This window comes from Zalophus californianus, chromosome 5 (assembly GCF_009762305.2).
Source record: "Zalophus californianus isolate mZalCal1 chromosome 5, mZalCal1.pri.v2, whole genome shotgun sequence".
NCBI lineage: Eukaryota > Metazoa > Chordata > Mammalia > Carnivora > Otariidae > Zalophus > Zalophus californianus.
In genome coordinates this window covers 125,832,196-126,049,038 of record NC_045599.1, presented here as the reverse complement: position 1 = coordinate 126,049,038, position 216,843 = coordinate 125,832,196, and the positions used below count along the sequence as shown (strand labels likewise).

The following is a 216,843-nucleotide window of genomic DNA, read 5'->3' as shown; positions in this document are numbered from 1 at the left end:
GGCTGAGAAGATACTGGACATGGAGGCTGGAATGGTTCAGGCTCAGTGCTTCGAAGAGAGGCATGACAAGGAAAGTGGCTTCAAGGCTTAAAATATGAGGGTCACTGTTCCAAATTACCCTGGGACAAAATCACAGAACAGCCCTTGCTGACTGGCAAATAAAGAAGGCCATAAGGGCTGAATAAAGAATTCCAATTTTAGGAAGAAGCCAATGTGCAGGAATTTGCAACAAAATTAGCAAATGGATATGATGTGGGGAACAGGAATTGCCAGAATTGGTGGGAATTTCATAAGAAATGGTAACCCCCCCCCAAACTTTGTCTCCTAAGGCTACACTCGGCATCAGGTCTTCTTCCATTTCCTGGCCCCACACAGCCAGCTGACCACCACACTCAGTAGCTTCCCACAGAGCCACACGTTGCCCAGGATGACCACCGGCAGGAACAAGATGTTGAGAAGGTACTGTTCATGCCACAGCTGTTGGAAAGTGTGGGGCTTGAGGTGTGCTGCACCCCATCTGGAGGCTGTGATAGATCCAGCCCACCAACCCCTTGGGTGGGACCGGAGGGTGACAGGGTAGGAGTGTCTGATGATGCTGGCAACCACTGCTGCTGATTTGTACCTGTTAGCAGAGACAGAGGGGTGGTGACAACATTAGATGATAGGTTGTCACCAGCTTAGGCTAGGCAGAGAAGGCTGGTTTTCAGGTAATTATAATCTGGCTCAGAAATTTACCGGCTGAGTGACTATAAACAGTTTAATTTTATAAAGATTCTTGTATGCACAGAATCCAAATTAAGGCTGAAAGGTAAAGTGGTGCCTAAGTCAGTCCCTGTCTTCGTGGAGTTCATGATCTACTAGACCAAAAGATACTCATATGCCTGCTAGGTGTGCTCATTGCTAACAAAACACCACTGTTTATAATCCTTTCAGTGGACAGAGCTAGGAAATATATGGTTATGGATATAGATATTAAGATCCCATATTTATTTCTCTACTTGTAGATGCGGCAGCTATGTCTATTACCTAGTTACAAAAAATCAATTTATAATTTATACTGATATCTCAGTTCAATACATCACAGGGGTTGTTCTAATCTTCCCCATTTCCACATTTGTAATTTTCTTTTCCAAAAGTAAGAAACAACATCAATACATTTACTCGTTTGCTCAGTCCTATCATGCAGAGAAAGTGAGGTCAAATACACTAACCTACACAACTGTGAAAAACCTACTCAATAGACAAGTTTTATTTGCAGTTCTTGTTATCTTTAGACTGGATATACATAGTTGACTGTTGAAAAAATGGGTTTGAACTGCATGGGTCCGCTTATATGTGGATTTTTTTTTCAATAAATATAGTACAGTACTGTAAGGATATTTTCACTTACGATTTTCTTAATAACATTTTCTTTTCTCTAGCTTATTTATGGTACATATTATGTACCATATGACTTTTTATAATACATTTATTTCTAATACATATAACTTATACATGTAGTATATGTTATACATGTATTAGTAATACATATACATCTAATATATAATACATCTGACATACAAAGTATATGTTAATCAACTCTTTATGCTATTAGTAAGGCTTTTGGTCAACAGTAGGATATTAGTAGTTAAGTTTTGGGGGAGTCAAAACATACGCAGATTTTTGACTATGTGAGGGATTAGCACTCCTAACCCCATGCTGTTCAAGGGTCAATAGTACTAGCAAACCAAATTCAGCAGCATATAAACTTGATTACACACCAATACCAAGCAAGAATTATCCTGGAATGCAAAGACGGTTCAACATGTGGAAATTGATCAGTGTAATACACCACATTCACAGAATGAAGAAAAAAACCCACATGATCAGCTTAATTGATGCAGAAAAAGCATTTGACAAAATTCAACACCCTTTCATGATAAAAACATTCAACGTAATAAAAGCCATTAATGAAAAACCCACAGCAAACACCGTACTCAATGATGAAGACAAAGCTTTCTCTAAGATCAGGAACAAAGCAAGGATGCTTGTTTTTACCACTTCTATTCCACGTAGTACTACAAGTTCTAGCCTGAGCAATTAAGCAAGAAAGAGAAATAAAAGGCACCCAAATTGGGAAGGAAGAAGTAAAATAATCTCTATTCACAGATGACATGATCTTACATGTAGAAAATTCTAAAGATTACACACACACACACACACACACACACACACACACACACACACACCTGTTAGAACTAATAAATGAATTCAGCAATATGGCAAGAATACAAAGTAAGCCACAAAAATCAATTGCATTTCTATACTGACAGTAAACAATCTGAAAAGAAATCTAGAAAACAATTCCATTTACATCAAAAAAGAATAAAATACTTAGGAATTAACTTAGCCAAGGAGGTGAAAGACTTGTACAATCAAAACTGCAAAACACTGCTGAAAGAAATTAAAGAAGATACAAATGGAAACACATCCCATATTGGTGTGGAGCCATAACCCTGATTCTGCAGCTCCCTCCTTCAGCTTCTGTGAGTCCTGGGCCAAGTGCACGTGCAGCGCTGTGATAAAGGGGCCAGCTTCTCTTATAGGTCCCCCGGGCATTGAGGTTAGAGGTATGAGAAACATACACAGGTTCTAGTCATCCTTACAAGTCCCAGGTCATCCTTGTTGGTTCCAATTTATTCCTGCTCTCATCCTCATCCATTTTATTCTTCCTCGCATCCTGTCTGGCTGACTTAAGGGTCAGCCAGACAGGATGCGGTAGACGCTCATATGGGCTGTTCCACCCGCTACCACCGATCTGTAAGTTCTAGCCCCAACGATAAGTCTTTTTTTTTCTACATAATTCATAGTGTTCTTTCTTCTCTGATAAAAGCCTGACCTAATATTTCTTTTCCCATTCTGTTTTACTAACCAAACCTCAGTTTTATTTGGAATGAAACTTACAAACAAAAGGAAAGCCTCTACATTTTCCAACCTCTTTTGTAACTAGGAGTCATCATGTGACATAGTTCTTATTAATGAAAGTTAAATGGGAGTCACTGAATAGTTACAGCTTTCAAGGATGACATGCTCTATGAGGTTTCTATTTCCTGCTGTAACTAATTACCACAAACTTGGCGGCTTAACGCAACATGACTTTATCATCTTACCCTTTTGTAAGTTAGAAATCTGATGTTGGTTTTATGGGCTAAAATCAAGGTTTTGGCGTGACTGTGCCTTTTGGGGACCCGAGGGATAGATTCATTGTCTTGCCTTTTCAGTTTCTAAAGGTCCACAATCCTTGGTCATAGCTCCTCTTCTGTCTTCAAAGCCAGCTACATTGCATCTTTCTGGCCATTCTTCTGTGGTCACATCTCTCTCTGCCTCTCCTCTCCTTCAACTAGAAAGGGCTTTTGTGCCCGCCTGATAACCCACGGTAATCTCCTTATTTTAAGGTTAGCTGATTAGCAATCTGAATTCCGTTTGCAATCTTAATCACCTTTGCCCTGTAACATAACATATTTACCTGTTCCAGGTATTAGGACATGGACATTTGCGGGGAGCCATTATTCTGCCTGTATCACACAGAACACTTTTTTCCTCCTTCTTCCTCTCCTAGAGCACATATATTCTGGCTCCAGCTACAGCAAGCACATAGCACCCATGAAGAAACCTTGCGATGGAAGCAACCAGCAAGAGTGGCTAGCCAGAAAGGAAAGAGGGGACTGGGGAACTGTGGACATTAGGGAACTGCCATTCTAGTCCCACATTTCCAACCTCCAGCCATCTTTCATATGAGAAGGAAATAGACCCTTCATATGGTTAAGCCACTATTTTTTGAACTTCTATGACTACTAGTCGATTTAATTTCTAGTGATACATAACATATAGGAAGGTCCATTGCTATGAAATGAAAAGGGGATGGAATTCTTTTCCTGAATCAAAATAGTCTTAGAAATCACCACATACCCTGCTGCTTGACTCACAAAAACATATTAAGGCTAAGCACAACTTTCATGGTCCCATTTGACTTTCTCATAACCCTATTTTAGAAAGCAGGTGTCATGGAAAGATTTCATGAAAGTAGAAACTGTAGAACAACCTGTAGGCCCTATGTGTAATCAGCAGAGATGGTGCTCCCTGCAGGAGGGATTACTGTACCTGCAGTGGAGTTCTAAGAGGGAAGATTGTGGGAGGGAGGATGTGCACATATTGAGGGGGTTGCTTTCTGGAACTTTCTGGAAGAAGAGGCCATTTGGGTTTCTCTTACTCAGTTCTGGCTACTATATCAAAATACCATAAATCTGGTGGCCTATAAACAAAAGAAATTTGGGGCATCTGGGTGGCTCAGTTAGTTAAGCATTTGCCTTCAGCTCAGGTCATGATCCCAGGATCCTGGGATCAAGTCCTGCATCAAGCTCCCTGCTCAATGGGGAGTCTGCTTCTCCCTCTCCCTCTGCCCTCATCTCATGATCTATCTCTCTCTCACTCTCTCTCTCTCTCAAATAAATAAAGTCTTTAAATTAAAAAAAAATTAAAAAAAAACAAAAGAAATTTATTTCTCACAGTTCTGGAGGCTGGGTAGTCTGAGATCAGTATGCCAACATGGTTGGCTTTGGGTGAGGACTTTTCCTGGTTGGTAGACAGCTGACTTCTCATTTTATCCTCACATGATAGGAAGGGAACTAAGGACGCCTGGGTAGCTCCATTGGTTAAGTGTCTCCCTTTGGCTCAGGTCATGATCCCGGCATCCTGGGATTGAGTCCTGCATTGGGCTCCTTGCTCAGAGGGGAGCCTGCTTCTTCCTCTGCTTCCCACTCCCCCTGCTTGTGCTCTCTCTCTCTCTTGCTCTCTCTCTGGCAAATGAATAAATAAAATCTTTAAAAAAATAAAAAAGTGGGCGCCTGGGTGGCTCAGTTGGTTAAGCGATGGCCTTCGGCTCAGGTCATGATCCTGGAGTCCCGGGATCAAGTCCCGCATCGGGCTCCCTGCTCGGCGGGGAGTCTGCTTCTCCCTCTGACCCTCTTCCCTCTCATGCTCTCTATCTCTCATTCTCTCTCTCTCAAATAAATAAATAAAATCTTTAAAAAAAATAAAAAAGTAAAAATAAAATAAAAAAGAAAGGGAACTAGCTAGTTCTCTGACCTCTTCCTATAAGGGCACTAATATTCACTGGGGCTCTATCCTCATTACTTAATTGCCTCTCAAAGGCCTCACCCCCAAAAACCATCACATTGGGGTATGGTTTTCAACATATGAATTTAGGGGAAACATTCAGTCCACTGCAGTCCCAGAAGCAAACGCTGAGACAAGGATTTGAGTACAAGTAATTTATTTGGAAAATGCTTGGGAACACTGGTGTGGAAATGGGAAATTGATACAGAGAAGGGAAGTCAGTCAATAAAGGGTGACTCAATAAGCCAGTTACCATATTTTAATTCCATAGGAAAACTGCAAAATAGTGCAAAAGACATGACTTAGAATTATCCCACAAGAGAGAAAAGGGAATTGGGCTATTTACATGCTCAATCTCAAGAATCACTGGTTGAGGGTTGCTCCCAAGGGTGTTAATTAACTAGAACTTCCAGACTGTCTTACACATGGGAAGCATAGCCTACCACAGTTCCGGGAAAAGGATCACTCATGCTTATAGTTGCATATACTGACCTCTGGCACTTGTAAGAGTATCCTGGAAAGTCCAGAGCATGAAGCAGGATTTGATAGCATCTACTACAGCAATGGAGGCAAGAGTGGGAGGAAAAGACTGAGAAAGTGGCTGAATCAGGAGACTGGAATCACTGGAGCATAGTGCCTAGGAGAGAAGAGTGATGAGCTAAGGACAAGGTTTTAAATCTGAAAAGTAGGTCAAATCACACATGGGCAGAAACACAGCATAGTCCCAGCTATTCAGTAAGCCAAGAAGCCAAAGAGTTCTGGCAAGAAAATGTTAATAGACAAAGAAGCATCCATGGGTGATATATGCAACTAATGAATCACTGAATACTACATCAAAAACTAATGATGTACTATACAGTGGCTAATTGAACAAAATAAAAAAAAGCAGGTTGTGCTAATATAAACAAGAAGAGTTGATGTCAATTGGAGCCAGGGCAGTGGGAGACCAGCATGGTCTGTGCTAGAGTGAGACATACCAAGAACCACTGACTTCCCAAAACACCCAGCCCTAGGATGTATCCATGTCACATCTGTTTCAGCTACCTGGCCCCACACAGCCTGACCATGCCTAGCAGCTTCCCACACAGCCAAATGGTACACAAGGTGACCACTAGCAGGAACAAGAAGACATCAAGAAGGGAACTGCTCATGCCATGGCTGTTGGAAGGCATGGGATTTGAAGTGTACTGCACCCCCTGTCTGGAGGATGTGGTCTATCCAGCCCACCAGCCACTGGGTGGGTGTCAGGGGGTAGGAGCACCTGATGATGCTGGTGACCACTGCTGCTAATTTGTACCTGTCGGCAGACACACACACACACACGCACACACACACACACACGCACACAAAATATACATATATATAAATATACATCTGTGTGTGTGTGTGTGTGTGTGTGTGTGTGTGTATAGATAGATAGATAGATAGATAGATAGATAGATAGATAGATAGACAGACAGTTTGGAGAAATGTCAAAAGCCAAATGTTAAGTATTCAGCTGACTCAGGCTGAAGTTAATTCTGATCACCATAGAATGAACTTCTGAAGAATTCCCAAGTAGGGCTTTTCTTGAAATTCTCATGTCCTAAATGAAATTAGGTGATTAAAAAATAAGTTTTAAATTAGCAGATCCTTTAGGTTATAAATTCTAGAACAACAAACAATTCTATAAAACTTGAATTATGACATAATAAAATCTCTATTACTCTTCCTTATGTTCCATATTTAAATTCTTATAAATTTTAAACGGAAGACACCTAAATTTTTGGTCTAATAAACTGTAAAAAAGGAGTACAATTTACTGAAATGGAGATTTGATGAGCAGGTTTAGGGGTGTTGGGAGCAGTCCAAAGTTGATATCTGGTCATGTTAAGTTTGAGATGCTTACCTGACAGCAAAGAAGAGATGTCAGTTAGGAAGGTAAAATGATACACTGCCATTAGCAGAAAGGTTTGGGCTGTAGTTATCCATGTGGGAATTAACATTAGTCTACAGAGGGGATTTCAAACCATAAGACTGGACGAACATCCCAAGAGTGAAGTGTGGATTAGAAATTAGATGAGATCCAAACACCAGACCTTGATCTGGAGCCCGAGCACATCTGGAGGTGTAGTGTTGAAGAGGCATCAGCCATGGAGATTGAAAAGGAGCAGCCAGTGAGGGGTGAGAACTAAGAGTGTGGTGTCTGGGACCATGGGAAGGAACTGTTTAAGGTGGGGCAGTCATCAGTTGACATAAATGATGCTGGTAGGATAAGTAAGGTAAGAACTGAGAAGTGGGCATGGGCTTTGGCAGCATAGATGCTACCGGTGACCTGCGTGAGAGCAGCTTTGTGGAGTGATTAGGAAAATACAATCAGGTTGTCAGGCTTGTTGGGAGCCCATGTCAGGCCTATGGTCATGAATTTAAGTTGCAACTGGTCAGGGTGGTTGTGAGTTTCCTCTTTCTGGGGAGGCAGGCTCATAGTAGTAAAGAGGACCACAGGCAAGTGACAGTCAAGGCATCTCAGAAGCCTCGGAGACAGAGGAAGAAAGCCCATTGCTTCTGAACTGCCCAGATGTGTCTTCAGACCAGAGAGCCACCCTGATACACAAATGACTGAATCCAAATATCTTGATTCTCAATAGAGTCTGCACCATTTAATTTATTTATTTGCAAATACTAACTGCCTGCTGGGAAGGGAGCTGGATGCTAAAAGTGTCCTAGGGAATGCTGGTACTGCCTTTCATTAGGTGTCATGCTGAACATCATCCAGGAATTACTTCAGGTATGGAATAACTCCTCCATAAGCAGCAGTTCTCGGCCTTTCTGGGTATTAGATCCCATTAACAATCTGATGAACATCTTAAAAACACACTCTAGGAAAGGTATATATGCAAGCATATACCATTCACAATTTTACATTTCTAGGGGTTCATGAGGCCTAGGAGCCTAACTATGTTGCTTGGGCCAAGAACCCCTGATGTAGAGGACTAGTATTTAGTTACTCTTTACTTGTTCAACAATTACTTATGCAGTGCCTACTGTGTGCAAAGCAGTGAGAGAGGCCATGATAAATGAGAAAGATATGACCCTACTCTCATGAAGCTTACATTCTAGTTGGAGGAAAGAGTCAATAAACTAATAACAGAATAATTACAAAGTGTGACCCATTTTGTGAAGGAAATTATATGGAATAACTGGCATTGATCAGAGATGGCCTCTCTGAAGAGGTGACATTGGAGCTAAATGAAAGAATGTTCCAGAACAGCTAAGGGCAAAGACCTCTAGAGGAAAAAATGATGTGTTTGAAGAAGTAAATGGACACCCCTCTACGTGGCTAGAATTGTACATTAAACATCTGAAGAGAAACAAAAACTCTAAAAAGAGAAAATTTGTAAGTTTCTTCTAAAGACAGAAAGTTCTTCCTTCATCTGCCTTCAATTTGTCTTACTGAAATATAAGACTCATTTCTTTAACTTGGTATTCAGTAAAAATAGGTCAGCTGGTATCTTAGCTTAGGTGAGTTTTGCTTATATGGGGTAAAAAAAACAAAAAAACAAAAAAACAAAAAAAACTTCCAGCCATTTCCCCTAGTGCTACCCTAAGGGCTACATACATATCTCTTGTCTCCCATGACTTGTTTCATCTTTAGAGCTAGGGTCTCCGCCTTGAGCTGCTCTATCAGAATGGAGACACTTAGGTCTTTGGCTTCTACTTGGAGTAGGTCTCCAGGCTGGTGTGTGAAGAGAGGAATCCCCACCATGAGCACACCATAGTTGATAGATTCCATCACACTTTTCTATCTTCCATGAGTGACAAATAGGCGGAGGCTGGGGTGAGCTTGGACAAAGAAGAAAGACAGAAAGGTGATGCTGGAGAAAGAATTTGGGGAATCTGGAAAAGCAGCAATGTCAGGGAAACACGCAGGGGATTCTAGAGGTATTTGGGAACAATTTAAAGAGTCAGTTACCTGGAAGACACTCTATAAGCACCCTCAGAAACATGGGTCTAACACCTGAACCAGAGTCCAGCTGAAGCTAAGAATGCAGAGAGAGCACTAAGTTCAGCATATACCACCATTCATCCATTTATTCCTTCATTGTCTCTCTACATCATTTTAAAGCAGGGATTATGCCTTATACCTTAGCACTTCCTGTTCCTGTCACACTGCCTCTCTCTTATTTGGAGTAAAATAAAATGTTGACGAGGAAGAGGTTATCTAGCTCAAGGACTTAGAAACTGTTAAAGTGCTTTTGGAAAATGCAATTTGTGGTCTGTACCACGGGCTACTGAAATATATTTGCAGGGACAGAATCAAAAACTTGTATCTCCAATTCACTGAGTGATTCTGATCCAATCTGCAGCTATACACATGAAGCATCCCCAGAATGCAGCACGGGCCAGAGAGAAACCCCCTTGAAGATGTGGTAAGACATCTCAGACAGGACAATGAGGAATTGTATCACATTAGAAAGACACCATGGCACCCAAGTCTCTCACACTCCTTGTGAGAAGGAACTGGGTACTTCCTTCCTGCTCTGCATAGTTACGTCTCAGAACATTTGTAGGCACTTCTTGGAAGGTATTTGATCCTGATCACCTACCAATTACAAGAGGCCACAGTAACCCCACTTGAATATCACTAGTGGCTACAGATAACCGGTCTGAGTGACAAATGGATGAAGTGACTCCAAAGTGCCAATCTCTTCTGGTGCTTTGACTTTTGCTAACAGATGCTTTCCTTTTCAAGGATGGTGGAGTGCCCAGGTGGGGGTGACAGCTGCAATAAACCCTAAAGAAAAAGTAACTGGAGAGAGAGAAGGGCAGAACAGCTGCTGCCTGTAGAAGGAGGAAGTCCTTACCCATGAGGTCATTCTGAGGAAGCCAGTCCACAATTTTCACATTGGCTGCCAACTTGACATCTTTGAGCCAATGAGAAGGCTTACACTTCCACATCACCACCCCCCACCCAGGAAGGTGAGCAAAGGCAGCATGCATCTCCTTTAGGACTTCTTCAACCTGTTGGGTGTAGACCATGGAGCCCAGTGTCACAAGAACAAAACCTACATCTGCAACTTGGCAGTAAAGTTCTCAAATTCCTGAGAGAATAGAAAAAAGAGTCATACCACTACCAGAGCACACATCTGAACTCTCTGTGTTTCCCCTGTTTAGGCTAAAGCGAAGCCTTTCTTTTCCATAGGCTAACATGTGCTGGATGGCCTGGAAGAAAGAGATTTTTCTAAGCCTTGATTTATCCTTTTTCTCCAGGATCACAGGAATGGTGTATCCTTTCCCTGCAGACTTTATAACTTGATGAACTAAATTTCAGTTTCCTCTCTTGTGGGTCACAAGGGAAGACAGGGACAGTTTTTGATAGTATCCTCCAGAGGATTGTATGAACACCTTCCCTCATCCTGCACTATGGGCTTCCCCCAGAGGAGACTGGGAGATAAGCAGAATTCCCAAATGGTCAGGAGCTGGATCTCATCTACCCTGCTATGGAGGCAGCAAAAATACATAGCGCTGGAAGATGGTCAGAGAGATACCTGTGTCTAAATGATACAATATGATCTCAAATTCTCAGTTTTCTAAAGGTTTCCAGTGACCTATGTGGGCTTTGCCACAAGGTAAGCTAAATTCATGGGTATTTGTGCCCTTCCCAATCTCCACTCTCTCCATATGACGTTCTACGGGTACACTTTTGAGAAGGCCTGTAATCTCTACTCTCTCCTTTCTCTGTGCTTCCAGAATCAGCCACTGCTCATGTGCTTCAGCTCATTCCTTTCCCCATGGTAGTGGCTCGTATAGGATAAGGGAGGACCTAATGAAAAAGATGATGGTAAATCTCTCAAGAATGCATAGAAAACTATAAGCCAGACTGAAATGTAGAGCATCAAAAATACAGAAGTAGCTGGATCTTTGCCTCCCAGTTAACACTAGCCAAGGGGCATGTGTCTGGTTTTTCGGTCCTTGTTAACTGAGAAACAACAGTAATAATAATAAAGACCCACTTAGTCACGCCTAGGATGTGTCAGACACTGCAATAGAACTCTTAAAAACATATATCCAATCCTCTCAACAATCCTGAGTGCTAAGATTATCCCTCTTTCACACCCCCAGAAACTGAGGCTTAGACACAGGCACTTGTCGGAGAGAATATATCAAATGAATGGCAGAACCAGGATTCAATTCAGACTGTGTCTGACTCTGAAGTCCAAGTTTTTTCTAATACACAACATCAGAATGGACTAACATTTGGAGAGAATGATGATTTTCATATATTTCTCTTAGAATATTCATAGACGGACTTATAGTGAAAATATCTTTTAATTTGCTGGCTCATTTTGCGATTTAGCACAAACTGTGGAGGGAAAGAGTAAAAAATAGACTCAAATATTTAGTCTGTATAAATGCAGTTTGGGTGTTGTTGAAAATGCAAATTACCAGGATTCAAACCCAGAGATTCTGATTCAGTAGGTCTAGGGTGGGGCCTAGAATGTACATTTTTTTATAAGTATCTCAAGTGAACCTGACAAAGGTGAGCTAAGAACCACACTTTGATGAAGACTAATGCAAAGCATGACCTGCATAATCCTGAAGCACCAGTGCAGAAGGCTACAGCTCACTGGAACTATCTGCATATCCTGGGGCTGGGCTGGGAAAGGCTCTGACAAGGCAGCATATATAACTGATAAGATACCCATAGTAGAGCACCAGTTGTTTCAGAGCTCCCAGGTCCCATATATCTCCTCGTTTCTATGAAAAATGAAATATCTGGTTGTCAGACAGGTGAAGTGAGCAAATTATTTAGATACACACAATTTCTCAAAACTGGCACTAGAAAAATTAGAAATCTTAAATAGCTTGAAATAGCTTAAGTTTCAATTTTTTTTTGCAAAAATTGAATTCAGAATTGAAACCTCTAGAAACATAACCTCACAAAATACAAGAAGAGCGTATAATTCCAGTGGAGTTTTATGAGGCCAGTTTATCCTTTAAAATATTTTTAGATGGAATCCAGCAATATATAGAAACCAGTACGTCATGACAAATTTTTTCATCTGAGGATGCAAGGTTAATTTAACAGTCAAAAATTAATCATTATAATTTACCACAATAAAAGAGTAAAAAGGAAGTATCATATGATCTCCTCAATAGATGCATAATAAATCTTTAACAAAATTCAATATCCTTTTATTATAAAAACTCTCAACATGGCTAGGAATAGAAAGTAATTTCTTCAGTGTGATAAAAGGCATATGTTGAAAAATTTTTTGATCTATAATTATACTTAATGGTAAAATATTGAACTCTTTCCACCTAAGACAGGAACAAAGCAGAGAGGTCTACTCTCACCACTTTTATTCAAATTGTGGTATAAACTAAAAAAAAATAAGTAAAAGAAATAATAACTAGAAAGGAAAAAGAAAATGTTGTTAGTTGTATGAGACACCATTGTCTATATAGAAAACCCTGTGCATCAGGATCTGCACTCAGCGCAGTCTGCTTGAGATTCCCTCTCCCTCCCTCTCTCTCTCTCTCTCTGCCCCTCCCCCTGCTTGTTTTCTCTCTCTCTATCTCTCAAATAAATAAATAATATTTTTTCTTAAAAAAAGTAATATTTTTTTCTTCAAAAAAAGACTACCTAGATTTAACCTTTGTCTGAGCAATTGCTATCTGTGCAATAAAGGCACATCATGAGGGTGATTCCTCACGTCTAAATGAGGCATAAAGGTTTTACTTACCTGAGTTCAACAGGTTTGACCATTAAGCCTGCAATATAAACAGTGTTGGGAAGCAGGGGTGGGCAAAATAAAGGCATAGTCAGAATTAACAAACCGTAGCTCTGCTTTCAGTTAAAGATAAAATAGCTCTGGCCTAGGGCCTTCTGGGAAATGTTTCCTGATAGAGTCATCAAACAGCATGAATATACCATTCTCTCAAGGTCGAAATGAAGAACATTAGAGAGTTTGTCCCTCGGCCCCAGAAATCCATGTGATCTGCCAGGGAGAGTAGAATGCTGGAACCTAAGACACAGGCTCAGGCAGCCCAAAATTCATAATTCTAAATGTGCTAGTAAGGATGGTCACAAATGGCCTTCCAAGTTTCTCAACAACCAGGAAAGTGCAGTGATCTAGAGCATCAACCACCACTAGGTTGAAACTCTCATTCTTTAAGGAGCCCGTCATATCTGTCCTTCCTAACAAATGACTGCACTGAGTTGCATGTAGAGCTTCATGACCTTTGAAAGGTTTGTAAATGAATTCCTGTAAAAAAGAAAGAAAGAAAAAGAAGAAAGAAAGAGAGAGAAAGAAAGAAAGATAGAAAGAAAAAGAAAGAAGAAAGTGAGAGAGAGAGAAAGAAAGAAGAAGAAAGAGAGAGAGAGAGAAAGAAAGAGAGAAAGAAAGAAAGAAAGAGAGAGAGAGGGAGAGAGAGAGAAAGAAAGAAAGAAAGAAAGAAAGAAAGAAAGAAAGAAAGAAAGAAAGAAAGAAAGAAAGAAAAAAAAAAGAAAGAAAGAAAGAAAGAAAAAGAAAGAAAGAGAGAGAGGAAGAAAGAAAGAAAGAAAGAAAGAAAGAAAGAAAGAAAGAAAGAAAGAAAGAAAGAAAGAAAGAAAGAAAGAAAGAAAGAAAGAAAGAAAGAAAGAAAGAAAGAAAGAAAGAAAGAAAGAAAGAAAAGAAAGAAAGAAAGAAAGAAAAAGAAAGAAAGGAGGGAGAGATTCGATATTCATGGACGGTGTTAATCTTGAAACACATGAAAGAATCTTGGCACCAGAAGTGAATATTTAGAAAGCACTTTTGGTAATAACCTGTTCTATTGTTCTCTCCTGAGAACTTTCTGCTCCAGATGCTGGTCTTTTCATGATCTCCAAATCTACCATGCCATTTCTTTGTTGTTGTTGTTGTTTTCTTTGCTATAATTCTTTCTGATGCTTAGAATATTCCTGTTTTCCTCCCTCTTCCTTTTTTCCCTTCATGGAAATCATACCCATCTTTTGATGCTCTTCCTGCCCTGGGAGAGGTAAACAGCTATACCTGGTGCCCATAATCTCTCTCCACTGGCTAAATGCTGAAGCTCATCCATGATGCTCTGTATGACCCTCAATCATATGTGAACTTTGTTCTTGAATGTACATGTGTAGGATTTATTTTCCCAGGGCTATAAGCATCTTGATGTCAGGGTCCCATGAACATAAGTGAAAAAACAGCATTTTCCATTGGAGAAACCACCGTAGAAGCTGTGTGCATGTGATATCTGCTGGTTTCTTGCTTTCAACTACTGGGCCAATGGATGCTTTCACACTCCACTGGCAACAAATCTTTCAAAAAGGTCACTGTTGCTTGGGCTTCCCACTTCAGGGCCAGTGAACAAGGACTTTGAACTTTCATCTACCTCTAAGGGCCTCTTCTGTGGTACAAATTCTGAAAACTTTGCTAAAGATTAATGTCCTGTGTTAGCTTTTTTTTTTTAAGATTTTATTTATTTATTTATTTATTTGAGAGAGCGGGAGAGCACAAGAGAGGGGAGAGGGTCAGAGGGAGAAGCAGACTCCCCGCTGAGCAGGGAGCCTGATGCGGGACTCAATCCCGGGACTCCAGGATCATGACCTGAGCCAAAGGCAGTCGCTTAACCAACTGAGCCACCCAGGCAGCCCCTGTGTTAGCTTTTACTTGAGCATTTACTTTGTTTTATTGGGGATTCACTTATTTTTCTTCTAATAATGTTTGAACATTTGCTATGGTGATTCTGTACTGATAATTCAGGATCCACAAATGGGCTGAAAAATGAGATTCCAACTAGGATACAGACTTATAAACTGAAGATCAGCCATCAGTTGCTTGATCTCCTTTTGCTAAAGTGAAGACCCACCACTTAAAGATTACCCTTAGGTGAGAGCCCTGCCCTATGCCCTCTGGTGAGTGGTGAAGGGAGAGATAGAAACATGGCTCCCGGGGGAAGGTCTCTACCCTGACTATGTGCTATAATTCCTAGGGAGCTTTACAAATATAGCTATACCTGGACTTCACCATAAATAACTTACATAAGACTTCCTGAAAGTGGGCCCCAAACATAAGTATTGTTCAAAGTTCCTCAGATGATTCTAATATGCAGCCAGGGTTGAGAAATGCCATCCTGAGAGAGAGAGAGAAAGCAAATACGCATTTATCCTAACATAAGGACACAGGGTACACCACTATTCATGTGTATTTAAATGGTTCAACTATTTTTTTAAAGATTTTATTTATTTATTTATTTGAGAGAAGTGGTGAGAGGGGCGAAGGAGTTGGGAGAGGGGGTGAGAGAGAATCTCAAGCAGACTCTGTGCTAAGCACTGAGCCTGATGTGGGGCTCCATTTCACAACTCTGAGATGATGACTTGAGCTGAAACCAAGAGTCAGACCCTTAACCAACTGAGCCACCCAGGTGCCCCTGGTTCAACTGTTTTTTAAAATGTGTTCAGGAGAAAGAAGAAGACGGAATGAACTAATGTTGGGACAAAAGTTGTTAAAAGTTATGTTTCAGTGAAGAAAATTCTTTCTCTGAGGATAATTTCTGATAATTACTGGGGACAAGAGAGAGGAATTTGTTTTGTCATTTCAGCAGTGCAGTGGGCTTGGCAGGCTTCTTCCAAAAGGACACAAGATTATGAGGAGAAAATAAATGTGACCAAATGGGCAGTCAGTTTAGTAAGCTTAACGAGGGTGTTCTGATCGGATCGGGGAGTGGGGGAGGCAGACAGACAACTAATTTAAGCCAGAGAGGAAGCCAAAGGAGGCTTCTTGAATTCAATGATCAAATCAGGATAATTTTCCTGATTATATCTGGGGCAATATCAAAGGTTTCAAAAACTGTAAAAAGCTAGTCAAATAAGATGTAACTTACAATTTGACCTAGTCTTTTTATAAATCTTGACCTTTCAGTAATAAATGTTTACCTTCTGCCTACTATGTGCTATACACTGTGATAGATTCTGTGGATCTAGTACTATGCAAGAAAAACATGACCTTTCCCCTGATGGAGCTTACAGTTTGACAGGGGAAGCAGATGTTTAGCAAATCATTACAAGTAAAAAATTATCAGTGTGTTAAGTGTTTCAAAAGAAAGAACTAGGCATTATGAAAGTGTACAAACAACCTAGTTAGCTTAGCAATTAGTACCGTGATTCTTTCTGTGTGCTACTACCAATTCCACATACATCAGTAGGGATACATTTTAAAAATTAAGCATTTAAAAAATGTTTAAAGGGGCACCTGGCTGGCTCAGTTGGTAGAGCATGCGACTCTTGATCTCAGTGTCATGAGTTCAAGCCCCACATTGGGCGTCGAGCCTATTTAAAAAAAAAATTAAGGGGGCACCTGGGTGGCTCAGTCGGTTAAGCGGCTGCCTTCGGCTCGGGTCATGATCCTGGGGTCTTGGGATCAAGCCCCGCGTCAGGCTCCCTGCTCAGCGGAGAGCCTGCTTCTCCCTCTCTGCCTGCCTCTCTGCTTACTTGTGCTCTCTATCTCTCTGTCAAATAAATAAAATAAAATCTTTAAAAAAAATAAATAAATAAATTTTTAAAAAAATTAAGGTAACATGGAATAGTTTTGAAAAATTCAAGACATCTGGTATAAATTTTCGGAAATTATCACATGAAAATATAAACATGAACTTAATACAAGAGAGAAAAGACTTGCAGAAACACAGTGCTAGGCCCTATAGGTCACACTCTGAAAGTGTTAAATCTAGTTGGAGGATGGGAGAACAGAGGGAAGACTTGGGGATTTTTTGTTTTTCCAATACCTTTCATTCTCTGCTCTGTCTCTAACCCCTTCATTGCCTGGCACATATTAAGGCCCCCAAAAATCTTTTTGGTGTTAATGAAAAAGAGAAAGCACAAAAGTAAATGCTAAGTCAGTCATACAGAGAAGCTGAGAGGAAGAAATGAGGTAAACAAACAGATTTTATGGAGGAGGCATTATTTAAGAAATGCCTTGACTAGTGAGTCACATCTTTTCTCAGAAATAAAGGAGGAGCAAGGGCATCCTACTTAACACAGACAGCATGATTTTCCTCTCTATGCCTTCATACTTAAGATGAGTACTTCCTTGTCATTTTGAGTTTCAGATGAGTGGAATTTCCAAGAGTCAGTCTCATGACTTACCGTCTGCAAGGCTAAAAGTGAGTCTTAAATAGCCAGGTTCCAGTTCTACAATGAATGAATCTTAATGGCCAGCTTCAAGTTCTGCAAAAATCAATCTTTGTAAGTGACCCCCATCAACAAAAAATTTATGAAAAGAGAAAGGAAGAGAAGGAAGTGAAATTGAGTGACTGTGACTTTATCCAACAATGAAATGGTGAGCTGTCCATCACTGTCCCTAAGCTGAAGAGATTGAAGGCAAGGAGAGAAGTAGGAGAATTTCATAAGGTGAGATTCACCCCAATTTCTAAGGGTAATGTCTATTCATTCAGCCTTGGAAGCTGAACAAGCTGGGAATGTCTCCAGGACTGTCTGAAGTGATCAGTTCAGAGATGATTGAAATTGTTCAATTCATTCATTCATTCACTCATTCATATTTCTCAAATAACAATTGCTTTATTTTTGTTTAAAAAAAAAAAACTACTACCTCCCAAGCAAAGCTTCCTTTAAAGGGGAATCAAAATTTTTCTTGAATTCCTGTTTATAGTCTTCAGGTGGAGACCAACCGACAATTTGGTATTTTTTTCTCCTTCTTTTTAAAATCAAAGAGACAGAAGAGAAAAACTAATCAAATATATCACACACCTGGATTAAAAGAAATGTTAAGAGACCCAATTTTAGTTCTTTCCCTTATTTATAACTCAGATTTTTTTCATTTTCTTTTCTCTTTAATAACATCTCTATTGAGTTATAATTCACATAACCTAAATTTATTCTTTAAAAGTATAAAATTTAGTGGGTTTTAGGATATCTGCAAAGTTGTGCAGCCAACACCACAATCGATTTTAGAACATTTCCTTACCCTCAAAAGACAATTAGTAGTCACTCTCATTGTTCTCATACTTTCATTTAGTTCTTTAGACATGACTGCCATTAGTTGTTTGAATACATTTGTAATCACTGGCTTAAAGTGGCAGGATATAAGATCAATGCACAGAAATCAGTTGCATTTCTATACACCAACAATGAGACAGAAGAAAGAGAAATTAAGGAGTCGATCCCATTTACAGTTGCACCCAAAACCATAAGTAACCTAGGAATAAATCTAACCAAAGAGGCAGAGGATCTGTACTCAGAAAACTATAGAATACTCATGAAAAAAATTGAGGAAGACACAAAGAAATGGAAAAACATTCCATGCTCATAGACTGGAAGAACAAATATTGTTAAAATGTTTATGCTACGTAGAGCACTCTACGTATTCAATGCAATCTCTATCAAAATACCATCAATTTTTTTTTCACAGAACTGGAACAAATAATCCTAAAATTTCTATGGAACTGGAAAAGACCCCAAATAGCCAAAGGAATGTTGAAAAAGAAAACCAAAGCTGGTGGCGTCACAATTCCGGACTTCAAGCTCCATCACAAAGCTGTCATCATCAAGACGGTATGGTCCTGGCATAAAAACAGACACATAGATCAATGGAACAGAATAGAGAGCCCAGAAATGGACCCTCAACTCTATGGTCAACTAATCTTTGACATAGCAGGAAAGAATGTCCAATGGAAAAAAGACAGTCTCTTCAACAAATGGTGTTGAGAAAATTGGACAGCCACATGCAGAAGAAGGAAACTGTACCATTTCCTTACACCATACACAAAAATAGGCTCAAAATGGATGAAAGACCTAAATGTGAGATAGGAATCCATCAAAATCCTAAAGGAGAACACAGGCAGCAACCTCTTCAACCTCGGCTGCAGCAACTTCTTGCTAGACACATCTCCAAAGGCAAGGGAAGCAAGGGCAAAAACGAGCTATTGGGACTTCATCAAGATAAAAATCTTTTGCACAGCAAAGGAAACAATTGACAAAACCAAAAGACAACTGACAGAATGGGAGAAGATATTTGCAAATGACAGATAAAGGGCTAGTATCCAAAATCGATAAAGAACTTATCAAACTCAACACCCAAAGTAAAAATAATCCAATCAAGAAACGGGCAGAAGACATGAACAGATATTTGTGCAAAGAAGACATCCAAATGGCCAACAGACACATGAAAAAGGGCTCAACATCTCTCAGCATTAGGGAAATGCAAATCAAAACAATGAGATACCACCTCACACCAGTCAGAATGGCTAAAATTAACAAGTCAGGAAAGGACAGATGTTGGTGAGGATACAGAGGAAGGGGAACCCTCCTACACTGTTGGTGGGAATGCCAGCTGGTGTAGCCACTCTGAAAAACAGTATGGAGCTTCCTCAGAAATTTGAAAATAGAGCTACCCTATGACCCAGTGATTGCACTACTGGGTATTTACCCCAAAGATACAAACGTAGTGATCCAAAGAGGCACCTGCACCTGTGTTTATAGCAGCAACGTCCACAACAGCCAAACTATGGAAAGAGCCCAGATGTCCGTCAACAGATGAATGGATAAAGAAGATGTGGCGCACACACACACACACACACACACACACACACACACACACACACTGGAATATAATGCAGCCATCAAAAAATGAAATCTTGCCATTCGCAATGACATGGCTGGAACTAGAGGGTATTGTGCTAAGCGAAATAAGTCAATCAGAGAAAGACAATTATCATATGACCTCACTGATATGCACAATTTAAGAAACAATGCAGAGGATCATAGGGGAAGAGAGGAAAAAATGAAACAAGATGAAACCAGAGAAGGAAGAAAACCATAAGACTTAATCTCAGGAAACAAACTGAGGGCTGCTGGAGGGGAGGGGGGTTGGGGGATGTTGGACTGGGTGTTGGACATTGTTGAGGGTATGTGTTGTGGTGAGCACTGTGTGTTGTGTAAGACTAATGAATCACAGACCTGTGCCCCTGAAACAAGTAATACATTATATGTTAATAATTTAAAAAAATAATCAATAAAATAAAAAACAACTACAACCAAAGTCTTTGTCCAGTAAAGCCACTGTCTGGGCTTCCTCAAAGACTGTTTTTATTGACTGCTTCATCTATGTTGTTGCATAGCTGCAATTAATTCATTTTCATTTAGTTTTTCATGATATATCCATCATGTTGGATAAATAAATCTATTGTTTATTGAACTGTTTATGGTTATGGTTATGTTATGAATAATGCTGTTATGAACATTCTTCTTATAGGTCTTCTTGTCCACATAAACACATTTTTGTGTGATATGCACTCATTGCCAAGCCCAAAGTCACCTATTTTTCTGTTATCGTCTAGAACTTTTATAGTTTTGTGTTATAGTTTCAGGTTTTTGATTCATTTTAAGTTAATTTTTGTGAAAAGCGTAGTGAGCAGTGTCTAGGTTCCTTTTTTTTTTTCTTCCCCTTTTGGCATGTGGCTCTTCAGTTGTTCAAGCATCATTTGTTGAAAATATCCTTTCTCCACTGAATTGCCTTTGTTCCTTTGTCAAAGATCAATTGACTATGTGTGGGTCTATTTCTGGGCTTTCTATTCTGTTTCAGTGATCTGTCTACTCTTTTGTCAGTCTCACAATGTTTTGGTTACTGTAGTTGTATAGTAAGTTTTTAAGTGTCAATTCTCTGTTCTTCTCCCTCAATATTGTGTTAGCTCTTCTGGGTCTTTGGCTTTGCCATATAAACGTTGGAATGTTTGTCAATATCCACCAAAATAACTTATTGGAATTTTGATTGGGATTGCATTGACTCTATAGATCAAGTTGGGAAGAACTGACATCTTGACAGTGTTGAGTCTTTCTGTGAACATAGAATCTCTCCATTTATTTAGTTCTATAATTTCTTTCATCAGTTTTGTAATGCATTTTATACATATATATGTATAGATAGATCGATAGATCATATATATTTTATATATATATATAGTTAAGTTTATACCTAAGCATTTCACTGTTGGAGGTGCTAATATAAATGGTATTGTGTTTTTAGTTTCAAATTTCATTTGTCCATTGGTTATATGGGAAAGTGATTGACTTTTGTATATTAATCTTGTATTCAGCAAACTTAGTATAATCATGTATTCCAAGAGGTTTTTTTTTTTTTTGTCAATTCTTTTATATTTTCTACAGAGACAATCACGTCATCTGCTAACAAAGACACTTTTAATTCTTCCTTCCAAATCTGTGTATCTTTTATTTCCTTTTCTTGCCTTAAATTGCATTAGCTAGGACTAATATAAATGGTATTGTGTTTTTAATTTCAAACTTCAATTGTTGTTTTTGGTATAAAGGAAAGCAACTCTGTTTCCTTAGCCTGCCTAGGATTTAATCAATTTTATTGATATTTTCAAGCACCCAGCTTTTGGTTTTGCTGATTTTATTGTTTTCCTGCTTTAAATTTCATCGATTTCTAATTTCTGTAACAATTACTCGTTTTAATTATAAACACTGGATAAAGTAATGTCGAACCTAAAGTACACATATTTAATTATCTTAAAATATTTTGTTTGTAATGTAATGTTACTAATGTAATATAATATTAGTGGTAATATATTTGTAAGGAACAAAGAAAGCTTCAGGCTCCTTAGGAGTTTAATTCAAAGATGGTATGAAATGAAACACATAAATAATCAGCAAAATTCTTAGGAACTTGTAGAAATGTACTTTATTTCATGCAAAGCCACATAATTTCCTATATTTTAATAGCTAATCAAATAAACATTTCAAAAAATTCATTACATCACAATAAGTTAAAATACTATAAAGCAATTGCAAATCCACGAGTTTGTCAAAACCAAACCGAGAACATTATGCATAGATAAGGCCAAAGATGCTAACTTACTTATAGGTAGCACTTTGCAGCTTTTTCCAAATACATATTTGAAAATGTAGTGAGAATCTGCAGAGAAAAATAGTTAAATCTACAACTCATTGGTCAGATATGAAAACATTTGTCATTACATATCAGGTAGTAATGGCTGATTAAATATAAATTTGGCATCATGCACCAAAGATGAACATAATGAACATTTAGAAAAATTATGATCAGATGCACATTTGAAAAGACTTATCTTCTATTTCACCTAATCCACTGAATTAGATAAACAACAAGTACTTTATTAATGCAACAGAGAAATTAGGCTTTTGGTATACTTTGCTTGGGTACTGGTATATATAAAAAGACACTGAAGGGGTGAAGGAGTATTTCAAATTCACACTGGACTACTGAACTTTGGAATATTGCCCTAAGGAAATCTGATGTGGGCAGAACTTATTTGAGAATGGTTTTTAAACTGCTTAAAAGCACTACAATTAGTTACTACAAAAACATTTTACAGAAATTAAACACCAGAAAATAACATCAATATTAGAGTTCTTTTTTCAATACTAGAATTTATAAATATTTATTAGATTACAGTAATTTAAAAGACATGTCCACATGTTTTCTACCTTCTAAAATGAGAAAAATCCTTCAAGCTGTTTTCAAAGTATGGACAAAAACAAATCCATTGGATTGCTTTTAATAAAATAAATACAAGTCTCTCCCCTACAACTTGGTGTACTAAGTAGGGAAGATGCTAGCCAGCATTCTTTTGAGAAATTCAGCTCTAAGTGACTAGGTTGATACGATTTATATCAATAATATTGACTCAAAATGGTGTTGTGCAGTCAGATTAATAAATTATGACTTTACCCAACATATGTCTGCCATAGTAAACCATTTTTTCTACTCTTTTGCACTAAGTACAGGAAAAAAAAAAAAAGCTCCTTTTATAAGATGATTTGAGATCAAGATACCCACTAAAGAAAAGATTTTCAGGAGAAAAAAGTTAATTCTCTCCAGGGAGTATGTTAAAAACAAATGTCTTTTAGGATATCAATGAGAAGAGGAACATGCCAATATTCTTGCTTCATTAACAAATTAAAAATTATAGCAAGGCTTCAACCAACCTCAATGGACAAATCTTTTGACAATGATAATGAAATTTTAGGAGGACCAGGCTGAGTGTGAAAGGAATTAGAGGTGAGGTCCTGTCCCCATTGATGGGATTAAGGATCGGGCAGGGCTAGGGCCTGCTCTGCTGGGCAAGACGATTCATAGGGCCTAGTCTGCAGGAGTTGGGATAAGGGATGACACGGCTTGGTCTTCTAGCTCTCTGAGCAGGAAAAAGTCCATTGGGAAAAAGAACCCTACATGGAGGGAATTCTTATTTTAGAAGGCCTCCTGTAACCCTCTTTCTTGTATTGTTCTAACCTCTCCTAATGAAAACTTTGACAACAATGTAGGGTATTTATGAATTCCTTTTCATAAAAAGGCATCCCAAGTTTCTTAATCTTTTTGCTTTTCTGTTTTGTTTTTAACAATCACTGTTTTTGGAAATCCATTTTTATGCCAAAACATTACACTGAGAGTAATTCATTTTAATAAAGTGCCCTCTTTAGTGACCTAAAGACAAGACACCGAGCCAGCATACATCACATTTACATTCAGATGTTGCTTAGTTGTCTAGAAAAATCTGTTTCACTACTTTAGGTGCAATACTGCTATTCAAGTAGTGGGATGTGAAATCAGAACTAGTTCCTTCTGAGTGTACTGATCATCATCAGAAACAGCAGTGTACACAAAACAAAAAAAAACCTGTCAGCACATTAAAAGTCATACTGTAAAGACAGGCTTCAGAAAGGAAGGAGGATATAAAATCAATGAGGAAGGAAGAAAAGAAAGGAAAGATAAAACTCGAAATCCATTTACTCCTTAACATTTAGAATTTAATGTAATATGATCCATTACATTTTGGAGATTCAAGTATGTTAAGATTTTTCAGGGACATGTTTTGCCTCTTTAGTGCAAATATACTTATCCTTGTGATTTTCAGGCATGGTCCACTCAAATCACAAGTACAAAACTCACATTACTGAACAGTGTGAATCATAATTATGGAGAGTTTACTTTCCTTTAAGATAGTAATCAACACACCATCAAGAACGTTCCCTGACTCTATTACAAGATAAAAAAATGAGGTTTGTTACTGTACATAAATGAAATTCTTTCATCCATACACTGAAGTATACTTTAAAAAAAAAATCCCACAAATTGACTTCCTATCCACATTTAATTTCATTTGGGTACACAACCAGTGTAAATTTAAGAACGGATATTCTAATAAACAGTAGAGTCCAAAAACAAATCAATTCACAGTATTTATTTCTGATGGCATGGATTGTCCAATTTTCTGATCTATTTTTTATAAATGGAAGACCCATGAATGTTTTGATTTCCCTCTTACCACTCTTGTGAAATGAGGACCTCTTGTGTGTTGAAAGTACTCGAAAGCCCTTGATTCATTTGGTAAGAGAGTAAATTTTAATAATTCGGCTTATACCTTATTTCTTATTTTAATAATGATTTTTATAAAAAAGCTCCACTGATAAGATAAAGTTATTGATGTAGTAACAAAAGTTAATTAGCAACTTACAGGTGATTACTTTCTGCAGTGGTTGTTTTGAATTACTGGCTTACTGAATATCCTTACCTAATGATTATTTAGAAAAATAATTTAGAAAATTTAACCAGATATCTATTATTACGTAAGAAAGACATCAAAAGCTAATCGTCATAAGTAATTCTTCAGGAAGTTACTTTGCATTTAAAGTGTATGAATTTAGTAGTAATGTTTTGCAGTAGAGGTCATTACATTTTAATAAGCTTCCCCAAACAGAAAACTTCTGTTCTTACTCCACCTTTTTTTACACAAGGTGGCTTAACAAATACTAACCTAGTTCCCCCCACCAATAAACTCTTTATTCTTCGGGGGTTAAATCATTACCTTATGAACTCAAATTACCCAGCCAGGTAACCTTCCTAATATGATCATATATAAAATCCTGTAAGATAAGTTCTGCTTAAAAAGTTGAACACTCTAGACTTAAAACAACCAAAAGTTATTTTGGAAATAACTCAGAAGTCACAAAAGGAGCTAGGTTATTTGTGAAGTAAGTATTACATACACTTCAATTATTATAAAGGAAAGTAGTACATTCCCCTACATATTCCTATCAATTTATTTTAGGGCATTATAAGTTACAAAAGTGACTGGATAATCTCTTTTTCTGCTTCTATTTCTTCTACAGCATCTGGGTTTCATGACAAAACCTGATGAGAAACAACATTATACTTAAGGAAAATATTCCAAGGTAAACCCAAAGACCAAATATACAACAATACTATTTTCAAAGGACTTTTGATAAATTAGTCCAAAAACAGTTTTTGCTTTGGGGACTTAAAAGCTTCTCTGTAATTGTAAGAAACTGGGCTGATCATTTCACACCTTCAAGTACCACTAGGAAAAGTAGCACAGGAAACAATTTATTTTGTTTTGTTTTTTAAACGCCAGCATATCAACATCAACTCAATATACCCTCACAATAGTTGTGAGGTAGATCAATAGGTAAATAGCAAGTATCATCTTCATTTCATGAATGAAGAAATTGAGGCACTGAAAGGTTACATAATTTGCCCGAGATATTCAATGGTCAATCATGAAATTACAAACAGTACCAAATGATCTCTGCTTCTGGCCTACAGCTCTCTGACCACACTTTAGAGTGAAAGGCTGTGTGTGTATTCTCAAATGGGCAGCCTGTATAACCTTTGACTGAGAATAAAGTTTATCCGTTTATAATTATTTTAAAGGGGATCTAACCTCAAATATCATAAAATTGAACAAAATCAGATAATTAGGATGATACACTATTCCTTTCAGTATCTGCATGGATCTGTCTCTTAAAATTTACATGATAGTATCTAAGTAAAAAGCAAAATAAAAAATTTAAAATTATGATTCAAGGGAAGATTACCTTCAAGAAACATACAATCATATTGTTAGGGTGATCATATAATTCATTTTCAACCTGGGATACTTCAGAGTGAAAGCGAGCACTATTAAAAATTACACAGAAGAGCAGGTGTTAAATTGAGACTGTTGCGGAAAGCTCACAAAGAGTCACCACTGGATGAATCCATAGCAGGGGTTCTCTGAGTTGTAAACATTTCAGGGACATAAAAAACTCTCTGCAAGCATGTTGTGTTTAACTGTGCAATATTCACTGTGCAATAAAACACTGATGATTTAAAATATACCCAACTTTGGCTTAAACACAGAAGTTTAAAAACGCTTTTTTAAAATAATAAGCATGTTTAACAAAATTATTACACATAAACCACAATTTAAGTGTTAATAATAATAATAGTAAGTGGAATCACATTTTACCTTTAAGTAACCAAATGTTATTTTCCACAAAGCATCAATAGGCACCTTTAAAAATTAGAGAATTTTGTGGGACTCTTTGGTTATTAAAAAAAAAACAAAAAACAAAACAAAAAAACAACAACCCACTATTTCCCATTAATGCTTCAGATTCTCTTTGAGTGGAATGATCAATACTTAAATCAATATGCTGAATGATAAAGGTGAACATTTCTCCCTGAAATGAAAATCTTTTACAAAGCAATACCAAAAGCATAAACGAATTTCCAGTTACTAGCAAAGACTGAAAGAATAATACATCACCCAATTATAGTACACATGCCAAAGATATTAACACTATCAGTTGAAGTGTAATCTTAATTATACATGCAAAAACCTCACTAATTTGCATATAGAGTTGAAAAAGAGCTTTCTACATTCAGTTATGTCTGGTAAGTAAGCCTTGTTTTAAGACATGGGTTCTGTAAATACCATTATTATTTGAGGTCTCCATCTCGTTGAGAAATACAGGATTAACATATTCTTTAAAAACAGCAAAAACGGAAATCACAATAACAAAACCGTATGATGTTATTTAGTTATGACGTATGACTTTCTTGGATCTTTAAAACAACTTTCCCAAAAAAAGTTAATCTGAAACAAACCGAACTACCTGTTCTCAACATATACTGATCTTTCTCATGAACTGAATCCTTCCACTACACCGGTACTTTTAAGGCAGACACTTCAGGAATGGTGTGTAATAAAAAAGATGACACTCTATTCAATGGGCAATAAACTATTATTACTAAGATGTGAGTAACTTTCAGTGCCTTTTTTTGTTCTGACACTTTTCACTACAAGTACAGTATAAATTCTAGGGCACACATATGTTCATAAAGACTGGACTGATGTGTTGATCTTGGTTAGTTGTTCCATAAATTCTTTCAGACTTTACACATCATCAAATATTCCAGTTTGAGACATCGAGAGGTATCGTCCACCAGGCTGATACCTGAAAGGTGGATAAAGAAATGATCTGAGGCATCAAAAATAACAAAGGAGGAGAGAAAAACAAGGACACATTAAAAGGAAGCGGCTACATCCTTTGTAAGCATCATTTGTAAAATCTATTCAGTAGCTGAAAGCAGAAACTTACAAAGATGATATCCCAAGGGGGTTTACTTAATTATAAATTAATCAACAGCTTTTTTAGAGCCCAGAATACACGTATGACAGGGTGAGAGATATAAGAAGAAAGGGATAGGGAGATGTGAACACATCATGGAAATGAAGATTTAATAACCACTCTTGATTATTCAACAGAAATAGAATATCCCAGGGTTTTTGCTGTTTGCAGGCAATACTGTAGCAAATATCATCATGCATATGATATTTTGCTTCTGTTTAATTATTTTCACAGAGCACAGTGGTTAAAAGCACAGACTCTACTGCCAGAGTCCTGGGGTTTGAATGCCTGACTTTGCCATTTGCAAGCTGTGTTACTCTGGGTAAGTTACTAAGCCTCTCTGGATTCAAATCCAATTGGACTGACAACCATAAAATACAGTATTGTTGGTAATGCGCTTAGAATAGTGTCTGACACCCAGTCACGGCTATGTAGCCGTTGCTAAATATGATTAATTTCATAAATGGGATAATTAGAAATAGGCATATAAACATTGTTAAGATCCTTACTATCCATTTCAATTTTTCTTTCTTATTTAGAATACCACTAGTAGTTTATGGACATAGCAATTTCAGCTATCCAGCACCACTGGATGCTATAATTTTTAAAATATAAAAGCATTAGCAGGTATAAAAAGTTACCAAGGTTGATTAATATGGTTATTATTAGGAGTAAAGATGAACATTTTCCTTGTGTTTATCTCATCAGGTCGTTATGTTATCAAAATTTCAGAATGCTGAAGCCAAAATGACCCAGCCAGAGCTTACCTTTCTGATTTAGATTCAAGAGGATCATCAGTGAATGTTTCTGCATTAAAGTCCAAAGGTTCTACATCTTGGAGGAGTTCTATTCGGTCCCTTTCAGTCCTGTTATTGGCCCTGGTATATTTGGATGCTGCTGTAAAGGAAGGAAAAAAAATATGTCTACTTTTCTGTTGTCTTTATGGGTTACCGTCTATAGAGTCACAAAAAAAAGTCAAGATTATAAAGGATCTGAATTTTGATTGTGAAGACAATAGTAAGAAAAGATAACTACTTGATTCCTTAAAAATCAGATTAAAATGAGAAATGGTATGATAGAAAATAACAAGGAAAATTTCTCCCTTGCAGCTAGCCTAAGCTCAGAAGCAGGTACAATGCAAAGATTCAAGTAATATGAATCAGAATTAACATTTAACATATGAACTATAAAACTGTTCATTATCAAGTTTCAACTGGTTTCACAGTGAATCCAGGGGCTGCCGTATCTCAGTTCTTGGCTAGAATTTTCTTTAAGGTGTACTCAACTCCAGGTCTTCAAGAAAGGCCTGAGTCTTTTTCCTAGGAGACAAGAGTTTAGGGTAGCTAAGTCCAACAGAAACAAAATGCAAGCCTGGTATTTAGTTTTAAATTTTCTAGTAGCTACATGAAAAAAGTAAAAAGGAACAGGTGAAATTAATTTTAACAGACTTAATCTAGTTCAATATATCTGATATATTATCATTTAAACATGGGGCACCAGCTGCACTGCAAATGCTCAATGGCCACATGTGGGTAATGTGGACCATCTTGGTCAGTACAGATCTACTGCACTAACTCTCCCTTCTCTCTCTGTGGATGGGGTGGGTTTTCTTCATAAACAATCTAAATTTTCACAATGTTCTTCTGAGCAGTCCAATAGCTTCAAAAGAACTTTATGATATAGCTCTTTTTGAAAACTTAAGGTAAGGCAATTTGATCGTATCTTACGCTTTTGTCATCCTGGACTCTTTTCTCTCCTTCATTCAGCCCTATCTTTTCTCTCATTCATTCAGCAAATATTGGTTGCCTCCCACATTCCAGGTTCTCTTCAAGTCATCATCCTAAGGGGTTTTATTTCCTCTTCTCTTCAACATTGTCTCACACTCCCACATCTTTCTACTGTGTCAACTCCTACTCCGCGGTAAGCAAGCTTCCAAATCTTTGTAGAATTCCTCTCTCTTTCCTAGTTTTTTTTTTTTTTTTTTGAAGATTTTACTTGAGAGAGAGAGAGGCAGAGCAGGAGAGGGAGAAGCAGGCTCCCCGCTGAACAGAGAGCCCGACCTGGGATCATGATCTGAGCCCGAAGACAGACACTTAACTGGCTGAGCCACCCAGGCACCTCTCTTTCCCAGCTTTAACTAAACCTTTAGCTCTCTCCCATTTCTTCTACCCTAAATCTCAAACACATCCTTTCCTCCTCATCCCCAGGATCACTGCTTATTTTAGGCCCTCGTTTCTTGATTGCATTACCAACACAGATGTTAAATTGGTTTCTGTGTCCCACTTCTCTGGAAATCATGCCTTACGTTCAAATTTATCTTTTGAAACCAAAAATCTGAACATGTTCCTTTCCTGACTGAAATCTTCACTTGAAAGACTTCACTTCTGAGCCTGGTAATACCTGCTTCCCAACTGTCTCTGCAGCCTCACCTCTTATCAGGCCCCTCATACTTTAGGATCTTATCACAGAAACAAACTTGCATTCTCCCAAAGGTACTCTTCAGTCACTCATTCATCTTTCTGCCTAAAACACCTTCACCTGGCTAAGTACCATTCATTCCCAAATGCTCAGTTACTATTATTTTATCACAGAAATCCTTTCCCAATAAAGAACTCTTTTTCTATCCCGTGAGCTGAGCTCCCTCGGCATCAGGAGTGTCCCCTTCTACTCTCTCAGCATTCCTGCATCTCCCCCTCCCCCAAAGACAAACCTCCTCTGCCATCTACTCTGGTCAGTCCTGGGCAAAAACAGGTTTCTTGCCACCTTCCCAGGGGCAGATGGCAGGGTCAAGGATGTGAGGAGGTATCCTAACTCAACCCACTGGCAAATGTTTTCTACTTGGTATCAGTTCCTCACAAAATTAACTGGCATCCCAAGGATAGGAAATAAACTGCTCTATATCCCTGAATACCTGGGAAAGTATCTGACATATGGGTCAGTCAGGAAAAGGTTATAAAAATGAGTGAATTGCCTACATCGACTAACAGAAAAGTAAAGAACAACATCTAGGTAAATAGTAGAAATCAACACCTGCCTACAACATGCCTGGGTAAGTACTGATATTATTTAGGGTTGTATGATTACAACTCTTCATGCATTGTCCCAATTCTCCATCTCCTATCCGAATGCATACTTGAGTTTCCCTTTCCTTCTATACACTTGAGGGGTGAAAAAGGAAAGACACTGCAGAACCACCTCTACAGTTCTCTAAAAGCATTTTTGAATGGATGTCTTAATTCTCAGTCTCTATGCAAGCAAGCATAAGAAAACAGCTTCTAAGGGAACTAGAAAATAAATGACTTACATCGGGTGGTACTAAGATCTGAGAGGCTTGACTCTTTCGAGTCAACATGAACATTTCTGTTTCTAGTGGAATCTTCTCTACTGTGTCCATAACGTTCTTTCCATTCCTAAGTCAGAAACACAAATAAATATGTCACAAAGGAACGCACAGGCAGAAAGTATTCATCAGTGTCAACAGACTGTATGTATAGAGTAAGAGAATTTAGTGATTTTCATCAGAAATTCACCAGATAATCAGTATGATTAGCATAGTACCATGAAAATTTTCAAAAATATTTTTTCTCGTCTCTACATGATTTTAATAGTCTCCAAACTTTCTTCCAAATCAACACTGATAGACATTTTTGCTAGCTATAATTAACTTTTTCAATTCTTCTGTCTAAAATGTCAAAACAACATGACAGCTACAACAGGCTTAGCTTGACCACATAAAAGTTAAGAGAATTCCCAATAACTCCTGAGATGTTAAAAGAACTTTCTCCTATGTACACAAACTACACATATCAGAGACCTGAAAAGTCACTTTCGAAAGCAAAATTAGAGCTGTATACAAACATGATTAGATAGCTGTCGTCAAACCATATGAAGCGGGATACTACTCAATCAATTCTTAGAACTGAAAGGAACCTCAGAGGTCACCTTATTCGACCTCCCCTGCACTGTAGGGTTTCATTCTAAAATAGCCATGTCATTGGCTCTCTTATTAGATGACATGGAAGTTTGTATTGTGAGCAGCCCATCACAATTTTGATAAACTGTGGAAGTTAGAAGTTTTCACCGAGAGGTGACATCTATCTCCAGTAACTTCCACTCTCTGGTTCCAATGATGTCTTCTGAAATAAAGAACAAGCCTCCTTTTACATGAACTGTAACATATATGTTACATATATGAAGACAGCTATCATGTCTCCTCCTCTGAGTCTTTATTTCTCCAGTAGTATTCACGTGTTGTAAATTTGTGGTAACCGTGACTAAATTTTCCTAATTTTTTCTGCTTTTTCACTCTCTAGGGAAGTTTAGTTTGCCTCAGCAAACAGAGGACTGAAGAAAATTGAAGAGGAATTCAATTAATGTCATATTACCAAAAAGCATAACAATTTTAAAGCAATCAAAATGACTTTAATAAGAAGATTGTATGAATTTATTAATTCTTTAACTAAGTATTCACAGAGCACCAACCTTAGGCAAGAAACTGCTAGACACTGGACACAAGTGACTTTTTAGAACAGGTCTGACAAAACACTTAGCATGTACATCTGAAAGTATGAAAATTATCTTTTTAAAAAACGCGCCCTATGTCATTTTCCCACTGTTCTTTGGTCTTTAGCCAGTTCTAAATCAGTAAAAATCTTATGATTATTTCATATTAGTCTTTAGGTTAAGCAAATTAATAAGTACTATACTTACTCTTCTTCGATTTTCACCTTCTTCTTGCCTTTGCCTTTTTCTCTTCTCTAGAGACAGAAAAGTGGTCTCAAATTTGGTATAACATGGTTTAATTAGACGTAGAGTAACTGAAGTAAAGGTATCAGGCTATGACCAATTTCCTTTAAATTACTACAAAGTCAAAAGTAATAGGTTACTGTTGGAAAGAACCTAAGAGGTCACCTAAGTCCAAAGAAAATACCTTCTGTATTTTTGTTGGAGATGACCTTTAGGCCTTGCCTAAATAGTTTTAGAGGAATAAGTTCTTCCTCATGGTGATCTCAAATTTGTTGGTACCTTCTTTTTCTTTGCCTTACCTTCTAAATTAAGTTGATACTTCTTTCTGCATAAAAGTCCTTTCCCTTATTCTTTTCAGGCTATATACTCAGTGTTTTTTTTCATAAGATACACTCTACAGTCTCATAGTTCTGGCTGTCCTTCTCTAAATACCTCTAACTTATCAGTTCTACTGTTGAAATCTTACCGAGGACTAAATATGATACTCCAGATGAGATCTAATTAATGTAAAAAGCAGTGGAACCATTATTATCAACTAGACCCCACCTTCCTAGAAGAGAATTGGAAGGCTACAACAGCTTCTACTGGAGCCACAAAATATTTTGGCTTATATTTAACTAATGATCACACAAAAGCTCCAGACCCACGTAGGGAGAATGTCTAGGAATCAATGTCCCCACACTCAAAGTTTTGTTTTCTCTTTTCCCTACCATCACTCGAACATCAGGAAATTTGATGTATTCAGTGTTGGGATTAGATTCTAGTACAGTGCCATGTATTCTAACAGGTTGTTAATGATCATGGTATTCTCAAAACCAGCCTTGGCTTGAATGATTTCCTGTGTGGTATTAAACTGATGATACTTTCAACTCATGAATTTGGTAGTTGTACTGAGCTTGGCAAATCTGTTTCCAGAAAAACACGAAAATGACTCCAACGCCATCCAAGAGCATTATTTAGTTGAGGACATACTACATTTCTGCTGCAGGATTTCTTAAAGATGGATGAAACCATCTTTTGTTTTCAAATTATTTTTGCTATGAAGGTTGTATGTAGATTTTTAGCTAAAAAACATTAATTTCTTTTTTTATAAGATTTTATTTATTTGATACAGAGAGAGAGAAAGCGCGCACACAAGCAGGGGGAGGAACAGAGGGAGAGAAGCAGGCTTTCCATTGAACAGGGAGCCCAATATGGGGCTCAATCCCAGGACCCCAGGATCATGACCTGAGCTGAAGGCAGATGTTTAATCAACTGAGCCACCCAGGTGCCCCAAAAACATTCATTTCTGAAGACAAACTAAAAATTACAAATTATACAAACACTAATTTTGTATTTTGAGGCTTAGTACTTTCCTTTCATTTATTTTAAAAGACAAATCTTACCTCGTCTGATTAACTCTTTTCCTTCATCAACCAAGTCTGATGTCATATCATTATCTCCCATGAACTGCTGGAAACCAAGTAGATTCAAACAACGAGTTCCCAAACTAATAAAAGTAGATTTTAAAAAAGACAAGCATTATTTCTCATTGTAAATGTTTAGATAAACTGTTCTTTTTAGTATTGTCACCCCAAAGAAGCCTATGTTTTATTATTAGTTATCACAGCAAGTTATGTAGTTATACTTGTCTTTAAGAAGGACTTATTTCTCTTTCTAAGAAGTTTATATAGCCAGTACTCCACTGACACGGTATTCATTATACCCAGATTTCTTACAAAAATAAATTGAGTTGGGCCATTAGTATACCTTCAGAAAATTATTATGTAATACAAAACAGTGGCTGCAATACAAATGCAATTTATTCTTTTCTTATAATCAAACAATTTTAATGCTGAAAATACACACACAACCAATATTCCCAAGTGTAAAATAACCTGGTTTAGAAAATCTTAATTATGCAAATTGATTTTCATGTTCAATTTTTTTAATAACTTGAGAGTCGATTCCATTTAAATAGCTTTAATTATACACTCAGAATTTATTACTATATCTTATCTGAGGGCTATTATTTTATCTTATTTGGTATTTACTTTAAACCTCACTATTGTATAGGACAAGAATACTCTGAAAATATGATACACGAGGAAAGAAGCCATGGATGGATAGGCAGGATTAATATTTATATTTGTTAAGATCCTACTATATACATCAGCAAATTTACAGATAATCTCTTATTTTATTCTAACTGTAATCCTCAAGAAATAATCACTTTACAGATAAGGAAACAGAGGCTCAAGGGGTTAAATACTTTGCTAATCATCATTTAGAAGTTTTAGAGCTGGGATTTAAATCCAAAACAAAGACCAAGCTCTTTTCATTGCCTTTGTTTTCAGACTTTTTCACTGATGTACTCCTAATGGCATAAGCCTAAACACATACATGGAGCAAGAGGGGGAGAGAGGAAGAAGGAGAAAGCAGGGAATGAATATGTGTGTGTGTCGGGGGGGGGCAGGGATTCAGGCGTATGCGCGCTGGGAGGAAAGAAAAACAGTAGAACAGCTACAAGAAAGTGAAGGTCTTCCATTTTACATGACCGATATGCAAAAACTCTGACTGTAAATCTGATGATGTGTAAAAAATCATAATATATCTCCTTGCTTTAATATACCATTTACCATTGAGCAAAATTGGGGTTTTGGGTAGATGGTCATGCTAATTCAGTGACTTTAAATAATTCCCTTACTATTTTCATATCCTTGTGGGAATACAATACCCCAGGAAGAGAAGCCCCAAACCAGATCCTTGTTTCTGGGAAGGTCATAGCTTTCTCTAAAGTGTCAGGAAACAGCCTTACACTCTAGGCAGTTAAGTCTGAATATTAACTCTGGGGATGGCTGCTAACATGGAAATTAGTAGGGCACCTGGGTGGCTCAGTAGGTTAAGCATCCAACTGACTCTTGATTTCAGCTCAGGTCATGATCACAGGGTGGTGGGATGGAGCCCTTTGTTGGGCTCCGCACTCAGCGGGGAGTCTGCTTGAGATTCTCTCTCTCCACCCTACCCCCCTCTGTGAGTGCTCTGTCTCTCTCTCTCTCTAAAAAAATGAATAAATAAATCTTAAAAAAAAAAACTAAAACACAGGAACTGACTAATTATGGCAGCATTTCAAAAGAAAATGGATCTATGAAGCAATACACCATGAAAATGTCACTAAGGCATTGCTTCATACATCTCTATAATAGAATATCTATTTTGAGAGATAATTTGAAATTTAAAGAATCTGGCCTGCCTTTTCCTAAAAAAAACTGGCACTCAAATTTTATCCCATTTAACTCTAAAACAAAACCTTTAATGAATAATTTTCCTTTTAGACATCATAATTCTTTATATTTAAGATTTTATAGTTGATAAAGCACTATCTCACCCATCTATTCCTTGATCCATATAACAATCGGTAGCAAGAGATGCTCATCTTGCAAACATAACTACTAACGTGTGAAGACCTAAGTCACACATTACAAGCTCTTAATGTTTCATTAATAGTTTTATAAACTTTTTTTTTAAAGATTTTATTTATTTATCTGACAGAGAGAGACGGGGAGAGAGGGAACACAAGCAGGGGGAGTAGGAGAAGGAGAAGCAGGCTTCCCACTGAGCAGAGAGCCGGAGCGGGGCTTGATCCCAGCACCCTGGGACCATGACCTGAGCTGAAGGCAGATGCTTAACAACTGAGCCACCCAGGTGCCCCAATAGTTTTATAAACTTTTAAAATAAATAAGCATATAATCAAAACTAAGTTTTGTACAGGCAAAGTATGGTCTCTTCCTTTACTACATCATTTTCACAATGATGACACATTTTCACAAACCTACTGTTGTTTCTACCTTCAGAAAAACACTTGAAAGTTAGATTTACTATCAGTTCACACTTACAGTTTTATTTTAAAATACAATTTTTTATTTTACCTATGAGAAGGTAAAAAGAAATGTTTTAAAACATTCGAGAGAATTTATTTCAAACAATACTTGTGTGTTTACTCAATACCTTCTTAATAAGTACACACATATTATTTGTAATAACTATAATAACGGTATTGCAAGATTTAAATGAAAAGTGGTTGGGTGAAATGTTTTCATCAGAAAAGCAAACTGATTAACATCAATAAATATATATTTTAAGGGCATCTGGGTGGCTCAGTTGGTTAAGTGTCTGACTCTTGGTTTCATTCAGTTCAGGTTGTGATCTCATGGGTCGTGGGATCGAGTCCTGCCTCAGGCTCCACACTGCGTGGAGTCCTCTTGGGATTCTCTCTCTCCTCTCCCTCTGCCCCTCCTACTCACACATGCTTGCATGCTCTCTCTCGCAAATAAATAAATCAATAAATAAATCTTTAAAAATAAATAAATATTTTTTTAAGAGCGGTCTTTTTGGTATGTCACAGAGCACTTACGCAGTCAGCAAAGACCGCAGACCTAGTACAGGAGGAGGGCACCTGACATGTACAAGTAGGGAAGACAAGGTGCTAGAAAGCCAAGCACATCTGTCTTTACCTCCTTTTGAGTGGTACCCTAGCCAAGATTCAATCACTTTTTTCTAATCCTATAAAAAATAGTAGCCCGTGTCCTTTCCAGCCTTAAATGTACTGCCTAATTACAATTGCTCCTCATCTGATGTTTTGTGCTGGTGAAGGTCTGAGGCCTCTAGAAACCTGGCAATGATTGTGGGGAAAGCTCTAAGGCTCATTTATGTTACTGGCTAAAAGATGGGCATGGGGGTATTTTATAAGCTACACTGCCTGTCAGTGTTGAAGGCTGGGACTTAGAGTTAACATTCTGTAATCAATCCTATCACTTTGTAGCCTAAATACTTGTAAAAGCATGACTGTACTTCTCTTTTCTTAAAAGTACCTTCAGAGGGAGAGCCTGACCTCATCACTTAAGCAAATCCTTTAAACTACCCCCAGTTCCCCCAAAGCCACAATAAAACAAACAACCAAAACCTAACCAGTAAATATTTAAAAGAGCAGACTGGACAAAAGTTAGAGGAAAAATAATTGATGTTACAATTCTTACCTAAAGTAAGTAGCAATGCAGAGAATTACCACCAACATAGGATAATATATATAGAATCCATCTGCAATAAAGGATAAAACTTTCATGGAACCCATAATCTAAAGAGCAAAAAAAAAAAAAAAAAAAGTTAAATTAGTACAGTTCTATATTTTCTATATTCTTTTCCACCACTGGAAAATTCACTCATAACCAACCATATTAACAAATTTGGACTTTTTGAAAAGTAGAAATAAAGCACTAAATGGATTTATTTTTAAGTTCTCATCACAAGGAAAAAATACTTGTAAGTACGTGAGGTGATGGATGTTAACTAAAGATACCATGACAGTCATTTCAAGATGTATACATACATAAAATCATTGTGTTGTACACCTTAAACTAATACAATGTTATATGTCAATTATGTCTGAATTTGCTTATTTATTAAGGCTTTCACCTAAAGAAAATTAATATTTTGTAAATATTACTGAAAATTATCATGTCCATGAAGATTATAAATATAAAAGCTAATAATGAGGTCTATTGATATTGCTCAGCTGCACAACCTATGTGAACCAAAAAACTTTTTACAGTAGAAGAGAGTAAAGTAATTTTTATCCAGCCATTAGTAATTACATATACAACCTTTAAAAAAGAAAGTTTGATATTAAAAAAAAAAAAGATCCTAAAAACGCTACAGAACTTTTCTGCTGGCATTAAAAGAAATCGCACAATAATACATCTCACAGAGACAATGAATCTAAAAAAACTGTGCTCCAACCATACTTACAGATGTATAAGCAGTTGGCTGTGTATTCTGGTGAGAGATGGATGAATCCATATGTGTCAAACCCAAGAAATTAAGACATAAAGGAGGAGTCAAACGGCAAAATAACCTGTAATAAACATTTATAAACAGAATATGTAAAAAATATGGTAGCAAAACGCATTTTATTATTTTCATCTATTTGTATTGCATTTATCTTGAATTCTTAATGTGAACTGTCCTTACTTGAGAGACATTCAGAAAATCCTATTAATTGCATCTCCCTAAAACAACACCTACAGGGCAAAACTCCAGCCTCAGGCTGCCTGCTTTGGTGGTGTCTGCCACTGCTTTAGCCTAAGAATTTGTGGAGTGCCTGTGTATACACTTCCTCAAAGTCTACCATCTGTGTAACCTGTCTCAGTACGGCAAGGATGGCAATATCCTCAAGGGGAGCTGTACTCACTACATAAAAGACCTGAAGTTGTATTGAAGTATGTCACTCTGACAAGTTCGGGTATAAAGAACTGCCTAAGCTCAGTTCTGTCCAGCTCAAAAGAGACCCTCACAGAACCAGAGCTGGAGGATACGGGGAGAGGAAAATGAAAGGAGGATGTGAACACAAAGAGGCAACATGAGGAGTTATTTTGTGGGATCGAACAATTCCATATCTTGACTGTAGTGGTGGTTCCATGAATCTACGCACGCACCCACGCACGCACAAATGAAGGATAAAAATGGTGAGAACTAAATAAGGTCTATCATCTAATTAACAGTAATATATCAATGTTGAATTCCTGGTTTTGATACTATACAACAGCTATATAAACGTCTCCCTTCGGGGAAGCTGGGGGAAGGCCAACAGGACTCTTTGTACTACACTCACAACTACCTATGACTCTACAATTATTTGGAGGAAAACTGGCAAAAGAAAGAAGTCTTAAAGATGCTTCAGATACGGATTCCTCTGTGAACTTCCCTAAGTCCACCCCTTATAAATACCCAATATGACTATTTAACAATAGGGACAAATAATAGCCCAAGCTAGAGCTGTCGCTCTAAACTCTTGCTAAATCTCTTAGCAAAGATTCTTCTTGTTCGTTTTCTTAAGCCCTTCACGATGCAGTCTGATGCCACGGAATCTCAGAACTCTCTAGGTCTGACTTAGCCTCTAAACTCTCAAATGGCCCTAGTATTTACTCACCTATTTACTGAATCTCTGAATTGTAAATCCAGGCTGCCTGTCTTTGCCTCCCTAACCTAGTAAACCTACTGTAACTTTAAACTTCAAGCAGGATTCAGCTAGCAATCAAACATCTAACTCACACTTAAACCTGATCAATGAGCTCACATAAATACGGGGGTGAGTGGAACACCCATAAAGGACAAGCAGTAAATGAGAGATCCATAGAATGCACGCAATGGAGGCAGTCCCGTGTTTGTAAACACCCTTCTACTCACATGCCACTGAACAGAAGGCTGTACGCATCAGTCTGGTGATGTGAGGCCAAGTAATAGTAGTTGAACACACGGATCCTGAACACAGTAGAGTAAACGCAGATGCTGAGAAAGAAGATGGAAAGGAAGCAAGCAATCTGAAAAACAAGCAAAACCAATTGAAGACGAATGGACCTGAGCACTTTACATACATTTGTGAGCATCATCCTTTATTTCCGGCTAACATTTATCGATGCTCTAAAATTTAAACACGGGAACAGTTTTTCTTAACCATCTACGCAAATGAATTTATGGAAAAAAAATCTACATCTTAACCAGTTCAACATCCTGTCGTCCATGGGTTTCAAATCTACCTCCTGAAGTGAGCCCGTTCTCCCACTCCCTTGGCAACTCTCCACATGAAGACTCTTTAAGTTATGTGGCTTCACATGTTTATGCCAATAAACAGGCTCAATGTATTCTTGTAAAAGAATTCTGTACTATTTGGCACCTTGTCATCTCTCCTCAAACACAGCTCTTAGTTTTTATAGTCTGGGCAAATGGATGAAGCTCATTTTTGAAAATCTGAATAGTAACACTGTGGGGCACTTCCATACTCTCCTCATTACTAGAATATATAAAGAAAAAAACAACAGTTGACAGCTATACTATGAACTGACACACATTTATGACAGATACAAAATAAACTGACCTCGATATAAATATAATTGTAAGTTTTTTCAGCCAGCTGTATGAAGACTGCAAAGAGGGATAAGACAGGTGTAGTACTAAAGAATGTGCATTCTGACCACACAACAATCACAGAGAAGACAGACAAAACCATGGCAAGTATCCTATAAAACCATGGTCGCAAGAGACATTCCCAGTACCATTCTGGAAGATAAAAGAAAAAGGTGATTAGGAAAACCATAAAGGAGCAACAGGGTATTTACATTGTTCCAAAATATCTCCGTACAAGATACATAACTGCAAAGAGGAAAAGAGTAAGTTCACAGTGCAGGAACCAGGCAGATCTCCTCCTCACCAAATAAGCACCAGGAACGGGATAAACTGACATCATGTGCCTCCTGCCACGGAGCACCGAGAATACAGTATCACTGTGGCAGTATTCCCACCAAAAATGCAAAACCTGCATCTAACATGAGGAAATACCACACTCAAATTTGGGGACACCCAATAAAAAACAGGCCAAGTGTCTCTGAAAACATCAATGTCATAAAACAGAAAGAGAGGCTGAGAAATTGGTCCAGATGAAAGGAAACTAAGGGGACATGACCCCAAATGCAATGCATGATCTGGGATTTTTAACAAAGAATATTTTGGGACAATTTACAAAACCTGATGAAGGTCTTATAGATAACAGTTCTGTACCAAAGTTCATTTCCTGATTTTGGTCATTGTATTTGGTTATATGGGAAAACGTATTTATTTTTAGAAAATATACGCTGAAACATTTAGGAGCAAAAAGTCATCAAGTCGGGATTCAATTCTGAAAAGATTAAGGAAAAATACGTATACAGAGAGAAAGATAAAGCAGATGAATATGGTAAACCATTAACATGTGGAGAATCTGGGTGAAGGATATACAAGAATTCTTTGTACTATTCTGGCAACTTTCAGTTAAGTCTGACTTTAGGTAAAAAATAGAAGTTAAAAAAAAAAAAAAAAGCTGCCCAAATTGAAAAGGCTGTATTTTCACTTCATTCACTGAGGTGTTGAGCTCTTGGCTCACACTCTAAATCTTTCAACCTTACTCTCAGCACAATTCCTGGTGAGTTCAAGGTCCACACTGGTGATCCTTTTTTCAGTACCCTAGGGCCTTTCACTTCCTGGCCCTCCTCTCCTCCTGTGATCTCATCCTTCACCCCACCTTCACAACTCATTCCCACCACCATCCCTAAACCTCTCACTGCCAGTAACTCCTTTTAATCTCATTACAGTGGCCCTGTTTCCAAGCAATATCTTCACCTAATATTCCGATTCCACTGACTGACCTTACCTGAACCAATGATCCATTCTTTCTACCACCTTTGTACTGCCACTTTACATCCTGGTATCCTATTGCTTTCTTCACCAGCTCCGATTCCAAGGTCTTTACTCTCCAACATCCCAATTTCTTTGCCCTCTCTTGCTTTCCTGCCCTTGCTAAGAGAAACCACAGCCTGGCTTGATCCTACTCTCCAGCTGCTCTGAACCTGCACCCATGGAGCTGCATGCTGCAGAAGTGAGACACACACCTTTGCTGACTGGTCTCACTCTAAATTTTTAATCCCCAGCTTCAGGTGGACCCTGAGCACTGCCTGGCTAGCCCACTACAGTTCACCAATCTTCTCCCATGCCTTTTCTCTTTAGCAACTATTTTGTACCTTTTCTTCTTTCTTCAAATCTCCAAAATTTCTTCCCTTACACTTACTCCCAGCATTTCACCGAGAAGCTGGCAGAAGGGAACCTCCCCAAGTTCCCACGACTACCCCTTCTTACTTCCTCCAGTGCATTTGTGCCTTACTTCCTAAGGGCATTCTCTCTGCACTGTTCACTATTTCCCATCGCATCGCTCCTCCTCATGAACACCATCCCAGCCATTCTCTTCTCTCATTACATTTCCTCTAAGGTATCATTCCCAAATTACATGCTATAATTGGTCTTGACTCTGCCATCCTCCTTCAGCTACTACATCTTTTCTCTACTCCCTTTGATAAGGATAACATTTTGAGAGTTTCTATTCCCTGCTTCTAATTGCTTTTTAAATTCCAACTGGGCTTTCCTATCCCCTCAACCTCCACCTTACTTCTCTGAAATCCAATGGTCAAGGCTTCATGTGCATGACACTAGACCAATCTACAACATCTGGAAAGGTACTTTACATATCCCTTTCCTCAAAACACCTTACCATCCTGCTTTTCTTCCTACTTCACTGGCCACTCCCCTTTTAGCCTTTTCCTGGTACCTCCCCATCAAGCTGAAGTCTGCCTTCTGAAGTGCCTCGGGCTTGGTCCTCAGACTTTGTCTCCCCTTTCCCAATCACTTCTTTGTTGATTTTGTTCTGACCCAGGGCCCACTGATACACTGATGATGCCCTGATTTACACTTGTAGACCAGACTTCTCTCCTGAACTCCCACTTCTACATACTCAGCACCTTCTTCAAACCTTTATGTGTACATCGCCTATTTTTCTCACTCCATAAAGAGGCACTTGTCTTTACATTTATTGATATATACCAAGCACCCAACAGATAGCAATTTTTCTCAAAATTGCCCAAATATTTGTTGAATGAATGAAAACAAGTATTTCTTTTATTTAATTAGAAAAGATCTCTGCTGAAGAAGTTTTACGAGATATTTTATGGCCATATGTCTTCGTACTCAAGACCAAACATGAGAAAGAGAATCAAGGTGAACATAATTGTTTATTTAGATAAATAAGGTAAATGGAAGTTTTAATATGATGACACTTTGACATGTTTTCATTAAGTTCTTCATACTAAATCTGATAACGTTTGACGAGAGTGTCATAAATCATCATTAAAGAAAATGAAATAATTATGACTACTTAGTGTCAGTCTTGTAAATAGACCAACAGATGTAAATAATCAAAGACGCCTTTTAGGGGAATATTTTAGTAGTATGTCAAGACTGAAGAAGGGACCCAAGCTTGTGATGTAAAACTGCTTAAAATTCTCATTATTTTAAGTAGGTATTATGAATACATAATATGCCTGATGTATTGCATATATTTTTGCATAGGATTTTGATTAACTGTGAAGTAACAGTGGAAACTGATAGATTATCTGTTATACGATCAGTAAAATAGTTTATCAGATATATAATATCACCACATGGTAGACATCAAATGGTACAAATACAATTCAACTCTGCACCGGTGAAATTATATGCTTTTTTCCTTTAGAAAAATTATCACTAAATTTTGAAATTTATGTCAAATTACATACCAACTGTAGGATTATAAAAATATTGGATAAATTTATTTTCTGGCTCTGGTGACTGAAAGGTGTGAACAAACTGACGAGTGGCACTAGTTTCATTTTTTGCTACATCTTCTAGATAAAACGCTTGCTCCAAAAGAATCCGCCACTGTACTTGAGTTCGACGGTGCCTCTGAACTGAATAAATCACCTAAAAAAGAGAATGGGGGTTGTATCTGTCAGTGTTCTGATCCAATAGTGTTTCATCTTCCTGCTAAATAGTATGCTTTGGTTATCAAACAGTGGGGAAGTGTTAGTGGCATTTGCTGGGTTGGGCCAAGGATGTTAATATTCTATGATATATGTAACAATTTGGCTCAGTGGGTAATTCTCCCTCCCCAAATACCAAGAGTAGCCCGTTGAGAAACACACAGTTAAAACACTTCAAAGAATAATGCACAGGATCAAAGAAAGTTTCAAATACACATTCACTCCATATTCCCTTTTTGTGGACAGTAATTATAAATCTAACCAAAATCATCAGTAAGTAAAAAAGCTATTATTAATGAAGTTACCTGCTTATGTAGTTTTACCAGACTTTTTTCACTTGGGTAGGTGTTATGCTTTTCATCAAAATCTTCATAATCATCCATGTTCCTACCCATTTTTTCCTGATACTCTGTAGGGCACTAAAAGGGACAAGTAGATTTTTTTAAAAATCTCATTTGCAAAAAAATTAAAATTTTATTTTTATTACAAAATCTTCCATTCTTGGGCATATCTAATTTTCTCAAAAACATCTTCTTCCTTTATTGGCATCTCTAAACAGTTGGATTTTTAGTTGCTGACATTTTCTTCAAAATGTTTTAGATGTACTGAGTGCCTTCATACCCCTATTAATATTAACCTTTATGATCAGATATACTAGCTGTGGTAGGGAAGGGAGCTAACCTATATGAAGCAACTAGTATTTGAGAGGATTAAGCTATGCAGGCACCTGACAAAACTGTCAATTATTTTCCTAGCTAAAAATGAAGAATCACAACAAATCCAAGATGTTGAATTTTTAAAAGGCGTGGTACAGAAAAACAAACACATACGTGATTTGGAGTCATCTGCCCTATTAATTATTCCTTACTTACCTGAACTTGGGCAAGTTACTTAACCTCCCCAAATAGGTCTCAAAAGGTAGCAATGTAAGAGAAATGATTAGAGAACTGATTCTCACGACCATCATCTTAGCTGAAGGGAACACTAGCTAATAATCAGAATAACAGATTTAAAATAGAGGAAAAGAAATAGTTCAGTGGTTCTATGGTTGCAAAGACAACGACCGAGCAGCTCATTTTTGGAATAATCATTTTAGAAGTATATGAATACCCCTAATTCAATCTTAATGCAGCAAAACCTTAATTGTATGGCTTCTTGTCTGTGTTAAATATCTCATAGGGTCATTCATTTTACGATGTACTTCATATATCATAAACTGACATGTAGGAAGTGAGTAAAAGAGATTATTGGGACCCTAGTTTATTAAGGAGATAGGTCTGTAGAGGCCACATTCAATGACACTTAGAAACTGTGACGGTCCATCTCCATCGCTGCGTCATAGCAATGATTATACATTATTTAACATAACCTCTACATCCACATTTCAATGAAAAATATTGCCAATAATTAAATGTCAAACTTGTAATAACAACTGAACAAATTCTATGTGCAGATTACTACTGGTTTATGGTTAATATTTCCATGAAAATGGAAAGGAGATGGGAAGACCTCAGTCATAGGCTGTTCTCATATTTTTATTACAAAATTCTGTTCTAAAAATGTATATGTCAAAAGAAAAAAGATGAGGATATGCTTACCTTTTTTTTTTAAAAGATTTTATTTATTTATTTGAGAGAGAGAGAATGAGAGATAGAAAGCACGAGAGGGAAGAGGATCAGAGGGAGAAGCAGACTCCCTGCTGAGCTGGGAGCCCGATGTGGGACTCGATCCCGGGACTCCAGGATCATGACCTGAGCCAAAGGCAGTCGCTCAACCAACTGAGCCACCCAGGTGCCCATGATTAATTACCTTTTTAAGTATTGTATCAACACATTTTCTCAATGGGTGGTTATACTTGATGCTTTCATTCACTTTACGAACCTCCTATAAAAACAGTAAGAGGAATAAAAATATTTCCATTTCTGCACATCATACATGTCAAATGAGACTGTTCTAGGTACTATATATGTTCTCACAAGTTTAATTTCAACCCAAACTACTCAGCATATACATGAAGCTCCATTCACTGAATAAAAGTTCTTAAGAACATAAGTAAAAAATACATAGTGCTAGAATAGCAATGCCTATACCCTCAGGTTTTTTACTACTTTCTAAGATTTATTCCCTTATCATTTGCTTACTTGGTACACAAAGATGAGTAAGCACTATAAAAAAGTCATGAAGGATCAGACAAACTGTGATGCTGTGGTCCTCCACCCTGCTCAGGAAGCTCAATTATCTCATTATCCAAAATACGGTGAAGAAACTGGAGGAAGCAACAGGCAGCAAGCAACACAAAGCACCTACTCCTTTCCAATGGGAGAATCCTCTATAGCAGTCCCAACTACTGACTCATTCCACATTTGTTTATTAAGAGCACACTAGATGCCAGCACTGTGCTAGGTGGAAAGTCACCACAATCCATACTGGAGGGTGTGGTAGGAAGACAGGATGTTATAGGACTTTAAAGATTGTGGGCTGGTGGTGAGGTAAGAAGCAATTTAGTGAGTATGAAAGGTATAAAGGGGTTTGGGAAGGGAATCTTTAGAACCAGTAGTTCCCAAAGAACAATATTCTACAATACTAATGAAATTTTTTAAAAGTTGGAACCACCGTTCTAGGCAAAAGCAACGGCATGTCCAAGGGCTGGGGAAGCAAGAGAACCGACCGGGGTATTAAAAAGAACATTCTGATTGTAGAGGAGAGAATGGCCCTAAGGGATACAAAACTGGAGTCAGGGAAACCATCTGGCATATAGACAAAATTATGGAAAAAATACTTATATGACAAAAAAAATCCACTTCCCTTAATCTATGGAGAGTGCTTACAAATCAAGCGAAAATTGGGAAGACACATAAGAAATACTATTAGTCGATAAATGTCTGGAAAGAGAGTCAAGCTCACTAAAAACAATTACAAATTTTAAAAATAAGAACAATTTTCTGGCAAAATTATATAACCTCTTTGAAAGGTAAATTAGCAATACCCATCAAAATTCAAAATACGTAGACCTTATGAATAATTTGTAGACAGCAGACATTGCTCCTGTCAGGAGCTTAGCTTCGTGAGAAAAATAGACATTACTCAAGAAGAAATGGTATGGAAAGTGCTGTGTAATCTAGTGTGGGAGGCCTTCTGATACACTGATGATTTAAGCTGGAGATAAAAAGCATGAGTAGGAGTAAGGTCAGCCAACCAAAGGCGGGGGCAAGAATATTCCAAAGAGAGGGGCAGCCTGTCCGAAGGCTCCAAGCAGAAGTGCACAAGGAGTTTCAAGGAACTGAAAGAAGTACAGTGTGACCAAGGGGAGAAGGAGAGTAAGCGCCTGAGCAGCACTTGATCAGGCTGAAGAAAAGCAAAGCACTCCAGAAGGCCTTAGAGTAAGTTTATCTGAGGTCAGTGAGTGAGGCCTAAATATGGGAGTAACAGGATAACATTGGGTTTTCTTTAAAAGACGCTTGAATCATCACTGCATTACAGTTTTCTCTTATGAAATTGCCTTCCAGTTTTGTTGACTTGTTAGCACAACTCTGAATATGAACCATACAGTCTGGTTATACATTATACATAAAAATACTGTATTTTTCCTTTAAATTCTTGGGCCATATTATATAAAAATAAGTACTGAAACAGTTAACTCTTGATATTTACTATAGCTGTTATAAATTTAAGGTTCCTTTAAAAGTTCATATGAAGTGTGAAAAGTATTTGAAATATTGCTTATTTCCTTCAAAAATAAAATAACAAAACTTTGAGCACTGATATTACTGTGCCTAATCACTAGGCAGGGCACACAACATCTATGAAGTCAGGCTAATAGGCAATTTTCAGTGGAAATAAGTAGCTGCTTCCCCCTCCTCCAAATTCTCCACCTCAAAAAATGACTAAAGGTAGAGGCGATCTCTTGAAGGCCTCCAGCAAGTACCTTTTGAATGGCTTGACATGGCTTAGAAGTTTATTAACGCTTCAAAGAAAAATAACAGGCACACAATTGTACATATTCACTTCAGAGAAAAACATATAAAATGCTAAACTGGTTTTTACAAAACCGCATTTGGGAGAATTTATGGATTGCTGAAAAATATAATTAATAATTACCAAAAAAAGGTGACTGAACTTTGTGATGTTAAAAGGTGTATTCGGAACGTTGTTTTTTTTTTTCTCAAAGTATGCATATTTTTGTTCCATGCCTTGTTTTGCACACCTCCATCAGACAGATCATCCGAAACCACATATAGGATCCGGTCTCTTCCACTGCAAGGTGTTAATGATTCCTCACTGCTTTCAAAAAATAGTCTGGACTTTTCAGTCTGACATTCATGGCCCTGCTTTTTTGGCTACAACCTGTCTTTCAAACCTTACAAGCTTTTATCTTTCCCATATCAAAATTATGTTCAATTAATTTGGTTTTAAAACCTGATACCTGACCAGGATGCTGTCAGCTATGAAAATTCTATCCATCCTTCAAGACCCAGATCATATTTCACTTCCTCCTTTGATCACTATTCAGAACTGAAACCTCTCTGCACTACAGCATTGCCTTTATATCGTTCACATCACATTGGCCACACAGTGCCTAATTTTCCACTCCAGACAGTTAGTATCCTAATGGCCAGTTCTGCACAGCACTTAACACATCAAGAAGACAAGTATTCATTAAGTGATGAAAACATTTTCTCAAGTTTACAAATTTTTAGATATTCAGAAAAACATAAAAGATCCCAAATTCCCTTGAAATATATAGGCAAAGAAATTCATACCTGACAAATCACGTTGTTTGATGGGGGGAGAAAGGGCGGGAGTTCTGCTATCTATGTAGACCTGCTGCTATGATTTTCAAAACATTCATTACGGAAAGAGGGGTTTCTCACAATACATAAATGCGTCACATTAACATTTTGTACACTTTAAATTTATACAACATAATATCCCAAATATAGTCAATGAAGAGTGGTATCTAATTTACACAGAAAATTTTCTCTAAATCTAAAAAATTTTAAATCCGTTACACCTTATACTTGTGTTAAAATAACAAAGAAAGCACCAACGCCCGTCCTAATTTTCCACATCCTTTTCTTCAGGAAAGGGCTCTTACTTAACAAACGACAACAACAAAATCCATCTTTCCTCAGCGATTGAGGATTTCTCCTAGCCAAATCCAGGTCTTGCCATAATTAGCTGGATTTATATTTCTTAAAGGAATATTGAGTAACTGGTGTAACCAATATTCCTCAAATCTGAAACAACTGAATTTAGTACCAACTTTTAAGGTGGACACTATCAAATTTAAATTATCTTTTTAAAAATTATTTATTATATATTTATTTATATATTTATTATATTCATGTATTATAGAATTATATTTTACCAAATATAAATTCTCATGTTTTTTCAAAAAATTCCAATTTTCAAAAATAAACATATCAGATACAAATATAAAAATTATCAAACATGAATTATTTCTTTTGAAAAATGTTATAATAGCCATCAGATGTCTGAGGAAATGTTAACAGACTACTATTTGTAGATTTACTCCTACATTTTGAATCAATGTCTTCTGCTACCATTCTTACATTTTGTAGGGAATGAATGCAAAAAAGTCAACATCGGATTTTTTTAATCCTAACATGTATTCTTTTGTTCATTTATTCATTCACTTAAAAAAATGGGTGCTGAATGTCTAAGAGTCTAGAGGACCAGGGAAGGCATGTCAGCTTAACCATTAATTGATCATTTAATCTGGGAGACTTTTAAGAGTAAAAGAGGGGCGCTATTCAAAGTTATCCCAAGATGACAAGCATAACCCTGCACTGTTGAACATATTCATGCTGAATCTTTGGTGGCTGGAAGGTGGAGGGGACATCTCATGAAGCTGAATGGCCAGTAAGAAGTCATGCTAATGGACGGAACATTCTGAAGGACCGCACATCACCAAACGTCCAGAGTAAAGCCCATTTATGTGCTAACACAGCAGCAAAAAAACAACCATGACTGACTGTAAGGTTGGAACTTGCTTACCTCCATGACATCTTCTAAAGTCTCTTCTGCATCTGCTTTCTCTGTCATCAGTTTGGCTGCCTTAAAATACGTTTTCATAAGCAGATAACCTCTTTTTGCTCCATTCCAGTATGACCGAGGAATTTCTACCAAACCATACCCCAGCAACAACACGAGAAGAAACAGGCCCCATGTATTTGCGGCAGCTATCCCAATTGTCTGAAGCTGGTTCCTGAGAAAGGGGAAACACAAGCAGAGAGCTGTGACAGATAAATTTTTCCAAAAAAATGTAAAATAGAACTAACTAGTATTAAATGGCTTTTCAGAAAACAGTCCTAAAGGATGGTTACGATTTTATATGAAAAAAATTGTATCTTCCAAGCCTCAGCTACTGTTTTAGCAACAGCAGATAATCTGCGTGTTTTAAGAGGAAGTTAGAGCGTGACTGCAGAAATAGACTTTAACACAGGAAACACTGCTTCCATTACAGTTAAAATTAGAATCCAGGATAATTCCTGGCAAAAAATATATGTATTTTGTCCAAAGAAAAGGTATTTTTTCATCAGAGTCTATCTTACTCAATATTAACAAGAGAAGCCTGAAAAAATTTTAAAGCCTAAAAACATGTTTAACTTATGTTGAGGCACACCGACACAAATCTCAGGAATGCAATAGTGAGAATTATCATCACTGCTCTATTCCTAAATTTCTGAGCTCTATCTCTTTACATATATTACATAGATCACAAGTATAATGCAGATTTCAATTTTATTATAATGTCTGAATCTAACATCAGAGAGAAATATGCCCTCAAACTACAGTCAGAACAAAAGAAAAAATTTTCACAAGTTCTGGAGCACCTGGGTGGCTCAGGCGGTTAGCATCTGACTCTTGGTTTCTGCTCAGGTCATGATCTCAGGGTTTTGAGATTGAGCCCCGCCTTGGGCTCCAGCTCAGCGTGGAGTCGGCTTGAGATTCTGTCTCTCCCTCTCCCTCTGCCCACCCCCCCCAAGTGTGGGTGCACACCCGCTCTCTCTCTGTAAAATAAATCTTTAAAAAAATATTCACAAGTTCCAGTGAAAAAAGAAAATGAGTTATTTTGTCATACACAAAATTGTACACCTGAAACTAACATTACACTGCATGTTAACTAACTGGAATTTAAATAAAAACTTTAAAAAAATCATAAGGGTTAATACTTCTAACATAAAGCTATTAGACAAAGCATTAGTCCTTCATCTAATAGCTGTATTTAAATATATTATTCCATTTTTTCTTCTTAGTAATAGGGATTATGTAGATTTCTTTTTGAGGAATCTAGAAAACACATAACTTGATACGATTCTCAATGAAATGTCTGTTTATCTGCGCATGTGAGATAAAAATAAATTTAAAAAATGCAAATACACACAGAAACAATGTTAAGAAGGCAACTTTTCTTACCATTCTAAGTGCAAATGTGGGTTTACAGCTACATAAATTAAAAATGCTCCAAAAATCAGCAAATAGGTGCCATAGTAGATTGCATTCTCAATCAGTGCAGTTTTGATCTTTCCAGTGATGGAAAACCCTCCTGATCTTGCATATGACTGCATAAAAGGTAACAGAATCCTAGATGGTTGGAAAAAATATGATTAAAGAAACAATTGATATGTCTGTTTAATCTCAAAATACCAGAATTATATGAATCTCAATTTTAATATGCAGTTTTTTTCACAAATAAATAGGATTTTGAGTAATTATTAATACTGAACTCTAATAGATGACTGAGTATTTTTGTAACATTAAATTTTGGAGAGAGCAAAGCACATTTTTGGGAGCAAAGGAGGTCACAACAACCAGCAGAGAGTACAACAGTGTGAGGGACTTATGATGAATCTTAAAAAAAAAAAAAAAGCCTTTAAAGTCTTTGTGAAGCCTTTGGACTGCATTCAGACAACGAGGAACCTTTTTCTTTACAGGAGACATGACCAAATTGAAGTCTTGTAAAGACTGATAAGGCTTCAGCAGGAAGAATGGACTGAAAGCGAACAAAACTGGGACTACGTGGGGGAGGGTAAGGGGTGGCGATGTGGTAAGAAGCAGGCGGGGAGAAGTCTGGCTGTGAATCCACTGAATTGAAGTACTTAGGACACATCTCAAAGGAGCCACACAGGAGGTATTTGGCTATCCAGCTTCAGAGTTCAGGAGAGAGGGGTGGAAACACAGATAGATTCAGGAGTCCTCACATCAGTGGTACTGACCTGACACCGGTAGATGAGATTTAGAAGGAGAAGGAAAGAGCTGAGGCTGAGCCCTGAGAAAGAGTATCTTTTAAAGGAGAGGGAGAGAAACAGGAGGAGGAAGAGCCTGCAAAGGACACAGAGACAGAACAGCAGAGAGGGCTGGGAGAAAACCAAGGAGCATATGGAGGGGAAAACAGGGGAAGGAAGTGTTTCAAAGTGGAGAGAGAAAACAATCATCAAATGCTGCCAAGAAGTCAAGTCAATGAGGACTTGTGTGTGAGTGGAGAAGTGGGGCTAGAAAACAGGGTTCGAAGGGTTGAGGAAAGAGTGAGCAATGAGTAAATGAAGACAGTACATGTAGACAATTCACTTGAGAAGTTTGGCTGGGTAGGATAAACTGTGGCATATTCATATCATGGAAGATTTTCCAGAAATGAAAAAGAAAAGAATACTGATACACACAATACAACATAGATGAATCTTCCATATTTGTGAGCCAAAAAAGAGATGCAGAAAAATACATACCATATAACTCCATGTTTACAAAGCTCAAAAATGGCAAAACTAATCTATAGGATGACGGATGTCAGAATCATGGCTACCTGTGGGAGGGTATGACTGGGAGAGGGGTATGAGGGAAGCTTCTAGATATAGCATACACATTGTTAATGTTCTATAATACCATCTGAGTGCTGGTTATCCACGTGTATTCACTTTGAAAAAAGTCAAACTAAACACAATTTGTCACTTTTCTGTACCAATTTATACTTCAAGAAAAAAGTCTCCCTCCAAAAACTAAGCTGTGACGAGTAGATCAATGAGGTTAGAAGCCAGGAAGCCGGAAAGGGCTGCATTTGAGAGATTTTTTTGGTTTTTTTCTTTCTTTTTTTAAAGAGATGACAGAATTGTGTATGCTTTGTTGAAACTGGAAGCTGCAGGTATAGGTAACAAGAGCTGAAGGAGATGGGTCCATATTTCAGGAAGAGGGATTTCACTCTGAAGTCACTTTGAGAGTGACTCATTCTTTGAGAGGAAGGGAAAAGGATGGGTTGGTAGGTGTGCTGGTGAGAGGCTGAAGAGCTGCCATCTGATGACTTCCATTTTCACTGTGAAGTAGAAAGTAAAGTCCTCTGCAAGGGGAGAAGGTGACTGATTCTAGGACATAAAAGAGAGAGAAAGAACCACAAAGAGAAGAGTAGAGGTTTGAGGTTTGAAGTCTTGCTGCGGAGAATGAAGAGCAAGCAGACTAGAGACACAAAGCAGGAAAGTTTGGCAATGCTGAGGGCACAGATGAGTTCAATGAACATGAATTTACAGCGGTGCTACTCTACTCTGCTGTGTGATTTTTCTCTTGTGATGTTCACTAGCTTCAGTTTTAGAGCTTAGTTGCCTGCAGTGTCTAAAATGCTCAGTACGTAGTGAATAATGTGTTTGGAGCACAGCAGAAAGACAAAGCTTTGGGGCGCCTGGGTGGCTCAGTCAGTTAAGCAGCTTTTGATTTCGGCTCAAGTCATAATCTCGGGATGGTGAGATCAAGCCCCACGATAGGCTCCGTGCTGGGAATGGAGCTTTCTTAAGATTCTCTCTCCCTCTCCCTCTGCCTCTCCCACCACCCCCTCTCTTAAACAAACAAAGAAACAAAAAGACAAAGCTAGAGTGGGTAGAAACATTTGAAATACATCGTGGCTATAGCTATAATTAGAGCTCTACAGGGAGGGTCAGGGAACAAGATGACCGAAGATCGGACCCCTAGGAACACCAACATTTAGGAAATGGGCCACAGAAATGGAACCCATGAAGGAAATTCAGCAGTTTGGGCCAAGCCAAAAGAAAGAAAACCAGGAGACAACGATGACCTTAGCAAGAGCAGTTTCATGTAAAACTGGGACTAGAAGAAGAATGAATTGAAGAAGGTCAAGAGAGAAGGCACTAACTGGAGGGGAATGGTGACAGGAAAAATTGGTTCCTCTTTTTCTATTTCTCATTTGCCTGGTTTTTTTCTTTTCATTTCTTTTAAGATGGGAGAGAACTGAATGAGCAGAAAATAGAATATACAGATTTAAGAAGAAAATAAGTAACACTTGAATTCTGAAAGATGAAGCTTCGTGAAGAGAGCATACTTTTTTTCTTTTTACTTTAGCCAAAATTTAAAAAACTTTTTATCCTTCACTGCCACTTACCATGTTAAAAATTGTGATGTCCAATATACCACCCTCCAGAAAATTGGCATGATTCCATCCGGAATGTAACTCCACGGCATGAAACATGGATACTGGCTGTTTAATAACAATTTATAGCCAATTAATAAATGATAACTACTTAAATTATGCAATTAATTTATGCACGGCAAAGTTCATTTACATTCAGATATTAAGTTACTGATTCTAACTTCTAAAATTTCACAGAAAACTAATAATTCAAAGCTGACTATCAAACTAAAAAAACACACAGAAAGGAAACAAAGGAATGCCATTTAAATTTTCAACTTTCAGTGTATTTTTTGTTCTTGCGTAAAAGGAGGGCATAATGTTCACCTAATAGACTGATAATGTGACAGCGTCATGAAACTAAATCTGATTTGATTACCTTTAAAATATACACCCCCTAAAAAAAAGAAAAATTAAATAAGAAAAAGAAAGAAAATAAATAAAATACACACCCCATTTGTTGGGTTGGTTATTTTCCAGGGAGGGGGGAATAGGGAGGCGAAAGACATTAGGTGATTAACTCCTGAAACTGGAGCCTTAAAACTCAGTCACTGTAGCATAGCTCCCATGGAGAGAGATGCCAGCATTTGTATATAATTCTATTTGAATTTTCTGCAGATATGTGTATCTGACCATAGATTCTTCCATTAATAGTCTTCCTAGACTGTAAGGGTATCATTTAGTCCAGGAGCTTCTAGCAATTCACAACTGCTGCTGATCTGTATCTCATTTTTAATGTGCTTCAAAGGAGAGTAACATCTATATTTCAAATTTACCCTTATTCAGGTTAGATTAAAAAAATAATAAAAGCTGCATAAAGAAGCGTGCAAACACTACTTAAAGCCTGTAAATGCTATAGTCAACATTTATTAAAGTTTTTTACTTGGAAGTTTGATATGAATTTAACATAACCTTTTGATAATTTGAACTCTATTTATTCTCAGTTGAAAACTATAAATGATTTTGGGGCACCTGGCTGCCTCAGTCGGTAGAGTGTGCAACTCTTGATCTTCGGGCTGTGAGTTCAAGTACCATTTTGGGTATGGAGGTTACTTAAAAATAAAATCTTTAAAAGAGTGAAAATAAAAATAAAACTATAATGATTTCAAAGAATGCACAATATGAAAGGAACATCCTACATACAGAATAATCTCCTTACCTTTTATACAACCTTGTAAATCGGGTAAAAGATAAAATGAATGCCTCATTTATTTAGACCAGAAAGGCTGAGAAAAAAAAATAGCCATTGGAAGTCACATTCTTAGTAAGAGACAGAACCAGGGCTAAAAAAATCAGGTCTTCTCCAAGTTTCTCCTTAGCATCTACTAAAAGGCCTTGTGCACCAATAAATTTTTTAAATTTATTTAAGATTTAAATTTAGATAGAATACAAAGTAATTAAAAGTCTACTAGCAAAGGATAGAAGTGAGGTGGGGGGGATGAGTAAGGATCAACTTTTATAAAATCCAAATGGTAAGAACTGACAATTTTAAAGCAATTTTTCTCCTCTACCCTATTTTTAAAAATAAAACAGGAAGCAAATACCTGGGAACGGGGGTAGCAGCTGCATATAATCCTGTGATGTTGCTGTTCTCAGGAGGGCTTGAGTTTGCAGCAGCATGCTTGCAACGGTTGTATATAGTCTAAACAGTGAACACCAGGTTTAAAAATGAAAACCGAAAGGTTACCACATACTTAAGGGATACTGGAGGATATCAACCTATCCACCAATTACCTTCCTGGATATGCTTTTTAATGATCAAATTCCTACAGTAAGATTTAAATACAAAATATTCAGTATAACCTTATATAATTTAGCTGTCTTAAGAACTAACATATCTCAAACATGCTGTATGATTACAATTGCCTTCTGAATTGCAAAACTCGGTTTCACCTCTTACCGTACTAACATCCAGAGGCAGTATGAAGACAATAAGAAAGCAGAGATACCAAGCTAGCAGTGTTCCAACAATTACAAGTCTATGCTGTTTCTTGAAATCTCCATATCGATGAAGTAGGAATAATGCCAGAAAAAAGACAAAAACAATCTCGAGTCCCAAAGCTGCACCGCTCATTATTGAATGTTCACTCTGACTAACCAAAGTCACTCATGTACAGGTCTGGGTCATATCTGTAAACTGGAAAAGAAAAAAAAAAAAAAAAGCAGCATTAACAAAGGAAATAACCACTTGAAAATTTCCTAAATATTCGTTTATTAATAAATTCTTTGGAAAATCGTCAGTCTTTACATTGAACTACAAATAAAAGGAAAAGGATCATTCCTATTCTCAAATATATATCTTATTTTTTAAAGTAGATCTTAAAAATTTCACATAAATTATATCTTCAGGAAAAAAGTTATCTTAATAAAAATTACACTAGTTCTAAAAATATTACAATATAAGAATACTAAATGTGAGTTTTAATAGTGTCATTTGGAGTTTGTTCCTTAAGGTTGTAAGTCCCAACAGAAATTTAATACAAATACACTACTGACTAGACCCTAGGAAATGAGATATTTTCTAAAATAAAGTTTTCTAAGTCATCCATAACCCATTACTTAAAATGTTCCAAAAGAGGGAGAGAGAGCATGAAAAAGAGCATTTGAAAGTAACATTTCCTTTGTTTGAAACAGTTTTATTTTCTTGTGATAATCTTGTCTAACAAATTTAACAACTTGAAATTCTTATTTATTTACTGCTTCACCAAATACAGTTGACCCTTGAACAACATAAGGTTGAACTGTGTGGGTCCACTTCTACACAGATTTTTTTGGTAAATAGAGTACTATAAATTTATTTTCTCTTTTTTATGATTTTCTTAGTAACGTTTTCTTTTCTGTAGCTTACTTTATTGTGAGTATATAGTTTACATACAATATATGTTGAATCATGATGTTGTACACCTGTAACTAATATAGTTTTGAATATTAATTATATTTCAACAAAAAAATACTCATACTACAAAATAAATATCAAGTTCATCCAGTAAAACACACACACATGCACACACACACACACACACACACAAACACACTGTTAACCAGCTGTTTATGTTATGGTAAGGCTTCTGGTCAACTGCAGGCTATTAATAGTTAAGTTTCCAGGCAGTCAAAAGTTATACACAGATTTTCGAGTGGACAGGGGATTGGCACCTCTAACTCCTGCATTGTTCAAGGGTCAACTGCATACTTACCACTTTCCGTTAGCTATATAAATCTTATTTTCTTTAAAGAAACTTACTATTAAATGCAGAAAAATGTATCAATGATTATTGAATAAAGTCATACACTTGAGAATATTTTTAATTATAAATGCTGATAATAGAGACATCAGCAATGGTTTGTTATCTCTTTACTCTTACGAAATAATTTACCTTTTTTTAAAGATTTTATTTATTTGTTTGTCAGAGAGAGAGCACAAATGCGGGGAGCGGCATGCAGAGGGAGAAGCAGGCTCCCCGCTGAGCAGGGAGCCCAATGCGGGACTCAATTCCAGGACCCTGGGATCATGACCTGAGCGAAGGCAGATACCTAACCAACTGAGCCACCCAGGCATCCCTGAAATAATTTACCTTTACTAACTGAATGCAATATGTTCTTTTCACCTTTGTAAAATCAATTTTAGGCATTTTTGTTTGTCCACAGACTACAATATTCTAAGGAATTAATATGTTAACAGAGAATCAAGATTGTGATGCAGAATAAAATAAGATGGAATCAAAATACACCAACATCTCCAACCAAAACTAGTTATAAAACAAATAAAGTTTGGGTATTATCAGGCTAAATTTAAATTCATATAAGAAATATCCTTACATGGAATATCACAAACAAAAATCACATATAATAAACTATTTTCTTCACTATTTCTTTATATTGTTGAAGTACTTTCTATTCCTCTGTGCATTTCAACCAGTATTTTCATATTTCTAAAATATCTAAAATCGACCCCCTTTCATCACTATCCCCACATCCTGCTATGTTTTTCTTCAAAGCACTTATCCACCTAATATAACGTATATTTACATTTATTGTCACCCTGTAACCCCTTCCTCCCCACCTCTACCCCCCAGACTTCATGAAAGCAGACACTGGACTATTCAGTACTACATCCCAAGTCTCTAATATAGTGTCTAGCATACAGTAGATATTCAAAAAGTATTTGTTGAATGAATAAATGAATAAAAAACTTACTCTATACTTCAGTATATACACTATTTTTATTAATGCTGACTATAAAGGCAACATAAAATTCCTGTTATGGTCTCCAAAATTGATATTACAAATACTTATTACAACTCAAAGACTTATTAAAACTGTCATTACTACTACTCAAAATTTCAAATTTTTTTTAAAGATTTTATTTATTTATTTGAGACAGAGAGAATGAGAGAGAGAGAGAGAGAGAGCACATGAGAGGGGGGAGGGTCAGAGGGAGAAGCAGACTCCCTGCTGAGCAGGGAGCCCGATGCGGGACTCGATCCAGGGACTCCAGGATCATGACCTGAGCGGAAGGCAGTTGCTTAACCAACTGAGCCACCCAGGCGCCCTCAAATTTCATATTCTATGAAAAAAACCTATACCATCACAATAAGAGTAAGTCAAATCTTATTTGTAAGCCAAGAAAAGATTAAGTGGATAGCTCAATGTAGAGTGTGCTGATGAAAACCATTACCTCCTTCAAGATCTAGCTTTTAAAAAAACGTAATTCAATGTGAATTTAAATGTAAGACAGTTATTATTTGAAAATCCCTTCATGGTTTGACCTATATATTTATTTTCCTGAAATTGTCCAGTCCAAGGAATATGGTAATCATAGAAAAAAGACTGACTATCAGAGATTACCAAGGAAATGCTAAAGTATGGCAGAAGCAAATGATGGAATATTACTGAAGTGTAAGAAATGATGTTTGTTAAGATTATTTCATAACATTAGAAAATTACCATAATGTTAATTGAAAAGAACCCTCAATTCACACATTTTTACATTTATTATAATATGCATAAAAAACTAAGACAAAAAGGAAATATATAAAGACATTAATAACAGGTGGCAAGATCACGGGCATAAGCAAACAACAAAATCAGTTATAAATTTGCTACTAGCTACTAATATTTTTTTCACAATGGTTGTCAATTTTTCAGTCTGATTCATAGTACTTTAAAATCTTGTAGATGAATAAACAGAATTATGGATCCTTTATTCTAGTAATAAAGAAATGATTTGGTTACATCTCTTCCTATTCTCAGTGTATTAGTCACCTATTCCTGCTATAAACAATTCCTATAAACTTAGAGGCTTAAAACAACACCCTTGTATCATAGTTTCTGTGGGTCAGGTGTCCAGGCACAACTTGGTTCAACTAAATTCTCAAGATGGAAATCAAGGTCTCAGCAGGTTTGTGTTCCTCTCTGGAGACTCTAGGGAAAAAGGTACTTCTAAGTTCATTCAGTCTATTGGCAAAATTCAGTTTGTTATGTTTATAGGACTGAGATCCCCATTTCCTTGCAGGCTGTCAGCTAGCATTTGCCCTTAGCTCCAGAGGTCTCTTCCCAGTCTTTGCATGTGGCCCTGGGTATCTCAGAGTTAGCAATAGCTTTTCAAATCCATCTCAGACTTTCTCTTCCACCCTCAGCTGGGAGGAAACTGCTTTAAAGGGCTCATCTGATCTCACTGGGAAAATCTGGATAATCTAGTCATATTAGTAACCAAAGCTGTAAAAAAATAATTCCTCACTTGATTAAGGCATAGATATATATCCTTGGGGGCCTATTATTCTGTTTAACACACCATCCATATCTGTTCAAGCTGAACTCCTGTTGTCTTGTTATGACACAAGATTAGGCCTAGGGGTCCCACTAAATTGGAGATGAAAATTGGGGTTTCCCTAATCTGAGATGAGAAAATAATAGTTTTGAAGTCTGTATCTTTGACTTGTACCTAAATTCAAGTGAGGAATTATTTTTTTACAGTCCAGAATGATAGCACTTTCCAAGGTTCTTTATGAACTCCTCTATCTTATAGCTTGTTTTGGTTCTTTCAACTGAAAAATTTTGTGTTCAAAGCTAGGTGCACCTTCCCCTCCATCTGATCTAGTTACTTATCTCTTAAATTCATAAAATCACTGTTAATTAAAATCTAATAAAAATAAAGGTTACACAACTCAGGTTTGGCTTACTGAAAAAGACTCATCACCAGGGAGTACAGCAGTTTGGCAATATATACCAAAGACCTTAAAACAGGTACGTATCTTTTGTCCTAGCAATTCCTCTCCAAATAACTTAAAGAAAACCCAAAATGTGAACAAAGATTTACCTAGAATGTGTCATGGCAGCATTATTTAAACATGAAAACATAGAAACAACTTAAATGTTTGTACTAAACAGTCCAGGAAGTCTTAAAAATGTCCTCCAGTCACATCGCTGTCCGTCGCCTTTTTGAAAAAAAGCAGCCAAGCGTTTCATAAATCACTAATCCTGTTAACCTGTCCATGCCTCATGGGAGCAGGGATCTGCACCAAGTCCCCTGCACCTAAGTCAAGGACTACACAACAGCAAAAACTAAACTGCAGGCAGTGATTCAAGGAGAACACCAGATTCCCCCAATCTACAGGAAAGGTGAGATCCACAGGGACACTTTAGAGATGTCAAAAGGGACAGGGGTGGGGGTCTAAGGGAGTACACATAAGAAACACATGGGACAAATACACACCAAAATGCTAACAGTGGTTGTCATAAAATGTAAAGAGATGACTTCTATTTTCTTCTTTGTGCTTTCGTCTGTTTTTCATTTTAAATAATGAACATTTATTATTTTGTAATTTCAAAATTATTTAAAAATCAATGCAGTAATATGAAAGTAAAGCACATGGCAAATAGGAAATGAGAAATAAAGTTACAACTATTTTAAAATACAAATGTTTTGTTATACTGTGGTAAACCTGGGTTCCAAATCTCAACTTTATTTAATTGTATAATTTTATGCAATTTAAAAGGTTAAGGGAGGATAAATAATCACCTCATACAGGTTGCTATGAAGATCAAATGAGATACAAAAGTGAAACACCAACTAGGAGTTCTAGAAACAGAGTAGGTCCTCAAAAAAATGCTTAGTTGCTCATCTCCACCTCCTTCATATCATGTGCTTCTAGAAGATAACTAGTTGCTTCAATAGTCTCAAAGCAAAGCTTTACACTAATAGCTTCCTCTCCCACCATCCTCCCAAACTATGAATGGATACCAAATGCTTTTTGCTTCTCATTCTCTGTGGTTACCACAGCCTGGGCCCACCCCGATTCTTATAAAACAAAAAATGATGTTTGCTCCAAGAAATTGCTCCCTTTGCCTCTCTCGACAAATTGGGATTACCTCTCTAGGTCTACAAGGTAGCCCAAACACCCCTTCAACACTCTGTTGTAAAGTGGGAGAACACATCTCAGAGCCATGTCAAGAAGGTGTATTAGATACACCAATGTCATATAGAAAGACAATGCCATTCTTCTAGGCACGTGATCAAAATGGAGGTGGATTAAAATGGATCATTTGCTGACCTGCAACCATGTACAGCCGTGCAAAAATATACTCAAGGGCAAAAGAGGAAATATGCCTCTGGCCACAAAAGTGGTCCTTCTAGCAATATTCCTCAAATATTAAAATAAGGTGTTTAGGCTAACTGGCAAAAATGAAAGAAGAATATGCAAAAATTTGGAGGCAAATCAAAATTCAGTTCTGTGTGATTAGAAATTGAAAGAGAAATTCAAAGCTATCATAGGTTGGCATTAACACCACAGCAGCAAAAGTAGATTTTACTCAAAATCAAAATGCCAGTTCATTTGTTCTAATTTTAGTGCTTGATATCCAGACATAGTCTACCTTTCAAAATACCAGTTCTGAAAGTCTTTGAACACTTAAAATCCAATTTAGTTCCATATCAATTATTAAGATATCGTACAATGTCTTTCAAATGCCTTTCATAATTAGCTTGTTAATGTTACTGACTTGGGGTACTGTTTCCCAAGTACTTTATGGTTTATAGTGGGTTTTTTAGGCTAAACACACTTTAAGTGGAAAACTTACAGGTTAAGATAATTTTGGAACTTGAAGCATCCCCCAAATATCTTCAAAAAGAAAGAGAAAGAGAAGGAGAAGACAAGAAGGATGAAAGGAAAGATTTGTGGTAGCAACTGAAGAGAACGCAGACAAAAATTCTGTCCAAACCTAAGATTCTGAAGCTGAATGAAAAATTTCTAGCCAGAACCTAATGATGCATCAGACTTGGACTATGCTAACTTAAGTACGTATCTTTATTCAGATACGTGAAATAATAGAAACTAGGAGTCAACTCAAGATCTTAATGATGAAAAATTGAATGTATCAGAACTACACGTGAGTGTTGTGAAAGTCAACAATTCTCTACTACCAATAAAAAGTTAAATCTTCCAAATATAACCACCATTATTCCGTTTAAAGATTCCAGGTATAGGGAGGATTCAGCTTAGGATATACACAGAATACCCCAAGACAGTGTGGCTCCTACTCTAAAAATACAAAATAGTTGTAATATTTTTTGAAGCCATTTTCAAAAAATGAGCTGAGTTGCTAAACCAACCAGGTAAACTGAATTCCAAAGTGTGACAAGCCCTTCTGAAGACAGACATGTACAAAGTGCTTAACCTTTGGTAAGACATGAGAGAGAAAAGGGAGCAACCATGTAAGCAAGTAAGAAGAAAACAACTGGAATTGTAATGAATTCTTAAAGATTTCTCGTAAAGAGATTATAAGATTTATTTTGGTAATTAAAGAATAATCCTTAGAATCCTTCTTAATAAAATACTTTTTAAAAAAAGAAGAGCTAACATTTAGTATGAGTTTACTAGATTCCAAGCATTATGCTAGCACTTAACATACTTTATCAGATTAGACCGCAAAACCAGTAAGAAAGGACTATTAGTATCCTTGTTTAATAGAGGAGAAAAAGGTACAGAGAGAGCCAGAAGTTTGTCCACATTCCTACACAGCCAGTGAGTGGCAAAGCTGGGATTCAAACCTATTCATCCTAACTATAATTGGGATACTACACAGTCTTTTTTCAAATCCAGACATACTTTCTTAATGCAATTTAAATTGTTTAAATAATTTCTTTTGTTCGGTTTTTACAGTGAACAAATTAGAAACATTCTATTAATTATTCCTTTAGATATATCAAGATAGAATGCTAGAAAAGTCATGTTTAATACAGAATTTAGCGAAGTCTTTTCACCTTCCAGGTAAGACTACTATATTACTTAAGGCTCTAATTTACATGGGAAAGGTAGAAAAGAAAAACATAGAGCAAATTAGAATAGGAAAAGAACCCTTCTGTTCTCGCTCCAATCTGTCCATCACAGACAGCATTAAACTACAGAGATCTAAAGATCTACTTTAAAAATAATGGAGGGAAAGGATCCTTTTGAAATTTGATTGGCAGGTAGAAACTTCTTGCTATATAATCATTCTTGGTCTTTTGTTCCCCCAAGCTAAATAACATTAAAAAAAAAAACCTAAAGAAATCTTTAAGATTTATTTCATGCTTTGATGGAACTAAGAAAAAAAGCACATCACTCATCTATTTAAAAACAATCTCTTTTGTCATATTTGATTTTCAAAAAGAACGCTAATATACTACTGAATATACACATAGCTGACAGTGAAATGTAGTTTCCAGTCCTTTTTTGCCCCTCCTGTGCCCTCATAATGTTGACCATCTTGTCTCTTTTACAATAAAACACTTTCCCAATTTACAAAGTCGCTTTGTATTCTACCTCAAGCTTCTAAAGAGCACGAAAAATTACTCACTCTAATGTCATTTGCAGAGATAAAAAAAAATTGTAATTCATTTGTCCTAGGTACTGATCTAGTAATTCTAGTTTTAGAAATTTAGTTACACCTCTCACTAAAATGGGACATGGGTATGCTGAGCAAGATTAAATAAATAAAATTAACCAGGAAAAAAAAATAATCCATTACACCACAGTGTAATTCTTGAAAGAAACCAGACTGCGTTATCTATGTAGCTGATAATCTCATCTCTTCAATAGACACAATTCCTTATATCAAACAGACTCCCATGTACCAATTTAAACTTTTATTTACCATATAAAGAGAATGAACACCCATAATTAGAATAATGCAGAAAAAAAAACTGATTATTTCAGCAAGCTGAAGTATTTTTGTTACCTGGGCAAACTGTTAGTAAAATACCTATTCTAGAATTTGAAGACTGATTTTCAAAGTTGACAGGCTTTCTTTGAAGTTCTATAGAGGGCCTCCTGTCCACCAATTCAGCAATTTCAAGTATTCTAAGAACTAGAAATGTTCTCTGGCTCCTAGGAAACTACTTGCTAAATCCTACCACCAGGATATTTCTCATCTTTAAGTTTAAAATCATCCCTTTAGACCTTCCTATCTATAAGATCTACTTTATATCTCAAAACTTTGTTTACTCTCATCATGGCATTTAAAATATTTTTCCTTGTTTCTTTCTCCTCCATTAGTGTATACACTCCCTCTGTTTTACTTTCTTGAAAGAGACTATAACTTTTTTTAAATATAAAATTATGTTCTCTAATGAGCTGCAATTTTAAGGAAAAGGATGGAGATTTCAAAGGAAGGCAACTGCTTTCTCCTCAGCCAAAGTAACATAAAGGTAACTTTATGCAAAAAAATCAGAATATTGCATTTAACAATATTTTCCATAACATCAGTTTAATGAATTGTGAACATTCAGCCTAGTATTTTCATCTAGTTTAAATCAACTTGTGAGCATATCCCTTCTTTACAGCAATTTCACTTATTTTCAAGAAAGAACTAAAGATTCGTGAATACCTTAATCAAGAAGTGGTCACTTTTCAGGCTAAGCACCAAGCCTGAAACCAGCACATACCCGGGCAAGGGAGGTTTGATTCCAGCACAAAGCGAATCGTTTTTTTAATGGTATGTCATACTATTTTTTAAGGTATGTCATACTGCATACCGAAGTAATACTCTAATATTTTCATCTGCTTACTTCTGAACTTTATAAATCCTCTGCATTTTTATGAGGGTTGGAATTTATTCCCCTTCTCTCTTCCACTGTTTTCCAGGGGTCACAGTCATGGTGTAGTGTGCACAATGGATTTCGCATGGTCATCCTACCTTAGAATATGGTACATTCCCTCCTCTAACCGCCTCCGAACTCTTCTCGGCGGACATAGGCTGAGAGAAGCTCGCTTTTACACGGCGACGCAACCAGACGTGGCCGGTTGAACGCGAGCGACCGAATGGCTTCGCTGGTGGCCCCTAGCGGTGCGCTAAAAAGCCCTTTGCAAACATATAGTCACCTTATTTGTTCCCGTGCTGGCATTTCTGAAACTCGTCAAGGCTGCAAGGGGATGCGCAGCTTTCCCACCGCACACAGGAACCACTGTGTTCTCCTGCTCCCCTAAAATTAAACCACCGCCTCTCGTTCGAACTGCGCTTTAGTTTACAAAACGCTTTCACGAGCGTTATCTGACTTGACCCTCACCGCCAAGCGTGTTCTCGAGATAAGCCTCGAAGCCGTAGTGCCTATTTTACTGTTGAGGAAAGGATCGTGTGCACAGACCCAGGGCTAAGGGTCAACTCTCTCCCGGATGGAGGAAGCAGCTTCCCGGCGGAGGGGAGAGCAAGTGTGACGCCCGCGGCCCCCAACCTCTCACCTGGCCGGCGGACCTGGCTACCGCCTATCAGTGGCCGGGAACGTAGGCCCGCGGTGGCTGCTGCTCGGGGTCTCCGAGGTCCTCTCGATCTCCGCCTGCGCTCGGCCTCAGACCCCAGACCCCAAAGTGCCTCAGGCTCTCCCCATCAGGCTCACCGTCCGATCTTGCCAGACAGCGCCTGCAAGGACCGGGAAACTCCGCGTCCGCCACAACCGCCCAGGATCTGGGACCTACGGTCCGAGGCGACGGCGGTGACGATCACTAAAAGGCCTGCAGGCTCTGGGGTAAGGAAAACCCGTCCCCAGTCAAGCGGCTGACATTTCCCAGCCAGCCGGAGCACCGCCCACTTCCGCTTCCCCGCCTACCCCGTGGGTAGCCCAGCCTCGAGCCGCGGGGAGTTGTGGGTATCTCGAAGGCGGGTAAAGGAGCAAGGAAGGAAGTATCCGAGAGCCGGCCGGACTACGAGGCACAGCAGAAACTACAGTTCCCAGCAGGCCGCGGGGCCGCAGACGGCCTCGGCGGAGGATAGCGAGTAGAAGAGCCCTGCGCGCGCGGCGAGGATGGAACGTTGCTAGAGTTCGCGGGTCTCGCTGCTGGGGGTCGGAGCCGCAGGCCCTGAGCCGCCACGCGCCAAAGCGGGAATCCCGGAGGCGGGCAGTTCTGCAATTAATGCACGCATTTAAAACTCCAGAACCCGTGGACGCCATGCACAGGTAACCCGATTGCAAAAGGGGGCAGAGAGTGAATGAACGGTCTCAGTTCTTTTAGGCCGCGAATATTGCTACTTGCTAATATTGTTACAAATGCTGTAAAGTGAATACTTGCTTAGCTCCTTCTTTGGGAAAGAGTGGATGGCTGGATGCTTTAGTGCGGTGATCAGCGTGCGGTGTTATTTGCCTTCCCTTATTGAGCTTTCCTGCTACTGTTTTCCATCGTTGTGCTCTCCCGCTTGTCTGTTCCCTCCACTTTAAGACATTCTTGAGGCCTTCTCCGTGATCGTAAATCAAAAAGCCCTTTTGGTTTTCTGTTATTTTCTCTTTCCTTCTTAGAAACTTGCCGCCGGCATTTAAAAGCAATTCTATGAGACACTGAAAGTTCTCTGCATTGCATAACTTGCAGTTTCATTTAGGCCTATCTTTGAATTATTCACGGGTGTGTTTTTGAAAGCAGCAGGGGCTGTTGTGCATTTCTGCAGGAAACACCTCCAGGAGATTCCCGACCAGAGTAGCAACGTTACCACCAGCTTCACGTGGGGATGGGATTCTAGCAAGACATCTGAACTGCTGTCGGGCATGGGGGTCTCTGCCCTGGAGAAGGAGGAGGTGGACAGTGAGAATATCCCCCAGGAACTGCTCTCAAACCTGGCCCACCCTCAGAGCCCTCCCCGAAAACGGCTGAAAAGCAAGGGGAATGACAAGGACTTTGTGATAGTCCGCAGACCTAAGCTAAATCGAGACAACTTTCCAGGTAAGGTATGAGGGTAAAACTGTCGGTCACATAAGAGGCGGATTGAAGTATTTTATTAGTAATCTTTGTTTAGCGATCTTTAGGATGGCACGCTTTTAAAATTGTCTACTTCTGAAGTCGTTTTTCAAAGAAATGGGACAACTGGTCACTGAAATCTACAGGAATCTTGGTAGGTATATATTTTCAGGTGCACAATTGACTTTTAACCCATGTGAAATTTTAACCCAGAAGACATTCCTGCCTCTTTCCTTTGAAGGGAAGTTGCATGTACAAAGGCCAGCTCAGTGCCACTGATAAATGGGGACATAAGCAATAATCTCGTAGGATTTTGTTGTTGTTGTTTATATTCTGCTGATCTATAACCTTGATTGAGTTTGTTGCCATAATTGCTTTAGTTATTTGTCAAAGGACTAATAAAGTGAATGTTAAACTGAGTGTAGGGACTTATATCCCCAGGGACCTCCCAAGTGGGATTTTTCTGGTATGCTCTGTCTCCATTACTGGCAGCATTATCTGTTCAGTCAGTCACCCAACCAGAAACCTGAGGGTCAGTCCCTTCCCACCATCCTCCAGCATCCAACCAATCATTGAATCTTTCCCTCTTGTCTCCTAGATGTTTTTCAAACTCTCACTATCTCTTGCCTGAATATTGGAATGGACTCATAATTCCAGTCCTATCCTCCACAGATCCACCCCCAGAGCTGGAGCGGACGGTCTGAAATGTAGAACTCACCGTATCATTTCTCTCTTTGATAGCTCCCCATCCCCAGGCTTCTCAAACAGGTCAATGAGTGCCTCCCAGAGTGGCGCAGAATCCCAAGGGTACAAAAAGCCATAGGGTAAACACAGTGCAGTGACTTGGGGTTATCGGTTTTTCTTGCCAGTAAGTCATTTAAAACAATCCCACAAATATTTGCTGAGCACATGCCTCGTGGGGAGCATTGTTTTAGGTGTTGGGGATAAGGCAGCGAACAAAACCTAAACATTCCTGCCCTCGTAAAATTTCTGTTCGAGAGAGTAGATGCAATGAACATAATAAACATTCCTGCCCTCATAAAATTTCTGTTCAAGAGAGTAGATGCAATGAACATAATAAACTACATAATAAATGTAGTGTGTTAGAAGATGATAAATGTTGTGGCCAGAGTCAAATATAGAACAAGGCAAGAGGGATTGGAAGTCCTGGGGTGGGAAGATGGATTGCAACTTTAAATGGAGTATTGCAGGAAAGCCTCACTTAGACATGAGCTTTTTAAGCAAAGGCATAAAGGAAGTGTGAGGAATGTGCCATGCAAATATCTTGAAGAGGGCTCCAAGCAGAGGACAAAGTCAGTGCAAAAACCCTGGGGCAGAAGCATGTCATGTTTGCTTAAGGAAGAAGGAAGCCATATGTGGAATGAGCAAAGGGGAGAGTAGGGGGAGATAGGGCTAGAGGTGGTGTTGAACATACTTGTGATGTGATCTTTTAAAAGGACACACTGAGGGGCGCCTGGGTGGCTCAAATGGTTAAGCATCTGCCTTCAGCTTGGGTCTTGATCCCAGCACCCTGGGATCGAGCCCCATATCGGGCTCCTGGCTCAGAGGGGAGCCTGCTTCTCCCTCTCCCTGTGCTTCTCCCCCTGCTCATGCTTTCTCTTTCTATCTCTGTGTCTCAAATGAATAAATAAAATCTTTTAAAAAAATAAAAGGACGCACTGATGTGTTCGGATTAAACTGTGGGGGGGAGGGGTCAGGCGTAGAAGTTTAGAGATTTATTAAGAGGTGTGGGAATGGTGATAAGTGTGCTCCCATCTGACTTTCTTTGAAGAAGGGTTGGTTGGTTGCTCTGCTTAAAAAAATAAAAAAATCTGTTGTTTTGGGGTTTTGACTTTCATTAGGAAAGAGAACCTACAGATTATGGTCTAGAAATCTACATCAGGAAGGGGTGAATTAATTAGAAAGGCAATAAGGGATTGTGAAGTCAGACAGATCTGACTTTACATCCTAATTCTGCTGTTTACCAACCTCAGGAAGTTATTTGAGCTCTCTGTGCCTTTGTTTCTTTGTGAAATGGAATAATAATACTCACTTCATAGGTTGGTGTGAAGATTAGGTGAAAGAGTGCACATAAAACTCTTAGCATGCAGCGTGCTCGTAGCATGTGATAAGTAACCCCAGTTAATTTGGTCGAAATTTCTGACACTCATTTTGAACCACTTCACTTTTCCTTTTGTCCTTAATCCTATTAGCCGGACCTTGTTAGTGTAGAATTTTTTTTTTCTCAAAATTTCATGTTAATGTTATTTTTAGTGTCTCAAGTGCAGCACTAGCAATTTGGTGCTTGACCAACCAAATATGGTGAAAGACACTTTCTGCTAAGATGAGCAGGTTTTGATTAATTTGTCCAGTGCCGATTGCTTTCATTTTTTTATTTTTTTTAAGATTTTATTTATTTATTTGAGAGAGAGAGAATGAGAGAGAGCATGAGAGGGAAGACGGTCAGAGGGAGAAGCAGACTCCCCGCTGAGCAGGGAGCCCGACGTGTGACTCGATCCCGGGACTCCAGGATCATGACCTGAGCCGAAGGCAGTCGCTTAACCAACTGAGCCACCCAGGCCCCCCAGTGCCGACTACTTTTAAACGTTGAGCGTGATTCCTGTGTGTCCTTCCACAGTCAAACCCAGAGAGAGCTGTATAAATAAAAAAGTCATTTTTTAAGCAAGGCACTACAGAAGAGGAAGGTATGGTTGCCGGCTTGCAGGAAATTGCTAGTCAAGTTGAGGAGGAAAGATAATACTAAGCTCACAGCAAAAGATGGCGGCTGAAACACTAGCATCCGATGAGCAGTTCAGGTGGTAAGTGCTCTAGGAGGCCAGCGGAAGGGAACCCCTTGTGCCAAATTGAGGCAGGTGCCGCTTCCCAGGTGCAGAAGGAGTTCCGGGTGATTCCCAGTAGAGGTGGACAGTCTCTCTCAGCAAAGTGGAGCCTCTGCAGAAAGAGAGAAAGATCTGGAAATGGTCCAGTCAGTGAGTCTAGATTAAAATTGCCCTCAAATATATATGTCTGAAGTGAGAAGAGGGGAAAAAAAAAGTTTTTATGTTTGTTACTACCTAAGAGAGAGGCAGAGAAGGAAACTAATCGTATGCATCGCATGTGCATGATATTACACACAACATGGATTGGTTAATTGGCGTGGGGTGTGGGGAAGTAGATTCACTGACTCAGGGGAAGGGACAGCTGGGCTAGAGGAATCCCGGTGGGCCCCCAGGAGCCTGGGCCTCCAGTGTATCTGGATCATTGTTCCGGGGAGTCTTGTCTGCAGTTGTCAAGACAGGTGGCTAAGAGCTCTGCCAGGATTAGGGTAGAAGAGGCCACACCTGCTTTATGTAGCGATCTGATGACAGGGGCCCTGGGCTGTGAGCTTTTCCTGGTTCTTCGCTCAGCAGTCTCCCTGCAGGCCCCATGCCAGACACACACATCTGGTGACTAAATCCCTGTCATCGTTTTATTTTGGAAGTTAAAAACTGGCAAACCCGTATGAGGACAGGTCTGTGTGGCCCTCGGGGGTGAGTGTATGGAAGGAGTTGGCAGTAAGTGGCCTAGTCGTGAGGTTAATAGGCACAAAGAGGCCAACTGTATTTTATTTTATTTTATTTTTTATTTTTTTATTGTTATGTGAATCACCATACATTACATCATTAGTTTTGGATGCAGTGTTCCATGATTCACTGTTCGTGCATAACATCCAGTGCTCCATTCAATACGTGCCCTCTTTAATACCCATCACCAGGCTAACCCATCCCCCCACCCCCCTCCCCTCTAGAACCCTCAGTTTGTTTTTCAGAGTCCATCGTCTCTCATGGTTCGTCTCCCCCTCCGACTTACTCCCCTTCATTCTTCCCCTCCTGCTATCTTCTTTTTCTCCAACTGTATTTTATTCGTCGTGGTCATTAAATGCTCGTCGTGGTCATTAAATGCCTGTCTTGGTCCCTTTTCTCCCCACCCCCCAGCCCCCACAAACAAGAGGGCCATGAAAACACTGTTGAACTAATTTGTTGATTAGCTTTTCCATGGCTGTTAAACTGCTTGACATTCCAGACCCAGCAATGGTTCTCAGAGTGGAGACTCTGAAGTTTAATGTCTGCTGATATCCCTGAAGGAACTTGTTCAAAGTGCAAAATTCCTGAGATTCTGATCCAAGAAGTCACGTCTTGAGCCTGGGAACCTGCTTTTTAATGTCCCCAGGCAAACGTTTTTCCTCCAATTTTTTTCTTTAAACCAGTAATAAATGTATTTTACATTGTAATCCTGGGTGTGTGCCGGAAACAGAAATTTCACAAAACTATATTTCCCCTTACTAAGATAATTTCCTATTCTGTTCCATTCCATTCTTTCCAAAACAGTGCTGCTCAAACTAAATTGATTTCATGACTCACCAATGAATCTTAGCCCACAGCTCCCAAAGCTCAGCTCTGTAAGAGCCATATTTATGGGGCCCTTTGAGGCATCTTTTCTTTGCCCTACAGCTTCCTTTCATTTATTCATTCAACAAGTATTTATTGCACATTCTAGAGATTAGGAATACAGCAGTGACCATAACAGACAAAAGCCTGGCTCTCAGACCTCATGTAGAGCGTGTATATTATACCTTGTTCTCTAAATCGCAGTTTCCATGGTTTCTCCACCGCTGTTCCCACATTTCAGGGTTGAGCAAATCTCTTACGGAAATAGAGGGTTGGACTGAAGGGTCATCGAGGACCCTGTTTTTGTTTTGCTTTGTTTTGCTTTTTTAAGTTTTGCCCACTTAGCCAAAACAAAAACCAAAAATACCAAGTTCGTATGGTCTAATGTTCTTGTGATTTGTGAGCAGAGGAAGGAAAACTCATCCCAGCATGGCAGAACGTTTGTGGTTTCCCAGAAAGGAAGCATAGGTTGTTAATACTTCAAACAAGCTAGCACAAGCAAACATAAAGTGAGCCCCCACCCTTAAACACTAAAAAACCGTAAGTGTGAGCACCAGCGCCCGCTCGTTCTTCAAGTATCATTTGTTGATCCATGTTTAAGGAGAGGAGCAGTTTTAAGAGTCAAAGTTTTGTTTATGATTAAGATTTGGAATTTTAACTTGAATCTGAGTGTAGGTGATAGTCCAAGAAATAAATAAGCCAAGTAAGATGAGTAACCTAGACTTGCGAAGATCTCATGCATAGAAAATCTTCCCTAAGCCGCTCTCCCCAGAGGATTTGAGGCATGGGCAGTGGTGAGGTGACAGACGTGGACAGCTGGGGTTACGCGTGAGGGAGAAGTGGAAATGACGGTGGCCAAGGATGACGACCAGCAGGTTTGTGAATCTGGCCAGTTTTCGCCCTGTTTGTGGCTCCGAAGTATGTTTAACTGCCTTCATGCAGTTGAAGACCGGCCACTGTGGGCTTGAATAATTGTTTCCTTTACTGCTCGGGGCTGGTGTGCAGCCTTGCGGGGTTTAGAAGAGGCAAGGGGAGGAAAGATCTGCTCTGGACTCTTGCATCCGCTCGGGCAAACAGACCAGACAGCAGAGTAGTCAGGAATCCAGGAAACAGATGGTTGATGTTTTGAGAATTCAATATGGCAAGTAAAATTAGATTAAGCATATCACCAGCCTGGATGCCAGCCACTGGAGCTGGAGGACAGACTTTTGCTCCATCTGCTTAGACAGCGGCCAGTCTCAGGCTTCAGCCCTCCAGCCAGGGGCCCAGCAGTCAGTGTCCTCTGGCCAGACTGAGGGAGCTCTGGGCACTTGGCTGCCAGCTGAGGCCGTGCATTGTCTCTGCCATTGTTGCTTCCCTTTGGAAGCCCACTTGATAGCTCTCGGCATCTTTGTTTTACTCCCTCTTCCTGCCTGCCCTTCCTCCCTCGCCCTGATTGAGTTCTTTTTCCATAGCAAGTTAGGTGTAATTCTCAACCTTCCCTAACCTTGTAGAACATCAAGAACTCAGGACAGGGGAGAGCAGCCTGTGGTCGAAAGGGCATCATTTGGAGTCAGATGTAGGGTTGAATCCCCACCCTGCCACTTACTGGTTGTGTGACCTTGTCCCTTTTGTCACGGTTGCATCTTCTTCTGAAGCCCCTCCCCCCATCTCACAGACAGTTCGTATACTGACCAGGGGACATTACCTTTCTGCGCTGGGTTTTGGTCTCCAGCCTCATTCCCTGGACAACACCCAATGGTGCCGTGTCATTCCTTTGCAGGTACAGTGCCCTCCGCTACCTGACCAGCCTCCAAACATCCACCTCTTGTGTCTACACCTGCACCTCAGGGCGTGGGCTTTTGGCATGCTCAGACAGGGCAGCCCCAACTTTGCCTCCTGGCTCTGCCGCCCCATAGTTAGTATCACCTTGTTGAGGTTACTTAACTCTGCTGAGACCAATTTCCTCGTGGGTAAAATGACACATACTGAATTCACAGGGTTGCTGCGTTTCTAGTCCGTGTGCTTGAATAAATGCTTTCAGTAAATGGCAGTTTTTAAATGCGAGGTTATGTGTTTGTTGATTAGTTTGTCTCCCAAGTGGGGCTGTTGGGCAGGGACTGTGGCTTACATGCAGCTCCCAGCACTGCAGCGTTTATTAGGCACCCAGGAATGTTTGTTGAAGCGGGGCCATAGGCCAGCCTTATCATTTTACAGATGAGGAGGAGCCTAACTGGTCTTAAGAAGCAGCAGCAGTCTTGCCTGTCTCTAGATGAAAGCCAGCATGCTTCCTTTGGGTGTCAGTCATTCCTTTGTGAAATACCGGCTGAGCACTTTCTGATATTCATTGCCAGGCCCTCCCCTAGGCACTGGGTGTGTACTAGTTACTTGGCTAGCAGAGGTTAACCAGTCACACAGATACAAAATCAGCACATTCACAAATGGCATGAGGGAAAGTAAAAGGTATAATGCATCCAGCAAAGATTTGTTGATTGCCTAGGGGCCAGGTATAGCACTGTGTACTGGGTATGCCAGTCTGGGTCTGGGGGCTGCGATGGTGACCTGGGAGTGCTCCTCTGGGAGGGTGATGGTTAAGCTGAGATCCGAAGGATGAATGAGTAGGAGTTGGACAGATGAAGGTAGAAGCTGCAGTGCAAGGCCCTCCTCGTTCTAGTAGTATTACTGGCCTGGCTTCAGTGTCCGGCTTCGGTGTCCTCTGCGAACCTCTGCCTTCGTTGCTCTGACTAGTTTTCCTTCGAGCCTTATCATTACCTAGCTCATATTGTTTCAATTGTTTCTGATTTCTTATGTGTTCCCAATAAAATAAACACTAAGTTCATTAATTTATTTCTTCCACCCTGCCCTTCACAAGAAGTCTCCCTAATTTCCTTTCCCACTGTCTTTAGTAGATGCATGGCAGCCCATCGAGAGCCCCTTGGAGCTCAGCACTCCTTTATATGCCAAAGGCTTTCTCCTGCATGCAGATGTGCCTGCTTGACACCTCTCTGGGCAGGCATGTGGGGAGTTCACATGCCTGTCCCACTCCCTGAAGCCCCCACCCAGTGACTGACAGGCGTTGGTAGATTAATACCCCAGCCCCCGTGCCCTCAGCTGGGACAGCTCTAGGGCAGGAGCTGTAGGGTCTCCTTGGAGTCCCCAGCAGATTTGAACTGCCCTTCGCCGTGGCGATAATCTGCTTATTAACATACCCCGCACTGGCTTCCTTCCCTTCCATATCTCTTCACTTTCCAGTTCTTCCTGGGATTACTTACCAAATCAACTGTTTGAATTCAGGTCTTCCAGCTCTGCTTCTGGGGATCCCAAACTTAGAGTGCTGTTTGGGGCTCTCGATAAATCACACGATATAGCCTTTGTCCAAACCCTATTAAAACCTGGTGTGTTTTCAAACAGGTGAAAATTCCAAACAGCATTGAAAAGAAAAGGTCCTCACAAAAGGCAAAGGCACGGATTGAATGGAGAGAGGAGAAAAACAGTCAAGAAGGAGAAAGGAAGTTTGACTGCTGCGTGATCTCTTCCCTTACATTATCTAGTCTTCATAGGGAACTACTTTGCAAAATAAATCCCTTTATTCGAGTTCCCGCAGATGAGGAAACCAAGCCCGAGGCATTAAGTAACATGCCCAAGCTCTGTGAACCTGGGCACCAGAGGTGCGTTCCCGCATTCTTACACTCGGGGAGGCCAGCACCTGGTGTCCCGATGAGCCGACAGGCCGTAGTGCAGTCTCAGCGTACTAGATTCAGAATAACTAAGTGTGTCCTCTTTTGCCAAATGAACTGCTGGAATCTGATCTACAGGGCAAGAGGCAACAGAGGTCAGGGAGTTAAGAAGAATTAATGGAAGGAAAACTTAGAAAACACTATCAGCTTTTTTCCAATCTGGGAGGCAGAGTGGGAGCCCTTTTTGAGAGCCTCCGTCCTTTGTCCATGCTGAGCTCGGAGGAGCCTTGTGGAGATGGAGGGTTGCTGCCACACAGAGAAGTTTCCGGGTCCTCTCCAGCTTGCCTCCCCAGGTCGTGGTCCAGGGTCAGCAGGGATGATCTGCCTTCATCTGTTTACCCCTCGTGTCAGGGCTACAGTGATTCATTTTGTCGTCCAGAGAGGGTGGGTAGGCGTTCATTGAGCAGCTGCGTATCTCCTCATTTTTCAGTAGAGGCCACTTCCTCCAGGAAGGCTTCCCTGATCACTGCTCTACCACCATACCCAGCACAGCACCATGAACCCTGTGGCAGCCCATTATGATACTTTACTGAAATTTCCTGTTTGTCTCTCAAACTCTTGAGCTGGCCATCCCTTATGCATCTTTGTAGAACAGACACCTGCATATACTACGTGTTCAATAAATACACGCATAGACAAATGTATCAGACGTTGAGCTAGTTCATGGAAGTACAAAGATTATTTAAAAATAAAAATCATTTTTTTGCTCTCTAGAATTCAGGGTCCAGCAGGGGCAGGGGCTAAACAGATAAGTAAGTAAATAATAAAATTGTTGTTTAAAAAAAAGCGACTTGTTCTTGGTGATGTCATGGGAAGCCTTCCATAGGCATCAGGGCTTTAATAGCAACTTGATTTTAAATCAGTAGCAGTTGGGGGCAGGCACAGTGTGTACAGGGCTACTGAGATGTGGCACAGAACGACTCATTCTGAGAATTACAAGTAGTCCAAATGGCTGGAACATATCTACATAATGACCCGAGAAAAATGAGTGGGGCCCTGACATGAAAGCTTTGAATTTCATGCCTAGCAGTTTGGACTTCAGGCTACATATTTGGGGGCACCACTGAAAGGTTCTAATTGACGGAAGGGATTGATTGTTTTAGAAAGATTGCCCAACAATACTAACCCGAGGCAGCTTTTCTCCATCAAGTTCTCTGCAGAACCTGGCATGGTGTACCTGTGCAGTAAATGCTGACACCTTTTAGATGGGGAGGGACGGTGTGTTAGTAATCAGGGATCTCCAGAGACGCCGAACAAGTAGGGGACATAGGGAGTGTATTATGAGGAATCGGTTCATCCAGTTATGGAAGCTGAAAAGTCCCAATGTCCGCAGTCCAAAGGCCTGGGAACCAGGAGAGCAGATGGTTAAGTTCCAGTCCAGCTCTGAAGGCAGGAGGAGATCCATGTCCCAGCTCAAAAGCAGGGACAAAGCCTGTTCTCCCTTCATCAGCCTTTCATTCTCAATCAACCTTGGATTGGATGAGACCCACTCACATTGGGGAAGGGAATCTGCATTTCTCAGTCGATGAACTCAAATGTTCATCTCATGCAGGAACCCCTCACAGACACACCCAGAATAGTGTTGAACTAAACCTCTGAGCACCCCTTGACCCAGTCAGGTTGACACGTGAAGTGAACCATCACTGAGGGGAGAGGATAGCACTAGGCTTGGTGTACAAGAGCGATTGGGGGCAGAGGGAGACTGGGAAGATGAGTTACTGAACTAATCTAAGCACTCAGCTGCTTTGCTTCGTACTCATTTCCTTCTTGGCCATTGTCCCGTTGTCCTGTTGTTGTAGGTTATTCTGTATGCTCACATGTAAGAATTCTATTTAGAAATTGCTTTTTTAAGACAAAACTGACCTTAATATATCTACCTTTTTTTCCCTCCAGTTTTTTATTTTTAACACAGGAGCCCGAGCAGTGCTTTTAGAACTTTCTATGCTCAGAACACTCTAGTAGTTCCTCATGATGTTGAGCATCACAGCCAGAGTCCCCATCACCATGTAGAAAGTCCTGCATGATCCGGCCCCTCTCACTTCTCTACCTCATCATCCTCTGTCACCCCTCTCCTCGCTCTTCTTCTACACTGGACTTGCTGTTCCTCAAAACAGACATGCTGTTCCCTGTATCTAGAACACACCCTGGGTACTCACAGGGCTGGCTCCCTCACTTTGTTCGAGCCTTTGCTCAGTGATCACTATCTCGGTAAGACCTTCCTTGACCTCTTTGTTGAGTTTTTGAACACTGGCCCCTGTACTTCCTCTCCTATCCTTTAGCCTGCTTAATTTTTCTGCATAGCAATAATCCAATTTTTACATATCATGTAATTTACTTATTTTTGTGTGTGTGATTATTTCCTCCCACCAGAATGTAAGCTCCATGAAGCTAAAGTGCTTTGTCTGTCTTATTTCCTGGTCTCTCCCCAACACCTAAAGTGCTTCCTGGCACCATAGTAAGTGGAGAGGTACAGGAAAGCACCCTTTGGGTATTGCACTGGTAGGCCAGTTGACTTCTGAGTGCTTTCTGTAAATCTGAAAGGAGGAGGAGGAAACCTCATTTGCCTTTTAGATAAGGTCACTACTCCAAAAATCCACCACCAAATCCACTTCTGAGAGAAACAAGGCATTTCTCAGTGACCAGAGGCATCATACCGTAGACATCGTTGAATGCTCTCTGAAGGGGTGGGGACTTGGTGTGTACCACCGTTAATGTGGTCCTTGCCTAAAGTTGGCCGACAGGTGCTGAAGACAAAAACGGTATGAAAAAGTATTCTTGGTTTTGTCTTTTCTCCTTTGCTGAGAAAGTGTGGTGCTTACCCCTGGGTACAGAGACCATGAGTGAACAGAAAAACAACTGTGATGAGTAATTTGATTCATGATAAAGTCCCCTTTTAAGTTCAATATTGTGTACCCTTGACGAGCATGAAAAGACTTGGTAGACTTGATTGGGTAAAAGAACGGTGATGAGAAAACACTTTTTTTTCCCCTTAAAGGTGTTTCATGGGACTCACTTCCAGATGAGCTGCTCTTAGGGATCTTTTCCTGTCTGTGCCTCCCTGAACTCCTGAAGGTCTCCAGTGTTTGTAAGAGGTGGTATCACCTAGCGTAAGTATTTTTCACCCCTCTTGGTATATGTGTGGAAGAAGGGGAGAGTTATTTATTTATTCATTGGGGCCTAGTGAAACTAAAAACTAGGAAAAATGTAGGAGCAGAAAGCAAACTAGGTATCTTTGTATTTTTATTATTAGGGTGTTCATTTCACAGTGGAAGGGAGGAGTCTCCTGGAGGTGTAACCTTACCCACCTCAGAAAACTTCTTTCTGTATTCATGCGCTCATTGGATGCTGACTCTGCATCTGATGCACTAGAAGTGAAGGGGGCTACGGGGGTGCTGCATGAGGGCCTGGGCGCTGAGTGCAATAGGGAGAGCGGTATTCGACCTCATTGTGAACCCCGTCTCTGCCACTTAGCACTCTGTGACCAGGAGACATACTTGACACTTCTGAGCCTCGGTCCCCCTCCCCCCCCCCGACATATACAACGGAGATCACAGTACGTTCCAGACAGGGCAGTGATGAGGATGAAATCTGAAGATGCCGGTGCAGTGTCTGGCTCGTGGAAGCAGGCGGCACATGGCTGCCAATAGTGGTTGATACCTTTGTTGGTTCGGGGGCACACCTTCAGGTTTGCACAGTGAGCTGCGCATGGCAAGTCCTGGTGCGCTGGGGGCAGTAACGGGCCAGGTGCAGGGAGGCTTTGTTTTTCAGTTGGAACTTTTTCCATCAATTCCACTTGTCATCTCCAGCCAATCACTAGCCATCCTTTGCGCTTGAAGGCCATCTGTGTCTCGCCTCCCTCCACGTATCTAGGGCTCTCACTGGGAGATGGCAAGAGCCCCTTCCCCTCCATTCAGGGCTGTGTGGGCAGTAAGACACGGCAAGCATTTCCAGGAGTGGGCTCCTGGCTTAGAAGAGCCCCAGGGGGCGGGAGTGTGCACCCGGAATGCTGGAGCGAGTGGTGGTGGAGTTGCACTGATCCCTCCCGGGTGACCCCATAGTGATTTTCTTTGTCAGCCAGCTGACCTCTTCATGCAGAGTCTATGAATCCTCACCTCACTGTCATACAAGTAATAGCCGGCATCTGTGAAGCACTGCCTTCTTAATAATAGAGGTCACGTAACGCCTTGACAATTTCATTTCACAGAAGTATTCCAGAGCCCAGCCAGTGGTCTGCTTATTTCAAGCAGTATTAAAAAATGCGATTCTAGTAGGCATTTAAAATGTTCCCTCCTGTGCTTGATCTCATACTTTCTTTTTTTGTTGTTGTTAAATTGAATTAATCTGTGGCTGTTAAAGCTCCCTTATTGTACTGTTTAGTACATTTTGGTACTTCGTACTTCATTTTTGCTTTAGAAACAGTATCCAAAATCTAAGTAATGTTTTTCCTTTCACATTAGTTCATACATATACATATATTTCTGTCCACGCATACTTTTTTTTTTTTAAGCTTAAAGGGTATCATAAAACACCCAAACTCCTTTGTAGGGTTCCTTATTTCTCGTAGATATTTGATAGTCATATCTCTTAAGAATGTAGTTGACCCTTAAACAACATGGGGTTAAGGAGGACTGATCCCCCTGCCCAGTCAAAAATCCACATATGACTTTCAACTCCCCACTTAACTACTAATAGACTGTTGTTGACCGGAAGCCTTACCCATAGCATAAACAGTCAATATCTTTTAAGTTATATGTATTATATACTCTTACTCTTATAATGAAGCTAGAGAGAAGAAAATGTTATTAACAAAATCATAAGGAAGAAAAAATACATTCATGGTACTGTAAAAAAATCTGCATGTAAGTGAACCTGCTCAGTTCAAGCCCATCTGCAAAGATCAGCCGTAGCACTAACTTTTCCTCCTTTTAGTTGTATTTCCATGTTACTTAGGGTAATTGTGGTAACTCCTGTACGCTTTACCAAAACAGCAACTGGGATCGTTGAGGCCATTTTGAACCTACCTACCTATTCATTAATTAGTTAAATGCTTGGAGCAATCGTTTTTAAAATTATCAAATTGTATTGAACACTAAAATTTTATTCTCTAGTTCCAGATCGTTATATTGCTAATGATAGCATTGAACCATATGAAGGAAATACATACAGATGTGTGTGTGTGTGTGTGTGTACAGCTGAAGGTGGAAGCTTATCCATGATGAGCAAGAAATACTCGGTTGTGTCTTAAAAATAATACTGTAGCGGGCGCCTGGGTGGCTCAGTCATTAAGCGTCTGCCTTCGGCTCAGGTCATGGTCCCAGGGTCCTGGGATCGAGTCCCACATCAGGCTCCCTGCTCAGCGGGAAGCCTGCTTCTCCCTCTCCCACTCCCCCTGCTTGTGTTCCTGCTCTCGCTGTCTCTCTCTGTCAAATAAATAAATAAAATCTTAAAAAATAATAATAATAATACTGTAGCTAGTTGTACAGTCAGCTCAAAACCAAAGCTTCCTTTAGAATCTGCTCCAAGGTGACTCAGTGGCGAAAGCTTCCTTGTTGAGTAGCAGTGGTGGGGCCCTCCGGTATCCAGTACCCCCATCTTACTAACTACCCCCTCTTTTCCAGGTTTGACGAGTCTCTGTGGCAGACGTTAGACCTCACAGGTAGAAACCTGCACCCAGACGTGACTGGTCGGTTGCTGTCTCGAGGGGTGGTTGCCTTCCGCTGCCCACGATCATTTATGGATCAACCATTGGTTGAACATTTCAGGTAAAAAAGAAGAATCCCCAGAAAAGGCTGTTTCTAAGTCTTAAGGTGGAAACAGATGAAAACTTTTTTTTTTCCTTTCCTGTAACCAGCCTTACGGCCTGTGACAAGTGTGGGCAATGGAATGCTAATTGCATTTTGCTGTGCAGTCTTTGTGTTGAAACATGTCACAGGTTTCAGTGATGCCATTCCCACTTTAAGTCAGGGTTACTCTTGGGCTCTTCCAGGGAGTCAGGGATGCACATTTTGCTTCTCAAGTGGGGTCCTCAGAGGATGGGCCTCATGGGTCCCAAGGGGCAGAAGCCATGTGGAGCACTCACTACCAGATGCAAGGCAGCCTCGCTCTTGCCACACTGCCCATTTCTGATGAAGACGAAGTGTGAGGAGTCTTCTCAGATTTTGAAGCTGTGGGTTTCTGATCTTGTGGTGGACAAATTTGCAACCTGAGCAAAAATGCCCTCTTTTTGTTCGTTTTGTGGAAGATTTTGAAAGACTACTTCCCTGTTACTGATAGTTTTGCAGTATGGTTTAGAGCCATCTCAAACTTGAGTGGAATAACTAGGTACTGAACAGAAAAATAAGCTAAGGCCAGCAGAGTTCAGGACAAAACCTACATCCCCACTCTGATACTTTCCGCTTCCCTCCATGGCCATACGGCAGCATCCCTCCTCCCCTGGTGGTTATCCTTTTCCCGGGCCTGTTCCTTCTGGGTCCCCTTCGCGTGTGCGCTTTCCTCTGCTACTCCGGGTTCTGTCCCTGGTCCCTGGCTGCCTTCTCTTGATCCACACACTGTCCTTGGACACACTGTCTTAGACACCCACAGTTGTGCTGGAACTTTCAGATTCTCTTCTCTGGTTCAGCCCTCTCTTTCAAACAAACTCCTAGGCCCCGTTAGAAACTTCCACATCTGCGTTTCCTCCCGGTAGCTCAATATTAGCCCTTTACAGCTTGCTCTTCCACTGTCTTTTCTGTTTTAGTAATTTACTCACTCACCTTTATCAGGAAGATTTGTAGGCATAATCTTCTTGTCACCCAGCTTCAACTCATTCTCATGATGCCCATGAATTAATTTCCTAAGTGGGACTATATCAACAGCACCATCTTGACTTGGCAGAAACCCTCCTGAATTTAATGAATTTATTTTTTTGAAGACTTTATTTATTTGAGAGAGAGCACGCACACGTGAGAAAGCATGGGGGGAGGGGCAGAGGGAGAGGAAGAACCAGACCCCCCACGGAGCCGGGAGCCCGAGGAGCTCAATCCCAGGACTCTGGGATCATGACCTGAGCCTAAGGCAGACTCAACCAACTGAGCCACCCGGGTGCCCCCTAAAATCCTAAATTTTAAAGTGAATGAGGGGAGGGAGTTATCTAGTAGCAATTTATTTTAAGACCAAAACTGTACTACTTGAAATGTATATTTAGGGTCATGTTTGTGATTGGCTGCTCATCTGGGGAGGAGATGGGGTTGGATTTGATCTGGAGGTACACGTGTGAGCCACTTTAATGGAGCCTCTCTTTCCCCTCCTCTGTGTTCAGCCATTTCCGCGTGCAGCACATGGATCTGTCCAACTCTGTTATCGATGTGTCTACCCTCCATGGAATTCTGTCACAGTGCTCCAAGTTGCAGAACCTAAGCCTGGAAGGCCTGCAGCTGTCGGATCCCATTGTCAAGTGAGTGGCAGTCAGGAGCATGTGACAAACGCCATTGTTTTTGTGTGTGTTAACTTTGTTCCCTGAACATAATTGGGGTACCCTTCTGTCCATATCCAGATGGACTCAGAAAATATCCATGGGGTGCCCCAGCTTCTGCAGTACTTTGCAGGACTCATTCAGGCAACCCAAGTTTGCATGCTACCTATATGCATATGCCAGGTTCTAGACATACAAGGATGATGAATAAAGCCATGGTCCCTGCCTCATTCATGGGAGAGACAGATAATTATAGTGCACTGTGTTTGTTATATGTGGCGTCACCCAGAGAGACCTAATTAAATTGAGGGAGGGCAGCCTTCTTAGAGGAAGTGACTCTTATGTGGAATATTGAAGGTATTCAGCTTGGAGAGCTCCCCATGGTGAGGTAAAGAAGCCAGCAAGGTAAAGCTGCCTGTGTGGTTCTAAACGCTGTAGCAGGTGGGAACTCTTAGGGCACCGGGTGCACTGAGGAGATGCCAGGAGGGGAGGAACAGCTCGTAATGGGCCCCTGCCATAATGTAAGAAGTCCGGACTCCACGGTGGGCTCAGAAGAGGGAAGCGTGCTAAAGAGAGTGGTCCTGAGAATGGAGGGAACATGCAGAGTTGAAATTTAGAAATAAAATCTGCTGGTCACCTTGGAGTGTTAACCAGATGCGGAAAACACTGGACTAGTTAAGATACTGTTGTGTTCATTCAGGTGAGAAATGATGAAACCTGATGTAAAAAAAAAAACAGCATCATCATAATTATAATAAGTACCAGCGTTTATTGAGCACTTCCTATGTGCCATATACTCAGTTCTTCAAAGGTCACCCATGACGTAAGTTCTGATTGTTCCCCTTTTTACAGATATGGAAACTGAGGCACAGAGAGGCTGAATAACTTGTCCAGGGTCACACAGCTTGTAGGTGGCAGAACCAAGATTGGAACTTGACAATAGAATATGATTCCAGAACTCTCGCTCTTAATCATGGAGTTCCACTAACACAGGCATTTGGGAATGTAGAGAGGTCAAATTTGAGAGATGTTTAATTGGAAGAACCTGGAGACTCAACAAGTAGAAGTAGGCCTACAAGCTAATTCTAATTATGGGTGAAATAGAAATAATATTTTATTCAAGCACTCTCTTCAATTTAAAACTTACATTCTTGATGTTTCTTATGTGCTTACATAGTGCCAGGCACTGTGCTGAGCCCTTTATCACATTATATAATTTAATCGTAACAAGCGTACCAAGAAGGTACTGACTCTGCAATTTCACAGATGAGTAAACTGAGGCAAAGCATCCTGCTTGGTGTCATACAGAGAGTGAGACATGAACTGAAACTCATTTCTGGCTCGAAGGCCTGCGTGCTTATCTACTGACTTCTCTAGCCTGCTTTCCTCAGAATGCTTATTAATTGAGTAACAGTGTCTTATTGGTATTCCTCTGACATTTTCCTCTTTTTCCAGTAATCTTGCGCAAAACTCAAATTTAGTGCGACTGAATCTTTCTGGGTGTTCTGGATTCTCCGAATCTGCCCTGAAGACCTTGCTGAGCAGCTGTTCCAGGTAGGAAAGATTTGAGACTTAATTATAGAACTGTTTTTGCAAATATACAATTATCCCCCACACGAGCGAGGAATTGGATCATTTCTTGAGCTATTCCTAACTCTGAGCTCTTGATGATACGCAGTATCCTTTACCCTCTAAACTTTCTGTTCAAACTAAGGAGCCAGATCAGTTAGGTTTGCAGAGGACTTGTATAGTAATCCTCCCCCTTTTTTTTTTTACTATGAGAGAAAGAAAAATTTGGTAATGTGTTTATCGAAATTAATCTGTTTATACCTGACTTTATACCTGGCTTTTTTCCTGTAGTATCTGTAGACCTAACTTATACAGATATCATAAATTTGGGTGACTCCATTAAAAACATCTTTATATCATGTAATAATGTCAGTATGTAAATAAAGGCTATAGTTACAGATATTACTAAGTAAGGAGGACGTGGCTCACGGAACACTGTGTGTGTGTGTGTGTGTGTGTGTGTGTGTGTGTGTGTGTCCTTTTTAATATCCCTTGATCTTTCTGCTCTAGCATTCTACCTGTATCTCTAATGTTTTGCTCAAAGTAGATTGCCTTTGGATAAGAGTGTTATCCGTGAGGTAAAAATGTAAAACCCTACATGTATTCAGCAATGTCAGGAATGGGGTGTGTGGCTTAATCATTGGATATTGTCTTTGAATTCATTTGCTCAGTCAGCAGAACCAGATAAGATGAAGTGGCCTTTTGCAACATCAGCGTCTCTTTATTGAGAATCCCCAGTATAACCCATCGAATTTTTAAAGCCTCTCGAGTGATTGTTCAGTCTCTGTGGTTGTTTGCTGACAACCTGGGTGGTTGAGAGAGAAAACAAGAGGCTAGAACTGTTCCATCTAGTCCCGCAATGAGGTTTGAGCCATCAGGAGGAGAGGAGAGTGTTCCCTCCATGTCCAGAAGGGGGCATCACTCGCTAAGACTTGGCATCCCCTGGATCTCGGATCTCGGATCCCCTGGCAACTTTCTAGGGCACACCAGGGCGGGGGAATTTGTGTCAGGAGGGGAAAAGGCCTTTTCAGGTGAGCAGAGGTAGCTGCTTAGAGAAGCAGAGGTTCTATGCGTGAAATGGTAAGGAATCTGTGGCTTTGGGTTTTCTTTGCAGCTTTGAGACCATGCTTCTAGAGCTTGTTCCTGTGTCCTGGTTTCATGCTTTCCTTATTTCTCTGGTGTGCAGATTGGATGAGCTGAACCTGTCCTGGTGTTACGACTTCACCGAAAAGCACGTGCAGGTGGCTGTCGCGCATGTGTCCGAGACCATCACCCAGCTCAATCTCAGCGGCTATCGAAAGAATCTGCAGAGATCAGGTAAGCCCCTCCGGGCCCTGGACCCTTCCCGGCAACCATGGCATTAGTAGGTTTGATTTCTTGAAGAGCTCCTAAGAACTCTTGAAGAGCAGCATTTGTCGCATGTAATCCAGCGCACCTGTTCTTAGTTCCATTTTTCAGGTGAGGTCGCAGCTGATCGGAAGGGGTAGGTAAAGGCAAACAGCTGGTGGGGTATAGCATCGAGATCAGAATCCAAAATCTCGAAGTGGAAACCTTTATACTTGAAACCAGTTTATTTCTAAGCAGAACTTCTCTTAATCCACTAAACTAGTAGGTAAGACCTGCAACAGAAAATAGATGAGTGCCACGTTGGTCGGTATTAAGCAGTGGTTCTCAACCAGGGGCAGTTTGCCCACCAGGGGGGGACATTTGAGGAGGTCTGGAGACATTTCTGATTGCCACAGCCACGGGGGTGTTCCTGGCAGCTGGTGGGCAGAAGCCGGGAATGCTGGTAAGCAGCGTGCCCAGGACAGCAGAATAACACAAAAAGATAATGTGATCCAAAATGTCAGTAATGCCAAGGTTGAAACCCTGTTATAAACTCTGTTTATAGGTTTATATTTACAACTCTTTTTAATTCAACGTAAGAGGACGATGAGGTTGTCTAGTTGAACACGGGCATTTGAAGTGAGGGGTAATGTGTGAACGTTAACAGTCTTTATGAGCCTCGACGTTCAGTCATGCTTTGATTTAATTGTCTAATATTGGCGGGATCCTGATCGGCAGAGAGAAGTGTTTGCAAATGGCAGGGGTTTTTTTTAATGGCTTCCCCTCTCGATCCCAGGCCGTGGGCTACACAGAGCCTTGCTGAGCTAGCAGCACACTTCCGCCGTATCTTCACAGCTTGATGTTGGCTCATGAAAGTGCTTTGTTTTTATAGTTTTTATGATACTTTAAAAGATTTGAATCAAATATTTGCAGAGTGTGTCTTCTTAGAATTTAAGTAGTAGCTGAAAACTGCTTCTCCAGAACAAGATGTGCCTCTGCCAAGTAAGGCGTATCAGGCTATTGAGAAGAGGAGCTGGATTCTTGGGGGCGTCCAGGCGGTTGGGGCCTTTGACTGTGCTCGAGTCCGGATGCCTGCATCTTCAGACAGGAATATTTTTTTTCAACAGCCGTGACAGCAACAGTGTGTCTCTCTTCCCGCTCTCCTATACGCACAATATTTGTGTTCTGCGTTTTTTTCCCCTTTAAACACTGTTTGAAATCTGATGACAGTATTATATAGTCATTCTCAAAAATACATAAAATATGGGAAAATACCAAGAAAAACAAAACAGCAGTAATCCCACTAACCTCTTGCTGGTCTTTTTCCTGCATAAAAGTGTTTTTTAAAGTGGGACATAGTGCATGAAATACTTTGTAGTATGCTTCCCCCCCGCCGCCCCGATAATCCCATTTTTAGTAGCTACACCACATCATTTTCAGTGGCTATGTGTTATTCCATGAAATAGATATGGAAGAATTTGTATGGATTCAATAATAATTTTTTTCACTGGATCTTGTAATGGACTTTTAGAGTCTTTCTAGTTTTTTTCCTTTTGTAAACAACCTTGTCATGGACAGAGACAAATCTTGAGTGCATTTCTCGGTAGATTCTTAAAAGTGGAATTGCCAAGTCAAGGATTAGGCTCTGTTCTTAAGCTTTGGGTCGTTCTTACCAAATGGCCTTCCAGGGATTTTCGGCTCCCACCAGCGAGCGGCCTCTTCACATTGAATGCCACCACTGGTTCTTCCCTGTTCATCCCCAAGCCGAGAAAAGGCCGTGCCTCATTGACATTTCCTTCCCATATCTGAATTTCCCATTTCTTTATTGAGAGTTTTTCTGAATGAAAGGTGCAAGGTTGAGAAACTCTGCTGTAGGCAAGCTGCTGTTAATCTGTCCAAGTTTGGCTTAAAACTCTTCTCTTTGTTCCTCCAGAAGAGAATAGAGAGCCTGTTTACCAAGCTCTGGCAAGAATAACAGGTAATCAAATCCTGCTTACTGGACACATTCAGGGCAAGGACTAAGATCTGGAGTTTAAGTTGGAGTGTGTGTATTCTTAGTTATACAGTGGGAATCGGAGATTTTTTTAATATCTTTAACAGTGGCACCCACTTCTTCACTATTTAGAAGATAATACTAAGGTCCTTTTAGCTCCTAGACTGGTGCCAGTCCACCCGGTTCAAGTTCCTGTTCTGCTGTTTACTGGGTAGTCTTGAGCAAGTTGCTATACTTCCCTGTTCCTCAGTTTCCTCATCAGTAAAATGGAGATAGGAGTGGAAGCCATCTCTTAGAGTGGTAGTAGGGAGTAAGTGGGTGAATCCCATGGAGCGCGTTAACCCTAGTGAGTGTGCGGTGATCGTCCCTGTTATTTTTGCCAGCCCCATGGGGCAGTCGGGAAGCACAGTCCGGCGTCCTGGAGGACCAGCTCTTGGTCTTGGATTTGACATCGCGTCCCTCCTTAAAATGACAGGTTAGATTTGGGGGTTTGTAAGATGCCTTGTGTCTCAGGTAGATCTCCAGCTCATGGCAAAATGAAGGGGACAGTGTGTAGAGGGACTCTTAGCAGTGACTACTGTTCACTAACCCTTTCCACTGAGGGATGCCAGGGCTCAAATGAGGGCTGGAGACTAACCAGTTCTACCCCCCAAGGTTTTGTTCTTTCCTAGGTGGCATCAAAATGAGATTGGATCTAACTGGGGATTTGGGAGATGGCTGGTGGGCTGGCTAGGTGATGGGTTGCTCAAAATTGTACTGTCCACTTCATTTTTTAGTCACTCATTAAACCAGTGTTTATTGAGCACCTACGATGCACAAAGCCCTGTTCCTGACTTGGGAGCTGTGGCCTTGAACAAAACCAGTGAAGTCACCGCTGTGCAGCTTACACTCTGGGGGCAGGGATCCAGGCAACCCACAAATAACTAAATGTGATGAAAGGAGGTGAAATGCAGGGAGGAAAAATGGAGCAGAGAGACCAGGCAGAGTATTGGCCAGAGGGGGGCTGTTTTCAGATGGAATGGCCAAAGAGAAGGCCTCTCCCTGAAAGTGACAACCTGAGCAGAGGCCTGACTGAGTGAAGGTGTGAGCTGTATAGATAAGTGAGGAAAGAACGCTCTGGAACTGGGACCAGCAAGTGCAAAGGCCTTGACATGGGAGCCAGTGTGAGAGGGAGCAAGGAGCACGTAGTAGGAGGTAGGACAGCCCAGGATTCTCTGAGCCAAGGCAGAAGCTTTGTTCGGATTTTCTCTGAGTGAGGTGAGAAGCCACGACAGCATTTTGAGCAGGAGATGATAGGATCTGACTCCCCTTTGAAAGTCGAGTGCTGTGTTGAGAAAAGGCTGTAAGAGACTCGGGGGGTGACATGGGACATGGTAAGAAATGATCGGACATTACAAGCCAACAGACTGGGTGTGGGATGTGAGAGAACAGTCGAGTGTGCCTCCCAGGGTTTTGGCCTGAGCAGCTGGATCGGTGACGTTAGCACTTTCTCGGAGACAGGGAAGAACCAGATTTAGAAGAGAAATGAAATATTTGTTTTTAGGCATGAATTTGAGATGCCTGTCCCACATCACAGTGGATGTGTTGAGGAGACAGTTTAAAATGCAAGCCTAGGATCCAGGGGAGGGAATGGGGCTGAAGACAGAACTGTGGGAAGAAAAAAACCCCAACTATGAATGAAGCTTGTTTATTTTTAAAAATAAATAACATTTATTGATTGATTTTCTTTTTTTTTTTTTTTAAAGGGGGCGGGGGGTGGTCCTTGACCTCACGACCCTGAGGTCGTGACCTGAGCTGAAATCAAGAGTCTGACACTTAACCAACTGAGCCACCCAGGAGCCCCTATTGATTCATTTTCTGAATACAAAGTAGCACATGTGACTCTTCCAAATTCTGAAAAGTTACCTGTAATCCTACCACCCTTGAATGTATTTCCTTCCAGCCTTTCCCTCCTACCCCCAACGCTATGAACCTTTTTCTCTCTGTGAGTTTGTATATAAATAAAGAGTTTTTGAGTGTATTTTTACTAAATTGAGATTATAGGGCGTTGTATATATTTTGTTTTCTCTATACAATATATCTTGAGTACTTTTTCATGTCATGAAATGTTATTTAAAAGCTTTAGAGTACTGCCATTGGTATTGTGTTCCACAGAATGGATGGAGGTTAACGAATTGAAATAATTGGGGAAGGGACTATTATAACTTGCTAAAATGAGTATCTTCATGCACACCTTGTTTTTCTAAAAGTGGAATTACTGAGTCAGAGTCAAGTGTAAAATGTTCAGAACACATCAAAAAATCAGTTCACCCCCCCCAAAAAATTGTTTGCTCCCCTGAAAGGCTACAAAAGTTAAATATGCATTTGTAGTATATATGGGACATGCTTTATTATATTTCATCAATTCTGGATATTATGATAGAATTTTTTTCATTTGATAGCTGCAAAGCAATTATTTTAATTTTATTTTGCCTTTCTTGCTCCATATTTCTCTGTTTGGCCAAGTATCGCTTCATATTCTTTGCCCATCTTCTACGTTTATCTTTCTTTACTCTTCATATAAGACCATTAACTCTGTTTAACGTATGTTGGAAACATTCCCAGTTTTCTGATACGTCTTGAATTTTATGTTTTGTTTTGCTTTAACATGGTAGACTTAAAATTTTTATGTAGTAAATTATCAGTGTTTTTTTTGTGTTTTCCTTTATGTTTAGAAAATCCTTACTTATCCAAGATCCAATGAATAATTACCCTATATTTTTTGCATTTTAGGACTTTATAATATACGTGGAATTTATTTGGAGATATTATTTGAGTGGGAGAAACAAGTTTCTTTCTGCTTGTAGTAGCAATGTCATTTTTTAAAATAATCCGTGATTTCCCCCACTGATTTTAAGTGCTACCTTTATAATACAATATTTGTGTATAGATGATGGTGTTCGGTTTTGCATTTTGCTAGTGTGAGGAGGATTTTTTTTTTCTTTTTTCCCCAGCTAGGTATTGCAGATACATAGATAAGCTATGGATTGTTATTAACTTATCATATTACACAGTTCTTTTACTATTTCCAGTGGATTCTCTTGGATTTTCTGGGTTCAAAATTTTATATGCCAAGGTGATGATTTTGTGTTTTATTTCTAATAGTGTGACTCTAATTGCATTCATTGTTCCAAAAGCTTCTAGCACAAAGTTAAATGATGGCATTGATAGCAGATATCCTTGTCTTGTTCTTCATTTAATAGTGACCATCATTTTTTTCCTAGATGTCTCTACTTTAGTTGGAAGATGCCCCAATCTTGTCCACCTAGACTTAAGGTATTTTTTTTCGTTTATTTATTTTAAAACAAAAATTGAAAAATCATGACTGCTCATTGAAGGAGGAAAGCATCTTAACATGTTGAATTGAAGGAACCAAGCGGTTGGTTATTTCTGTTTTCTCCATCTGAACTGATGCATAGGTTTTGAATCTTCTCTTCTGCTCTGTTCCAGCGATAGTGTCATGCTGAAGAATGACTGCTTTCCAGAATTTTACCAGCTCAACTACCTCCAACATCTCTCACTCAGTCGGTGCTATGATATAATACCTGAAACTTTACTGTAAGTATTTTCATTTTCTAAAAGTAGGAGAAGACAGGGAACAAAAGAGATGTCACTTGGTGTTAATATCTGTTATTATTAATAGGAGATGCTTAAAACTGGAACATCTGGAGGGGAGGTGGGTGGGGGGCTGGGGTCACTGGGTGACGGGCATTAAGGGGGGCACGTGATGTGATGAGCGCTGGGCGTTGTATGCAACTGATGAACCACTGAACTCTACATTGAAGCTAATGATGTATACTATATGTTGGCTAATTGCATTTAAATTAAAAAATAAAACTTGAACATCAATATTGGTGTACCATAAATAGGTTAGGGAAGTCCAGCAAAACAGAAAAACCAAGGTAAAAATTCTTTGCCTAAAATATCTTGGAAAGTTGACTGGGATAGTTTACTAAACATTTATTATTTAGCTAGAAGCATACCATACTCTAGTATCTGGAAGACTTGCAAAAGGAGAAGACCACTTTTACCTCCAGGGAGCTCAGAGTATAACTGGGGAGCAGACCCAATGGGGGCTTCCCCTCCTCCCCCACATTTTTCAGATCAACTCCAGTTGATTCTGAAGGGCTCCCTCTGGGCTGAGAGGAAAGTTCTGTAATCTTCTAGAGATGTCTGTCTAGGATGGTGGTCAAAGAATGGGAAGAATGGCATCATGTGAAAGGTAAATGTCACGAGTCCAGTGCTATCTTGGAATGGGGGAGACTGAAGTCCAAAAGAGTGAAGTGACTTAATCTGAAGCTATAAAGGAAGTTAATGGCTGAGCTAGGTCTGCATCCTCGGTTTTCTGGACAGATGAAAATAGTCTGTAGCTAATCCAATAGCTCTTATGAGGGTTAATTTTGTACCTGCTCAGCAACTTTCACAAAATCAAGGGAGTGCAAAAAGGAGTCTGGTCTTTCTTTTAGAAGGTGCTATTCCCAAGTCATCCTAGGAATAACATTGTCTATTTATTTTCCTTTCTTTTATCCCCAACGGGCTGGAAAATCCTTCCTCATGTAGGATGTAAATGTATAGCAGTTTTATTGAAAACCACAAGAAGTCAGTATCTTGAATTTGGCCAGGCGCCCTTCTTATTCCAGCCAGTATGCCCTGATTGAGGCTGCTGCCTTCGTGTAGCCCACTCCCCAAATGAAGGGGATTTAGCTTCTGGTTCCTACCAAAGAAGGGTGGTGAATTTGAACAAGGAATTTATGTAGTCCTTGAATGATTGGTTTGGATCTTCTAAGTTAGTTTCAAGAACTAATAAATCAGATACGTAAGCTATACAGGGTTAACTAGTAGAATTAGAGATAGAGAATCCAGTAATACCATTTTTAATTAATCACTTTAATTAATCTTGGGGCTCAGGGGCTCAGCCGGTATCTCGTTTGAAAAAGCACTGCCTAAAAGGGACGCCAGTCTTTATTTCCATGGCTCTTAGACGGTAGGGTGTGAACGCATATACATGGAACCCTCATTAAAATCTTGTGCCCTCTAGTATCCAGAACTCCTAGGGGCCTCTAGCGTCCGCCCAGAAAGGCATCTCTGTCATCCATCTTTCCTGTCCTTGCCATCTGGGCTTCACTGCCTGTCAGCCCCTGGGGACTACAGTGATCAATCTTTTTCAGTCTTTTTTGGTTGCTTTTCTCAAGAGAATCTGTCCCCATGTCTCACTTCTGTTCTTTCCCTCCGGAGAAAGAAGCTAAGCAGGTAATCCCCAAATGTTTTTTCTTGAGCAGAGGCTAGGGGAAGGCTGTGAGCTCTCACGGTTTTAATATTTTTACTCAGTAGGATAGTGACACTTGTGGAGTCCTATCTGCAGGCAATGTGAGTTGGTGGTGGACCTCAAGTCACCTACATTTGAACCCTCACTGCCTTGGTGTGACTTGTCTAAACCTTATCTTGAAATAAGAGAAACACGGGCATCAGGAGTTTAGTGACAAATCAGACCACCAAAAAAGAATGCAAACAGAGAGAAAAAAGATGCTCTCCTTGTACTTTAATGTAAAAGAGTATGTTTCTTCAGGCATTATGTAAATAGTACACTAGTTAACCTCATGAACCCATGAAGATGAGTTTGCCTACACCCTATCCTTAGAAGTTTCGGAAGATAAAGCGTTATTTTCTCTAACTCCATTCTGGCAGCTGATGTACTCGAAATTCATAGTAAGAATTCTAGGATCCTCAATAGTAGTTTTGAGAAAGCCATTTGTGCTAAAGAATTTTTATTTCTCAGAAGTGGGAAAATAAAATTTGAGCGACTTTCTTCTGTAATACTAGTGCTTTAGAATACTTGGGAAACTCCAGGTTTTTCTTCTACAGGATATGTCCGCATTGTATCTGTTTCCTTTGGCCTGACTTGATCTTATTCCCTATGTCCAAACTTTCTTCTGATTATTCCGTATCTCTCGTTCAAGTAAGAAAGCCACACTGGAGATAATGAACTGATCTGAGATTAGGAGAGACTAAATAAAAAGTCTGTGGTAGGAGAATTTGTAGTTAGGCATCTACAAGATTTTATAAGGAAAACAGGATTGTGTAGTTGAGGTAAGGTGTGAACCTGTGAAAGGGTCTATAAATATCTTTTGTTGACTCAGATGAAATAAAGATACGCAAGACATTATCAGTGTCCTTTTATACTTCTTAAATTGGAAATAGTGGCTCTTCAACTATTCATTGCTATTTACTGTCCTTTGGTTGCTCTTCATTCTAAAGAGAGGCTTATAAATTTGTTCTGTTGTGTTGCAGATGACACATGTACTAAGGGGCTTTCAGTGTTTTTTTGTTTTGTCTCCTTAAAATTTTAAAGGACTTTCTGGCTTTTTGACTTGGATCGCCCACCATCCCGTGGTATGCAGCTCACTCCTTTCTCACCTAGGACACCTCAGTGTCTTCTGAGGGTGTTGCTGTCATTTCCTTACGCCCACCAAGACTCCTTCCCAGCGCTGTTGTGAGAACATTTCCTCTGCTCTGTCTGCTCTACATCCTTTCCTCACTCTCACCTACAGCGTCTGCTTCTAATACTGTCTGACACTGCCCACCGTAGAATGACCTACAGTCTGGCCGATTCACATATCCCAGCACCCAGATTCTCATTACAAAGTTCTCAAATACTCAGATTTCACAGAAGAGGGATTGAAGGTTGGGGCAGAATTGCTGTCATCGTAAGTGATATTGAATATAAACACCTACGTGCTGCAGCCTTTCTCTGCACTCCTGTTTCTGTATTCCAGAGCTTAGTTTACTTTAAGAAGAATAGTACTTTGTTCTTCCTGATTTTCTTTTTTTGTCTGTTGTAACCTCCAGATCTTATTGTCCTTTTATGAACACCAAGCGTATTTATTTTACTTAGATAGTACTTTTATTTTCTGTTACCCTTCATCTTTATTCAGCTAACATGTATTAAACATCTGTGGTGCTTAATACACTTGTTGAATGTGGAATAAATACATTTAGGGGGTAGTGGGGTGACTGGGAGAGTGGGTTGAACGTGGAAAGTCCTAAGGCCAACAGAACAGTTTGAGTTCCATAAACACGAGGGCAGCATCAAAGGCTTGTGGGGGGAGAGGGGGTGGAGGGGTGACATAAGCCGAGCTAGGCTTTAGGAAGATGCCTTGGACATTGGTATATAGAATAGGCTGGAAGGAAGAAAGATTGGAGGCCAGATAACAGTTACTATGAGGAAAGTTTGGGGTTTTTTTTTTTAGTAATTATTGGCAATATGAAAATATAAAGGATGCTTCTAACGCTAGGTCTTTGATGTGTTCATTGATCTGCAGTGGGATTTTGTTGATATTCCAAACTAAATATTCCCTTTCCTAAGACTTTGTACTGTTTGTCCCAACCTGGAGCAAATACAGATCAGAGAGATGAATTTCTAAGCACACAGATCTGAGTAAAAGAAGAAAGAATCATTACCTAAAAGTATTTACTTTGGGTAAACAGGCTCCCTTTTTTGTGGACCAGAATGTCACTGTTGACAGAGTCGTATTTCACTTAATGGGAAATAGCTGAGAAGAGGATTGGCATATACGTGACCCAAAAAGAAAAAAAAAAAAAGTAATATGTAGAGAAGTCAGATGGCTTTTACCTCTCATATAAAAGGTGTGACCAATTACTCCTTTTCTCCATCTGTACCCAGCTACATAGCCCTATCTAAAGTACCTTAGCAAAGTTGCTATTAGGTTTTATCACAGGTAATGGACTTACTAAGAAGTTACCTTAACTTCTGCTGTTCATCTTTTGAGAGGAGGAGACTAGTTCAAACAAAGGTCAAGTCCGTGCTTTGAAATTACATGTAACCTGTGTAACATCACTAGCTTCTAGCTTCTCATCACATGGTAACTCCTCTCAGTTTAAATCAAGAATGGAGAAGGTAAACAACTATGGTTGGATTTTAAATAAACCTCAGGAGTGTTTAGGTGGTGAGAAAACATTTAACAAAATGCGCCTGCGTGGGTCCTAAGGCCGTGTTGTCCGAGCTGTGGTCTGTGCTTTCTGGTTTGACTCGCCTTTGCTATTTTCTCAGATCATTGATTGCAAATTCTGTTTTCAGTTTGCATTCTATAGACTAGGATACAAATGGTCAAAATTGGGTCATGTAACTCTAGTGGATCAGTCACCATAGATACTGCTACTCTGAAAGGTCTCTCTCCTTTCCAGTGAACTTGGAGAAATTCCCACACTAAAAACACTACAAGTTTTTGGAATCGTGCCAGACGGTACCCTTCAGCTGTTAAAAGAAGCCCTTCCTCATCTACAGATTAATAGCTCCCATTTCACCAGCATCGCCAGGCCGACCACGGGCAACAAAAAGAACCAGGAGATATGGGGCATCAGATGCCGGCTGACGCTACAGAAGCCCAGTTGTCTATGAAGTATTTATTGCAGGATGGTGTCCCCTCTTTTCTTTGGAACAGGGCAAATAGGCAGGAAGCCCGCTTGCTGGAGCACTCGGCTGTTTTTATTCTTGGTTTTCCCTTTGCCTTCCTTCTGCAAGTATATTAGATGACCGTTTGAGAGCGAAAACTATGAAGTTTTGCTTTTTCTGAATAACCAGAAAAGCTCTGGTCACTGCTTCTAGTGCACTTAAGAGCCTAAGTTTAAGGCCTTTTGGAATTTTAGGAGAGCCTATTAATTTCAGGATACCTTAAGCAGCAAGATTTGAGCCACCTCTTTCAAGTGCCCTTGTTATTCAATCTATTTAGAATCAAGCGTAAGAATCACCACCAGCAAATCATTTTCATGATCTATATGGTAACTTTCTTTTTTTAATTTCTCAGTATTGCTTTATGAGACATAGATTGGTAGAAGTATTTGTATTGTGAACGGAACAAAAGGAGAATCTAGGATAGTAGCATTTTGGCAATCTCTTCTGGAGAGCGAAAAATAGACCTTTCAACTTTGCCTTTAGATTTGAAGTTAGGTTCATGGAAACAAAAGGCTAAATGAAAAACAACTAACCAATCAGTGGTAAAGAATTGGTACAGCATTTGAAGGCTCAAGAGGCAATTTTCTATGACGGGTTAATCTGAAGTATCGAAGTTTCCTTCATGTCCTGTGCTCCCAGAATTCCGAATTAGCTAAGGAAATATAACTGTGGTCTTCTGACTTTATGATCAAATGATGCTAACGTGGGTTCTTTAGCTTTTAAGATGACTTGCTATGTTTTAGAAAGGTGGTAGTAGCCAGTCTTCATTCTTGAAATGTTGGCTGTAATGCCAAACTGAAGTTGCCTGCCATTTTCCTTTATTGCCAAGGTTCTTCAAGTTATTTTTATGTTACTCTGGAATCAAGTATTTTAAATTGCCTTCTTAAAAAAAAAATTGTCTCCCACAATAATTGTTTGAAAGTCATTGTTGTCTAAAGTTCCTGGACCTAGAGTTCCCTGAGAACTACGTGTTCGTTTACTCAGAAATACACCCTTGAAGTAGGTGTGAGTTCCAAAGCAGTAAAAGACAACTTGAAACTACATAAAAGTTAAGACTCAGGTGTGGAACTTTGGATAGCAACAGTGATTTTTTTTTTGTTAATGGTGTCTAGAAGAAAACGGATTAAATTCTACTTAAAAAAAAAAAAAACACTACTATCTTTAAATTGATGACCTTCCCATAGGTTCAAAATGGAACAAAAAGAGCCAAAACCTGTTATTTCTATTAACATTGTTTTTAAATCAGACTTTTCAAATGTTAGAAACAATGATATGAAGTGCCCTGATCTGCTCAGACCTAAGGAAGAACATTTTAAAGTGGCATTATACGGGAAATGATTATGTTTCAATTTTGTGCTAGTTAAAAAGTGCTAAATATACTACATGAAATTATTGTTTACAGATTAGTGACGGGGCTGATAGTAGGATCCATTTGGACTGTGATTTCCAGATGCCCTCAAACATACAGTACTTCCAAACTCAAGTCTAGCCATAAGCTATTTTGCTAACATGTCAGAGTAATCTGTATTTTTGTATGTGATTTCTACTTTTATAGACCTGTTTTAAAATAAAACACATTTTTATAAAAAATGAGTACTTCCGCTAAGTTGTATTCCTTTGTTCTTTTTTTCTTAAGTACTGTGGTTAAAATTAGAAAGCACTTGGTATGGTGTGCCTTTGGTATGGTGTGCCCTTGGTCCCAGCCCTCTAGTTAAAGACCTACAAAACTAGCCCTAAAATGGTCTTCTTTGTTCCATCCACTTCATATGGATTTAATTTGACACAAAAAGTCAAATTAAAATGATAGTGTGTAATGCTTTCTGAGAAGGTGCTAAGTACAGACTTATTCTTATCTTTAAAGTGCTTCTAAATTAGTAATATTTATAAAACATTTGAAATTAGGGTGATTAATGTGACACTCAAGTACTAATAAAAGGCAGCTAGTAGCACTTTTTAAATATAGACTGGACCAACTTACACTGGATATTTTACTCTCGCTAGGAAGCCATTTGACTAGATCACTCTGGACCTAAAAGGTCTTGGGAATTTAATTCCCTCTGAACCATCCATTCCAATGGTAGAATAGTGATTCTTGCTGAACATCACCCTTTTTTTTTTTTTGCTGCTTTTTGTTATGCTCTTTATCACTATTACGCTTCCTTCTTTAATTATGAAAAATGTCAAATACGTGCAAAAATTAAAGACTTTCATGAACCTCATCATTCACTTTTGTCATTAACTTATGACCCTATCTCATTTTATCCATCATCGCAACCCCCCCACTCACACCCCACCCACACAAATTACTTTGAAGCAGAATTTATAAATATTTTAGTATATACATCTGAAAGAGATTCTCCTGAATTAATTCTGAAACCTAAATATCAAGATGCTGTTGGAAATTCCCTAGTTGGTCTCCAGTGCTTTCCTTACACGGCTTTGTTTGATGAGGCTCTGGACGTCCGGCGTGATCCACACCTGCATTTGATCGGCACTCTCATAAGTGTCTTAATCTTTGAGTTCTGCACCCTCCCCCCAGCTTTTTGCCTTACAGTTTATTTATTGAAAAAAACTAGGTTGTCCTGTGTTCTACATTCTGACTTTTGTTGATGTGATCGCTGGAGTGACATGTAACAGGTTAATCTGTCCCCTACTTCCAGATTCAGCAGCAAAAAGCCCTAGACTGAGGGCGATTTTTGGCACCCAGGAGACATTTGGTAATATCTGAAAACATTTTTGGTTGTCACAAGCAGAGAGGTGCTTTTGGCATCTAGCAGGTAGAGGCTATGGATGCCACTAACTAACCATCTTACAACATATAGGACAGCTCCCCACCACGAAGTATTACCTGGTTCAAAACGTCAGCAGTGCCGGGGTTATGAAACCCTGATCCCAAGGCTGATCTTACAAGTTCTGTTCTTAGCGAATCGATTCTTGCTAGGTGGTATATCATGTTCTTCCGGCAGGAGGCACATAACATCTGGCTGTCATTCTTTGTATGTTTCTAACACCTGTCTGTGGCCCTTGATTCCTCCCTCTCCTACACCCACAAGTTCCGGAGATCTGAATTTCTGGATAAAGTAACTTGTATCCCTTTTGTTCTGGTGCACTTGATTTCAGTCCAACGTTTACTAAAGATCTACAATGTGGAAGATACTGTGTTTGAGCGGCAGCACCTGGGACAGTGCAGAGCATCTGAGGAAAGGCACGAAGTAACCCAGAGACTAGGAAAACTAGAAAGAAACCCCTTTCCACTGGATACCCTAACCCTGCCTGGAACAAGCAAAAAGGTAGCCTCCTCTTTTGTTAACACTCCTCTCTCTTTCCCAAACTAGCCGAGTATCCAAGGAAGTCAAAAAAAGACTCCTCATCATGAGGCCAACTCTTTGTGATACGGGCTGAAGCTCTAGATGGGCGATATTTTACTCTGACACTGCACTGAAAGCGGATAATCTACAATAACCCATTTAAAATCCTCACAGAACTGTTTAAAAAATCAATACAATGATTTTCGGAGGAATCATTCCACGAAGAGAAAAGATGTTGTGAAGAGAAGATCTGAGGCAGGAGGAAATAGCTATATAATAAAGTGTAATTACCAAAGATATTTTAAAGAGATTTTCTGGTGAAAGCCAAGAAGAACCAGCCTAGTGTGACAGCATCATTTAAGCCCTCTTTGTCCATTCAAATAAAGTAAGTGTGGGGAAAGAAACAGCATTTGTAGTTGGGGGAAATGTCTATTTAGAAGAGTTTGTAAAAACCTGGTTCTCAAATACTGTCCGACTTATTTCAAATAGCCGTCTATCATATCCCCCCCACACACACACACCATAAGGAAAGAATGTTAAATTTCAGTATGTTACAACTATTGTTTATTATTGTAATTAGCAGTTTCTTCCCTAGCTATGTCAGTCTTTATTCACTGTGCAGAGGCACAGATGAGAACTCACTGTCTCCACTCCTGAGGAACTCACAGTCGACTGGTATCAAAAGCTGTATCTTACTCAGATCTCTTCAGCAGTTTTTTCAGGATCTCAAATTTTGACTTTATTTTTTTAGCTATTGATATTTGACTTTTAAAAAGGGAGAAATGAGGGCGCCTGGGTGGCGCAGTCAGTTAAGCGTCCAACTCTTGGTTTCGGCTCAGGTCATGAGCTCACGGAAGTGAGATCAAGCACTGCATTGGGCTCTGTGCTCAGTGTGGAGTCTGCTTGTGACTCCCTCTCCCTCCACCCTTCCCCACCGTTCTCTCTCTGTCTCTCATAAATAAATAAATCTTTTTTAAAAAAGAAATGAATGAAATTAGTTCTAACCCATGCTTTTACTATCCTATAAAATAATCAAATTAAAATATTCTTTTCTAATTTTCTCTTTAGTTCCTCCTTATTTAGTCAGTAATTTTCTTGAAAGTGTATCTTAAAACCCATGACACTTAAAAAAATACTCTTCTATTTTCCTTGATGTACAAAATTTAATAATTCTTCTTGTTGACTTATGCCCTAATCCCCTGATGCTTATTTTTAATGTTAAAGAATACACTGCATTTGAAATAAACAATTCCTCCTTGTAGCTCAGCAATTCATCAGTATATTTACTCTTATCTCTTCCCTCTCATATATATAATTCTTTTCTTTATATCGTTTTTGTCACGTTATCCCTGGATTTTTTTGCACAGTTGTCTTGGTAGATACTGTCCCTAAGTATAATGATGCACAGATTATGGTACATTGGCACAGTGGAGTGAATTTTTTAGTGATTTAAATCCTGAATTACCTCTTTTTGTTTTTAAGTCCTTTTTTAAATTGAAGTACAGTTGACATAAGTTTCAGATGTATAGTATAGCAGGCTGATTCAACAATTATACATTACAAGTGATCACCATTGTAAGTCTAGTCACCATGAGTCACCATAGAACATTATTACAGTATCATTGAATAGTCAATAATATCCCTATGCTGTACTTTTCATGTCTATGACTTAATTTATAACAAAGTTCATACCTCTTAATCCCCTTCACCTATTTCGCCCAACCCCCATCCCTCCTCCCCTGTAGCAACCTGCCAGTTTGTTCTCTGTATTTGTGAGTCTGTTTCTGTTTTGTTTGTTCATTTTCTTTTTTATATTACACATTTAAGTGAAATCATATGGTACTTGTCATTCTCTGACTTCTTTTACTTGGCATAATATCCTTTAGGTCTGTCCATGTCACAAACGGCAATATTTCATTTTTATAGGTAAATAATATTTCATTGTATACCACATCTTTGCCCATTCATCTATTGATGGACACTTAGGTTGCTTCCATATTTTGGCTATTGTAAATAATGCTGCAGTGAACATAAGGTTGCATATATCTTTTTGAATTAGTGTTTTTGTTTTCTTCAATAAATATTCAGAAGTGGAATCGCTGCATCATATGGTAGTTTTATTTTTAATGAGCCTTCACATTCTTTTCCATAGTGGCTGCATCAATATACATTCCCACCAACAGTGTACAAGGGTTCCCTTTTCTCCACATCCTTGCCAACACTTGTCTTTTTGAAAATAACCACTCTTACAGGTGTGAGGTGATAAATCATTGTGATTTTAATTTGCAGTTCCCTGATGATGAGTGATGTTGAGCATCTTTTCATGAGTCTTTTGACCATCTGTATGTCATCTTTGGAAAAATGTCTGTTTGGGTCCTCTGCCCATTTTAATCATATTATTTTTGGTATTGAGTTGTGTGAGTTCTTTATATATTTTGGATTTTAGCCCCTTATTGGATATGTCATTTGCAAATTATCTTCGCCCATTTACTACTTTTTTTTTGATGGTTTCCTTTGTTATACAAAAGCTTTTTATTTTGATGTAGTTCCATTTGTTTATTTTTGCTTTTGTTGCAGTTGCCTGAGGAAACACATCCAAATACTGCTAAAGCCGATGACAAAAGAGTTTACTGCCTATATTTTCTTTTAGGGGTTTTATGGTTTCAGGCCTTTCTTACATTTTAGTCTTTAATCCGTTTTCAAGTTTATTTTTGTCTCAGGTGCAAGAAAGTGCTGTAGTTTTATTCTTCTGCATGTGGCTGTCCAGCTTTTCCTGCACCATTTATTGAAGAGGCTGTCTTTTCCCCATTGCATATTCCTGCCTCCTTTGTCATAGATTACAGTTGATCCTTGAACAAAATGGCTTTGAACTTTATGGGACCTCTTATATGCATATTTTTTAAATAAATATATTGGAAAATTTTTTGGAGACGTGACAATTTGAAAAAATTCTCAGACGAACCATGTAGCCTAGAAATACCGAACAAAATTTTAAAAAGGTAAATATGAGTGCATAAAAATGTGTAGACACCAGTCTATTTCATCAGTTACTACCATAAAATAAACACAAACCTATTATAAAATGTTAAAATTTATCAAAGCTTACATAAGCACACACAGACTGTACATGGTGCCATTTGCAGTTGAGAGAAATGTAAACAATGTAAAGATACAGTATTAAACTGTAATTGTATAAAATTAACTGTAGTACATACTGTGCTATTGTGGTAAACTTACAGCCACCTTCTGCTGCTACTGCAGTGAGCTCAAGGATTGTGAGTATTCACTTAAATGACCATGTGATGCTAATAATCTCATGAGTTCATCTTCAGTAAGTTGCATATTGCTTTGAAAAAGTAATTGCTCGCAGTTCTCATGTATTTTTCATCGTGCCTAGTACCATACTGTAAACCTTGAATAATACCTTAGGACCCATATGAAGTGCCATTAGTGATGCTGAAAGTGGTCCCAGGAAGCAGAGAAAAGTCATGATATTACAAGAAAACTTGAATTGCTTGATAGGTACCATAGCTTGGGGTCTGTGGTTACAGTTGCCCACCATTTCAAGGTAAATGAATCCAGCGTAAGGACTATTGTAAAAAAAGAAAAGGAAATTTATGAAGCTGTTGGTGCCACCACACTAGCAGGCATGAACACCATGCACTTTTTACAAAATACTTTTTTTTTATCTTGTATTGAAAATGCAGCTTTTATATGGGTTCGGGATTGCTATAAGAAAGGTATACCTATAGATGAATATGATTTGAGAAAATCATTATATGTCATTATATGACAACTTAAAGAAAAGGAAGGTGAAGCATTTTAAGCTGGAGAACTTAATGCCAGCAAAGGATGGTTTGATAATTTTATAAAGAGGTTTGGCTTAAAAAATGCCAAGGTAACAGGAGAAGCAGCTTCTGCCAACAAAGAAGCAGCAAACAAGTTCCCAGACCCCATTAAGAAAATCATTGTGGAGAAAGAATATCTGCCTGAACAGGGTTTAATGCAGATGAAAGTGGCCTATCCTGGAGGAAAAAAAAAAAAATGCGACCAAAGACATTTATTAGTAAGGAAGAGAAGCACGTACCAGTATGTAAGGCAGGAAAGGACTGGCTACTTTTTTGTCCAAATGCAATTGGGTTTATGACCAGCACTGCCCATTGCTAACCCCCGAGCCTTGAAGGGAAAAGATAAACACCAACTGCCAGTCTTTTTCATTGAGAAGGCCCAGACAATAGGAACTCTTTCTAAATTGGTTCCATCAGTGCATTGTCCCTGAAGTCAGGAAGTACCTTGCTAGTTAGGGGACTGTTGTTTAACATTCTTTTGATATTGAACAAGGGCCCTGGCCATCCAGAACCTTGTGAGTTTATCACAGTGGTCTACTTGCCCTGCCCAACACAGTGTCTCTAATTCAGCCTCCTGATCAGGAGGTCATAATGACTTTCGAGGCTTATTACACACAGTAGTCTATGGAAAGAATTGTCAGTGCCATGCAAGAGAACACTGACAGAACATTATGAAAGTCTGGTAGAATTTTACCATTCAAGATGGCACGGTTATAGAAAAAGCCATGAAAGCTATCAAGCCCTAAACAAATTCTAGCTGGAGAGAATCATGTCCAGATGTTGTGCCTGACTTCACAGGATTTACGACAGAGCCAATCAAGGATATCACGAAAGAGACTGTGGATATGGCAAAAAAAAAAAAAAAAAAAAAAAATGGGGGATGAAGACTTTCAAGATAAGGTTTTCGGAGAAATTCAAAAGCTAATAGACACCACACCAGAGGAATTAACTAAAGATGACTTGATGGAGGTGAGTGCTTCTGAACCAGTAACAGGTGATGAAGAGGACATAGAAGCAGTGCCAGAAAACAAACTGACATGAGACAGGCAGAAGGATTCTGATTCTTTAAGACTGCTTTTGATTTCTTTTACTACCTGGACCCTTCTATGATATGGGCACTGAAACAAATGGTGGGAGAAAGCTGGTACTGTATAGAAACATTTTTAGAACACTGAAAAAACGGACGAATTATAATGTATTTCCGTGAAGTTACTGAGTGTGCCTGCCTCCCCTCCACCCCCCCACCCCTTTGCTTCTGCCATTCCCGTGTCTCTGTGCAAGACCGGCCCCTCCTCCTCCTCCTCCTCAGCCTACTCAGCATGAAGACAGTGAGGCTGAAGACCTTTATGATGATCCATTTAATGAAAAATAATCCTGCTGTACAGTTAATAAACTTAGCTTTTGTACATATGTATGTCTTCATTTGAAAATCTAACTGTATGGCGAGAACCATCTGATGTGTTTTTGTGTCATCACCATCATCACCTAAGTATTCATAGGGCAGAACGTCATGTGCAAAACATGTATGGAAGTAGATAGCCTATCCTTACATAGGCATAAGGTGAGTGATTTAATATAAAATTAATAACATTCTTACTATTCTATAACTGCTTTGGAAGAATTACAGTATGCCTCTTTCTTGTAGTTGGAGAAACTGTATCAGCCTATTACCAAGGTCCGTGGTTTTTTCAAAAAAAACTAACACTGTTTCCAATACTGTGTTATCAATAACTGTAATACTCTATGCCGTAAGTATTTTTTTTAAGGTTTTATTTATTTATTCATGAGAGTCAGAGAGAGAGAGAGGCAGAGGCAGAGGGAGAAGCCGGCTCCCCTCCGAGCAGAGAGCCCTACATGGGGCCCGATCCCCAGGACCCTGGGATATGACCTGAGCCAAAGGCAGACGCGTAACCATCTGAGCCACCCAGGTGCCCCATATGCCATATTTTATAATGATTCATTCACTGGTGTACAGGCTAGGGCACTGTGAAACCATATTATTTACACTAGGCTACTATAAAGCAATGATATTACTGCTGCTTTGCAATTGATGCATGAATCATTATACCTGTAAATAAATATGAATTTGTTTTTCACACTGTCTTTTCATTTTTGATGTTTAGTGTGAATATGTGTAACATTGTTTTGTATAAGACAACATTGATGTTAGTCAATGACACATGATTACTCGTATAAACAGATGATGTAAATTTGTGGGATTGATAAATACAGTAAGTATAGTACTATAAATGTATTTTCCTTATGATTTTCTTAATATTTTCTGTAGCTTACTTTGTGAGAATACAATATATAATACATATACAAAATATATTAACCAGCCGTTTATGTTATCACTGAGGCTTTCAGTCAACAGTAGGCTATTAGTAGTTAAGTTTTGGAAAAGTCAAAATCCTTTGGAGGATTAACCGTGCTGGTAGGGGCATCAATGCTCCTAACCCCCACATTGTTCAAGGGTCAACTGTAACTGACCTTCTAAGTATGGGTTTATTTCTGGGCTCTTATCCATTGATCTGTGTGTCTATATTTGTGCCAGTACCATATAGCTTTGATTACTGTAGCTTTGTAGTACAGTTTGAAATCAGAGAGTGATACCTCCAGCTTTGTTCTTCTTTCTGTAAGATTGTGTTCAGATCTTTTGTGGTTCCATACAAATTTTAGGATTATTTATTCTACTTCTATGAAAAATGTCACTGGTATAAGGATTGCATTGAATCTGTAGGTTGCTTTGGGAAGTATGTACTTTTTAACAATATTAAGTCTTCTAATCCAGGAGCACAGAATATCTTTCAGTTTGTGTCATCTTTAATTTCTTTCATCAGTGTCTTACAGTTTTCATAGTTTTTCTTTCATCTCCTTGGTTATATATATTTCTAGGTATTTTATTCTTTTTGATAGAATTATAAGTGGGATTGTTTTCTTAATTTTCTTTTACATAGTTTATTATCAGTGTATAGAGAAAACAGATTTCTGTATACTATGTATTATGCAACTTTCCCAAATTCACTTATTCTAATAGTTTTTTGGTGTAGTCTTTAGGGTTTTCTATATATAGTATTATCATGTCATTGGCAAATAGTAACTGTTTTACTTCTTCCTTTTCAGTATGGGTGCTTTTATTTTTTTCTCATTTGATTCTATGACTAGGATTTCCAATACTACACTGAGTAAAAGTGGTAAGAGTGGGCATCTTTGTCTTATTCCTGATCTTAAAAGCTTTCAGTTTTTCACTGTCGATTATGATGTTAGTTATGGGTTTGTCATATATGGCCTTTATTATGTTGAGGTTTCTTTCCTCTGTACAAACTGTTGAGAGGTTTTATCATAAATGGATATTGAATTTTGTCATCTATTAAAGTGATCATGTGGTATTTATCTTTTTTTTAAAGATTTTATTTATTTGACAGAGAGAGAGAACACACAAGCAGGGGGAGCGGGAGGGAGAGGGAGAAGTAGGGTCCCTGCTGAGCAAGGAGCCTGATGTGGAACTCAATCCCAAGATCCTGAGATCATGACCTGAGCCGAAGGCAGACATTTAACCAACTGAGCCACCCAGGTGCCCCTATTTTTATCTTTTGTTAATGCAGTATATCATGTTGATTGATTTGTGGATATTGAAGCACCCTTGCATTTTGGAATAAACCCATCATACTATATGATCTTTTTAATATATTGTTTTGCTAATATTTTGTTGAGGGTTTTTGCGTCTATGTTTATCAGGGATATCAGCCTGTAGTTTTTGTTTGTTTGGTAGTGTCTTTGTCTAGTTTTGTTATCAGGTTAATGCTGGCCTTGTAGAATGAGTTTGGAAGTAAGTGTTCCCTCCACTTTAAAAAAAAAAAAAAAATTTGCTAAAATTTACCTGTGAAGCCATCTGGTTCTGGACTTTCATTTGCTTGCAGTTTTTAAATTATGGATTCAATTTCTTTACTAGTAATTGGTCCATTAAGGTTTTCTCTTTCTTCCTGATTCAGACTTGGAAGATTATATTCTCGTAGGAATTTATCATTTTCTCAAGGTTGTCCAGTTTATTGGTGTAAAACTACTCATAGTAGTCCCTTATAATTCGTGGTATCAGTTATAACTTCTCTTTGAATTCTGATTTTATTTGGGCCCTTTTTCTTGAGTCAGCTAAAGGTTTATCAATTTTGCTTATTTATCATTTCAAAGAACTAATTCTTTCAGTGTTTTCTTTTTGTCTTTATTTATTTCTGCTCTGATCTTTATTATTGTCTTCCTTCTGCTAACTTTGGGTTTTGTTTATTCTTTTTCTAGCTCCTTTAGTTATAAGGGTAGATTGAGATTCTTCTTGTATCTTGAGGTAGGCCTTATCACTCTACAAACTTTCCTTAGAAGTGCTTTTGCTGCATCCCACAGATTTTGGAGTATTGTGCTTCCAGTTTCATTTATCTTTAGGTATTTTCTGATTTCCTCTTTGATTTCTTCATTGACCCATTTGCTGTTGTTTAGCATCCACATGCTTGTATTTTTTCCATTTTTTTCCTGTAATTAATACCTATGTTCATACTGTTGTGGTCAGAGAAGACGCTTCTTGCTAGGATTTCACTCTTAAATTTATTGAAACTTGTTTTGTAGCCTAACATGTGATCTGTTCTGGAAAATGTTCCATGTGCACTTGAAAACAATGTGTATTATCCTGTTTGGGGATGGAGTGTTCTGTATATATCTCCTAAGTCCATCTTATCTAATGTGCCATTGAAAGCTACTGTTTCCTTATTGATTTTCTGTCTGATGTATCCATTGATACAAGTGCATTGTAAAAGGCCCCTACTATTACCATATTACTGTCAGTTTCTCCTTTTATGTCTGTTAATATTTGCTTTATATTTAGGTGCTCCTATGTTAGATGCATATTTATAAGTGTTATATCGTCTTGTTAGGTTGATTCCTTTACCATTATGTCAGGCCCTTGTCTCTTGTTAGTTGTTGTTTTAAAGTCTATTTTGTCTGACAGTATTGCTCACCCCCAGCTTTCTTTTCATTTCCATTTACATGGAATATCTTTTTCCATCCCTTCACTCTCAGTTTGTGTGTCTTTTGGTCTGAAGTCTCTTGTAGGCAGCATATAGATGGTCTTTTCTTTTTTTAATTTTTATATATTCAGCCACTCTTGATTGCATTCAGTCCATTTACATTTAAAAAGTAATTATTGATAGGTATGTAATTATTGCCATTTTGTTCATTGTTTTCTGGTTAATTTGCATTTCTCTTCTGTTGTCTTCCCTTGTGGTTTGAGAACTATTTTTAGTGTTATGTTTGGATTCTTCTCTCTTTATTTATGGTGTATCTGTTAGAGGTTTTTGGTTTGTGGTTACCATGAGGCTCATATATAACAACCTATGTATATAGCAGTCTCTGTTTTAAGTTGATGGTTGTTTACATTTGAAAGCATTCTAAAAACACATTTTTACCTCCCCATGTTTTGTTTTTGACGTATTTTATGTATCCCTAATTACTGTAGTTGATTTTACACTTTTTTCTTTTAACCTTCCAACTATCTTTATAAGTTGTTGATCCACTACCTTTACTGTATGTTTGCTTTTACCAGTGAGAGTCTTTCATAATTTTCTTCTAGTTATGGTCTTTTCTTTTCCACTTAAATAAGTTCCTTTTAATATATCTCATAAGGCTGATTTACTGATGAAGAATTCCTTTAACTTTTGTCTGAAAAACTTTCTCTTCAATTCTGAATGATAATCTTGCCAGGTAGAGTGCCCTTGGTTGTAGGTTTTCTTACCACTTCCTTCTGGCCTACAAAATTTTTGCTAAAGAGTCAGCTGATAATCTTATGGTGGTATATAACTAGTTTTTTTTTTTCCTTAAGATTCTCTTTTAGTTTTTTAACATTATAATTATTGTATCTTGGCATAGACCTCTTTGGGTTCATCTTGTTTGGGGCTCTCTTTGCATCCTGGATCTGGATGTCTGTTTCCTTCCCCAGGTTTGGGAAGTTTTCAGTTATTATTGTTTCTTCATATAAATTTTCTGTCCCCCTCCCTCTTCTCCTCTGGGACCCCTATAATACAAATGTTAGTACACTTGATGTCGTCTAAGAGGTCCCTGCAATTATCCTTATTTTTTTTTCTTTTTGTTCAGCTTGGGTGATTTCCACAACCATGTCTTCCAGATGCTGGTAGTACTTGTGCATAATCTAATCTGCTGTTGATTCCCTCTAGTGTATTTTTGTTATTCTTTGGGTCTGATTGGTTTTTATATATATTTTTTTAATATTTTATTTATTTATTCATGAAAGAGAGAGAGAGGCAGAGGCAGAGGGAGAAGCAGGCTCCCCGCCCAGCAGGGAGCCTGATGCGGGACTCGATCCCAGGACCCTGGGATCATGACCTGAGCCGAAGGCAGATGCTTAACCATCTGAGCCACCCAGGTGCCCCCCTTTTTTATATTTTCTATATATTTGTTGAAGTTTTGTGTTTCTTCCAAGTTTGGTTAAGTATCTTTATGACCATTACTTTGAACTCTTTATCAGTAGATTGCTTATCTGTTTAATTCTTTTTGAGGTTTTGTCTTATTCTTTAGTTTGAAATATATTCCTGTCTCCTCATTTTGCCTGTGTTTCTGTATATTCAGTACATCAGCTATGTCTCCCAGTCTTGGAGTGGCCCTATGTAGAGGGTGTCCTGTGGGACTCAGAAGTACAATCCAATCTGCTTCTCACCAGAACCGGGCACTCCAGGGCTGTCACATGTTGGGTGTGTACACTCTCCTGTTGTGGCTAGGGAACAACTGCCGTGAACATGCTGCTGGGTAGAACTGACCCCCAGCTTAGCTGGCTGCAGCACCCAGGTGTAGTTGCTGTAGATGCACTGGTAGGCGGGGCTGCTCCCCCAGAGGAGGAGCCACTTTGGGGTGAGAGGAGCATTGGATCAGAACAAGGCAGCCCACTGAGTGTAGTGGCATGGGAGCTGTTTTGGAGGGGCACATGCTGGAGCAGGCTGGTTAGATGGATCAGGTCTGAAGGGGAATGCTGGGTAGGACAAGGCAAGCAGTACTAGCTAGCTAGGTAGAGCCAGAAATGGTGCCTACCACCACTAGACCAGCTAGGTCCTTTGTCAAAGATTAATTGTATATAATATACAATACAATAAATAATTATGTTTATTTCTGGGTTTTCTGTTCTGTTCCATTGATCTAGGTGTCTGTTTTTGTGCCAGTACTATACTGTTTTGATTACTACAGCCTTGTAATATAACCTGAAGTCACTAATTGTGATACTTCCAGTTTTGTTTCTCCTTTTCAAGATTGCTTTGGCTATTCAGGGTCTTTTGTGGTTCCATACAAATTTTAGGACAGTTTCTCTAGTTCCTTGAAAAATGCTGTTTGTATTTGGATAGAGATTGCATTAAATCTGCAGATTGCTTTGGATAGTATAGACATTTTACCAACATTTGTTCTTCCAATCCATGAGCATGGAATGCCTTTCCATTTCTTTGTCATCTTTCATCAGCATTTTATAGTTTTCAGAGCACAGGTCTTTTACCTCCTTAGTTAAGTTTATTCCTAGGTGTTTTATTATTTTTGGTGCAATTGGAATGGCCTTAATTTCTCTTTCTGCTACTTCATTATTTGGTACAGAAATGCAACAGATTTCTGCGTGTTGATTTTATATCCCATGACTTTATTGAATTCATTTATCAGTTCTAGTAGTTTTTTGGAGTCTTTAGGATTTTTCTATATATAGTATCATGTCATTTGCAAATAGTAAAAGTTTTACTTCTTCCTTGTAGATATGAATGCCTTCTATTTCTTTTTCTTATGTGATGGCTGTGGCTAGGATTTCCCACTTGATTGTGATTTTTTTTTTTAATGTATTGTCAGTTTACTATTATTTTGTTGAGGATTTTGCATCTATGTTCATCAGCTATTGGCCTGTAGTTTTTTGTGCTGTATCTAGTTTTGGTATCATAGTATGAATTTATAAGTTTTCCTTCCTATTTTTTGAATAGTTTGAGAATAGGTATTAACTCTTCTTTAAATGTTTGGTATAATTCACCTATGAGGCCATCTGGTCCTGGACTTTTGTTTGTTGGGAGTTTTTGATTCCTGATTCAGTTTCATTTCTGGTAATTGGTCTATTCAAATTTTCTATTTCTTTCTGTTTCAGTTTTGGTAGGTTATATGTTTCTAGGAATTTATCCATTTCTTCTAGGTTTTCCAATGTTATATAATTTTTCATAATCTCTTATAATTGTATTTCTGTGGTGTTGGTTATTTCTCCTCTCATTTGTGTTTTTTTGAGGAGTCTGGCTAGAGATTTATCAATTTTGTTGATCTTTTCAAAGAACTAGCTCCTGGTTTCATTGATTTTTTTTTCTTCAGTTTCTGTATCATTTATTTCTGCTCTGATTTTTATTATTTCCTTCTTTCTGCTGGTTTTGGGTTTTGTTTGTTCTTTTCCTAGCTCCTTTAAGTGTAAGGTTAGGTTGTTTAAGCTTTTTCCTGCTTCTTGAAGTAGGCCTGTATTGCTATAAACTTCCCTTAGAATTGCTTTTGCTGCATCCCAAAGATTTCTTGGTTGACCCATTCATTGTTTAGTAGCATGTCATTTAACCTCCATGTATTTATGGTCTTTCCAGATTTTTTTCTTGTGGTTGATTTCTGATTTCACTGAATTGTGGTTAGAAAAGATGCATGGTAGGATTTCGATCTTTTTGAATTTGTTGAGAATGTTCCATGTGCATCAAGTGACTCTTTGATACGAAATTGTTAACTGATTCTAATGATTTTATACATATTGATACTTTAAAATGAATGGAAATTATATTGAAGGCTAGTAAAACATTTAATATGATTTGATTTACTGGGGCTATGAATATAAACACATGTGAAGCATCAAAAATAGTAAGTACTTTACCCTTTGCTTATATAATAAGTCCTCATTCTGTGTGAAATATTAGCAATGACTGCAGTCAATGGGGCACAGCAGTGGAAAAGACTTGAAACAACATTTTGGGAGAATCTGGTTTTCTAATAATGCTGCTGTAAGAGTTAAGGAAACAAGTGTAGTTTAAAAAAAACACTAATTTAATTGTTTATTCACATATAGTTACCATTAAGAGGTTAACTCATAAAAACATTTCTTCTATTGTAATATCCTTTGCCTCTTCTCTTCTCTCTTCTAAATCAATCCCCACCACATAGCAGAAATGTTAGAAGTTATACTGCAAAGGGAGCAAATTAACTTTTTAACCTTTACGGCTTATGAACAATTTTACAGAGCAGGTTGCCTATTAATATGTTACATATTAACAGATCTGTGGTACCATTTTGGACAATCAGATTTGCTTGATGTAAAGATGGAGCTGGAATTTTTGTTAAGAAGGTACTTACACCTCTTAGAGTTTTTATAAAGAACTGAAATCCCATACCATAAAGTGTTATCTTCAGTTAATAATTTTAAATCAAGCCAGAAACTAGATCCAGCTCTGGGAAAACACTGATTTTTTTTTTTTTTTTTTTTTGTATGAATCATGTAAACACTGCTCCGAGTGTCTATGCAGATACTTAGAAAAGAAGAACAGATTCTTGTTCTGGATATACATCAAAACCTAGATTACCTTTGTATAACATTTATTTAAAAATTTGACAAGAACATGTTAAGTGTTGGCAAAACTAATAGCACTCAATTTGATTATACATCGCCTAGCTTTCACAGAATTTCCTAGCTCACAAGACTCAAGTTCTATTAGGATAGAGTCTTTTGTCCATCAGTGTATACCCAGCATCTGACACAGTACATGGCACAAGATATGTGTTCAATAAATATCTAAATGTTGAATATAACTCTTTAACAGCAAATGAAAAAAAGATACAACTCTGAATAAATGGCAAGAGAATACCTGTTGTCTCATGATGCAGCAATAGGTGTTTTGTAAAAATTCTAGGATTACTTATAAGTAGATCAAGAATTAGATAATTTCCTCTCAAACTAAAGGAACTCTCATGGGGGTGAGGGGAGGTGAAGGAAGCTGTAACATTTTATCTTTCAAAGCTAATGTGTGAAACATGGAATATGAGCTAGGTGAAAACTACCATGATATTAAAAGTAAGGCAGTTCCAAAACTAATGTTTTGCATATTTATTAAAGAATCCATTTTCTGACAATACTCCTAATACTAGATGAAAATATTTTTTAAAGGTTTCACCAAACTCCTAATATGTCTAATCAGCTCCTTTTAGTCTTTGATTCCATGTTAGAGTTTTAAATATGGAAGAAATCTATTAAGACTCAAAAGCATTCAAAAAAAACCTGTCTATGACCTAAAAAAGCTACTGGATAATTAATACATTTGTAACAGTATCATGATTTTTTTCAGATATACTTCATTTCACCCAGCACTGTCGAAATTAACCTGAAAGTCAATTATTAAATGAAAACATCGATAATTTAAAAAATGAATTTCTTAATAAAGAGCCGTAACAATATTGTATTCTGAAATTAGAAAATTCTAAGCACATATAAAAAACGCATTTACCTACTTCAATTAGGTCAATGTCAGGATTTATCAAAATTCTCCATCAAAATTTTTTAAAAATCGATTTTTTAGGTACTATAAAAAATATACACTAATCAGATGGTATGTGTTTGGTCTGACCAATTCCACAGTTAGGAAAGGGAAGGAAAAAAAAAAAAACTTGTACAGTGAAATTTCAAATCCTAAACATTTAATCCTTTATTTGAGCCTACCTCTCTAAAAAGATATCAGTACTCTTAGATACCAACTATAAGCAATATAGAAATTTCACTGGTATCAATTCTAATCAGTTTAGTCCATCCATTTTCTAACACAGCGAACAATCTTTTCTATCCAAATCCAAAAGAAGAATAATGCAAATCTCACTTTCTTGGTCACCTTTGAAGCCCAGGGCCAACCAGTCTCAATAATAACCAACATATGTAGCTTTATGAGCAGTAGTCTGTTTCTGCAGTGAAATGAAAGCATTTCCCAGTAATCAAAATTTGTCATCTGAGGAAATCTTTCATTGTTCTAGAAGCACAGTTCGAAGCTCATCTTCTTTATTGATCATCATCGAAGCAATTGCTCCATCGTTAAACTCAAAAGAAGTACCTCCATCCACAACCATGCAGGCATCCCAACAACGAGAACGAACACACACCCTGAGCAGAAAGAAACATCTCATTAAATATTAAGTTTTCTTAACCTTGAATTATGGTTTCTTTAAAACCCTTATTTTTATTGAAATTGGCAGATCATTTGGCCTTGATTTTTAAAATCAAGTTGTTCTTTGGTTTGAGAGAGTAACTATGTATATATGGGTACATTACCAAAATCTAGTATTCAAGATAGCTCCCTTCATCCAAACAGTTAGGAGGGAACAAGTTCAGACTTGATGGAACTCACAGGCTTTTTTCATATGAGAAAATGTTGAGTTATTATTATTACAAGTACTAATATTGAACAAGAATGTAACTATTTTCATGGATAGTTTTTACTTAAGTATAATACATGAAGAGGCACAAATTTGTAGTGTACAGCTCAGCAAACACATTTGTGTAGTCATTCCTCACCCAAATCAGGAATCAAATGTTCCCCAGAAGCCCCTTCATTGCCCCTGGCCCTGCTCCTTCCTACACATGCACTATCCTAATGTCAGTCACCATAGTAGTAATAGCTCTGTTTGTTCTTAAATTTTATATAAATGGAAGAATAGGTTTGCTTGTATCTAGCTTTCTTTTGCTTAACAGTATGCTTTTGAAATTTATCCATGGTTATTACCGTTAGTAGTAGTGTGTTCATTTTCACTGCTGTGTGAAAACACTTCCATTGTATAAAAATACCAAAATTTATGGATCTCTTCTATTCACTGACACCCGAGTTTTTACTACTGGAAGTAGTGCTGCTGTGTATATTCTTGAGCATCTTCTGTTGCAGACATTTGTGTATATACATTTCTGTTGGATATACACCTAAGAGTGGAACTGCTGGGTCAACGCATGTGCTATTCAGCTTTGGTAGGTAACTGCCAAACAACTTTCCAAACTATTCCTAACAATATATAAGTTGCAGTTACTCCCACCTTACAACAACTAGCATCTTAGCTCTTCTGGTGAGTATATGGCACCAGAATATGTAGTTTTAATTTGCATTTCCCACATGAATAATAAGGTCAAGGATGTTTTTCATACACTTAACCATTTGAATACCTTCTTCTGTGAAATGCCGGTCCAAAACTTTGGCAATTTTTGAGCTGCCTTTTCTTATCGAGTTGTAGGAATTTTTACAATATTCTGGATATAAGTCCATTGTTGGATGAGGTACTGCAAATACCTCACTCTGTGGCTTGCCTTTTATTTCCTTAATGTTGTCTTGATTAACAGAAGTTCTTAATTCTAATATAGTTCAATTTATCAATCTTTTGTTGATAAGTGCTTTTTATGACAAGAAATATTGTCCAACTGCCAAAGTCATGAAGCCTATTCTGTTTATATGAGCAAAAATTTAAACGTCTTTGTAGTCTCACCTAAACGGAGTATAGATTTATTGAGTAATCAAAATTAACTCTCAAATGAGTAAAATGAGTTTCCCTGTTTTTCCTAGGAAAAAAATCAACAGTATTTTCAAAAAAAAAGAATATGTACACTGTATAAGCAGCAATTCAAAATTAAACCATACTTTGCCTGCCATGAGACAGATGACATTTTTTTGTTTTTTTGTTCAGAAAATTGGACAACCTTTACAAAATAAATTATATATTTTTTTTATATCCACCCTTCAAAAAAAATCAAATCTGATAGATGTGGGAAAGGGGGGGGTCACTTTTAGGGAAAACGTGACAGAAATGAGTCCTACTCTAAAAGTTTATTGCTATACAACTGAGGTTTATAGAATGTTTATCCTGCTTTTATCCCATAGCATATGAAAAAAAAAAAAGTTGCTTTCCAGCTTTTTTTAAAAGTGATAGTTTGATCTTACTGAGTCTTAGTATGTTAAAACAACAAATCCACATCACCCAATTAAATAATTATGCCCCTTCTATTCACTTATAGTTTCTCTAAAATGGTACAGTATGTTAGAAAGGAAAATACCATTCTCACCAGGGTACATACAGCATGACACCTCATTAGTTGCACGAGTTCTATACTTTTCCTACCAGATTAGTTTGAATGAGTGAATTTCATCAAACTGAATACTTTAAAACCAAGACTCCTTTACAATTACAAGCAATGAAAGCACAGTCAGAAGTCAGCCTCTGAAAGCTTACTTTGAGGTGAAGCAACGCTGACGACTGCTGGAGAAAACTCTGTTTGCTATTGGTTCTCGAATACTGAAAAGTATTTTTGGTTCTTCTGGACTGTAGAGCAGCGATTCATTATATTCATTTGTTACTATGAAGGAAAAAAAAAAGTATTGCCGCAGTCAATGAAAGAAGGTCACTTCTGAGAAGCGCAAAATGAAAAATGAATGCTATCCTGTCCTCAACTTAAAAGCAACTCTGTTCCAAAAGGTCTGTTTGGCAGCAAGTTTCTTGAAACTCACAACACATTCCATTCAAACACACACACACACACACACACACACACACACACACACACACACACACACAAACCTTATAAATGAGGATTAGGTTCCAAGATTAGGCCATCAAAGCCTGTATCAACCACAATATAGCAGAAATAGACATGGGGGGGGCGCTACAAAACCAGTAATTAAACAGAAGTAAGGAACTAGCTTGAGGCACTCAAACGGAACTTGAGCTCCGACAGTCCCTTGCCAAGTTCCCTTCCAAAATACCATGTCAAAGTGTTCATAAGTTAATTGTTTTGATATAAAATGCAGTCTTAAACAATGACAGGCAATATGCTTTCTCTAATGAAATGGCAATTACTCAAGATATGTTTAGAAATCTTTGAGACCTGTTTCTCATAACCAAGAGGCACATGAAAGTTGATAGGCAAAGCACAAACTGGTCAAAAACAACTGTACAAAGAAATCAGGCTTGTAAGAACGTTTAGTTGAACACCACATTAAAACAGATCATAAGACTGTCAGATAATCTAGCTTATTTACCAAAATTTCACTTAAATTATTTGGCTCTTTGAAATCTAATTCACTCTCAAAAATAAAAATTTGCTTCTCTGGGAACGAATACACAAGAACACATACACACACCCCACCCCACCCCCAGGGGCATCTAGCTGGCTCCAGTCACTAGAGCATGCGATTCTTGATCCTCAGGGTCATAAAAGTTTGAGCCCCATGTTAGGCATAGAGAGAACTTAAAAAAAAAAAAGTGCTAGCTCTGAAAGAATTCCAGAAATGTCTGTAACAATGACTGCACCCCTGGCATTCACTATTGTTTCTAAGGACCAGTTTTCAAAGGAGTAACATCCATTCAATAAAGCAGAAAAATCACTGTATTTTATATATACCCTTAAATTTACATGCCTGATATAAATTTGTTGTTTTTTATAATTATGTTTTAAGTTAAATTATATAATGAATAGATTACTATAAATGCCTAATTTTCCTTTCTTTGACACAGATTTAATGTTAATCTTTTTGGTCTCCAATTGAGAGAGGGAGAAAGTCCATCTTAGAGAGCTGAAAAGGACGTCAGAGATTTAGTCCTGTTTTCAAACTATTAAAGGCCAAGCATCTCCCCCAACAAAGTAAGTCTTACCTGGAAATCCAAAATATACACTTAAATGAACTGACACTATTACATATGTAAGTAGATACACTATGAAAAAGTTTGGATTTTTTTAAAAAACAATTGACCTTGAAATCTTAGGATACTCTTCAACTAAACAGAGACAGAAAGGAAAGCTGTAGTGTGAAGTCTATACAAAAATGCTCCTGACAGATAAGATGGGACTGTAGTGAGTTAATTTCATATGCAAATCAAACGAATGTGTTTTCCTATTAAAGAATTTAAATATTTAGAAAAAAAATTTTTAAGAATAACAGTTGAAGAATCCCTATGCATTCATTACCAATCTACTTCCCCTTCCTCATTTTGCAGTCCAGGAAGTAGAGGAATGTAATCAGTCTTGCTCATATTTTCAGTGAGTGACCGGTCTGGGATTGGAGCCCAGGTCTTCAGACTCCCTGATCAGTAGTAGTCTTTCCCAAGACGGCTAGTTCTCTCAAGGGAACCCTGAATCAACTGGGCAGGAGTAGGTAGTCAGAAGTTATAAAGAGAACATTTTAGTGCATGTGATAAGCCTTCACAGCTCAGTGAATTCCATCTCATTCAGAGGATATTAATGGCATACTGAGTTTAAGTAAGCATTTCCCATTTGCTAGATCTATATTTTTCTATATTTTCCTATCCCCCAGGACATGTTTGTAGCTAACACTGTTTTGACATAAAGTTTATATTTCAGAGTTCACAAAAATATAATATATAAAAAGTCCAGCTCTAAACTTTTCATTGCTTAAATACATGTAAAGGGATATTATATCAAGAGCCTGTTTGAGTCAAAAAAGTACTAGGCTTTGCTAATTAGACAAGTAAACTTCACAATGACATCCTCAAGATCGATGCAGAACTTAAATGAAACTGTTAGTAATTATGATCATTAGTCACTGACCTTTTTCTACCAATTCTCGGTTCAATGGAAGACTTAAATTTCCTTGTCGTTTTGCTATTGAAAAAAGGGGGAATATCTTGATTAAATATCTTGTGTCATATAATAGCTAACATATAATAAAATATATACATTATATAGCATATTATAATTATAACATACTAGCTATTTTGGTACTCACCAATATTTAAAACATCTTCCACAGCCTGAGTTGCAACCCTGTTAATATTGAATGACCTAGAAACAAACATCACATAAGTTCCTTGTTTTAATTCTAAAAACATACTAAAAACAAAAAAGGAATTATCTACTTAATATACAAAAAAACTCTTAGAATTATCAAGAAAAAACAACCAAAAGATAATAGCCACTTCACCCAGTTTTAAAAAGTGGGCAAAATACATAGGCAAACAGTTTATAGGTCTATATGAAAAAGTGTTCAATTTTACTCCTACTTAAGGAAATACAAATTAAAGACTGATAATATTGGCATGAGTATCAGAAAAACATTCTCATACACTGATGGGGGAACTTGCAGTTGGAGGGCAATTCTGCCCTATTAAAATTTAAAATGAACATATTCTTCAATCTACTAATTTATCCTAAAATATACTTGCATCTATAATACACAAAGACATGTACAAGGTTATTTACGAAGCATTGTTTATAATAGCAAAACAACTCATATTCACAGGAAGCAGGTTAAATGTTACTATGTAGATATTAAAAAGAATAAAACAGAACTGTATGTGCTGATAGATAATGGGTATGTTAAGTTAAAAAACCAAAGGCATTATGTAGTATATATAAACAAACAGGGAAGTAAATATTATATATATATTATATATATATTATATATATATATGGGGTGATTGTGTCTGGAGATTAGTACTAGAGATATGAAAGACTAGCTTTTCATTTGATATCCTTTTATACTATTTAACATATTTTTAATGTGTAAATATCTCTTTAAATTATAAAACAGAAAAGATGAGAAATCTTTACTACTGTGTGATGCCTTGCTTAACCACTTAAGAACAAATGTTAATACAAACATGAATCACTTTTTTTTTTAAAGGGATCACGCCTCTTTTTTTTTTTTAAAGATTTTATTTATTTATTTGAGAGAGAGAATGAGAGATAGAGAGCACGAGAGGGAAGAGGGTCAGAGGGAGAAGCAGACTTCCTGCTCAGCAGGGAGCCCGATGTGGGACTTGATCCCCGGACTCCAGGATCATGACCTGAGCCGAAGGCAGTCACTTAACCAACTGAGCCACCCAGGCGCCCCAAACATGAATCACTTCTAAAAGTAGCTCTGTCCTTGGGTCTACAAAGATGGTTATGGAAAGTTTTGTTTGTTTTTTCCCACTGATTTAGAATTCTGCTGCTGCCTCACAACTCTTCTCACATGGCCTCAGTAGGTAACTCAGTTACCCACAAACTCTCAACATAATTCAGTGACTCAACCTTTTTAAGGAGGGGAGAGTAATAGATACTCTTGCATACCCTTCTAACCCTATACCCTTCACATTTTGAGAAATGTGGTAACATTTTGGGCAATGCAGATACACAAATTTTTATATTAAAAATTTGGGGTCATTCACAGACCACATGCCTATGCTAAAAAAATCTCAAATCTAGCCATTGCCTATTCTATTTTTCACCATTATCTACTCTCCAATTTCATATTGCAGCCACACCAAACCCATTCTTGCCTCTGTACCTTTGCTCATACTTACTATGTGGCATGAAGCAAAATAAGTGTCCTGACTCATTTTTTAGTATGAGGTTTGCAATACCTATCTCATTGGAATTACTGCCACAGACTACAAGCTCAGGCATCTGCAGCACCACCTGGCTCATGGCAAAAACTCAACTCAATACTGAATGAAAATATCAAATGAAAGAGATGTGCATGAGTTATATTCTAATTCTTCTGAATATTCACATTATTGGAAGAATTCAGAAGTCACTGAGATCGGTTACAGTAACTGTCTTGTCCAAAGTTATACATTTCCACATTTCATATTCAAAGCAAGGACTGAGAGGTCCCATAGGAAGACTTCTCTCTGTGCAAGAATTAAAAGAGTAAAACAAATAGGCTATTCTATTCCCTTCTTTCCAGTGATTCCTGAGGTCTACAGTTTAGAGTTAAGTCCGGAACTTAAATCCTGTCTTCACCACTTATTAGCCACATGGCTTTGGGAAACTCCTGAGACCTTTTAATAATACTCTATTAATAAAAATAAAATTACTTATTTCCAGAGTATTTTTGAAAATTTAAATAATATATGTAAGCTCAAGACAAAGAAAAATCTTAGAAATGGTAGTTTGATAAAGTTATTAACATATAGAAATGTATAGCTTTCCCTCAGCCCTTCTGGCCCCTAGGCTTCTCTTCTCTCCGCCCATTTTCTGAAGAGAAAAAGGACAAAAGATGAATGGGAAATGCAATCACAGCAAAAGAAGGATCAGTAATGGGAGGGAGTAAGGTTGGAGATGTTAGAAGCAAGCAAGCTACGTAGGGCTGAACAGAGAAGAGGCTGAGTGACCAAGGTGGCAGGGACAGAGACAGTTCTAGACCACAACATCGGAGACAACAGATTTCAACAAGCAACAAAGGAAAGACTGAAATCCTAATATAAGCCATACTTACTTATGTCCAACATCAACACAGGACTCAGCTATAAAGTGTGTGGCAGTGGAGGGCAGGACTACTTTACAAGCCTAATGGCTCTTATTCTTTATGCTCTTCTTAGTAGTAAAAGGTTGAAAACTAAAACTATCAAAATCACAGGCAGACACACCCCAATGCAAAAGTCAAAGCTGATTCACTGCCTTTAGCATAACCACTATTTCACTAAGATTAGCAAGTTTACCTTGATAATTCTTCAGTACAACCTGCTGACACATCTTCGAACTGTACGAACTCTGCATTTCAAAGCTGGCAGTCAAAAAGGCCTTGTTTTTGTAGTCAAGCACGCTCGTGCTTGTATCAGTTTCTGACACTAGTTGTGACCTCACGCTAATTATCCTCGCAAAGCCTTAATTTCTACCTTTATAAAACACGGCTATAACTACTTTCTTGCAGGATTTCTGTAAGAATCTGTTTCTGAATCTCAATACAGTTTTCAACAAGTAACACATCACAGTGAGCAGAAAAGATGTCATGATAAATTAAGGCAGTTAACTATAATGTTTTCATTTTATGAGAGGGTTACACAATTTTATAACAGATTAAATTTATTTTTTCAAACAATATTGTTAAAAGTCATTTTAGAAATTTGTTTTCACTGGCCCTCAGGGAAATGAGATCTTAGCCAATCTTGAAATAATACCTCTCATTTTTCTCCAAAGGTTCATTTATTTGACAAAGATGAGGCTTTAAAAAAAAAAAAAAAATGTGAAGTTATGGAGTACTTATGAATCAATGTGATGTCTGAAAATTAACTCAAAATAACAGAAGACAAAAGGAGACAGTAGGGGAACAGAGGAAAAGATTGGGCATGTGTTGATAATTATTGAAACTGGCTAATGGGTATATGGCTATTGATACTTTTGTCTACTCTTGTATATAAAATTTTCCACAATAAAGTTTTAAAAAGTAATGCTGAAAAAGTATTACTCCATTTTAAACTATCCAAACTTAAAATCACAGTTTAATAAGTACTGTTTTCCACTCTATATGTAGTCATTTAAAAAAAATTGATTATGTATTAGGTAGTATGCTATACACACAAAAAATTGAGGGAGGGAAAAAAAAAAAAACCACACAAAACCATGAGTCACCACCCCAAATGCCTCAAGTTGCTTGAACCAGCCGGGTGTCAGCTAGTCAGAGAACTAATAATGTGGTAAGTGCTAGAACAGTGCTATGAGGAAAAAGTGCGATGCGAGGGTTGCACCAAAAGAGGGTTCATTATGCTGATGAAAAGAACTAGATCCTAGTAAAGATTTCCTACACAGAATGACATCTGAAGATTGGATTTTCAGCCCGGGGATGGAAAGTGGAGAATGTTCAGGCATTCAATGCAGGAAGAAGTTGCACTGAGCAAAAACAAAAAGCCCAGAGAGAACACGTTGTGCTGAGCATTCCAAGTAGCCTGTAGTGTCCCCGGTGTGCTGGTGGGTGAGTGTAGGGCAGCAATAGGCTGGGAAGTTTCCTTAGATCCTATTTTAAAGGGTCTCACATACAGACTGAGTAATCTGAACACAGTCAGAAGTAAATTAAACTTTTACAGCACAGAAGGGATACAGCCAAATTTATCTACATTTTAGAAATATTACTCTTGGCAGTATGGATGACAGCCTTTAGAATAAAGGATGAGGCACAAAGAATATTCACTAAAAAGATGGAGGCCTGGACCAAAGAAATAGCAGGAGAAATTGAAAAAGAGGGGCAAGGACTTCAGAAGTGTGACTGACAGGATTCAGAGACTGGTATGTGTAAAGGGGAGAACAGGGAGACTCAAAAGAGCGAGCAAGGATTAGGGGAGTAAGGTTTTTTTCTCTAGAGCATGAACTTGGGGTAACAGTGATCCTATTAAGTAATACAGGGATCACAGGAATAAAAACCTGAAGATAATAAATTTAGTTTTCAATATGCTGAATTTGAAGGTCTATTAACACTCTCTCTAGTAGGTCATTTTAGGGTAGGAGTTTGTGCTCAGGAGACGAGAGCTATGGATGAAAGTCTGGGAGGCGTCTGCATGTATATGACTAAGCAGCAATTACCCAGAGAGAAGTGAGAGGGTAAGCAAGATACAGGAGCCCAAGTTATCTCCAGTTAGGCCTTTGCCGCACAAACCTCCAGGACATTTGCTGTTATTGTACTTGTTTTCATTTCTTTACTATTATTTAAAATATTTTTCATTAAAAAAACAAAAAAAAACAAAAAACCATACAGTCCCCCAAAACATTTCTCATTTTCTTTTTTTCTCTTTACAAACCTAGTGCAATAGGCTAAATAACGACCAAATCCAGGCTACAGCTCTAATCTACAAAGTCAAGGCAGGACTTCTGGACCCAACTGATGAGTAAAGCAGAAAGTGAGCCAACCAACATAACACCACCAGGCTACCTCTTGCATATCAGAGGCTTTAGATACACCGATGTGCAGCCTCGAGTAAATTACGTTACTTAAAATATTTCACAAAGTCAATAAGCAACATCCCAAGTTACTCACCAGGCCTTTGATCCTGTTCCAGTACACAAATTGAGCCCTGAACTCTTCTGTTTTTCCCATGGACCATCATCAACTGAAATCTCATAGTAGGAAGCCCTATGAATTGAGAATATAAAACTGGATTTGCTGAACTTATGGCTCACAGTAAATAAGACAAACATCGTTTCTTCAGAACTAACAAAATCTAAGTGGGCCAGCTTGACTTAGACATACCTGACTTAGTAGGCACGCACACCATGATGCTAATACCAATACTAAGTGAAAAGGTTAAAAAAAAAAAAATCTGCATAGCTCCATCCCTCTCTGATCCATATGGTCCTTTCTATCAATATTTTAACATTTCAAATAAGGGCTCCTGGTAAATTTTTACCTACCACAGCCTCTACTGTTTTTATGGAATCTAACACATACAGAGCCTTATTTCACAATTCAAAAAGAAAATACCATTCTTAGGTGAGTTTCATTCTTGGTAGCTAGTCCTTGATAGCTCCAAGTCTGTATCTAACCCTTCAAGTTGCCAACAGTTTCTGCTCAACTTGTTTAAGTTATATACTAATGTGCCTTTTGAACTGATAGTAAGCTAAGATCAAGTTCTAAAGAAAATTCTCAAACGGTATTGCATCAGTAGACAAAACTAGGAATAAAACTAGAATTGTAATTTCTTTAAAGATTTCTGTTTCTTAGAGTAGTTCATAAATATGAAATCAAATGGGTTTTCTGACACCAGCAAAAATGACACTGTTCTTCAACTGCGTGAACATATAAATTTGCAATAAAAAAAAAAAACTCTTGAAACCTGTAAAAGCCTATTTTGTAAAACTGTATCTTAAATAATGGTGTCATTGATCAACACTGGGTTATTTTTGTCCAGCAAATAAAAAAGTTAAACTCTTAATATAGCTCTTCCAATAATGATAATTATTAGACATGCTTGCAAACACTAACACTCAATGGATAATTTATCTCTTAACCCTCAATTCTCCTGCCAAACTCATTCTGTAAAGGTTTTACATGGCACAACTCCTTTTCATGTTTTTTCTGAAGTCACCATTCTTCATAAAAGATAGCAGGCCTTATGTTCACACTGAATCTATTTCATAGCTTTGTTATGTCTTCCTAGAAAATTAGGAATTTTAGGTGTATTAGGAGCCTATTACATTCAGACAAGCCAGTCAACTCTATAGGAATGGCTGCTATTATGCTAGAATCACATAGAAACAAATGAGATTAGAGGTAAGTGGGGATAGAAGAGAAACAGGTGGAGAGGAAGAAAAGTACAGTCAGGTGAGGGGTGTTGAGCCCAAAACGATGAGCAAATTTAGTGTCATTCTCACATGCAGGTTTATCAAGATTAGTCAACTCAGAATTTTTGTTTCAGGGAAATTATTTTTTTAAGGCAGCAATAAAACTCACAGTCCCTTTAGAGTGGGTATACTTCTTCTTAAATTGTCCACTGCTACAGCCCAAGAATAAGACATTCTAGGTTAGAATAGAAAAGAAAAAAAAAATTGGGCTTTTAAAATGTTCTTAAATCTAAGAACATTATAAATGAGGCAGGAATAATATTGCTGCACTTCATATTTTCCAAGCAAAGCCCTTAAGTTTTCAGGGCATAGTGAAGCCTCAATACAGGACCTGGAATCAGAAATACTGGGTATACAATGACAGTTCTGATGCTAACTAATGATAGGACCATGGGCAAGTTATGTGAACTCTCCAAATTTCAACTTGTTCAATGATACATACAACTACCTTTCTCACAGGGTTGCTATGAGCGTGTAATGTAGTAATATACACAATATACATAAAGCCTGACACACAGCAGGCATCCAATAAGTATTCATTTCCTTTCTGCCTAAGGGTCTATGTCATAGATTCCTTAAAAATAAGTTCTAATACCTCCTATAGTGAAAACTTTCTCAATAGCATCAGAAGCTAACCCACTGCTGTCCTTATCTTAGTAAGGATATAAGGTGAGGCTCAACACAAAAAGAAGCAGCATCAGACATTATTTAGGAGATAAACCAACCAAATCACTGCTGCCACAGAAAAAAACATTCAATCTAAAATCTAGTGGGACTTCACTGAATTCCCAGAAGTCTGTCAATCGATCCCAGTTTTCCTCCTTTTATAAGTTATTTTTAGTAAGTACAAATTACAAAGCAACACTAGTAGAAGCTCTCGGAAGTTATAACCTTTAAAATACACAAACAATAACATAAGCCATTAAATGGCTTCTCTAGAATCGGCATAAACTCTCAAAACATTTCTACCTTTGTCATCTATTTTATTATTTTTTATTCAAGTTTAATTAACATACAGTGTTATTAGTTCCAGGTATACAAGACAGTAACCCAACCATTATGTACAGCCCTCAGCGCTTATCGAGATAAGTATACTCCTAATCCCCCCCATTCGCCCAACGCCCTGCCCCCTCCGGCAACCACCAATTTGTTCTCTGTATTTAAGTCTGCTTTTTTCTCTTTTTTCTATTTGTTTTGTTTCTTAAAATCCACAAATGAGTGAAATCACATGGTAATTGTCTTTGACTTATTTCACTTAGTATAATACCCTCTAGGTCTATCCATGTTGTTGCAAATGGCAAGATTTCATTTGTCTTCTAATGTAGACATTCTCCAATTTCATTTAAAGTTGTTGCTCTCTGCCTTATGTTTTTAGTAATCATGATTAGATTATACCACTAATTAGAATTACATTTCCTGCCTTCTCTGTCACCAAGTATCCATTATTCATTTCCATATTACTTCAAATGATATAGAGCAAAAGAAAACATTTTATGTGTATCATGAGTCTTATTACTATGTTAAAATAAATGTATTTACGCTTTATGTTCTTTAAAGAATATATTTTTATTTGATTCCTTCACAGAATTTTAAATACTTTTTAAAATTATGTATTTTACCACCCTCCAAAAAAAAATAAGATGCTACTTACTACCTTTATCTTATTTATCTTTACATCCCTAGTGACTTGCATATAGCACGTAGCAGGTACACAATACATTTTGCTGAATTTAAAATTACATTAATCAAAATTACAACTGAAAAAGATTGTTCAAGGCATTCTACTAAATCAGGCTTTGTTCTTTTCAGTACTATCTGAATTAGTCATTGGCTAAAACATGGGTATCTTTTTTAATTAAGACAAATATTTCTCATCATAATTAAACTTATGAAAAGACAGGTCAACAATCAGAATTTCAGAATATATGGAACTCTCAGTAAATAGGGAATCGACTACATGACCTCAAAGGGTCACACGGTTCTGACAGCAGCCACGTGGGACAGAGACTCATCTCTAATTTTCCACCCCTAATTTACTGACATCTACAAAAATGAGAAGGCACGTTCTAAATGGCAACCAAGAGTTTAATTAACTTTACATTATGGCAGTCATTTTATAACTGGTAACTAATATCACACGAAAGTTTTGAAAAAAAATTCTGCTGACCATTTAAGGCTAAATTATATTCGACACCCACAAAACAGATTTCATCAGTAATAAAACCATACTATACTTTTATACTCCTACTGAAGAACTTCATTAACCTTAGTTTTTGCTAATAATGATTACAAATCTTTTTTTTTTTTTTACAAATCTTAAAGGGTCAATACACTTGGCTTATGATGTTGCATAAGGGATACAATTACCACCAAGTAGTATTCCTGCCAAAAGTGTTTAGTCTGAATCTTATGCAGAGAAAAAAGAAAATCATACAAATCTAAAACAAGGGATATTCTGCAAACCAACTAACTTAGACTATTCAAAAATATTAGTATCAGGAATGACAAAACAGGGGTGGGACTAAGGAATGATTCTTAATTCTAAAGGGCCATGATGGCCAAATGCAATGCATAATCCTTAACTGGATCCTGGCTAAAAATAAGCAAACAAATCAGCCTTAAGTGACATTATTAAGATAATTAGTCAGGAAGTTTTAATACGGACTGTCTATAAAAGTTTTATAACCACTGCAAATGTATGCCTAGTATATGATTCTCTTAAACATTTATAAAGCACCTATATGATAGATTAAAGACTCTAGTAATGGAACCTGAATAACTTTGTCTAACCTAGGGTTTCACAAACTTTTTCGCTCATGGAACCTTCTCTCCTCTTAACGTGTATTATAAATGTGTGAGAAGGTTTTGGAAATATTTCATTAAATAATTCATTTCTATCACTTATACCATATATTAATTATTCATAATTCTTAGGATGCAGAAATCAAATATCTAAAAAATACTAAAACATTAAATTCCAAACTCAAGAATACAGGTTTAAAAGTACCTGGATGATAGACTCTCCCCGATGAAGACTTCATTTAGTGCCCTCACTGGCAAAAGCTGGGGTCCTGAAGCCTCAGGTCCTGTAGTAATGAAAAGAAAAACAACTTGTTTAAATTTTAGAAATGTTAGGATTTAAATTTTATAAAATATTAAAATATTCATACTTTTGTTTCAATAGAATCCATACTTTAACATTAACATAGAAGTTAAAGCTCATATTTAGAGTGTTCATAATGAACCTCAAAATCACCTAACATATCTCCAAAGAAGCCTCTCTCTCTCACCAAAATAAACCTTAATTCTTCTTGAAACAATTTTTTAAGAGTGATGAAATATACTTATCCACCTCATAAGATTCTTGTTGTCACACTTAATTTCTGAGAGCTTCAGACGTGGAAATAATCAAGTACTTCCACAGGAGCCACTTTGGATTTCAGCAGCAAATTACACGCATGGCTCATATTGGAAACCAAATCGGTTATATATTAGAGATCACTGAATCTCTGAATACCAATCTATAGCTTTCTTATAAAGCCAATGAATTTCAGAGCTAAATCGTGAACATCTCCGGTGACAGCAGTAACTTCTTTTGGCTAGGGATAAAGTAAGATTTCCAACTAAAAATTTAAAATCTTTAAAATATGACACGAACACATAGTTTAAGAACAGCCCAACCTATAAAGCTATAAATCACCATGAAAAACTCTGAAAATAATGAGATAAGACAGAGACAAAGCAGATACGTAAAGGTAGCTTTTCCTGATAAGTTTAGCCAAGAAATGAAACACAGGAGGAAAAAAATCTTTTTATACAGTCCACAGATATTTAGTGTTTCTCTTGGGGTCTTCCTGTATCATGAAAGCCTTAAAATTACTGGGAAGATATGGCTAAATTACAGTCCACAAAACTGAGAATTCACCTTAACATTTGTTAAAAAAAAAAAAAAAGCTGCATATCACCTTATACTAATATTCTCTTAGCAGCTTACAGAGAGATGTCTGGAACACAAATCTTAAGGCTGCAATGCAAAATTTCCCAACAAAAAGATTTTTAACAATTGTAACTATGGTAGATATATTTAAATATGGCTATACAAATGTATAATTATTAAGAAATCTTCTACAGATTAGGTCATTTCTACTGCTTTCTCTTTTCTGACATTTCAAAGATTAAAGCCAAGAATCCTTCCTTAAATATCAACTATTCTCTTAGACATTTTATAATTCTTTCATAATCAAGTTTTCAAACCCATTCTAGAACACATTTCTTTTGGAAATATGCTTATTTCTATATCTAGTCATATTACATTTTACACCTGAAGTAGTTCACTGTATTTTCTTAAATGCGGTCAGTAGCACTAAAATCCCCAAATAATTGTAAATTATCACTTATATAAATTAGAAACCAAAGGAACAAGAAGTTAAATACTGCCCAAACACATCTAATTCCCAATCTACCTACTTTCATCATGAACTCTTTCAATGTTGAAGGCTCTACTATGTTGATTCAAACTTAGCTGCTGTTCGTGGAGGTCCACAGGAACAGGGTTTATGCCAGTCCCTTCAAGGTACAACCTGATTCGCTGCCTCCATAACCACCTTAGAAGAGTGAAGGAAAAGCAAATATGTTAAGATAAAGTAAACTTAGGATAAGGCATAATTATTTCACCAAATTAAAAAATTCATATTAAAAACCTAGTTGTTCCACAAACAAATTATACCAGAAACACCTAAAACCTACAAGTTCCTTCTCAAAGACAAAGTCAAAGATTTAGTTCTCTTTTCAGAAATAATAGAAATATCTAATGTATTTGTACAAAATCTCCCACATAACTTGAATCAAAGTCAAGTTCTATATCAAGTATCCGTTAAATCTAAGATACTAAGATACAGTTGTGTTTTGCTCATACAAAAGTGTAACATGCAAAAACAAAACAAAAAACCCAAAAACAAAAAACCACTGTGATAAAACAATATTGTGTTAAGGTGGTTAGACAAAACTCCCTCTCCTAGAGTTCTATAATGATTTTTGCAATAAAAAAAAAAAATCAATGACAAATTTTTTAACCTTTAAGATTACATCTAAAACTTAAATGACGTTTTTGATAAAAGGAAAAAAACTAGGTATAATTGATTTCAAAACCAAAAACTGATGTATCCAAAAGCCAGTGGAACAGACTCTGCTAGATTAGTACATAAAAATATACTCCCACTTGATAGCTATAAACTGGACGTTTGTAGAGGTGCCAAACTTCTGAAACTAGAATCATTACTAATGATTCCAGAAATCAAGAAGATTTAATACAATTTCACAAAAAAACAAAGAGCTTTCTCAAACAATAAAAATCTAGTCCAAGTCAGGAAATAAAAAGTCATCCAACTTGGCTCTCTCTACTATAATCACCAACCCCATCTCAGCTCCTCCCTCCACTCTTCTCTTTTCAGGATAGCCTGACTACTGAACAAATTAAGTGAAAGAAATATGACAAAACATCCCCCTACTTAAGAAACAATATGTAAAATAAAAGATACCTGGAACCTCAGAATGGTGGAGTATATCCAACCCTCAGCCATTTGGATGGGAGAGGAGGATAAAAATATAAAATCTCAGAGAATTTGAACACTTACTTTTAGCCAATAGTTTTAACTAGCTTTCTACCAAACTGCTAAGAACATGTAACAACATTAAGAAAATAGAAACATGGCCTCTAGCTCACTGATGGAGAAAACCTCTCTACTTGCAGTTGGGTTACAGGCCAAGTGGCTTTTGTCAGGGTTTTTCTATACAGTTCCAGTTGGACTAGAAGAAAGGCAGAGGTGTGGATGACTCAGCTAATAACAGTAGCCATAAAGAGTAATACACTAAGCCAAATATTATCTAACTTGTTCTGTTCGATAGCATTCTTAATGGCACATAAAGATATTTATAAAACAACTGTAAGAAATTCCTACCTGAACTCACCACGATAGAACTTCTGTAAGGCTTCTGGGAAGGAATGTGTGTATCGAACAGGAAGACATAAATGACCCTCAGACCTTTAATAAGAGATTTGTAGTGTGTAAAGGGAAGAAAAAGGAAAAAAGAAAAAACTTAATTCAAAAGGTATCACTAAACTACAAAAACCAGACATGAAACTTTATAAATTTCTGTTCTATACTTCATTTTTTTTTTGCACCAAATTTTCTGTATTTTCAGTAAGACAAAAGACCAAATAGAAATAGTGGTTTTACATCCAGCTTCAATGCTATCATACACACTAATGAAGTTTCCACATCACAGTGAAACTAAAAATAACGGCACATTTGCCACCGATTGATTACCCTACAAAATTATCTAATGGTATAGTGGTGTTTCCACCCTACCTTTAAATTATTTAACTATAAACTGTGGGCAAGTCACTTTAGCATCAGCTTTCTCATCTCTAAAAGGGTGATAAAACCACTAAGTATCTCAAAAGGTTATTCTGAGGAATCACACTATATGTGGAAGTAAACCATAAATCCCTTTTAAATACCATTTATGATATCTAAGTCATAAAGAGAAATCATAAAGCTAATCCAATCCAATCCTTCATTTATTCAAAAAATATATAAGGGTGAACTTCCTTCAGGGAGTTAAGAGCTTGACGTAGAAGACAATTTTTTTTTTAAAAAATTGCAAATTACAAAGTGTTAACATTGCCTATAGTTGATATAGGAAGATGAGAGAACATAGCACCTAACACCTAAAGGTGTCCAGAAAGTTCAATCATCATCATTTACATGATGCTTTGATCTTGAAGGTTGAGAGGAGACTTGGCAAAACAAACTCTTAATAACTATACATTAACTTATAAGCGTGAAGAGCAGAAAAAAAGGCTTTTACAAAGCTGTGGTAGATCAATTTCTTTATCTGTGAGAATCAACACTGAAATTAAAACTAGGCCCTGCCTAAGTTTTTTAATTTTTATATTCACTGCAACACTTTTACACGATGCTAAGTATATAGAGGGTATCAACAGTCATTTGATAGAACAATACCTGCTAGGGTCAAATACAGGTCTGCAACACCCAAGAGAGAACAATCTCTCATGAGATTAGAGTCAGATCTCAGCCAGGGCTGTCAGCACCTGAAGGCTTAACTTGGCCTGGAGGATTCACTTTCAATGTGGCTCACTCACAGGCTGGCAAATTGGTGTGAGCTATTTGCAAGATGCCTCAATTCTTCCCCACGAAAGCCTCTCCACAGGGCTGCTTGATCCTCACATCATGCCGGCTGACTTACCCCAGAATGAGCAATCCAAGAGACTAATACAGAAGCTGTAATACCATTTATGACCTGGCCTTGGAATCCACACACTGTCATACCATATTCCACTGGTCACACAGGCCAGCCCTGATTGAATACAGAAGCAGGGAGAGAACCACATAAAGGTGTGAATGCTAGGCAGCTACCTTGGAGGCTAGCTACCACATGCCTTCTATCCCATTTTAATTATTAAGCATTCAAGTGTCATAATTATTTATTGGGCTCAATAAACTGAATGCAGAATACAGCCAAGACAAACCGAAGTTATATATTTAATTTAGATGAGTCCATGTAAGTGAACCATCTTAGAAGGGTATCCTCCAGCCCAAGTCAAGCCTTCAGGTGCCTGCAGCCCCTGCTTACTATAACCTCATGAGAGATCTCAAGCCAAACCACCCAGCCAAGCTCCTGAATTCCAGATACACACAAACCATGAGAAATAATAAGTGATTATTATTGTTTAAGCCCTTAAGTTCTGGTCTGATTTGTTAGGCAGCATTTGATAACTAACATAGAGGAGAGGAAATTTAAGTTGAACATTAACTTCTGGGCTTATTTAAGGCTTGTGAGTCCCAGAGTACTTAAGAAAAAGAAGTCAAGCAACCTGAATTACCAAACAAGCTAGGAGGCTTAATACACTGTTGGCCTGGAGACACAAGAAGAAAAACCAAAGGACTTCTAAAGCCTACTCTTCTAGGTAGAAATTAGAGATGCAATACTGCCTGCTTACCAGTTTCAAAATTCCCACAAGTTTATAGGAGTATTAAGCCAGCTTTCTGAAAGAAAATGTATTTCAACAAACTATATAAAATGTGATCACTAAAGAATCTCTTAATGATATAAAATTATGCCACTAAGAAGTTCTAAAATATAAACACATCAACACTGAAAGCAATCAAAAAATAATTATTGAACGAGTGATCTCAATTACTTATACTCAAGTAATAGTTACTCATCTAGGTTGGGATCCTAGCCCTACTCCCTAAGATCATTTAATCACTCATTTCAAAGGTTGTTTATGGACTAGGTATAATACTGTAACAGTGACAGAGGAATTAAAATACAATCCTATAGTTTACAGCATTTTATACTTTATAGAAATTTATAGTCTAATGGAAGAGACAACAACCAAGCAGAAAATATGCTCTACAGAAAATTATAGTCAGAGCCCAGGAGAGGCACCAGTTTTCAATGAACAATTTACACAACTACACAACTGAGTAAGTGGTATAAGGGCACTCTAGGCAAAAGCATGTATAAGGGCATGAAAATGATATGCACCTTCTGGAGAACTCTTTCACATCCTACTGTTTTAAGTATCAACAAACCTCCTCACCAGAGGAAAAGCCTCCACCCATGGTGTTAGCAGATGCTCATACCTGACATTTGCACTTAAGGACAGCCATCAGAGTGGGTGGTGGAGGAATTAGGTGAAGGTGGTCAAAGGTAAAAACTTCCAATACTGGGTTGTAACAATTCAACATAAGGACTATAGTTAATACTTCTGTATATTTGAGTTATTAAGAGTAGATCCTAAGAGCTCTCATCACAAAAAAAAATAAAAAGCATTTTTTTTCATATCTATATGAGAGGATAAATGTTAACTAAGTTTACTGTGGTTATCATTTCACATTATGTGTAAGTTATTATGCAGTACACCTTAAATGTATGCAGTCTATATGTCAGTTATATCTCAACAAAACTGGGCAAAAAATGCAATTAAAAAAAAAAAAACAAAAAACAGCCTTAAGAAGAATCCTAGCTGTTCCTAGAGGGACTTCAGTAATTTTTTCTTAACTGAAGTGCCTACGAGTTAATGAGGATCAATAAAACTTAAAAAGCAAATAGGCAACAGATGGTGAAAGATCATACTATTATACTAAGGAATTGCCAATGTATTCTGAAGGTCATGGAAAAACCCTAAAAGATTTTAATTTAGAAGTAGATACGATCAGATTTGTACTTTGGAAAGAACATGAAGATAAAGTGTAACGGATGGGTTGGAACGAGCAAGACTGGAGACTATTACAGTAATTAAACAGCAAATTATAAAGGCCTATGTTCAGTAGCAGTGAGGACGGCAAGAGATGGACTCAAAGGTAAGAGATCCCACGAACTTAGCGCTAGAGCCATAGACCAATGTGATGAAGGGGGTGAGGGGCGGGTGGTCCAGCTTCAGCACAGATTACGATTCCATTCATCAAGTACAGTAGAGGAAGGGAAAGGAAACAGGTTCATTTGTAGACATGTTGCCTTTTTTTTTTTTAAGTAGGCTCCATGCCCAACAGAGGACTTAAACTCATGATCCTGAGATTAAGAGCCCCATGCCCTAAGACTGAGCCAGCCAGACATGTTACATTTTTAATGCCACTGGATACTTAGGACAGTATGGCTAGAAGAGCATGAAGAGAAAAATAACAGGAGAAAAAGACACCAAATAGTCAGGGACCAGAAAATGCAGTGTCTTGTATGTCACTGTTCAGGTGACCAGCTGTCCCAGTTTGCCTGGGACTGACAATTTTCCCAGGACATGAAACTTTCAATGCTAAAACTAGGAAAGTCCCTGGCAAACCAGGGTGCATTGGTCCCCCTAGTCAGAGTAAAGAACTAGATTTTATCCTGGGTTAGATGGGGAGCCACCATAAAATTCTGAGCAGTCACATAATGTTATCAAACTTTCATAAAATGATCACTCTGGCTGCAGTGGGAAGAGAATGTAAGTAAGGATAAGAGTGGAAGCAAGATCAATGTTGGCTGTAAATATTTTGGAGTCACCAGGATTTAAGTTCAACTACAGATATTAATATTAATTAATTAATACTGGAGACAGTATAAAATGTTAGAGAGAGAAAAGTTATAGAAAGATGGCCCAGAAGATAATATGTTATTTAAGCAGTGACTTAATATAACATCCTTCAAAAGAGACAAAGAAGTAGCACCAGGATAGGAAGAATGGGCTGGGGCGGGCGGGGGGCGGGGAGGGAATGTCGTAAATGGCAAAAAAGTACAGATGCAACCAAGGAGCAAAAATTTCCCAGAAATCAAGTAAGACAAGGACTGAAATGTTCAGTAAGTTCAGTAACCAGGATGTTACTGGTAAGGCAAAAAGAATGTCAATGAACCGGTTGGAAGCAATCCAGAAAAGATGGCAAAGATGGCAAAACAGTAACTTAAGGAAGTGGAGATCCCAAGCTTAGGGGTAGAGACGAAGAAAAAGAGTAACAGCCAAGAGAGAGACACAGGGTAAAGGATTTATTAAATTTTCTTAAAAGAGGATAGTCCTGAACAAGTTTATAGCTTCAGAGGAAGCATGTTGGAGAGAGGGGAAGAAAGGGAACAAATAACAGAACAAAATTTTGTTTCAAAGCCAGGGAAAAGTTGAAAAGTCCAATGATTTCCATTTCCTTTATGAGGTAAGAGAAGGCAAATGCTGAAGGAGGAAGGGTAAGGAAAGCAAGGAGCATACAGAAGTTAAAATAACCTTGAAGTAGCTAGTGCAGAGAATAGGGAAGAGAGAAGAAGACCTGAGCCTGGGGCACCTGGGTGGCTCAGCTATTAAGTGTCTTCCTTCGGCTCAGGTCATGATCCCAGGGTCCTGGGCTTGAGCCCCATGGGAAGCCTGCTTCTCCCTCTCCCCCCTGCTTGTGTTCCCTCTCTCGCTGTGTCTCTCTCTGTCAAATAAATAAATAAAATCTTTAAAATAAATAAATAAAATCTTAAAAAAAAAAAAAAAAATGAAGACCTGAACCACACAGAAAGTTTTTTTTAACAACTCTGAGGATCTAGTTCTAAGTGCTAGAAATGACAAACTGGAAGTAAATTTGGGCCCAAACAAACCACCAAGCTTAAGTTTCTATTTTCTCCCCCCAGATGGCCTCAGCAGTGCTGATGAAGGAATAAAAAGGATGACAGACTGATGTAGGATTGAGCAGAAAGACAGTGGTACAAAATGTTTAAGAAATTTGTCAAGAGGGGCACCTGGGTGGCTCAGTTGGTTGGGCGACTGCCTTCGGCTCAGGTCATGATCCCGGAGTCCCGGGATCGAGTCCCGCATCGGGCTCCCTGCTCCTTGGGAGCCTGCTTCTCCCTCTGACCCTCTTCCCTCTCATGCTCTCTCTCATTCTCTCCCTCTCAAATGAATAAATAAAATCTTAAAAAAAAAAAAAAAAATTTGTCAAGAGGGGCGCCTGGGTGGATCAGTTGGTTAAGCGTCCAATTCTTGATTTTGGCTCAGGGTTGTGAGATTGAGCCCCGCATGGGCTCTGCACTAGGCATGGAGCCTGTCTCTCCCTCTCCCCGCCCCTCACATGTGCCCTCCCCCTCCAAAGGAGGGAGTGGAGGGGAGAGGAGAGGAGAGGAGGAGAGGGAGGGAGAGAGGGAGGAAGGAAGGAAAAAAAGGAAGAAAGGAAGGAAGGAAGGAAGGAAGAAAAAAGGAAAGAAAAAAAGAAAGAAAATTAAGTTTGTCAAGAATATGAAGGAAGTGAGGGAAAATTAAGAAAATAGAGGGGTTCAACACACTGAAAACCAAAGGGCAGATTTAGCAGGATTGAGGGAATAAAACTGCGGTTAAAGGTAGGAGGCTGTGGTCAAAGTGGAATTAAGATTTGAGAGATGGGGCAATTCTAGATGATCATAAAGTCCAGGTATGCTCATGGCCGCGGGTGGCTGGAAAAGAATGATGCTAAATGTCAGTGAAGCTGAGGAAAGAAAAAAAGAAGTGATGACAGGGTTTGGTCTCTTCATTAAGTCAATGAAGTCACCCAGAAAATCAGCAGAGGCATAGCCAGAAATGTAGATGAGAGACATAAGGAAGGACAGAAGACAGGGCATTAACTCATGCCTCTTCTGCAATACAAAAGGTCACCAATACCCAACTAGGTCAAGGGCTCAGGTCTATTCTGCCAAAAGGTACTACTCCCAGACTACCTAGGAAGTCTAATGCGAAGACTCATCAATCCTGTATCATAATTTTCTACCACCAAAGGTAGCTAAAACACATATCTATTTCTCATGCCTGAGCTATACATGAAAGCTAGGTCCTTGAAAACCACCACATAAAAGAAAATTCTACTAAAAGTAGAAACGAATTGTACATGCCTGAATTTCATCTCTAAAATGTTTCTGGAACACGGTTCTAACATTCATGATAACCAGGAGCAATGATACTTCCACTTAAACACCATGCACCACAGTAAACACCCTGTAGCAATAGAGCACAGCAATGTGACTACGGTGGAGAAAATAAGGAGCTCCCCAAATTTAAGATTTATCAGAAATAGATATTATGCAAAACAAAGAATAACTGTATGTATAGCACACACATACAGACACAAACAAAAAGAACATGATTTCCTTACCGTTCTGGATCAGTGTTTACTCCAATAACTGGTTTAAGTCTATCTAAGACCTTACTTGCTGCCAGGAGCATCGTGCCATCACCTAAAGGACATAAAACATAACCAGATTTGTTACAAAACTAGTTTTTAACATCATTTTGAACACAAGTCCTTTTGTTTTAACAATCACACTCCTACTCTGTCCTGCTGACCACCAGTCTATTCCACTTCCTTTCTACCCACTATCCCTAATCCAGGATTTCCCAACAGTGGCAAGACCGACATTTTAGGCCGGGTAATTCTTTGTTGGGGGGTGCCAGCGGGGGGCTGTCCCATGCATTACAGGATGTTTAGCAGTATCCATGACCTCTACCTGCTAGATGCCCATAGTAGCCCCCCAGTTGGGAACCACTGTTCTAATCCTATCATTCTACTAACCAAATCTCTTTCCTTCTGTCATAACATCAGTCCAAATTCATACATTTTAATGAGAATACATCCAAAAAAGTGTCCAGTGCAGATTTTTCTAACAAATGCTATCAATTTAAAGCTTTGACAACAATGTCCACTTACTTAATAATAAAGCTCAGGAAAGATAGCTGTAAGTATATTGGAGCCAGAGTGGGATGGAATTTATCTAATCTCACTGAACTCTTAAACAATTTCAATTTTTTTTTTAAGACTGGCATAACTAAACCAAAATACAGTTACAACTCATCCTTTGAATCATATTTGAAGCCAAATGCACACCTTAAATATACAAACAGAAATAGACACAGAACCTCACAATAACATCCTTCACTAAAAAAGTGAAATATTATATATAGCAGATATTTTAAATCTTATCCTAAAAATCCCAAAATGCATCTTGTGGTAGGATTCCGAAGTCTTCATTACAGCTAGACCACAGGGTATCTGGAAATGAGAGTAAAGAGCATTTCCATATTCCAACATCTTTACCTCTGTAAAACTATTACCTCCTGCAGCTATGACAGCGTCTGCCCATCGAACAATCTCTTCATCATATTCTCTCCTCTTTACTAGACGAACCTCAATTCCCTCATTCCTAAGATAAAAAAGTAAAAGTTATATAAAATGTCCACTAGTAACATGAAGGATGTTTTGAGAGGCAGGTTACTCCAATGATGTAAAATAACCAAACATGTTTTATAAACAAATTTATGTTTAGTTTTGCAAGGTTAACTTCATTTTCATTTATTTAATTACAATAGCCAATTTACTATGGTCAGGAAGTATATGAATAAACTGAAAGTTAATGACTATCCAAAATCTCTACGTGCTTCAAAAACATCTTGTTTTTGCCCCTGACAAATAACAGTATCAATAGATTAGAATTTCATTTCATTTTCTCTATTCCTCTGATGCTAAAATTCACTAATACAAAAATGGTCAAGAAGTGTAACATCTCAGGAGACTTTTTCATTATAAAAGCAAACAGTCATTATTTTAAATCCAACAAATACTCATTCAGTGTCAGCCACTGAAACAGTGACTAAAATACTTTCTACTTTGCATGTTCTCACACTGATTCTCTTATATACATATAAACTTATTCACTGACTGCATTAATAGAATTAACTGAAGTTCCTATGATAATTTTTAGACATTCAAAGAATATTTTAATGAACACCCATAAAATCCAGTATTCAGTTTAATTAAATATTACACATACAGTTGAAGCCTAATGTATACAGAATTATCTCTGTAGAAAAGGCACTTCTCAAACCAAATATTAACTGAAAATCTGTGAAATTTTCAGAGTACAATAAAAATTTCCTTAGAAACACTGTAATATCAACTCCATTAACCAAGATAGAATTTTCTGAAAATGATTTTATAATGGCAAACTTTACTAAAAATCTCAGGATCACCTGCTAGTAAAAATAAAAACTGGAAGTCCTGAATACAAAAGCCCATCAAAGACCCAATCCCATTAACTTACCGTAAACTATCTAGAATATGCTCTACATTTTTGGTGTGAATATGATGTCGTTCAAGTAGTCCACTGTAGCTAGAGCCTTTCAATGCAAGCTGTATCAAGATAAAACAAATTCTGTCTCATTACATGACATATATTACACATTATAACATGTCTCTTTAAAAAAACCCTATAAAAATATAATGGGTTAAGGCACATTTTTATGACTACAAGTTTAAACTGAACTAGAAAGACTGATTTCAGAAAATCATAATTTGGTTTCAATACCAAATACAGCATGAAGTTTCCTGAATCATGTAATTAACATGATCTCAAAGTTTGCTTATTTTTCAGCTTGAGGGTTTTTTTAATGGATTTTTAACACATCGCATGGGGCTACTTGAAGACCAAAGACAAACTAGTATTTTAGAAAGCAGTTAGATGACCTTTGTTCCACTTGGATTTGCAGCTCTCTTCTGTTCAGATTTATGAACTCTATTTGGAATTTACCCCACGCAATCCAAACAAAGGCTGGGTTAGCTCCCTGAAATTGGATAACTTTTAGATATAAAGACATATAACCTTCAAGAATTATCTTTCCTGGTCCACTGGAGTGACATTTCTATAATGCCACTACTTTACCATTAATAATTCTCCTTTTAAAGTATATGTCTTCGAAATAATCCATAAAGTAAAATGCTGAGAGAGAAGTTCAGACATATCCTCAATGCATATCCGTTTAATCAACTAGGAAATTTGCCAGTAGAGTGAATGTGAGAATTAAAAAGCATGTTATTTCTTTCCTTCTCCAACTTCCCTTATACCCTGCCTCTTGTTGACACGTATCAGTTTTTCAAGTACCTGTCCAAAATACAATCTTAAACATATTCTTTTGTTTTAGATTATTACTGAATTATAAAGTAAAACCAAGTTTTAGATACCATCCTTAATATGTATTTTACATATTAAAAAATTTATAAAAATAACAAAACATGGAAGATACATATATAAAGAAAATTTAAAATATATATAATATTATTGTCCCAGGACAGTTTATGTTAATATTTTGATATCTACCTTTCTAGTCTTTTGTTTATGAATATAGGGTTAAGAGTTTTAAAATAGTTTTGTCCTCACTCTATAATCTAAAGGGAAATGTGTGTTCCTCAAAAGGGGAGGTGAAGACACATTTGGCTATTTGATAATACATAGATGTTAACTCACAAAGATACACTAGATCAGATAATCTGTACAACACTTTGACATCTAGACATAAGCTTCATATTTAGACAGATCATACCAACATCAAAAATATTTTTTAAAGGAAAGCAGTGACCAAAGTCATAATTAGATAATCCTTCATTTAATTTAAAAAAGTCAACATACAACAGGTTTGAAAAACTATTTTAAGACTAGAATTTCTGAATATAAATGAACATAGCATTTACATTCAGATTATTATACTAGCATTAGCCAATTACAAATTAACTAAAACCTTACTAACCATCTCTCAGTAAATATGGATCACAATGCTCTTCATCTCTACTCTCTCCCTGGGGATCTCTAGCTTCAAGGCTTTCCGTGCGAGAGCTGTATGCAGAGGACTCCCAACTGCTGACCCTAGCCTCTCTTCAGGGCTCCAAATAAAATGTATCCACCAGTGTATCTGACATCTTTCTCTGGATATCTAACAGGAATCTCAAACTAAAATACTCAGTATCAAACTCCTGACTTTTCTAACAGATTAGTTACTGTGGTATATTATTCTGTTACAGTAATTACCTCTCATAAGCCCATTTCCAGAGTGAATATGTAGCTAGAAATTGAGCTCTAAAAAATTAAATTCATTCATTCAAATATTTGAGTGCCTACTACTGTATTAGTTTAAACATTAGTTGAGCTCAATCAAATGTATTTAATGGGGCACTGAAAACTGCCAAGGACAATGAGAACCAACTCAAATGTATAAGAAGTCTATTAGAATAGTTTCATCAAATGTACTGCTTCTAACCGGCTATAAATAAAACTTAAGGGTAGCTGGTCCTCAATTTCCTGCCCAGATTTTTATCTTATGTTCTAATTTTTGGTTTGGACAATATAGAACATGTACCCAGGAATACACGACATAAATCTTTATGTATGATAACTGTAAATTCTAGTCTAGTGGTTCAGAAGCTTTTGTGCTCACTTCCTGGCTCTCAGCAAACTGCAGAAAATTAAGATTACTCAGCAGTTGAGGGTTAGGAAACTGCTTTGAGATGGTGAAGGGGGTTTGAATTTGTGGAGAAAATAATTTTGGAGCACTAACAAAAAACTTCCAAGTTTTCCATGATTTTAATAAGTTTTGCTAGCAACACTAAAATTCCTAAATTTCCAAACCTAAATACAAAATTCACTTAGCATCAGAATACTTAATATATTGGGGCAGAAATGTCATTTCATAAATTCTATTCCCACTTAAATTGCTTCTTGTGAACTAATTCTCTTATAACTCATGTTCAATACATTTATTTAGAGAATACAAGTTCTTATATTAATTACTTTCTTTAAAGACCTAGATGGCTGGGCTAATAAGCTTCATTAACATGGACTGGCTAAACTAGGCAAATACAAGATAAGGCATTTTATAAAATCACTTAGTAAAAGCATCAATTAGAAAGTCTTAAATCACTATTCAACTGGCTGTACAGTTTTTAAAATTTTCTTTTATATTCAAAGACGTAAGAATTTCTAGCTATCCCTCTGAAAATAACAAGACCTCAAAACTTTAAAACCATACTTTAATCAAAAACACAAACACATTCGTTATGTCTTACAATGAAGAGGTTAGAGAAATTCCTGAAATTTAAAACACATTCTCAATTCTGCAATGCTACACCACCAGTATTAGCAACAAAGTTTTAACATTTTTCCCCAAAAAAATACCGTTGATGTTCATTAAAAAAAATGATTATTCACCAGAATACCTGGAAAATTATATATATATATATATTACAGAATATATATATTATACAGAAAGAAAGATTATTCACCAGAATACTTGGAAAAAGCAATGTGAATCTATAGTCTGACACATTTCAGTGAAAGAGCAAAAAAGAGTTTCATTCAAACAACAAGAGTTTCTCCTACAAAATTTACAAAAGCCAACATCACTTCTCCCCAGGTAGCTTCAAAGTTAAGATACAACAAAGCATGAAAGGAATAAGGGAGGATTCTGAACCAACAAAAATTTGCCTACCTTAAGGTTAGATGTGATAGTTAGGCTATTTCCTATATGATCCAACCACTTTTATTAAAATATCATAGATATTTTTACTTGACCAAAACTGAGTTTATTAGAAATACAAATTTTTAAGACTTGTTTTACTAGTCAGTTGAATGTTACTACTTTGCATTCTATGTACTAATTCACATGAAAGCTCAATAAAGGAAGGAAATAGGTCTTTTTAAATTTAACACATAACAAATGCACAAACTTTCTGAGACAATGACAATTTGGTACATAAACTCACGAGGCATAATTTAAGCACTCTTAAAAGCATACCCGCTTATCTAAATGGTACGAGTGTTAATTCAGAATTGCCTTAAAATGATTAGTAACACCTCGTCAACAGCTAGAAAGTAAACTATTCCACCTAGCATGATTAGGCCTGGTACACTGAAGCCTAAGTATTCCTTTAGCTATATTTGGCATTTATCCTGGATCATTTCAGTTTCACTCTCCCTTATCCCAGGTGCTTACCTCTACTTTCTCCATCATTCTCTTTCTATTTCTTGCATTCCTCTTTTTATTCTTTTTACCTACTCCTTCATATGTTGGGGTAGCTCAAGGTTCCATCTTTAACTTTATTATCTGTTCCCACTTCATTTTCCTTGAGTTACCTCCCCACTCTAGGGACTTGATCTCCCAAGTACGCCCCAGTAACTATGAAATATATACTGTCAGCTCATGCCATTCTCTTGAGCTATAAGCTCAAATTTTCAAAGGCCTACATTAAATCCCCCCACTGGTAGATCAAGTACCTCTCCCCAAAACCATCCAAATCCGATGACATATTCCTCCTTCAAATTTGCTCTTCTCATCTCAGTCCCATATATCAGTTAACAATACTTATATAATCAACAAAATAAACCCAGATGTCTCCTTTAATTCTTCCCTCACACTCAATCTCCATTGCCAGTCAGTGGCAAAGTACAATAAATATACCTGTAAACTGCTTCTCCAATCTGTCCTCCACATTCATGCTGCCACCGCTTGACTTCTGGACAACATCAACTCTTATCTGGTCTCATGCAATAGCCTGCTTCCAGGACTGCTAACTACTCCATTCAGTATTTATTTCCCATTTTGCCAACCTAACCACCACCACCAGAAGCCTGCTTTCATACTAGTCCCAGAATGCTAAAGTCTCAGAAAAATTGACCCTCCTCCACTCCACTCTTATGGGGAAAGACAGTAGGACTGACAGTTGTAATCTCCTGCTAAAAAAAGACTGAAAATTACTAGGACATAAAGCCAACTCCTGCACATGACATTTAATACCTTTATAAGGTACAGCCTTACCCCATTTAGCTTCTACCTACCTATTCTTGAAGCAATGATTGCCAAACTGCCCTTAAAATGGTTGTCACATCAATTTATTGATCACAACCCACATTATTATTAAGAAAAAAATAAACTCAGGGCACTTGGGTGGCTCAGTCGGTTAAGCGTCTGCCTTTGGCTCAGGTCATGATCCCAGCATCGTGGGATCGAGTCCCGCATCAGGCTCCTGGTTCAGCAAGGGGGCGTGCTTCTCCCTCCCTTTGCCTGCCTACTTGTGATCTCTCTGTCAAATAAATAAATAAAATCTTAAAGAAAAAAAGAAACTCTACTACATGTTAACTGGCTCAACTGTTTCATGTTATCTTTTATTTCAAATGAGTATATGTACTTAGTCATGATGTAAAATTTTTCTGTGGATTACAGTCAAAAACATTTAAGTTCTTTTTGTTGGCAAAAAGATTAACTTCCCCGTCTTGCGAGTACTATTCTCTCCCATTCACATATAAATTCTTCCTTATTCTTTAATATTTAATTAAAATATCCTGAACTTAAAAGATATGATTTCACGCTCATTACAATGGCAAAAATATAAGTGTCTACACCAAGTGCCAATGAGAACATGGGGAATCAGGGAGCTGTTCAATGCTTATGGAAATATTATTTGTACTTCTAATTGCATTTTTTAATAAAAAAACTGGAAACAACCTAATTATCCAAACAGTGTAATACTAGACAGCACTTAGTGAATTAACACATATCAAATAAGTTTCAAAACCAACAGTAAGGAAAGCAAGTTTCTAAAGAACAGGAGCACAATCTAATGAATATATAACTGATGTAACTTTTTTAAGACACACAAAACGACAGTATACTTTTTATGGACATGGTCATATTAATGTAAAACATAAGCATGAAAAAGAGTATATATATATATATATATATATATAAATATATACACACACACAGTCTATAATAGCTGCAGGCTAGTGGTTACCTCTAGGGACACAGGGAGGGAGAAAAGGTGGAAGGATAGGGCTTTAGTTATAACAATTCCTTTAAAAATATGTCAAGCAAATGTGGCAAAATATTAATATCTGTTAAGGCTCAGCAGTTGGGAGATATAGATGTCTATTCTGAAAGTTTTCTATGTGGTAAAAATATTTCATAACTGAAAATCTAAACTTTAAAAAGATCACTAGAAAGTCTAATTAAAAGTTGAAAAAATTCAAAGGTCTTCTTTTCCCCCTTCCTTCTTGCCCTTCCCCAAATTATTCTCTCCCTTCTCTGTATTCCCATGGACCACTTATAAACAGTCGTAACACAACTTAATATATTTTCCCCCAAACATTTGGGAACTTTTTATTCACTTGTGGTTCCCCAGAACCTAGCAGGATGCCCACTTAGCAAGAGCTCAAAGAATAGGTTGACGAATAAATATTCAAAAGTGACACTTTAAACAAATTAAGTTAACCAACAAAGTTCACGAATGTTGGCAACAGTGACACTGTATGCTTGTATTTTTAAAGATCAGAGTTATTATTTTCTCCACTACAAAAATACTTCTTAAAAGAAAGTAAAAAAAAAAAAAAATTCAGAACTGTCACTTTCCTCCAAGAGATTGGCTTAAAAACAACAATAAAAACTACATAAGCAAGACTTAAATTCAACAAATCTTCAGTTCCTTTAGCGATCTATTTTATAAAGGAACCTATTTTGAAGTAACCAAAGCAGTACCATTTTAGGTACATAATTTAATAAATAATAGTGTCATTTACATAATGATCATTACTGTAGCTGAAAAATTAGAATTTGCTGCTTTAAATCATGTAAATTATAGATTAAAAATTATGTAAAGCTAAAAATCATGTAAGCAAGGAAAAGCAGACATTATTATATCTATTTCAAAGTCACAGGCTGATAAATAGAGGTTAGGTTACTTGCTCAAGTTTATAAAGCTAATAGACTGGTGCCAGGATCAAAACTCCTATCTCCTGCTCTTAATCCAGGACTTGCCCACCACAGACTCCTAACATTCCTACATTAGCTATATCTTTCACTCCTGCTTGAGAACTGTAAATACTCATTAGGGCACTAAGGCTCAATTTTAATTATTAAGTTACACAGGCCAAGAACTATTCTGTTCCTATGCCCTAATTCTACCAACTTTCAGTTAGGAAGGAGAGCCAATCAGCTAACCTCTCCTTGAATGCAAACGTCTTACAGAGAGGTTGATCACATTTCCTGCACAATCCACATCGTATACAATGAACTTTGCTAAGGCAACAAATAACCCACACACTTGCTGATATTCTGAAATACACATTTCTGTTACATATTAACAAAGATTACTGACAGTGAAAAATAAAGTTAACTTACACTTTACCAGCTGAGAAGATATTAATGTGCACCAATACTTTACTCAAAACATAATTCATGTAATTAAAAATATAGCAAAAGTGATCACAGTAAGAAATTATGTTATTTACAATCTCATGGTGGGCCACATATATTATAATTTCTAAAACTCCCCCAGGTAATCCTGAAGGGCGAAAATCAGGGCTCTAAAGCACATTGGTCAATGATTATGTTAATGGTAGAATTTCAGCTACTGTAATATTCAACCCTTTTACATCTTCAGGAGTCTATTTAACTGCAAATATTTATGGAAGGGAGTATACCATAAGCCTCTATTTTCCAAGTTGTATTCCACAAAATTTAACATGTTTTTCTGCTTCCCCCCCAACAAATCCCACGGTCAAATAAAAATCCTGTTTTGTTTAGGTTTATGTTTCTCAAACATATTTAACCATGAAACTCTTGGGGAACTCATGTTGGTAACCTCAACCTTAAGCTTTCAACGGCTAAAATCTTTTGGAAGAATGATAGCTGGAAATAAGGCTCTGGACTGGAAGCCTCCAGGATTAAAGAACTAAAACTGATTTTTAAAAGTCAGAAATCTTTTCGGCAGCGATGGGAAGGTAGAGAGGATGATGAATAAGATGAGGTCCTTGCCCTCAAGTCTAGAGAAGAAAATAATCAGATTATACTCCAAGGTGGAAAGCTCAAATATGTTAATTATTAGGAAGATACAATGTAGAACACCTCACACAACCCTGATAGCCAGAGAGGGGCACAGCAAGGTTACCAAGGAAGGCTCCCTGTGGAAGTAAGGTTTGGAGCTTGACCTCAAAGGCAGGCTAGGAATTGGCTAGAGGAAGGAGGGGCCGCAGACGCAAATCAAACCATCCTTAAATACCATTTTTCACCTACCAGCTTGGTAAGACCGCAAAATGTGATAAATTGCTTATGGGGGCGGGGAGCACCTGTCATCCACTGCTGGTGAAGATATACATTGGTACAGCCTCTAAGGGAAGCAATTCAAATGCACATGCCTTTTGACTCAGCAATTCTACCTTTAGGTATTTATCTTCAAGCTTGATTCATACACAAATAAATTAACACAACTGTTATTCATTATAGACTTTTAATAAATTAAGACACGCACACAATGGAATACTATACATACTATTTTAAAGAAAGAACAAGGTGCAGAATAGCTTAAACAGTATGTTATCACTAAGTAAAAAGGGATGGAACAAAGAAAAATATTTCACTGGGCTGATTTGTATGTATAGATTATTTCTGGAAGGAAAAACAAGAAACTGCTAACACTGGCTACTTCCAGGGACAAAAACTGTGTGCCCAGTGACAAGATTAAGAGAAAGACTTTTCATTGCACACCCTTCTGTATCTTTTACATTTTGAACCATTTTAAATGCACTACTATTTACTAAAAGTAAATAAATAAAAGTAAATCAGCACACCACTTAACGAAAATAAAAGCAGTCTGGAATTAATGGAAAATGAAGCTCAAGACAAAAATTGATCAGAAATGAAGCTCAAGAGGTAGACAGGAGCCAGTTCACGAAGGGCCTTGTTTGGCATACTAAGTAAGGATCATAAAGGTTCCCATACAGCAGTGTTTCTCAAAGTGTGATCTGGGGACCACTTGTAAACCTAGAGAGCTTGTTAAAAATGCAGATCTCTGGACAGAGCTAGCAAACTTAAGGGTGTGGTTCAGAAAGGCAGAACCTGGAGTCTCCAAACTGAATCAGAATCTTGGGGTGCTAAGGTTTAGGCATCCTCATTTTAAAAAATTTTCTAGGTGATTCTACAGGTTATGGGGAGGGCGCTTTTGAGAAGTTCTAAGCGGAGGAATAAAATGGCCAGATGTTCACTTTAGATAGACCACTCTGGTGCCTGTATCTGAAAGATTTGAAAGGAGTGAGATTCTGTTAGAAGGCGCTGGAAGTACTCCCGATATTAATTTGATAAATACTCATAAACACTACACTCACTGCCCACCAGTGGCAAAAGTATCTGTCCAAGAACTATAACCTAAGCTACACCATCATTTTCAGGATACAACGTAAGGGAAACAAAATTCAAGGTGCTACATCTCCAAAATATGCTAAGAAGGCAATAACTAGGAATAATTTAATCCAGTAATAGAGGGACTGCTAAATGAAATTATTCTATCCCATTATAAAGATAATAAAAAAAACTAAAAATGGCAACCACTAAAGAAGGTTGCTTCTGGGGTTGGGGTGGAGGGAGAGAAGAATGGAAACAGTTCATGTCTTATTTGGTATATACTATTTTTAAATAAAACCTACTCTTTGTCCAATAAGGCATGTTTACAATGTCAAAACCACTTCCAATCAGCTTTGATTCACCTAAAGATCTGATTTGTTGAGTGCCATGGGCCCTATTAATAAAAATCCCACATCTGCCAACAGCTGCATCTCTTATGATGTAGGTAAATCGTAATAACAGTTTAATTAGCCCTTGCAAGGTAATGAGCCAGTAGAGGTAAGGTACCTACGAAGGTACCTTCCTAGAAATTCACAGGAAACATCACTGCAAGATTTAAAAATAAAGCAATGCAACCAATATGAAAGAGTCATTGGAAGTCAGACTTTGACTGACTTTGAAAGATAGAAACCTACTCTGTACATGCTTTAACAACTAAGAAATATTTCTTCCATTTGTTTAAGTTTCTACAAAGTGAGAAAACCATGAGGGTTGAGGGTATAAATTACACTGACACTCCATCCTTCATCTTCTATTTGCATTTTAACAAATAACCTAACAGAGATCTATTCTGAAAGAAAACCACCACCTCCACAACAAAAAAGAAGCCTCTGATCTAAAACTTCAGGTTACCATGACACTATAGACACAAGAGGTACGGTGCCAAAGACACAAAGTAAGCACATGGCCACTTTCTTTTATTCCCAGTTCACATGATTCATATATCTTAGAATCTTTTACCCCAGCAATAGAGCAAACAATATTAACCAGCTTATCAGTCCTACCACAGAATCCCATTTTAAAACAACTTTACACAGCTCAGTATTCTTTGGCTTGGACTCTACCTAATGCTATTCCATTCTGAATACTGGCTTTAATATAAATGGTAAAACAAAAATCAGTAAGGAGCTAATGCAATAAAATGTAATTGAAATGACAACTGTTTCACTGCCTTGCAATTACAAAACCATGTGTTCTATAGTACAGAAGTTTTAACTCAAAGTTTTCTTATCCCAAACAGCATTACCTAGCCAAAGACAAATATTTACCTATTAGAGATTCTTTTTAGATACTCAGAGCGGGTACACTAGGTAGTTCAATTTCTAAAGACTTACTGATTTGCCTACATTTTAAAAATTTTGGTTAGTGGCAACCTAGTTCAGAGGTCCCAGAGTTAATCTAATGCACAGCGCACACATTTTCTTGAGGCCTTGGAAAAGTTATCCAAGGTTTCAAAACGCCGGCACTAAAAAAGGCCTTGGAGGCTATCTAGTCCAACACTATTTCACATACTAAACTAGGCAAAAGTTTGAAAACCTGACAGTACAACAAAAAGGTATCATTGTCACACATGAGGTCCACAGATGTTAAAAAGACCCCTAGGAAGTTAACCACACAGAATTGGGCCTAGGACCCCAAGACCCTAACCCCCAATCCCACACTCCAAATAGGCCAACAGAGTGTACTACTTTAAACTGTTGTGAGAGGGTTTTCATAAAACTGTATAAAGAACATATTTATACATATATTTGACAATTTCTAAAAAGATCTTGCAAAATTGAGTACACTCCAAGGAACACACCTCTTTCCCAACACAGAAACAATGTGCTTGCTTCTGACATTATTATTCCCTGCCTCACCCCCAAATTCACTGACACTGACAAAACGACTGACAAAACTACTCCAATTTCCTACTCAAACTGATTGATTTACTCTTATTAAATGACACAACTGTTTTCTATAAATTGCTACGTCTTCAAACACTAAAGGAAAGGAGAGGAAACAAACCCGTACCTAGCACTTCCATCTAACGAAAGCAGGGGCCCTCAATTAACTCGTTAAAGAATCAAGAAGTTTAATGCTGGGGCTCTGGGGTGGCTCAGATGGTTAAAGGCTCAACTCCCTTCGGCTCAGGTCATGATCCCAGGGGCCTGGGATGGAGCCCCCGCATCAGGCTCCCTGCTCAGTGCAGAGCCTGCTTCTCCCTCTCCCTCTGCCATTCCCTCTGCTTGTGCTCTCTGGCTGTACCTCTCTGTCAAATAAATTAAAAAAAAAAAAAAAAAAAAGAGTTTAATGCTAATAACAGATTCAGTACTTATGCGGACATGATTTACAACTTGATTTTGATACCTGTACAAAACATTACAAACAAATCTGAATAATACAAACCATACCAGAAGTTTAAAACAGGCTGTCTACTCCTGTACAGAATCCTACAAGATTTGGTTACAGGCATGTAATTCCAAAGCTTTTTGGTGCACAGTATCAACAATGAGAGAGTTCCGTATTGTTCATGGTAGCATCTTCACTCTCCTCTTCCTAAAGTTGGTGGGCAGGGAGCATGGGATCAGAAGTCTCAAAAGGAGAGGGAAGAGAGATATTCGGGTTTTTTTCTCAGATGGATTTATATACTTATGGAAAGATATTAATATCTGTACTAAATAGAGTCTATTGTGGAAATAATATGTTATGGACGTAGGCTTTTTATTTCATAATTACCAAGTTTACCTGCCCTCTATCTTGCCCTTTCTACTTAATAACATATACTCAAATTCAGATTTTCTCCCTCGCTATCCCCTGAACTCAAAACACGTGTGCTTTTAAAACAAAACTGCTAGAACCTTGTCTGACGACCACGTTCCATCACGGAAAAGGTTCACCCAGACCGGCTTTCCGGAGTATCCCAGGCCTGACAGTCCTGCAGAGTAAAAGGGGGTGTGTCCGCGGTACCTTAGCCCTCTCTTCCACCTCCCCGCAGCGACGCCCCGGGGCCCCATCTTGGGGAAGGCTTGGGGAGCTCTTTCCAGAGCGTCCAGACCTCAGCCACCCGCCCACCTTTCTCGGGGCTGTTGCTATTCCCAAATGGGAGAATAGGGGGTGGTGCTGGCGAGGGCACAAATGAATCCCTAAACCCTTCCCACTGGGAGCTCCTGTACCCCCATCCAAGTCTTCCTCCCCCGTCTTGGGGGGGGTCTCTGCAATAACAGTGACCCTCTCCCTCTCTCTCTCGACACACACAGAGGGCGGGGGGGGGGGGGTCTACGCGCGAAGCCAGAGGGAGTGGAGAGCATCGAGCTGGGAAGGCAGGGCATCTAGGGCGCCGGGGAAAAAGGGTGGTCCCCTTTTTGAGAGCTCTCGCCACACCACAAAGCCGCTGCCGAGCCTGGGAGTGAACGGGGGCCGAGCCCACACACAACAGGGCGGGAGGGGGGTGCCGCCGGGACCCACCAGCTGCTTCAGGTCCTCCTCGGAGAGCTCCGCGTAACGGTACCGCTGCTGCTCGAACTCGTACCGGGTGGTTTTGGCCACCACCACCACCCGCGACGGGCGGAAGCCGCCGTCGGGGCGGCTGCCACAGCCCGCCAGCTCGCGCGGCTGACCCTGCCCCAGGTGCCGCCGGCCGCCGCCGTCACCGCAGAGCCGCGGCCGCGCGGCGGGGCCTCCCGCGCCCGGCCCCCTCAGCACCGCCGCCCGGCCGCCCGCCACACGCCGACAGCTGCCCAGCAGGAAGCCTCGGTAGCAAGTCATCCTCCGCCCGGCGGGGGCTGCAGGCCCGAGCTCCCGCCTCGGCTCCCCGCCACCAGCAGTGCGCACCACCCGCGCCGCCCGGGCCTCTAACTCCGCGCCGGACCGGGAGAGGTTAAGTGCACCGCCGTGCGTGGCCCGCGCCGCGAGGGGGACGTGCCCAGACGTTGACGGGGGCGGAGAAAGCCGGGCGACTGGGAAGCTGGAGAGCCGCAGCCCGGGAAAGGTGGGCGGGGAAGAGCCGGAGGCTTCAGGGTGGTGGGTTTTGCTTGTTTGTGTAGCCGTTTCCATCCACGCCTGCGCAGTGGCCGCTTCGCCGCCCCGGGGGCCCACCTCCTGCTCCACCCCCTTCCCGGGGTGGGCACCAAACCCACCCGCCCGCCCCCAACTCTGTGGGCCAATCAGAGCCAGCAGCGGTATCGGAGCCCGATGAGCTGTGGGGATTGGCTGCGGCCGGAGGAAGGGCTGGAATTCTATTTGGCGATTGAGCTGCCTTAGGAATCCAGCTAGAACCGGTCTGAAGCGGCGCGGGGGCAGCGGGGGCGACGGGTGGGGTTTCGAGTGCCCAGGCGGGAGAGCAGGTGCTTCTGGGCACTTCCTCGCTTGGGTTTCATTATTGCACTTTATCGGCTCGTATAAAGCTAGACCCTTTCATTATTGCGCACAAGACTAGATTCTTTACTCTTTCATTCAACCAAATCTAGTCGGATGGCCGATATGACCAACGCTGGGCTGGGGGCCAAGGAGACTGACCAAGGACCATCTGCACAGTTTGCGTGGCCTAGAGCAAAATGAAAATTCAGAGCTTCTTGCTCAGAAAGTATTAAGAATTGCAAGACAGCAGTAAGCCGAGTGCCTGGCCCATCTAAACACGGTGCCTTGTGGGACTGCACAAGTTATAGCCCCTGCGGACAACCAAAAATCTATCATACCAGGGAGAGAAAGACGGGTAGCCTTTGAGGAAATCAGAGGATAATGGGTAGAGGAATCTGGCCAAGTGGAGCATTTCTAGATGGGGAGGTAAGATGGAAAAAGTAGATAGGTCAATAGAGAAAGGTAAGAATGTTAGTAATTTGGACTTCATTCTATAAGCAGTAGTTAGCCTTTTGAAGGCTCTTAACTGGAAAGAAGTGAGTCCTGAAAACAATAATGACTTTATCTGTCTTGGGACTGTTGAGTGGATTGGGAGGCAAGAGGAGGAAGGAGACTTGGTGCTGTTGGAGCAGTTACACATGGCCCTGGGTTGACTTAGTAGTAATGGAAGTAGGAGAAAACGCTCCTTTTACAAGGGGAGAATCAAATGGCAATCCACGTCCTACTGTTCATCCTTCCTGCTCCTTACATCCATTTGCTTGGGTGCCCTCTTTGCTTCTTTATAGTCGTAGCGTTATCAATAACTAGCCTGTGGACTTCCGGCAGGTCACTTCAGCTTTCTGGGCCGCGGATTCCTCATCTATAAAATGAGGATGTTGAACTAGAGTGATACCAAGGTTCTTTCAAAGCCCAAATTGATCCTGAATCCGGACTCTTCCTTTTTAGCTATCCACCACCACCAACATTCATTCATGGGTTCACTGAATATTTATGGAGTCCCTACTGTGGGCCAGAGAGTATATTAGAATAGGAAATAACACAATGAAGGCTGATGTCTACTTTTAGTAGGTCACTGATCCCTTCTGGTCAGGAACTTTGCCTCACAGCAGGTGCTAGTAGTGACTTGCAATGGAAATTTAAGCACATCTCTTAACTTCTGTGGGGTGTGAGTTACTCGTGTATAACTTGAACATCCTCAAGATCCTTTCTCTTCTCACCCTTCCAACACCTTATCCTAAGGATTTCCACAGAGAAAACAGCATGAGCAAAAGTATGGAGCAATGAAATAGCAGTTCTGAATTGCTAGAGAATTTAGAGGGAGGCAGGCCACAGTGGGAAGTGAGGCTAGGGAGGCAGACAGGGGAAAGACATGGAAAGTGTCATGCTTAGGAGCTTGGATTTTATCCTGTATATGCTAAGAAGCCACTAAAATGGGAAAATGGCATGCTTAGCTTTGACAGGAATTTCTTAGAAGAAACAAGCAGAGAATAAATACCTGAAAGATACTCAACCTTATTAGAAATTAAAAAGATACAATTTAAGGTAATTTCACTGAAATAGTCTTTTATAGCCACTAGCTTCACAGAAATTAAGTTTTGGCAAACTTCCAATTGTTTGAAAACTATTACATCAAATCTTTATTAGGCTACACATTTGCCAGTTATTTCAATAGCTTCTCCAATGCCACAGTTTGCAAGTATCCTCTTAGAAACTTTAAATGTGTTCATGTATTCCAGTTTGTTCACTCCCGAGTCTGATGTCAAAAATCATGCAGTACTGTGGGTGTGATTTATCCGTTGCAAAACAAACAGAAGTGCTTGCATTCATGGATTTAATATGAATTTCAAAACCCTCAAACTACTAAAATAATCTGTAATGTTACTGAGTTTCAAAAACTCAAACCCCATCTCTGGCAGGGCTGATATACTTTTCTAGTGAGTGAGCTTACCCAACCACCTGGTAACTACATCTCAAGCTTATTTGTTCTCAACGTTTTATGGGAAAAATTATATATCATTGTGATATTCATAACTTGAGGATTTACAAAGGTTAAGATGTATCCTTCCAACCCATTTCATGTACATTCTGACTCTATGAAAGATACACACACCCCTTTTTTTAAATGACATCCACATATTCCAAGACTTGTATAAGGTATTAATCCTTGAGGTCTAAGGATTCCTGGCTTTGACAGTAATGGATGTAAAATAGTATTTTACGAGAGAATATTCTGATGGTCCATAATTAAGCTGAATAACTTGGTAGAGTCTAAAGTCTTGTTGAAAGAGAAGAATGTTAAGGTTACTTGAGTATAAGATATATAATTAGATACATTAAATATATATCTAGATATTTGGGAAATATTTAAGTAAATTGTGACAAAAGCAGCTCCTTTTTTCTTGAAAGATTTTATTTATTTATTTGACAGAGAGAGACACAGTGAGAGAGGGAACACAAGCAGGGGGTAGTAGGAGAGGGTGAAGCAGGCTTGCTGATGCGAGGCTCGATCCCAGGACCCTGGGATCATGACCTGAGCCAAAGGCAGACGCTTAATGCCTGAGCCACCCAGGCACACTGACAAAAAGCAGCTTCTATCAAAATCTAATTTGTATGCTTTGAAATCATCTACCTAATAACTTATGAAAATGATTATCATTGTATGATGATCTCTTCACCTTACAGAAAGGTCAACATATGTAGAAAAGCCAAAAAGAAGGTTAGATCAAGATATATGACAAAGAGAAACTATAAGATGTTTCAACTTCTATTATCCCCTCCTAAATATTACTAAATATTTGCATAAAAATTGTAAGAAGGAATAGTAGAGTGGATAGAAAATGGTTTGAAAGTCATAAGCTAAATATCCTGTTCCTGCATTGGTAACCATGTCATAATCCAGAAATTTTCACTTTTTCTCTCTGCCTTCCTGATATTCTATTTTTTATTCTGTTGCACTGACATTAATGTGTAGATAAGTAATTGAAGTAGTCTAGTTTTTTTTGCTTGGTATATGAAGAGAAGTACAAAGAAAATCAAAGAAAGAATGAATGAATTCAAATGATATTAAAATATTTAAGGCATTGAGAAATATTGCTTTATCTCCACCCTAAAGTGAGCACAAGAATGAACATGTCAGGAAGATAAAGATCTCTGTTCTCTGCTTTACTTTAACAATTTAGTGCAATCACAGTGTTCCCGTATCAGCTAAGATCTCATAGGAAAAGAGAACCGATTCTTTAATTTCTTCTCCAGATGTCTTCCTGTTTATTTTCGCCTCTAAAGAAAATTTTCCTCTGTGTTCTGTATCAGAGGCATTTTTTGGGGTTAAAAAACCCAACCAACTTTAAACTTCTGTTTTCTCATTGTTTTTATTCTTCCTTTTATGCTAGAGCTATTCTTTGATTTTTTCCCCCTTCTCTCTACCTCTTCTCTATTCCTCTCTCACATTAATTTTTCTTTTCCATTTCCTGAGTCATTGCTTAATTTAGAAGGGTGCTATATTTCTTCTATAGTCACTAGAATGAATAAGCCTCTCTTAGTAGCTAACTTTTACTAAGTTATAGGGAAAGAGCAAAACTCTGAACAATTTATATACTAACCAAATTAAAGTCTAAAAGAATTAATTGAACTTTCACATGCCAAACCATACATACATACTGTATGTATGCATGTATGAATCTATATATCTATCTAAATAATTGCTTTTATTACTATAAAAGGTACTGTAGCAAAATAATGTAACTTTAAAAAATGTGTATTCATATGTATATATCCAAATGAATATTGTTCTTCAAAGTAGCATTTAGTGAAGTTAGACCCATTATTCCAAATATGTTGTCATTGTTCAAAAAATTTTCAGAAATCATTTTGGAATTATAAATCCTATTCCCTAGTTATGGACTGAATGTTTATGTTCTCCTCCAAATGTATATGTTGAAGCCCTGACCTCCAATGTGATGGAATTTGGAGATGGGGCTTTGGGGGGTAATTAGGGTTAGATAAGTTTAAGGGGGCAGGGCCCTGGTCTAATGGGATTAGCACCCTTATGGGATGAGACACTAGGGAGCTTGCTCTCTCTCTGCCTGTGCTCCCACAAAGAGGTCCTGTGAGCATGCAAGGCAATGACAGCAGCCTACAACCATGAGCAGGGGCCTCAGAATAAGCCTATTTTGTTGACCCTTTGATCTTCAACTTCTCAGCCTCTAGAACTGTGAAAAATAACTGCTGCACAGTGTGGTATTTTGTTATGACACCCTGAGAAGACTAAGATGCCTCTAACAAGGGAATATTTAGGAATCATGATCAAAAGTCATTTTGAAGTCATGGGGCGATCAAACTGCATTGAAAAATGAAATATGGCTAGAAGCACTAATTTTTCTGTGTAACTCATAAAGTGTCTCTGAGACAAATCTCAAAAGAAGAGCATCAAAACTTTGTTGCACAAATGTTGAAATTAGTACAGTCTACCACAATAACAGCATTTAAGAAAAAAATTCATTTGGGTTTATATGAATATATTTGGTTTTTTTAAAAGGTCTCTATACAGCTACACCCATTAGAATATTAATGACAAGCTAATTACATAAAGCAAAGAACAAGTTAACATATTTTACTTTTTGTATACTTACTGTTTTGTTACATAGTTAATGTATTTTGTTCATCCCTTCAACAACTATTGGATGCTGAACTGGAGTCAAGCATATACAAGGTGAAATGGATATAGGTCCGAGAACAATACTATCTTTAAAGGAATTCATACCATGAATATATAATCTTATAGTAGTAGTAAATCCAAAGGTTAAATGAAAATACACATTTCCCAGAAGAGAAACATGACTAATGAAATGTTAGTATGCAGATATAGCGTTTTGGAAGAAATGACTGGAAATCTTGTAAAATATTTGTTTTATGACCAGGCAATGTATGACTGAAAAAATATTTTGGTTAGATATTTATGAAATCCAGCAATTTATTTGAACTATTATATCCACCAATGTGATGAATAGTCCAAATTAGTTATCAAATCCTATTCTAAATTAGCTTCTTCAAAAATGATAAATTTTGAACTTCCAAAGTCCGTGTATTTCTTAAATTCTGTGATTTTCTCCACAATAATCAAAATGTAAAACCGTGCAATTATTAGACTATGTAAGAGAAAAATCTTAATTGCACCAAATTATCTTTCATGACCTTTGCTATAAAAACTCTTCAAGGAACGAATAGGATCTTCTCATTTTGTAGGATGGCTTAGTATTTTCAGTAAGATGACCAATCTTTTTGTAGATGTTGTCACGTTTATAGTAGATAGCGTTCATGAACAGGCAACCGACTGTCTGTGGGTCCACCTAGAAGCATCTGTGATATAAATTTAAAATATTATAAAATGTTATATTCAGATTAGATTTAATACTGAACACAACTCAACATGAATATGCATGAATATGCTTACTGTGAGGAAATGCAATATATAGAATATACATTTTATATGTAACATTTGGAAATGTTGCTAATTTTAAACATGACATTTCAGATAATTAAACCCTTCCTTAATTCATGGGCAACAAAGTTTTAAAAAATAGACTTTTTATTGCTTTCCTAACAGTTTAGCATTTATATGCCACACCTCCTGGAGAAAGTACTAAATGAAAAGGGAAAAATGGCAGAGGAACGGTGGGTTCATATGATTGACATTTACTTTGCATTATTTCGTTGTTTCTCATTTTGTATGAGGATAGTTGCATATTACTCTTTCCTAAAATGGAATATAATAAAATATAGATTTCCTAAGTGCGACTTTTGTTGATGAGAGAATTTTGCCATTTAATCCTATTTCAAGTTAACATTTCTAATGGATACCAATCCATTTTCTAATAGACCCCATTTTATTATTGACCATATAAACATTATAAAAGGTAATTTTATTTATACATCTCACACATTTTAAAGAATAAGAAACCATCTGTTTAATAACGACAAGAAAAATCATATTCACTTAGTTCTCTGGCTCACTGAGTCAAGCAGTTTATAATCCTGATCTGCATATTTTGTGCATTTTTCTTCTTGATTACATTTTTAGTATTAGGCAAAGGAAGATATTTCATCAAGTCTTGCACTTGTACTCTGATAGAATGCTTGCTAACACACTGTCTTTGTAAGTATGTTACTTAGTTCTCTGTAGAGCAGAATTCAGGCCTAAATGAAACTATTACTGAATATACTTGGCACCATTTATATAACAGAGCTGGGCTTATTATTTTCTTCACAATGTTTCTCTCCAAAAATAATGATAGGTTTTTGTTTTAAATCTACTCATCAGGACAAGCACTGAAACCTGAAACTCTGCTAACTACTGGTTCTACTTTAACCTTGCTCAGTTCATGAATCTGGACACAATAAAAAAGATAATACTGTTTGCCCTAGGCAAAAAGTCTCAAGTCCTTGAGAATAAAGCAGTCAGATTCCAAAAAGGAGATAAATAAGAGTTTCAGTATTTCAAGCCAGATTTGTCTGGTGGGCTCCATTGTAATGTGTTTTTACCTTTATGATATATTTATAATTTCTTCTATTATAGCCAATAATAGGAAAATGAGAACATGTGAAGAGAAACAAGTGGGTCAGTTTCAGTGTATCAGTGTAAGACTTTATGGTATTTTTATTAAGTTTATGTGCAAATGACATACAGGCATCACAATGGGGACGACTTTTGGCAAAATCATAATGAAGGCCACAGATAGAAGACAATGATTTACAAACCCATTCCTCTGATCCAAAGAGCTAGGACTCTAATTCCCATCCACTCTAAACAGATTAGTTCCACTTTACAAAAATCTGTTTCATATATTAGAATTGTGCAGAAGATTTCTTTCTTAAACCGCTGACTTAAGAAAAGCAAAGCTATTTACCTGATCTATTTTTCGTGACTTGGACCAAATCCTCCTCCTCCTCATCACAGCTTTCGCAGTTTAATTGTCGGAGGCTTGGTTCTGACTGGCTTTCGGCTTGATTTACATCTTCCTGTTTATCGAAGCTTCGAAGTGCAATGAGCCGATGATGTATTGCTGCATACAGACATCCTGTGTCTTGGGCGCTGGCCTGCACGAGGAAAATTAAGTTGTTAAGAATATAAATAGGGGCACCTGGGTGGCTCAGTCAGTTAAGCAGCTGACTCTTGATTTCAGCTCAGATCGTGATCTCAGGGTTGTGAGATCGAGCCCCATGTCGGGCTCCGCGCACTGACGGTGAGTCTGCTTAAGATTCTCTTTCCTCTGTCCCTCTGCCCTCCCCTGCCCTCTCTCTCTCTCTCTCTCTCAAAATAAATAAATAAAATCTTAGGAGTATAAATTACTTAATAATAGCCACATTTTAGAAATTTTTAATCTTCCACTATTAATAAGGAAGGAATTATATGGCATAATTCTAGAATATAAATAACCCTAAAAATTAAAGAGTAAAAAGCCATTCATCTTGAAGCAAATTCAATCTGAAAGTGAATAATTTTATAACAGGTCCCAATTTGTGCATTTTAAACTGAGAAATGAAATTCTGTGATTTAAAATTTCTCTTTGAAGACTATCCTTCCTCCACTGTTTTACACTGTAGAAAATTGTAGGGTGGATGAAAAAAAAAGACCACCTTTCCTTTACATGACTGTGTTTTGATGTCCCATGCAAGCCTCACAGCTCAGTGAAAAAGCAGAGCCCATTAGAACCATCTATAATATTGCATCGTAGAAGTTCAGTGTGCCGGCCATTGTGCCACAGAGCCACCCTTATGATATTGTATCAGAAACACATCAGAAGGAACACCTGGGTGGCTCGGTCAGTTAAGTGTCTGCCTTCTGCTCAGGTCATGACCCCGGGGTCCTGGGATTGAGTCCCGCATCGGGCTCCTTCCTGAGCGGGGAGACTGCTTCTCCTTCTGCCTGATGCTCTCCCCTGCTTGTGCTCTCTCTGTCTCTCTCTCTCCCTCTGACAAATAAGTAAATAAAATCTTAAAAAAAAAAAAAAGAAACACATCAAAAGTCTGTTCTCAGTACTTTTCTATGCTGCTTTTATGGATGCTGTTAATATAAAAAATGATGGTGACAATAACACTGGTATAACAATTATGGTTACTACACTCTTTTTTATTCAATCCTTACAATGAAACCATGAGTGAATTATTTATTTCACTTATATTAGCAAAAGCACCCAGCACAAGTATTCAGTATATTCTCATTTCCCACATCCCTCTACAGATGAGGAGATGAAGGCTCAGACAGGTATAATGACTTGCTTGAGTGTGCTTAGCTAGTCAGCAAATTGGTTGGGCTAGCATCCCAGATCTTTGTCATCAAAGTCAGTGCTCTTTTAAGGTAACATGGCAGTGGTTTACATTTTTGTATCTTTTCACAATTTCACAGAGAATCTAGGTAAATTATTCTCCTTGCTAACCCTCCAGAAAGCTATCTTACTTTTCAAAGCCAAGAAATGAGGGTTGAACAAACTACATGCCAACTTTTTGGGAGAAGGGTCTTAAGTTATATATATTTTTTTCAAGATTTTATTTATTCATTTGACAGAGAGAGACACAGCGAGAGAGGGAACACAAGCAGGGGGAGTGGGAGAGGGAGAAGCAGGCTTCCCACCGAGCAGGGAGCCCAACACGGGGCTCAATCCCAGGACCCTGGGATCATGACCTGAGCCGAAGGCAGACGCTTAACGACTGAGCCACCCAGGTGCCCCGAGTTATATTTTTTCATTTGCATGTTCTTAAATTCCATTAATTGCTTTGGGGGGAAATAACTATAAGTTAAATAAAATATTTTTGTTCCTCATATTGTGCTAAATATTATATAGTAGATGTTGAGAAAATAATTGTTGACTCTTGCCTAATTTCATTTTTTACATTATATGCAAAGCTGTAATTTTTCCTTAGTAAGTTAATAAATATTGAAAGAGTATTTGTAATTGAAATATAAATACTACTCTGCCACCTTGACTTTCTAACATTAAAATTTAAATGTCTTCCACTAGTCAATATATTGCCTTTTGCCAAATTCATTCAGATATATTCGTTCAAGGAATTCAGAACAAGAAATTAAAAATAAAATCACAATGATATATTTTTTGAATAACAAATTCTCAATGCTTAAAAGAATGATAATTCCCAGGAAGTACCATAAGAAAATGCTGGCGAGAATGAAAATTGACTCAGTCTTTCTGAAGAGAAATTTGTCAAGACAAGTCAAAACCTTATCCCAAGAAAATTAACATGTATGTACACAGAGAATTCCTCACATCTTTCTTGCAGAACTTATAATAATGAAAGACAGTAAATTACCTTATTTAACAAAGTGGAATTAATGGAATAAATTAGGGTGCACAATAGAATTCTTTTCGCCTATTAAAAGAATTTTCAAAAAATGAACTAATGACAGGAAAACACTCATTTTCATTGATGAGTGAAAAGGTTACCTATGTGTACTTCATAATCAAATATTCGCATTCTAATCTATTCAACCACTTTATAAAGTATATTATTATCTTTATTTGGCAGATGAGTAAAATCAAGTTAAAGAATCTAAATAACCTACCTGAAGATCAAATACATACATATGTGTGCACACATATATATGCTAAAATATAAGAAAAATGTTAGTAATGACCATGCCTGGGAATGGAATTTGAGGTGATTTTTATTTGCATTTAGCTGGCTTATCTCTAGCAGATATCCTACAATTTACGGAGCCAGCGTGGGTCAGATACTGAACAGCAGAATCTCATCTTAGCTAATGGTCTCAATCTTAGTATCAGCTATAGGCAGGCTGCTTTACTTGCTCAAAGCCAGGGGATCCAGCCTGGCAGAGTATCAAGGATTGTCTCCCTCGATGGTAAACAACATTTGGGCATTATCTTACTCTAACATCTCAATACTCAACATCACTTACACCTAACAGTGCCCTTACTGGTAGTTAATAAAACCTTTGGTTTTTCATCATTGGGCACTTGGCAACTTTTTTTTCCCATTACTTTCCATTCCATTTCCATTTCCATTACTATGGGAGCTAATTTACTTGTACTGTTACCTTCTGCCTGAGTCACGTGAGTACTCAGTCTGCTCCAGTCTTCTGGGTCTCAGCCCATGTGGGAAACCTAACCTTTTTTCTGGTTTGATCCCTGCCAGATCACTCTCTTTTGTGCCTGGATCTTGTGTTTGAGGTCAAGCATTCCTGCTGCCGGGAAAAGCTAAGCTTGTGCTCCCATCCTGTTACCTTGGAGACTGACTCATGTCCAGAATGGGAATGCGCTGTTGGACTGGTTGTTTTGACTTATGAGCCCTGTGTTTTTCCATTTCTCACTGGTTCCTTTCCAGTGATCTCAAAGCCTTCTGAATTTCAGCATTCAGTATAGGCACTGGGCTGTGTATTCCACTGGACTCCTAGGAGCCAGTCTTGACAACAGTCCCTTTGGTAACTTAGTAAGATTGTTGACATAATTTGTAATACCATTACACATAATGGTAAAGAAAAATGTGGAGGTTTGAAGCATACATCAATACATATATCAATACATTTATGTCCCAAATGTCTTGGGACATATACCAATTGATTACTATAGATTTTGGTGTTAATCTGTAAATTTCATGTAAAATTTAGGTCTTATATTAAACTGTAAACAACCACAATGAATGGCTGAGGTTTGTTTTTTTGTTTTTTGTTTTTTGCCAGTGGTGCAGGTTACAATGAAATTAAACAATTTAGCAATTGCAGCGATCTAGAAATAGAGTAGGATAATTCTCTCTCACTGTAATTTGTTACTTACCTGAATTAAAAACACTTTGATGCTATAGTCTTCTAAATCAGTAGCTGTTATTCGCAAATTTTTGTGGTTCGCTCTTTGAATCTCCATTTGAGCCCAGAGTTTGCTATTGAGGATCAGCCTCAGGCTGCCTTGATTGCGCATAACTAAAATGGGAAGGTGAATATATAAGACTACAGAACAGTTGATTACTTGACCTTCTGGGGAATTTGCCATTTTTGAAAGCAAAGTAAATCTCTCAGTGGTTTTTCAGACTGTATTTTCACTATTACATTGTAATTTGGCCTGATTATAAGTTGGTTTTCAAATTGAGCTTTATTATGTTGGAGGACTAATTTTGGCTTAAAAGCTGGAATTATTTTTTTTACTATAATATTAAAAAATGATTAAAATTTTAGAACTCCTTTGAGGATCTAGTGGTCTGAAGAATATTTATCCAAGAATTGTTTACAATGGAGAAAACTTGGCTTTAGCATTCAAAAAATGGAATTAGCTAAAAAATGACATGGCTATTCAAGATAATAGTGTGAACCCATTAAGAACTGGGAAGAAAGATAACTACCGATGTGGAAAGGTGATCATGGTATACCACATAAAATGTACAGTCAGGTTACCCAGCAATGTAAACACCATGCATCACAAATTTTGGCAGGCAGTGGAAAGAGTGGCATTGAACAAGAGTAGAAAAACAACTAGCACCTGCCTTGGGAATAATACTTGGTTGGGTTACTTAGAAACCTGTATGCCAGTTATAGAACTGAAGACACGGTTCCTATTCTTTTCATGGGAGTTCTATTCCTCACTGGTTTCTTGAGCTTGATATCTGAAGCTCAATAAACATCCATACACATGGATCCAACTTCTACCAATGGTTCCCTCCACAGCTTTGACTGCCCAGTGTTGACCAGTAAACCTACCCACCCTGCCCAGGGGGCTCACTTTCAGTTTGGGCCTCTGAACAATGCCCAGTGTATCTTTTCGGATGCCAAAAACTTTCTGAGTGTTTCAGTTTGATTGGCTCCAGATTCTCACCATCACTCTGGATGTCAGTAACCACACGCAGGATTCAGGAACCACACACCTTTATTTCCTAGGAAACTGACCCTTCATCTCAACCCAAAAGTCATGTTTAGAATGCCAAGAATAAACAACAGGGCAAATATTCTCTTTTAGAAAAACTATTTTTTCATCAAAAATGATGTCATTCTATGTACGGCCTTTAAATAATACGGAGATTACTGTTGAGGTGTGTGCTGGGCTTGCTAATAGGTGCTTAAGTGCATTATCTCACTGAATTCTCACAGTTGCTCAATAAGTCATGGAGTACTATTCTGCCCATTTGAAACGGATGTAACTAGGGCAGGGAGAGATTAAGTACCTCGTCCAAGGTCGCTAGTCAGTGACAGAGGCAGAACCAGAGGCTGCTCTAAACAGGAAGCTGCTACAGTACATTAGAAACAAAATTGTTTTCAACAGACTGATGTGTTGACTCTTTGATAACACATCTCCAGAAAATGATGTGTACCTATTGGTAATTTTGCTCTGAGAAAGAGTGGGTTGCTTTACAAAATGATTCCTTACTTAGTCTTGACTGGAATGTTCCACAATCACTGCTCGCTGTGTCATTCAGCCTCAAAGCTCCTCTGCCCCTTTCAATCCAGGACTGTGTTGTTTTGTTGAATATAAAAAGCTTGCAGTTGATCTAAAGGACAATTTTTTAAAATGTCAAATATATAAAATTTTTTTTCAAAGTGATTCCTTTCCTATGCTGTTAACACTTTTCTTTGTCTGACTTTACCAGAATAACCTGTTAATGATTTGTAAACCAGCTTTAAAAATTTAACTTTTAAAACATGCAATTTTTGAATAGTTCAAATATCAAAAAGCAAAAAAGATGTACAAAACGGAAAGTCTTTCCCAACCCTACTTCTGCATCTGTCAATTTCTACCCCCTGCAACAGGTGATCGCTGTTGCTAATATTTTGTTTATCCTTCTAGAGATATTTGTATGTATATACATGCCAATACATATGTCCCTTTTTTTTCTATAAATGGTAGAATACCATACTTTCTGCATCGTGCTTTTTCACTTAAAAATATATATACCAACTTTTAAATGAAATTTAATGTTATTTGAGCTATGTAACTTATGTGAAAGTAAAGGATTAGTGAAACTATTTGCATGCTCAGAATTTTTTGAGGAATACAGCATCAGAACTCGGATGTGGTACCACAGAATACCGTACTATAATTTAGTGCTTACCAGAATAAATATTACTGTGTACAGGAATCACCCAGATGACTCGTTAAAAATACAACATGCCAGGGCCTCACCCCTAGGAATTACTTCACTTAACCTCGTTTTAATCTGATCTGAGAGTTATGCTTGGAAGCACACTTGTATAGTAAATGTATCAGTAAATCATGGGAGAAGAGAAGAGAAATGGAGAGATTTGGGGGTAAAAGCAGATGGAGAAAGAGAAAGGGAAATCTGCACCTTGTTGAAAAACCATTATGTCATAGTAATTACATTTCATGTGCCTCGGCTGATAGGCCACTCAACATTCAAATCCTATGTATGATACTGAATATTACATCTCTGAAAAGCTTGCTTTATATGAAATCCAAAACTTATATAAAAGAACTTTTCAAAGAAAGACAGAATTTTTTTATCTTGAACTGAAATCTATTCATCTTATCATTTAAAAATGTCCAGGGTAAGTAGAAATTTTCAATCATAGGATGATAGCACTGATTATAAAAGTAGGCATGAAAAGTATAAAAATTAGGTCTGAAGTTGTTTTAAGACAGGATGCCTGGCTGTCTTCTTTCTAAAAGACTAATATGAATGCTTGTAAACCCAATAATCCATCTTCCTGAAAATTACACATACTAATGTATGAATACAACAAACTATTGGCTTAGTCTTTGGAAGCCCCTCACAGTTTTACTGAAGCAGCTCTGTCCTAATGAAAACTGTACTTCTGCCTTTATTTTTAAAGGGGTTCCTGCTTACAGAAACTTGACTTCATGTACATACGTGCTGCCAGAAAGCAACGTGTGATATACAGACCTTTAATACATTATGCTCTGCTTCTTCCCCTGTTACAACATCAATTTTCTCCAGCAAGCATTTGGGTGATGGCTTAGAAGAGAAAGCAGCAGCTGATTCAATTAGGGATATATTTTTAATAGAGTCTGTGCCTAAGAAAAAATAGGGGGGAAAAGACACATAAAACCCCATCTTTCTCTACTGTAAAAGCTATTGTCCCCATTAATATACAGGTCTCCTTAGCTTTTTATAACAATGAGTGTTTCCCGGGGCACCTGGGTGGCTCAGTCTGTTGAGTGTCTGTCTTTGGCTCAGGTCATGATCTCGGGGTCCTGGGATCGAGCCCTACATTGGGCTCCCTGCTCCGCGGGGAGCCTGCTTCTCCCTCTGCCCCTCCCCTCTGCTTGTGCGCGCGCACGCAAGCGCACTCTCTCCCTTTCAAATAAATAAAATCTTTGAAAGACAAAACAAAACAAAAATGAGTGTTTCCCCAAAAGTGAAACTACTCGAGTTTAGATAAATCTCTTAATTATTTCTCATATGCTCAAGTAAAAAAATGTTTAAGCTTATGTATCATACAACCATATTTGTATGCTTTAAGCTTTACCAAAAAGTTTTAAAGCGCTGTGTTATTTTTTTTTTGTATTTTATAGCTATTAAACAAATGACATGGGAAAACAGGAAATACACTAGTTGAATCTTTTTTTTTTTTTTTACAAATGACAAAATTCTTACTTGAATTTGGAGAGTTGACAGGAAATTCTAGAGTGGATTTGAACGGTTTTTCCCTGGTGTTTGAGTCATTTTCGAGTTGAGGTTGGGTGAGATGTTGAATATCCTGGGTGAGGGAAAAAGATATATTACAGAATTTTATCCCTATATATTTGCAGCAAGCCAAAGTTACCTTTCTTTCGTCTAGTTCAACACGGCAAACTCTACTGCGATGTTTTTGTTTTGGGTTCCCAGTGTGCTCTACGGGGAAATCCTTCCTATCACATCACAGGACCTTGGTCCTGATTCTGAGGAAGCATAGTCTGGTTACCACCAGCCTACTTCAGGGGGGATCTCATTCCAGGGCCAAGGCGAGAAGGTTTAGAGACCCGAAAGAAGGTAGCAGCTGTTCCCTGCTACCACCAGACCACCCTGACGCCCCGAAGGAGAGGCAACTCTCATCTCTGTTTCAAGGCATTTCGGTATTCCCAGTGCCTCGCTCTCTATCCAAAATAATCATACAAGTTACCCAGAGAACCCACTCACTGTCTCAGAGCTCATCTTAATTTTTCCTCTAACACAATTTCTGCCAAAAATCGCTTTTAAGGCAGCACACCCGGGGCCCTGCACAGGTGCTGTAACCAAGGCCTGTGAAGAAAGAGTGAGTAACTGCCCGGCCATTTATGATCCCGGAGATTCCCCCGCAGAACAGAGGGAATTAGAACAGTACTTCAGAACTTGGGTTTCTGTCTTTTCCTTTATGAACTCAAAACTCTTCCACATTATTTAACTGGATATTCTAAGATATTCTGCTAAAATTGGTAGAGATGAGTGTGATTATTTCCATTTTAAGAAAATAAACAGAAAGGCACAGAAAGTTTCATGACTCTCTGGAACAGTGCATGGTCAGCAAACGAGTCAGGAGGGCATTCTGACCCCCAGATCACAAGGTCACGGGATTATAGGATTAAGCAGAGGACACATACAAGTGATCACTACAGCTCCTGCTATCCTAGGATGTTATCATCTTAAAGAGACAGGAAGCTCAGTTTTCCTTTGCAAGCCAGATTGAAAGTGCCCACAGGAAATGTATACGGGTACCTCCTCAAAGCAAATTTCTAATCCCAACTGTAGTTCATTTGCTCAGGTATGTCTCTGTCTCCCCTTAGATTATAAGCACCTCTAGAGCACAGTGTCTCCCTTTTGCTTTGCATAACCACTCACCCAGGTGTTTTTCAATCCTGGCTGTACATTCAAATCACCTAACACCTAGCCTCACCCACAGAGACTCTGATCTAATTGGTTTGGGGAAATGCCCAGGCATACTAAATCCTTTAGAGATTCACGAGATGATTGTTAATATGCAGCCAAACTTGAGACCAATGTCGGAGCTTTAGACATCATAAGAACACAAAACATGTTTGTTAAGTTGAATTGGATGTTAAATTTGATCCTGTGAGGCTTGGAAAGTATTTTATTTGTGTCTGTGACATCTTACAGAAGCTGTGGTTAATCTAGTGCCAAATTTAGGACTAAACAATATGGAAGAAATGTGCCTAAATGTATCGCCTAGAACTTCACTCTGGAAGTTGGTCCATTCTGGTTCAGATCCAAAGATGTGGATCAACAGCTCTAGAACTGTGGAGTTACCCTTCATCTTGAGAGTGACAGAGGGTGCCCCTAAGCCAAAAAGCTATGACACTACTCTTGGAATTTGGGTTTAGCCTGAGGGGGGTGTAGAATAAACCAAGTCTTAAAAGGGATTGATTTGTGAAAGCCCTAAAAAACTTGGAATAGACAGACCTCATGAGTTGGTCCTTTGTTATTCTGAGCCTCTATGCAGGTTTTAAAATCTGTGTAGCCTCCTCTGGATCCTTGATGTAACTAGCAGTCCTAATGCATGCTAGCTGCGGAGGGCACAGGGGCAAGCACCTCATGGAGGAGGACGCCCAAGACTAAATAGGGATGCTGGTAAAGGTCCTTAGGGGTTTTCACTTGGCAAGTATGTTTCCCTAGGCAAGTAAAGCACTATGATTTTCCTCTTAAAGCCTGCAAAAAAAAAAAAAAAGTTATGATAATGTTTTTCACTAAAAAGCTTGAAGGGGAGGGTTGTGGTTAACAAGAAAAAATTGGCAAATGATTTTAAGGCATCTTGTTATGAAAGATGCTATTGAAAACCTGATATTAAAATATCATTACCAGTTAAGCTCCTCTATTGCAGATAATTCCGGGATTTCCTTGGGTACCTTGGGTGTAACACACGTCAAAGAACTATTTGATATTTCTCATCAGTAATAATGTTATAATTATACAATTCCCTTCCTCTTGGGTTCCTGCCTATTATTCTAACAACTAGAACTTGCTTCCCAGGAGAATCTTTCTGGTTAAAGAAAGAAAATGTGCCTTCGAACTCAGGAGTTAAAGTATGCCCCAATTTAACATTGTTTTAATGAATATGCCTCCAGAAACTCAAAGTGACAGCTTTTATAATTCTTTATAATGCCAAAATTCTTACCAAAACTCTTTCTACCATGTTTTCTCCGAACACGAAATCAGAACTGCAGCTTTTAAAAGAATATTTATCTTCATTTGGTTGACATCTAGGGGAAAAGAAATGAACATTTGCTATTTGAAATATATGGATAAAGCCATGATAGATCTTAGCACATGAAATAATCAGATGATTTAACAGATTTATGTAAAGCATAAAAATATCTGCTAACTCTTGTTCATCTGCAGCTACTGAGAAATGAAGGAAAAATTGAGGTACTCGCGGGGATGATATTTAAAATATCTGACAGCTGTGACAGCACACACGGAGACCAGTCCAAACACATGTCATGCCTATCACTGTTCAGGCTGCGTGATCGACCAGGGGCTGTCCCAGACTTTATCTTCCTGCCTTTCCAGCACAGCCTCTCCAGTCTCTCATTTCTTCTGTTCTCTTCCCCAAGTGGCCAATGCTCCCAGCCACCAGAGGTCCCCAGGGCAAAAGCACGGCCAATCTATCTTGTCAGTTATACTTGAGTGGGCTTTTGTTTAATTGGGGTTTTTTCATCCTGGAACTTTGTTGCTGTTGTTGCTAAAAGTGTTTTGCATGATGAGAACAAAGATACGCAGCTGTCTATCTGTAGGCCAATGTGCCTGGGGTCCCCGCTGTACCTCCAGTGTGCACCGTCGGTAAGTGCTGGGGTACTCACACGGGCCCTAATCATGTGAGTCTGGTCATATCTATGGCTCAGTTTAATCTTCCCTCAGATCAAACATGCCTTCTTTGCTGGTGATAGCGGTAAATCCTAACTTTCATTTTGTACATTTATACTGTTTTCTTTGTTGTCTATCCAATGTATGTCAATAAATAAGGAATAACACCCAAAATAATGAAAAATGGCAGTGGCCGGGGGGGGGTGGGGAGAAGAACACCACAGAAGGGGGAGGCTAATCTATCAGCCAGACAATTAATTCCTAACTAAATACAAATTTAGCTGGATGTTTTTGAAATATTCTCACCCAAGTCAACAAAGCAATGGAGATAATCCAATATTAATATGATAATCTTTAAATATTAGAGACATTTTGAAAGACATTGTAAACTTGTGTCCTTTATAAAATCTCAAATAGAAACCTTAGCAATTTGGGGTGCCTGGGTGGCTCAGTCAGTTAAGCGTCTGCCTTCGGCTCAGGTCACGATCCCAGGGCCTTGGGTTCAAGCCCCACATGGGGCTCCTTGCTCAGTGGGGAGTCTGCCTCTCCCTCTCCATCTGCCACTCCCCCAGCTCATGTTCTCTCTCTCTCTCAGATAAATAAATAAGATCTTAAAAAAAAGAAGTCTTAGCAATTCACCTGTGCAGTATCAGAAAGCTATTTTCCATAAACGATTATAATGATAAAAGAAAGCAAGAATAAAAGGATATCTTTTCTGTGTCCTCATCATTAACTTACCCTACTGATGTAGCACCTAAACAATTCTGGTTAGTAGTCAGCTGGACTGAAATTCTGGCACTTGATAAATTTTCACTTAGCAAAGAAGAGTTCCCCACAGAAATCTGAAAGAAAGGCAATTCATCAGAAAGTTCCTTTCAATTGCCTTAAGGGAGGAGCATCAGACAAGGAAACATAGTTACAGTTAAATGTGTTGAAAAGTTACTATGTTCAAGCACTACCCCAAGCATTTTGTGTATATTATCTCATTTACTCCTCACAACATCTCTATATAGGTTGTATGTCTGTCATCCAAATTTTATAGTTTACAGATGAGTAAACTGACCGAATGAGTATAAATAACTTGGCCAGGTGTGGGCAACCAGGAATGGGGCTGACCTCAGGGCCAGGGTTTGTCTGACATCAGGGACTATACCCTTTGCCATCATATTCAGAAATCCCACCTCCTTTTGTTACTTTTATCTTTTTAGCCACATGGAGTTAATTCTCATTTTTAGCTTCACAGATATATCCTTCAGGACTATTTAATCCCGAAAATACCCTAAGAGCTTCACCAGCATGGTCATTAAACATTAGAGGAAATCCCATTCATCTCTTCATCTAAAAATTTTTGACTGGTAACTTAATCAACTAGTTACTCTGTCTGATGTATATGCAAATGTATATTACCTAATTAATGTATAAATGAAGACGTGAGCAATTTTAGAACTGGAAGGAGCCCTATGAATGATCGGATCTAGTATCTCCAATGTTTTATGAACACCTCCCTTCCCCCAGCAGGGGTTTGCAAAGATGTTGCAAGGAGTTCATATCTTTAAAGGTAGTTGGGGTCTGTTTCCACTTTAATTTTATACCAATCAATATAAATAATTTTGAGCATTTTTCCCTTTATAACAGAATTTGAGAGCTGAGAAGTATGTATGAAGAGAATATATGTTGTTGGTTAGCAGAGATCAAAGCGCATGCTCATGATTCACTCAGATGATTTATCTCTTAGCCAAAATGGTAGTTTTTACTCCTTTGTACTTAAAACAGTTTCTATTAGGCATGTATTATTTAAATTGTACATAATAAGTGACCGTTGATTAATGACAGTGAATAAAAATTGCTGATTTTATATACAAGTCATTAAGGAACATGAAAATAATAGTTCTATGAACTATTATTCATCTAGAGATAATTTTCCCTAGATCTATAAATTTCATTATTTTGTCAGAGTCCTTACATTGCATTTTGTATAGTATGTCTTTAAATCTTCAAAGGTCATTGTTAGAGAAAATTCAATAATGGGCACATACAGTTAAGCTGTTCACTAAATAGGAAAAAGTACCATTCATATGTTTGATAGATTTATTCAAGAAGAAATGCTTACAAACAATTACCTGAAAATTTCTCTTATTCTTTATCATTTAGAAGGAAAATTAAAGAAAAATATTGATAAATTTTATTTTAAAAATACATAATGCAATATTCCAATTAGCCATGCCAAAGAAGAAATATTGATTTACTTTTTATATCATAACATGTAACAAAAAATTTAATCTATAATTTATAGTACATCCTGTTCCAAAATCATGTGCAACATAATAACATTTTAGAAATTAGTCAACACATCCATACTTTTTCTTACATACCTTAACACTAAACAACATGCATCACTTATTAAATGGATAAAAGTGAGAAGTTATGTAATATGGTTATGATTATTAGGTTATATTTAAACAAAAATGTCTAATATGTTGATTTGAAATTTAAAATATTTTTTACTTAAAAATCACACCATATACCATGCAGAAATAATGAAATGATTTTTAAAATTCATAATGAGTCTCATGAGATCATATCTTACAAAGAAAAATGTTTGGAATTACAAAAATGTTGTCAAATGCTGACCAAGTTCAACTCTCTCACTTCACTGTTAAAAAGAGAAGATTGGGTGTTTTGTCCAAGAATGTAAACCTAAGTTAGATAGGGGCAGAGGTAGGATTAGTACCAATCTGATTTTTTTTTCATTGCATTGATGAAATGACTGGTATTTTTAATTTCCATGTGTCGCTGTCTTCATGTTCAGTATGGAAAAACAAAACAAAACAGGTGACCAACCCTCAACAGTTCAGCTGGAAACAAATGAAGGATGGAATTACTCTGAAAATCTTGGGTGCCATTCCTCTCAAGTATTGGCTTCCGGAAGACACGGCAACAGAATATCCCCAAACCCATATCTGCATGGCTTGAGCAAAATGTCAATCAATCTCCCTAGAAAGGCCCACAGTGAGGGATTCAGCCACCCACAACCATTGGAAGGGAGACTTCTTCTCTGTCTTCAGAAGCTTCCCCAGTCCTCCCAATTCCCAACTCCAAGCAGGTAGTCCTCTGCTCCCGTTATCCATGAAGATGGGTCTGGATGAATCCCTGGTGTGACCTAAACTGGCAAAGCCACACTGGGATGTCGACCAGCTGGGGATGCAGAAAACTTCTGTTCCTTTTTTGACTCGTGGCTCCTGGTCCTGGCCATCTCATTGCTCCCCCTGTTCTCATGTGGGGTCAGTGCACTAGAACAAGAGCCCAGAGGTTTCTACCAAAAGGGCCTCAACTTTACAGCTTAGGAGAAACCACAAAACTAGTTCCTAGGAACAACTCTCCAATTTAAGAGGACAACTTTAATTAGGTCACTGAGGGCTGTTTGCTATCTATAGTCTGCTTCAGCAACAGAACAAAGGTCAGGCAGCCCCTAACTCTGAATGTAGAGCCCACAATAATCTACTAAATGAAAGATGGAGACTTGATGTCAATCCCACCAAAGGAGGTTTTCTTACCTTATTTTTTGTTTTTTCCTTAGTCTTGCAGGATTCCAAGGTATTGTGTCCAAATGTTTTTCTTACTTTTTCACACCTTTGAGCTTGAGGTGGCTGCAAAATAGCAGGTCTTAGGACATGTTCGGAATGTTTCACAGGACCTTAAAAGAACAGAATTAAAGAGTCAATATATCTTTAGTGAAATACTTCTTCCTCCATATTTTTTACTAATTTAATGTTTGTTTTCTAAAGTCATCATTAAATGAGGGATTAATGTTAACTGATCAATGTCAAAATAGCCAGTGAATTTCTTAATGCTTACTACTGCCCTAGCTTTTACCCAATACCTATTCATTTTGGCCATGGGACTTGGCTTACCAAATTTGTTTTTTCACGTTTTGTCACTCGGCCCTACCTCCAGACCCCAACACACACACCCAACAAATTAAAATATAAATGTAAAATGTAAAATTTCAGAGGCTCTTGTAATAAACTACATACCTTGATCTGTACTGTTCATATCCACATTCCTTTGCACAAGAGTTGATATCATAAAAACATTGTTTTTCTTCACTGTAAGAAAAAATATTTAGCACATTTTAAATCTAAGTTTCTACAGAATCCGGGTTTTAACGGTCCTGTACTAAACTTACCAGTAGATGTCGCTGTTGGCACTAAAAACTGTAGGCAGTGCGCTGCGCTAAAAAAGGGTGATGGCAGTGAGTTTTGCCACATAGTTCTGTTTACTTTCAGAAACGTAAATGAAAATTGGTCCACTAATTGAACAGGCACTTTTTTTTAGAATCGCGAAAATGAGCACTGAAATGAATACATATTATAAAATCTGATGGTAGTGAACCCTCCGTGTGCATTAATATGTATTTCTTATAAAATGTTATGAAACTATTAGCAAATTCTGCCACTTTCCCCAATCTAGTGATATCTAGAGAGAGATGACTGTCATGCTAGGGGATTTTTCTATCAAGTGTGTTGGTGGCGTAAGACTATGGTGGTTGCTGCAAGTATAGGATTATTATACATTTCAAAGAGATCACCCACCTCTTGGCTGCAAATTGCAGAAACAGCAACCTTTGAGCATTTGATTAATGGAAATGAGAAAAGAATAAGAACTGCTTCTTTTAAGTATTAAAACATATTATAAATGTTGGGGTAGAATTGCTTCTCTAATTCAAAGTTCAATTAAATCTTTATGATCCTTATTATTAAAAACCAGTAACAAATGGGCCATATCAAATTGTACTATTTTTCTCAGTTCCAATACCACCAACATTCCACACAACATAAAATGGGATGGTACTTACTGATATCAATGTTCCTTTATTTAATCTTTTTGTGTATGTGTGTGTCTAATTTAAAATAATAATCTAAGCAGTTATTCAGATAACTTATATCCATCCCTTTACTTTATGCACAAATAAAATAAAACAAATTCTCTAGGGTTAGGGACCCTATTCCTCTTAATGTCTGTAACTTGTCAGTCAAGTTTAAAGGGGGTCTATTGAGCTGGAAAGTATTTCTTCTGTATCTGAAAGTTATCTGACATATATGTTGCTCAGTCATGTTTGGAATTATTAATAAGAATATAAATTCATTAGTTTGAAGACCCTATGGCTCCCAGGTAGAGAGGGACCATTTAAAAAGAAGTGAATAGTTTGTATTTTTTATTTCTTAGTGGCAAGCTTAACTTGGAAAAGGCAGCTGGTTGTTCAGTAGAAACAAAAACAAAAAGAATATAAAATTGTAATTTTAATGTAATGTTCCAATCATTTCAAATATTTTATGATAAGATAGATTTACTTAACAAAGCACTATAAATTTCAAATAAAAAGAAGTAATGTTTTAGTGAAAAGGTTAAGTAATCATATTCTAAAAAAATAAATGAAAATAAAAGGAATCATATGTTAAACCTTAGAATATTCACTTAAAGCATAAACTTTAGAATAAGAATTCAAAATATAGCTGTAGGGGCACCTGGGTGGCTCAGTCATTAATTGTCTGCCTTCAGCTCAGGTCATGATCCCAGGGTCCTGGGATCGAGCCCCACATCGGGCTCCCTGCTCTGCCGGAAGCCTGCTTCTCCCTCTCCCGCTCCCCCTGCTTGTGTTCCCTCTCTCGCTGTGTCTCTCTCTGTCAAATAAATAAATAAAATCTTTAAAAAAATAAAGTATAGCTGTATATTTTGAGTACTGCATATATTATAAACTGTACAGATGAATAATAATGAGTAAAATAAAGCAAGTTATCTTATGGAGCTGCCTTATATAACATATTGCTATCATAAACATGAATTCCTTAAAAACATCATCAAATTCAAATTTTCTGCCAAAAATAAACACATGCACTGTCTGGATTTGTGGAGTTGGAATTCATAAGGCATTCTTCTAATCATACTTTGCCTCTATTTTATTTGCCACTAAAATGCCAGCATTTAATAGAAACTGAGTAAGAAAGCACACCATCAATGAGAATGAATTTTGAAAAGTCAGAGTGTCAGGCTTGAGGTTCTGGAAGCTGTTTATTACCTGGCCCAGAAGGGGGGAAGGTCAGGAGGTTGGTGAAGGATGATGATCTCATTCGATTCTGGGACAAGGTTGATGCTAGAAGCAAATCGCAAACTGAAGTCAGTGAGGAAGTGGGTGTTTGTGTTTCTTTTGATTTGGACTTTTGCTGTTTCAGCAAAATTTCTATATCACTAATTTAGAAAAGCTTTTGTATTTTTTTAATCAATAGAAATAAAATGTGCTTGTGGTGAGAATTATAAATTAATTTCTATTCGATTCAATAAATATTGGACTGCTCACCGTGTGTAAGACACTCTATCAGGCATGAAGATGACCTCAAGGAAGGCACAGTGAAGGAGACAGACATACACAGAAGTAGCTTTCTTACAAGGCAGAGGACAATGCGGTCATGTATAAAAGGAATCACAGAGTGCTTTGAGTGTAGAAGAGAGGCAAACTGAGTTACTGGTTTACTCAGAATACAGTATATAATGTTCTTAAAGTGTTCTTTTCAAGGCAGACATCTATCTGTTTAAGGAGATGGTAACTTAGGGAGAAATGTCAGTTTCCCCTAATTACAAAGCTAATGCATCCTTAATGCAGACACTTTGGAAACATGACAAAATGCGGAGTGGGTGGGAAACCCCAAATTGCTTGTAATCCCATTACCTAAGATAACCATTGCTGACATTATGGCTGATGTCCTTTCCATCTTTCATCCAATGATGATAAATTGAATTTTTAAATAGTGACTCACTGTACAATCCATCTTATAGACTGCTATTTTCATACAATAATTTATTATAAACACTCTCCGACGGGTAGACTTTTAAACATTTCCATTTGAAAAGTTTCTCAGTAATTTCACACTCAGAGAAAACATAACAGTGAACAGCCAACAGTCAGGTCTATACCTACCTCCTTGGGACTGAGGGTCTGTAGTATGCAAAGTAAAAGATGAAGACCGTACACGCTTTCTTAGAAAACCATTGCATTCTGCAAGAAATTCAACATGACAGATAAAATTGCTGGCAATAACAAATTATCCTCAACCCAAGATATGGAAGAATAAATAGAATTACCTTTTGCCTACATAGATCATCATCTGCTAACATGTTAACTCCTGAAGCCCAAGTTTAAATGCTGGGGTTAATAGCTTGGTGATTATAAAGCGATAGGCATATCATCCTCCTAAGAAACACTTAGAAACAAGTGGCTTCGGCAAGAAACTGCATATGACTTTTGAGATTGTGTAGAGAACGTGTTTGGTGTGTTGAGACCCAGGCAATGTAGAAAGAAGGGACCTTAGCTTTGCTAACGTCAGTGTTCTTGGGACCTAAGTGTCATCTTTCAAAACAAAAGCCAATTTATTTTGGTGTTTAAACACAAGCAAAACCATGAAGTTTTTACCCAGTTCTTGCCACATGCCAAAATATTTGTGCCTGCTTATTTTCCTTGTCTGAAGATTGGTTTTGAAATACAGGATGTAAGTCATTACCATGCTCTGCTGCTTCATATGCGGTGTCTTCTGCAGGTCTCTGGAAGGAAACAAAGCTGTCGATGAGAGCTGAGTGCCGTTTTTACGTCAAGAGTTCTACCCTGTCACTTTAGAAGAGAATTCTCAGAAGCCAGGTCTATTCAGCTAGGCCAGGACAAAGCCACTCACCTCTACTCCTTTACTCCTAGGCATATGTTCAAGACAAAGCAAAGTCTTAGTCTTAGCGGTTTTGTATTTCAGTGACTGCAGAATCCCTTGTCAGAACTTGTTTAAAAGGAAGATTTTGAAACCGAGCTCTCAAGATCTGAAGCAGTTGGCCTGGGGTGGGGCCCAGGAAACTGACTTTTCAACCAGGGCTTGGGGTTTGAGCTTCTGTAGTGAGTTTTGTGGGTAGTAGGGTAAATGACTCGCATAAGTGGGAACAAATAACAGGAAAATACGAATCAAGCTAAAGTGGGAAAGCTATTAATCCTATCGTTGGTCTTTCAAAGCAGGTGGTACTAAAGTATGATGCAGATGGGGTCCTTAAGATCCCTTTTGAATCAAGCACCGAAGTTTAGAACCTATTTTATCCCCGGTTTTAAGCAAGGTCAGTGGTGGAGACCCAGGAGGAGTCTCGACCCTGCTAACCTCTTTAAGTCCCGCCCCTTTCCGAGTCACTCCAAATAAACCCTATAATTTTGGTAAAGATGGCATGTTATTCATAGCTTCAAGACAAGGCAGGCCTCTGGCCTCCCACTTAGGCCAAATTGCTGCCAGTAAAAACCTACTATATAAATATTCTAGAGGCCCTGCTCTGCTACATGAAGAGCACGAGGATGAACTAAGGCAACCCTGATATCATTCAGCATCACTAGCTTCTTGAAACATCATTTTCTTTGTCAAAGTAAAAGTCAAACAAAGAAAATTAGCTTGATCTTACCTTAAAAGTTTGTTCTCTCTTTGCAAAAATGAATATTGGTTGAGCAATGACAGATTTTTCTGTAAAAGAAAGAGAACAGGCAAAAAGTCAAACTCTATTCGGACATTTCTAACACCAGCTAAGAATATTTGAAGATTTTTTTTGTTTCGTTTTGCATTTTTCCTGCCTTTGGGTAAAATCTAAACTGTTTTTACATAGACACTGTAACTTGTGTATTTACAAATGATTTTAACAGTTAATTACAGAAACAAATACTTGGGGAAAGCGATAATAATGTGTTTCCATAAATAGTGAGATCATTCCATTAAAAGAACACTTTAAGTGTTTAAGGAAAACAAAGTATAATTACCTGCATTTAGAATATCATTAGGACATCATGATTAACATCTTGCTTTTAGAATGAAAAATTGCAAGGGGTGAAAAATCTCACCTAAGAATAGTTCTTCTACTTGGGTTGGAGCTCAAGGTAAAAATGGTATAGATGTATTGTGTTCCATCCTTAGAATGATCCAGAAATAATCCATATTTCCTTGATTGGAATAGTTATATAGTAAGCCATGTTTTCAATATTTAGACTAGGAATTAATCTTGGTCTTTTGTCTTTAGCCCTGTTGACCTTATTAATCTTTTGTATTTTCCCATCTTAGGTAAGACAACCCAGAGAAACTCATTTGCTATAGGGTGATAACAACCTTAAATATCAGCACTCCAGAATTCTAAGGGAAAATGACATGTTTGTTAAAAGCCTGGGCCCTGAAGTTAGGTGGGCATGTGTAGCACTAATACTTGGGGAAATAATATGTTTGTACCTTTAGTTTCTTCATCTGAAAACAAAATGAAGATTATAACAGTACTTATCTCACAGAGCTTATGGGACAATTAAATGAATTTTTGGATATAATTACTTAGATTTCTACAAGACCAAAAAAAAAAAAAAAGGAGAAAAAAATCTTTAAAGAAAGGATATTAAATATGGGGCATGCCACCAATCCCCATTCCAAAAATCTTAGCTGACATTGCCAACTTATGACAACACTTTCTTTCTTTCTTTTTTAAATTGAAGCATAAATGACAACTCTTTCTTAATGAGCCCAAATATGATCTCAGAATTTTTCTCATTAGAGGTTTCCAGCAGCCATTATCAATATATTGTCCTGTCACACAAGCCAAGGTAATTTGCCGTCCCTGGGCTGAATAAATAAAACTCTTACTGAGTTTCAAGGAACTACCAGACAATTACATTTTTTTATATGCCAGAAAGGGGTTCTCCAGTTCCCCATAATCTAATCCCAAAAGAGAGTGTCAAAATTCTGCCAGACTACCCTTGCCAAGCTCCTGGGCCCCGTGAGCTTGGGTACCTTTTTTCAGTCCAGTGAGGTAAACTGTTCACTTTTTCATGCAAGTGCTTACCCCATTGTCTGCCCTTGGAGTCAAGCGAGCCCCAGCAGAAAATGCACAAAAACATATTGGCATTCCCACCCATATTAAACTATAGCTCAGTTCTTTGTTCCTTCTTGAACAAGCTCCTCTTCCAGCAATTACATTAGATTTAAGAAATGAGGACTCTAGTGACTTCAAAAGAAAATAGTCTTCATGAATGTTCAGGGGAATACTTATGAATTAGAATTATAAATTGGCCTCTTCTAAACTGGACTTGGGATAGTTAGGCCTAAAATAACATGACGAGGCCTAATCTTAGACAAAGGACAGGTTGACTTTCCCTTGATCAAAACGTTCAGCTAAACACAGGCAAAAGCAATCCTCCGGGCAGCATTAAGGGTTACTTGCAGCTTGAAGGACATATGATAGAGTAAGTATATCACTTTCATTCATTAATTCAGTGAATGTTTATTGAGCATCTTTTTTGTGCCAGCTGCTGTGCAAGGATGGAGGTGTACATTGTCTGATTGAAGGTACAGTAGCCTCAGCACAGCCACCGTCTCTCCTTGACACGCGAGGTACAGGGTTTGGAAAGCAGAGTCTCTCCATACCTCCTCCTCCATCTTGATTCTCCCAAGCAACTCTTTTGGCTCCAAAGTCAACGCCAAAAGTAAGCACATTTATCAAGCCATCAGATCCATAACAGTTTTCTTACTTGACCCGGTAGGAAAATTTCAAAATAAAACAAGGTTCTTATGATTTTATATTTTTAAATTTATCCTTTTTTCTTTCTGATGTATTTATTAATCAACTCATTTATTCAAAAAATGTGTATTGAGGGTTGACTGTGTACAAGACACCTTGCAAGGCAAGGTAGAGAGGACAAATGGTACAAGATGAGGCCGAAGGTGAGTGAATATAAACTTCTTTTTCTCCTCTTCTAATATGTACCATAATTTCCCCTCCCCCAATTTTAGGTGGGTTGTAAGGCCTTGTCCCTGCCCTAATTTCCTTATGTTTAATTGACGGTCTCTGAGAAAACTGCTTCATCTAGGGAAGTAACTGGAGGATTTTTTCAATGAATCATCTCAGAGAAGGAGGTTCAAAAGGATCTATGGAGCCAAAAGCAGATCCAGAAGAGGAGGAAGACTCTGAACCTGGAGTACCATTGACTCAGAGTCCCAGTGGGGGTGGGGGTAGGTGCTGCTAAGGGCCCCAAGTTTTTGTTACACAGTCTCTCCCACGTAGAGTCCTGCAGACCACCTCTTTGCTGCATTGGTAGTTTAGGAAAGGTGAAAACTGAGTCATCCATGCTGGGCAGAAACAGGCTAGTCTAGCCAGGGCCAGAAAGATTATGGAAACAGTGTTGGCAGGAAAGAGAGTGGCAACCACCCCCCCCTGCAGAGGGGCAGGCTTTGCCAAATGGGTCACTTCTTAATTGCTACCAGGACTGGAATTATCCACTTGGACCAAGGCCCTGGCAAGTCCTGCATTTTCCTTTCCCCATCTTCCTGGACCTATCCACATGTCTGCCACATCCGCTTCTCTAATTTCTTCTCCCTGTGCACTCTTACCCCAGGCTCCAATACTGCTCTTTATGCCCCTGCCTCTCTTACTTGTGTCCGGCTCTGGGACTGGTCAAAGCATGGATTTCCGAGCTCTGAAGTCGAATAGTCCTGGAGCTGCTTTTTGGTTTTGGTTTTGTTTTTAATTACCCTAAGCCTCAGCTTTATCACCTCTCTCTGTATATGTTTTTAAAAGTTGGTCATGAGGATTGAAGCAGTATATGCATATGGGAGCACCTAGTACAGTTCCCTCTTCAAACCTGTTTGGAACAAAGCAGAACCTCATCTATCCATCTGTCTATCTGTCCATCCATCCATCCATTCTCCATATAAGCACACATCTCTCTGTATATCCAGATATTGACAGTATATTCCATATCTATCAATCGATCTAGCTATCCATCCATCCATAAACATATGGCAATATTATCAGACTGCAGTTTGCACAGAAGACATTCACTAAAAGTCAGATTCCCTGCCCTCCTCCTTTCCCGTCCAATGTTACATGCAGGCACCCCAATGTTAGTCTAGGGGAAATGTCTCATTGTCCCTCAAGAGTCTTTCTTTTTCCTTTCACTCATTACCTTATTCTTACCCCTAGTTTTCTTCTCACTTCTCCTCATTGAGCTCCTCTATTTCTTCTTCTTTTAATATCAGGAAGTTCCTGAACTCAGGCTGTGGCCCATACATAGTTTTAGAGATTGTTGGTCCTCAACAAGTGGTCCAGATTTGACCAGTAGCATTAAAGGGTGCTTGTTAGAAATGCAGACTCTCGGGCCCCACCCCAGACCTACAGAATGAGCATTTGTATTTGACATGATCCCCAGGTGATGTATATACATCTATATATACATATCTATATACATGGTAGTACTATAGACTACTCCTGGTTTCTATCACCCGAGACCAAATTTAGGAAGATGGCAGTGGAGATTCGTGGAGTCAGTGACTAAACCTCCAGATGTTCTGAGTAACCTGACAATTAATGAGAAAATGATTACTGCTCAAACTACGTACTATGATTTTTGCGACTCAGTGTAGGGTGAAGTCAAGGGCTACTCTGAAGACTTAAAAAGAAATCCCTGTAGTAAGGATATTAAAATATTGACATTGATATTGAAATCGGTCATTCAGATATTTTGCTTGAAGCAATTAATGATTTCCTCTCTGATGCAAAAGTTGGTTTGCTGCTTTGATATGTCTGAGATCTGACTTTTTTTTTTCTTGAAAGATGTTTTTTTAGAAAATGTCTCTGCTTGAGATTATTACATGTTAATTAAAATGTTCATTTCTGCAAGGCAAAAAATTAGGCTGAAAGCATAAACTACATCAAAAACCTTGCTATGGTACTGAGATTCTTCAACAAAAATCTGAAATACCTGAAGTTTCAACTCTAAAAATGAGATCTTCTGTAGAAAAAATAGACAAATCATAGCAAGTGACCTTAATCTCCATATGAGACCCTGGAAAGAGGAGACACAGAGGGTCTGAATCATAATCTCGATTTTTTTTTAAAGAAAAAACACCAACTCAACCAATAATCCAAGGCAGTTTTAATAAGGGCAAGTTGCAACCCCAGAAGCTAAAGGAATCTGTACCAATTTACAAGGGACGCCCAAGCATGAGACATTCTGTACTTATTTCCAGCCATGCACAGAGGAGCGCTATAAAAATGCAAAAGGAATGAAATAAACAACAAATCACCCATCCACCAACATATAAAAAAGTAAGTCTTTACAGAGTGGGTGGTAGGGCCACAGACCGACATTATGAATTGTGATGGGACACTCTTGGTTCTATGTTATGAGATGCTTTGTACCGCCTTGAAGATAAAATAACCAGGACCCCAGAGGAAAACAGAGGCAGTTTACACAGGAAGTTTCCAGGCTGATTCACAAAGCACTAGCTCAACCTGAGACACAGGATGAATGGACCCTGCTGGAATGATTCCAGCTTTGGTCATTGCTACTGAAGTCATAACCAATTTTGTGTACTATAAATACAAAACTGTTGTAATAAATACATTGTATGAAGTAGAAGGAAAAAACACTCACCCTTTCAATCAACTTCTAAATTTTCTGAGCTGCTTTAAGTTCTTGTTAAAAATGAAGTTATTAACTGCCCACTCTAAGAAATCTAGCATTTCTAGTTTTGATTCATTATGAGAAGCACACACTAGAGACAAAAAGAATCGACATTAGAATAGCACAGGAAAGCTATTGCTCATCTTGTCAACACCATGCTGATAAAGAAATCACTCATTTTCAAAATGGGCATCATATCAGATTAAGAAATTAGAGAAGATGAGAAAAGTCTCTTTCAATCCACTGAACACAACCATCATCACCCAGAGTTTAGCCAATGCATCCAATTTTCTGAACTCATCCGCTTCTCATGCTGATAATCTTCAAAAGATCTGTTCATTGTAGGTTCTAAAGAATCTAGACTCTTTCCTCCACTGGTTTGTACATTGGCCTAGATCTAGACATGGACCAGTTTTGGAAAACCAAGACGTAGAGATAATAAAAGTCTCTGGTGTGAGCAAGAAGCAAGAAGACTCAGAGGTTGTGTCAAATATAAACCTTGCTACCCTTCTGGAGGTAGGACCAAGCCCTGAGAATTCTGTGCTGAATGCACCCACCCAACCTTACCTCTAAACTGTGCTGCTTAATTTATTATCCAGTTTTATGTGGTAGTGGGAGATAGCCAGTGAATTAATTTCATTTGCATTTTAGAATCTGGAGATTTATAGCAGCAGTAATTCAATTGAAGAAAAATTTTTATTTTTTAAAGTCACTTACTTCACTAATGTCTGTATAAGTAGAGAAGTGCACTGATTAAAAAACAGATAATTTTAATTAAATCATTTGGTATAGAACATCTGGCAAAATCACTCTGTCAATCAAAACACAATGGTGAGGAAAAAAACTGGCTTTATATTCTTGAGAGTGTTCTGTAACTCTCCCCCAAAATATGATGATGGTCATCATGTGCAGTGTGCTTTATATTTGGGGGTGATCAGTGACTTTTTAACTAGATATCATAGCATACTCCTTTAAATTTTACTATTACTCCACTGTCAAAACATAACTCTTTGAATTACTTCTTTTTTTCATTTAAACACGGTAGCTACCATATGATATGCTTATGCATGTCATGATTAATTAGTCTTTAACCTTTTGCCTTTTGAAGTGTTTAACTCAGTATGGTAGCATAAAAAGTTAGACCTTGGTGATCTCCCAAGATGCTTCTTTTATGCACTGGTGTAATAGAAAAACTTACATTTGCATCATACTTCAGCTATTATAAAACAGATTTAAATATATCAGATTTTGGTGACCAAACGAAAGGCTACTAGGAGCCAGAATGCATGTTTTTAAAAATCTAAGCTTTGGCAGAAAACGGACCTGGATTCAAATTCCATCTCCTGAATGTACTAACTATGAGCTAGGGCAGGTGTCCTCAGCTGTAAGATGGAGAGCATAAAACAGTCTTCACAGAGTTGTAAGGATCAAGCAAGGTAGTGTAGGCAAAACGCTAAGGGCAGTGGCTGGCCCATACAAAATGCTCAGTAAGTTGCTGTTCTTACTGCATTATAGGATTCTCAAAAGGTACGTTATTAAACCCTTGTGCTCATCACGAGAAAAGAACGGCTGTAAAATTACCGGATGTGCTCAGGGTCATGCAGCTAATACTTAGGGCTAAAGCATGCGAGGCTCCAAGTCTCGAGCTTTTTCCTGTAAGCAAGGCTCCCCCTTGCCTTCCACTGTCAGTAAAATGACTACTGGACAGCTTCCTCTCTTCTGACGGTGTGAATATGCCTGGGCTGTGATAGCTCTCCTCCTTCCGTGGTCTGTACAAGCTTTGCTGAGAGATGGTCTCAGACTCTTGTCAGTCTCCCTGCACTTCTGTTTTGCCCTCTGTAAACACCGTAACGTGCTTCACTTAGTCTCACCATTTTCTTTTTTTTTTTAAAGATTTCTTTTTTTTTTTTATTTGACAGAGACCGACAGTGAGAGAGGGAACACAAGCAGGGGGAGTGGGAGAGGGAGAAGCAGGCTTCCCGCGGAGCAGGGAGCCTGATGCGGGGCTCGATCCCAGGACCCTGAGATCATGACCTGATTCGAAGGCAGATGCTTAACGACTGAGCCACCCAGGCGCCCCAGTCTCATCATTCTCTGTTCGCATTCTGACAAAAGAGGTTTTTCGAGAACGTCGGCAGACCAGTGGCCTAGTGAGCCTTGCCATCTAAAATCTCCACGTCAATATATATACATATATATATATTCAACCACTGACAAAAATAACTCAGACGAATGTATTACTCTTGACAGAGCATACCCACTTCTCCGTAATCTGAAGGTGCTATTTTATTTATAAATTAAACAATTTTGTGATAAGGTTACTTGCAATCTTTGATGACTTGAATATGTTTATCAGCAACAAACGTGGGACTTCCGGATTGAGAATGTCAAAAGGGACTGTTTGTTTCTCTTTCCCCACTGTTCCTTCTTTTATGCCCATGGGGTAATAAAGATGTGGAATGTGTCCTAGGATGTGCTTGGTCAGCTTGGTACCATTTGGAAATACATATTTCATTTGACAGCATTTATAAATCACATATTTTCCCCTCAGAATAACTTGCAGTGTGAAACTGCTTCCATATGTTAGAAATGGGTGTCTCCATTTTGCTGAAGGAGGGGGAAGAGAAATATCATCTAGGTTTTATGACATGTTGAAGATTAATATTGAACAGGCACATGCACAGTTTTAAAGTGGTATCTTTTTATTTTAAGTAATTCTCCAGTGTTTCTGGGCTGCTAAAATTATAGAGGTGATTTTGACACAAAGTATCATATTAGTAAGAATTAAGTCACTCAGCACATAGACTATTAATAAGTCAGTATGGCTGAAGCATAGCTTCATACTTTGAATTCAGATAAATTTAAGCTCTTCCTCTTCAGTAAAGAAGCACACTATTTTTAAATTCCTCCATGGATTCCAAGGACACAGGCCGGATGGAGAAATTTGATTGCAACTTCTTCTAATTCCAAATCTCTTTTCCTTAAACTTATGCCTCTTTGAGCCTTTGAGCAAGCAGGAGAAAAGGCTCCTTGTTTTCTTGTTTCCACAGGAATAAATGGATGTTATTCCCCTGAGAACAAGACCTTGGAGGCCTAGGCCAGAAGAAAGGAGCAGAGCTGGCCACCCAAGGCATTCATAAGTCCAGAAGGCCCGGACCTCATTCTCTTCTTGGGAACTTGCAGAAGCCAGCAGGCGGGCGTTCATCGTCACTGAAATGCCCTGCTGGCCCTCAGGCACAGAACTCGACAGGACAAGGGTGATGCCCGCTGCAGATACCTTATTGCACTGATTTAGAGCTAATTTGGCAGAAGTAAAGGCCAGGTAGCAATTTGTAAGACTTACCAGAAACATTTTGTTCACCATGCTACAAAAGAAAGACACTTTTCAAATTTATATGACTTGAAAAATTCTCAAGAAAACAGAGAACAATCATTTACCTTTATTCATTTTTTTCTTCAAGGTTTTTTTTTTTTTTTTTTACTGTGGGAAAATATACATAACATAAAATTTACCATTTTAACCATTTAAAATGTACAGTTCGGTGACGTTAGGTATATTCACATTGAGGTGTAACTATCACCACCATCCATCTTGAGAACTTTTTCATCATCCCAAACTGAAACTCTGCCCACAAAGCACTAACCCCTCATTTCATCCCCCCCAGCCCCTGTAACCACACTCAACTCTCTCACTCTGTGAGTCCAACTGCTCTAGGACATCTCATATAAGTGGAATCATGCAATATTTGTTGTTTTATATCTGACTTATTTCACTGAGCATAGTATCTTCAAGGTTCATCTGCGCTGGAACATGTATGAAGAATTTCATTCCTTTATAAGGCCGAATAATATCCCAGTGATGTATGTAGCACATTTTGGACCTTTTTTTTTAATCAGTTTTTTTTTAAAGATTTTATTTTTATTTATTTATTCATGAAAGACAGAGAGAGAGAGAGGCAGAGGGAGAAGCAGGCTCCCAAGGAGCAGGGAGCCCGACTCGGGACTCGATCCCAGGACCCTGGGATCATGACCTGAGCTGAAGGCAGATGCTTAACCCTCTGAGCCACCCAGGTGCCCTGCTTTTTTTTTTTTTTTTTTTTTTTTCCATTTACCTTCTCCTTTCCTTGTTCTGGTTTGGCTGCATATTTCTCTCTAGCACCTGGTTCCTTGCCCCACCCCCCACGTGTTTCCCTCCCTCCCTCCACATTTCCTGTTTCTCCCCTACCCAATGTACTCATCATTTTATCTACATGCTTAATATTAGGATTATTACACAAATACTCTTTCCATGTGTATTTTTAAATGAGATAAAATGAAAGTTTATCTTGTCTTAATTTTTTAACCATTTTAGATATTTTTCTTATGCTGGCCCTTTTATCATGAAATTCTCAGATGTAGAAGGAATACAGTATGAGCTCTTTGCCCTAACTATTAACTATGAGTAAGTCATTTCTCTCCTCTGGTTTCAGTTTTCTAGTGAAGATCAGTTGGACTAAGTAGAATCTGAAGCTCTAACATTCAGTGATTGAGGAATATTAATCACTTGGATGAACTTTTGGGGAAAAAAGTATTGATTCATTTAATAAACATTACTTGCCTGCTATGAGCAAGGTAATAGGCAATAATAATATTTTGAATTTAAGCCTTAAAATATGAGAAATGTCTACAAAGATAGAAAGACATTTGATACCTCTAGTATGGTATTTTTTGAAGACTTGTTTTCTAAATCTGTATGTTTTTTTCTCTGTATATTTGTAGCTAGAGTTGTTTTCTGCAAGTTCCTCAAAATCTACTTTGCTTCATCCTACTATCAAAACAATCATGTCTACTAATTCACTTTAACTTTTTCAATTTTCAGAAAGAAAAATGGCAAATAATACCAAAACATTAATCCATACTTGAGAATGAAGTTCCTTCAGTCTTGCTGGACAAACAGCTCCTCATAATTGGTAGCGCCGGTGTCTTACCCATGCTCAGTTTATAAAAACACACACGCACACAAATCTTTATCTGCGACTCCTTTTCTCTGCAAGACAGACAGCCCTAGACCAAAAATGTCCATTTCCAACAAGAAGGCGCGCTCCCTGCTTAACTCTTTTCTCTCCAGATGGTCACATACCTTCTTCATGAATTACCTCCTTTTATCAAAACAAGAAACATTGGTGCCCATTATTTAAACCAGTCATTACAGATGCGTACCTGAGAGGGACAATCAAGTTACTGAGCTATAGTGTCTGGAAGTCTGGTAGTTTCTCTGCATCTGCTGAGGGAAAGGAATTTGTGTTCTGTTAGCCTTGGGTTCTTTTTGGACCTGAAGCCCATCCTGCAGTGATACAGGCCACTTAGGAAAATCTCTTTCTTCTCTCTCCTGCTTAAATATATAGGTCCATTTTCATTTCCTCAGTTAGAGTTTAACTCCTATCTCCTTCTGGCTCAACACACAGATGCATGTTTCATGCTCTTTTGATGTGGCTTTAGTTAGTATCAAAAGCCACCTTCAGACTATCATCTCTTGCCAGTAGTCTAGATCTTACTCCTATGACCTCGTGCTTACTCATTGGCCATCCATGCAGGGCGAGTCATCTGATCATTGGGTAGAAGGAATGCAGGTTCTTGGAGGCCTAGGCCAGAAGAAAGGAGCAGAGCTGCCCACCCAAGGCGTTCATAAGGGTATTTACTGTATTTTGAATCCTGACTTTTGGATAGTATGCTAGTTTTACCAACAGGTTTCATTAAAAAGCACTCAGGTGTGAAACTTACCTTGCCTAAATGTTAAGATTTCAAGTCAAGTTAATGATTTAATGTAATAGTTGAGCCAGCACTTTGAATAGAGTCCTCAGTTTAAGTAAAAAAGCGAATGATAATAATGACGATTCTTTAGCCCCTTTTTAACTTGGAGTTTTGGGTACCTCTTGTGTATTTTGTTAAAACCCAAATCATCTCTCCAAGGCCATATCGGCCCAGTTCCAAAAGTGGTACATTGCTATATTTCACACTTTATGCAGTGTAAGACATGGAGACCATGCAGTTAACTTGGATTTAAGTGAAAATTGCTAGCCCAGTAAGCTGAACAACTTGCTCTGGGCTGATATGTCTGCACCAATACTGCTGCATTTTCTTTCTGTTTGTTTTAGAGTCAACTACACCCTTTTGGGAGACCGTTGGATGTGGTGAGCAGTTTATATAGGAATTGATTGGTGACTTCAATAACAACACATTTTAAACTGAACCACAAACTGATTCATGGGCCAGCCATCACTCAGATCGTGTGCAGGTACTTAGTGGAGCATCTATTTTGTGCCCCCATTAGGAGGAAGTGAACATGTGTTAAAGCACAGGCTCTGGAGTTTCTTCGGTTAGGATCTTGGCTCAAGACCCCAATTGTGAGGTCTTGATGTTCCCTCCCTCACGGGACTTTCATAAAGAGATGAGCTAACACATGCAAAGTGCTTAAAACAGTGCCTGACACAAGACAAAGTGTGATTTGTTTATAGGTGACACCTTAGCACTGTGCTTGGTTCCCGGTATAAACCCAGGTAACTGCTCCCAAAGAGCTTGTGCAACACAATTGAGGAGGCAACATCCAAATGAATGAAAGAATTAGGGGCAAATCACAGTACCTTAGTTTTGAAAGGGATCTAATAGGTCTCCTAGGAGAACTTACCATCTGAGGTGTCTACAGCATCCTCAATAGATGGCCTTCTGTAACACAGCATAAGGGTTAGAATGTGTGCTGTTGGCAGGGCTTCCCAGCCCGTGTGAAGCAGCACCCTATGAGCTACCTGTGTGCTAAGCTCACGGTCCTTCATCCCCTAGGCTCAGCCTCTTGTCTTCACCCTCAAAATGTCGTGCAATTTCAGATTCATCTATGTGGTTACGTGTATCAGTAATTCATTCCTTTCTACTACTGGGTAGTATTCTACTCTATGGACATACCACAGTTTTGCTTATCCATTTACCTGCTTATGTACATTTGGGTTGTTCACATGTTGGAGCGCAGAGGTATAACATCTGCTATGAACATTCTTCTGCAAGCTTTTTGTGGACATATCATGTCCATTTCTCTTGGGAAAATACCTAAGAATGTAATTGTGTATCATAGGGTAGGCACAGATTTAACTATATATAAAAGAAACTGCCAGACTCTTTTCCAAAGTGGTCATACCACTTCACAACAGTAAATGGGAGTTCTGGTTGCTCCACATTCTCTGAAACACAGTATCATTGGTGTTTTTAATTTTAGCCATTCTGGTGGATGTAAAGTGATATCTCATAGTGTTTTTAATTTGCATTTCCCTGATGACTAATTATGTTGAGCATTTTTTGATGTGCTTATTGAACCTTTGTATATCCTTTTCCTAAAGTGTCTGCCAGATCATTTGCCTATTTTTAAATGAAATTGTTTAGATTGAGTTCTTTACATATTCTGATGGCAAGCTTTTTTTCAGATCTATATATCATATATATATTTTTTTTCCTTTTTTAAAAAAATATTTTATTTATTTGAGAGAGAGAGACAGAGAAAGCAAGGGAGAGCATGAGCAAGGGGCAGAGGGAGAAGTAGGCTCCCTACTGATCAGGGAGCCCAACGGGGGCCTCCATACCAGGACCCTGGGATCATGACCTGAGCCAAAGGCAGACACTTAACGACTGAGGCACCCTCAGTCTTCTCTTTTCTTGTATTAATAGTATCTTTTAAACAACAAATATTTTTTATGTTGATAGTCTAGTTTACCTATTTTTTTGTGCCTAAAAATTACCTATTCCAATTCTGTGAAAATATTTTCCTATGTTTTCGTCTAGCAGCTTTACGGACTAAGCTTTTGTATTTTCATATTTCATTTCAAATTAATTTTTGTGTGAGGAGGGTAATGAGGTCCATTTTTAGTCATATGTTTAGCCATTTGTTTCAGAGCTATTACAAAAAATACTACCTTTTCCTTTTTTGAATTATCTTGGTATCTTTGTCAAAAATCAATTGGCCAAAAATAAATGAGTCAATTTCTGGGCTCCCTCTTCTGTTTCAATAATCAACTTTCTATCTTTATACCAATATTACACCATTTTGATTATTATAGCTTGAAATCCAAAGCATAAGTTGTCAACTTTGTTCTTCTTTTCATTTAGTTCTTTTAGGTTCTTTGCATTTCCTTATAAATTTTAAATTAGCGGGGTGCCTGGGTGGCTCAGTTGTTAAGCATCTGCCTTTGGCTCAGGTCATTGTCCCAGGGTCCTGGGATGGAGCCCCACATCGGGCTCCCCGCTCGGCAGGAAGCCTGCTTCTCCCTCTCCCACTCCCTCTGCTTGTGTTCCCTCTCTCGCTATGTCTCTGTCAAATAAATAAATAAAATCTTTAAAAAAATTAAAAAATAAATTTTAAATTAGCTTGTTTCTGCTGGAATTTTGATTGAGATGGCCTTGACTCTCTAAATCAATTTGAGGAAGATTGATATCTTAATAATATTGAGCCTTCCAATTTGTGTATTTAGCTTAATCTTCTTTAACTTCTCTCTGCAATGTTTATTTAAGTGTACAGGTCTTGCACATATTTTGTTAAATTAATTCTTAAGTTTTTTTTATACAAAAGGTACTACTAAAAGAATACTTAAAGTTTTTCAATTTCCAATTATTCTTTGCTAATATATAGAAATACAATTTTTTTTTTGGATATTGACTTTGTATGCTGTTATCCTGTGACCTTGGTAAACTCATTTATTAGTTCTAGTATTTTCTTTTAGTAGATTCCTAAAGGTTTTTCTATATCGACTATCATTCATCTGTGAATATAGTTTTAACTCTTTCTTTCTGATATTTAAGACTTTTATTTCTTTTACTTAACCTAGTACACTGGCTAGGACCTTCAGTCTTATTCCATCATGTTGAATAGAAATGATTATAATGGACATCCTTGTTTTCTTCCCAACCTTAGTAGGAAAGTGTTAAGTCTTTCATTGATAGTGAAAGTACTATGTTAGCTGTCAGTTTTTTGAAAACATTCTTTATCAAGTTGAGGAAGTTCCCTTCTATTCTAAATCCTTTTAGAGTTTTTACATGAGTGGCTGTTGAATTTGGGGGGGGCATCTTTCTGGCACAGTATTAATCATAATATTCCTTTATTATCCTTCTAATGGCCATAGGATCTTAATGACACTCTCTATCATTTCTGATATTGGTAATGTTTTGTTTCTTTTTTATGGAAATTAGGAGTTTATTAATTTTATTAATGTTTTCAAAGAAATAACTTTTGGGAATCAGAGATGAGCAGGATATTTCTTTCTAGTTTTGGTTTTAGGAATGGGAAAAATGAAGGTTTGTTTTGTTTTGTTTTTGTTTTTTTAAGTCCAAATTCAGAAAGTAATTAGGGATGACTTTGGGCAGCCATGGCTTTAAAATAATTTTGGTAAAATACACATGCCATAAAATTTAGCATCTTAATCATTTTTAAGTGTACAGTTCAATAGTGCTAACTGCATTCACATGTTTATGAAATCTCTAGAACCTATTCATCTTGCAATACTGAAACTCTATACCATTAAATAATAACTCCCTAGTCACCCTCCCAGCCCCTGGCAACTGCCATTCTTTCTGTCTCTATGAATGACTACTCTAGCAATCTCATATTAGTGGAATCATATAGTATTTATCTTTTCGTGACTTGCTTGTTTCATTTGGCATGATGTCCTCAAGATTTATCCATGTTGTAGAATGTGTCAGAATTTCCTTTCTTTTTAAGGCTGAATAATATTTTATTGTATGTATATACCACATTTTGTTCATCTATTCATTTGTCAATGGACAGATGGGTTGCTTCCTTTTGGCTTTTGTGAATAATGCTGCTATGCCCATTGGTGTGCACGTATCTGTTTGAGTCCCTGCTGTCACTTCTTTTGGGTATATACCCAGAAGTAGAATTGCTGGGTCACATGATAATTCTATTTTTAGTTTTTGAGGAACTGCCATACTGTTTTCCACAGCAGATGTACCATTTTGCATTCCCACCAACAGTGCATAAGGGTTCTAATTTCTCCACATTCTTGCCAACACTTGTTATCTTCTGGTGTTTTTTTCTTTTGATGGTAGCCATCCTAATGAGCGTGAGGTGGGAAAATGAAGTTTAAGCCATTACATATATTTCTAAATCCTTATATATGTTTCATCTATTAAGGAGGTTTTAATGGAAAGGATTCCTGTACTGGGTGAGAGCTTGAATATGATCAAATCTAATAGAATATGAACTTTCTCCTTTCTAATTATTTTAAAGTGTGGTCTATATTTGTTTCCACCAATCTGTGCCTTTAAATGCGAGTAAAATGGTTTTGCAGATAGAACAAAACTCATTCTAGCCTCCTTCAGGATCCCTTTGGTGGAAGAAAAACAGAAATATGTGTATGTCTTCTTCTTCGATCCTCGTTCATTTAGCCATGTATCACCCAAAAGATGTCATGTTGTCTAGGCCATATCACAGTTTTAGAATCCCAGAAAGGAAAACCAATACAAATCTATTTTGAGAAGCAAAATATATATATTTCACATCATCTTTTCATATGAAAGGCATTATTTCACTGTTTGCCACTACTGGGCTCCCTTTCTTATGGACGTGTCTTCAATCCTGAGCACTTAAATTTTTTAGGTGTTCTAAATTAAGTACATTCATAAATGTTTACAGATTATATTGAAGGGAAATAGTGCATTTGCAGCAGTCTAAATATATGGTTTAGATTCAGAGCAAATTTGATCACACAGTAACTAGGCCCCACTTAACCTTTATATTTATCTTTACTAAGTTCAAAGCTAAATTAAATGCCTTCTGAAACCCTCAAGAGGAGTGTGGCTAACATACAAAGAATGAAGATGAATGCAGCAAAGTCTGAACAATATAGAATCAAATCACTTTTTCTCTCACCCAAAATGTTGAAAAAGTATCATTAGCTGAGTTTTTATTACAGAATTCCTCTTAAAAAACACATGATAGAAAACAAGCCTGGGAGAAAAACATCTTTGCATTTCCGGTGTTCAATATAGCATCCAGCACTTGGTAAAAACTGCATTGAATAAGTAAATGGTTGAAGGCATTATCTATGTTTCTTGACTTTCAGGAACTTGTCCTGACATTAAGGACAGAATTCATCCAGAAAATCATGGCCAAAGTGTGATGTAATAAAGAATAGGTCTGGTTTTTGTTCTCTATTCCTTGCACAGAGCTTCAGAACCATTTGAATTTCCTGACTGAGAGTCAGGTGTCTGTTTTGCTAATGAGGTAAATCCGGGGAGGGGCTGGCCACACTAAAAAGACCAAGCAAGTATAGAGTTGGAACTTCTAGCCCTACTTTCTACCCCCAACCTGGGGCAGAGAGGAGAGAGAGACTGGAAATTGAGTTCTATCATAGTTAATGATTTAATCAATTACATCTATGTAATGAAATCACATATGAAAACTCTGGACACCCATGCTTACTGGAACTTCCTAGTTGGTGATCTTACTGATGTCCTCGGACAGTGGTAGACCCAGACTCCATGGGGACAGAACTCCTGTGCTCAGAAGCCCCCCCCACACACACACCTTGCCTCATGTATCTCTTCAGTTGGCTGTTCATTTGTATCCTTTATAATAAAATGGTATAGGTTTTTCTTGGATTCTACAAGTCATTCTAGCAAATTTTCAAACCTGGGAGTGCCGTGGGAAGCCTTGCATCTGTAATCATCCAGGCACAAATGCAGATGGCTTGGAGACACCTGAAATTTTGTAGCTGGCATTTGAAATGGTCAGTCTCATGAGACTGAGCCCTTAAGTTTTGCAATCTTCACTAACTCTGGAAAATGTCAGAATTGAATTAAATTGTAGCACACCTAGTTGGTATCAGAACAAACAAAATCAGAAGGAATCCTAATGCAGCTTGACCGTTTGCAGAGAAGTTACTTTGATATGGATCAATGGAAAAAATTAAACATGATAACACTACGAAACATGGATTTTATGAGACAGCCATATATAACAGAAAGTGCATTGAAAGTAGGCCTTAATAACTACATAGCCTTGGAAAAAGCACTTGACTTTGAGGATTCCCAGTTTCCACATCTTTGAAATTGAGGATAATGATGCCTACCTATAATGGTTAATTTTATGTGTCAACTTGGCTGCACCACAGTGCTGGATATTTGGTTAAACATTATTCTGGATGTTTTTGTGAGGGTGCTTTTGGATAAGATTTACATTCAAACTGGTGGACTGTGAGTAAAGCAGATTGCCCTCTAGAATGTTGGTGGGCCTCATCCAATCAGCTGAAGGTCTGGATATCATAAAAGACTGACCTACCCTGAGCAAGAGGGAATTCTGCCAACAGACTGCTTTCAAAATTTAACCGCAATATTGGTCCACTCTTTGCCTGGGACTCCAGGCTGATGGCCCACACAGAGGATTTTGGATTTGTCAGTTTCCCCTATTGTGTGAGGCAATATCTTAAAATAAGTTTCTTTTTTTTTTTAATTTTTAAAGACTACTTATTTATTTATTTGAGAGAGAGAGAGAAATCAAGCATGCAAGTGGGGGCAGGGACAGCGGAGAGGGAGAGAATCGCCACACCAAGCATGGAGCCCCACACGGGGCTTGATCCCGGACCCTGAGATCATGACCTGAGCTGAAATCAAGAGTCAGATGCTCAACCAACTGAGCGACTCAGGTTTTATTTATTTAAAATCAATTTCTATCTTTATCTCTATCTCTGTCTCTATCTCTATCTACACACACACACACACACACACACACACACACACACACACACCCTGTAGATTCTGTTTCTTTGGAGAATCTTGACTAATATACTACCTCATCTGACTATTGTAAGAATTAAGTGAGGTAACGTATTGAAAATTTTGTAATTTTTAAAGCATTTTAGAAATTTACTTTATAAATTTTAAAGTATACAGCATTATAAAATATAAATATGGTAAAGTTTGCCTAGTACCTACATGTAATGTGTACTGAACGTTGTCGAAGTTTTTGCAGACATATGTTAATGTTGACAAATGTGGTCTCAGATGAGTTATAGATCAATGGATTTGAGCTCTCACAGAAGAAGCTATCAGACAGCAACAAGTAGAGAGAGGAGCCTCCTGGACTACTGTTCTGGACTCTAGAGCATCTGTTGCTGTAGCAGGTAAACACTGTGTGGACTGGAAACCATGGCTTAGTTGGTTTGATTCAACTCATGTACCCAGTGACTGGCACAGTGCTTTGCATAGTCATCGTTCAGATAGTTACTAAAGAACAAGTGACTTTTATCTACATGATCACCCAAAAAGTACAGCTTTATAACAACAAGCACTTCAACATATAGTGTGGAGGGCTAGAAAGTATGTATGTGTTGAATCTGGTTGTGCCCTTGGAAGAGTTAAATGCCAATTAATCACGTCCGTATGTTAAGTTAAAAAGCTGGAACCTTGGTGTGGCTGGGGGTCGGCCAAAGCCACAAACTCAGAATGCCTTGGTGAATAAATCCACAGGCGGACCTCACTCTCTGAAACTAATGGCTTTGCTTTCTTGGACCTTTGCTGAAGTTTGTATAATAGCAAGGTGCAAATATAGCTTGGAGGATACTACACTCAATGAGTATTTTTCAACTCCCAAACAGTAACTAGAATGCTATTTAGCAGCATAGCAAACACTGCCCAGTGTCACTTGTCAATTCAGATCTCTAGATGACAGTTCTTGTGGCAGTCAGTGGCCAGTCTGGATTGCATTAGCATGCTTTTCAACTTTATGGATTGTGGTTTATGCGGGCTGATATTTTGAGACTCGGTTGTGGAAAAATATGGTTGCTTTCAAAACATTCTAGGCAAAAGCTTCAGTCTGAGAAAAGAGACCAGACTTCTTGTCTTGTTGGTATTTTGGGAAGTATGTCATCATAATGATTTTTCCAGTGTCCTCTGGATATGGCCAATAAGAGGAGAGAATATTAAGACAGCCTGCCTTCAGTGAAAACAACAGCGAGATAGTATTTCCACTTATAAAATTGGGAAAAGCTTTTAAAAATATTACCCAGTATTACTGAGAATAGACCCCTAAACTTCTGATTGGAGGACCAATTGGCAAAAAAACAAAACAAAACAAAACAAAAACCCACAAAATCTTAAAAACATATATATCCTTTGACTTCACAGTTCTACCACCAAGAATGTATCCCAAGAAAATAATCTTTTCTCTGCAATAATTTATGTGAAACACAGTGTTGTTTGTATTGGTGAAAAAACAGAAATAAAATGTCTCATCATAGAGAACTGCCTAAGGAATTTTACTACCTACATTTAAAGGAATAGTATACAACTGTTAAAAATAAGGTTGTAGAAGAATTTATGACATGGAAATCTGTTCATAATCAATTATTAAATTAAAAAGCAGTTTACAAAACAACTATATATAAAATAAGTCTATTTGTATATATATTTATTTGTAATGTATATGAATATACATTAAAATGTCAATAGCAACTATCTTTGGCTGATGATTTTTACCATCTCCTTAACTCTCCCCCTGGCAAATTTTATATAATAAATATTATACTAGCAACGGAGGGGAGAGGTCACTTTAAGCATTTAAAACAAAATGAAAAGCCAACCAAAACCTATGATGAATTAGAGTTTACTAACAGAAGGGTAAAAATTTTACAGTGCTATGATTGAACCCTGGCACATTCTGGGACTTGACATGCTAAGGCAGTTAGTTTAAAATAATTTAGAGAAGCCCTGATGATACAGAATGGTCTTACAAGTTTTTGCTGTTTCCATTTCTTATAAAGTATTTTCTACCCACACTATGCCAAGCCTTGTACAGCATGAAGTCCAGCGATAATGCAGGGAGGTGGCCTGACACTGTCTTGCAAATGTCAGCACACAGATCCACCTTGGAAATGGGAGGTTTCAGCCCATGAGCCAACACTTCCCAGGCCACTAAAATCTAAAACTGTGTCTGTGGAAAAGTAAATAAAGAGCTGGTAGCCTAGATCCATACACAGACAGATCCATCAGTGGTTATTGAGGGCAAGTTAGAAATGTCTGGGACCAATCCTTAGCCTCTGGGGAGTGATGATGTCATCTATGACAGAACCCTGCCTTTTTCTCAAGTGTCCTCTGCTGTCCATGACAGAATGGATTGGAGGAATCATCTTGTCTATTCATGTCCACCATCTGCCACTACTTGATGCAGCTGGGTAGTGGATTTGAAATTTTAAAAAGACTGATGGTGAAAATGGGGCTGCCAGGTAGATAGTTGAGTCTGAATGAGGACCCAGCATGTGAAATGTGACACTTTTCCCTGTCTGTCTCCAGCTGTTCCTACATCCTAACAGGAAAAGAGTAAAAAATATATTTATTTTTCCCACAAATGAGTGAGTCAGAGACGTGGGCAAAAATTAGGTTTAAACTTTAAATCCAAAAGTGTGCCATTAGTGGCAGGACAGGGAAGATAGTTCCAGGCTAACTTAAAGCTACTCTCAGCAGATTCCCCTTGTAGCTGATTCTGCCTTGCCTGGATGGACGTTTTGAATTACACAAGTCTAGCATACTCTAGAAAAATGACAGTGGCCTGAAGTTTAAGCACATAAGCTGCAGAATGACAAATCCAAGGAATATACATTCTTGATAGTCTCCCATAGCCCTTTAAAAACCAGTAGTGAATCCAAGCTAACTCACCCTTATGCATCACTAGTATGTTTATTCTCAGAGTTAAAAAATCAAAGATCGTAAAGCATTTCACAACCAGAGATTCCCCAGGTACTTCCCCAGGTTACCATTCTTCCTGGAATGCGAATGACTGGGAGATCACCGAACACACAGCCCATTAGCCTGGCTGACTCACCTTGCTGTCGCTGGTCTTCCGGAAGCTTCAGTTTACAGGAGTACAAACTGTTAAACAGGTGGCTTCTGCCTTTTCTTTGTATGGTAGACATGGTGGTGGCAATATGGCTGTGATTCCAGTCTCACTAAGGCATTTCCTTCCCTTGGTCAGTCACCTAAAATGGTCTTCACCAGACACCCAGAGCCACAGAGGTACATGCAGATCCTGTCCGTGAGTGTAAAACATTTACCTCTCTAATAAACTTCCAAGCGCTTCCAAGTCATGATTCTTGAAATAAATATTTACCAGTATAACTTCCCCTACAAATAAAGATGCCAATTCGCTTGGGTAAAAACACAACTTAATTCTTCTTTCATTTCAAAGCACTTTTGAAGGTCCCCCCCCCACCCTCGATAAGTGTAAAATGCTACAAAATAACTATTTCTAACCAATTACCGTTTTGGCAATTTTTGACTCATCTGCTGACATGAAATCTAATGCCTCTGGTATTTAGAGAGGACTGCTAGAGTAATAGACATAAAATTTAAAAAGTGCTGCTGAGTTAAATCAAGTGATTTCTAAGCCTGGTCTGAGTTACCGTCCGTCCGTGACAGCTGAAAGTGAACAGTTCTTAAGGGAAGCTGAAGGAGGAGGAGCCGAGTGAGCTAGGCAGATTAGCATAAAGAGGCAGGCAAGAAATGGCATTGGAGTTGCTTTGAATAATAGTGACCAAAGCAGGGATTCTAAAAAGATGCCCTGATGTTACAGTAATCACATATCTGACTTCTGCTACTTTGTAATTAAAACAAAAGCTCAGAGCAGGGGTTTATACTGCATGGATATTCATTTGCACATGCAATATCTAAAGGATATCATCGGACCGGGTAATGAGCTCATGGAAATATACTGCTGGAACTTTCAGTTTCTGTAAACACCTCTGAGTCTTCAGAAGGGGGCAGTTATAGAGCAGCCTGCCTGCCAAGGCAACTATTTGGAGTTCTGGAAGACAAATAAACACATAAAACATTATCTTTCCAGAAATCTACCTCTGTTTCCCCTTAGACTCTCTATTTCCACTTCTAGGTCATAAAACAAAGCTTTTCCCAGGGTTTTCCTGTGCTGAAATAGTATATTTCATTGAAATATTCATTGAAATAATAGAATAGTTAATTATTGTTTAAAAAACAAACCCTGAACACCTTTCATTTAACTGGGAACCCTGCTACCTCTGAAGTTGTAATGAATGCTAGTAGATCCTGCCCTTTAAGATTCACAGCTCTGTAGATTCTGAATGGAGGTGGTGGGCTGGGACAAAGGAGAAAGGCAGAGTGTTCAGCCTCAAAGTCTGGGTGCTGCAGCTTCCTGGGCATATTGGAAATTGGCGCTAAACCTGACACCTTAACTAGGATACCCCCTAGCCAGATCTGGGTGTGTCCTCCTTCTACTTTGCACAGTTAACAGCAATTTCCCAAGCATACTGAGTTATGAAAACTCTTACGATCAGTGTGATTGCTTTCACAATTACTATTATTTATTAAACTGTTTTTATTATTTTAATAGTTTACCTGTTGCAGTTTTAGGTCTCTCACAGTGCAACAGGTTATAGAAATATGTAGCTACTTGGAAAGAGATTGCTGTTCCTAGAGAACCATAGTTTCTGCTTTAATGGTTGGCATTTATCTCCTACAGCCATGGTGGAAGGCTGTTGAAGGCATAAAGCCATTGATATTCTATCAAGTTGTGGACCTCACTAATAAGCCTATTATTATATAGGTAAGTCAAATAACCCACAAAATTGTAAGCCAGCCCTTGAGAGAAATGGATTCTTAAAAAAAAAATTTATAGTGAGAAATTTAAAACATACATGTGAATAGGTAGAAAGGGTAGCATAAAAAGTCCTGTGCGTCATCACTTGGATTCAATCATTATCAACTCATGGTCAATCTTATTTCAAATCTGTCTCATCACAGCTACTCCTGCCCCTTACCCCACCGCTGGATTTGAAGCTTCCCAGAGATTGTTGCATTCATAAATATTACAATAAGTATTTCTAAAATGCAAGGACTTTGAAAAATAGAGCCATAATGAAATTGTCAGCCTTTTAATATTTAAACACAATTCCTTAATGTAATTGAATATTCAGGTGGTGTTCTTATTTTCCTGATGTCCCATAATTTAAAAACAAATTTACATTTTGTTCAAGTTGGGACCCCAAGGTCCACACACTGTCTTTAGTTGATATGTGTCATAAGTCTTTTTTATTCTGTAGGTTTCTCTCTGAGAGAAAGTGTTGCTTGGGGATTAATATCTACATTTACCCTGATTTATGTCTGATTTTTCAAGGGAGTCCCTAGGTGCCTCCATTTTTCTTATACTTGGATATAAAGCTGAGGAAAAGAAGGGAAAAGGAATAGTCAACTATCCACGGAGGCTACAACAGACAGCTTTCTAATTCCATTCCATTAGTGTACTGTGTAACCTTGAACCAAGTACTTAACATCTCTGAGTTTGTGTCTTCAGTTGTCAAATGAAACAAACTTCTAGTAAGCAATGCAAGAAATTATTCAACACTCATTCTGTGAATATAAAGACCTGAGAAAGGAGAAAGAAATAGATTTAAACCTAAAAATATGAGTAGGATTTGGGAGTGCATTTGAAAATCTAAGCCCTTGATTTTTAAACCTGGTGAGTAACTACTCTGGAAATGTCATAAAGATAGATTCCTGGGCCCCAACTGCAGAGTCAGAGGTATGGGGTGGTGTCTGAAATATAGATAGATAGATAGATAGATAGATGATAGATAGAGATAGTGACAGAGATATATAATGGACACATAACATGGTGTAATTTTAAGGTATACGACAGGGTGATTTGATACATTTATATTTTGAAAGATGAGTACCATTATAACATTAGCTACCACCTCCATCCTGTCACATAATTACCATTTTTTTTTTGTGGTGGGAATGTTTAAGATTCATTCTTTTGGTAACATTCAAGTATATGATACAGTAATATTAGCTATAGTCACAATCCTGTACATTAGCTCCCCAAACTTGTTAATCTTGTAACTGTAAATGTTTACTCTTTGACCAATGTACTTCCCATTTCCCCCACCCCCAATCCCTGGTAACCACCACTCTATTCTCTGTTTCCCTGAGTTTGACTTTTTTAGATGGAATATTTTAAAAGTCCTCTTATCAAGGTAAATAAGCCTAATCTCCTTAAATAGATATGGTTTACTCCATTATTTCATTCATTATATCTTTCCTGAGGGCTGATGAAACCAAACAAGAACTCCCTAAACATAGTTTCCAGTGCCACAACATAAGGGACTAGTGACAATACCAGGGGAGACTTGTCACCTGGTTCCTCTATGTCCCACGGTTGTGCATCATTGAGTCAGCACTGGGCAGTGACCCTGTGATTGATTGAGTTAAGGAGATTCCTGGGCTCCTACATTGCATGTTGGGTCACATGCCGGCTCTGGGAGGAGTCTCTGTTTTGACTCACCAATTTCCACTGGAAATAAGCCAGTATAGCTGAAAGCAGTGTTTTTACAGGAATATATAAAATAACACCAGCTGTATCAGCCATAGTAAGAATCTGCTATAGTAAGCCATAGTCTTATTTTTCAGAAACACTACCAAATTAGTAGTTCATAATGGGCACAATATACTTTGCTTTTTGATTGTAAATAAAAACAAGGAGTCAGCCTATAGAAAGTGAAGTCTGGTTGGGTCGAAAAACAGGCGAATAATTTGGCATTTTTTACTTGCAATTTGATTGAAAATGAAGTAGAATTTCTATGAAATTCAGGCTTTGTCCCTTGTTGACTCTCTGTGATGTCAAAAAGATGCCACTATTGAATGCAAGCTGGTGCAGCCACTCTGGAAAACAGTATGGAGTTTCCAAAAGACGTTAAAAATAGAGCTACCTTACGACCCAGCAATTGCACTGCTGGGTACTTACCCCAGAGATACAGACGTAGTGAAAAGAAGGGGCACATGCACCCCAATGTTTATAGCAGCAATGTCCACAATAGCCAAACTGTGGAAGGAGCTGAGATGCCCTTCAACAGATGAATGGATAAAAAAGATGTGGTTCGTATATACAATGGAATATTACATAGCCATCAGAAAGGATGAATACCCACCATTTACATTGACATGGATGGAACTGGAGGGGATTATGTTAAGTGAAATAAGTCAATCAGAGAAAGACAATTATCATATGGTTTCACTCATATGTGGAATATAAGGAATAATACAGAGGATCATAGGGGAAGGGAGGGAAAACTGAAGGAGAAGAAATCAGAGAGGGAGAAAAACCATGAGAGACTCTTGACTCTGGGAAACAAACTGAGGGTTGCGGAAAGGGAGGTGCATGGGGGGATGGGGTAACTGGGTGATGGGCATTAAGGAGGGCACGTGATGTGATGAGCACCAGGTGTTATACGCAACTAATGAATCATTGAACATCACATCAAAAACTAATGATGTACTATATGTTGGCTAATTGAATTTAAATTTTAAAAAAAGGCCACTATTTTTGTTGGTCTGGATTCTTCCTTCTTTCCCATATTCTCTTTGCTTAACCTATGTCTTTGTACTCTCAAGGGGTAGAGTGGAATGGCATGTCACAGGTAAATAATCTTATCAACTGGTGTGTTTGGGGTAGATACTAGAAAAGTTGATATTTTATGATGAGAATTTATAGCTCAGAAAGCACAGTACTTGGTTGAATAATATAAATGGTCCTAAGTTTGTAAGAGTTTTTGTCTTTCAGCTGAACCATGTTTAAAAAGAAACACATGCATTGTACATTAGTATGCAAGTGAGTTACTTGTTTAATTAATAACCTGCCTTGTTTCAAAAGTATTTATGATATTTAGTGTAAAAGTATATCTACTCTTTGAAAGTCTTCAGACTGCTTTGAATGACAAGTATAATATAAATAAAAAGCAGTAGTACTGCATTTATCACTCTTATCCTCAAAGAATAGGATAAAATATCCTCAACAGAATGCAAACATGAAAACCATGAGCCCTTGGTCAGAGCCTCACTATGACCTCTAAACACTGCAGGATTATTACATGGTCATTTTAGTTCAAGACTGATGAACCAGTGTTCAGACTTTAGATTTTCTATTGATTTTAAATAACAGATTTTCTTCTCCTTTATATCATCACATGGTAGATTTTTTTTTTTTCTAAATCACTCTTCCTTCCACCAAAGACATGGTGGAGGAGAATGTTGAGTTACAAGATCTCACAATGGCTTATGCAACGTGTATATCATAAAACACCAGCAAAGCAGGCTTTTGTGGCTGTGTGGAGTTGTTATTACTCTAAGTCACTGTATGTTTTTAGCTCAAAGAATTTCTCAGGTAGCACAGTTGGCTGGATTCACATAATTGCTATTTGTCAAAACATAGAAGATACAAATGGTTGTATTAGAGATTGTTCTGCTTGAACACTTGTTCCTCTCCATGAATTCAGGAGGCTACACTGGCATAGCCCCAAACTGCTTACTTATTAAAGGTGCTCACTATTCTGAAATTGCTACCATTGATCTTTAATCCATTGAACACCAACATTTGGGTCTCGGTTATCAGAAATATTGCCTCATTCCATAAACATTGCCTTGGCATTTGAAACAAAATTACTTTTGGCCCTTTCACAGATGAACCTCAGATTTGGCTGCCACAGGGCTCCCTCTGGAGGTCAGCAGAGTCCAAGGTCAGTTAGTAAAATAGCTTTGGCCTCAGCGCAAAATAAACCCACGTCTTTTCATCTAGTGCCTACAGAATGGGGTCTTGTATTTGTGAGCTCAGGAAATGATTATCTGTGTCTGAGGTTGTAGGAAAGTTACCTGATTTTTCTCCTATGGGTGAAATTTGATTGTTGCTGTGCGCTGGTATTTAATCTCTGTAGCTTTACATTTTTTCTAGTTTTATCGAAGCCTTTCAGCCAAAGTGAAAACAAGACAAAATAAAACCAAAGGGCAGAAAAATGCAGAGTTTTATTTTGTTTGTTTTAAGTGGCAAGGAAACCCAGAGTATGGTGGTTCTGGTTCCATAATGTCCACCATCTGGGTAGGATCAAATGAACATACAGAGTCTGAATTTCACCTAAAAGTGTTTGAAGTACACGGGCATGGGTTTGCAGCAGAACTGAACTCTTCGAAGGCAAACATTCATTAGCTGGGATCATTTCCAAAATAAAGCAAATTAACTTGCATCAGACCAAACTTTTGTTACTTGATAGGAATTTACACTCACAGGAATAAAATAATAACCAAACTATGTATCTCCCTCCCTCCCTTCCTCATACCTTCTTTCCTTCACTAGTTAGCATGTTGGTTCCTTCCTTCCTTTCTTCTTTTTCACTCTTTTTTTCTATTTCTTCTTTCACTCATTTTCTTTTATGTTAATTAAGTGGCATAAAATATAATTTTGATATATTGAAGATGGAATTATATGTCTGGAATTTGCTTCAAAATAATTTGAGGAAGGTATAGATGACATAAGATATGCCATAAATTCCACTGCATTTTACCCAGTGATTGTAGGGGAGGGGTGCCTGGAGAAAACAAAGTCATTTCCCTGTTTTGGAACAAAACTAAAACTTGAAGAAATGTATTTTTTGTTCAGTAAAAATGGGATAGAATCCCAATGTCCCTAGCCACAAGGGACCAGTTCCACTGAGAAGTGAACAGTGGTGACTCAAAATTTTGAAAACATTTGGGGATAGGAAAAATTGTCCTTCTGTTAATTGGCAAGTGTTCCAGTGGGACTCTGTTTTTGTTGGGATGTGTTATGTTGTATGTCCACATATATGCACCAGAATCTCTGCTGAGTTTATAAGGTTCAGAAAAGATGGCTGATAAAATCTTGGGGGGGGGTTGTTTGTTTTTTAAAAGATTGTTTATTTATTTGAGAGAGAGAGAGAAAGAGAGAGCAGGAGGAGGACGGAGAGAGAATCTAAAGCAGACTCCACACCGAGCATAGAGCCTGATGTGAGGCTCCATCCCGCCACCGAAAGATCATGACCTGAGCAAAAACCAAGAGTCAGACACTCAACCAACTGAGCCACCCAGGCGCCCCTGATAAAAACTTGCTTTTTGTTAGTTTATCTCAATAAAAGCCCCTTGGAACTCCAAAAAAAAAAAAAAAAAAAGACTTGCTATAAATGGATAATTATTAAAATTAAGTGATGAATACATTGGACTTATTATTCCTTCATGACTACTCTTATATACATATTTTTAATTTTGGTGATAAAAAATTAAAATATAATTACTTTTAATGAACCTGACTGAAAGGATACAAGAAATGGGCAAAGTGTTTTATTAGGATGTGGAGAGAAACTCTCCAAATTTCGTTTCCTATTTAACTTTTTACTCGATATATTATAAAATATATAGAAAGATAGGAAATTTTAACATTCATAATGTATTTGTGGGGCAGCACATGAACACAATTTATAAACAAACACATGTTGTGGTATACGGGAAAACAACTGCCATTCGCAAGGGGCATGACCACTGAAGTCAGAGGCCCCTGTGGCAGGGGAAGAAGGCTGAAACTTACATGAAGATGACACACCCATTTTTAAAGAAAACCAAAGAGTCATTTTACCTATTACTTCTCAACTGTACAGATGTTCCCTTCAATACCATTTTTCTAATTTTATTACTATTTTATTATTTCTATTTAAAATTTCTATTACAAATGTAACTAGGTTGTATCTTAGTTTGGGCTGGTGTAACAAAGTACCACAGACTGATGGCTTATACACAATAGGTATTTATTTCTCACAGTTCTGGAGGCTGGAAGTCCAAGATCGGGGCGCCAGCATGGTTGGGTTCTGGCAAGGATCCTCTTCCAGCCTACAGGCTGCTGACTTCTCACTGTGTACTCACTCGATGGAAAGAGGGTGAGAGAACTCTCTGGGATCCGTTTTATGAGGGTGCTAATCCCACTCAGGAGAGCTCCTTGCCCATGACCTCATCACCTCCTAAAAGCCCCACTTAACATCCTCCCATTTGGAGGTTAAGATTTCAACATATGAATTTGGGGCAGGGGGAGGCCACAAACATTCGTCCACAACAGGTTGCATTTTCAAGGATGGAAGCAAGTTTTTAATCTAAATTCAGCTCTTTGGTGGGGCATTGAAGAAAAAACACCTATGAGCTTTTTATATTCCCACATATATGACTTTAGAGGCCTGTTCACCATAGTCAGTAAATATCAACTAACTTTTTACTGTAGGACTACAACCACTTCTTGCCTCCCAACCCCCCCCCCCAACACACACACACCTTATCTCCCTGGCATTCATGACTGGCATGTGAGGATCAGGTGTTGTAGTTCAGATATTGATCTTCAACTTCAAATAACAACAGCACCCAGTGAGCTGTAGTGTGGGAGCTCCCTGAACAGTTAAACCTGTACCAGAGCCACTGAATCCACTCCTTTGTTGTCCAGTGAGGACACAGAGCGACAGAGCTTGAAAAGGATGGAAAGGATATATTCATGTATCCGTGAGAAGGCTAGAAGGGTCAGAATACAGGATCTGGTTCATTGTCTTAGGGGTCCAGTGGAGTAAATCACGAAAGGGTAAATCAAGAAAGAATCAGCCTTCTACTTCTGATTCTTTAAAATGTCTTTCAATTAGGTGGAGCTTGAAGCTCTCCCAGGAACTCTGAAGCCTAGATTTAAGTGCTATTGGCACGATTAGATAAAACTTCTGGTATGTTTTCATGGATATCACCAGCTGAGTCAGCAAACATACTTCTTCATTGTCAGCTTTCCTAAATAAACCCGTGGAGATAATCAATCCTAAATAAACATTTAAAGAAGACAATAGAGATGATTTAAACTTACTACAGAAAAGACTAATCAAAATAAGAAGTTAAGCACACACTTCAAAATTCATTCAGGGGCGCCTGGGTGGCTCAGTTGGTTAAGCATCTGCCTTTGGCTCAGGCCATGATCCCGGGGTCCTGGGATCAAGCCCCGCATCGGGCTCCCTGCTCAGCAGGCAGTCTGCTTCTGCTTCTCCCTCTCCCCCCAACCCCCATTCATTCTCTCTCTCTCTCTCTCTTGCTCTCTCAAATAAATAAATAAAAATCTTTAAAAAGTGCATTCAGATGATATGAAAAGTTATACAAAGGGATAAATAAAAAATATAGGTGATGTTGATTAGAAAGTTATCTTTATGTGTGTGCTATCATTGGGTAAGAAATTACGAGGACTTACAAGCAGATTAAAAAAGAGGTGGGGGGGGGGATAGTCCAAGATGGCAGAGGAGTAGGAGACCTTAGTTTCGTCTGGTCCCAGGAATTCGGTTAGATAGCTATCAAATCACTCTGAACACCTTCGAACTCAACTGGAGATCCAAGAAAAGAATAGCTGCAACTCTACAAATAGAAAAGCAAGCACTTTCTGCAAGGTAGGAGGTACAGAGAAGTGAATCCAAGGTGATATATGGGAAGATAAACTGTGGGGGTAGGGAGCCTCCATAAGCCGGCTACTGGAAAGTGATATAGCAGCAGAGCACAAACCAGAACTTTTAGAAGTCTGTTTCTGTGAGGGATGTCCCTGCCTGAAAGGTGCTCAGGTGGTGAAGTGGGGTGGAATCCTAGGTGGGACAGTGTGGTCTCAGGATCCTCAGGTTCACAGGAAGACCGGGGGTGCTTGAGTGCAGCAGAGTTCCCAGGCATCAGAGTGGGGAAGCTGGCTGCAATCAGTGAGCCCAGTGAGCTTGCAGCTCAGGGTTGCCATAAATCACAAAGCCCTGCAGGGGGACTGGTCTCTGAGAAGGGGCCCAGGAAGTGGCAGAACCGCAGGGAGACACCATACCCCCATCCTTCCCCTGGGAGGAGCAGTGTGGGTGCATGCTGCAGGAGTCTGCAGGTTTTGGGGACTCAAAACAGGGTCACATGCCTGAGATAGAAATGCTCGGTCACAGGCTGGGTGAGCACAGAGTGTGGCTGGAGACCAGAGAAAGAGGAGTGATTGACTGCTTTTCTCTGAGGGCACACTGAGGAGTAGGGCCCCAGGTTCTGACTCCTCCAGGACCAGAGATTGGGAGGCCACCATTTTCATTCTCATCCTCTAAAGTGGCATGGAAAGCCTTCAGGAACAAAAGCCACATACAGCAATCCAGAGCAGATTACTTAGCCTGGCCTCCTGGCAAGGGTGGTACAATTCTGCCTGGGACAAAGACACCTGAGAATCAGCACAATAAGCCCTTCCCCCGGAAGTTCAGCAAGAACATCCAGCCAAGACCCAGTTTACTGATCACACAGAACTAGGGGACAATACTATATAGAATTCATGGGTTTTTGCCCCCACGATTCTTTAGTCTTTCAATTTTAATTTTTTTTCTCTTTCCTTTTCAACCAATTTCTTATTTTGTCAACTCTTTTTTTTTTTAAGATTTTATTTATTTGACACAGAGAAAGAGACAGCAAGAGAGGGAACACAAGCAGGGGGAGTGGGAGAGGGAGAAGCAGATCATGACCTGAGCCGACGGCAGCCACTTAACGACTGAGCCACCCAGGCACCCCTTGTCAACTCTTTTTAAAAAATCTTTTTTATAATTTTCACTTTGACACTTACATTCATCCTTTCATTGTGTTTAATTTTATTTCTGTATATACATGTTTTTCTTTCTTTACAATTTTGGCATGTAGTTTGTTCTAACTAACAGACCAAAATACACTCAGGATATAGTCTATTGCTCTGTTCTGTTCACCTGTCTGATTATATTCTGTCTTTTTAAAAATTTGTTGTTGTTGTTGTTTTGGGTCTCTTCTGATTTTTTTAGTGTATATTTTTCAGGGGTCACTGTTGTTATTTTATTATTTGGTTCTCTTGTTCATCTATTCTTCTCTGGACAGAATGACAAGACAGAAAAACTCACCTCAAAAAAAGAGAACAAGAAGCAGTACTGACTGCCAGGGACGTAATCAGTATGGATATAAGTAAGATGTTGGAACTAGAGTTCAGAATAATGATTATAAAGATACTAGCTGGGCTTGAAAAAAGCATAGAAGATACTAGAGAATCCCTATCTGGAGAAATAAAAGAACTAACATCTAATCAAGTTGAAATAAAAAAGGCTATTAATGAGATGCAATAAAAAGTGGAGACTCTAACTGCTAGGATAAATCTAGCAATATAAAGGACAAAATGATGAAGAATAAAGAAGCTGAGAAAAAGAGAGATAAACAACTACTGGATCATGAGGGGAGAATCTGAGAGATAAGTGATCCCATAAAGTGAAACAATATTAGAATGATTGGGATCCCAGGAGAAGAGAAAAGGGGGGCAGAAGGTATATTGGAGCAAATTATAGTGGAGAACTTCCCTAATCTGGGGAAGGAAACAGGCATTCAAGTCCAGCAGGCACAGGGAAACCCCCTCAAAATCAATAAAAATAGGTCAACACCTCAACATATAATAGTGAAACTTGCAAATCTCAGAGACAAAGAGAAAATCCTGAAACTCTGGACAAGGGGTCCACAACCTACAAGGGTAGAAACATTAGACTGGCAGAAGACCTATCCACAGAGACCTGGCAGGCCAGAAAGGACTGGCATGATATTTTCAGGGTGTTAAATGAGAAAAATATGCAGCCAAGAATACTATATCCATTCAAAACAGAAGGAGAGATAAAAAGCTTCCAGGACAAACAGAAACTAAAAGAATTTGTGATCACTAAACCAGCCCTGCAAGAAATATTAAAGGAGATCCTTTAAGTGACAAGAAAGCCTAAAAGTAACATAGATCAGAAAGGAATAGAGAAAATATACAGAAACAGCAACTTTACAGGTAATACAATGACACTAAATTCATATCTTTCAATACGTACTCTGAATGTAAATGAGCTAAATGCCCCAATCAAAAGACACGGTGTATCAGATAAAAAAGCAAGATCCACTGATATGCTGTCTGCAAGAGACTCATTTTAGACCCAAAGACACCTCCAGATTTAAATTGAGGGGGTGGAAAACCATTTATCGTGCTAATGGACATCAAAAGAAAGCTGGGATAGCAATCCTTATATCAGACAAATTAGATTTTAAAGACTGTAATAAAAGACGTAGAAGGACACTATATCATAATTAAAGGGTATATCCAACAAGCAGATCTAACAATTATAAATATTTATGTCCCTAACATAGGAGCAGCCAATTATATAAACCAATTAATAACAAAATTAAAGAAACACATCGATAATAATACAATAATAGTAGGGGACTATAACAGCCCACTCATGGCAATGGACAGATCATCTAAGCAAAAGATCAACAAGGAAACAAGGGCTTTGAATGACACACTGTACCAGATGGACTTTACAGATATATATAGAGCATTCCATTCTAAAGCAACAGAATACACATTCTTTTTGAATGCACATGGAACATTCTCCAGAATAGATCACATACTGGGTCATAAATCAAGTCTCAACCAGTACCAAAAGACTGGGATCATTCTCTGCATATTTTTGGAGCACAATGCTTTGAAACTTGAACTCGGTTGCAAGAGGAAATTTGGAAAGAACTCAAATACATGGAGGCTAAGAGCATACTACCAAAGAATGAATGGGTCAACCAGGAAATTAAAGAAGAATTTTAAAAATTCATGGGAAGAAATGAAAATGAAATCACATTGTTCAAAACCTTTGGGACGCAGCAAAGGCAGTCCTAACAGGGAAGTATATAGCAATACAAGCCTTTCTCAAGAAACAAGAAAGGTCTCAAATACACAACCTAACCTTACACCTAAAGGAGCTGGAGAAAGAATGGCAAATAAAGCCTAAACCCAGGAGAAGAGAATTAATAAAGATTAGAACAGAAATCAATGAAATAGAAACCAAAAGAACAGTAGAACAGATCAACGAAACTAGGAGCTGGTTCTTTGAAAGAATTAATAAGATTGATAAACCCCTGGCCAGACTTATCAAAAAGAAAAGAGAGAGGACCCTCAAAAAGATAAAATCATGAATGAAAGAGATCACAACCAACACTGAAGAAATACAAACAATTAAAAGAACATATTATGAGCAACTATATGCCAACAAATTAGGCACTCTGGGAGAAATGGATGCATTTTAGAGATGTATAAACTACCAAAACTGAAACAGGAAGAAATAGAAAACCTGAACAAACCCATAACCAGCAAGGAAATTGAAGCAGTAATCAAAAATCTCCCAACATCAAAAACTAATGATGTAATGTATGGTGATTAACATAACAATAAAAAATTTTTTAAAAATCTCCCAACAAAAATTCTCCCCCAAAAAACAAAGCCATCTCCAGGGCCGGATGGCTTTGCAGGGGAATTCTATCAAACATTTAAAGAAGAATTAATACCTATTCTTCTGAAGCTGTTTCAAAAAAATAGAAATGGAAGGAAAACTTCCAAACTCTTTCTAAGAGGCCAGCATTACCTTGATCCCAAAACCAGACAAAGACCCCACCAAAAAGGAGAATTACAGACCGATATCCTGAATGAACATGGATGCAAAAATTCTCACCAAGATACTAGACAATAGGATCCAACAGTACATTAAAAGGATTATTCACCATGACCAAGTGGGAGTTATTCCTGGGCTGCAGGGGTAGTTCAACATCCGCAAATCTATCAATGTGATACACTACATTAATAAAAGAAAGGACAAGAACCATATGATCCTTTCAATAGATGAAGAAAAATCGCTTGACAAAGTCAGCATCCTTTCTTGATTAAACCTCTTCATAGTGTAGGGATAGAGGGAACATACCTTAATACCATAAAAGCCATATAGGAAAAGCCCACAGTGAATATCATTCTCAATGGGAAAAAATTGAGAGCTTTTCCCCTAAGGTCAGGAACATGGCAGGGATGTCCACTATCACCACTGTTGTTCAACATAATAGTAGAAGTCCTAGGCTCAACAATCAGACAACAAAAAGAAATAAAAGGCATCCAAATAGGCAAAGAAGAAGTCAAACTCTCACTCTTCGCAGATGACATGATACGCTATGGGGAAAACCCAAAAGACTCCACCCCAAAATTGCTAGAACTCATACAGAAATGCAGCAAAGTGGCAGGATATAAAATCAATGCACAGAAATCAGTTGCATTTCTGTAACTAACAATGAGACAGAAGAAAGAAATTAAGGAGTCGATCCCATTTACAATTGCACCCAAAACCATAAGATACCTAGGAATAAACCTAACCAAAGAGACAAAGGATCTGTACTCAGAAAACTATAGAACACTCATGAAAGAAATTGAGGAAGACAAGAAATGGAAAAACGTTCTATGCTCATGGATTGGAAGAACAAATATTGTTAAAATGTCCATGCTATCTAGAGCAATCTATACATTCAATGCAATCCCTATCAAAATACCATCAACTTTTTTCACAGAGCTGGAACAAATAATCCTAAAATTTGTATGGAACTGGAAAAGAACCCCAATAGCCAAAGGAATGTTGAAAAAGAAAACCAAAGCTGGTGGCATCACAATTCTGGACTTCAAGCTCTATTACAAAGCTGTAATCATTAAGACACTATGATACTGGCACAAAAACAAACACATAGATCAATGGAACAGAATAGAGAACCCAAAAATGGACCCTCAACTCTATGGTCAGCTACTCTTTGACAAAGCAGGAAAGAATGTCCAATGGAAAAAAGTCTCTTCAACAAATGGTTTTGGGAAAATTGGGCAGCCACATGCAGAAGAATGAATCTGGACCATTTCCTTACACCATACACAAAAATAGACTCAAAATGGATGAAAGACTTAAATGTGAGACAGGAATCCATCAAAATCCTAGAGGAGAACACAGGTATCAACCTCTGTGATCTCAGCCACAGCAACTGCTTGCTAGACACGTCTCCAAAAGCAAGGGAAACAAAGGCAAAAATGAACTATTGGGACTTCACCAAGATAAAAAGCTTTTGCACAGCAAAGGAAACATTTGACAAAACCAAAAGACAACCAACAGAATGGGAGAAGATATTTGCAACGGTCTTATCAGATAAAGGGCTAGTATTCAAAATATAAAGAACTTATCAAACTCCACACCCAAACAACAAATAATCCAGTCAAGAAATGGGCAGATGACATGAACAGACATTTCTTCAAAGACCTACAAATGGCCAACAGACACATGAAAAATGCTCAACATCACTCAGCATCAGGGAAATACAAATCAAAACCACAATGAGATACCACCTCACACCAGTCAGAATGGCTAAAATTAACAGGTCAGGAAATGACAGACGTTGATGAAGATGAAGAGAAAGGGGAACCATCTTATGTTGTTCGTGGGAATGCAAGCTGGGGTAGCCACTCTGAAAAACAGTATGGAGGTTCCTCAAAAAGTTGAAAATAGAGCTACCCTATGACCCAGGAATTGCACTACTAGGTATTTACCCCAAAGATACAAATGTACTGATCTGAAGGGGCACCTGTACCCCATTGTTTATAACAGCAATGTCCACAATAGCCAAACTATGGAAAGAGCCCAAATGTCCATCGACAGAGGAATGGATAAAGAAGATGTGGTATCTTTACACTGGAATACTACTCAGCCATCAAAAACATGAAATCTTACCATTTGCAAAGACTTGGATGGAACCAGAGGGTATTATGCTAAGCAAAATAAGTCAATCAGAAAAAGACAATTGTCATATGACCACACTCATATGTGGAATTTAAGAAACAAAACAGAGGATCATAGGAGAAAAGAGGAAAAAATAAAACAAGACAAAATTAGAGAGGGAGACAAACCATAAGAGACTCTTAATCATAGGGAACAAATTGAGGGTTGCTGGAGGGGAAGGGGGTAAGGGGATGGGGTAACTGGGTGATGGACATAAAGGAGGGCAGGTGATGTAATGAGCACTGGGTGTTATATAAGACTGATGAATCACTGACCAATAATACATTATATGTTAATTAATTGCATTTAAATAAAAAAGGATAAAAAATAAAATAAAAAATAAATAAATTTTTAAAAAAATTAAAAAGAGAGGGAATCTGGAACAATAGAGCAGAATAAACCATAGTAAGAAAAAAGAAGTTTGGCGTCAATAAAGATGAGTAACATGGGCAATTACCATATATTAATTAAAAAAACTGCATGTGGAACAGTAGTGTTTATTCACAGGATAAATCCTGACAATTTAAGATCGTGAGTTATCTGCCTGGAAAAGTCTCTTAAACAGGGACCAGAAAAAGAAGTAGAGTTGAAAGTGCCCT

At 38.2% G+C, this 216,843-nt stretch overlaps 4 protein-coding genes and 1 pseudogene across 25 annotated transcripts; 1 reads left to right on the top strand and 4 right to left on the bottom strand.

The window, feature by feature from the left end:
* Positions 1–342: 342 nt before the first annotated feature.
* On the bottom strand, positions 343–24,064 carry LOC113928469 (annotated as a pseudogene).
* LMBRD2 (LMBR1 domain containing 2) lies at positions 21,832–66,268 on the bottom strand. Of its 7 annotated transcripts, none has more exons than XM_027605443.2 (18): positions 65,920–66,268; positions 56,106–56,342; positions 55,750–55,847; positions 54,179–54,274; positions 51,217–51,384; positions 49,795–50,005; positions 45,586–45,660; positions 44,082–44,195; positions 43,534–43,717; positions 40,275–40,456; positions 39,587–39,720; positions 38,150–38,255; positions 37,381–37,478; positions 33,751–33,854; positions 32,330–32,376; positions 30,924–31,029; positions 28,387–28,513; positions 21,832–27,469 (listed from the first exon to the last, which is right to left on the bottom strand). In XM_027605443.2, exons 2-18 carry the CDS (start codon positions 56,277–56,279, stop codon positions 27,385–27,387), a joined length of 2,109 nt encoding a protein of 702 aa, XP_027461244.1. In that variant the 5' UTR covers positions 56,280–56,342; positions 65,920–66,268; the 3' UTR covers positions 21,832–27,384. The 7 variants fall into 7 exon arrangements, with proteins under 7 accessions (XP_027461244.1, XP_027461241.1, XP_027461245.1 ...); XM_027605442.1 differs by having other exon boundaries at positions 27,385–27,469; positions 28,387–28,516; positions 66,075–66,267; XM_027605438.2 differs by having other exon boundaries at positions 27,385–27,469; positions 28,387–28,516; positions 65,920–66,266.
* Positions 66,269–66,401: 133 nt separating this feature from the next.
* On the top strand, positions 66,402–136,940 carry SKP2 (S-phase kinase associated protein 2). 8 transcript variants are annotated; one of them, XR_003522056.2, is made up of 11 exons: positions 66,402–66,632; positions 67,115–67,386; positions 78,540–78,651; positions 81,163–81,306; positions 82,842–82,976; positions 84,450–84,548; positions 85,750–85,880; positions 91,146–91,197; positions 91,372–91,479; positions 118,110–118,236; positions 136,810–136,940. XR_003522056.2 is itself a non-coding variant. In XM_027605452.1 (10 exons), the coding sequence occupies exons 1-10, from the start codon at positions 66,589–66,591 to the stop codon at positions 118,162–118,164; spliced, it is 1,152 nt and encodes a 383-aa protein (XP_027461253.1). In that variant the 5' UTR covers positions 66,402–66,588; the 3' UTR covers positions 118,165–119,149. The 8 variants fall into 8 exon arrangements, 4 of the variants coding, with proteins under 4 accessions (XP_027461253.1, XP_027461252.1, XP_027461254.1 ...); XR_003522058.2 differs by lacking the exon at positions 136,810–136,940 and adding an exon at positions 126,674–127,856; XR_003522055.1 differs by lacking the exon at positions 136,810–136,940 and adding an exon at positions 124,111–124,328.
* NADK2 (NAD kinase 2, mitochondrial) lies at positions 112,432–153,183 on the bottom strand. 3 transcript variants are annotated; one of them, XM_027605446.2, is made up of 13 exons: positions 152,582–153,182; positions 140,239–140,327; positions 139,253–139,341; positions 138,297–138,378; positions 131,604–131,687; positions 130,114–130,250; positions 128,654–128,732; positions 125,756–125,821; positions 124,343–124,438; positions 119,339–119,394; positions 119,161–119,214; positions 116,829–116,952; positions 112,432–114,723 (listed from the first exon to the last, which is right to left on the bottom strand). In XM_027605446.2, the coding sequence occupies exons 1-13, from the start codon at positions 153,167–153,169 to the stop codon at positions 114,585–114,587; spliced, it is 1,683 nt and encodes a 560-aa protein (XP_027461247.2). In that variant the 5' UTR covers positions 153,170–153,182; the 3' UTR covers positions 112,432–114,584. The 3 variants fall into 3 exon arrangements, with proteins under 3 accessions (XP_027461247.2, XP_027461248.2, XP_027461249.2); XM_027605447.2 differs by lacking the exon at positions 125,756–125,821 and having other exon boundaries at positions 152,582–153,181; XM_027605448.2 differs by lacking the exons at positions 124,343–124,438; positions 125,756–125,821 and having other exon boundaries at positions 152,582–153,183.
* A 4,786-nt stretch (positions 153,184–157,969) lies between these two features.
* RANBP3L (RAN binding protein 3 like) lies at positions 157,970–201,208 on the bottom strand. 7 transcript variants are annotated; one of them, XM_027606037.2, is made up of 16 exons: positions 200,878–201,208; positions 200,593–200,796; positions 179,714–179,772; positions 178,792–178,831; positions 178,212–178,289; positions 177,315–177,389; positions 175,273–175,344; positions 174,793–174,932; positions 171,977–172,080; positions 170,550–170,634; positions 168,059–168,161; positions 167,345–167,475; positions 165,853–165,973; positions 164,275–164,417; positions 160,375–160,564; positions 157,970–158,827 (listed from the first exon to the last, which is right to left on the bottom strand). In XM_027606037.2, the coding sequence occupies exons 2-16, from the start codon at positions 200,681–200,683 to the stop codon at positions 158,784–158,786; spliced, it is 1,476 nt and encodes a 491-aa protein (XP_027461838.1). In that variant the 5' UTR covers positions 200,684–200,796; positions 200,878–201,208; the 3' UTR covers positions 157,970–158,783. The 7 variants fall into 7 exon arrangements, with proteins under 7 accessions (XP_027461838.1, XP_027461837.1, XP_027461839.1 ...); XM_027606036.2 differs by having other exon boundaries at positions 200,593–200,891; positions 201,028–201,208; XM_027606038.2 differs by having other exon boundaries at positions 201,028–201,208.
* Between the last annotated feature and the right edge of the window lie 15,635 nt (positions 201,209–216,843).

Bases quoted from the DNA above. Each gene is read 5' to 3' on its own strand.
- LMBRD2 (XM_027605442.1), bottom strand. From the start codon at position 56,279: ATGAGCGGTGCAGCTTTGGGACTCGAGATTGTTTTTGTCTTTTTTCTG. The intron at 44,196-45,585 runs GTAATTAATCAT...TGTCCCTTTTAG, and splicing joins TTGATACAATACTTAAAAAG to TGCCCTACAGAGTATCAGGA. The intron at 32,377-33,750 runs GTAAGATTTGTC...TTCTGTCTCTAG, and splicing joins AAAAGAGTTAATCAGACGAG to AGAAGAGAAAAAGGCAAAGG.
- SKP2 (XM_027605450.2), top strand. From the start codon at position 66,589: ATGCACGCATTTAAAACTCCAGAACCCGTGGACGCCATGCACAG. The intron at 67,387-78,539 runs GTAAGGTATGAG...TTCCCCTTAAAG, and splicing joins AAATCGAGACAACTTTCCAG to GTGTTTCATGGGACTCACTT. The intron at 82,977-84,449 runs GTGAGTGGCAGT...CTCTTTTTCCAG, and splicing joins CTGTCGGATCCCATTGTCAA to TAATCTTGCGCAAAACTCAA.
- NADK2 (XM_027605446.2), bottom strand. From the start codon at position 153,169: ATGGAAACGGCTACACAAACAAGCAAAACCCACCACCCTGAAGCCTCC. The intron at 139,342-140,238 runs GTAAGTTAATGG...TTTTTATCTTAG, and splicing joins CATATTCTAGATAGTTTACG to GAATGAGGGAATTGAGGTTC. The intron at 130,251-131,603 runs GTAGGAATTTCT...CACTCTTCTAAG, and splicing joins TTCTATCGTGGTGAGTTCAG to GTGGTTATGGAGGCAGCGAA.
- RANBP3L (XM_027606037.2), bottom strand. From the start codon at position 200,683: ATGTCTACCATACAAAGAAAAGGCAGAAGCCACCTGTTTAACAGTTTG. The intron at 177,390-178,211 runs GTAGGTATAGAC...ATTTGCTTCTAG, and splicing joins AGACCCTCAGTCCCAAGGAG to CATCAACCTTGTCCCAGAAT. The intron at 160,565-164,274 runs GTAAGTAACAAA...TTCCTCGTGCAG, and splicing joins TCAAAGTGTTTTTAATTCAG to GCCAGCGCCCAAGACACAGG.